The sequence below is a fragment of the Peromyscus californicus genome, unplaced genomic scaffold (genome assembly GCF_007827085.1).
Source record: "Peromyscus californicus insignis strain IS unplaced genomic scaffold, ASM782708v3 Scaffold_8__1_contigs__length_139910024, whole genome shotgun sequence".
NCBI lineage: Eukaryota > Metazoa > Chordata > Mammalia > Rodentia > Cricetidae > Peromyscus > Peromyscus californicus.
The window spans coordinates 108,858,064-109,080,133 of NW_026294606.1; the positions used below are offsets into that span (position 1 = coordinate 108,858,064).

At 39.0% G+C, this 222,070-nt stretch overlaps 1 protein-coding gene and 1 long non-coding RNA gene across 3 annotated transcripts; one reads left to right on the forward strand and one right to left on the reverse strand.

Annotated features, from left to right (window-relative positions):
* Positions 1-56,438: 56,438 nt before the first annotated feature.
* On the forward strand, positions 56,439-219,092 carry Cdh11 (cadherin 11). Of its 2 annotated transcripts, none has more exons than XM_052729378.1 (13): positions 56,439-56,693; positions 123,967-124,094; positions 168,930-169,329; positions 173,534-173,828; positions 176,672-176,791; positions 178,888-179,055; positions 181,901-182,088; positions 188,048-188,301; positions 196,751-196,887; positions 199,525-199,658; positions 199,889-200,006; positions 214,155-214,406; positions 216,275-219,092. In XM_052729378.1, exons 3-13 carry the CDS (start codon positions 169,102-169,104, stop codon positions 216,769-216,771), a joined length of 2,391 nt encoding a protein of 796 aa, XP_052585338.1. In that variant the 5' UTR covers positions 56,439-56,693; positions 123,967-124,094; positions 168,930-169,101; the 3' UTR covers positions 216,772-219,092. The 2 variants fall into 2 exon arrangements, with proteins under 2 accessions (XP_052585338.1, XP_052585339.1); XM_052729379.1 differs by lacking the exon at positions 56,439-56,693 and adding an exon at positions 105,279-105,407.
* Positions 141,804-154,310, reverse strand: LOC128104454 (uncharacterized). Its single transcript, XR_008216008.1, has 3 exons — positions 154,111-154,310; positions 148,709-148,843; positions 141,804-144,498 (listed from the first exon to the last, which is right to left on the reverse strand). It is a non-coding gene; the product is annotated as an uncharacterized LOC128104454 (long non-coding RNA).
* Positions 219,093-222,070: the final 2,978 nt, after the last annotated feature.

The window sequence follows — 222,070 nt, forward strand, 5'->3', positions numbered from 1 at the left end:
TTTCACAATGACCATTTATGTATAATGGCCTCATACATAATTAAACATAATAAACCATGAATGTTTACTTACATAAAATATTACGTGCATTTTTAGTAATATAGAGAGACATAGGAGAAGGCAGAGAAAGATGGAAAGAGAAGTCAGATTGAGGGGCAGAGAGAGAGAGAGAGACAGAGAGAAACAGAGAGAGCCAGAGACAGAAAAAGAGAAAAAGAAAGAGAAGAGAAGACAAGGGAAGAGATGAAAAGAGAAGACTAGTGTTTGGAATGGGGCATTAGATACCAAATAAATGAATCACCATTTCATAGTACCAAATCAGTACAGATTATATATAATGAAAAATAAGGAGTGCATTATGTAGACATAGGAAGACAAGTCTTTTAAACACCCTGTGAATAGCATCAAGGGATTTAAGAGAAGGTTACGGGCAGAATATGCCAGGTTGGAAAGTGTGCATCAATTTCTGTTGTCCTTACTGTAGAATTATGTGATATTTGGCAAACTATATGTTTTTCTTCATAAAACACTACTCAATATAAGCATACATTATAGCTTTCCAGTTCAGAGACTGTTGCTCAGAAAGTGGAAGTCCTGTAGATAGGATTAACTCTTCGGATGGGTCCTTTGGTCTTGGTCTTCCTCTTTCAGGAAAAATGGCAGACACGGGGAATTTCTTTATACTCATTGATTTGATTCTCTCACCTGTAAAATGATGATAATTTCATAACAAGAAAGAGCCCATTCCATAGATTTGATTGCTTAGAGTGTTTTTCTGGCAAATTAGAAATGATGTGGATACTATCATTGTTATTTAGGATTATTTTAAATCATGTGCATATATATTTATATATACATATAAAGGGTTATTTACTGTATGCCAATTAGCAAAGTTTAGTTACTCTACCATATATACATACTTTAAAACAATAATTTGTACCTAATAAATACATATGTTTTGTCACTTTTAGAAAATTTAAAAAAATTACCAACCAGATTCTGTTTATTTGTTTGCTTGTTTGTTTGTTTGTTTTTCATCTGGACCACAGTTTCCCTTCCCTCCTCTCCTCTCAGTCCCAACCCTGACCTCCCTTCTGCCTCCCCCAGATCCACTCCTTCTCCATTTCTATTCAGAAAAGGGCAGGCCTCCAATGGATATCCACAAAACATGGCATAAGAAGTTGTAATAAGACTAAGCAACTCCCGATGTATTAAGGCTAGGGAAGACAACACAGTATGAGGAACAAGGTCCCAAAAGCAAGTAAAGGAGTCAGAGACAGCCCTTGCTCCCACTATTAGGGGTCCCATAAGAAGACCAAGCTACACAGCTGTCAACTGTCCCTTATATGGTTAGTCCCACACAGGATACCTGGTTGTCAGCTCAGTCTCTGTGAGCCCCATTGAACCCAGGTTAATTGATTCTGTGGGTTTTCTTGTGCTTTCCTTGACCTGTCTGGCTCCTACAGTCTTTCTTCCCTCTCTTCAGCAGGATTCCATGAGCTCAGCCTAATGTTTGTCTGTGGGTTTCTGCATCTGTTGCCATCAGTTACTGGATGAAGCCTCTCTGATGACAACTGGGCTAGGCACTAATCTGTGAGTATAGCAGAATATTGTTAGGCATTATTACATTTACATTTTTCCCTCTGTCTTGTTTGTTTCTATCCTAGGTCTCTGGGCCATCCAGGCTCTGGGTTCTGGGACTACAGGCAATGTCAAGGGTGGGTATGGGTCTCAGTATGGACGAGTCATTGGTTGGCCATTCCCACAATCTCTGTGCCACCCTTTCCCCAGCCCATTCCGTAGACAGGGCAGACTGTAGGTCAAAGGTTATATGGCTGGGTTGGTATCCCAATTCCTCCACTGGAATTCTTGCCTGGTCACAGGAGATGACCAGTTCAGGTTACATATCCACAATTGCTAGAAGTCCTAGCTGAGGTCATCCTTGTAGATTCCTGGGAGTCTTCCTTGTACTAGCTTTCTAGCTGACCCTAAAATGCCCTCCTTTTTCATTCAGCTCTTTTAGTACTCTACCCCCACACACCTGATTCCTCATGCACTTCCCATCCCCAACCACAACCAGTCCATCCATGAAATCTCTTCTATTTCCCCCTTCCCAAGGAAATCCAAGTATCTCCCTTGGGCCCTTTTTGTTACCTAGCCTCTCTGGGTCTGTGGGTAGTAGCATGGTTATCCTTTTCTTTACAGCTAATATCCACTTATAGGTGAGTACATAACATGTTTGTCTTTCTGGGTCTGGGTCATCTCACTCGGAATGATTTTTGTTTTTTTGAGACAGGGTTTCTCTGTGTAGCTTTGTGCCTTTCCTGGAACTCACTTGGTAGTCCAGGTTGGCCTCGAACTCACAGAGATCCACCTGGCTCTGCCTCCCGAGTGCTGGGATTAAAGGCGTGCGCCACCACCGCCCGGCTAATGTCATTATTTTTAACAGCTGAGTAATACTCCATTTTGTAAATGTACCACATTATCTTTATCCATTCTTCCTAACAAGATACTTAAAAGACAAAATTGGAAACTAAAAGAATAGTACTTACAGTATATTAATACAGTGCATTAGCAAGTCTGTTATACTTTTAAGCAAAAACAAAACTGCTCAGACATAGCAAGAGGGAAATGATTCTTTTCTTAGCTCTGAATTTTCTATAATTTCTTATTTTCAATAATGGACATATTTTACTTTTATAATTGAAAAAAACTTGAATTTTTTAAATGCAAATGAGCTTTGGAAGATAAATCTAGCTGTCATAGAGAGAAATGATGTGAAGATTAAATGAGAAATAGAAACATCTGGCGTTGTCAGACACAATACTGACTTTTTCCAAAGGTAGCTCTGGAAAGCAGTGACCTAACTAGCTTTGTCTAATCTAGACTCCTGTTGTGAGCTAGAATCCCAGCACCACTTGTACCCATCTACAATACTGGGAGAGATTGCCTTTTGAAGACACACCCAACAACAGGAAAATTTGTACCAAAAACACTAGTCATAAATATCACTATGTGCCAATGTTGAACATGTAATATTTTTTAAATTTGATACTAAAATGAATGAAGACTATTGGAATACTAACTCCATGCAGCTTACTGTCTTTTTATTTAAGGTGTAATATGTAAGACAACCCATAGGAGATTCTGAGTTTATTCCAGCGACAAACTTTTAACTCCCTACTTACCAGGGATCTATTGAAACCCACCACCAACCACCACAAAAGGACAATATCATCCACAGGTGTTTTCTCTGTGCCTCCACAGTCTTCTAATTTGCTTCTTTTGTTAATTCTATTCCTGCCCACCCTGACCTTCATTCAGTAGGTCACTCTTTCTTATTAGAGCCTTTTGTTTTGTTATACATTTTTTAAAAATATTTTTATTTTATAATTAATTTAATTTTACATATCACCCATGGATTCCCCTGTCCTCCCTTCTCCCAGCCCCCAGCCTTCTCCCCCAATCCACCCCCCATTCCCACCTCCTCCAAGGCAAGGTCTCCTCTGGGGTGTCAGCCCAGTCTGGTACATTCAGTGGAAGTAGGTCCAGTCCTCTCCTCCCTACACCAAGGCTGAGCAAAGTGTCTCAGCATAGGCCCTAGGTCCCAAAAGCCAGCTCATGACCCAAGGACAGGTCCTGGTTCCACTGCCTGGGGGCCTCCTAAACAGGAATAGGAAGAAGCAGAGTGCTAGAGAGGTTCCCAGAAATTCACAAAGATACCTCCACTATAGACTACTGGCAATGGTCGAGAGAGTGCCTGAGCTGACCTACTCTGGTGACTGGATGGCTGAACACCCTAACTGTCTTGATAGAACTCTCATCCAGTGACTGATGGAAGTAGATGCAGAGATCCATGGCCAAGCCCCAGGTGGAGCTCCAGCAGTTCAACTGGCGAGAGAGAGGAGGGATTATATGAGCAAGAGATATTGAGACCATGATTAGAAAAAGCATAGGGACAAATAGCCAAACTAGTAGAAACACATGAACTGTGAACCAATAGCTGAGGAGCCCCCATGAAACTGGACCAGGCCCTCTGGATAAGTGAGACAGTTGATTAGAGCCTTTTTTTTTTTTTTTAACTCCACACATAGACTTTTCCCATTAGGATACCAATCTCATTTGTTTTACTTTGTGGAATTTAGTGTTGCAAGGGAAACTCCCTCTTCTCAAAAACAAATGCTAATGTTTTCTTCAGTTCTTCATCCCGTCACTCAATGAGTGCTGAAAATATCACTAAAATATAGTTTGTGACTTCAGTGAGTGGCAATCTAGGAAATCCTACCAGCGACTGATCCCATTAATAGCTGTAGCTGAGCACACAGATAACTCAGCAGGGGCAGACACAGGGCACTAATGGTACTGTAAAAAGAAGCACCTGATCCTGATTGGGTGAGCCACTCAGTCTTACCCCTGATGTTCTCTACTCTTCTGTTCTTCTAGGGGAGGTCACTTCTTGACATCAGTCTGAATTATAAAGGCATATCCCACTGGCCCAGTGTCGCGGCCCTTAGATATAATCGTGACTTTAATGAAGAAGTATTGAGTTTAAGACAGATCAGGGCATTTCAATATAACTTTATGCCCTCCAATCACTCTAAGAAAAAAAAATGAGTTCCATGAACATGTACAAGCTGATCTATCTTATTTAGTGTTTTAACAATTATGCATCACTGTGTCTCATAGAATGGGTGTTTCATGAATATCAGTTAGATGACTAAGTCAGAGAATGGACTGTAGAAGGCCCTCAATGGATGTTTCTATTCATTCATTATTCAAATCAGAGTTAGATGAGATGGTTGCTAAGTATTGCTTCAGTTCACAAATGCTTTAGTTATATGCCAAATGTGTCTTCTAATATGAATGTTTTCTTTTCTGGGCTTTTCTTCAACTTACTTTCAAAGAAAAGTCACCAAACAAAATGTTGAGTAAGAGCCATAGGCCCAAAAGCATATTGTGAACAAAAACTTCTGAAAACAAGCTGCAGAGACTGATAGAATGATTAGAATTTCAGTACAGTGAAGACATTGAAATATGTCAGCCTCAAAGGCTAAATGCCTTATCTTAGGCTAGTTTCAGCATTCCAGAACAGCAATTTCTTGCCTACCTCAGTTTCAGAAGTAATATCTTGTGACTAATAGATACAACCTTTTAGAATTTATTAACTTACCAGGCTGCAAGCTTCCACTAATCCAAAAGCTAAGAATACCATCGGATAGCATCTTGGATCTATAGTAAAGTTCCCCCTGTCTTCTTGTACCTGTCTTTCTGGAGGACCCACCAATGTACTTTAAACTCCCCATAATTTAGGACTTTCTTTGATTTGTAAAACTGTGAAATCTTCATGAAACTGCTGTTTCACATTAGAAGATGGAATTTGGAGTCATCTAAACCTTTGGTCCTGGACCATGGTCACTCAAAACGGTTCCAGAATAAACTATTTCTCTTTAAGACAAAAGCTATGATTTTTAATGTTACAATACAGATAAAAATTATCAGAGAACAGAGTTGGCTTCTGATTCAGGTGCTGCCGGTTGCTAAATGAGAAGCCCAAGAGTGAATTTCTGTACCACAGCTTGTATCATATTTAAAATAACAGCAAAGTGTGCATGACACACTGAAGGTATTCACTCAGTACATATTTATTCAGGGAATGAACTCAACAGAAGACTAAATGAAATATCCTATCTATTTTACATGGCAGGATTGTTCAGAGGTTCACTTCCCACTGCTACACATTTTACAATTTAATACAATGATGATTCCACTGACCTTGCAAGAAGGTGCACATCTTGTCAAATTTTTACAGGAATAAAACCATACGACTTTTCTACTTTCCAACAGAATTCAAATGGAAAGGAACAAGTGAAATGAGACGAGCAATTTATTAATCCATTTCACAATGGTTCCAAATTGCATTATCTTTGAGGTCCTTTAACAAACAAAAATTAATTTCTAAGCCCACAAGTTGTTGGCACATTGATAGACTCCTTAATTACAGGGTCTTTGGTTCAGAAAATAATGATTGATTATTTTAGTCTGTATTTCACTTAGTTATGGATGAGACCCTGAATATTTGCTCAGAGAAATTATTTCAAAGTTATTATGATTAATAAGTGTAAGAGACAGGAAGTCTGAGTTATTGCAAAATCTGAGACATTGAAAATAATTTTCCAGAGTGTCTGAAAGGGTTGTTCTGAGACAGATGACAGGAAATTGGGAAAATGAAATACACTTTTATTCATTTATTCTGCAAATATTTGTATTTGATGCTTACTAATCACCAAACCTAGAATTGGACATTAGAGATACAAAGTTGGATAAGTTTCCAAGATGATCAGTGCCATGGAGAAAACCAATTCTTCTCTTTTTAAAATGTATTTTATGTATATGAGTGCTTTATTTACATGTATGCCTGCATGAGAGAAAAGGACATTAGATTCCATTATAAATGGTTGTGAACCACCATGTGCTGAGAATTGAACTCAGGACATCTGGGAGGGCAGCCAGTGCTCTTAACCACTAAGCTATCCCTCTAGACCTTGATGAAAACCAATTCTTAAATAAACAAATTCAATATGGTGATAGAGGATGAAGGTGCCTGGATAGGGCTCAGAAGGGGGTCACATATGGAAATTTTATCTGATAGGCTCCAAAGCAAACAAACACAGACTGCCTTTCAGAGAAAAGACATGACAGGAGGCTACAGGAAGGTGCTGGTGGGGAAGGCAGAGAAGACACAACAGACTAGGAAATACAGCAAGCAAAACCAGGAAGATAGAGAGCCTGCAGCATTGTGCTGAATGACAATACCCCGGGTCTTAGTCCTGGAGTGAAAATACCAGTGGGTGAATAGCAAGAATAAGGCTGGGTGATGGAGTTCCCTCTTGAAGTTTGTAAAGAGGCAAGAAAAATAGTCATGGCTACATTTTTATTTTTTTTAATTCTTTGACAATTTTATATAAAGATATAAAGAATTTTGATCATTTTCAATTACATTACCCTCTCCATCTGAAATCTCCATCTGAAACTCTTCTTTCCTACAAGGCCTCGTGTACTTTGATGTCTTTTTATTTTCACATTCTGTTTTCATGACCCACTGAGTTTAATTATGTGTTTTATGAGCATAGGTGTGAGGTTATTCACTGGAGATGGGCAATGCTCCAATGAAGAAAATGACATCTTCTCCCCAACAAACCATTAAAGCCCATAGGCCTTAGGAAACATTGAGTCTTCATGAGCACCTCCCCCATGCATGATGTAATGTTGATGGGCCCAATCTCATACATTTCTTATACAGGTAATCAGAGCTGTAGTGAGTTCATGAGGACAAATGCATGTCATGTCTGGAAGACACTGCTCCGTAGCACCTCATCCTCTGACTCTTACATTCTTTCTACTCTCTATGTCTTATGTTCTCTGACCTTCTTGGCCATTCTGGTAACAGCATGATAGACAGCGTAAGCTGTATCCATAATACTGTTGTGCAAATGTAGGGTAAATAGTATGCTGAGGTAGATTCTGAAACCTAAAGATGTAATGGAAAGAAGCAAAACAAAGATGATGCTGAGGATATCTGAGGAGACAGGACATTGGTGAAACTTGAGGATATCCACAAGCTATGGAATTTGGTAGGAGAAATAATACTGATGAGCTGGTTAGATTTTCCATTAAATAGGACCAGGGCTTGCCTGTAGTACAAATATTTTTCTACCATGAATTTTGAATTCTTTACTAGGTAGGACATAACAAATTATTTGACAAAGAAACTTCATTTTCAAAAGTAGAGACTGAGATTTTTCTCAAAACTGTTCCTATTATAACTCTAAAAAAAGTATGATGGCAATGGAAAAATTGCTTAGTGGTTAAGAGCATTCAACAATCTTGCAGAACTCCCGAGATTGGCTCCCAGCACTCATATGCAGTAGGACACAACTGCCTAAAACTCTGGTTCTGGGGGACCTAACTCCCTCTTCTGAACTTAGTAGGTACCTGCACATATATGATGCACACTCATACACACATACACATACATTTAAAAAATACATATTTTTAAGAAGGCATGATAATTTAAACTTTGCCTTAACAATAGGGGAAACATGGTTCACAATAATTTCTATAGTGGCTGTTCCTGATTTAGATTACTCACTCATTAAGAAGGAATGAGGACTGCTACTTCACTCACAACATGAATACATCAGGAGAAAGTTTGGTCAGAGATCAAGAAAGCTATAGAAACAGAGCTTCTCCTAAACTGGCTTGCACGCTCACATTTGTATTATAAATACAAATGTTATTTTATTTTTCATAAAACTATATTTTATTTTATGTAAATATGAGCCAATAAGAATTATAGGAAAATGAGGTGGTAGCTCCAGGATAACCTGGTTTGACTTCCCTATTCTTTCTATGGCCAACACTTGACATGTGGCTCTGCTTCACTTATATCAATTCTTTGGTGTGAAAGTTCAAGGAAGCAGCAGTGGCAGCAGATAGATCACTGGATGTGTAGTGAAGGTAGCTCAGGACAAATAATAGGGGGGAAAGCAGCTGGAAGAAAGTTTACTACAATGTATTGTAGGTACTGTCTATTAAGAAGTATTCCATAGATTGAAAACTAGCAAAACTCAGAGAAGCAAACTCCATGCTCTGCAAAGGCAGAGGTCTTTTTCTTACAGCCTCAGCCTCCTGCTGTAATACTTAGTCCCAGTTTCTGGAGAGAGAACTTTTTTTTTTTAATTTAACTTTTTATTGATTCTTTGTGGATTTCACATTCATGCATCTCAATCCCACTCATCTCACTGTCCCTTCGAATCTGCCTTCTACCCTTGCAAGAACCCCCTCCTCAAGATAAAACAAACTAAAATTTAAAAGAAAAGAAAGAAAAAAAATAGTACTCCATTGTGTATATGTACCACCGAACACCCTAACTGTCAGGATAGAACTCTCATCCAGTGACTGATGGAAGCAGATGCAGAGATCCACGGCAAAACCCCAGGTGTAGCTCCAGGAGTCCAATCGATGAGAGAGAGGAGATATTATATGAGCAAGAGATATGGAGACCATGATTAGAAAAAGCACAGGGACAAATAGTCAAACTAGCGGAAACACATGAATTGTGAACCAATAGCTGAGGAGCCCCCATGGAACTGGACTAGGCCCTCTGGATAAGTGAGACAGTTGATTAGCTTTAACTATTTAGGAGGCCCCAAGGCAGTGAGACCAGGACCTGTCCTTGGTGCATGAGCTGGCTTTTTAGAACCTAGGGCCTATGCTGAGACACTTTGCTCAGCCTTAGTTCAGGGAGGAGGGCATTGGACCTGCCTCCACTGAATGTACCAGGCTGGGCTGACTCCCCAGGGGAGACCTTGCCTTGGAGGAGGTGGGAAATGGGGGGGTAGATTGGGGGAGAATGTTGGGGGGGAGGGAGGACAGGGGAATCCGTGGCTGATATGTAAAATGACTAGAAAATCTCTTATATGAAATAAAAAAAGAAAGAAAAAAAAAAAGAAAGAAAAATCTCAGCAGGGAAGCTGTAGTGTGACATGGTGAGTCCAAACAACATTACTTGTTAGTGTTCCTTGCAATGAGTCGTTGGTCTGCTTTGAAGCTTCTGGTTTCTGCTACACCCTTGATACTGGACCCTCACTGGGGCTCCTCTTCAATAGCCTGTTTTCCTGGAGATCCTGCAGCTTTGGATCTGCAGGTTTCCCCTTAACATACTCCAACAGATCATAGATGGGGTGAATGTTGGGGTGGATCAATTCATAGCCCTGGTTCTGGGCCTGGGTGGCAGCTCAGGTGGAGAGACAGTTTTATGCACTGTGACCCTCAAAGAAGGATGGAATTTGGTTCCGCTGCTTGCTGTCTCTGACCAAAGAACATGTCGCCTCTGATCTTAATTTGCTTATAAATTCATTCATTTACAAGGGTGACATAACACAATTGGATGTTCCAATGAAGCAATGAATTTACATTTTACAAGTGAGAAAATTAAGGTACCACAAGGGGACCGAGACTATGAATTTGATTTGGGTTCCACAGAATTAAATCTGCGTTTTGTCTTTATCCTGAGACTTTTGTCCTGAAAGTTGTTGGCCTTTGGGAATAATGTAGACAATGTATCTGAGTTTATCAATTCTCCACTTTGTTTAAGGGTCCTGGCTCTGGCTTGAGTGGGTGTGAAAGCAGGAACCTCACTCATCACTGAAGCCCCTCAATCATCTAATCCAGCCTTGTCCTCCATCCACAGGGAAGAGCTAGAGTAGCTACAGAGAAGCATGCTATCATTCAGGGAAGAGTCAGCATGTAAATATGGCTGTCCAAGACGCATGCCTTTAAAAAAATTGCTTTGCAATAAAGAGAAGTAATGATTATCAGGGCAAGAACCATAAAATAGTAGATTGAAAATAAAATATGCTTTTATTAAGTCTCCATTTCTTTGTGGCAGAAAAAGAAAATAAATAACGAACTGCAGTGCTAGGGGCTGAGAAAATATTGCCAGGGTTGGAGTCTAACAACTTGACTATGAACAAAAACCCAGCTTTGTAGAGGGTTTAATAGATTGGTGAAATCAGAATAAATTTTCAAGTTTTCCATTGACCTGACATGTAATGCTTCTTTATTCCCTGACTTTTAAGCTCCAGATGGACCTTTATATTTTTCTCTTTTGTCCTAATCTCTCTTGATTTCATTTTAAGAAGTACTTAGCTATTGTTAGGCTCAAATAAATCCTGGGATTCATTAGGATTCATTGAGATTCTATAATATGATGTTTTAAATAATACCACAATTAACATTCTTTGTGCCTATGCTTTTATTCTCTGATAATCTCCCTTTTGTTTCACCTCCACGTACTACCTGGAAGCTATCATAGTCAATTACAAAGGTTATATATGCAAACATATGTATTTATTTATATGGTATATTATCTGGGCAAGATTCCGATGGTTTTTTGTTTTGTAGGTCACTGCAAAGTCATATTCGTGTGGAAGTCTTTCAGAAACCATGCTTTGTGCTAGAAAAGATGCAGAATGTTAATTTTCCTTCTATCCTTTAAAAAACTAATTTCTAGCATCTTGATGAATTTATAAATCAGGCTTTAAGGTTTTTATTAAGTTTCAGGTAATAGCAAATTAAAATCTCATTCACCAATGCTCCATTAATTTCATTTTCTATCAATAGATGCAGCTACATGTCTCAATACATTTGAATGTGTCCTATAAATACACATTAATAATGAATTTCCAGCAAGAACTATAACACATTGTTGTGTAAAGCATATTATAATGAGGAATATTTTTAAAGCATGTGTTTAATACATAATTTAAATTATCAAATGTGGGTGTATAAATCATAGCAGAATTTAGAAATGAACTTTCAAATTTGTATATGTAAATTTTTCATGATAATCCTTCTATTTTTCTTGTGAATGTGTGGGTTTGAATAATTGCTTGATAGGCATCCACACATATTAATGGTTTCTAATCATGTCATAATTAGTCTGTCCTGAATGTAGTGCAAATGTATTCTTTATTTTTTTTTCCTTAAATAACTAAAATCTCTACAGTAAGTATGATAAATCACATCTACCTGATAATAATTTCTTCTGGACTGAATGAGTATTCCCAATACTCTCCAGGGTAGACTTTTTTTTTTTTTGCTTTTGTGTGGTTCAGATTCAAAACTGAAGAATATGAAAATTTCCATGTAAAATAAAAAGCCAGGAACATCCAAGTGTTTTAATCTAAGGTGGGCAAAATGAAGATTAATAACTCGGGAAAGTGACTGACTCTATCTCTGAGTAGATGATGTCAGCTCAGACTGTCATACATGTTGAAATTTCAGCCTCTGGTTGAAAACAACTCAGAATGTGTGAACAGACCAAGCAATTCTCTAACAGGAAGAATGTAGCTTGAGAAGGAAGGCATTTGTGTGAAGACAAAAAGGCTACCTGTCAAGGAAGGCTGTTTCCTTTACCTGGTCCTGCAATACGGTCATTTTATTTGTTCTTTCCCTAGGTCACAGCCTTAATTCTTGGGAATTCTTAATACAGCAGACCACATCTTTTTATCCCCCTAGAAAGCTTTGTAATCCTATATGAAATTAACCTAGGGACTAGTGATTCAAGGTCTTAGAATTCTGGACTGGAGTACCTCTGGCAGATTTATTTATTTGGCAGCTAGATGCTAAGCCAAGGAAATTAGCCTTGAAATAGAGAGAATAAAAATTAACTAAAAATTAGATAATAAAGAAAATTAGACCTTGTTATAGGTTGAGCTATATCTCCAGAATTTTCTGCATTGGTTGTAATCTCTGCTGCCTCAGAATGTGATCTTGCTTAAAAAAAGGATCATTTCAGCAATAATTAGTTGCCATGAAGTCACCAGGGTAGATCCTCGTCCTCTATGACTGGTGTCATTTATAAAAGGATAGAAATTTAAATAGAGACACAGAAAGGCATGCAGGGAAAACATCATGTGAAGAAAGAACATACAGTAAAATTACCTAAAGAAATTCCAGAATATAGGAGAAAGCTCTGGAATAGATTCTCCCCACTGCCTTCATGGGGAGTATGGCTTAGTGTATACAGCAAATATGATATAACATCCCAAAACAATGACTTAATTTTTTAATCATTTGTTTGCTTGAAACTCACAATGTAGTTCAGTTCATGGAATTCTTCTTGCCTCAATCTCTGAACAGCTGAGATTATAGGTGTGAAACTGTGAGACACCACAACTGGCAAACTTCTGGGTTTTGCTTCTTTGAATCTTGATTTCTGAGTTTTGAGACAAGGTCTCATATAGGCCAGTCTGCAATCCTTGGACTCCTGATTCTCATCCCTCTGTTATCCAAATGCTGGGGTTACAGGCATGGACCATCACATCTAGCTCAAACTTTCATTTTTTCTAAGTTATATAGTTTAGGCACCTTATGGCTACATTATCTTTGCTGATTAATACAGGCCTGAAATGCAAGGATCCTGATTATTGGCCATTTGTTATATTCCATCTTATCTAAGAAAGAGACCTAGAAAAACTCTTATATTCAGAAAGAGCTGTTCATTTTAATTAAATGTGGGTACATTAAACTTTGGGGGCAGACAATACCTAAGGATACATTATTAGCATCATTTAAAAAATTGTTTGTGCTACATGTGGCAGAGCAATGGTCCTAATGGTAATTTTCACTTTATAATACTTCCAGCTAAGACTAACTTTGAAGAGCCAGCTGGACATAAGCCTCTTTCTTGCATATATGTTTGCACATATTTGCACATATCTTGAAAGCAATAGTGTAAATGAGAACATTTCAGGATGTAAACGAGAAAGCAACCCTTTGCTTGTTTTCTTGTCCATAGGAAGATCTTCAGAGATCATGAACTGGCTGATCTTCTTTTCCAGAACAATCATGGTTTCTACAGGAAATTAACCAGGACCCCTGATTTCTGGACCCAATTGAAATTTTGTTTGAGCAGGTTTAGTTTGATTTAGAAAACACTTTGTCCTTTTCATTACCTGATACTTTCTTCTCAGTTGAAGCTTGTCAGCAAGGACACTTGTTGTAACTCTACCTTAAATACAAATGGCCCTGCTACATTTGAAATTATTTGTATCTATCCATTTAATTTCTGTGTGTCCATAGGCATGTATGTGCATGCTATAGTGTACATGTGGCAGTCAGGGGACACCTTATGGGAGTCTATTCTTTCCTTCCACCATGTGGCTTTCAGGGATCAGACTCAGGTTGTCAGTCTTGACAGTACCTGACCTTACCCACTGAGCTAAGCTGTTGAGCTTAGCTCTCTGGCCTCAGTCCTTCATTTTGGATGAAGTAATGCAAGGGACTGCTTAATAGGGACCAGTTTCTTCTGCTTTCAATAAATGCTTTCTATCATGCTGACCTCTAAGTTGTCAAATTTTCTGCTTCTTTTAATATTAGAGACTTTCAAAATTGTGCCTACTTGGAAAGTTTAAGTATTTTGGCCCCATCATCTTTTTAGTTGGTCATCTGATATGCATAGGAAGGGAGTGACATGTACATTTAAGCAGCTATTTATTGATTTTTATTTTTTTCTGGTGCTGGGAATTGAACTGAGAGCCTTAGATATGCCTAGCAAGTATACTAACACTGAGCCTTATCTCCCATCCCTTGAATATATCTTTTGTCATTATGTAATCTTAAAGTACATAGCCCCCATTGATACGAAAATGGAAATAACCTTCTCATTTTGAATTCTGGCATAGAAATAAGAAGATCGAAGTAAGATCTAGCAAGAAATGGTAAAGCAGACAGAATGAGAGTAATCCTCAATTGTCAAAAATCATTGAGGTTTGAAGACATTTTCTAGCAAAACATAATGCAACGGACCTCACTGGTGCATATATCCTCAAAGAGGATTCCTATGCTATCCTGTCTCTTGAGATAATAAATGTTTTATTATTTTTTAAGTCAATATAGTAAACATGGATATTTATTATGCTGGACTTCGTGCAGACATTTAATTCATGAAATGTATTAAATTCCTGTATGTAAGAAAAACTAAAATTTATTGAATATCTATTGTATTTTTAAGCATTCTGTATCTCATTATCTCTAATTCGCACATCAGCCCTGGAATTCAATGGGATGCATTATAAAAATTTTAACAAATTCTTCCTAATCCTGCACTATGTCTTTGTAATATAACACAGCAGATTATCAATATAACAGAAGAGCTGGGGATTTAAAAAAACATTTTTCTTCTTTTAAAAGGATAACAATTACAACTTGATAAAGGGTACTTATTTTAGATGACTTATTTGAGGTTTGTGAGAAAGCCTATACCAAGATCCTGGTACTCTCTGTACCAGAGCTGATCCCAGCACTTGGGAGAGATGGCCCCAACCTGCACCATGGGTGTGGGAGAGTTGACCCAGATGGCATGGGCCTAGGAGTGCTGTTTCTGCCCCTCATATGAGGGTATGGTTCCAATGACCCAGATCGACCAGCTCGACTACCACCCAGCCCCACATCCTGGGACTCAGGTTTGTCCACCTTAACAGCTGCCCGACTTTGACCTGCTGGAGTGGGCAATTTCCAAAGAATCAAAAAAGAATGAAGTAACAAAAAAATTGAGCCAACACACTGATTCTGAACGTTAATTTCCCTCTGCTTCTTTATTGGTGTTGCAATATGACCAGCTGCCTCATGATCCTGCCACCATGGCTTCCCCATAAGGATGGAGTGTATCTTTCAACCGGGAGTCAGAATAAGCCCTTCCTTCTTTAGAGTCTTTCTCTTAGGCATTTTGTCACTGAAAGTGAAGTGGAGGTGGGAATCTACCAAGCTGGTGAGTAAAACTGCCTAAGAAGGTGAGATGGCATGGTAAGGCCCAAGCTCCCTCAATTAGTACACTTGCCTCTGCACTCTTTCTTGATAAAATCACATCTCTGAAAACAACTACAAGTAAAATTATGGACTGAATGGGTTATATTTAGGAGAGTATATGTATATGCAAAAACACATATGCAATAATAATTGGTTTAGAAAGTCACAACGAATTTGAAAGAAAATGGGAGGGGTATATAGGAGGGTTTTGATGGAAGAAAAGGAAGAGAGAAATACTGCAACTAAAATACAGTCTCAAAAATAAGGAAAAAAGTTAAAAATATCATAAAAGCCAACTGGAATATATGAAAAAGATCTAATTAGGATTCTTTGATATGTCAAATTATAAGGAAAGTATTGTCACTTAAGCAATCATAAATCTTTGGGTTGTATTTCTATAAATATATCATTGCTGTGTTCCAAAAATTACAGGAAATTCACTGAACATAAAAATCACAGCTCTTCTAGATAATCCACTAGGGGAGATGTGTATAGTGTGAAACTTGAAGAAAGGCATTTGTGGGAATCTTTTCTGTCCCCTGTGTTTTGCATTCTAATGAAGCTCACCCACATTCCCTAAGTGGAATCCTAATGAAGGAGGCTTTTGACTTTCTCTTTGAACATGTTCAAGCTTTACTGAAGTGTTTGAAAATTCATTATATTTTATTTAACACCCCCACCTTTTTGTAAGAAATAAATCCCTGGTGGAAGACTAGAATCACTGTTTCGGGAATTGTACTCAGCAACATGAAGGAGAAGTTGTAAAATAATATATTTTTTAAACATTAATGGAAACAAAACAAAAAATAGTGCTGTGTGGAACAGGCAAGCATTCCATGTACACACATGTGCAAGCATTCAGCCTCCATATATTGATGTGTGTGACACTCATGTCAGGGCTGCCTACTTCCAGGGAACCATATACCTTGAAATGAGGTATATTTGCTTTTATTAATAAAGAATGCATGTGACAAATTACACAAGGAAATTTTTGGAAGCAGGAAAAGTAAAAATTGTAAGCAATTCAGAAGGGCAACAGAACAGAAAGTTGTGGTTAATTATGATTTATCAACTTATTAACTTGCTAAGCATTGTAACAAAGTAAAGAACAAATTTAATTTTAAAAAACATTAGAGTAGCAAAGTTGTCTAGATGAAAACATGAACTTAGGAAATGTATTAAAGCCAAGAAAACCACATAATTTTTAAGAAAATAGCTTAAATGTCACCTTTTAATTCAGCAGTCATTCATTTAACATGGATGCAAGTAGAGACAATACAAAATAATAATGGTTCATTTCCAAGATAATAGTTATTAAGCAGTGTATTTTTTCTCTCTTTGACAAACTTCCCATACCATTTACAAAAAAGAAAGACAAAAAGAAGGAAGGAAGGAAGGAAGGAAGGAAGGAAGGAAGGAAGGAAGGAAGAAAGAAAGAAAGAAAGAAAGAAAGAAAGAAAGAAAGAAAGAAAGAAAGAAAGAAAGAAAGAAAGAAAGAAAGGAAAACCTTTCATGGCCATAATTTTAAGCTTGATTCTTTTTGCCTACCTACTCTATGCAAATTATGGTCTTCTTGTGTATTGTGCAAGTACAATTAAGGTGCAAAATGCATCATAGTCTCTACTTTGAAATTTACAAAAACAAAATCATATAGAAAGGTTGTTTTGTGATCATCTATAGATGTGTCAGCAAAGCTCAGTTAGTTAAGTTTGATTGTATAATGCACTCTATTGAATTACAACTTCCAACTTCCCTGGCATTACTCACTATCATGTGATTCAAGAGTGAAATTACAGTAGGGCATAAATCAAAACGTACTTCATCAGTCACATCCTGCCTGCTAAGGTGTTAGCTCTCAGGCATCAGTTCTCTTCCTGTACCAGCCATTCCAGTTTCAGAATGGACTGATGATCAGACAAAGGAGAACAATGATGTGTCACCAGTTTCTGAGAGTTTTAAGGGCATAAAAACTTTTACACACTCTTCACTCATTTCTTGATGAGGAATAAATTTCCACAAGCCCTCTGAGTTTTAAACCTAGTTGTTGTCCTGTGCTCCCATGGCAGAAGCATCTGGGTCCCCACCAACCTTCATCCTTTCTTTTATAATATAATAAAACCACATATGTATTCTTACATACACTTGCCATTGTGTCAATGGTTTTTCAGAAATTAGCACAACAATCCTTTGAGAGAGCATTAAGTCCTCCTTACTGGGAGAAGGCCTGAAGATTAGAGGCTTTAAGAAGTCTTCCTAAACTCATCAGGTTGAATTGATGATACCTGGACTGGGTCTCAAAAAGTCCAATTGTGTAGGATGTATTTAATCTTATGGGTGTGATGCAGTGGACCTTACTTAGTTGAAGGGTGGATGGCCATTGAGTTGGTTAATGGAAACTTTGTTGATTGGTTTGTTTGCATGACTCTCTCATTAGATTAGGAGTTTTTTGAATGTGAGGACTATATTTTTCCCATTTATGTTACAAATTTTGATTGCATAGTAGGTTGTAAATACTACTCAGGGTAATTGAGGTATAACAAGGAACAAAATAGGAAATAAAGCCTACTGCCTTGGAGTTTATTTTCTTGTGAAAAGAAAAGACAAATGTAAGTAAGTATAAAGTATGCATGGTTCTGCAAAGTAATATACAGAAAACTAACACAGAAAGTAGAATGGGAAGGCCTAGTAGTCAAAAAACAGAGAAGTTGTTTCATAGGGTACAAGAGACTTCAGGGCTGGAGAAATGGCTCAGTGGTTAAGAGCACTGGCTGTTCTTCCACAGGTCCAGAGTTCAATTCCCAGCAACCACATGGTGGCTCACAACCATCTGTAATGAGATCTGGTGCCCTCTTCTGGCCTGCAGGTATACATGCAGACAGAAGACTATATTTTATATATATATATTCTTTAAAAAGAGAGAGAGAGAGAAGACTTCAAAGGTTGTGCTAATTCCATTCAAATCGACATTGACTCCAAAAGTCAGGAAGCACAAACATATGCATTTCGTGAAAGGAAACATCAACAAAAGGAAAGTGGCCTAAGCTGAGTGACACTCTGTCCAGTGGTTCAGGAATGTTCAGAGAACAGATTGAAGAGGTGCCCATCAGCCTGGGGCCATTTTGATGCCTTTGCTTTATTTGTGAAGTACCTGGAATGATTCTCATCTAGGAGGTTTTTATTTTACTTTAAAAAGACACTTGACTTTGACCATGAATAGGATACTTATCATCTCCTTGATACAGAATCCATAATCAGGGCTATTGATGGATTTCTTATCGTCTTCATATCTTATTTTAAATTTTGGAAGCAAATCAAAAATACTATAAAATACATTCCTTAATGGCTTGATGCAATAATTAATTGTCAGCCAAGATCAATTAAAGCTCTGAAAAAGAGATGAGCCCAGACTTATCCTATTTAACTGTGACTAAGAATCTGGTCCTTTATAGGCTAAGGAGGTTTTCTATGAAGAATTAAGTTCCATCTAGTGGGCCTTGGCTCATATGTACTGAAAGAGAAGCAGGGGCAGAAAGAGAGGAAGCAAAGAAGGGAAAAGGATAAGAACAAACAAACAAACAAACAAAAAACACTTTGCAATAAAAGAACCTGTACTTCATGATTAGTCACATGTAAGTCACAGTCACAGCTTCTCCACTTGGACATAGAGGAAATTGGTTTCTTGACTTCAGGCATCTTCTTTCCCTTTCTTCCTGGATTCCCTGACAATTATTCTCTGAATTACTGTCTACCAAAGGAGATGGAACCCATCCTGGCTTCATGTTCTGGACCTCCCTGAATCTAAGAAAAGTCTCCTTCATTTCACCAGCTGCTAGAGGCAGGGGTGAATGAGTTAGCACACAATTTACCTGAATCTATAGCCAGAACCTGGGGATTTTATGTGAAGATTTTTCTCACTTTAAGGGGCACAAACAGGAAAATTCACTCAATCTGCCTTTGAAGAGAGCTGCCTACTCATGCTAGACTACCATATTTAGAAAAGCTATGTGTTAAAGGTGGAGAGATATAAATCTGTAAGATATAGTCCATTGGCACAATGTTGCACCATTGAATAATCTTGCCCCAAATTTGAAATAGAAATATAATAGATGAAATCATGTTTGATGGATTTTTCTATCTGTTGCAACTGAAAGTCAGCTAAGTAATAAAATTCATAAGTGAGGTGATATCTTTCCATTCACCAAATACTTAGTGAGCCCTATGAACCATGCTGGAAGTGGAATATACAATAGAGATGAAGTGTCTTAATCCTACTGATCTCCAATTTACTTATTTACAAAGTAGTGCTCCTAGTAGTGACCCCAAATTCTTGCCATAGAGATTAAGTTACTTTTGTTAGTCTTGAGCTTAGCAAAATTGGTTAAGAGATTGCTATTATAAGTGGAAAAGTTGAATGGATGCCTCTGGACCATAAAAACGATTCTATCAAGATGGTTAATAAATGGAAACTAATCACTCTTCTGAATATTAGCTTCAAGCAAACATGTCTAATGTGTAGATGGGGGTTGGATATTTTACTATGAAGGTCAGGCAGAGACATTGCAGGGTTATAGAAAGAAGACATTTTGAAACCCAGAAATCAGAGTGCTCTATGATTTATTCCCACCTGGCTTGGGGAAGAGGCTGTAATTTCTCTTAATTCACCCAGAAAATAGAAGCTATAAGAGAAGAGAAGTTCCACCTGCGCCCATCACCAAATATAACCAAGTTCTTGTATGTGTGTACACCTGCTGTGTCTTTGTTTACTCCTGTGATAAATGAAGTCACTTTCTTCAAAGCCAACTTCTTTGTTGTGCTGGAAACCCCCCTCTCTCTGCTTTTCAAAGACGTCTTTTCCACTGTTATCTACCATCTTTCCCTAAATGCTCAAGTGTCCCTTTGTTCCTGTACCATTCCTTTCTTACACAAAAGGACTGTAGTATTTCCCATCTTATTGAAGCTCTCTCTTTACTCCAGACTTCCAGTCCTGTCATCACCTCGGGAGTGTCCTCCTAGGTCCATGTTGATGCCCTTACTTCTCTCCTCCCCGTTCTCCCTTGGACTTATTATCACTGGGCTTTCAATGGGACTTTATCACTAAACTACTCTGTCAGCAGCCTATCACAAAACACTGTGGTCATTTATCAGTCCTCATCACACAGATTGCATCAGAAGTCATGGATATTAGTTCCCTCCATCTTTGTAGTCCCTGATTTTCCTGGGAACAGCACACACACAGGTTTGATCCTATTTCACTGATCATCACCTTTCAGTTTCCTTTCTTTCTCTCCAGCTCTAAATAAGGATGTGACCTCAGCTGAATCCTAGAACTATTTTCTGCTTAACTCTACTTGATCCCTAGGTTATCTCATTCTGTCACACCCCAAACTTAACTCCCAGGTTTTTCTCCTGTAAACACCAGATCTGCTCTTTGTACTATCTTTTCTTGATAAATGATGACATCATATTTTGTTATTTCACAGTCACAAAGCTTATACTGGTAATACAAATCCAAAATTAAAACCTATCAGATTCAGCTCTCAGATGTTTAAAATCTAAACATCTCCTGTTTTTTCCTGTGTCTATTTTCCAGTCCAAGCTACTTCTGTTTCTCAGCGGTTCCTGCCTTGCTTGCTCTGCTCCCAGTCCCTTTTCTTCACACCAAGTAGGACTCTTGGGAGTGGACTATGATTCACCTTACTTAGCTCAGCATCTTCTTTCTGTCTCTTTTAGTTAAAACAAAAACAAAACAAAACAAAAAACAAGCAAGCAAGCAAACAAACAAACAAAAACAAAAATAACCCCCCCCAAAAAAAAAATCCCTGTGGGATCACATGATTATCCCAGCCACTAATCATGTTGGCTCTGACAACTGATAACGCTATTCTACCCTTCTTGAGTTCTCTTTATCGGGTTTGCTTTCTTGGTTCCCTAAAGCTTCCAAGTGCTCTGTGGCCTTTGCATATGTCCTCTCTCCCTGAGTGTGTGTCCACAGTTGTCTGCCTGGACAGCTCCATTGCTTTCTTTAGGTCTTTGCTCAAGTATGTTTTCAGAGAAGCTTCCCTGTTCAACCTATCACAACCATCAATCTTACGTAGCATTCTCTCCCCATCTCCTATCAACCTTTCTGCAAAGCAGTTGGTTTTAATGTTTCAAAATATTTGTGATTGTAATATAATTAAGACATTTCTTCTCAAGGAGAACATGGAGATCATTTACAGCTCTGCCCCAGGACACTAGTGGGTAGAGATCAACTACAAGCCTGTGGCATTGGGCAGTTAGGCACTATTATGGTGAGTGAGTATATGGTGGTGAAATGGGAGGGAGAGAGAAGCAGAAAGGTTCATGTGCTGGGGAGAACGAAGATCTTCAGAGTCCATGGCAGTGAGGAACTGGCTGATGATGAACATGGCCTGCTTGCAACACAGGGCCATGGTGATATTGGGGCCCAGGTTGGTGCTAAGGGCCATGTCTGGATCTGTAGCCCTGATGCAGCAATGGTTGTCTGTGTTGATGTCCAAGGCTCTTGTTCCCACTGAGAGCCCTGCAGATGCCCTGAGGCTGGGCCACCACCTGTGACCATGTCGATGTCCAAGGAATCCATCCCCACAGGGGCCATGCCATTCTAAGAGGATTGTGCTGCCATCCAGGTAACATCTGGCCCCGACTGCTGCCGAGGTGAGGACTATGTCCATGTCTGTGCTGCAGCTGAGCTCTTTGTTAATGCCAGTGGCTCCTGTTGTCACTGAGGACTGTGCAGAGGTCTATATCTGGACCAACAACTGAGGCCATGTCGGTGTTTGAGAGTCATACTGCCATTAAAACCATGAGTGGCCTGCACTACCAGCCAGGGCCATGGTGTCCTCTGGGCCTAGGCTACTGCCAAGGGCCATGTATGGTTCTGTGGCCCTGTCACAACCTTGGTCTGTGTTGATGTTTATGACTCCTATTATCACTGAACATAGAGAGGATAAGGCTGCACAAAGATGTCCCCACCCTTCACTGGTTCCAGCACTGGGTAGAACTGGCCCTGCCTTTCACCAACTGCGGCACATGGGAGACCAGACCCTACACCTTGCCTGGGCAGTACAGTAACGCTGACCCTGCTGGCAAGGGAGCAGTTGAACTGGCCCTGAGGGAGTGAGAGCAAGACAGCTGCTGACCCTATGACCCTTACCCCCTCCACCTCTTCTGCCATGTGATGACATGGGTGAGGGAAAGATGCTCTCCCTTCTCCTCATCCCTTGCCCCCTGCTGCAGGCGGGAGAGCTGGCCTCAGGAGAACATGAGCCAGAGGAGATCTGGCCCTGTGCCTTATCAACTGCAGCATTCAGGACAGTGGCCCCTGTGCCTCACCCGGGGAAAACAGTGGAGCTGGCCCTGAGGACATGGAAGCAGGAGACAGCCCTGATCCTTGCTGCCTGCTGTAGTGGGTGAGCTAGCCAGGGCAGTGCTGGAGAGCTTGCCCTGGTGGTGTCAATGAAGGAAAGCTGGCAAATTGACCACCCAGGAGCATAACCAGGCCTATAAGTTGGCCCACCGCAACGTCTGCCTCATATACGAACTGCTGGAGCATGTGAAGGGGAGTGACCTGCAGATCCAAAACTGAAGGATCTCCCCAACACAGGACACTAGGATATCCAAGAGGGGTCTCAGTAAGGGCCCAGTATCAAGTGTGTAGCAGAAGCCAGAGGCCTTAAACCAGACCAATGACTCACTGCAATGGACATTAACAAGTAAAGTTGTTGGACCGAAGGCTATACTGTGTGATTCACTGTGTCACACTACAGCTTCCATAATTAGAATTTTTTCCTCTCTCTCTCTCTCTCTCTCTCTCTCTCTCTCTCTCTCTCTCTCTCTCTCTCTCTCTATGTTTGTTTTTGTTTTGCTTTTATATTTTATTTTATGGAGTGGGGAAGGTTGCAAGGGCAGAGGGTGGATATGAAGGGGGAATTGAATGGGACTGGATTATGATGTGAAATCCACAAAGAATCACCAAAGGTATAAAATAAAAAAGAATTCTTATATATAAGAACATTTAATCAATGTAAATATAACAATAAAAATGGTATAATAGTAATTAAGAAAAAATGACATTTCTTTCTTACCTATAGACCCTCCCATATACCTCTCTCTTCTCTCTTGCAAATTCATGGCCTCTTTTATTGTTGTTATTGCATGCATATGTATATATATATATATGTGTGTGTGTGTGTGTGTGTGTGTATTATATGTGTATATACTATATTATACATATATACTATATTATGCATATATAATATGAATCTATTACATATAAAACACAGAATTGTGGAGGCCAGTACCAGTAGATACAAAACACATCTGCACCCAAGGTTCAGGGAACCTTGATGAAGAGGGGCAGATAGATTGCAAGAACCAGAAGATCAAGGGAAGAGTTTGCTGTAAGCTTGTGTGTGCTGGTAATTTCAGATGCTATATCAATAAAGTCTCACCAACATAATGGGCCAAACATGAGTTGAACAAGGATGATACCAGTAGACATGATAAGAAAGCTTAACTTGGTAACATGCATTTGCTTGCCTCTTCTGTGCCTTTGTTATGTGGGTAGTTGTTTGATCCATTTATTCTCCTATCTCCCCTTCCATCTCTCCTTAGGAATGCTGGGGTTGCAGGTGCTTGCCAGTGCATCAGTAGCTTCTGTGCCTTCTCTCCAACGTTCTGTCATTTTTTTTTGTATTTCAATATTTCACTTAACAGGAAATCAAAATTGCCTTTACACATTAGCTTGTACTTTTCACAGATAGTCTTTTAACAGTAACATAAAAGGTTGAGATGTAGCTCAGTTGTATGATACTGCATGGCATGATCAAGTCCCTAGGTCCAGTCTCTTACACGCAATGCTGAATAATAAACAAACAAACAAACAAGTAAATAAATAAATCTCAATTACTATACAGCATCAGGATAGCCTTTCCTTGATTATCTATTTAACCATGATTGGGCACTTAGTTTTTGTTCCAATTTTAATCCATTAGCAGCATGAGAAGCAATGCACCACTTCTTTTTAACCATTTCTAGTAATATTCTTAGCAAATTAAAAACAAGAATGGGGACAAATGAAGGGTATGTTCAGTTCTCTGATTTTGATTTTATGGAATTCCAGAAGGTGGTTTCCCTTGATCTGCTTTTGACTTTGATATGAGTACGTTGCATTGGTAACATCTTCTTATATTATCGGTGAGATTACTAGTGTTAATTTTTCAATTGCAGTCACTTACAGAAATAGACATTTTATTCCTACATGTGACAGTCCAAAAATACTTTCCTATTCCTTCTATTGATTTTTGAATGTTTATTCTTGGTGTGGGGTTCAGAACTCAATAGGGTTACATCTGTGAGCATGTGTGTGTGGAGGCAAGAACTCAATGTCAGATGTCTGCCTCAGTCACTCTCTACCTGATTTCTAGATATAGACTCTCCCACTGAATTCACTAATTTGGTTAGATTGGATAGCCAGCAAGGCTCATGGCTCTGCCTGCCTTTAATATCTCAGCACTGGGATGCCAGGCATATGCTACCACCCTAGGCTCTTTTTGTGTGTTTGCTAATGACCAAACTCAGGTCCTCACTCTTGCACTACAAGTATTTTACTGACTGAGACATCTAACTAGCTGTCTTCTACTTATTAAAAATTTTCCTTACTTATAGCTTAGCCTTGCCTCAAAATTAGTATCTTGCTCAGGCTGGCCTCAAACTCCAGATTTGGTTACAGTCATGTACTAACAGGCTTGTATTGAAAAATGCTTTTCTTGACTTGAAGGAGCTGAATCATTTGTATCGATGGTTAATGCGGTTTACAAGCTTTCTGTGTGGAAAATTCCTGATATCAACTTACTGATCTTTTCCAGTATCACTCCATTCCAAAACATAACCAATCTAGTCACCTTCCCATGATGGTCTTATTCAGTATCTCCTTGGTTCACATAATGGGCTTCAGTATTTGAACTAGTTTGCCTAATAGATGTCCACACATGAGTCTGGGAACTGCTGTGTTATCCTGGGGAAGGCAATGAATTAATAGCACATGGCTTCAAATACCAGTTCTGCCACATACTCTGTGATTTTAGTCAGCTTCTTCAGTCAGCCTAGACTCAATTCCTTCATCCATAAGACAAACAGAAAGAGCAATGTAGATATGCTAAGGCTGGGGGTCCAGATCAAATGCTGGATATGAATGGTCTATAAAATCATTGAAAACTTACAGAGATCATAGCTCACTTTTCTTTTCTTCAAACATATGTAAATCACAGTCTTTCTTGCTAACTCTTTCAGGTAATTGTTGCAGGAGTACTCCCTGAAAAACAACTTATCCTGTTGAACTTGAGGGACCATATGAATTGTTTTGACCAAGGAAATGTGGACAAAGTAATATGAAGTTAATAAATGTAAGAAAACTGGTTTATCTTATCATTCTGAACCAAGGAGTCATGACAACCAGAGGAAAGTGCCTATTATCATTGATCCCAGAGCAAAGATAGCAGAGAGCAGAATATAACTGACTTGCAAAGGGCATGTACTATGAGCACAATGTGCTTCCAGTTTTTTAGGTCACAGGGACTTGTGGGATGTTTATTATCACAGCTTGATCTCACCTACCCTTACTGATATTCACCATCTACCCTCTTCCACTTACCAACAGAAAGAAACCATCTAGCCCATTCCAGTGAAAGAAAAGATTAAAACATCGTGCTTACTTAGAACCTATTATGGAAAAGGCTCTTTGTGAGTTATTAAAATTATTTATAGATGCTATCTGCCCTAGAAGAGATCACAGTCCATTATCTCAGCATATGTTGTTATAAATTATCTTTGTCCTACTCACACAAGGGAAGCTGTTCTCTGACCCGGAAACATGAAGATGTCACAAAATGTCCTTCTGCCTAAAGGATGTGGAGTGAAGAGAAAATTCCTCATTGTTTCACCACCATATTCTGCATATGTCCCAGAGTGACTAACTCACAGCAGTGTCTGTTATTGTGGAAGGAAAAAAAGCAATCCCACAGCTATTTTAGTTTTCCTAATGGAAAAAACTATATGTGCAGATGAAAGAGTCATTAGAGAAATAAGTCTTAGCTTTTCTATAAAAGCATCCAAAATGGGCTGCATGTCTTGGCCAGCCCATCAGCCTGGGAAGGTGTACATTCACTGACAGCATCTCTAATCAAAATATACCTCACACTCAAAGACTTTTTCCCTGTAAAGTAGCCAAAGCAAAAGATGGTGAGCCAGAAAAGACTCCTGAACTTGAGTGGATGTTTTGGCCCCATTTCTAGTGTAGTTGGTTCCAATGATAGGAAAAGGTCCTGAGGCTAAAGTTCCCTGGGTACTTCATACAACCTCTGCTTTCTTTCCTCCCCATTTCAGTGATCTAGTTCCATTCCAGTTTCTGGTCTGTCTGCCTCTCTCTCTCTCTCTCTCTCTCTCTCTCTCTCTCTCTCTCTCTCTCTCTCTCTCTCTCTCATTTTCTCATTTTTGATATTATAACGTAATTACATCATTTCTCCCTCCCTTTCTTATTCAAAACTCTCCTATGTACACTTCTTCGTTCTCTTGCAAATTCATGGCCTCTGTCATTAATTGTTGCATGATATATTTATGTGTATATACATACATATCCATGGTTCTGTTTTTCATGTACTTTTCTGTCTCTGATCTTTCCTAGTTAACACCTTTTCCATATTAAGTTTTAAATCATGGTGATACATATACATACATATATGTGTATACACACACACATATATATACATATATACAAAATATAACTTACCATGTTAACCATTTTTAAATATATATCTTAGTTACTGTATTTGTATTGTTGTGAAGTCAGTTTCCCAAACCTTTTTCATCTTGAGAAACAAGGCTCTGAATCCCTTATCAAGAGTATTCCATCTATTCCTCCCACAGTTCCTGAAAACTACTATTGTTACTGTTTGTTTCTATAAGTTAGGCTGTACCTGATGTACCTGATGATAGATGTGAACTTATGCAATATTTGTCCTTTTGTGACAAGATTATTTCACTGAATCTCATGTCTTCAAGGATTGTGTCATTTTGTGGTGTTCAGCTGAATTTCCTTTTTGGCTGAATACTATTCTAGTGTCTGAACATACAGTGCCTTGATGGTCCAGTGATATATTTGGATGTTTTCTACCTTCTAGCTACTGAGCATAATGCCACTATAGAAATGAATATGCCATTTCTTCTTAATCTTCACTATGTTTAAAACCTCAACTCAAAATAAAATGGTTTCATTTTCCAAACAAGCTGCAGTTGGGCTGGAATCCAGCTGCAGAGAAGAGTAGAATGTTGAAACACTTGCTCAGTCATAGAATTTAAGTGGCTTTACCAAATGCAGACCTCAAATCACATAGCATTTTTATAACTGCTAATAATGCCATAAAAGTACAAAACTTCCATTGTATTACAATATTAAGATTTTAAAGATACAGTGTGTAGCAACATTGTGAGGAAGTATAATTTGAAATGGATGGAAAATAAATAAAATCAGAGATACTAATCCAGCCTTTATATAAAATTTGCCATTTTTGCTTTATAAAAAGATTTTTAAAATAATAAACTGAAAAGTTACAATTTTCCTGAGACTGTGTTTGTTGCTAAGGATTGAACTCAAGACCTACAAATACTAGGCAAGTGTCCTACCACTGCACTAAGCTCAAAATCACCTGGTTACTGAGCTTTTGGATAACTCTCTAAATGATGCAACACTTGAGTATAGTTCTTTATCTACTCTCTCCAGTGCCTCCTCTGTCAAAAGGATCCCTGCTTTGTGTTTACCCACTGGATTTATAAAATCATATCAGATCAAGCTTCACTTCCATTATTATTATCTTTCTAAATAAGAAGCAAGAAAATGTCTAGCCCAAGTTCTGATCAACGCATCCCACAACTCAGCCAAATACATCATTCTTTGGAATACCCCCTTTTGTATAAATAAACTTTTTTTTTTGGCCAAATTAGTTTTGTAGGTGATCAGCAGAACACAGCTAAAAAGATATTACTTGAGAATGCTTGGGGAAATATGCAGCACGAACTGATGTATACAGATATGTATGACAATGTATAGTGTGGCTGTCTGAAGTAGGAGAGCCTGCGGTATTTTCATATTTAAGAAAGAAATTATCTTTTCACATGAGTATGCCAGGGCAGCATTTCATGCAGTGAATCCAGGGACATGCCTAGACAGTGTTGGACAAGAGGTCTCAATAAAGGCTGTTACAGAAGATGCACACAGCTTGTGAAGAGGTAAATTGATAATAGGCATGCTGACACAACCTAAAAACTGGTGGCACAACAGAAAGTTGACAATAGCTCACTTTGCCTCTCTAAGGGAGGAAAGTTTATGTTGCATGATTTAGCATCCCTCTGTTGTCTCATGCTAATGCGAAGTTTCACGCAGGAAAAATGGGAGCTCGTGTTCACTACCTTATTAGAGTTGCTAGACTGGCATTGACAGAAAAATAGCATTTTGCTAATTTCATTTTAACTTTCATGAAATTGTCATTTAGAACTGAAGTTTAGGGTCAAAGCTGGCTTAACAAGAAGGTGGGGAAATGAATTGAAATTGATTAACTCAAAGACAAGGGAAAAGGCTTCTCTCTTAGACTGTAATGGTGAAATCCATTTCTCTGGCTGAGGCAAAGCAGGAGTTTCTTTTTATTAGATATTGACAGCTCAGCAGTCTTAAAGACATCCCATTACTAAAAGTAGACCACGTTTATTGGTTGCTTTCTGTATGCCAGATTCTGTGCTAAGCACTTATGTGGATTATTGTTTTTAATACTTATGCCAGGCTTGTGAGACAGAAACTATAATTACTCCTATTTTCTACAAAAGGAAATTAGGTTCAGAGAGGTTAAGTCACTTACTAACTAACAGCCCTAGTAAAAGATAAAGTTGAGGTCTAAAGTCGGGCAACCTGGCTTCAGGGTCAGCTCCTAAGTACTAGTAGTTAAGCTTGAAGAGAAATAAGGAATATAGGAAGGAAGAGTGATCCAGTTGTTAAATATTATTTTATTTTATAAGATAAGCCTTTTCTGGATAGCCCAGGTTGAGCTTAAGATTTTCTAGGTTCAGTTTCCAGAAAGTGCTAGACTTAGACACCTGCAGCCAGGCTCAGTAAAATCTTTGTTTTATAAACCCCTAGAAAGCACTGTTGGCCTCCAGCTGGCATCAGGTTCAGGTAGGAATTCTAGGCATTCTTGCTGTGACTAGCTTACATCATTCCAACTCCAAGGAATGAAATATCAGCCCAGAAACATCCACACAGTAGCTTTGTGCTTCCCATGCCAACTTTGTATCTTATTAGTCAAAAGGAAGACCAGGAAAGGCACTAAAGCAAAATGGAAAATATTTCAATGTCTAAGCCAAAGACAGAGTGCCTTATTGTTCCTGTAAAGGAGATATCTTTGAGGTTCATCCATCAGAGCTTTGAGTCAGAATACAGTTTGATATGTTAGGTTTCTAATGTTTCACAGCTAGTTTGTGATTGTGCTTTGTGTAACCTATCTTGATAATACATAACAACTATCAGAGTGACTAAGAAACTAAGCAAAAAATTAAGATGGTGGGGTTTCACACCAATCTACAATATTAAAATGAGGTATGAACCCTAACTCTTACAAAGCTAGAATATTCTCATGGTGGGAAGTTTTGAAAACATGTTGATTGTCAGCTTTATTCCATCAGCCCTCTAATCTGCTATGCTGCATTGTGTGTGTGTGTGTGTGTGTGTGTGTGTGTGTGTGTGTGTGTTCATTCATGTGTCTCTGTATGTATCTCTGTACGTGTATATCTCTTTCTCCCCCGTCTCCTCTCCCTCCTCTCTTCGTCTCTCTGCCTCTCTCTCTCTCTCTCTCTCTCTCTCTCTCTCTCTCTCTCTCTCTCTCTCTCTCTCTCTCTCTCTGTCCCCCCCGTGTGTGTGTGTGTGTGTGTGTGTGTGTGTGTGTGTGTGTGTGTGTGTGTATCTGGGCATGTATGTATATATCCATACACCAGACCTGTGTATGTATATGTGTCAGTGCGTGTAGCTCACAGATTTTTCTAAGACTTTGTAGTCCTGTTACAGTGTAGCTGTGAAAATGAGTTTTGAGTTCTATCTCTATTATGCATTACTGGTGTACCATTAATAATATTATATAACTCTTCTGGGATCTACTTGAAATTAGTGCAAAGGTAGCTTCTGAGTGAGGAAATGTTCTCAAGGCCACCAAAATTTATGAAGTGTTGCAGTTGAGATATGTGCATCTCACTTTATTTCTTTTAAGACAGATTCTTGTTATGTAGCCTTGGATGGTCTTGAGCTCTCAATCTCATGCCTCAGCCTACTAAGTGCTGAGATTACAGGCATGCACTGCCATGCCCAATTTGAATGTTTTACCTTAATAATGATGATGATGGTGAAGATGCTGACCTGAACAGTACCTACTTTACAAAGACATTGGGAGGATTAAACAAGTAACCATGGAGACCACTTAGTATAATGTCGAGTTAAAGATAGTCTTGAAATGTAGTAGCTTTTCCTATATTGTTTGATAACCATCATTTCTTATGTATAATTACAAGAATACTATCTAAAGTTACAAATATAAGAATTCAGATTGGAAAAGCTTGGAGAACTCAGAGTACTTTAAATTTTAAGTAACATTTTATGATGCATTTCTTTTTATCTTAAGTGCATAGATTCTCATTGTCAAAGGTATTTCAAAAATAAATTCATACTTATTCCAAGAGATTCTTTTAAAATATTTGGGTTGATACTTCAGCTTACTCATGAATCATATTTTTACATTTTACAAATAGTGCATGCTCCAATACACACTTTTATGCCAATGCTGTAATTAATCAAGCAAAAAATGAGTATTCTATTTCCTAATGATGAATTTGTGCCTGAAAAAAAAACATTGCCTAGATTCTAATGTATCTATATGGTTGATTGTGTCAAAAATGTACAAACCTCCACCCTAAATTTAAGCTTTATTTGCTATAGGACCGAATTGTAAAATGTGTAAGTTTTTTTTTAATTCGCTTTCAGTTGGTTTTATTTTTGAGTATGCATCATGCAATAATGACATGTGACACAAAAACAAAAGGACAAAGAACGCCAAGCATTGCAAATGTATTTGGGAAAGACGGGTTAAGCTGCTACGAATTTTAATTTAGTATAACCTGAGAAAATGCATTAAACTTTAGACTTTAGAAGAAGAAAAAAAGCTTTTGTTATATGAAATGTGTGAAATAAAATACAGACTTCCATCAGAAAGACCTCATGCAATAATCAAATGCTTCTTGAGCCTCTCCTGTGTGTACCTTGTTCTGTGCTAGGAATTAAAAGATGTAGACATTAAGAAAAGCAAACTTTCTTTCTTGATTTTGTGTTTGCTGTGTTGAGGATTTAATAAGTTGTTATTGTTTTGTCTTCAGAATTCAGAACAAGAACAGCAATCTGTGAAATTAAAAACCATAAAATTAGGGGCTGGAGAGATGGCTCAGAGGTTAAGAGCACTGACTGCTCTTCCAGAGGTCCTGAGTTCAATTCCCAGCAACCACGTGGTGGCTCACAACCATCTGTAACGAGATCTGGTGCCCTCTTCTGGCATGCAGGCACACATGCTGTATACATAATAAATAAATCTTTAAAAAAAAAAAAAAAAAAAAAAAAAAAAAACCATAAAATTAGTGACAGATACCAAACGTCGGCTGAAAGGAGGGTCAGCTCTTCTGCAAAGAACAGATTTGGCTATAGAACAATTGCACATCTTCAGATATTTAAAGAACAATGTGGCTATCAAAAGAGAGGGGAAGACACTGAGAGATCCAACTGTGTGATATAGACTATGTGGATCATTCCCCTATGAAAGTACTGAATCTTTTGAGATGTTCCTAAGTCTGCTTAGCTGAAGCCTCCTGTAAACTTCACAGCATGCAGCCTCTACATAACAGCTGATCTTTTCTCCATTTGTGAGGCTTCTCACACCTGTCATTAAAAGAAGTATTCTCATGGAATTACCAACACATGAACATATACATACATACACACACATACGTGCATACACATGCACACACAGCACGCATATACACAGACAGACAGATACACACACACACACACACACACACACACACACACACACACACATCTCACTGTCATTAAATCCACACAGTAAGCTTATTATGAGTAGTCAATATGTTTGATTTAATACAAGCAGATAGTAAATACATGTTGAATACCTTGTGTTTCTACAGTTTCATTTTGTTTAGATGCTTTAACAATTCTAACAGTTTGACCTTATCATCATTATCACATACATATATGTAGCCCAAATGCCTTTTCTTCCATTCATTTTCGGGCTTTATGAGAAAAAACTCCACCCATGGCAATTTAGGTTCATAATTCAGCCCATCTGTAAATATCTCATCCCCTGAAATCCAAGAAACATTATCAAACCTGACAAAATTTAATTACAGTCATCAGAAGGAAAATAGAGAGGCACTTTGACACAGGGTCTTTATGGAAGTGTTCCACATTAGATGGTATTCCTTTTCTAATCACTTTCCAGACAGCTTATTAATAGAATCTCTCTGAAGTTGTTCTGCAGAACATTCCAGCTTGGTTTTACTGTGACTCTACCTACTTATTTCCCATCCTCTCAGTGCTCAATTAAAGCAAAGTTCTTTTAGAGCTATGTTTTGCCTGACACAGTAGTTTGGAATCCATCTTTCTCTCCATGAGCATTTTCATACTGTTAATAATTTCTTAATAGCTATTGTGTATATTATTTATTTCTTCACAAAATGCAGTAGGATTTTCTTAGACTATCTGGTGAGGTAATGTCTTTATTGCCTTTCAATTAATTAGACAATAAGTATCTGTTTTGTGCAGATCATTTTTTTCATCATTATGATAACTCAAGTAGTAGAAAAATACAGTCACTGAGCAAGGTAATCACCACTTTGAGGACTTAAACAAGACTGAATTATTGGATCTGCAAAATTGAAGGGTAGATACTGAAATTCACTGTATTCTCCAAGTAGAGTTAAGCTACACTGGAAAGGCCACTGAAGGCCTCTAGTTGGCACTTCCATAGGAACTGTAACCCATTGCATCCACTTGCATGGGGAAGGAACACATGCAAATCAGGGTGGAAATCCAACATCACTTGATTCAATTTCTAACTGAAGTTCCATGGATGACTTCCACAGGAGCTTGAGCAGGAAGCAGGGGAGCCAGAGAAATAAGAAAGAGCTTCACAATGATGTTAGATCTTGAGGGAAAATGGGCAGAGAATGTGCCATGTAAAGAGGACATCTTTTATGGAAAGATAGGCACAGGCCCTTTTGACATGCTTTCTAAACATTTTCTCAGTTGTCTAAATCAGCTTAACTAACTTGGATTTTTAAATTTTTGTCTTCAGACACTTTCTTCCTTCCTCTGTTCCTCCTCCTTCCCCTTCCTCTTCCCTTCCCTTCTTTCTTCCTTTCTTTCTTTGACTTTTTATTTATTTTTCAGTTTTGAGGCTGGCTAATTTCATTAATTTGTTTTTGTGTACTGATGCTATCTCCAATAGCATGTACACATGTTTGCACAACCAATTATTTCACAAGTTCTCCAACTTACCCAACTTAAGCCCCTCCTGATTTCTCATTAGAGAATTATATTGCCATATACAAAAGTTGATATGCTACTGTATATTTGTAAAATTTTCGAGGATGAAATGACTTTATCAGAGAAAGACCCAAACAAATAAATCTCTCATCAGTAATTGCATCTATCCAATCACTTATCTATTAGTGAGACATGCAAAAAACTGGGATATTTTATAAGTCAAATGCTATCTTTCCTCAGATTCTAACTCAAGGCTGTGACTATTATTTCTTGCCCCTCCCATTTCTTTCCTCCCCTCCCTCTCTTCTTTTCCTTTCCTTTTATTTCCCATTACCCCCTCTAAAACAAAAACAGAATTTATGTTTTCATTAAACACGTATGCATTTTGATGCTGCTACCTGGCTATCAATGGAAAAGCAGATAGCTTCACCTCCAACAGCCTCAGTACCCTACAGTAGCAAAATGAGATTTGTACCATGAACTATACAAGTTGTTGTATAGATTATAGTACATGGTCTTTATAAAATGAAAATTATCAAAACTACGGTTGTTTGGTTCAAACTGTTTGGGGTGCACCCAGGCAGGGGGATTGGGATCTGTCCCTGGTCTATGGGCAGGCTTCTGGAACTCGGAGTCTATTGTGTGACACCGTGCTCAGCCTTGGTTCCAGTGGGAAGGGGCTTGGACCTGCCTAGGCTCAGTGAGCTGGGCTCTGCTGATACCTCATGGGAGACCTCAATTTGGGGGATGTGGGGATGCAGGGTGGCTTGGGAAAGAGGGCTGGGGGTGGGAGGAGAGAGGAGGGGGGTTCTGTGGATAGTATGTGGAGCGAGTAGAAAATTTCTTAATAAAGAAAAATGGAAAAAAATAGTGATGGCTGTATTGAAACATTAAGTAGGAAAAGAAAAGATCTTTTGTGCAAACCTATACTCTCTAGGTATACTTGCTACAATTTCCAATAAAATATATACAAAGAAGTCACAGCCATCCTTTAGTGCCTTCTCTGCTTTAAAGCAGATGTCCGCTGTGAAATATGACAGATATATCAAGTGGACATGTAGTCTGAGTCCAAAAATGAAAATTAACCCGAACTGTGCATTCCCAGGAGCACATAATCTTACAGGAGAGATACAATTTCCTAGCACTCCCACCTTAGTTTGTGCAGAGTTCTCCCTCCCTGAAGATTTCACCCATTAGTCCTGGTTTTGTACCCCCCGGGGCTGAGAAAAATGAATAAAAGCGCTCTTCTTCAGCCTTTGGGTATTTGAACAAAGTGATCGTATCTCCCTAGTGCAATCACTTCTGCAAACTCTACCACATCAAATCATTTTCCATGTGATTCACATTCTGGAAACTTCTGTATTGTGAATTTTAACATGATTCCAGGACTGAAAACTTTAGCACAAAACTTGGCAAATATTAAGAACATTGGGTTGAGATCTGCATAATGTATTTATCAATGAACTAAATTATCCAATAGCTTGTCTTGAAACTGACCAGGTTAGCAGGTACATGAATCAGTAAAATATTCAGAGCTATAACACGTGTGTCCAAATTGTACATGCACCTTTCTCTCTCTCTCTCTCTCTCTCTCTCTTTCTTCCCTGTGTGTGTGTGTGTGTGTCTGTCAGTCTGTCTGTTTCTTCCTATTCCTCTCTCTGTAACAAATGGCTTTTGCCCATAGTTCCTATTCCACATGTTTGTTAGGGAAATCAAATGAATCTACATATGACCTGATTTGCATCATGCCTGTCTGTGTAAGAATTAAAAATGTCAGCTATTATTATTTTATTATATATATATATATATATATATATATATAGTTTCATGGCTGTGATGGATACTGTGGATGAATTCACACGCATACACACACACACACACACACACACACACACACACACACACACACACAGAAAATGATGGCTCATGGTCTCTATCTCTGTAGTATAGAGTGCTTAAAACACAAAGGGCAGATTTTAAATCCACACTGGTGCTCTAAGAAGGGGAACAGAAAGGAATAACAGTTCAATACTTCTTGAGGCTAAGACACATAAACCCATTTTTAAAGAATAGTTGGGAGTGAGCCAGAACACTATGGAGAAGCTTGTTCTAAGCTGGAAGAACAGGGTGTGCAAAGGTAACAATGATACAGCTGGTGAGTCTTTGTAGAAAGATACAAGTAGATTTTCTTGCATCTGGATTTAGAATTATGACATCAGAAGATGAGACATTTTCACTTGACAAGACATTGCCAGCCCATCAAATTGAATGATGTTCAGTTTTCTTTTAAGGAAGATCAAAGAATGCAGGGATAAGACAGTCTAGCATGGATACCCAAGTTCCACAATGCCTGATTTCTAAGCATACAGCTTCTCACCTGGAGCTGTAGCTCCTCCATCAGCATCATGAATGTGATAATGCTCTGTATTTCCCTTACAGGACCTGCTTAGGATGCTGCTGCACCTTTTGCCAAGGATACTTTCTACTTATGACATGATATTTAAGACAGACATTGACCCAGTGAAACTTAAATGTTCCTGAAGCCACCTTGTTAACAAAGCAAAGTCAAAGATGTTTATCATGAGAAAGCAGTTACTGGGTGCTGGGCCTGAGGATGCGGAATGGTATTGCCTGAGAACTGGCTGCTATTTTTGGCTCCATTCGTGCTTTGAAATCATAACTCTTTTTACACAATAGTCTAGTTGAATTTTTTTATTACCAGGCCATTGGCAAATATACGAACTTTTAGCTTAAAAGAAGTCTCACTTCATTTTATACATTGGCCACTTCCAAACAATTTTATCTGATGATTGATTATCTTGTAGCATATCTTCCAACTTTTGCTTCCATGAGTCATCTGACTTAAAGAAATTAGACATCTTGGTGTTGTTCCCTCTTCCTTGGTTAATACAAGCAAACTAAAGGAGCATAGTGTTTCCGACTACAAATACACATGGCAACTGCTGCTTCTTTTGATAAACATTTCTTAGTCAGTCAGGACTGTTGTCACTAAAGTGCACCTGACGATTGCATGCTGCAGAGTAAAGAACTGGGACTACAATTTTAAACAGCCAGTGAATTCTGCTTTTACTATGTGTCCTGGTTATTCTACACCTAATTTATTTTGAAGAGCTGACGTGACACATGACACCCTCCCCTTTCTCTCTTTTCATTCATCTTCTAGAATTCCTTCTTTCAATAACTTTTTTGGCAATAATCGTAAAATGATATTCATTCAATACCTCCTTATGGTGATATTTTATTTGTATTAAAATGTTATTTGTATGTTAATAAATAAAGTTGCCCGGGGGTCAGAGCTATTAGCAAGCCATAGGAAAGCAGGGCAGTGGTAGCGTACGCTTGTAATTCCAGCACTTAGTAGGCAGAGCTGGGTAAGTCTCTGTGTGTTCAGGGATACAGCCATTATTGGATACACATGCCTTTAATCTTAATACCAATCATGGAAAACCTGGAGGCCTATACAGACAGGCTGTGAGGAGGCGGTCATGTGGTTGGGTTTACAACCAATGAGAAGGCAGGACAGGAACTCTATATAAAGACTTTAACAGAGGGGTAGCTCTGGTTCGGAGAGGTAGGACCACTGCAGGAGGAAGGGTAAGGTTTTGGCTCTTGGCTCTGACCTCTTGGCTTTCTTCTTTGCATTGGTTCTGTGTTTATTGTTTGATGGGAAGGTTGGATACATCTACATTTGGCGCCCAACGTGACAAGAATTCATTAAAAACCGATTGGCTTGGCTTGGCGGCAGGTCCGGTTTCCAGCCTGGGCGGCCCGGCTGCCTAGCTTGGGCCCAGGCCTGACTGACCCGCAGCTGGAACTGCTACAAACAACTCAGACCTGCCCCGCTGAACAGGGCCCCTGCCTGTAAAGCCAAGGCTTGACTCGGCTCAAGCGGCTACACTTTCTCTTTCTTTCTCTCTCTTTCTCTCTCTCTCTCTCTCTCTCTCTCTCTCTCTCTCTCTCTCTCTCGCTCTCGCTGGATTCACACCTCGAACACCAGGTGGCTGTGAAATTCCCTGGGATTCTACTGTTCTACCCAGACTTGGTAAGTCAATTAACATATCTATTTAAAAGAGAATTTTTTTCTACATTAAAAAAAAAAAATGGGCTTTATGTGTACATTGGAAGAAAATTGGGCTTTGTTTGAAATTTTAGGCACTCTGACAATGGAACAACTATATGAAAAGATTAATATTGATCGAATTATTCAGTTTATTACTTTTCTTATCCTCATTTTACTATTTAAAAAGATCGTCAACTTAAGTGCCAGGATAACAGTCTTAGAAAAACTTGTTAAACCGGTAAAAATGAATTATAGAGAAATTCAAATTCAGACAGAAGAAATAAATAGTGAAGTTGTTTCAAAATTGGATCGTAAGGTTACAGAAAGAAAGCCAGTTTTCACACAATCACCCTTAATTTATCCAGTAGCCGTACAGCAGCTACCTGATGAAGAGAATGAACAAAATACTTGGGTTCCAGTTGAAATGTTAGACTTACGAAGATTTAAGGAGGCAATAGCATCTTATGGCATGCACTCCCCATATGTAAAGCAAATGTTAAACACCTGGTCAACTTGTAATAGGATTATACCAAAGGACTGGCGGGAATTGGCACAGGCTGTTCTTGAACCCGGACAAAATCTCCAGTGGAAAATGTGGTTCAGTAATGAGGCTAAAAATATAGAAAGACAATGGAGGGATAGCGGAATACAAGTCTGCCAGGATCAGCTTATTGGCAAAGGCCAATATGCTTCAGTACAAACACAATGTTCATATGATGTCCAAACCCTACTTCTATGTAAAACGGCAGCTTTGAATGCATGGGACAGAGTTGAAGAACCAGGAAAAAAAACTGAGTCATTTACAAAGGTTATACAGGGCCCCAAAGAATCTTTCACAGACTTCTTACAAAGATTGACTTCAGCAGTACAAAAAATGGTCCCGAATTCACAGGCTAGTCAGATAATAATTGAATCTTTAGCCTTTGAGAATGCAAATGCAGCGTGCAAAAGAATAATTAGGCCGTTAAAGGCAAGATCTGCACCTTTGGAAGATTGGATTAGAGATACAGTTAATGTAGAGGCTTATGACCATGATGATATGTGGGTAGGAAAAGCAATTTCAAAAGGTTTGAGCAATGTTAGATGTTTTGGATGTGGAAAGCAAGGACATTTGAAAAGGGATTGTAAACAGGTCATTCCTAGAAATAATGTTTCTTCAAGGAACACTGGCAACAGAATGCCCCTTCCTTCTGGAGTATGCAGAAGGTGTGGTAAGGGAAAACACTGGACCAACGAATGTAGATCAACAAGGGACAGACAGGGTAACCCTCTGCCTCGAGCTTCGGGAAACTCCCAGAGGGGCCTCAGGCAGGCCCCCACAGTAAATCCAGTTCAAACCTTTCCTGCAGTTGTAGAGGAAACCCCTACTCAAAGCAACTAAATAACCAAATGTCTATTGGAATAAATCATGCTAGTCGAGATGATGAAACAGAGAAAATAGGAAATACAGGAAAAAACATAAAGAAAATTTTTTGGCAAACTTCTATTAATGAACAAAGACCAAAACTAACAATAAAAATAAATGGTGTTTTGTTGTCTGGTCTGGTAGACACAGGTGCTGACATTACCATAATTGCACCAGAATTTTGGCATCCAACTTGGCCTCTTCAGGAGGTAAACATTCAACTCTTAGGAATTGGGACATTATCTAGAGTGAAACAAAGTGTAAGATGGCTTGAATGTATAGGTCCAGAAGGACAGAAAGGAAAATTAAAACCATATATGGCTAACATAGCTATGAACCTGTGGGGTCGAGACTTGTTACAACAGTGGAATACTCAGATTAATATCCCTCCAATCTCAGAAACAAATCATAAATTAGTACATGTTTCTGAGAGAAATATTAAAAGATATTATTCTAATGAGTGCTCACCAGCCATCCATGTCATACAAGAACAGGGCACAACAACTGATAATCTTCCAAAAACATTAACAGCTCTACCTTTAAAATGGTCAACAGACAAGCCTGTATGGGTTCAGCAATGGCCTTTAACAACAGAGAAACTCCAGGCTTTACAAGAGCTGGTGGAAGAACAGTTAAATGCTCATCATATTGAAGAATCAACCAGCCCTTGGAATTCTCCTGTATTTGTTATAAAAAAAAAATCTGGTAAATGGAGAATGGTAACAGACCTTAGAGCAATTAACAAAGTAATTCAGCCAATGGGCTCTTTACAATCTGGAATTCCTTTACCTACTCTGTTACCAAAAGGCTGGCCTCTCATAGTTATTGATTTAAAAGACTGTTTCTTTTCAATACCCTTACAAGAAAAAGACAGAGAAAGATTTGCTTTCACAGTGCCTACTTATAATAATTCTCAACCGGTTAAAAGATTTCAATGGAGGGTTCTCCCACAGGGAATGTTGAATAGCCCAACTTTGTGCCAATATTTTGTAAAACAGCCATTAGAAGTGGTATGTAAAAAATTTCCTAAATCTATAATTTATCATTATATGGATGACATTTTATTAGCTGATTCAAATGCAGATACTTTAGAAAGAATGTTTGAAAAAGTAAAGAAAATTTTGCCTTGCTGGGGATTACAAATTGCTTTAGAAAAGGTACAAAGAGGAGATTCTATTAATTATTTAGGATATAAAATAGAACTTCAAAAAATTAGACCTCAAAAAGTGCAAATTAGGAGAGATCGACTACAGACTCTTAATGACTTTCAAAGATTATTTGGAGACATTTCTCATCTAAGAACTATTGTTGGGGTAAAAAATGATGAACTGAATAATTTGTTTAAAACCTTAGAAGGTGATAAGGACTTAAATAGTCCAAGAGAATTATCACCTGAAGCTGAGAAAGAATTGGCCTTGGTAGAAAAGAAAGTACATGAAGGGCACGTAGATCGTATTGATCCAAAGCTGGATTGCATTTTGGTTATTTTACCTTCTAGGCATTCCCCAACAGGAATATTAATGCAAAGGGAAGATATTATATTGGAATGGATATTTTTACCAAATAAACCAAATAAAAAATTAAAAACTTATGTGGAAAAAATCTCTGACTTGATTTGGAAAGGAAAATTGAGACTTCGTCAATTAGCAGGAATAGACCCAGCAGAAATTGTCGTACCTTTAACTAAGGAGGACATTGAAAAATTATGGATAGAAAATGAAGCTTGGCAAAAAGCTTGTAGTAATTTTTTGGGAGAAATTAACAGCAAATATCCCAAAAGCAATAGAATTGATCTTATAAAGAGAGCTGATTGGATCTTGCCTCAAATTGTGAGGAAAAAACCCATATCTGGAGTTCGTACATTTTATACAGATGCCAACAAACAAGGAAAGGCAGGTTACAAATCAGAAAATTTAAGTAAAGTGGTTCAAAGTCCTTATAATTCAGTTCAAAAATCAGAATTGTATGCTATTCTGTTGGTATTAATGGATTTTTCAGAACCTCTCAATATAGTAACTGACTCTCAGTATGCTGAAAGAGTAGTATTACATATTGAGACTGCAGAATTTATCCACGATGCTTCAGAATTAACTTCATTATTTATTCAATTACAAGATACAATCAGAAAACGGAGTCATCCTTTATATATAACTCACATCCGATCCCATACTGGTCTGCCAGGCCCTCTAGCACAAGGCAATGATGAGATTGATAAATTATTGATAGGAAATGTGCTGGAGGCCTCAGAATTTCATAAAAAACATCATGTAAATAGTAAAGGTTTAAAAAAGGATTTTTCCATAACCTGGCAACAAGCCAAAGAAATAGTAAAGAAATGTCCTACTTGTTCCTTCTACAATCAAACACCATTACCAGCAGGATGTAACCCAAAGGGTACTCAGAGGAATGAAATCTGGCAGATGGACGTGTTTCACTTTGCAGAATTTGGAAAACTGAAATATGTACACCACACTATCGATACTTATTCAGGATTTCAATGGGCAACTGCTTTGAGTTCTGAAAAAGCTGATTCTGTAATCACTCATTTGCTAGAAGTTATGGCCATTATGGGTATACCTGCACAAATCAAAACTGATAATGCTCCATCATATGTCTCTGTTAAAATGAAACAGTTTTTTGCTTATTATAATATAAACCATGTTACAGGTATACCACATAATCCTACAGGTCAAGCAGTTATAGAAAGATCAAACAGAACTCTAAAGGATATGCTAAATAAACAAAAAGGAGTAACAAAAACCCCCAGAAATAGACTACATAATGCTCTATTAACTTTGAATTTTCTCAATGCCAATGAGAAAGGAACAACAGCTGCAGAGAGACATTGGATAATAGAAAAAACTACAGAATTAAATCAACCTATATACTTTAAGGATGTGCTGACCTCAGAATGGAAACCAGGGTATGTGTTACATTGGGGACGAGGTTTTGCTTTTATTTCTACAGGAGAAGATAAGCTGTGGGTACCATCAAAATTGATAAAGGTTCGATTTGAACAAGAGAGACCTCTTAATTAGAGGAGGTGATAGTTCATCAACTATCGTAAACATCCAATTTAAACTAACTTACACCAGTAACACATGCCTTTTCATTTAATCAGATAACTTGTCAAAAAGGAACATCCCCAAAAAACCTTGGGGAAAGGTTTTTGTTTTGTCTTTTAGGAGAATGAAGGTTAACGAATTTGAAGAACACTGGACAAATGAGACAACTGAAGAAAAGGAACAAATCATCTATCCTAAGAAACAGAGTGAAATGGCATATGGGTATGTTATCTAAAAAAATTTTATGTCTTCCTAAATGTTTGTTTCTGCTTTTCTTTAAAGATTTAACACTATTTAACTTCTAATAGTCCCAGTTCAATTAAAATTTAAAGCTGACTTTGGAGTTGGAGAATGGCTCTCTCCTTCTTTAAACTCAAGCATGTTGTTAAAAGGAAAATGCAAACTCCCTGTATCATGCCAGAGGAAAAGAGCCATCTTCTGCTATGGGACAGGAGAAAAGCCAAATTAATTAAGGGACTATTCTATTACGAATCTCAACTCTTTGATTCTATTCTGATTCTTTAAACTTTTCTTAAAGTATGAATTTTATATCAAAATTTACAAGATCAATATATATAGATATATATACATTTTAAACTTTGTTAAGATATAAATGGTCATATAGAGTACTAACTAATTCTAAAAAGTCGCATATAAAGTCTTTGTGTTCGAGTCTCTTATCAGTTTTTTGCAGGAAATCACGGTTAGGCCTAACATCAACTGAAGTCTCCAGGAAGAAGATGGGGCCCCACAACAACAACAATTCCACGTGGACAATAATAACATCACTAAGCTGACAAACATCATCTACAGATCAGCTTTGAACTACAAAGTGCTCAGAGCAATTTTGAGAAGAGCTAGCTGAGATGATCCAGTCTCAAAGACTACTTGAATAAGGATTTGAGATAAACCCTGAATTTTGGCATTATACACAGACTGGATAACGAAGGATATATTTTCCTTTCCTAGAATTTGACAATTAACCTAAAATTTTTCTTTCAGGATAAAGATACCTTCGCCCATACCCAGCAGGAAGCAATTTCAAGAATACGACGCCCACATTCCCAAAGAGGTGGTGTGGGGCGGTTGGTTTTTTTGGTCTTTTAATGGGTTTTGGGTCTGGGATAATTTTCATTGATTAGGGGGGTTGGTTACAAGTTGTTGTCAAGGGTTAGGAAAAAGGCTAAGCAAAGGAGATTAGATTTAAGGTTCTTATTAAAAAAAAAAAAGAAAGAAAGAAAAGAAAAATGTAAATACTTTACATTGGATTGGATTGTTTTATATTGTATACAAATTATATATATTGAAATTGATATTGTTAGAAAATGTTATATATATTTTTCTAATTGTACCATTCATCTAACAATATAATGCAATTTTCTGATCCTTGAATGTTATTACCAACTATTAGGATATAAAGAAATGAAAGTTAGTAGTTAGATATTATAATAGGTATAGTAGTTAGATATTATAATAGGTATGTTTTCAAGATTGAGTAGATATATTTTAGATAGACAGGTTATCTTCAAACCCTTCAGAGATCTACAGAATATGGCATTTAAAATGTTTTAATAACTTAGAAAATTTTTCTTTTTTGTTATGACTATGAGACATGTCGGCTCCTGGCAGTACCAATCTACTTCAGAGAAAATATGGGCATTGAAGAAACTGCATATGGAGTTAACTTTCATTGTGGCAAAAGTTAGCCACTGGACAACAAAGTATCCTCGAATCAACAGGACAAAATGGACAAACAGGACATAAAACAAAGGATTACTGATTCTTGCCAAAACAAGTGTGGTTATGGCTTTATCAAAAGGCATCTTCAGAGGCCAGGACAATATGGCACCATCCCTGAAGTGGCCTTCACAATTCGAAAAAGGTACAGTGCCCTTTTCTTCGAAGGCAGCTGAACAGGCAGTGGGCCGATGGCCTCTGATGTGCAATGGAACAGCAGCTGAAACAGTTATTCTTGAAGAGTAACTAAGCTCACGCCTCTCAATAGTAGACTGGCATTTGATGGAGGGATATGGAGAAGAATGGGATGCTGAGATGAAGCCATATATATATATACACAGCCAGGAAGAATGGACAGCTGAGTTGGAAAACCATCATCAATTTCCAGAATTTGAAATCCTGAATCATGACATGACACTGGTGGAATTCAGGTGTTTCTGGTACATGGACTACTCTCATTCAATGTGAGGTTGAACTGTTGACCTTGTGTACATCCTGCTTCACAAATGAGTCTGTCGGATATGCTGGGCCTATAGGCTGAAGATGATGCCCCAGCACTTCGGAGAAACCTCAGGTGATTGTCCAGACAGCTGTCTGTTTCTGTCAACTCACAAATTTTTTGGAGGTTGCTTATGTGCACTTCCTGTTTTTATTTTTGTTAGCTAATATTATTTCCTTCTTGGGTCTCTGAGGGAGTTGAAGATTAGTTAGTTATAGTTGAAGGTTAGTTAGTTATAGTTGAAGATTAATTAGGATACATTTTGGACTTACAAAAATAGGATAGATAATGAAATTATTTTCTCTGAATTTGTCAAATACAAATGGACTAGACATTGTTTAGGTATTTATTACTTGTATATATTGTATATAGTTATTGTCCTTTTGTATATAGTTTTTCTTATATTAGTTATAAGCTTTTTCTTTTTTTTCCTTTTTATTAAAATAGAAAAGGGGAAATATGGTGATATTTTATTTGTATTAAAATGTTATTTGTATGTTAATAAATAAAGTTGCCCGGGGGTCAGAGCTATTAGCAAGCCATAGGAAAGCAGGGCAGTGGTAGCGTACGCTTGTAATTCCAGCACTTAGTAGGCAGAGCTGGGTAAGTCTCTGTGTGTTCAGGGATACAGCCATTATTGGATACACATGCCTTTAATCTTAATACCAATCATGGAAAACCTGGAGGCCTATACAGACAGGCTGTGAGGAGGCGGTCATGTGGTTGGGTTTACAACCAATGAGAAGGCAGGACAGGAACTCTATATAAAGACTTTAACAGAGGGGTAGCTCTGGTTCGGAGAGGTAGGACCACTGCAGGAGGAAGGGTAAGGTTTTGGCTCTTGGCTCTGACCTCTTGGCTTTCTTCTTTGCATTGGTTCTGTGTTTATTGTTTGATGGGAAGGTTGGATACATCTACACCTCCTTATGCCTGTATGTTTGAGATAAACCAATAAAGTACTAATATTAACAGTTACTGGCTTTTAGATATCTGTGCATAGACATACACAAGAAATTCAGCATAAGGGATGATACACATATAGCACATATAGAAGACAGAATGATCAGTGAGAGTCTTTGTGGAGAAGGAGATATTTTTCAAAAATGTCTCACCTCATGTCTGCATTTTGTATTACAGTAGGGACAGAAAGGAGGCAAGAAGGAACAGAGAGAGGAGAGAGGTGTCAAAAAGCACTCATTGACAATTTAGAATATTCAAGCCACAGACAATTTTCTTTTCTAAGGAAAAACAATTCTCAGAAGCAAGTACGGAAGACGTTATCATCTTAGAGCTGCAGAAGTCAGTCTTCTAGGTCAGATAAGCAAGGAGCACAAACTGAACTCAAGCCTTACTTAGCCTGTTCAATTTACAAGACCATGTTCTATGTCAGTAGAGTCTGCCCTTCCCCTGATGGAAATGGAGAAAACACAATGTGACTGAGCATTGCACAGACATATTAAGCAAAAAAAGATCACAGATGATGATCCTTGGAGGCTGAAACTATCAACAAGCTGCTGACAAAAGGCTGGTACAATGACATTAGAGGACCCAGGTGACTTCCGCATAGAGCGCTGGGCTACCTGAATACCTCTCGTGTTTTGCCATCCTAATCACTGCCTTGTAGCCTTCTTTGCCTGTGTTCCAGAACAGCTCCAACAGATATGAAATGAATATGTATATCCTTTGGAGATAGCTTTCAGAAATCATCCTTGTGTTGGTCATAATCAGTAATCATGGACTTTTAGAAAGAAGTTGACACATCAGAATCTTTGGAGCAAATCTTTACATTGTAGGGGAATACCCTCAGAGAGAAAAAGGTGGTCATACAAAGTCCAAAATCTATATCTCTTGCCTCAGATATAAAGACTTCAGATTTTTAACCAATTAAAGGTGAGGTGACTCTCTGTCACCCAGGAGGCGGTCTCTGAGCACCCTCATGTCCAAAATACTCTCACACAACCTCGAGCTTTGGAAACTTATGCCCAATTCCCATTCCCATATTTACACAACTGGCCATCACCCATATTTCTACTAGTCAGCAAAGTGTAACTTTAACTACCGATTACTTTAGTTAGTCCCAGGAAAATGATTCTCAGTATATGTTTTGCTCTTGCTGCTACAGCTAGTACAATGTGAAGATTTGATTCCATTTCCAAAACACATCCAAAATCATCTCCTCTGTTGTGAGTCTTTAGTCTAAATCGAAGGTCCTCATCTGCTTAAGTGACCAGTCCTTAGCTGCGCATCAACAGAAGACCAATGAAAACAACAAAATTTATCCAATAAGTGCCACTACATGTGGATACGGTTTGGGAGTCTTTTCATAGTATACAGAGCTCTGGGTTCTGTGTGTCTGCATTCTATACTGAAGCTTATTAAGCTTAAGTTTTATTGATCTCTTTTTATGTTATTAAGTACTTATCAAATCCCATTTTATGTAAAAGTCCTTACACAATCTATTACTATCATATGAAACATTCTGTTCCACATGTATCCCAGGTCTTCTGTACACCATAACGCTTTTCTTCACCACCTTCCCTGTGTAAGTTAGGTTCACAGTTATACTACCTCTAGGACTTGAGCAACTGAACATTATTTAATAATTCACTGACCAACTGTTGGCTGACATTGAGTAAAAATGTCCAGTGCTCTGAAATTTCCCATCATTACCTATAAAGTGTCCACAATACTCTGTAAGATAATAGGAAGAGTTTGAATGAAAATATTTATGCATTAAATAATGAGTACTGAAATATTTTCCTTGGCTGGGACATAATTGTCGGTAAAGTGCTTGCTGAGCATGCCTAGGGCCTTAAAGTTCGTTGGGTGCTCTTTAATTTTACAAGGAGCCCAGAAATTTATGCAGTGAGGACTGAATCATGTTTTGCATCACACAACTAAGGTGACTATCAATCAGAAAAGACAGACTGTTCCAGAATATTGCTTCCTGGAAGAAAGCCCTCAAGCTACCTTTGGTCTAAAACTACTCCAGTTTTTGGTACATCTTGTGTTACAAGGAAACACCACTATGTTAGCCCTTGAGCCAGGGATACACTGGGAGAAGGAAATATGTTCAGCAACTAGATCAAATATGGAAATATTCACCTGTTATCCTAAGCATATTCAATTGCCTTAAGTCTAGAACATTAGGAAGATTAAGGATGATTCCTGCCTTTCCTTTTCCAGTACTGAGTGAAAGGTCATGAAAATTGGAACACAGATCTCTATGGAACCCTGTTGTCCAAATTGTAGGCTATTTGCAAAGCAAGCCAGCCTCAAACTTGAATACATTTCCAATGGTTCTCCTGGAGAGCAAACACATTTAAATGCTTCTATTCAGGATTTTTAAAAAGGATGTAAATGTATGCACATACGAACATGGAAATAGTCTTCTGTGAGGTGTTTCAACAAAGCACTTTCCCAGTCCATACAGCAAACACAGTGAAGTCAAAAAGCAGCAACAGAATTGCCATTATGCATACCTGTATACTTAATTTTAGGAAATTCGTACACTCTAGGAAAGTTGTCTGCATCCCATCATTTTGTAAATTGGATTATCTTTTTAAAAGCGCTAAAGGAGGTAGCTATTTTAACTACCTTCTGAATGAAACCTTTGGTAAATTGAAGGCTCAGGGTTTTTGTAATGTGAATAATCGGCATCATTAAATTCACTTTGTAAACAAGGGACACTCGCATCATGTTTAGATTCAAGCAGATGATCCATCTGCTTTAGGTTTGGGGACTCATTCATTCAGCTAGCATTATTCATGCATTTACTATTCATGAATTCATTCTACAAATATTTACTGAGTGCCTACCATATGCCCAGTACTGTGTTAGAGGCTCAAGTTATAGGAGTGAACAAGGGAGAATATGTATTTTGCCCTCCTGAAGCTTGTATCTTAGTAGGGTGAGACAACCAACAAAAATAAGTCAATAAAATACAGAGTGCTATTTATACTAGATATATTCATTATGGACAGGGATAAATTTGTCACAATGGGTAGGAAATGATGGTCACTGGTGATTGGAGTGATGAGTGGGTGCTGATGCTGATGAGAGTCATAGGAATGAATGCCCAGGAAGTGGGCAAAGTGACCAAGTAAGCACAGAAAAACCAATCGAGAAAAGAAATCCTACATAGATACCATACAAGCAACAGATACAAGTGTCTTGAAGTTGGATTACTTTTCCACTAACAATAGCAAAGAGATAAATTAGATCCTCAATGATCAAAGGGGCCTCTACAAGGTAAACGAGAGCTGCTCATTTGCACCTAACAGAAAAAGGAGGTCTTGGTAAGATGGTTATTCTTAGCATCCTGTGGAAGTCAGGTAATTCAGTGCTTTTATTTTAAACCCACAGATTTATGCATAATATGGAAAGAGGCCATTTGCACATACACCTCCAGGCTCTTCCTTACAACTTCCTTCTTGTTCTTATACCTTCTCTGTTTCTTTTTTTAAAGTTGAAAAAAAGTGTGTGTGTGTGTGTGTGTGTGTGTGTGTGTGTGTGTGTGTGTGTGTGTGTGTAGGTCAGAGAACAGCCTGAAGAAATCCTGATCTGATTCCATATGAATCTGGGGAGACTAAACTTGGGTCCACAGGCTTGGTGGCAAACTCCCTTACCTATGGAGCCACCTCACTGTCTTTCTTCTGTTTCTTCTGCTCTTTCTCCTCTATCTGCTTTCTTCCTACCTGTTTATCATCTACTCTTCAATTAATTATTTACCTATGTATGAAGCAATGTGCCTCAGGATCTGATAGATGTCCTCCACCATGAGAATATGGAACAAAATTCATTCTCTTTCTTCCTCCTGTTTATCATACCAAGACTGAAGTCCATCAGAAGTTTCTCCACTGAAAGCCAGGCTAACGTGGCAGACACTTTGTAAGTAAACACCCACAGACTGGAGTCCTAGCTCTCCTGTTTACCAACTGTAGTCAACTGGCCAATGCATGTAACTTCATCTCACAGTTCTCTTATCTGTAAAATAGACACAATAATACAGCCTTTGAAAGAGTATTTAAGCCGGGCGGTGGTGGCGCACGCCTTTAATCCCAGCACTCGGGAGGCAGAGCCAGGCGGATCTCTGTGAGTTCGAGGCCAGCCTGGACTACCAAGTGAGTTCCAGGAAAGGCGCAAAGCTACACAGAGAAACCCTGTCTCGAAAAACCAAAAAAAAAAAAAAAAAAAAAAAAAAAAAAAAAAAAAAAAAAGAAAGAGTATTTAGAGGATTGTTAGTTTTGTACCTAAATGTTTTGGGGATATAAAACAGGCTGAATAAAGCCGAATGGTTACTTTATTAAGTAACCACTTATTTACTTTATTAAGTAAAATTACATTATTAAAGAGCTTACCTTCTTCCTTTCTGTCACGAACCTTGATAAAAAAAAAAAAGTGAGCGCAATAGTTACACTGATTTGAAGTGAGGCTGAATGGTCCCAGTGACCAATTGTCTCTGATGTTTTACAGAATTCTAATGTTTTATAGTATTCATGTCTATCAGAATCTATGTGATCTGGTAACTCAAGATGGTTATGAGAAAGAGATGATGGGAACCTGTTTTTGCCTGTTGAAGAATGTATCAGCTGCTCTAACACTTCACATACCCCTGTAGGGACACTTTCTCTTACTCAGCTCTGAAGTCTCTCTCATGGAAGAATCAGGTTCTGGTCTTTCATTGCCTTAACTACCCATCTTGTCTTGTGATACGCATAGTCCAACAGAGTAAGTCAGAAGAGAGAGTCTCCAGTACTGGACCTTAGAACTCCAAAGGTGTGTATATTCCAACATGATGATGTCTTGTGTGGGTTCTTTCACTATGAGAATGTTATCATGTTAATATAGAAAGAATGATGAGAAATCCAGAAAGACAAACTGAGTTTTCCTAAGCCAACTCACTCTAGACCAAACAACCCCAACCAAATCACAGATAAGTGACTAAGTAAGTGTTGTTTTTAAGCCACTGAGTATGGAGACCATTTATGCTATAATATTAGCATGATAGTATTGAGCCAATACCCTGGTTTTAATTCCCTCAGAAATATTAGTTCATTCAAAACTATTCTCTGGTTTGTTTTCTTTTGTATGTGTCAGACACTGAGAGAGCTGCTAGAAATGGTTGTAGATATTAGTCATAAGGGTTTCATCATTTCCCTTAGGGAAATTTACAGCCTAGGTGAGAAGGGAGGGATTAAAATGTTACTTACAGACTTGTGAGGAATTTCCTGGGAGGAGCTGTCTGCAGTCAGAGTTTAGCAGGAGGTGGTGAGCTGCTTGCTCCTAGTGGCATAAAAGGGAATTGCACATCTGAGGTGCTTTGCTTTATCTGTCTGTCTGTCTATCTATCTATCTATCTAGCTATCTAGCTAGCTAGCTATCTAGCTATCTAGCTATCTAGCTATCTATGTGCAAGTGTGTTTTGCCTACATGTCTATCTGTGTAAGGGTGCTAGATCTTGGAGATAAAGACAGTTGTGAACTGCCATGTGGGTGCTTGGAATTGAACCTGGGTCCTTTGGAAGAACAGTCAATGATCTTAACCACTGAGCCATCTCTTCAGCCTGATGCTTTGCTTTTATAGGAAAGGCAGACAATTTTAATTCCAAAACTTCAGCTCTTTAAGAATTCCCCACCCCCTTCCCAGAGCTCAACTTGGACAAACTTTCATTTACAACTATGGGGAATAATGCCCAGAAAACAGGGATGGCTCATCCAGCTGTCACTCGAGGAGGAATTTGTGTTAGACATGGGAACGAACCCAGAGCCTTTTTGCTCTTGATATTGCCACTGCAAATGATGGTGTTAGTAGAGCTTTCAACAGCCATAATATTCTAGGCTGAGATTCATATTTCTAATTCCCATAATTATAATCTATATCTACAACATGGCTTCTTCTTCAGATCAATGAAGGTGTGGTAATCAAATATAATAATAATTAATAGTAATAACCAAGAGCTCCTATTAGTTGAGTTTCTGCTCCAGGTACAACGCTTACTGTTTCAGAATATGGAGATACTGAATTTCCACAACAATAGTGGTACAGGCAATAACCTTATTTTACAGATCTAGAAACTGCATTTGGTAATAGATAAAGGCTTGCTCAAAACCGTGCACCCAGTGAATGATTGCTGTGTATTGGTTTCCTATGAGATAAGACAATATTTTGGGGAAAAGTTCTTAAAGACTTAGAGTAAAGCATTTCATCCTCCAGGGAATTCTATTAAGCTCAGAAAGGAAACAATTCAATAGCTTCAGGAAGCCCCTGAAACTGACCAGATTCTCTGGGTTCCCCCTTTGCCAAGTTTATATAATCAGCCTTAAAGACTGCTGAGTAACACTCCCAGACAAGCTGGGCTGCCTGGAAGTGGCACTTGGATTTAACCATAAGTCATGCAGTGTACTTTGGAGATCTTTGATGAGCCATGCTGGGCTGGGCTTTTGGCAGTAGAGATATTTTTGAGACATTTCTGCACCTGTAAGTAAATCCAATATGCTCACTAGCTCACCAAGTTGGACTTGGGCTTACTCTTACTTTGGTCTAGAATGACTTGACATTTTTTCAAGTATTTCCATAAAAAATAGGACACAACAAGACAGAGACAGGATTCAGGTAAAGATCAAAGACACGGTGTTTTCTTTCTTTCTTTCTTTCTTTCTTTCTTTCTTTCTTTCTTTCTTTCTTTCCTTCTTTCTTGAGAGTTGACTCAATGGTTTTCACACGTGATCTTTGTCTTTGTGCCCTCTCTGCTTGTGGAAGGCATGTCTGGAAGCTAAATCAGTTTTGAAGAAATATATTCCCTGCTTGAATTTTGGCCCACTTTTAAGGCCATTTACCAAGGGTCTCTCTAGAGCAAGAACTTTCTAGAAGGTCTGGGGAGCCTGGAGCTTCTGACTGGAAACAAAGAATAGCAATGTAGACGCTGGCTATCTTCGGAGTCTGAGGAGAGACACATCAAAGAGACATGGTCCCTTTGATGAGGGAAGACAGGAAATTATCAGCCCTGCTCCAAGGATAGAGACAGAGACCAGAAGAGGATCATTTGGGCTTCCTCTGGATCTGGATTAGAAAGCACAGGCAACTTGAACCCTAGTTTCCTCCCTTGAAAAACAAGAAAAAAGCCAGAAATAAAAGCAGAAGAACTTGGTAGCTGCTTGTGAAACTGGTGTCTTCCTTTTCTTTTTTCTTCTTATTCTTTTCCTTTTACAATCTGAACTGAAATCACACTTTACTCCACCCAAGTGCTTAATGTGGATTTCTATGACAGATCCTAACATAGTCATAAAAAAAGAAAAATTCCCCTCTGAAATGCACACTCTGAGCTGTGTAGGTGTGCCTAACAAGTCAGGGAGCTAGAATGCCTGAGTCTAGTTCCTAGGAATTAATCACTTATGAGATTTAAAGGGGGAGGGGATTAACTTCCTTTAGCATTTGTAAGGCTCTCAAACAGCTTCCAAAACAGAACTTGCCAAATAGAACTAAGGCGGTGATCTTCCATAAGAACAAGACTTGAAAAAACAGTTTTTCACTTACTTTCTCTCTCCAAATGCCTTGCAAGAAGTCTCCCCTAAGGGCTGAGTTGCAGGTCACAGAATGCCCTGAGAATCTTCCTGAAAGAAATGCCTTTTGGCTTTTTTATTATCATCTGAGGTGTTTTAGCAAATTTGTACAGCCATCACTGCTATTTCGTTTACAGCACTTCTGAACAGAAACTGCTTTCATCCTCAAACCACAGTAGCTGATTCCTGTTTGTAACCTCAACCTTGGGCAACCACAGATCTGTTGTCTGTATCTGTAAACTTGTCTTTTGGAGACACTACATATTAGTGGAATCATGAAATTTGTGATATTGTTTTTCACATTTACCGTATTTTTAAAGTTTCTTCATGATGCAACAAGCATCAGTTTCCCTTTCCTTTCCGCTGCTGAATAATGCTCCATTATTAATGGACACATCACTTTTTTTATATCCAACTCATGTCTCCATGGCCATTTGCTTTGTTTCCCATATGTAGGACCCTGTAGCTAATGCTGCTATGAACATTCATTCGTATGACAATCTTGGTATGGCGTGCTTTCTCTGATTTTGAGGACAAAGAATTCTTGGCATAGAATTGTGTAAAGACCGTTCACTTCTGCTATCCACTACACAACTCTGATTGAAGTGTGCAATGCCAATTGAAATCTACCAAGCAAAACTTAACTTCATTTTTAAGATTCCATTATGTTATCATTCATGAAGCAGATAGTCTAAAGAACAATTGTTGTTACTTAATGAATCCTGAACAGAAAGCGGAGGACAATTTTCAGCTAAAGTCAGATCGGAAGTGAACAGGCTCAGCCTGAGATATACCTCCCAAAGGAGTTCATGAGACTTTGCTCATGGATGCCCTTCTCATCACTGGCTCTGAGCCTCTCTCTAGTAAAGGGTTACATTGAGGTTAGCTGTAAGTTTCGTTTGTTCTTTTTATGTCCACGTGGAAAGGATGCAAACATCCAGGCAAAGGTTTGTAGCCCTTTCAGAGCCATAAATAAATACTAGGGCAAGTCCGACCCTTTTCCCTCCTCCTGTCCAGTAACATCACTTGTACATGGGAATGATTAAGTAGCAGCCTCTGTGTTCTTTTACAGTGGGGACTTCCGGTGGCGGTTTGGAACCTACCCAAAGTTTTAGGGTTCAGATGCACGACAGAGCCAAAGAGATCAAGAAGAAAGCAAAACCTAGCCTAATGGTGGAAAGGGCTTAGGTCCCTGAGCCAACATGAGCGAGCGGGCAGAAGCTTGCACTCTCCAGAGATTCACTTGATGCTCCCCTGTGCCGCAGCTGCTACAAGGCGGGTGTTGTGGCGGTGGCGGTGGGAGGCCTGGCACTTTGGGCACGATCGGGAGTGAGGGAAGCGGAAGAATAAGTAAAGTGGGTAACTGGAAGCTTAGCGCCCTCTTTTCCTAGAAGAAGAGTGGGCAGTTTAAAGGCCACGTCCACACGGAGTGACAGAGGCTTTCTTTCCCGGCAGAATGGTGACGGGGGTGGGGGTGGGGGACAGCACCCAGTGTCACAGGGACCCCGAGGTGCTGTGGAAAACGCAAGCACAGGGCAGATATTGCAGTCTTGCCTACCTCTTGTCCCTGGTCACATTTCCCGGAGCCCAAGGGAAACCAAGAAATCTGTGAGAGTTCCGGGTCCCCTAGGCTGGTGGCTAAGAGCTCTGACGCTGGGATTCAGCAATCATCTGCTCTCCCTGGGTCCTCAAGTGTCCTCCCCTTGCGCTTTGGATCCTAGGCGTTCTCTTCCTTCCTTGGTCTCTTTCCCTCTAACTTCTGGTCCCTGTTCCTCGCCTCTTGGTTTTCTTGCTTCTGCTGCATTGCCCAGCTTTTCCCTTGTGTCTTATGTATTTATTTTTATTGTTCTTTTCTTGGGGTCACCATTGCCATGCCACCACGACCCTCAAGATTCCTTTTCAACCTTCACCCAGTGGAAATTTCACCTCTGCTCTTCCTACCACCTTTCAGGTTTGAAAGTTGTCCTAATCCAAGGTCCCCATGGAGGCACGGATCATTCATTACTCCACATTCACAGAGCAGGTCCCCACACTGCTCTAGGTACCAAGAGCGCCCCGCCTAGTCCCTGGCGTTTTTTCGGAAAACCCAGCCCTTCTGCCCAGACACCTCCAGAATGGGCAGGAAGTGGGTTGGGGTCTCCCTTGCTGTAATGTGTCCTTGAGGGAAAGGGATAAACAGGAGGCTGAGTCTGGGTGCTGGCTATTCTTCACGTAGGCCCATCCTCTAGAGGAATGGCATTCTCTCTGGGGCCTTGAGGGGCTCTGCGGTGACCAGTGGGGGAGGCAACAAGTGAAACTATGGGGTGGGGGTGGGGGGTGTTGCTTGTACCTGGCTGGGCAGAAACCAAGGAACACTCCTGGCTGGTTGACCCCAAGGAAGCTCTCCTCGCGTACCCGCCGAGACTTTGCATATACGGTAGAATAAAATTGAGAAAAAACAGAGGTTGAGTTTTTTTTCCAAGTCCGAATGCCTCTTTTCAGTGTCTTCACCGCTCTCCCGGAAAACCGACTTCGCAAAGGATAGGTGATGGGGTGCTGAAGGCGCGCGAGGGGGTGGCTGAGCAGGAGCGGTTAACGTGGAGAGATTTTTAGAGGGTGGGGTGCTAACTGATAAAGAATAGAAGGCGCTCCCAAATTCCCGATTGCCTCCCCCACTTGGGCAATGCCTTCCATCCAATCCACCCTCCGGCCGGCCAGTCGAGGCCCTAGCTTGTCCATCTGGAGCGGATTTCAGGAAAAGAGGAAAATGGGGGCTCCCAAGCCCTCTCCAGCTTCCCTCCGTCGCCCTTCCTGATTGGCTGTGTATCCCTGGAGCCCAACTTCAGTCGCTTCAGACTCAGTCTGAGCCCCCACAGGAGACTGAGCGCCGCGACCCGGAGCAGGAGGGGCGGCCACCTATCCCTGGGTTTAGCATCTCGCGGGTTCCCGGAGGGAGGGGCCCGGACAGGGTCGGCCCCGTTGCCTCCTCCAGGCCCAATTCTCCGCGTCTAGCAGCCCCGGTTCCTCTCCGCCCCCCTCCCTCTTCTTCCCTCCCAGCGGCGGCCTCCCTCCTCCTCCCCCCTACCCGCCCGCCTGCCCGCCACCTCCCCCCGGTTTCTCATTCCTGCCACTAGCGCGCTCCGCGGCTCATTCCGCGGCCGCCGCCAGCTGAGGGGAGCGTCGCGGGCCGAGGAGCAGATGCCGCGGGGGCCGCTCGCAGCAGCCGCCGCCGACTTGTGAATGGGACTCGGACTGGGGCCCGGGCTGACACCGCTGCGCTCACCCAGTGCCAGGGACCGCCGGCCGGGAGGTCGCGTTCGCCCGCAGGGGCCCCAGGTGAGGTGCTCTGCCAGTCTCTAGCCCCCCGTCTAGATGGGGCTTCTCGGAGTAGGCAGAAAGAGAAAAGAATTGCTTCTGGAAGAGATTGTCTACGAAAGGGGAAGGCTGCTGGTTGATGGAGATCACTAATGCAAAAAGGGAGGGGTTTTTTTGGGGGGGTGCTAAAAAGAATATTTGTTTTTAAAATTAGAGAAAAAGAGAAGGCAGCCAGCTGTGGGCGCGGGCAGAGCAGGGGTTTGAGGCGCCAGATGTGTACTCCCCCGCTCTTTGATGTGTTGCCTGGGGTGGGGGGAGCAGTGCTGCACCGAGGCTTCAGCATAGGGACTTGCTATGGATTAGGGCAAAGGACTGCAGAGCTGAGCTCTGGACACGCAGACTTCTCCGGTCATGTCTCTAGGGAAAGTCGCCCCCTGTGCGGTGCCGCCCGCCTGCGCCGCTCCCGTTCCCTAGACAGGATAGCTCTCTGCAGGGTTCCTAGGGGTCTTCCAGCACCTCCGCAGAGAGAGCTACCCAGAACGCAGTCCCGGTGTAGAGAGTGCGGGGGAAGCCCAGAAGAAAGCAAGCGGTCCGAGGCGAGCGGCGATTGGCAGCACTTTGGTAGCGTGGGTCCGGGTCTGCCGACTGCGGCTCCGAGGCCAGAGGCTTCGGAGCGCTTCAACCCTCCCAGTCAGCGCCTCCTCCGGGGGCTCTGATCGCCCTTCCTAAGCTCCTCTTGGTGCAGAGGGTGGTCTGCGAGCGGATCACAGTCAGGCTGGGCTCAGGCTTAGGCTAGAGGAAGCTTTCCAGGGTCAATGTTAACTTTGAGAGTCAAACCTTCCCCGAAAGCCTGCGCCTCCTCTCGGAGCGCGCTCCAAGCCTCCCTAGCTTCAGCACGCTCGGCCTCCCTCCTTGCGCTTGGCCTCCCAGCCGCCGCGTAGGGAGGGCCAGGAGCGGCGGGAAGGGGGCGGCGGCAGGGGCATCCTTCCCCCTCGTTCCAACCCAGCCTCGCCTTGGCGGGGTCTTCTCGCTCTGGGATGTAAAGAGTCCCTGGAGAAAGTGGGACCCAGGAGGCCATGGGTCCCGCTTTCTGCTCTCTTTCTTGCCAAGGCCAGGGTTTCGCCAGAGCTCCGCGCTCCTGCCTTCCGTGGGTGAAAGGTTCTCTAGATGTTCGAAGAAGCCCTGTTGCTTTTGCTAATAAATGCAGCAGGAATTTCACAGGCTATCGCACTGCTATGAAGAAACTGCATCTTCTAATTATTTAACAGTGCCATTTCTGCACTAAGAAGAGTCGTCCCTAAGGGCTGGGAGTGGGTTTGTTAAAGAAAGCCTGTTACTGCAGGAGGGTAGAGATTTGTCTAAAGTCTCCCGTTCCTTCTTCAAGAAGTCTTTTACGATGGCTCCCAAATCTTTTCCTATTTTTTTCCTGATCGTTCTTATCTGTGTACTAGGAAGCAGTTAGTTTTCGGTTTAATCACAGAGAGCAGTGATAATTAATCTGGCCAGAGGATAAATCAATTTCCTTATCGCTAGGGCTTGCAGCGAGGATTTTGCGGGGTGTCTAGATTTTTCCGGGGGACCGGCATGCAGATGTGTTCTCAGGACCGAGGCTCCCTCGGCGGCACATCAACACATTAGCCATGTTGAGCTGAGTGTGAGAGCCTTTAAGGCTGGCAGAGGAAAAAGAGAAGGAACTGACCTTGATTTTATTAATGTTGGAGTTGTTTTTTCCTATGAACAAGGAGACAGAAGCCCCCGAACCTAGAGAGTGATGCTCAACCTTGGCTGCAGGCAGTCTGCTTCTCTTCTAGTAGACAAAGGACTAAAAGTTACAAAACAAAGAGACATAGATGCGGCCAGTACTAGAGGGACCTTGAAGCCACAGGCATGTTAAGTTCTTTACACAATCTCTGGCTCTTAAGTTTTAGGCTTGACCAGTTAGGCCCTGGAATTCGAACCCTCTGTGCAAAACATCTGTCTTGCCTAGTACAAAGGAATGTGAGCAGTTCTCAATAGAGACCAGGCAGAGGCATCCAAAGGCCAGGAAACTTTGCTGGGTGAAAATGGGCTTTGCATCTTGCTTCCAGAGACGTTAAATCTTAGCATGTTGAAGTACTTGGAGCCTATACTTTTATTTTTAGTAATAACCAATGGTTAGTGTCATTATTTTAATTGTTAGTTCAAAGTCTGCCTGTACTGGTCAGTATGTTATATGGAGGAAATATATATATATATATATGGAAAGAAGGAGGCAGGAAAGAAGGGAGAGAGGGAGAGAGGGAGAGAGGAGAGAGAGAGAGAGAGAGAGAGAGAGAGAGAGAGAGAGAGAGAGAGAGAGAGAGAGAGAGAGAGAGAGAGAACTACATCCACCTCTGAGGTTAGGGGATGAACAAGTAATGTATGCTTAGGAAGGATGGAAATGGGATAATCTGGTGAGGCCAGACTTAAGAGATTTGTTCAAAGTGGGTTTGTTGCACACTAGAAAAGAAGAAGAACAAGAAGAAAGAAAGCTTTTTAGAAATAGTTCTTGTGGAAGCACTGGACCATCTTGATAACACCCCAGAACTTCCATTATGTTCAGAACGCTTATCAGTGCACCAGAGCAAATTACTTGAAACTTAAATTCTATTTTCAATTAAGATGCAATCTTTTGTTAATTTGAAAAAAATTAAAAGTTACAGCTCTATATTTTTATGGCACAGAACTCATATTTCCCATTTACTGTGGTGGCATCAGAATATTTTTTGTGGGAGGAGGGTGCAGAGTTGGAGAGCTGTGTCATCATTTGGGGGAATATGGATCAATTTCATGCCCCTTTAATGCACATCCCTTCGTAATTCATGGTTTTTCTTTCACTTTGAATTAGAATTACATGGCTGCTTTGTCAAGATTCAGATTTGGGGACCCTCATGTGGGAATCACCATGACATTGACTTTATGGCTTGATTTACAAAAACCACACTCCCATGAGCTTTGTGTGTCTTAAAGCCTTTCCTATGAATGCCAATAACTTAGGAAGCAGACGGTTCACATAAACTTTAATCTGTTGTATGTAAATCTGTTTTTTTTTTTTTTTCTGAACCAGCTAAACAAGGTCTACAAATCTGATTTTAATCCGCTTCCCTAATGCTTTTATGTCGGAAGTTCGAAAAGCAAGCTAAGTTTATTAGAGCTTATTTTCAACACTGACTTTTATTTTTTACTTTGATTATAGGCCTCCCTATTTATTGGCTAGTAATAACAAAATACACTTCATGGAGCTGAGAGAAGGCAATGAACATTTTTGTTTCAGGATCAAGTCTGCAGAAATGCTATAAATTTCCAAGTATTTCCTTAGAAATGGACATTCACTTTATATATTCACTAGCCAGTGATTTTAATTCATTAAAATAAATTTGCAATGAGCTTCTCCTTTACAAAACCGGTCGTTATTCCACCAGAAGTTGGTTAATTTGTTAAGAACTTTCATTCTTTACTTAGAATTTGAAGTAGTCAATATTTCTATTTCAGAGTAAATATATAAATATATCTAGCCTATCTAAGACTGGAATTTAATTTTTTTAATGGAAAAATGAGCAAAATCCACAGGTTTGTTGAGAAAAAAAAGAAGAGGAAGAAAAGCAGGAGAAAATTGGAAACATTGTGATTTCCCCGCATGAATTCACTGGTTCATCAGGGTTACTGTGATGGTCATCTACAGTTTCCTTTCTGAACAGGAAAGACTAACGAAAACAGTGGAGGTGGATAATTAAACCTCTTTCTGCTTTAATTTTACACTGACATTGAGATCCTCATGCATCTCTGAAAATGGACTCCTTTGAGGAAGATTGCACTTTTGGCCACTAGAGGGCAATGGTGACCTTCTTCAACTTCCTAGTTTGGGCCCCTCTGCATTTGAGAGCACATGAAAAGCAGTTTTGTTACTAGCCTTGTCTGTACCTCCGCGGAGAGGTCAGATTCCCATCTCTGCGGCTCTGGCTCCTGATCAGGTGGAGTGTGTACATGAGCATCTTCCGAGGTGGAGGATCTGTCACCGGCGGTCTTTCCTTCTAACTTTGCAACTTGTTAAAAAGTTGGGAAATTTTGTGATTTGAGATTGTCTAAGTCAAACCTGAGTGGGGGTTGGGCAGAGGATAAATGAGGTTAGCTCTCACTGAGGCAGCTATCTGTGAGATAGGTAGGTGGATGGATAGGTGACAGATGGTGGTTTGGGGTTTTTGCTTTTGTTTGTTTTTTTTAAATTTTGTGATAGGAAGAGAGTTTTGATTCAGGGAGGGGAATAAATCAGAGGTGGGAGGAAAGAGGGAAGTATGCCTGAGACTTCTGTAATAACATTACCTCTTCTTTCAAGAGGTTTAAAAGACATTAGAAAAGCATTTTCAGTTTGAAAAAAAAAAGAGCTATACTTTAATTTTTAGTAAACACTTTGGAGTGCTGAGTTTTAATATAGCAGTAATGTTTTACTCTTACCTTTAAATCATTTCTGATATTGCTGTATAAAACTTAACTTTAGCATGAAGCAAAATTTAATTCAAGTTCGATCCTCAATCACTGGAATTTAATCATTGAGGGTTCTTTTTTCTTTCCTCAGTGATATGGAAATTATGGTTTATGATTAAGTTGCATATTTCAGGCTGCACAAATTTATATTTGTTACTGTTTGATGGTGTCATTATGAAAGTTCAGAAGAATTGAAAGAACAAATGCTATGTTATAATTAAGAGAAAAGCTCTATTAAAAGTAAGTACTGTCTTAAGTGGATACTTCTGTATTTTTTTAAAAACTGAATAGAGTTGTCTCCCTGGTGGTTCAGTAGTAGAATTCTTCGCAGCTCTGAGCTGTGCTGGAATTTGTGGACATTTGATGAAGCAGGAATCAATGTAAATGGATTATGGGAGGGACTATTAAGTCACTCAGTGGAAAGTAAGATAAAGTGTTTTGTAAACTGATGCTCACTCACTACCAGACAGTTGACTTAACTTAAAAAAAGAAGTCACTTTATCTTCTAAGGGCTTGTGAAGAATGCACGTTAGAACTGTAGACAAGATTTTCATTGTCATTTTGTTTGGTTAAGGGACATTTGTAGAGATCTGGGATACTTTCAGGGAGAAAGCATTGGTCCCATAGTCTGTCATTTCAAGGTTTCAGCTCAGGCAGAGAATCTGGTATCTTAAGGTGTTAAATGAGAAAGAATCTGCAGGAGAGAAGAAGGAGAGGGGAAAGAAAACAGAGGGAGTATGAGAGAGACAAGGGGGGCTATTGGTCATGGCAGGCTAACTACAGGTCTCTGTGGTGCGCTCTCTTATTTTCTCAGTCTCCCAAGGTCCTCAGATAGAACATTTTGGGGGTTGAGCCTGGAAGCTGCTGTAAATGGCTGTACTGGCAGCAGTGAGCAGTGAATAGAGACTTACTCTGTGTCTTCTGTAACTGTGGACTCCTTAAACAATACTTGTGAATGAGCACTGCTTTCTTATCAGATGCTCCAGGCTGCTACAGATGAAGGAAAGCCTCTACTTCCTTATCTGGTCCATTCTACTAGGGTGATTTTTACATATTAAACTCAGCTCTCAGTGTTTGGTTCTTTTGTGTGGAACGGCTTTAGGCACAGTGACAACTTCAGTGTAATGGTGACCTAATTGTCAGAGCGAGCTGAGTGGTAGGAGGCTCCTCCCTAGTCTTAATATTAGACACATAGAGATCTGTTTCCAGCTCTCATTAGGTCCATGCAGTGAAGCAAGACTTTGAATAGAGGCCTGGCTACCCACTCTGGATTATCCTTCTCTATATGAATAAGTTGGGTATGACCAGCACTGATGATCAAACTCTGGGAACTCACTGTGGTCTTTGGGAACATTTTGCCCATGGGCATGTCGTCAAATGGTTAAGCCAGTTTTTATCCTCACTGAGGATTGGACCAGTTATTTAGACATGGTGGTAGCTTTGCTCAGCAGCATGGCTAAGATGAGGACTAAGAATATGAGCTTAGGCGTGTATGTGCAGGGTTAAACCTGATCTTGTTGAAGACTTTGTCTTTTATTCATCATGGATTTTTTCAACCATTTCTTAAAACAGATTTATTGGAATATTTTATGCATATTAATATTTCCCCTGCATGTATGGACATATATCATATGTGTGCCTGGCACCCATGGAGGACAGAAGAAGGCATGAGATTATGTAGAATTGTAGTTGCAGATAACTGTGAGCTGCCATGTGGGTTCTAGAAACTGAACCCAGGTTCTCTACAAGATCAGCAAGTGCTGTGAACCACCGCAGCATCTCTCCAGGTTCTTTCCAATAATTTCGACTTTAAAATGTAGTATTAAATATTATTTCTTTTGACCACTCAAGAATTTTTTTTTTAATCTCCACATACATCCTTCATTGAGAGCTCGTTATCTGATCCTGGTCTCACCCACCCCTGGTCAGCACTTAAAGTATTCTGTATTTAAAGCTCCTTTGTATATGGATATCTGGTGAAGACTAACCAAATCTATGCTAAGGCTCAGATGCCTCTTCTGTAAAAACAGACCCCACAGTAATATCTGTGTCCTGGGATTGTTATGAAGGTAAAAATCAAGTTTAGGCCAATGCCTAGTGACCCCCCAATAACCACTAAAGCTACCAACTGCTAAAAATAGACCTGGGGACTCAGGAGACACTGCAGCTAGTCAAAGTGCTTGCTAAGTAAAGACAAGGACCTGAGTTCAATCCCTGGAACACATTTAAAAAGCCAGTAGCATACACTTTCCGTCTCCGTCTCAGTGCCCAGGAGGTAGAAACAGGCAAATTCTTGGGGCTCACTGGTCAGCGAGGCTAGCTTATTAGTGAGCTCCAGGTTCAATGAGAGACCCTATCTTAAAATCCAATGTAGGCGACAGCAGAGGAAACATATCTCAAATTGTCTGTGACCTCCACAGGCATCCACACATGCACACTCACGCACAGCCCTTCCCTCACACACAGAACTGGGACTGAGTATTGTAGACTAACTATGACAGCCAGTAGCTCTTTCTTTCCATGACTAAATGTAAATCTTTGCTCTGGATTGGGGCATCTCTCAGTAAGTGATGGAATGTTCATTAGTGCCTTCCTTTCTTTCTTTTTTTTTTTTTTTTTTTTGAATTATTTCATGTGTTTAAGTGATCCATCCTTCTTCCATTTAGAATATTCGGGAGGCAGTGGAGATTTTCGAGATGGTTACTGCTTCCAGGAAGCTCCTGCCTCCTTTGTACATTTGCGAGTTTTGTTCCCACTGTTCATTTCACATATGGGTTGCTGTGGGAAGTTACCCTGAAGTATCGTCTTCCCGGGAAAGCTGCCTGAGCATGGGATGTGGAGATATCCATCAGGGGTCTGCTTTCGTGTAAAAACGGCTCATTACTATTCCAGACGAGCTTAAAAGATAATTAGTCTCTTGATAAATTGTCTCAATTTCAAGATTGTTCCTGTTTGTTTTTCAGGTAAATGTAGTTTGGGATTTCAAGGGGTTTGAACAGTGACAATTTTAACTCCTGAAGAGACAACAGCTGAAGAAGTTTGTGCCCCACCTGGTGATTTCTGTCTGTGATGGGCCCAGACAAAAACAGACTTCTAGCTAAAAAAAAAAAAAAAAAAAAAAAAATCCCAGGGGCCTCACTCTATTGTTTTCCCAACTGTTTTTGCACCCTATCACCATCTGCTGTACTCACCTGGTAACAGGGATAACAGAGAAAGCCAACTCTTTGAGATCCTACTACATGTCATATGCTGACCCCATCCCTCTATCATTCTATATAGCCTGTATAGGAGCAGGGACTATAAACTCTTTACCAAATAGGGAGATAGATACCTTTGGGGGAAACTCAAGACACATGAGGCTGAGTTTGCAAACCTACTCTGAGTCCCAGTGCTCAGCATTTTCCTACTATGTGGGGTGTGTGTCATACGCCTGGGCCTCCCTAGCAATCAGGGACAGAGTGTTATGGCAGAAAATATGAGGTCATCCTGTGACCCTAGTACCCTGCACAGTCCATAAAAGGAGCTCCTGAGAGCTACTTGTTTAACTCTTCTCTGTAGGGTTTCTTTTTGTCAATGATCCCACAAGCATCTGAAATGCCTCAATGGATGGCAGCCTGTTAACCACCTCTCAGGGAACCTGGGAAGCAGCAAGTGATTCATTAACTTTGTTCATTAAAATGTTCTGTCTAATGCAGGAGGAACTTAAATGCTTCCTTGTGTAACTTCCTCCAAGGATTTACACTTTTGTGTCCCGGCATGTTTCTCATCTTTCTTGACAACACTACAGATTTTAGAAACTGATTTTTCATAACTTTTGAGGTCCAGAGTTTATTGAGCACTGAGCCAGTGTGGCACTATGCTAAAAGGATTCCACATAGCCCCCATGGGACTGGACTAGGCCCTCTGGATACTGAAGACAGTTGTTTGGCTTGAACTTTTTTGGGGGCACCCAGGCAGGGGGATCGGGATCTGTCCCTGGTCTATGGGCAGGCTTCTAGAACCCGATGCCTGTTGTGTGACACCTTGCACAGCTTTGGTGCAGTGGGAAGGGGCTTGGACCTGCCTAGGCTCAGTGTGCTGGGCTGTGCTGACTCCTCATGGGAGACCTCGATTTGGGGGATGGGGGATGCGGGGTGGCTTGGGAAAGAGGGCTGGGGGGTGGGAGGAAGGAGGAGGGGTGATCTGTGGATAGTATGTAGAGTGAGTAGAAAATTTCTTAATAAAGAAAAATGAAAGAAAAAAAAAGGATTCCACATACTCTCAGACTTTCTACTCATAGGCACACTGGAAATTACTGTCAGTATCTCACAAAGAGTGAAAACATTCATTTCCATTTTTCTACTGCAAGTCACAAACAAATCTGAGATCCAGATCCAGACACCAGACACCAAAGCTTGGCTACCATGTTGGGATGGTCCTGGCATCCAGTGTCTAACCAAACTGATGACATATGGCTCTCAGATTTTCTACCATGCTCATTTCTCATCTTCTTCTACCACCTCAGTCCTAAAATTTGACAAAAGGGATGATAAGTGGTGCTCCAAGCTACACTCTGACTGCTGTGGCTGAGTGAGTGGATTATTTATTATAATGAGGGCTGAGGACTTGGTTTTATCAAATATAACTCTCAGAAATCAGATGTATGAAATCATTAGAGAAATCATGCACTATTCCAGCAAGCCTTCATGTAGAGATGAGGTTCTAGCATCTGTAGGAGAATCCAAAATGACATAGTTACCCCTGAGTGAGTAGTAGTACTCCTACTGACAAATAAGTGGGCTGTCTTTGCTCTTAACACAATCTCTTTTCATTATCTACAAGCAAAAGTCAGGTTCATTTGGACAAACCCATGTGTGTGTGTGTGTGTGCTCGTGCTCCCATGTACACACACACACACACACACACACACACACACACACACACACAGCATGTGTGTGTATTTAATTTAATAATAATTTTAGTAGATCTACTTGTGGTCTGTGACTTTAAAAACATAATTTAATTCAAGATTGTATAAAGATACAGCATGTCACAGCCTCAGCCAGTTAAACTATGAGACTTTATATGACTCTTACGTGTGAGTCTATAGTCAATTTGGTATGCTCTTTGATAATACTTTGTAATTGGTCTTGGCCTTTAGCTCTTTCCTGCCGTGTAGTGATTTTTCCAGGATGTATCCTTCCCACGTTTCTCCTGAGGATAAATGAGAATGTTGCTTAGGACACTCAGCTTTCTAGCACTGACACCTTGTACCAAGGGTGATTTGTTGATAAAGCGAAAATGGGTTCACAGTGATAATCCACGATGGATTGGTTCTTTTGGCTTGTCGTTTGGCTAGACAGCCCATGATGATGGGAGTGAATCATGATGGTGTGTGTGTGTGTGATCACTTCCTTTATTATCAGGAGGCAAAAAGAAGGAAACAAAAGAGATCTGGGTCAGACAGTCCCCTTCAAGGGTACAGCCCTAGTGATATTAAAACCTCCCATCAGGCTCTACCTCTTGAAGTTCCCTTTATCTCCTAATAGCACCCATACTAGGGAAAGTCTTTAACACATGTGCATTGAGGGTACACTCAAGATCAAAACTTTGGCAGTGGTTTTAATTTACCTACCACAAACCTCACAAGATCCTCTGTAAGGAGTTGGCTTAAGATTAATTATTCTGTCATTAGGGGCTGTGAGTTGAACATACAGTTGTGGTAAAGTCACAAAGGAATTTTCTGAGTGAGCTGATATTATCTATACTGCAGAAAGTACTCAGTTTCCTATAAAACTTGAGTGTGCAGCAGGCAGTGATGCAGAAGAAGGAGATATTAGCACATTGGGCTGAAGAAAGAAGAAGGCACTTCCACCTCACTGAGCAATGATGGCTTTTAGAAGGGATGATGGAATCCAACTCCTGCATGTCAGATAGGGACCTTAGAGGCCACTAGACTAAAGGATTATGCCAGTAGGTGGTCCTGTCTTGGCTATCACACACCAATGATAATGTGGTACCCTTGCTGTTGTGCAAGTCATTCTCCGTTTAAGAATACCATTGGCGCTGGGCGGTGGTGGCGCACGCCTTTAATCCCAGCACTCGGGAGGCAGAGCCAGGCGGATCTCTGTGAGTTCGAGGCCAGCCTGGTCTCCAAAGCGAGTTCCAGGAAAGGCGCAAAGCTACACAGAGAAACCCTGTCTCGAAAAACCAAAAAAAAAAAAAAAAAAAAAAAAAAAAAAAAAAAAGAATACCATTGGCACATTGACATATGCATCTGTGAAAAATACTTCCTTAGGTTGAGTCAAACTCAGACTCCTTGAAGATTATGTTCTTTGATTTTTGGTGCCATATAAAATAAAAGTAATTCTCCCTCCACAGTATGACTATTTGTTATTTATCTACCAGGATGGCTTCTTCCACTCTCCACGTGTCCAGATTACACAGCCCATTCATTTTTCTCTTCAAACCTCTTCATAGAAAAGGACTGTAGACTAAAATCTAGGCAGCTAGACTGTAGATTATCAACTCACTTCTATACACTTCTTTTATTGCAGCCTGAGGCTACATTACATTAGCTTTTATTGCCAGCCACATCACCCAGAGGACTTATGCTCCACAGTTTATTTGTTTATTTGTTTTTCCTTACGTGCTGCTGTTAAGTCACATTTACCCACCTGTCCCTGTGCACATAAGACATGACAAGGCACCGTCTGCATAGTAGAGGCTCTAAAACCAAGCTACCCTGCTTCAAATCCTGGCAATGAGACCTACCAGTTGTGCAAGTATCTTTTTTTCTTCTTTCTTTCCTTCCTTCTTTCCTTTCTTTTTTCTTCTTAGTTTCTCTAATACATAGTGATCTACATTATAAGGTGGCTCTGACATGAAATTATTTTAGTATAAAGTTATTTATGCACTGAATAGAATGGGAGTATGTCATTGCAATCACTTTTTTGTTCCATATTGTTACATGTGTTTCACTGAAGTGTTGCACTAAATATTTTTAAATTTAAATCATAATTCTGCTATAAAAATATCTGTCATCTTTGTTAATCTCATTCTTTGGGTTGGTTTACCAACATCTGTTAAAAAAAAAAAAAAAAAAAACAACAACAGACTAAAGGGACAAAAATAGAGATACCCAGATGCAAGCAGGGATAGAGTCATGTTCAGTCATTCAAGACCTCAATTTGAATGATCTGGCATCCCAGAAGAACACTTCCTGTCTATAACTCATTTTTCAAAGTGCACATTTATCACTTTGTTTGCTTGATATTCTGTTTGGTCACAGAATCACTCCTCTGTGTTTGGAGAATAGACACCTATAAAAAAGTTCCTATAAAAAGAAACTTCTTTCTACTTAGAGTCTTAAAGGACCAGAAAGTGCTTTTACTAGTTTCTGTGGAAGTCAGAGCAACAACTCAGCCCCAAGTTCTCAGTGTTTTAAATTTGTGTTCAATACATTGTGTGTGTACAAATACAGAGAAAGAGAGCTTGAGAGAGGACTAGGAGATGGAGGAGGGCGAAGATGAGGGAGGGAGGGTAAGAGGAGAGGGCAGCCATTGACATTGATGGTGAGGGATCATCTCGCTCATAACAATAATGATATAGCAGAGGTGGTGCGTCTGTAGTAATGGCATTCTCTTTATGGAGAAGATAGCGATGGTGCCTCTACCCATCTGATTCTATGGCAGGATCTGGTCCAGTGTTCTAATTCTCCACTATCCTGAGGTTCCTGGTGTTTTCCTGAACCTGTCTGTCTAAAATTCCTGCAGAAACTGTACTACCTAGGGGTTATGAGTTTCTTTTTATTCCTTTCAACTGAGTAATCCCAAATACTTCATTTCCCCATATTTCTTGCAAGACTCTTGAGAGGAATGAGTCCACTGCAATACTTAGGTGAGGCATTTGAAGTTTGTATTCTGCTGGATGGCTATATAGAATGTTAGGGTATAGAGTGGAACACAAAGAAGCTTTGTCAAACATTAACTTGATTTAAGTTGAGTGTCAGTATGGTGGGCAGCATCAAATATTAGGACTTTAGCAGAGCTGCTTGATACAGCTCAGTGGAAAAGGTTTTATTTCCAGGGATCCCCACAGGAGGCAGTATAACAGACTGCCATTTGCATGTCAAATGCTTTCTTGCATAGGATGAGGAAATTATGTGGAGAAAATGGCCCACAGATTTGAGTACTGTTAGCCATTGCAAAAGTCCTCGAAGTTAGAACACAAAAGGATTCTGGGGCACTGTATGAGCATATGAAAGTGGGTCATCATCAGAATGGACTAGTAACTCAAATCAGACCTCAGCTCCTGGGCAGAGAAGTCTGCACACCTCTTGTGCAGCTTCTATGTTGGCCCTGAATAGCTGATAGTTTTTAGTGCATGAAACTGGATGAGTGTGAGAGACAGGACACACAGTGAAAATATCTTCTGGAATTTGCTGCACATTATCCCAGGATGTCTTTCCTGACTCACATTTGAACTCAGTCTTCTTTTTAGGAACTAAAGCCTCTGTCATGTATCTAATGAGTTAAATGATTGAATCATGAGTGTTTTTGTTTGTTTGTTTGTTTTGTTTTTTAAAGAAAAGTAATAGCATTCTTTGTTTAGAACTAACCCATTTGCAAGTAAACTGCCCATGCTAGGGCTCCTGTAGCCATGCATTTCATTTCCTATGTACTGCTTCTGTCTGATCACCATAAACACAAATCCAGACCATGAACCAAGGGGGCCTAGGCAAATCTAAGTGAGGCTACCCGGGAAGCGAGACAATATCAGCAGTTACTAGTTTTTTATGATCTATGTATATTTAAAAACAAACATAGTTTGGGACTGGCTAGATGGCTAAGCCCTCAACAGTATGTGCTGATTTTGCAGAGGATCCAGGTTCAGTTCCCAGAACCCAGGCAGTAGCTCACAAGTTTCTGTTATTCCAGTTCCAGGGGATTCAATGTCCTCTTTTGACCTCTGTATATGAATACCTATATGAAGGCAAAACACTCATTCATATAAGATGAAGAACAAATAATAAAAACTCAGTTGAAGGTTTTCCAATGAGACATCTTTGACTGTAGTGGCAGAACTAGTTTTGAGCCTCAAAGCCAAAAACCAAATTAAGGTCTGTTTATAGCAAGGATTCTAATTCACAATGTTTCCCCCTAAAATACATGAATAGTAAACAGATTTGTCTGTTATTATTTCATTTTACTGTACATACAGTGTATATAGACACAGCTGTAGTATAAGACACAGTTTTCATTTTCACTATTATTTTTTAGAGACTGCAACAGAACTCTATAAATGAAGCATCACTCTTAGAATTATCTTAGAGAAAAATCACAGTTTAGCTCTTAGCACCAGGCACACTTCCCTTCAGCGTAATGCACTGTTGATTCTTGTGTTTTATTCATCATCGTTTTGACCACAAACATCTCAGATAATCTCCAACTTCAGCAAATCTCATTAGCATATTTGGGAGTGTCAGTCAGGACCAAATACCGTCAGAGAGACCATGTGCTTGAAATAAATGATGGATCATATCACAAGGAATCATTTTAGAAGCACTCTCCCAATCACCCACCCGCTTCCATAATTCCCTGCATTGCAAGCCTGAGACGTAACTTACACTCACAGCAAAACAAGCCTTATGTCCTTTTCTTATTAGATGCACACCTTCTGCCCCATATTTCATAAATGGACAAACATTACCTATCAGCAAGTTTGTGGTCAATTGCTGACAAATATTTTTCCTAATAGGCTGCCCGCAGGCTCTGTCCCTCCAGGCAAGCCAGCAAGGGATTTGCTGATAAATAGCTGTGCAACCACTGAAAGCCAGTTGACCTCAGTTTTATCATCCATAAAGTGGCATTTTGGGGACTTTTCAGCTGTTAAATAGGCTGGATCTCAAATCTTTATCCAGCAATCACTTGACATAGTGCTTGCTGATTCTCACTTCTCAGAATTCTAAAGCAGGAGGCATGCAGAGGAGAATATCAGAATGTGAACGCATAGGTGTATTTTGTCTGAGTTGAGTAGATGTCCCCAGGAAGTAATGGAGCCCAAGCTTAGTACCCTTTGCAGAAGCTGTACTTGAATATCAACTTCTTTGAGGCTTTGGTAATTATTGCCCAAGTCCTGGGAAAGGTTTACAGGATATGAAGCAGAAGAGTGTCCAGTGTTTTTTGTTCAATGATTTCTGGACCATAATAGAAAAAAACTAATAGGAAGAAGTAGAACTCTAAGGAGGGAAATCTGCATGAGGAGGATCATGGTACAGATGCTGCAACTAGACTGAAGCATTATTGTAACAACTGAAATGAGCATACTGTGCTCAGCACTTTCCATGAATTATCTCCATCCATCTTTAGTACAACATCAATGAGGTGGAAACTGTAATTATCTCCATTTATAAAAGGTGGGAAGTCAGATTAGGGATGGCCAAATACCTTTTCTCAGTGTTAGGTAGTTGAAAAGTGGAGAGACACAAACTTGAGCAAAGAGTTCCTGTGTTTTGTATTGTTCTGTTATAGCCAACAGATTTAAGACACTTCTACTGGTTGATTCATGAGACTTACTCCTAATTGTTCATGGACTATAACAAAGTTCTTGACTGAGTACCTGAAACTGGACTTCCTGTAATTCATCTCATTTTGTCTGGTTAGACCTATAAGAGCCTGAGATGGCATACAGTTTCAGAGGATTTGAATTCAGGACAGAAATTATCTGGAAAACTTTTCCTGTGGTGTTCCTTCTATGTCTAGGATTGATGGATTCTTGGCTCAATCCCCACCCAGGGTGATTTAAAGATGACACAGAGTGTTATATTTTCTGTGATGTGTTCACACAACTTAAATATTTTAAAAAGAAGTGTTAGACAGTAAGAAGTTGTGTTTCCAAAATGCATACTCTCTCCTGAAGTTTGGGCTTCTGTCCAGCCTTTTCGTAATGAAAGGAGGATGCCACCAAGAGTGTCACATCACAGTATGCATTTCATACTCAGAGTTTACAGTGTGCTTTTACGAGCTGTTGAAGGAAGACACATGCACTTAGTTTTGATCCATCAGTAGCTGCTATCTAGATGCATGTGAAAGATAGAAAGTCACATTCTAGGGATTATGGTACATTTTCATATAGACAAAACTCATTAGTGGGTTCAAATTAATAATGTATACTGGACTTCAGGAGTACATTAAGAGACATCAAAACTGATATTCCAAGAAATCATTTCAAAACAAATGTAATTGTCAACACATGACAGAGATTTGTACCAATAAATAAAGGTCATCAGATGTTTATGCTTTGTGCTTTGATCTGACATAGTATAACGTTTTTGGGTCTTTTCTATTTGTATACCACTGGATGCATCTTTTAACCAAGCCCTCAATTTTCAAGTAACTCACTGTGTACAAGAAGTAACTTACCTTACCTGGATTTGCTTTTCTTTATAGAAGACTAGATTGGAAACTATATGGAAAAGAACAGTTAAACTCTGATTAAAATGTATAGACAGAGGGAAGTTATTGTGCCTTGCTTAATTAGAGGCTCTGTTGCTAATCTGGCTTGTAGGCATCACATTTTTATTCGGACAATAAAAACTAAATGGCAAGCCATTGGACACTCAAGAATTTAATTCTCAGCCCTGCATGAAGCCTCCAAAAGGTGTTGCCAAACTCACTTAAGTGACTAGTGTTTGAAACTAGGGAAGTACAAGCTTTATGGGTAATACTGTGAACTGATCAAATACATGGAAATCGTATTAATCTTGGAGAAATGCTTGTGTTTGCTTGTTGCAGAGACTCTCCATACTACCCAGGAATTGATCTTCCTGATTTTACACTTGCACAGAAAAAAAACCATTTAAACCTATTATTATTCAGAAGATGTGTTCCTTCTGAGAACGTGACACTGATTGCTCCCCATGGCTCATATTTCCTTGTGTAGGGCTGATTTGGATTTAGAACCAAGCAGTTTTGGGAACAGTAGAACCACTTCCTTTCAAGGCTTAGCTGGGTTTACTACCAAGGAGCACTGAGGATGGCATTCATATGACCTCAAATGTGAAAAAAAATATGCTAATCTGTCTTTAATTTCTGCATCAAATTGAGTAAAAATTAATTTGTCAAAATAATTATGTCTACAGAGGTGCCAGGTTGGGTTGCTATGGATATTTGACTGTTGCCCTGTGAGGGGTCCTTGTGTTATAAGGTGTACAGATGGAGGTCTTCTAGTCTGCTGGTCCCGATACACCCTCTACGACACTCTTAGGGACTATTTCTAGTGGCAGGCTTATTTCAGCTAAGAGGTTTCCTTAAATCTTCCCTGTATCTAGTTCTATCTCTGCTTCATCCCCAGTGACTGCTATAGTCCAGAGAAGAGAAAACAAAACAAAACCCACCAACTTTTACAAAATCTCAGAATTCTTAGGGCATTCTTTCTTTACTTCATACAGAAATCTTGTGACTGAAATCTGGTGGTATACAGGTAAATCTAGAAATCTAAAGTGATTTGGAAGGGAGGTCTGGGAAGACCCAAGACATTTGTTATAGTTAACATGTAGGAACCTGGGCCAGTAGCCAAAGGTAAGGATTCTTTATAGATTAATTGTTGAATATTTCTTCTCTAACATTTGTTGATCCCTATCTGGGCCAGTATTAACCTATCAGAATTTACAAAGTTGGCTTTTGTTCCTTCTTATGTTTTTGGAGCTTTTCTTTCGGGCTTACGGATCAGAATTGTTTAAAGTCTGTATCCCGTTGTGACAGCAACAACAATAGAAAAACACATTCTCCTTTGATATTGGCTGTACGGTCCATCATCTCATTCAGTTTTGTTACAGCATGAGAGTCTCATCTACATTTATAGTAATGATCAAAGGTTCGAGTGACAAAGGGGTTTGGATGAACTGTGTTGAGTTCCATAACTCCAATCTCTTTCTGTGGGGCTCTGAGCACAATGCAGGCTGCAGCTGTTTAGCAGTTCCCTCATCTATACAACTAGACTAATGGCAGCACTGTGGTGGCCCACAGAGGCTTCCTAGTGAGACCTTACTCAAGGTCAGAATATCTGAGCTTGCTTTACTCAGTAGGGCTACATAAAGGAATGATTTGGCCACAGGCATGTTTACCAGGAGTTTGGAAGGGTCTACACTTGGCTGTACAGTGTGCTTTGATCTTTCAAGGGGAGGTCTTTTACCTCTTCCCTCAGCATATTATAAAAAGCCCTTTTGAATAAAGCTCTGAATGGATGGATATTGACCCAGGGCCCTCCTGTGTAACTGAAAGTTTTCCTGTGCCCATCCAGCTCCCGCGTACTCGAGGTCCCACAGCCGTTCAGACCCAAATGAACACAAAGACTTATATTAATTATGAACTGTATGGCCTATTGGTTCAGGCTTCTCACTAGCTAGATCTTACATCTTGAAATAACCCATTTCTATAAATCTATACTTTGCCACATGGCTCATGGCTTACTGGTATCTTCACATCTTGCTTCTCATGGTGGCGGCTTGCAGCATCTCCTCTGTTCTGCCTTTGTTCTTCCTCCTCTCTAGTTAGAATGTCCCATCTAACCCTATTCTGCCTCACCATTGGCCAACAGCTTTATTTTTCAACCAATCAGAGCAACATATTTTCACAGCATACAAAAAGACATTCCCCCATCACTCCTGAAGCTATCCTGTGTCTCTCTTTCTTATTGTCTCCTTCTATCTTTCTATCTAATATGTCTTCATTCCTTTCTCCTTCACCCAAGAACCCTTCCATAGGTGGGAGCAGGTCAGAGCTGGACTCTGGCAGACTCCCACACAGCACCTACCAAAAGCAAAGTTGTGTCGTGAATACTTGTGTTGACTTTCTGTGATTATGACAAAATATTTGAGGGATGCACATAAAAGAGGGAGGTTTATTAGGGCTCATGGTTTTGAAGATTTCACTTTGTAGTCACATAGTTACTAGGCTGGTGGTGGGACAGAAGAAGGAGAGAAGAATGTGGTGAACAGAATTGCTCATTTCATTGTGGCTGGGAAGCCTAGAGAGTGCAGAGAAGGGTTGAGGGATAAGGTATAGACTGACGAGGATCACTTCCTTCAGCTAGGTCCCACCTGTAAGTTTCTATCACTTGCCTATAGCCCATCTAATTATGAAACAATCAACAGATTAAGCCATTGATGAAATCAGAGCCCTCATATTCCATTTACTTACCCAAAGTTCCTTCTTAAAACAGTGATGCACTGGGGATCAAGGCTTCAACACACAAGTATTTGGAAGCCTTTCAGATTCAAACAGTACTTAACAAATGGTAGCTGTAATACTGTATAAGTATGTAATATTTCTTTTCTATGGAGATTTCTGTCTCTGTGCTGAGTTATGTGGGTTGAGTGGCAGTATGGAATTGGTACTAAGTTCAAGTACTGCAGCACAGTTGCTCCTCTCCATGAGCCTCACTGAAGTTCACTAAGCAACTGTTCCTTCCACACCACACTGTCACTTAGATTTAAGAGAAACTACTTGTTACCTGTGACCGTTTAATGCTTTACCTCAGAAAGACACTGACGTCTATAATGCTTCCTTCTCAGCATGAATCACATTTGCATAATGCTGAGGATGTTAAGAATTCGATTTTCTTTACCAATTCCTTTGTTTTTGAGCTTTTATGTGATTGCAACTGAAATTTCATGAGAAATCTTCAACCCAGTGCTGCCGACAGAGCTATAATGCAAGGCATTAATGGAAATCACATAATTTAAAGTTCTCTAGCAACCAGATTTTTGAAAAATGATAGGTAAATAGTGGGGTTAATTTGTACATATATACATAATAACATAATTAATATACAGGTATGTATATATGTTAATTTGTACATATGTTAATATGTACATAAAGAGTGGTGTTAATTTGTACATCTATGGCATAGATAAAATGTTATAACACAGCACATAAAATATAAATCATGGACTTAATATTAACCACATGATTATTTTCCTACTGCATCTCAGACATATGACATGTGCTTGGAATTTATAACTCATCTCAGTTTGGACTATATACATTTTAAATGTTCTATACCTACATGCAGTTGGCAGAAACTGTGTAAATGTGTGCAGAACTCAGCTCTTCAAGGAACAATTTATACAACATTTAAAAAATACTGTTGGTGAAGGAGATGCTCTGTTGAACACCTTGTCATGTTATCTTATTTCACAGTCAAAGCATCTCTACACTCCCACCCATATCATTCAGATAAGGTAAGAAAGCCTCAGAAATCTTAAATAAGCTTCTCTAGTGTGCTCATCATTATCAGTAAGATTCAGAACTTGAATTTATGCTTAAATATTTTGTTGCTCTGTCCAGAATAATTTCTACACCACTATAGCCATTCAAGAACCAAGAGGAAGAACATGACAACAGTAGTGTCAACAGTGATAGCATTAACACAACAACTCAGTTAACATAGGACATTAGTAAATTGATAATATGTTCTTCTACATTTCTCATATACTGTAGTTGATTAATATTTCCTATGTGTTTATAACTGAAATGAATCTCAATTCATTTTGCAAATTTCACAGCTGATCAGGAAGGAAGAAGACGAAATAACCCAATAAACTAAGCCACTTCCAATGATGTCAAGTTTGTCTAGGAAATCGGATTCTTGTGAAGAGAACATTGCCATGGAAGATCTGAACTTTGAAGAGTAGCAGAGGGTGCTGTGGCACTTTGACCATGTAGATAACTACCACTTATTTGTTTTGGGTTCTGTAACTGAGACATGGATTCGTGGAGACACATCATATCTATTCTGTTTGGTCCTGGAGATGAGGCAGCTAGATCTGGAATTTTAACTCTATTCCAAAATATCTCAGGAATGGGGAGCAAGTTAGCCTTTACTGGCTGATGATAGCCTGCATGGCACTTAACTAGAGCCTTGAATTTTCAAGCAAATGGCTTCTTTGTGATTTAAATTATGGTAGTTGACTTTGAAGAGGAAATAACTCAAAGACATGCTTCAAAGGACAGTCTTGATGTGCCTGCCTTCATGGCTTCATTATCTCATGTTTGTTTATGTCACCTTGACCAAGGGGCAGTAATGTGACTCAGTCTAGTATCAGTGTATAAAGATCTTTGCCAAAAAGCATGAATAAAATTAAGTTCTCATGTTTAGTTTGAGGGAGCAGACAACCACAAAAGACACAGACAAGTGAAGAAAACAGTATCTAGTAGTGATAAGCATGGTGAGTGAAGCATAGTTGAAGTGTGTGTCAGAAGCTGTTTGACATTTGCAAATGAGAGCCACTGTCTCTGTGAGCCCTAGAACAAAGGGGAAGGCAGCAGTGACGTTCCTTACTGTTACTGGAACATACTAGAAGATAAGTAGAGAAGGGAGAAAGTAGAGAAGAAAAAGGAAAAATTAAAAACTAGAAAAAAAGAAGTGGAAAGGACCATGAGCAGCATCACAGTCAGTGTCAGGCTTGTCTTCCCCTCAGTTGGTCAAATCCATTCTAGCAGGGAAGGTCTAACTTAGCACTCATGTGTCAGGGGAGAGACAGGCTAGAAAGGTCAAGGAGGATGGGAAACAGGCTTGTGCAAATAAATGTTTGGAAGGAGAAAAATATTAGACTATATCTCCTTTGAATAATGGATATCAGTTTTGAGGCAATGCCTGAGAGAAAATACCTCATACATATTTGAAGGATTGCTTTGAGGAGAGACATTACCAGATTTCAACCTTTGACTCACTCTCTCTCTCTCTCTCTCTCTCTCTCTCTCTCTCTCTCTCTCTCTCTCTCTCCCTCTCTCCCTCTCCCTCTCTCTCTCTGTCCCCATGAGATGTACTAAATGTGAGTTTCAGGATGAGAAATTTAGATTAAATCTGAACTGCTTTCTTGAAAAGAGATGTGAGCTCTAAGTGGAAGGGCATGGATTCATTTTCTCAGAGGGCATTAAACATAGCAATTGTCCATTCATCTTGAATATCACAAATAAATGCCATTTTGGTTTGGGGGTGTACCTCTGGCTGTCCTTTGACTCCATCTTGCTTAATTAATAACCTTCTCTCTTTTTTTTCCTTTCTCAGGATGATAAACTCTTCCTTAGTGTGTTAGTCAGCCTCACATTATTGCTACGAAATGTCTGCCACTGGATGCTTATAAAATAGAAGCTGCTCTTGGCTCAGAGTATAGATGACCAAATACAAATCAAATGCAACCCTACTTTGGATCTCCACTAAACATAGTACATCATGTGAGATGCTGACATGTCTTGTCAGGAAGGAGAGGGAGAAGGGGAAGGAGAGAGAAAGGGAGAAAGAGAAAGAATGGGCCATGTCCCAATCTCTTTTTAGAGCAGGTTCACAATGACCTAAGGTTCTATAGTGGGTGCCTCCTCTTCAGGATCCACAATTTCAAATATACATATATATATATGCCAAGTATCCAACTTTTAGATATAGACCTTTGGGCAACATTTATTTAAACCTTAACATTTATACTTCCTGAACCATCTCTTCTATGATTGTATTATTTGCAGTTACTCTATTATTAAATTGGAGTTTCTTAGTGCCTGTTTTTTCGTGTTTTCTCCAGGCATCCTTTCATGCTGTGTTTCCCTGTTTCCAATGATGACTCTTAAATTTATGACATTGTCACTCATGCTACTAGCTAATGCTCTGGCTACCAACCTTAAATATGATCATTTCTTATATTCTTTATTCTAATAACATCAATATCATCTACCCAGTTATCCATTCAGAGAAACTTAACAAGCTAAAATTTCATCTTTTAAACCTCATTTTGAGTCCATTACCAACTACTATTATTTATTTTGTTTCTGAAACTTTTTTTCAGAGTTTACGCACTTTGCTAATTCTAGTGCCTTTCTACAGTTCCCATCTAGCATTTTCCTTTTGAGATCCCCACTTACTCTAACTGCTTTCCTTGTCTTTGACCCTCAATTCTACTCCACCCTCCTCCATATGAATGCAGTGCCATGCCAGGTCACATCACCTGTTTTTCCAAGTTTAGTGTGAGTCAGATTGTAGAGGTCGTGAGTCACAAAATCATAGATCAAAAGCGCTAAAGGACATAAAGAAAAGGCATATTTGAACTTATTAAATAGTTCAAACTTGGTCCAGCCTCAGGCGGGAATTGGTACAGGATTTAACCTCAAGTTATTTTGAACTCTGTCTTCCCAAGTCTGCCTTTGTATATCTCCATCATTTGCACACATAGACATCTTCTTACTTTTGCTTCCTGTCAAATGTTCACCCCAAACATTATTGCTCAGAGGAGGTCTTCCCTATGTGACAAAACAATGACACCAACACCATGGCCACTGGACATCTTACAACAACCCTTTTGTGCTTACAGATTATCACAGAAAGCAAAAACTATCTTTGTGTCTCTATCAATAAAATCCAAAGAACTGAGACTGCCTTATTTGAGTTCCATCTTTGAGAATATTTTCTGTGTGTTGTGAAGGTCTCAATTTGAGCAATGTGTTCAGCCTTACAGTGAACAGTGGAGTTTGGACAGAAAACAAATCTCACTAACCACACAGATGCTCTAAATTGTTGGGTGGGTAGATAGATGAGTGGATGTATTAATTAATTTTTGGCTTCTCCAAATGTTCTCTGTGTTTTAACTACTCTGTAGAATTCATTATGATCCAGCTTTTCTGAGTGTCAAACCACTATATTTTGGATGCTATGAAGTCTGAATTAGCATACATACTCATAATCCATAGTATCAACTTTTAGGAAATGGATTGAATGAGTTCTTGGTTGATTATGCACATGGATAAGAGAAAGAAATGAAAAAATAGATGGGCATAAGACACTTTTGCAATTTATGTCCAATATATTGAATACCTATATATCAGAGATCTAAAAGTGACTTTGAGTGCCATTCAATATTATATACTGATTTTAAATGATTGTTTATAGAAACATATACTGTTAACCTTTAGTCTCATAGCATAATCTGGCAGAGCCAAGCCTAAGACTTTAGCAGTTTGGACTTTCTTTTATAGACTGGAGTCTCTCAATATCTTTTAGACATGAGTGCTAGAATTACAGTTTGCTCCAATATGCATAGCTGCACTAATAGTTTTAAGTCCTAGTGAGCTACAACCTGTGATACACATCTTATTGTCTCAATACATGTTCATTGGACAAATAACTAATATATATATATATGGAAATGCTATAAGAGATGCAGCAATGTTAGAGTTCTGACTCTTCAGAAACACAGACAAATGAGAAGATATTGACAAAGGCCATACTACAAAGCATAAGATATAAGAGGTGAATCTTCCTTGCCAGATGACTCAACACTTATTTCTTTTCTTTGGTTTTGTTTTCTGTTCTCTTGTTACTATGTTTTTGTAAGTCTCTATCTACTAGACTTAAGTTATAGAGGCATCTGAAGACTTCTTTGTTTTGGTCTTTTATGTCCCAGTACTCAGGGGACTTAGGGACAAAAGGGAGAGGGTTTGGTGGCAGTAGTTACAGGCTATTTATTACTAAACACTCCACTAGCTGTAGTCTCTGAGATACCATATTGGCAGTGTTAGTCCTTCCTGTCATCACTCTACCCATCCTCATGGCTCACCTTTCCTAGATCGTGTCTGGGGGTAATATCTATACTCCTTCAAGTTGAACAAGTAAGCTGTTGTTCAACAAGATGGACAAAACAACTGCTATCATTTTTTAAAAAGCCCATGCACTAGCTATCTTTAACTGACAACTTGACACAGCCTTAGTGTCACCTGTTAATGGAGTTTCAATGGATGGATTCTTATATCAGATTGGCCTGTGGGCATATATGGGGGTATCTTAGTAGTTACAGGAGGGCCCATCCTAATGGGGATGTCATCATTTCCTGACCAGGTGTCTTGGGCTCTATAAGAAATTTAGCTAAGCATGCAAATGTGGGTAAGCCAACAAACAACATTCCCAATGGGCTCTGCTTCAAGTTTCTGCTTGAGTTTCTATGTCTCTAACATCTTCCAAGGGACAACTGCAGTCTCAAATTTGAAATAAATCGTTTATGCCCCTAAATTGGTGCTTGTTAGAATGTTTTATCACAGAAGAAAGGAAACTAGAACACATTCATAGTGCAGACAGACTGCACAATCTCTACCAGCAGGTTCCATTACTATAACAAAATACATGAGTCAGACTACATTATAAAAGTTATGGATAACTTCGGTTTATATTTCTGTCTATATAGGTCAAAAGAGCAATATATAGGCTGCACATAGGGCTTTCTTTGGTTTATCTCATCATGGTGAGGACACTTTAGTTTCTCTATGGCAGTGTGATAGCTCTCCTTTTTACAAAGCTGTCAGAGTCCAGTCGTGGGGATTTAACCTAAACACTAGTCTTTTGTAACCACTTTCTAGAGTCCCTTATCTGGAGTACATAGTTGGGTTTATCATCTGCTCAATACTGGGATGAGTTTGCATGGTTCTCCTCTCTCTCTCTCTCTCTCTCTCTCTCTCTCTCTCTCTCTCTCTCTCTCTCTCTGTCTGTCTGTCTCTCATGCTCTCTTGCTCTCTCCTTCATTTGCTCACTTGTTTGCTCACTTGCTCTTCCTCTCACTGTCTCATTTCAGTTAGATTATTATTCTTGCAGAGTTCTGTTACCTGGATTAAGTCACATGGGAAACTAGTTTCTAAATTCATATTCTGAATTTCTTGTAATTTAAAAATGTATGTATGAGGTTTTTTTTTCCCCTGAAAGTCCTCAGTTGTTACTAAGAGAAGGAACAGTCAAAGGTTTCCACATCAGGAGGGGTGATGATACTGCTCTGTTTTTTTGTTACAGGGCTGATTGACATGGTGTGTGTTCTTAATAAAAGAAATAGACCAGTTCTGGAGCTTTGGTTTTCTGTATGTACATTATATTTTAAGATTTCAGAACAATGAAAAGCAAATACCACTCAAAATAATTCCATGTGTAAAACAATGGCAATTTTTACACTAAAAGATGCTAAGAAAAATCTAGAAACATTTTTTTAAATGAAAATTTGGGAGAGGATGCTGTTGGCATCTAGTGAGTAGAAGCCAGGGGTTCTGTTAAATGAACACTGCACAGGGTATCCCTCCCTCAGAAGTAGTCTAGTTGAAAGCATCTACAGTGTTGAGGTTGAGAAGCACTGCCTAGAGTACGAGAATTAGTCTTGAAGATTCATTGCTAAGAGACCATGACAACTTCCATTCACAGAGCCATATAGATCTGCATTACCTATTGGAGGATTCTGAGGCTAATATATCACACAGATCAGAGTGCAGGTTTTTATGAAGCCCAAACCGTTAATGTTTACAATAAATATCCTTCTTTGCTTATTATTGCTTCTGAAGTACAATCATACTTTGAAAGCTTATGATTATGTTTTTCTCATAGCTGAAAGAGAAAGTGTGTATGTATGTGTATGTGAGGGAAAGACAGAGAGAGAGACAGATACAGAGAAAGACAGAGACAAAGAGAGACAGAGACAGAGAATAAAACAACAGAAAACAGTTGTAACCAGAAGCTTTATAAAGATATTTTTCACATGGTCTCTTTCAATAATGCCTTTATTGAAACATAATAATAGACCACCATGGATTACTTTTTGCCCTGAGCTTGTCAAAAAAATATTGCAAGCTGGAAGCATTGCATTCTAGTTATTGAGCTAGCTGAAATTTGACCTTTGGATACAGGTAAGGAAACAGCTGTCACTCAGGGAAGTTAAAATATGTTCCTGGATACTGTCAAGAGATTGGAAAGCCTCTTTTTATTTTATTCAATTGGAAATCTGATGATGTTTCTGGTTGAAACCCCCCCCCAACACACACACAATGCATTAGTAATTATTCCAATAAGGAACAAACCAATAGTGATGTGTATATATATATATATATATATATATATATATATATATATATATATATATATATAATAAAAGCAAGCAACTGTATGTCTAAGCCCCTGTGAAGCTGCTGTAAAAACATGCTGAGACTGGATTATTTATAACACAAATTGAATGATCACAATCCTTGTGACAGTAAAGTCTAGTAGCAAGGTGGTAAGGATTTGATGTCTGCTGATGCTTCACATATTGGAAGAGGGACACAAATTCCCTCAGGTCTCCTGTAAGTACACTAATCAGAGGACCTCATCCTTGTCCTGAACGTCCTGTGCTGAATATCTCTGCATTGTAAGGCATGTTTCAACTTATGAATCGGTACATGAGGTTTGCTAGACTGGTCTGAAATCTGAAGGGGAGGCAGACAAGCATAATAGAGGAGACAATGCATGATATGAAGCTGTAGCCCACAGGAGGATGTTCACTGTCTCAGTAGAGGGCTCAGTTCTGCTCATACCGCTTTTCAACTCCCAGGATCAGAACCATCCAGATTATCTAAGGTAATTTTCCTTAAAGTACAATGAGAATGGATGCTATTTATAACACGTCATTTGGTGTTCAATTATAATATTGGGATTGGTAACCTAGGCAAGTTAATAAATAAGCTGGACCATGCCTCCAAGTGGAGACATAGATCAGCAGTAGTGTGCTTGTCTAGCATACACAATATCCTGAGTCCAATTCTCAGCACAGAGCAGTTAACCATTTCACACATTTAACTATTTTTTTCAGACACCAATTTGTTTCAGATGGTGAAATCAGGATAACAAAGTCTATAGATACAATGGAATGCAAATCACATTTTCTCTATTCTTCCCATTTTTCCTGTTTGGAAGAGGCATCTATGTATATTACCAGCTAATTGAAATTCTGTCTTGAACCTTACTTTGATGTCACTTGGAGCCCCAATGAGGCAAAATGGAAAGAGGGAGGTATGAGGGAGGTCTGGACACAGTATAGGGCAAGAGCTATTGGAAACTAATCAGGAGATATTATTTCACTGTTTTGTAGATTTTGGTAACTTTTATCAAACCTGGGAGTTGTCAAGGCAGTGTATTGGCAAGTTAGACATAGACATATGCACATAGAGTTATGAGAACACACATAGTTACTTTATTGAGCATCTATTAATTCATCAAAGTATTTAATATGGAATAACCACAGTGCTGGGTCCTGGGTGCACAGACAGAAACCATCATAGCCTCCAATTTTCAAGTGTTAATAGTTGGAAGTGCAATAACCTTCACTTGGAGATTTTGTTCTGTTTTGTGCAATAATATAGAAATTTGAAACTATATAAAAACCTTATTGAAGGTTGAATAATTGAAATCACAATTATTTATCTCTAAATTTATCTTCCAGATGTGTATTTATTGGATGGACTTTCAACTGAGTCTGCCTGAGCAAAGAATTGTTGTTGAGCTTTAACTAAATCTGGGCAGACCTCCCGGGAGAAAGGAAATTGGATTTCCAGCAGCTGGCCCTGTGAAAAGCCCAGCCAGGGAGGTCTATGTACTTGTCTATTTATTTACAGTCTTCTCTGCTCTAAAAAGGAATTGAAGTAGCTTTCATAAGTAGCAGCAATGAGCTGAATTGTCAACAAATAGACATTTTACAGAAGTCAGTGTGAGGGGAAAGGAAGTAAAAGTGAAGCTGAAAGATGGACTGAAGACCTCCACTGGAAAATGCACCTCTATATATGATATAGAACATTATTTCCTAGTATCCAGAGCAACCAAAGAAACAGCAATAGCAAAAATGCTACCAGCAAATAAAAATGCATTACTTTTCAGGTGAACACTTGATTGCTTAATGACTGATGTCAGGGAACTTCTCCAAAGAGCCTTAGAAAGAGGTCAACACCACAGTGAGAACCAAAGGATAATCAGAAATCTCCATATGTGTTTATTTAATTCACACTGAGACCAGCATAGCAGTCCACTTCCATCTCAGAAACCATGTTAGTGTCTCTTCTTGTGACTTCAAAGACCTTATGCAGCCCCAGCCTCTCCCATCTTCCTCTCTGTGGTCCTTTAACCCACTGCCTAGTAGCCATGTCTCAGGAGAGATGACACTGACCACTGGGAGAGGAGTAGAAGTGGGAAGCAGAGGTAGACATGCCCAAGGGAACAACCACACTGTTCAGTCTGATTATCTCATAATCTGCCTTGACGTTCTGCACCCTGTTGCCCATCTCTTCTTTTTTTTTTTTTTTTTTTTTTTTTTTTTTTTTTTTTTTTGGTTTTTCGAGACAGGGTTTCTCTGTATAGCTTTGTGCCTTTCCTGGAACTCACTTGGTAGCCCAGGCTGGCCTCGAACTCACAGAGATCCGCCTGGCTCTGCCTCCCAAGTGCTGGGATTAAAGGCGTGAGCCACCACCGCCCGTACATCTCTTCTTGTAGTTATAGTCAAGGCATTTCCATTTGTGCCCACACAGGAGCAGACCTCCATGAAGCTAAGAATCTCTCGTGGGTCTCAGACACAAATCATGAGTAGATGCAGTGTCAGTGTCCAGGTGGGTTTTTGACTTGTGGAGTCTTCTCTTGAACTCTTCAAACAAAGGAACTTTTCAAAAATAATATGGAATGCTTCTTGACATTTTGACAAAGAGCATCTAACATTGCTGTATAAATACCTTAAACATAATGTTCCTTTTATTTTTATTTATTTTTTGTGGAAAGCATAAAAGCTATTCTGGTAAATATTTCTCAAGTGAAAGAGAAACCCCAGCCTTCCAGTGTAGAATCATGTCTAATGAACCTGGGTGTGAGTATAGGAAAGAACCTATAGTTTGTGCTGAGTTACAAGAGGACACAGGACATATACTCCTAAACTGAGTAAGTGGACACCTGGTTTTGGTCTGCCCTGTCACTTGTCTGTGGCACATTCTTAGGCTCCTTCATGCTCTGAGGTGTTCCCAACAATAATAAGAGGGAACCAGTGAGTTCCCCATCTTGTTCACCTTACCATGAAAATAGTGTGTCAACACGATTATCTTGCTTGGTTGGGGTTGGATAGTGCCCCGGACAGCCTAGAAGAGAGGTTCCTCTCATTTGGCCCAGGCCACTTTACTACTGGGCTGAGTGGCTCAGAAGTGGTCAATAGTTGGCCACTATGTGGAGAGCTCTGGCCTAGAAGTCTAGAGGTTTTATATTATTTTTCAGATTCTGTCATTTTCACTCCAACATTAGCAAGTCATTTTCCATCTTGGGACATCTGCTTATACATATTTTTAGGTAAAGACCTCTCTTTAAAGTGTGACCTTCAAGTCTTTCCATGTCTGAGGGGCTTCCACAGACCATGAGGGTGGAGGTAAGTCAGTGGACAGCACAGATACCATCTGTGACCATTGCATTCTGTGGAAAGTGGCATGGAATTAGCCAGGGCAGGACTAGCTTAGACTGTCACATTTGTCATGAAGGAAAAAAAAAAAAAAGACTCAGCAAACAGAATGCCAGAGTGATGGCTCTGCCTCCCTGACAGAGCCTAGGAAGTTTTCTGCTACAGGATGTTATAGTTTGAGCTACTTCTGCACCATTGCAAAACCAGTTAAACATGCATCTAAAGAGTACTTTTTCCTATGTAAATAAGTCCTAGCAATAGCAGGCAGAACTGACTTAGCAAGCAATTGCTCTGCCCTAAATTCTTTATGGAATGTGTCAAGGCATAAATAAAGGAAAATGAATAGAAGAACCATAGCAACTTCAATACAAAATTAATTCCTATAGTTAAAACAAAGATGGAATTTGATACACAATTTTCAAGATTTGTTAATCAATGTAGTGAATGTTTGTTAATTATCGGCACCAGATTTGAATTCAGTGTCCTTAATTGACTAAAATTTTCCTCTAACAAGGGCTAGTTTAGAGGTGAAAAAAAATATATATGTAAATAATTCTCTCCATATTGTTGTAACAAAGGTGATCTGAAGGGATGTGGAAACTCAGAGACATTGTCAGGCTATGAAACCTTCAAAAATAACACACAGAAATGATAAGGATGAAGGCCTAGGAAATAAAAAATAATTAATACATTAATGTGAAATAATGATATTTCTATAGGCATTTTATTACAACCATGTCACAATATTCTGAGATTAAAACTAAATAAACAGCTTCAAAACTATTTTAAAGAGTAGGTAATGTGCTGGTGAGATGGTTCAGTGGGTACACATGCTTTCATCCAGACTGTGCATTTCACCCACCTAAGTTTCATCTCCAGAATTCAGATAAAGTTGGGAGAGAACTGACTCCACAGTGTTATACTCTAATTTTCACATGTGAGCCAGGGAATGTGTCTGTATGTGTCCATGTGTGCACATGTGTTTTGTGCACACACACAGACACACACACACACACACACACATAACAATAATGACGTGACAATGATAATAAACTTTTTTAAAAAGTGAAGTGCCTGTCTTAGTTTGATTTCTATTGCTGTGGTAAAGATCATGACCAAAGCAACTTGGGGAAGACAGGATTTATTTGGCTTATTCTTTTATGTCACATTCCATCACTGAGGGAAGCTGGGACAGCATCTCAGGGCAGGAACCTGGAGGCAGGAACTGAAACTGAGTCCTACTTACTGGTTTTCTTTCTTTGCCATGCTCATTTGGCTTTCTTATACAACCCAAGATCACCTGCCCAGCGACGGCACCTTCCCACAGTAGACTAGACTCTTTCATATCAATCATTAAACAAGAAAATGCCCCACAGACTTACCTAAAGGCCATCTGAGGGAGGTGTTCCCTCAACTAAGTCTCTCTCTTCAAGATTATTCTAGTTTGTGTCAATTTGACAAAAAGCTAATCAGTAGTGTCCAAAATATGCCTGCACCCTGAAAAGGGAAAGAAAAGAAATAAAAAGAAAACTTAGATATCGGGGGGCAGGCCTGTTAGACAAACTATATGTATTATTATAGTTAATGATTAATTTACTGGGTTTAATAAATATTTAAATGGACACATACCTAAATAAAATCTTTTTTTTTATATATTTTGCAATACAATTCAGTTCTACATATCAGCCACAGATTCCCTTGTTCTCCCCCCTCCCGCCCCCCTCACCTTCCCCCCAGCCCACCCCCCATTCCCACCTCCTCCAAGGCAAAGCCTCCCCCGAGGACTGAGATCAACCTGGTAGACTCAGTCCAGGCAGGTCCAGTCCCCTCCTCCCAGGCTGAGCCAAGCGACCCTGCATAGGCCCCAGGTTTCAAACAGCCAACTCATGCAATGAGCACAGGACCCAGTCCCACTGCCTGGATGCCTCCCAAACAGATCAAGCCAATCAACTGTCTCACCCATTCAGAGGGCCTGATCCAGTTGGGGACCCCTCAGTCATTGGTTCATAGTTCATGTGTTTCAAAATTTTAAGTGGTATAGGGCAGGTCATTGAATTATCTATTCAATCTGACTCTTCACACGTGACCAAATACCAGCAGAACTGTGCAGTGCTGATGTGCCTGGTTTTTGTTTTTATTTTCCATTTTAATTTAAAATTTTAAGCTTTTCTCTGTGTTCATTACTGTGTATTAGTGTTCGTATTAGTGTTAGAACAGAATTGAAATCACCCCAATCCTAGGATATCTGGAAGGGAATGGAAAAACGTCCTCTTCAAGTTTCCAGTTACTTCTGTGGTTTAGATGATTTAGTCACCAGATCACTAAAAAGAAGCTGGGTCTTGGATTATACAAAGATTTTAACTTGAGGCATTTGTGATACTGCCTTCGTTTTTCTCCTCAAATTGAAATGAAACAAGAATCAAATGCATACATGAATTTAGAAAACATGGTTTTATTGTGTTTCTGTAGGCATCCCTGAGAGGGCTGGGGAAAAGATGACAGCATAATCATAAACAAAAAGGACCTTAGCATAGTCACTTCATGACCATGAGGCCAAGCATCCCAAAGCTCTTCAAAGTACATAGTCACACAGCTGGCTGATAGGCACATGAGGTGCCATCAAGTTACATATGTGGAAAATAAGGCTAAAAAAAGAGTTTGGCCAAACCAAATCTTACCTTATGATTATTAGTGATGATCAAGACAGAATAAGGAATCAGGCTTCTGCTCAGTTGGAAGGTACAATATGCTCTGTGATTTCAAGTGTAGAACCTTTGAACAGATTTTTTCACAAACAGAAACACGATGTCATAAAGGGAATAACGAACCCACAGTCAATCATTGGAAACTCACAATCTAGGCTTAAGCTTTGCTTTTTCATGAAATCTCAGAACATGTCAGGTTTCAGAATAGAAATGTTTATCTCCATATCTGAATTTTAAAATTCGTTGTGCATATGTTCTGTGATTTAAAAGTAACAGTCTTTTCCATTTTTCTCATTCGATTGCAAATTGCAATCGCACCATGTCATCAAAAAGTTATTTAGTGACAACTTATGGGGAGCCAAAAAGTTTCCTGTAATTTGCATATATTTTCCACATTCAGAATGTTAGCGATTAAGTTTTTTTCCCTGTGTTCACTTAAAATAATATATTATTATTGAAAATAAATATAATAATAAATGTGAAATGTTGGCTGTAACGGCATATGCTAAACATTTTCACAGTGCAACACAGCATATGCTTAGTTCTTCATTAAGAGATTTTTTAAATAACTCATATTTAGCAAGAATACATTATCTTTTATTCAGAATTAATTATATGCTGTTTTGTGTACCATAATTTAAAGTGCTACCCACTTCTAATGTGTAATATCCAGAAGAAACTATGGTTACAATTCATTAGAATTGGCTTCTTTCCTTAGCAATTTAGTAGCATAATGAACGCATAGTGCTGAAATGCTATTTGTTACTTGAATCAAAAGTTACATGAAGTGCTGATAGCTAAGAGTTACAAATCCTTTATTATTTTTTTAAGCACAGCATGCCTTGGAAGAATGGGAGAAATCATGAGAGTAATTCTTGCATAATTAGTGACTTTCCCATTCTTTGATGGTTTTAGAGTGTGTTTTCACAGGGGCTATTGGAATTTGAGGGGAGAACATTGAAAAGACATTTCATATTATTCAAACACAGAATGGCTTCAAATTATTTACCATATCAAGTCATACACTTTGCTTTTTTTTTGTTGTTGTTGTTGTTGTTGTTTTTGGGGGGGCTTGTTTTTGCAAGCAAACTCTTATTTTTGATATGACTTTGAGTTTAAATGTTTAGTAAATGTGGCCTACCTACTTTAGAATGAAGTCACCTGTCTCAAACAACAACCCAGACTATCTCTATTGCCTGCTTGGTATTTTATCATCTTCTACTTGAATTATTATTATTTTTACCATGAGGAAAACAATGTCCATTGAAGTCATAGCAATGTACCTCTTGACTAAGATCACGTGGTTTGGAGTCCAGGATTTTGGCTGCTCTTTGAGCTCTATGCAATGACCTCCATTCTCCATTTTAATCATTATCAACACTTTGGTTAAGAGAGGACTAAAATGTGACTCCAACAATGCAGTGTGAACACGATGAAGGAGATAGAGGCAAATGATGAGTCAAAACAAAATTTATAAATGCAGTTTCCATGTTTTGAATTCTATGCTGACATCTTGAATATTTTTTGAGTGAAAAAAAAATGACAGAATTTACTAATAATACTTATCTTATATGGCTGGTAAAAAGGGGAAGTGCTAAGTCTCTCCTGAGAGGAATAGGGTTAGTATTAGGGGACTTTTGACTGTCTTCACTCTAAACACACACAGACCATTTATCTTATTTGGTACCCAGCCTTTGTATATTCTAGGGAGCACATAAAGATGGAGATGTGACTGTAAAGTTCATCCCAGGCAGTTTGTATGCCTTATAAATTTTCCTTTGATAAAGCTGAAAAAATTATTCACTATATTTTTTCATTAAATATAAATATGAAGATGTTTCTTTTTTAAAAGAAATCTTTAAATAGTAACAGTTCATTCATAAAACTTCACCCTGAGAAGCCACTGTTTATGCTCATTAAAATATTTTTAATAATCTAGCTTGTTTTGACCCCCCTACATGTTCAACATATTGTTTAATGATGATTATTACTTTAAACTAAGGAAAGTTCAGTGGGGAGTTGTTATGTACAGACATCTTTTCTATGTCTGAAATGACTACATGTAGGTCCCCCTTTCACAGGATTCAACTGCAGTTACATGATACCTTTTCTTTCTAACCAGGAGAAGCCAGTTAAGTGTATTGACTTATTAATATTGAATATTCTCAATTATAATATTGGGGATCAGCTCTGTAAAATGATTTACAAGAAATTCATTTAACTTAATTCAATAATTTGCATAACTCTCCATCTTTACATCAAGTCAATCATGGTTTTATAACTTAAATTATTTTGAGCAACACTCATTAATGTGACAAGAGCAGGATTTGCTTACTACAGCAGCACAAGGTGGGCAACTTGAATCAGAGTCTAGCATTTCCTGCTTCATACCTTCTTAGGGTTTGAGCCTAGGTTCAGGCACAGGAGGTTAATATATTCCCTATAACCCATTAACTCAATTGCATATTCCTGTGAACTGCACCAAACAGCTCTCATAAAAAGCCACTTGCATGTCCTCCCCAGATGCTGACACTTCATTATTTTTAAGGGAAAGCAAAAGAACATAACTAAATTCCCTGGATTCGGAAGGAAAGGGAAAATGATTAAGATGTTGAAATTGCTTGGGCTCTGTTACTGCCATTGCTGGAAGAAGAAATACATCTGTCAAGTGTAAAATTTAATAGTTCTGATTACCCAGTACCCATCTTCTGGGACATTTACCATTCACACCTAACTCTGAAACCTTTCCTAAATCAAAAGATTCCAAAGTGTGTGGGCCTAGCTTCTCTTTCATCTCAAATGCTATCACTTTTTTTCTCATCTAAAATTCACTCTGAAGGTCCTAAAGTAGAATATTTGATTTAGATTTTACCTGAAAAAACTTAAGTGCATTTCTTGGTTTTACCCTCTGCTGTGGACTTAGGGTATATAATGTTGTTGGGTGTTCAATCTCTAGACTGCACTGAAGCTTTCAGAGTGAGAGCTGTAGGCCTTTTGTCTTCTATATATTAGAGCTTGTATTTGTTTTATAAGAGGTGTCTGTGGACCATCTGATTCAACCTTATTTGGGACATTGTTTCAAAGGAAGTTTCTAGAACAGTGACCTACATCTTCTGTAACTGCGGCTAGTCTTTGAGAACATGACTTCAGGTGATTATAGTAGTCCCTAACTTAAGAAGTGGTTGATTTGATACTTTTCATTTACAGAAGAAAGCTTTCCCCTGGTATTTCATTCTTTATTTCATAGGAAATAGCTTTCTTTAGACACTGGCATATTCATAGAGTGTGTTCATCAGAACATCTCAGCTCAGTAATAATTATCTGAGAAAACAATGATTTGTAGAAGGAAGCGTTTCTGATGACAAGACATTTCAGCTTCTGGTGGGTAAGCCAGGAATGTCATAGTGGAAGGGTATGGCAGAGGAATGCTATTCATCTCCTGACAACCAGGAAGCAGAAATCCAATGAGGAAGAAGGTCACCAACGTGAGATATTTCCCTAAGAAAATGTCTCCCATTTTGCATCCCAACATCTACTATCTCACTGTAGTCCATTCAATTTTCATTCCATCAGTGAATTAATCTGTTGTCTAAGGCAGAGAGATACCTTATGATTCCATTACTTTTCTCTGACTGGATCTACTAGCATGGACCACACCTTCCACACATGAGTCTTTGATGGGTACTTCATATCCAAGCCACAGCACAAAGGTAAATATGCATTCCAATTTCACAGCACCAGTAGATATGGACTTAGATGAGGTTGTTTGACAATGTACTTCCCAGATCAACAGCATCTACATCCTCTTGGAGTAGGGTAGTGGGACACATTTTGAGTTCATTATCTGATTTGGGGAGTCATAAACACTTGGTTTCATTATTAAGTGTCAGGGAGTAGAATTATACCTCAGTGGTAGAAAATTTGCCTAGCATATGAGGAGTTTTGGGTGGAATCTCTAGCATCATGAAAAGAAAATACACCCAGATACTTGGAGATTTTTGATGTTTGGGAACCCCTGGTCTAAAGTATAATTTTAAGGCCTTCAGAGCCAGCTGCAAGCCTCCATTTATTAAGTTGTCTTCCTCATCAACGTGTGCCATAGATGAGGCATCACCTTTTTCCATACCACAATTTCTGTTAGAGAATCTCCCTGAATTTATACCCTTGTAAGAAATTTTAGAATCAATGTCACAAGCAAATACTGCCTTTAAAACAGGTAATGGCCCTACTCAGAGAAGGTAATGGCTTGTTCTACTAAAAGCAGCATCAAAATAGCATGACAAGACCTGTTGGGCCTTAAATTAGATGACAGGTTTCGAAGTTAAAGCTAATTGAGTTGAATCTTGGTTTTGACATTTACCAGCTGCGTAGCTTTTAGGAAAGTTAAAGAATATCCAGGCGCCTTATTTTTTTGTACCTGAAAAGGAATAATGATGGTACCTTTCTCTCCCATGGCAATTTTGAACATTAAACAAGACAACAAATGGAAATGCTTTTAAGGGCCCAGTAAGCAGCAAAGCCTAAAAGAATGTTTTAAGACATGTGACCGTAGATAGGCACTGCCACACTTTCACCTTGGCTTTCCTCATTCTAAGTGGGGAGTGCCTGTGGAATCTAAAAGATGATGAATTTCAACAACTAAATGGAGCAGAGTGTATCTCAGTAAGAACAGAGCCTAAGACTTTTCTAAGAAAGAGGGTTTACTGCCAACATCCCCATGGGGAAAATACACTCAGCTTACTTACAGAGGAGGTAAAGTGAATTGGTATAGATGGAATGGATGGTGCTTCGGCTCACTGACTTCAGGGATACTGCATTTATTACTCTGCTATGCAGAATAAAGAATATTCTTCTGCTATGCAGCTCAACCTCATGTGACTTTGTCTCCTGATCTCTAAACATAAGCAACAGAGGTATACAAGGTTAAAACTAACTTCTTCAGCATCTAGAGAAAAATAGGGGGAAAAAATGATGCATTTATATGAGTCGTTAATGATTTCGTAATTCTATACCTACACGTCAATTAAATTTTAGCCAAAATGAGAAAAGAAAGCTTTTTATTTTGTAGAATTTTAACTATGTTTTTTAATGTAATAATATTTTTAAACTCTTGTTCCATTTTACTTTTCTGTTGCTTTGATAAACGCTATGGCCAAAAGCCATGTGAGAAGGAAACAGTTTGAAGTCCATGGAAAGAAGACAAGACAAGCTCCAGGCAGGAACCCAGAGGCAGGAGATGAAGCAGAGATCCCAGCTCATGTTTGGCTACCTCTCTATGTATTCCAGACCTACATGCCTAAGGATGGAACCACCCATAATAGGCTGGTTCCTTCCATATTACTTAGCAATCTGGAGAATTCCCCCAGACATGCACAAAGGCCAGTCTGGTGGAGGTGATTCTTTAATCGAGAGCCCCTCTTTCTAGGTATGCACAGTTGACAGCAAAGAGTTGCTATGGTAACTATCTTTTGATTAGATACAGAACATGGAAAGCACTTAGAAAAGTCTTTAGCTAAATGACTTACTACCAGGCAGACACCCTCAAGCCATTATCGTCAGACCATCAGGGCCACCTCTTCTGATGCCTTCTTTCTGTACAATGGTTCCTGTTCTCCTTACATATGCAGTGATCATCCCTTCATTGTCCACAAATTTTTTTCCAGATGCTACAGTTCAGAATGTCCATTTTTTTCTCCAAGTTGATCTTTTCAATTTAGCTTAATCCACAAGTGCCCTCATTCCCCTCTTTATTATTGAAGAAATACTATTGCTTATCATATAATCCAAGGTTCCTTACATTCAGCATTATAGACATTTTGTTTTTGTTTTTTGAGACAGGGTTTCTTTGTGTAGTTTTGGAGCCTGTCCTGGAACTCACTCTGTAGTCCAGGCTGGCCTCGAACTCACAGAGATCCCCCTGCCTCTGCCTCCCAAGTGCTGGGATTAAAGACATACACCACCACTGCCTGGCCATTATAGACATTTTGATCAGGGGAACTCTATACCCTAAGGGACTATCCTGTATGTTGTGAGATAATTACTTGTTTCTCTGGTCTCTACCCATTTGACTCCAGTATGGCTTCCTCCATAGTTGTGACAATCAAAAGAAGCTATAGACACTGCAAAATATCTCCTAAGGAGCAAAGCTGGTTCCACTTAAGAAGAGTTGTATATTGTCCTTCTTGTTCTCTTAATTTTCTGAAAATTGCATCACAGAACTGAGTCTTAATTTGTATCCATTTATTTCTTTAATCTTTATTCGTTGATAAGACTGTTTCCTAGGTGGCTCTGGGGACTTTATTCTAGAAGCACAAAATGTTGGTACTTTCTCCTGTTGTCCTATATGCCTGCCACTTAGAGCCTTTGTAAGGAGATCTTTTGGAAGATGTTATCTTTCCAATTTTATCATTTCTTTGTCCCTCATTTGTCAGAATATTTTTGTTAGCAGAAGTGGTCTGTCAGCTAGTAATCAGTGTGGTTGGAATAGAAAAGATAAGAGTTTTTAAGCTTCAGAGCAACTCCTAAGGCACTCATGAGGAAAAATGCAGAATGCTGGGGTATCTCACTTGGATTACCCAGCACTCACTTTTCGTAGTTTACCTTTGAGTCCAAGTTTGGTTCACTATAAAGTCTACGTTTGTTCTAATACATTACACCGATAATTCCAGTTTAGGTAGAATAGATGCAAGGCACAGTGAGAGACAACTTTGCTACCTTTCATTATTCAGTGTCAGGGAAGGGGATGGGTGCAGACTATGTTGCTGACTATGGTGAATGTCATGCTGAGCCTGGTGAGTATAGAAGGAGTGTTGACTCAATGGAGAGATGGAACATGACAGGTAGACTTGACCCCATTCTTCTGATAAGGTAGTTCTTCCTTCAGAGCTGAGAAAAGTATGTTCGTATGGCAAAGATGAGGATAGTTGACTATTAGGTTTAAGATAGCCAAAGGAAATGGCCTCTGCTGTTAGCTTGTGGTATGATCTCCTTACTCCGCAGTCGTGTTCAGATATGCAGGCACTTGTTCTAATCAGCTGTTCCCACTCCTGTAATATGGAACTTACTGGTTTACCCAGGCCTTCCAGATCCCTGTTAGCACCTAGGGAGGAATGGCTTGACCTGAGCTTCACATTTGGTCAGATTTCACGTTACCACAGGCAAGAATTTAACATATTGCAAACCTGAAACCAAATCCCCAGAAAAGATATGGTTGGGCAAGGGGCTCTGTGGTTCATTCTTGGGTTAGAGAGCTCCTGACTGTAACCTATGAGTGGGACTTCAGCCAGGTGGGAAGGGGAGAGTGTGTGTAAGGTGAACCTTGACTGACATAGGGAGGGGAGACCCTGGGGCCACTTTGAAAAGAACAGGACCAGTCATCTTCAGGGACTCCTTTCAACTCAGGCATGTGATGTAGACTCTGCATGGTGTTTTCTTGAAGGCATTCTCTGCTGACATCACACATTTACAGCACGGGTTGATTTCAGGACACATCAATATGTGGTACTCTATGGTTACTTGAAGGCTTTGTTTTAGAATATAACCAGAGGAAAAGCTTTTGAGTGACATGATGTCGTTATTGTTTGTCCAAGACAGAAAAATGATCCTCATGTTTACTTTGGGTTGTTTGAAGCTTTGTTATGGACAGCTAGCAGTACTGTTTCAGAGACAGCTAAAGTAAGTGACTGTTTTAATGTACACAATTACATAGACTCGAGTGCCACATGCCACCTACTTACTCTATTTTAGTCAGCATTTGATTGCTACTGCACTGATTGACTTGTCTAGGGACTACCTTTAACTTTTTATCCCAATCTCTAAAACATATGGCTTAACTATTAAAAAAAATATTTAAATACTAAAGATATTCTACATACATAATAAACATATATGCAATGTTCTGTCATGATACTAATCAAAGAATGAATATTTGAGCAGTACTTCTTATCCTCTTTTATTTCATATGCTCGTAAAAAGGCCAGCTGGGAGACAAGCTCCCACATTTTTACCCCAGGGTACTCTTGAGGAGTGAGGGATTCGAAATTTAGATAGAAAGATAGAAGGGAGAGAAACAGATAGAAACACAGGAGAGTGTGAGGAGGGACTGGATCCTTATCCACCGGCCCCTTCTGTCTCTTCTAAAGGGCTATTTATAGGAATGCCAAGGGGTGGAGCAAAAGACCTCCTCCTAGCTCAGCCAAGTGTAGACCCTTCCAATCACCTCATAACTATGCACATGGTCAAGCAATCCTCTAATGCAGCTCTGCTGGGTAAAGCAAGCTCAGATCTCACTAGGAAACCTGTGTGGGCCTCCACACTCGCTGAATTATATTAATTCAAAACTAGAGTATAGTTACATTACTTCCCACTTTCCCTTTTCTACCTCAACACTCCCCATCCCCCTCCTTCCAACCCCTCACATGTCTGTCTTCCCCCACCGCCTTCAAATTTTCAAATTGATCAAATTGATGACTTCTTTCTTTCTTTCTTCCTTTCTTTCTTCCTTCCTTCCTTTCTTTCTTTCTTTTCTTTCTTTCTCTCTCTCTCCCTTCATTTCTTCTTTTGCCTTCCTCCCCTCCTCCTCCTTTTCTTATTCTTATTTTTCTGTGCCTATTACCATTATGAGAAAGAGATTGTAAAGTGCATTTTATTATACTTCTAGAAGTACAATAATTAAAACATCATTTCTGGGAAATATTCTTCAATGTGCACACAGATTTTAAAACCCTACCTCTTTTGACCTAGCAATTTCTCCTCTTAGCATTCGTTCTAAAAGAATGAGCAGGAGTGAGGACAGAGATTAATGTACAAAACATTTGCTACATTGTTACTTATAACAGCAAAATTTAAAAACTACATGTAGCCCAATAGTAGGGAGTAGAATGGTTCTATAGTTTGTTGTTCATCCTGAAAGGCAATTAAACAATCATTAGAAGCAGGGTTCCAAAAGATTGTTGAGTACTGGTGCATGAAAATGCCCAGGGTGCATATTCAGTCAGGTACAATAGAAGCAGAAAAATCTCAATTGTGTTAAAAAAAAAAAGTAGCAAATAAGAAACAGTGGAAAGAAATGTGTGTTTTCTCATTTATGCATTTTATTCTCTAAAATTTTGACACTGAGTATGCATTAATGGGTAATAAGAATGATATGGATAAATAAAACCTAAGAATCCTGTTGATACAAATAACACTGTGTGAGATGAGAGATGTAAACTGAGGAAAGAAAGGTTCCTAGACATTCGATCTATTAATTCTTTACAAAGACACAGAAACGAGGAGAAGAGATGGGTGAGTGTTAAGAATCCACACGTGATTTTCCAATAGACAAGGAAGATGTCTATTTCAAGACCTTCAGGAGAATAGGCTGTACGAGTGACATGAGCATAAACACACCTGGATGGCTCATGGAATGAAGTTTATTGGCTGTGGCTGGGGCATGGACTTTGCCGAGTCTAGGACTCATTCGAATCAAGGAAGGCAGAAAAGCACCAGGCTGTGAAACGTTTTATTTTCCAGCCATGCTAACGGGTTTAAGGGGAAAAATGTAATAAAAAAGACTAGAAGATTCATTATAGAATGGTGATAAGGGAACACATACTAAGACATATACTTATGCAGGCACACATTGCTTAAGTGTATGGGCAAAATACATGATAAATTTCATTGTTAAAATCAAAGGAACATCATATATAAAATATATATGCTAATACCATCCCTAAAAACATTTTGATAAGGTGCTTAGATGTAGCTGTTAGGTGGTATCATGCTTGCCCAGTGTGCTCAAGGCCACACACACACACACACACACACACACACACACACACACACACATACACACACACACACACACACACACACACACACACACACACACACACACACACACGGGAGGGAGAAGAGAAAACATCAAAGATTTTTCTGCCCAGGAAAATCCGAAGAAAATTATGTTCTAAAAGATAAGGTACTTAAAATACTATTCCCTCACGTACATGTGTTTTTTTTTTTTTCTACCTTTGAAGACTTTCTTTGGCTAAATGTTTGTGCTGGAGAGACTTCCTGACCAACTATGCATTGGTAAGTCTTCTCTTCCACCGGCAATTTGTCAGGAATCACATTTCAATCCCAAATATCATGCAGATAGAGATCTATTACTGCATCCTTTGTATCACAGCACCTGGTATGCAGTTAATTACTAATTGTTTCCTGAATGGATTATGCAACATCTCATCCTGTAAAAGGTTTTGTCAAAATTCATGAGTTGACTTTTTAATTTTTGCTATGACTCAGGCGACTGACTCCTAGTGTAAGAATCAGCACATGCGTATTAGGCAGGGATCGTGCCACTTCTCATATCCAAATTGAAGTGGATTTTGACACTGTTGTTAAGCTTGAAGACAAAAGCAGCTGGGTCATACCTTGTTTAACATCAGGCATCCAGCAGTCCTGGGCTGTGATTTATTTAGCCTCTGCTTCAAGTTCTCTACACAGCATTAGTTCTGCTTCTCACTCGTTTCATTTTCTCCTTTCTGAAATGAGGATCTGGAATCATTCTGGGCTGCTGGTTCCAGAAGCCTGTACCAGGAATCTTTATTTTCACCCTGCCTCTTGAATTTTACTATGAAGTTGATTGGCAAGCATTGCTTGATCAATATTTGATGACTTACACACCAAAATCCCTCCTAGAATATGATCCTTCACAGTGTGTGAGCTGGAGTATATGTTGGAAATTTCTGAGGAAAATTCATTATAGGAGAGAAAAGAGTTGCACTATATGTTAAAGCAAAAGGTTGTCTAGTCTATAGTGGGAGTGGCATGCCACTTAGTCTTCTTTGATGCTGTCATCTGTGGTATAGGAATTATGCCACAAGGAACACACGTATCACACATTAAGTGAAATGGAATGTGAGAGGTTTTGAGTGCAGTCAGTTCATACACATTTGTTCACTATATCTGAATTGTTTTTCTCTACATGGAAATAGCACCATGAGAATAAGAAAGTCTTGTGAATAGTCACATGTGTAGTTGTCTCTGTTTTATCGTCAGTATCAGAGAGAATTCTTTGAAGTTTCTGCATTGACAGAACATACCAATCTCCAGCAGAATGAAGAAATAATGCCATCATTGGCTTTTTAAGTTAATGAATCTCCTGGGGTAGGGTGAGAGGGTTTCTGTTTCTGACAGGCAAACAATGCATCCATATTTCTGCATCCACGTGATGTTAGCCACACAGATAGCAGGCAGATATGTCCATGGCTCACAGAGAGAAGAGTGTGGTTCATCATTAAGATGAATAGGCAAGGAAGACACTGCAGTTCCTTTTAGATGAACAGAAGAGTGTACTCTGAAATGTTTGAAAGAGCCTCTCAAATAATTGTGAAATTTGTTGTTGCTGAGTTCTGTGGATGTGAAATAACCTAGTATTTGATATAAAAGGATTTCTTCCTTTAAACATACTGTGCCGGATGCAAATCCCATTTGAGGTTCTCTTTTTACAAAATCATATAAATTTTCTTTACCTTGACTATGAGCAACGTGTTAGGATATTGTGTAGATGAAATGAAACAGTTGTTACTGTGATTTTTCCTTTTCCTTCCCAGTTGCTATTGTGTGACTGTTGCCTTTGTAGTTAGATGAGGCAATATTATTTCCATTGGTTTAGTTATTCTCCTCATGTTAAAATTTCATTTTTCTGCCACATGTACCTTACAACAAAATATTTTTCTTTTCTGGAGTTTAGGAAGGAAGCTACACACATTATAGGTTTCTGCAAGTTGTGCTCTCTGCTCGATTATCTCATTTTATCCATGTGTAATCATCTATAAAGATGCCCATATCATTTTTTCCTTGGATAAGAAAACTGACATTTAGGGAGATCAAGTGATTTTCAGGTGTTCATACGTTGGAGCGGTGGAGCCAGAACTTAGACATGCTGGTGTCTTTACGATTTTGTGACCTTTGCTTGAAGTATTTGCCAAAGGATGAAAGCCAAAAGCACCCACCCTCCTTTCTTAAAATAACTCCATGCAATGGAAAGTGTATAGAGGATTCGTGCCCAGGCAAATCTCAACTTTATTTATTGTCTGATAATGTCCTACATGGCTTTTGGGGAGTCAGACTCTCTTCGGTCTCCATTGCCCCTCAGACTAGAACTCTCTTTACAAGTGTTTATTGGATTAGAAATTTTATGTCCCCAGAATGAGCTGGATTGTGGGGGTGGTTATTCCCTCTTCTGTCTCTTTCTCTAGTCTCCATTTTCCCATACTGGGCTGTGAGGTTATGCTAACTGGAGTTGTCTCTTAGTGAGCTTATGAGGGAAGATTTTCTTCCTGGTTTGCCTGCATCCTTGGGAAACAGAAAAGAAAAAGGAAGACAGTCGTGCTTTTTAAGTGAGGGTGCAGGAACTGGAAGATCAGTTTATAAGAGACAAATCAAAGAAAATTGTCATGAATTGGTATAAATGAAACCTGGGTTTAACAAGTAGGATTTGTGCTTCTCATACTGAAATGTAATTACCATACGTTGAAAGTGTCTATCACTCATTGGCAAACTCTTGAGAGGTACAGGTGTAGTGATCTCTTTCAGTCTGGGGCCAAGTACTCACAGCTTCTGCTCCCTGATAAAGGCAGAGTACTAGAGTGTTAATGCTGCTGTTTTCAGGCCATACATCCTTTGTCAAAAACAACTGGTTCCCTGCATCAGGCCATACACACAAATCAAGATTTATTGTATTCCAGTTAGCATGCATGACAGACCACATAGAAAACTAACTTTTCTGTCTTAAAGCTGAGATGGTTTTTCAGAAAAGGTGGTCAGTTCCTTAGGGTCAATCTTTGGGAGAAGGCTGGTGGCCCTGAACTGTCTTGTGTGTTTCCTGCCTATACCGAGTGCTGCAGCCTCCTGGAAGCATCAGGCAATGCCTGTTTTATCCGAGGAGATAAATCTTCAGGGTTGGATTGCCTGTCAGAGGTAGATGCTCCTGAAACACTCTTTTGGCTGTCCTGTGAAAGCCAGTGATTCACGGATCCTTGCCAAGGGATCATCATAAATCCTGCTTAGACAGAGAAATCCCTAATGAAAGAAGGGGTCTTTGCAGTGGCCCACAGTCTTGAACAACCGCATCAAGAAGAGGACTGTTTGCAACAATGCTTGAGTGGAGGCCGAGGACTTTGATTGCATGGCCAGGGACACAGATGGTCTTATAAGTAGGGTTTGATGATGAGAGTCCCCTCACACAACAAGGCGGGTGGAAAGAGCTTTAGTGCAGGATCATGCAAGAAGCTGCTGTCACATGTGGCTTCTTATAATCCTCCCTCAGAATTTCTATGCCCCCTTTTTTTAATGAAAAAATATTGACTAATGCTCTGCCCTTCTGAGTTGTGGAAACTAAAGGTGTGCTGCCAGTCTTTTTTTTTTTTTTTTTTTTTCAGTCCTTCTGGCCAGCAGTCCATGCTGGCAATGATCACTACACAATGGGATGTGGAGACACATTAGCAGCCACAGGAGTTTTTCCTTTTAGGAAGTCAGCCAGTTCAGATCTTCCCAGATGTAATTCATCATGTGCAAGATTCAGCTATGTGCTGGAGGGAGAAGGATTTCAGGAGGAAGACAATATATGCGTGAGTGTGTGTGCTGAGGAATAATCCCTTTCCTTTGTAGTATATTTTCAGGTACATGGATTTTCATAAAAACATTAACCATTTCTTCTACTTTAGGATGGGAAATCGCTTAATGTTACCTTCCTCTGACGATTGCAGCACTTTGTACAATAATTAGAAAGTGTCAGTAAAGCTTCGCACTTCTGTGAAAGCCATTCCATTTGCCTGTCTTGACTCTCCTTTCTTTTTCTCTTACAACTGTCTTTTCTCCTTTTTCTGCTTCTGTGCTTCTTTCCCATGCAAATGCCACAATCTGAGAAAAGGCTGGGACTTGGAAGAGGCTTCCCTGGGTGTTACAGAATGCAACTCATGGGTTCCTTTTGAGGAGCTTTGGGGGAACTAATGCCGGGCTCTTACGTATGAGCTATTTCACACTAATAATTTTATAGAGTAGACATTATTGGAATCACATTCCAGGCTGGAAAAACGAAAGCAAACACTAAGTTTCAGAGAGGCTTAGTCATTTGTCAGATATTGTGCAGCAAACAAGTGATGGAACCTCGTGGTGCGCACTTCAACTCTCATTCCCCCTGAAGTTTTCCAGAAGGGCAGAGAAAGGCATTTAATCTAGGTGTGTGGATGAGGGCATGTTTCATTTCTCTCTGCAGCATCTCATTCCCTTTAGAGACTCCCTGATCTGATAATGTAAACTGATGCACAGTGCCTCCTCTGTGGCATTCCTACCTCTGATTCTGCAGCCAGGCAAAGAAAAAAAGGGAAAAAGAAAGTTACATGAACTCCCCAAAGGGCAGTCGCCAGGCATCAGTGGGTATTTGCTTTATTCGATTTGTTTGATTTAGAACAAAACAAAACAGTAAATGTTCCCACCTCTGGGTCCAAGTATTTAAGCACAGATTTAACAACAGTGGTTGTATGAATAATGAAAGAGTTTGCACCTTGTCAGGAAACAGCCCTGACATCAAAGAAGTACCAAAAGGAAGCTCCAGCGCAAACTTCCTCCCAGCACCCCAGCTTCCTGCAAGGCATGATTCTCTTAGAGTGCTCTCCCTGGACTAGGAGCTTGCTTGTTGTCTCCTGGTGAGTTACCAGCTATGTAGGACCTCTGATAGCAACCTAGACCTCCTAGGGTAGACTTGGCTTAATAAGGCCCGCAGGTGAACTGCATAAGAAAGTAACAGAAGCACTTCTCAGCAGAGGAGGGCTTACCTCACACTCAGGGCCAGGCTACTATGGGAGGAGTGAGTCATCAGGGAATACAGGCTGGGTGGTGGTGGTGCACGCCTTTAATCCCAGCACTCAGAAGGGAGGCAGAGACAGGTGGATCTCTGTGGGTTCTAGGCCAGCCTGGTCTACAGGGCTAGTTCCAGGACAGCTAGGGCTGTTACACAGAGAAATTCTGTCTCAAAAAAACAAAAGAAAGGAAGAAAGAAAGAGAAAGGAAGAAAGGGGACTATAAAGCACAGTCATCAACATAAACAATATCTGAAAACTTTACATATGTATTTAGTAGACAAGCATATACATGCTCTTAGGACATCTGTCTTTTCCCTTCTAAATCCTTATTGGAGAAGGCAAGAGAAGTTGGCAGGGCTGTAGGAAATTTCTTTTCTTGTTTTCTTTAAATCATCTTAATTTTCAGAGATTTAAACTGTACCTAGTCATACTCATTTTAAGCTGCATATCTATCCATGGCTGGGATTTCAATAACTGGTTAGTCCTAAAGGACTTAGTGTGATAATCTCAATTTTAAGGTCCAAGATTAGCTCAGCTCACTGAAGTCACACTAAAGATGGGACTGTGACCAAAGAAGGTGGGAAGCATCATGGAGCTCTACATGAGTACACCTCATCAGTCAACTCAGTCAGTTTCACAGACAGACTAAGCGGCAGAGAACAAGTTAATCTCTGTTTCCTAAATAAGGAGGTGGAGACATTTCTAAGGTTATCCAGTGAGTAATCTGTGGAGGGATTCAATCACCTGCAGCTTGCTCCAAAGCTCATTCTTACTCTTCAGTTCTTAATGATCTACAATCTACAATGGAATTATGTCAAATAAACTTAATCATATTCAAAATTCTAAAGCAAACATACTATTTTATTTCATTCCGTGTTTGAGTACTACATTGCTAAGTACCTTGTTATTCTGAATATTGCCTTCTGATATTTATAAGTTAAGATATTCTTCAAGATAATGAAAGGAGAGCAATGCTTAAAGGGAGTTCTGCTTGTAATTTTGACAGCCACGTTCCTGATAATTGAATTTGGGGGGGGGGGCAGTGTTTTCTTTAGTATGAGCAATATAGCTATTTCCAATCCTGGGTGCTGGGGCCCTACAGCTCCCATGGGCTGGAGTCCTGTGCGCCAGGTGGGCCCCACACGCTACTGCATGAGTGTTTGCTTCTCATCTGCCTCTTGTGCAACGGGCTACTGCACTGGCCTCTCTGGCTTGTGTCTGTGTGGGACTCATTAGCAGTGGGTATGTGTCTCACACAGTGGTTCATTCACAGGCCTGCCAGCAGTGCCAGGGGCTGGGACTGCCTCTTAAGCCATTCTGGGAGGCTGCTATGCAGAACAAAGCCAGGCTGAGCCCTCTCACAGCCCTATGGCCCCTCCGTTTCCACAAGTGAGATCACGGGGAAGGAAGCTTTCTTTCGGAACCATAGCTGGATCCTGACCCCCCTAGGATGACTGTAAGTGGCCAACTGCTGCTTGTGACCTTGTGATGGTAGAGGGAGTAGGCACTGGATTTCTCAGGTCTTGCCTTCCCATCTGCTAGGCAATGTGCAGGTGCCAGTCGCCCTGCCCAGCACAGGCAGTTCAGATATGGAACAGTGGCGTGTCGATCCTGGCAGAAGGGACCAGCTTTTGCAAGCTTCAGTTTGGCATTACCGTTTTATTTATGTCCTGTTTGTGTCACTGCAGCTGCCAGCTCTGCATCGTCTCACTATTTCTGTCCTTTCTCCTTGGGTCATGATTGTCATTTGATTCCGTTTGTTTTCGTTCCACCCTGGTCACTGCAGTCAGAGCTATGGCTGGGTTGGCCAGGATCATGGACCTGTGTCTTCGGAGCTTCGGAAAGTTTGTTCTGGTCTCTCCGTGAGAGAGATGGTGTGGACTGGGTGCTATTGCCAGATTGCGGAGTCTGGGACACGTGCTTGGGGCACTGTTTCCACCTTCTGTCTTTGGTTGCCTCCTCATTAAATCTTTCTGGGCCTGTGGAGTTGACTAGCAATTGGTTTCTGACCTAGTTACAGGGAGCCACTGTGTAACCCCTTGCTCATCACATCAAATGGATCTTACTGTTTTGTTCTTTGTGATTCAAAGTGGACTTTGCCATTTTAGTGTAATATTACCCCCACCCCGAGTGTGTGTGAGTGGATGTGTGTATATGTATGATGTGAATATGGAAGGATATGCCTGTCCTTACACAAGGGGAAGAGGATTGGGATTCAGCTTCTGAAAAGAAGCTGGCATTTTACATTGCTGTGTCTCTGAGCAGGACCGTTAACAGGCTCTCTGGTTTCTGAGCCCACCCTCCCTGCATTTTCCACAGAGAGTACTTTCCCTTGAGCAAGCGTTCTCACAGTTCCCCCCACCCACCCATCCCTTGATTTCAACTCTGTCAGTCTTCTGCCAAAGGGCACCAGGGAATTCCTCAAAGGATCTTTTGGATTGTGTGTTTAATGAATGAAGATTTCAGTTGGGACAGTTACAGAGGACAGCACGTGCCTCTAGTTGGTCCCTTTCTCAGCACTGCTGAGCTATGAGTGACTCACCTATCTGGCCTTTGTTCATGCTGAGCTCACCAAGCAAATGTGAGGTTGGTTTGTTCAGCATCTGGGACCCTTCGTCATCATTTTTGTCATGTATTGTGAAAACTACTCTTTCTAAACAAACTGAATAAAGCAACAACCAAATTACTCTTTCCATATTAAGTTAATCATATGTATCTAATTGCCAATCAACGTTCTCATCAGTATGAGTTCATCAGAATAGCATTTTCCCATAAGCCTGACCTAAAGCAAGAACAGGGAAAAGAAAAGTGAAGGATATTCAGCAGCAACAGGTGTTTCTAATTGTAATAACCTGCTTTTCATCTCTGTGTGACTTGAGCAGTTATCAAGAGTTCATTGTGTGTTTAGGGAGGAACCCTGTGCTTTTAGTTTTATGTTAATATAGATTATGCATCTTGAATAATATGCCAAGCAACTCTGTATGTTAGGCCATACAGAAGAAGATTCACATGCAGAAGAAGCTGAGGGGTATTTAGCTGAGTTGAGATACTGCCCTCCCTCACAAACTCTCCCAGAGCAGCACATTTTCTGAGAAAGCAGAGGCAGTGGTTTCAGTCTTGGATTGGACTCCCCAACTTCCTCCATGGATATAAGTCACCGACTAATACTCCCTATATTACTTCCTTCTCTATGGTGCTATATAGCTGTTTGCTTTTAAGTGTAGTGAGCATGGCTCAAGTTCTTCTCATGTTCTATGACTTCTGATTTAGTCTTAATATCTTGGGCAAAAATGAGTCTGTTGCCCCATAGAATAACAGAGCTTCAAGTTTTCAAGGACATTCATCTCACTCACCTACTATTTTGAAATATGAGAAAACTGAGGACCCAAGTGGTAAACTGTTTGCCTGCGGTCATAGGACATGAACTTGAATTCAGTCACCCCTGTCCAATGGTTGATTGGGTGGGTTACAATGTATTACCTAGTTTATTCTGAGACTAGATAGATCTCACGTGTTTCCTTTGGCAATGCTATCCAGGCTGCAGAAAGCACAGCTAAAATTAGGTACAATACAATCTCACTAGGGACAGGGGTCCAGTATTATCCATCAATGTGTCCCTCAACCTCAGTACAGCCTTACAATGCACCGAAGGTGGTCAGATAGATGGATGGATGTCTTGGATGAAATGATGGGCCCTACAGGAACATTCTCATGCTCTCATCATCAGTCTGGTACTTGCTGACCTCCCTTCCTGGATTCTCCAAACACCAGAGAGTATTTTAGACTCAAATTGATGCTATCAATATTTAATTTGACACTTCGATGATTCAGGCATTTAGTGTTGTAAACTGTTTTCCTGTTTCTATTTTGGAATAAATTGGCTTGTTCTTTGGCAGCTGTAGGTGGAACACTTCTCCCTGGCTGTTGGAGAAAGAGGTAGAAAGGGTTTAAGTCCTCAGCACCCTAGTCCATTTTGGCTGTGGCCAATTGAAGGTCCACCCTTCAAAAAATATGCCATGCTGCACATTGAGGTTGAGATCATGTAGCTTACAACATTATACACCAATTCCTTTGACAATAACTTTAACACTCAGGAAGAAGAAAGAAAATCTCACCACATTTTATTCATGGAAACTCATAAAATATCTTTTCCTTTTGGTATAATACTTAAGGATAACTTTAAATTAGTGTTATTTGAGTAGCGACTTTTATTTCATAGTGCACAATACCAAAGTAGCACAGTGTATTTTCCATTTTGCTTTCCAATTCATGGAATTGCCAAGGTAGGAAAGGCTTGCTATTCTATTCAGTGTGTGGTCAGCACTTTACTTATATGTTCTCTTATTAAAGCAAGGCACTTCTAATATTATGTGGATATAACAATATAGTTCTTTTTAGCCATTTGGGTGGAATAAAATGGGACTATTAAAGAGTCACTTTATTTATGAAGTACTTAACATCACATCAGTTACTTCATTCTGAGTTAGACTGCCAAAGCTTCAATGTTTTATTTTTGTAATGAAAAAAAGGTCGTTGAAACATGCATAGGAAAAAAATCTAGAAATTGTCAATATCAGGATGTTATTATTCTTTTCCCCATATTTTATAATTCAAATAATTAAGAAAGCTTTGCACACAGGAAGCTTCCGTGGTTGCTAGAAGCATTTTCCTGTTCCTAAAGGTGAATGGCATTTCAACTGGGAGTCAGAACAACACATTTGATGCAGAATTAAACTATTCAAAAATAACCTTGTCTTCAAAGTCTCTTTCCTATAAATGAGTCAGAAGATCACTAATTACATTAAATACATTTGCTTACTTCCAGGTCAAATCTGTAAAGATTAGTCTTTTAATGAGGTGGCAAGGTTTTAGGTTAAGAGTCTGAGAGAGGATATGGAAATGAGCTGGCTTCTATGGGAGGGTGGAGAAACTTTTATTAACTAAGTGTACATCATAATTTGGCATGATGGGGAGTCTTCTTAGACCACTAAAAATAGTCTCTTAGATCCAATCTTATCATTATTTTACCTTGCCTTTTCTTTAGTCATTTTGCTTTAGTAGCCTTCCTATTTTTATGTTGAAGATCTTATCTGAGACCATCTTCAGAAGGACCAAAGTCTAAGCGATCACCCAGATATGTGTGCTTTTCACACGCTCCTTATGAGAGTTCAACATGCAGAGTGGCGAGTGAGATGGCTTAACAAGTAAAGATGCTCACTTCCGAACGTGATTGTCTGTGTTCAATCCCCAGGACCCACATGAGGGGAGGAAATAACTGACTTGCAAAAGTTGTTTTCTGATTTCCACATTCACCACACATGCTGTGGCATGTGTATGCTCACTCCCCGCCGCCCACCCACATACACTAGTATAGAAAATTTTGTCATGCACAACAATTATGAATGGCTGTCCACCCAAAGACAATACAAAAACACAGCAAACAAAGGCAAGCAACATGGAGCCTGGGAACAATGTGCTGCAGATTGACATGATTGCCAATGCAAAGCGACCATGACAAAGCATGCTGAGTTAAACAAAACGAAAAGTCTAGCTGAAAGTGAAAAACAAACAAGTTTATAATAATAAAGAAAAAGATCTTAACCCAAAATGCTAGCATCTCAAAGCCATAATGGAGAGAGCTTGTATGGATTAAACAGGAAGAGAAACGGATGGGACCCCCAGCTCTCTCTGCCCCACCATTGCCTTGGGAGTAACCTCTGTGATATCTCTGGATTACCCAGACCATTCCAGGATTCATTTTGAAATCACTTGATTATATCACTGAGTTGCCATTTGACTCATAGTTCCTGAGATTTATGATGTCTCTCAAGCCTGAAGTCTGGGTCTCTGTATGTTTGATTTACAGCAAACACAGAGAGTTATACAACTTGTGTTGCAGGAGCAATAAGTAACATAGAGGACAGAGCCCTACTTTTCATAACTCCATAGGGATAAAGTGGTTTGCAAGTGGTTGGGTTTAAAAGCACATATTCAAGGACAGAAGGTCTTATTGGCTGAGAGCAGTTGCTGTGGGTAGAGGCTGTTGCCTCTCATTGGACCATAGTCACTGCCTATTAGCTGCTTGCTGAGCATGTGTGTCCTAGTGTAAATGGTTGGTTCCTAGAAAAGAAATCACAATCCACTCTGTTTCAAAAAGCTTTCAAATGCTTTCTGTGTCCTTGATCACCGTCTAATTCTTGTCTGTTGAATGCTTGAGGAAGGCTCTGTAGAAAAAGAAATCTTCTTTGATTCCCTGGTGAACTGATTGTGTCTGGCACAAAGCAGATGCTCAAGATATGCTCGTGGACAGAGTGAATGGTCCACATGGATGATGCCTTTGTGAGGGGTCTGTGCTCGTGTGTTTGTGTCCAAATAAATCCTGAGGGTGTGCTGTAAGGAAGTTGTATTGAGTCTTAAAGAACTAGGATTTCATAAAGAAGGGAAGCTTTCTATACATAGTACAAGGAATGGGAAGCACTGTGAAACAACACAGCCAACCCAGGAAATTAGTGGGTTTCTTGCGGAGTCTGGCCCAGGTCATATGGAAGGTCAGCTGAGGCTCACTTGGGAAGAGTTGCCCTGAGTCAGTGTGCACTGGGTGTCAGGAACAGGAGGCCTAGAAGAAGACTCCCTGGGTGTGAATTCCTGCTAGCTATATGCCTGGACTAAATCACCTTAGATATATCTACTTTCAAGGAGGGACAATCATTCTGACAATCTATTAAAGCATGGCACTCCACACAAAGCAGGGTGTACAAAATAGGAGACTCAAAAGAGGACGTAGGACATAAGAGACTTTGGTGTTTGGAAATTAGGAATAGTATATGTAGGCCTAGAGCTCATGTGAGCATACAGCAGCTATGTGACGATGGGCTTTGCTCTTTTGAATAATGTTCTGTATCCTTCTCATCTCCCCTCACTTGAGATCAACTTCATGTTGTGAGATGCTATAATTCTGCCTTTGAGGATGATGCTTGTTTTCAATACTACCTGAAAAAAAAAAAACAGAGTAAATAAAACAGTGACATCAGCACCTGGGATGACTGTAATCAGACAGGACATGGTTGTGTATATCTATGACCCTTTGAGCAACATAGCTCTCGAAATGACGTGACTTTTGCTGAGAACAATCTTTGCATTTAAAACCTTAGTCCAAATTATTTAATGTTGTCATTTCCTCCTTTATAACATCCTATTATATAAAACACTACCATTTTTGGTACCAGATGTGCCTTGTAAGTAGTCTTCAATTCCCTTTAGAATAAAGCAGGGCGTGTATAAATGTGCAAAATGAATTTTAAAAAAAAGGAAAGCACAGGGTGAATTCTGGGCTCCGTAATTTCCAACCTAGTTTCTTTGCTATGAAGACATAGTTTTTGGGAGTTCTTAGACTATGCTCTCTCTCCATCAGAAGGTCAGGATTGATATTGTCTCTTATATTCTTTTTCTTCCTGTCCTTGGAAGAGAACTGCCATTTTTTCTCAGTGGTCCCTTTAGACATCTCATCTGGCTTTCGATGCTAATGAGGCTAAGGTACAGAGATTCAGGATGCAAGAAGCAGAACCCATGGCCACTGAGGTAGCTGCAGACTCTGCTCCTTCTACACCTCAGTTTCTATCCCTTAAAAATAGACCAATGTTCACCAACTCTACAATCGTTCTGTTTCCTTTATTATTTACTCAATACTGTGTTTTCACTCATTCTCCTTTTCTTAAACCTTTTTGAAGATAATTATATTGCTCTCATTTATGGGAAAGTAGTAACTCTTGTAAAAATGAGGTAACCAAAAAGCTGGATATAATTAAAGAAGAGCAATATAGCTGAGTGCATTTGGAGCCCCAGGCTGCCTTCTCTCTTTGTCACCAAAGAGAAGTCTCTAGGAATCACTGCAAATAGATTCTTTCTGCAGAGATCAGAATTCAAAAAATAGTTAAGATAACTCGGTAAGTCTTGGTTAGCTGTCATTTAATGCCAGCAGTAATTGATATTCATTGAGTCTTTATTGAATAAGTCATTTCACTAGTTTATTTTTATAGAGACTTTGCAGTGAACAATTATTTGTGATAATATCAATTAATATTTAGTAAGCAATATTTTCCTAGAAACAAGAATATAATTTACAGACCTCATTTCCTTTGCCTCAGCATAGCTCTGTGAAGCTTATGCAGGAAAGTACCTCTTTGGCTGGTAAAGAAACTGCCTCAAGTCTCAGGGCTGGTGAGCCATAGAGTCCCAAATGAGAACCTTTCTGCATTTCTTCTTGGGATCTTTCTGTCACTATCACCAAAGCTTGGTCCCTTCATTGTTTCCTGCTTATTGAAAACATAACTCCCTACCACCTTGCCTCATGGTCCTTTGCATATGCCATATCCCTTATAGATCATCTTCTTTGTGATATTGGGATTGACTCGTGAACCCACATGACTCATGTTGAACATTAGAGATTCACAATTTGTAAGAACACTGATACTGCCAGTGAAAGTGGGTTACTTTTAGCCAGGAGAACTGATGGTAACTGAGTAGGAGGGATACTTACTTTTTATCACATTTACTGTGGTATCTAGTGTCAAATTAACTTGATAATTTACTGGATAAGGGAATTGGTTTAAGTGTTTTCCAAATATTAGAAATCAAATTATGAGTAGCATTTCTACTTTGTACAAATTTACATATAAATTATACATCAATCTAACATCTATATATCAAGCATCCATTTCAGACAGATACAAGCATCAAAGATTAGAGTACATTAGAAAGAAAACTGACTTAAATGCAGCCTAACTCTCTTGGCTGAAGATGTAAAATAAAGCTCCGAGTGAGCATTATAGCAGAAGGATTTTAAGAGGCTTCCAGCCTCTGACTTGAGCAGAGCTCCTTCATATATGAGCAGGATTTATTCTCTGTCATTCTTACCGAGGGGGGAATCACAGCCCTGTCTGATGCTATAACACAGCTCTACACAACTGCTGAGCATGTGTTGTTTTTCCTTCTTCCTTCTCATAAAAGTGGGTTCCTATAAAGGGATTCATAAAAGTGGGTATCACTTTTAACCAAACAAGAGGTATAAAAGAAGAAAATGTCAGGTAGATTTTTGAGGACGTCTTTGCATATATGCAAGTACCTCAGAGGTAAATCCTGGGGGAACTGGCCTAGATAACACTTCCCATGAGAATAGTAGATTCTAGACATTGTCAAGTGACTCTTCCAGGTGAATTCAAGAACAGTAAATGTATTCATACCAGTGAAGGACATTATTTCACTAACGAAGTACAGCAGAACATAACTAAAACACTTTAGCAGAGTAAATCTAGTGTACTTAATGAGCTAAAAGGAAGACCCAGCGCCCCCACTAGACTCCTTCCCTGACTCATGTTACCCTTCAGTGGCCAACTTCAGTGTCTGAAGAAAATGACAGGCTTTCATTCACTGAAGCCCTTTGGAAAGTATGGGTGCCTTTGTGAGAACATGGTGTCAGGAATTCACTGCTCCTTTACCAGTTAACCTATTCAGAGGCTGTTCACTGTCATTTAGCTTAGGTCTGTGTCAACCTGATAGACAATACCCAGGATATTAAGCAAACTTATTTTTTTCACCCTTGTGAATTGAAAGACAATGGAGCTCTCAAAGCATTTATCTTCACAAAATCTTAGTAGAGTTGACTGACAAGATAGCTTTTTGCTTTTTACATTTTACTCATTTTTATTTGAAAAGTGAAGGTTGGAGGGCAACTTTTGAGAGCCAGTTCTTTCTTGTTACCATGTGGATTTGGGGGATTGGCCTCAGATCATGAGGCTTAGCAGCAAGAAGTTTCACTTACTCAACAATTTCTCATCAACTGGTGTTCAGTTTGTCAGTGTGAAAGGATAGTCCTGCTTTATTTTCAGAATCTTGATTGTATTTCTATCTGAGTTTCATTTCTCCACAGGGAATTCCCTCCTTACTCATTTTAAGTCAGTCACATCACTATGGATGTTATAATCTCCCTCTCTGCTGATGAGAAAGTAGTAACAGGCTGTGACAGGGCTAAAACACTGCAGTGGGTGTGTGTCACAATGCCTTTCTGACCATGAATACTGGCATCTGCTCCATTGAAAAGTTTGCAGATAATTTTATGTCTTAATTGTGTGGAGGTTGCCTATATCTGATCAAATGTTAGAGATATTGTCTCTGGTCTTGCGTGAGGTGGAAAGTTAGTTCTTCACTGTCCTTATGGGTTCCCCCATCAGGCTACTTTCTCTGTGTATTACAGCAGCCTGGCAAGCTAATAGAGTTCTTATTCATTTTTTTAAATGACATCAGTGGACTACTTCCCCAAGTATTTGCCCTATTTTATATATAAAGAATACAGTTGGTTTGAGCGTTTAAATGGACTGCTGTAGAATGGAGTAGCCTGTGTCTCAATCCTAGACTCACTGTGCTTTGACACTGTGATTGATGGGAACTTCATACATCCTTGTTGTACCTCAATTTCCTAGATATGAAATAGAGGAAGTATAGTCCCTGACTACAAGAATCTTATAAGAATACATATACAGGAAAGTACTTAGTCCAGCACTCAATGAATAGCAAACACTTAGTAAATTGTATCAATTTTCAGTGCTTGTTTGGATTAAGCTGAGTCTAGGTAACTCATGTGTAACGTTTCTGAGAGAGTTTATGCCACCTCTTCATGACGGTGATCATACATTAAATCCCCACAGGTGCTGAGATGCCTCACTTGGCAAGTGAAGCAGTGGAGATATGTGACTCATACTTTTCCAAACTCAATATTGGCACAAACAGAGGCATCCAATGCCATTCAGAAATTACCTGTTATTTTGCCACTTTTTTGATAATAGTCATATTTTTTCAACAAATGATAACCACTGTCTCTGATTTTCATTATTTTAGGAAACAAAACAAAGAGTGTCATGTTCCATTATCAAGACTGAGTAATTTGAGCTAAAAGAGTACCTCATTATAGTCCTTGAAAATCAATCAGAGTTATCCCTGTCATCAAATACATGAATGGGTAATATTTTTAGTCACACACACATATGTATACATTCAGATAAATGCATTTTTGCTCTCTTATTCTCTTACATATAAGCACATTTGTGCTCTCTCACTCTCTTTTTTTCCTACTGTCATTCATTGGTGAGTGCAGTAAGTGAGCCCTGAAGAGGGTAGAAGTCTACTGACTCAAGAAGATAAAAATGAGTATAAGGTGAATTGCAGTCTTCAGGTAGCTCATAGCTTCTCTGGATACAAAATTGTAAAGGGCAGATAGCCACAATAACAAAGAGTTCTTGCCCTTGAGAAAACCCAAAAGCCATAGAGTATAGTAAGGGACTCCAATGTGGTGTGCTAAGAGGATCTTGGAGATCTCTCTAAGTTCACACAGGAAGTAAGATGAAGGTCTAGTGATGTTCTACCAACAATGAACAAAGAGTTTATTTAGATAAAGGAATGACATGTTCAGAAAGGCACAGAGGTTATCAGCTGCCAAGTCAATGAACACCAGGATTTCTCATGCTGGATGTACTGTGGGCAAGTGAGACTGAGACAGGCTCAGTCATGAGTAGGCTGTGTTATTGAATGTGGACACCCCTTGGCCGGATGAGAAACCACTGAATGGGGGCTTGAGAGAGGGCACGGTGGTTAAGAATACTCAATGCTTTTCTAGTTTGGTTTCCAGTATGTCAGGCAGCTCACAACCACCTGTTATTCAAACTCCAAGTGAATTGACACCCCCTCTGACCTCCTCAGCATCTGCACACATGTGGTGCACATACAGACAAGCAGGTATACACACATGCACAGAAAATAAATAATTGTAAAAAAAAAAAAAGAAATCACTGAGTATTTTAACATTTTCAGACACACATATATGTACATTTTTAGATATAATTGTGTGTGTGTGTGTGTGTGTGTGTGTGTGTGTGTGTGCATTGCATTTCTGGTTGGTGGCTTCTGTTAAATAAGAAGTGTCTGTTTTGTTATGTGCATATTTTCAAGTTATTTCATTTAAGACAGAGAGGCAAATTGGCAAAATAAAAGAAATCAAACTATAGAAAAAGGTAAATGGTGTTACAGAAGACATATGATCATGTACACGTGTTTGCCTTGTTCACATAGGTTATTCTCTATTAAATCTTATTAATAAACTGTAAGGATGTCTTAAACACTTTCCTTAAGTTTGATTCTATTACTTGTTGCCTCTTTGCTTCTGAAAAAAATTACTGGCATTTTAGGGTAAGAATAAAATATATTATCTTAGACAAAGGATTTTAATTTCATTATATTGCAGTGTTCTCAGGTTGTATAATTACAGGAATATGTTCAGTGTTTGTGTACAGCTTTATTGTGATTATTCTTAGACTGAGAACACTTACTTATTGTGACAGGACCCTTCTTCTTCTTCTTCTTCTTCTTCTTCTTCTTCTTCTTCTTCTTCTTCTTCTTCTTCTTCTTCTTCTTCTTCTTCCCAATTTCAAAGTTATCAGGATGGAGTAAATAGGGCAGGGACTTTGATGTCAGGGAAACCTAGATTGGAATTCTCATTGCCTGGTTATCTTGGGCAAGTTATTAGCCTCTCTGAACTCTGCATCCTTTCTCTTTTGTGAAGTTGGCATGAGATAAGCTAAAGCCCCTCTGAGCCTTCGTGGAAGCATTAATTAAAAATAAATGCATGCAACAAAACACACCTTGTCCATGGCAATAATATCAGGGATCTACAGTGGTTGGAGAATGATGCCAGGTCATTCTGGAATTGTTAATATGCTAAAGAGAGAAAGTGAAACTGCAATTTGGGCAAGAAATTGTAATAACATGTAGAGGAGCAGGAGGCTACCTCATATGCTAGAATAGTTTGTTTATTCATTTCTCAAAGATATTACAAAGGCTGTGAATATTTATTTAGTTCTGCTCCCAATAGCCCTTCTAATAGGGAATTATTTGGGTACAACGAAAGACATTTGTAAATGCGGCTGATAAGACTGCCATTGGACAAGGAGTGTTTTGTTGGACACAAGAATTCTATTATCCCTGGCTTCAGTTGTCAAGTGCCCGGGGAACCCAGAATTTATGGTAGCAGCACAATGAGCCTTTCAGGACCCAACGAAAGAGCTGTGAGATCCTGCTCCACGGCTTTTCAGGGCTTCTAATCTTTTTATCGGGCCAGGACAATGCCGGATTCAGCTGCTGCCTGAGCCTCCTGACTGTCCATTGGCCATCAGGTATTGTGCAGTAATTACCATGGTGACAATGGACTCTCTTCTACGCCTGTCCATCGGCCCTTTAGAAAAAAGCAAAGGTTGTCATTTTGTATTAGGTGTTTCTGAAGGCATGGCTTACTTAGGAAAATGACTAAAGGGACATAAAAATAATCATGTTAAAAGATTAATTTAAAAGGCTGCTGTGTCAAATCCATTTGGAGCCCAGGAACTTTTTGTGGATGGTTTCTTGTAATTACAGTTAGTTTTGGGATATCATCCCATGGTTCTATCAGTGAGGAACCAGCCTGGGAGACTTAACAGGGGACATAAAACATGGGCTGCTGGAAACCTGTAATCGCACATGGAAGCAGAGGTCTAAGCTCAGCCAACGAACATCACAGCATCTGTAAAACGCTTTGAGACTTGGTTTCCTCATATGAAAAAAAATGACAATGCTGGTGATCACAGATGGATATTAGTTACACATTATATGATTGCAAATGTCCTATATAAATGCTGACATATCTACTGATGAGGTTTATGAAAAGTAAATGTACAAAGGAATATCAAACAACCATAACCACTGTAAAATGTAAAATGTGTATCTGTCTTCTTACAATCACAGCTCATGATTATTAATTGAGGTTTTCAATTTATTCTTACTTACTGCTCTTCATAATAATCCTCCAAAGTTGTTATAATCCACATTTTATATAGAGAAGGAGGACTCAGACAGTTACTCCTTATCCATACTCAATCTAGTGCCTCACAGGCAAAATCTGAGCTTTAAGTCATGTTTTCTCACAGTGTTTCTCCCTTTCTTCTGAAAATTCATAATCGACAGGCTTATCTTATGAAATATGCTTCACCATATGGTTTAGGGACTTTGGCAATAACAAGAAAAAAAAAACACCCAGTGGTGATTATTAATGGCGCTTAATCATCACTTTGACAATGTTGAGAACATGTAACACTCTAAAAAGCCGTAAGCTCCCATCTGTAGATGTCCAGAGTGTACTGCACTCATTGAGCCCCTTCTGCTGCTTGCTGAGCAAGAAAATCACAGAGAAGGATCAGCCACATGCTTCTAGTCATTGCTTCTAGAGGAGAGTAAAGTATTGTCCTAGCAGTCATTTCACAAACCTGCGTTGTGACTCACTTTTACAGTAATGACATGCAAAAGCTTAGTCATTATTTATTTTGATTGACTCTGCTCCCAGCTCTCTTCAGTTCTTTGTTGCATGCTTACAGTAAATGTAGAAGGTATCTTTGGACACACAACAGGAGCAGGCACTGCTTGCTCTGAGAAGTGGCCCAGATGTTGGGGCTGTTAGAGATTGTGAGAGGAGTGGACTTGTGGTAACTTAGTGCATTCCTGGTATTTCCCTGCTGCATGCACTTGGGCATTCATGACAAAGCCCCAGTTTCTGTACCTGTAAAATGAGGTTGCACTACCATCTCCCTTGTCTACCTTGCTCCTCCTCTGTCATTTTTTTTTTTTGTCAGCACAGAGGCTATGCTTTAATCTAATGCTGTTTCAGCCAGCAATTTCGGCTCTGCAGTTACTGGCCTGCTTCTCTGGCAGCAGCCTTGGCCACTCAGGCCTTAGCCTGGCAGGAATTCTGTTCCTGCAGGCACCGGCTATGTCGCTGGTGCCAAATATAGCTTTTAATTAAATCTCTATTGTTCTATTTATCAATAAAACTCAGGAGTCAAAGGCTGGGGTGAAAACCTGCTAGCTCAGAGAGAGTGAGTAACTACTAGCTGACCTTGTCTCTTTTCTGGCATCTCCAAAAGAGAGCGTTCTTCCATTCTACTTAAACAACAACAACAAAAAAAAACCCATGCCAAACAAAGTCCCTCCTTACTACTTTCTTTGCATCTCTCCATTGTCTTACAGACACCCTCTGACTCTCTATGATCACTTCCTGTCAACTGGTTTCTAACTCAGCCTCCTGGCCCAAGGTTGATTTTATTTAATTAACTCAAATGCAAATGCAAACTTGGGGTTCACAGTGTGGCCAAATATCCCACAACACCCCTCTATGGCAATGATTTCTTTAAGCCCTCATTCTTGCTATGGCTTTTGTGCCTACAGTACCTACAGATATAGGTCTGAAGATACTGATGGATGCATTGATGGAGTAAGTGGAAAGAGGGTACTTTAATATATTCTACACATACTATCATCCACCCCTCTACCACTGCAACATGGCTGGTTTTTTATCGCTGTGCTGTTGAATATGCTTTTAGAATATACTCAGCCTTGCTGAACTTATATTCTAGAACAGGGCCTCCACTAGAAATGGCTCAGTTCTTAGGGGTCCTTACTGCCCATGCAGAAGTCAGGTGTTCTGTTCCCATCAGCCGTGCCAGAAGTCTTCGAAGAGCATCCACACATGGTAATCTATATGCCAAAGCATTAGTTTTAGAGATCTGGAAAAGAAAAAGAAATGACTGTGTTTAAATCAAACCTTCAAATTAGGGTCCTTACTTTACCCATCCATCCATCCAGCCATTATTTTTTGAGACTGACTCTCATGTGGAAGCCAAGGTTTGTATCAAACTCACTATCTTCTATCCTAGATACCTGAATGTATGAATCACAGGCCTGCACACCTGTATTTGTTTGAGTGGTCTTAATTTTGATATGTATGCATAGTGATTTTCCCTTCACATTTCTTCACACCTGTAGCCTTCAGGTGTTCTTGTTCCTGATTTCTTTGTCTCTCAAATAACATATGCTATTTAATGCCTGTCTTCCTAAGAACTTTAATCCTACAGATGGGTGGCCATGCATGGCAATGAAAGGGGCTGCTAGAGCACTGGGTGGCTGCACTGGAAGGTGACACTAATGACTCCCAGGCTTGGTACATGAAAGAGGAACATCTTAGAGCAGGTAGGGTATGGATGGGGCAAGGCTGGATTCAGAAGAACAGAAGGCAGCACATGATTCCAGGTTAGAGGGCCATGGAGTATGTGCAAAATGACAGAAAATGGACATTTTAACATGAAGGACTTTGCAGAAGGCAAAGGTGTAGAGTAAATCCTCACAGCCCTCTCAGACCCTGAAACATTGCTAAAAACTCAAATAAGTTTAGAGTGTTTACATTTAATATGTCATAGTTAGAAGGCAACCCTTTCCCCAGAGCTCACAGCTCCTCATTCACAAAGTTTTGGAGTTAACAGAACTCTAAATACTTAAACAATGGCCATCTTTTGGTTTGTTTGTTTGTTTCTTCCAAAATGTCTCTGTGACCTTTGGATGAAAGGCATTTCATATGTAATAGCCTGAAAGGTGAAGAAGCAAGGCAAAGTGAAGACTCCAGGTGGTTTCAGTAGACGAAATGAAGTTTTATAGATAGTGCTAGCCACGGAGTGCACCATAGCATTATTATCCTAGAGAAGAAAGACAGAAGGAACAAGAGCTTGGACATTTGTCTTTTAGATACTCGCCCTGTGTCTCTTGTTTTTGTCTGTGACCCTCAGCAATAGTTTTACTCCACTGAGTTGGATGGGGAATACCAACAGTGCTATCTCAGATACAAGAGAATATATTATATATAACTTGGTAAAATGCCTTTTTCATGCTGTTTATAACATTTTAATAATCCATTGCTCATTAACATCCCATTCAGACATGTGTTGACTGATAACAGTTCTTAATTACCCTACACAGTGCTGAGAGTTGTGTGAACCCACATAGACACTACTTTATTTGGAGTCTCTTCAGTCATGCAATTGGATAAGTAAAATTATATAAAGGTTTGAAAAGGTTGACAATTAAAATTGGCACCTTTGTTCATATGTGTCTGGGACAAATAGAGATAGGAAGGTGCTCTCTCTCTCTCTCTCTCTCTCTGTGTGTGTGTGTGTGTGTGTGTGTGTGTGTGTCTATGCTGACTGCTCCAGGAAGAGTAGCTTAAATAATATATACTTACCTCAGAGTCTGGAGACTAAGTAGTTCAAGATGAAGGCACTAGTACGTTTGGTTCCTGGGATGACCGCTTCCTGGTCTTGCAGACAGTCATCTTTCACTTTTCACTGTTTTCTCACATAAGAGAAATATAGACACAGAAGACAAAAAGGAGAGAGAGAGAGAGAGAGAGAGAGAGAGAGAGAGAGAGAGAGAGAGAGAGAGAGAGAACATGCTACTATGCATTCTCACTTTGCATGGATGCTAATCTCACCAAAGCAGCCCTACTTCCACCTAAGTATCTCTCAAAGAAGGCCCCAGCCTTCAAATACTATTATATAGATATTGAGAGGGGGTTACAAACTTTCAACCTACAAGACTTTACCCTGTCCTCAAATTCATACTCTTTCACATACAAAATACAACCTTTCCATTTGAACAGCTCCTAAGTCTGACTTGTTTTCATACTACTTTTATACTTATTTATTTTTATTGAAAATAGTTTTTTATATAATATATTCTGATTACCTTTTTCTCCTCCTGCAACTCCTCCGAGATCCTCCCTATTTTCCCACCCACCCAAATCCATACCCTTTTCTTCTTTCTCATCAGAATACAAACAGGCATCACAAAAAAAGGGTAAAATAAAAACAGATGAACCAGAATAGGAAAAACAAACAAACAAACAGAAGAAAAGGTGCCCAAAGAAAAGCTCAAGGAATGCACATAGACACAGAAACAGACAAATGTGTTCTCATACCTACACCCAGAAATCTCATAAAAACAAAAAACCAGAAACCATAATGTATATTCAAAGGGCATACACGTGAGGTAAAACGAGAACAATAACAACCAAAGCCCTAACATAGCATTATGAGAAAGAACTCCCAAACAATGCTATTGAGTTCCTTTCTTCTTGGCCATCTACTGCTAGGTATGGGGCCTAGCATCAAGAATGGTTTCCAATACCCAATGAGACTCTGTGGAGAAAACTAATATTTCTTTTGTGAGTGGTTATCATTTGGACATAGCTTCTGGGTTGAAGATGGGGCCTCATGCCCATTTCCCTTTTCAGGGCTGGGACTCCATCTATCCTAGACCTGTGCAGTTCCTATTCATGCTGCCACAGTCTATGTGTGTGGGTCCTATTGTATTTAGAAGGCCTTGTTTCCTTGGCATCCTCATGCCCTCTGGCTCTTCCAATCTTTTACCTTATATTCCTCAGGGTTCCCTGAACCATAAGTGGTGGCAGGAAGTGGGGCAACAATAGTTTTAATCTTCCACCTCTCATCTAAATTTTATCTATATCAAACATGGAATAATCAAATCACAGTTCATTCTGAGGCCAAATACCCTGTAGATATGAATTTGTAGATCCAAATGAATTATGTGCTTCCGTGATATGATGTTGAGAGGCATAGGGTAGATAGACGTTCTCATTCCAAGAGAAGGAAACTGTAAGAAAGAGTGATGGGTCCCAAGCAAGTCTAAACCTAAGAGGGCAAACCAATAGCTATGAAGGCTAAAGAAAAATTGTTTTCAGTTTGAAAACTCTTTTCCTTTCTCTCTATAATAGTTTTTAAATCCATTGCAGTAAAGGCCCCTCACCTGAGATTCACTTAATGTTAGTTAATTGGTTATACCGATCTGGTTGAGATCCAGGTCCTGAGATCTAAACATGTGATTTATTGGTGGCAGCATATTTGCTGCCTGGCTACAACATGTCTCCTGCTTGCCTCATCAGTTCCATGTTGTGTGAATGCCTCCATGTGTGTCCAGCATAAGTCCAGGGCTGCCCTGTCCTTGGCATCCTGAGTATCTCACACAATAAGGTAATTTTATTGTTCTTGTTGATAAGATCATTTTCGATTTCAAATGCATCTGTATTCTTTCAGTGAGGGTTTTTCTTTGTCTTTTATTTTGTGTTTTGTCTGTTTTATTTTGTTTGAATGTGTTGTATGAAGGAGCTGTTATATAGAGAAAGGAAAAGTAGATTTTGAGATAAACAGAGTACAATAAATAGTTAATGAAAATTTTGATTAAGACCAAGCCATGCTGGTCATAGAAGGCAGACATTCTAGAGCTGAATGACATTCAAGAACATCTGTAGGCTGCAGTCTTAGGGATGCTTTGCTTCTTGAGTTCAGTGCCTCAGTTTTCAAAGATGACAGCTGTTTAGACACTCCATGTATTTTTCTCCATTCCTTCAACTAATATATGAACAGATGCTCTGGGATAAAGAATATGTTAAACACTTCAGTAGATTCAAAGTTCAATAAGACCAAAATCCAGACAGAACACATCTCCTCCCACACAGAAAATCTAGATTTTGTTGTAGGGAAGGGGAAATGCAAGTCAGATGAAGACTGGCAAGAATGCTTAACCCTGTGCTCTGATCTTCTTGGATGTGAACAACTATCCCATCACAGTTCCCTGTCATGCTTGAGTAGATTATCACATGAGGACTGGTCAGCTCCAAATTACTGTTTCTCACCTTTGGAGGGAATGCATGACTTTGAATCAGAGTATATGTTGACTGAAAAATTGTCTTTCAGTCTTTCTATCTACCCTGAAGAGGTTATTGTTATTTCTAGAGCAAGTGGATGTGATATTCACAGCAGAAGCACTTGGACAGTTCTCCAGCTTTACCTTTGTTATCAAAGTACTAAAGATATATGTGGTTAATCACACTACACTAGTAATTCTAAATCCACAAGTTTCCCCAGTTTTTCATACAATTGTAATAGCTTATTTATAATTTCTTTGTATGCCTAGGGTATTGTCTTTGAAGGGAAAAGTCTGTCTTATGCAACTGTCTATCCCCAATATAAAGCAATTACTTTAGTAATTGCTACTGGGTCTATATTACTAATGATGCTTCTTTTCTTTATTTTTTCTTTCAGAAATCACTGTGCTTTTGGCTTTGTGGCCCTGTGAAGACATTCATTTCTGTTGTTATTTGTTGAGTGACCAATCAGATGGGTGGAATATGTTATAGGAATTGGCAGCAAGTGTCCAATGGGTGAAGAAGGTAAGATGGGCCAGCAGTACTGAGGGCATCACATGTTACTATGTCTGTGAAGATGGGAGTTAAGCCTTCCAGTTACAGTCCTCATGTCTGACTTGAGCTAGAATTTCACTAAACCTGAAGTGGAATTTTAGAGGGAGGGAAATCTGTCTCTTTGGCTTTAAAAAGGCAACTATTCAATGTTGCTTTGGTTGAGTTCTCTTTAATTTGTACCTGTTAGGCGTCAATCTGGGGAGGACACTCTTTTTAACTGAATCTGGTATGGAAGAAAGGAGAAAGATTAAAGATGATAATTCTCTGATGAGGACATGTCTGGACAGACTAATTAAGATGATTACTACCCTGAATTTTTATTTTTTTTGAAAGGAAGTTTTTTTAAAATAAAAACAAGGTAGCTTGCATTCTTTAAAAAAAAAGAAAGAAAAAAAGAAATTGCTAAGCGTCTGGAATACTCATACCTCAAAAGCCAGAGAGGCTCAATCATGAGCCAGAAAGTCTGATTTTAATGCTAGGCCCAGCTCTGCTGTTCACTGACTGAATGTCTTTAAGTTAATGAGCTCTTTCCTGAAATAATACAGTGATTGGATCCTTAATCTCTGACAGTTCTTAAGTTTTAGAATTTTCCAAGTTCATTTACGTTCATCTTATCTGTTCAATGGTGACTGACACCATTTCCACAGGCCATTGATATTGTATCCTCAGTTAGAAATTTATGTTTCAGATGTGGTCTCTCTTGTGGAGCTCTGAATGGTCTGATACTCACTATGTAGACCAGGTTGGCCTCAAACTCACGAAAATCCACCTGCCTCTGTCTTCTGAGTATTGAGATTGAAGGCATACACCACCATACCCGACTTCCAGATAGAAATTTTAACATTAATTCTTTTGTGATGACTTGTTACTTTCTGAGATTCTAGACCTGTCTATCCAAATGCCTGTGTCCATTGTGCATACCTACATCTTCCAGGTGGTACATGTGTACAGGCTAAATGCATGTTACATATTTTCCTCTAAATCTTCACTGTGTCCTATATCTCACATTTCAGTGGGAGAACAACAATTTAGACGCAGGAAAGATTCCATGTGTCTCTCAGTTCTTATCTCTTACAGTAACTGATTCTAGTAGATTCCTATATGTACTAGTTTCAATTATTCCTTAATTTTTTTTGTTCATCTATTACAACTGACACTATCCAAGGTAAGACAGATTCTTCTCTAATATTACTGATATTTTGGCCTCTCTAGCTATCTGTCTTCATCAGCTCCAAAGGGTTCTATCTTCCATACATATGGTGAGAAGTGTTTCCCTAAGTCTGTGTATTATGTTATTCTTCTGGTTCATCCCCTTTAAAGACAGACCTATGGATTAATTATGAGTTTCTTTTTTAAAAAAATAATTTATTTAACTTTGTTTTATGTGCATTGGTGTTAAGGTATTGGGTCCCCTGAAACTGGAGTTACAGACAGTTGTGAGCTGCCAGGTAGGGGCTGGGAATTGAACCTGGGGCTTCTGGAAGAACAACCAGTGCTCTTAACCACTAAGACATCTCTCCAGCCCCTAATTATGAGTTTCTTAAGAGACTTCCAGAATCCTTTAATAAGAAAGCCCCCCTTTTACTAACCAGATTCACATCTAAGCCACTCTTCCTGCACACTCACTCTTTGTTATATGTCCCTCCAGGAGTTATCCATTAGGACACAGGCTCATTTCCCCCAAACAATAACATTTCTCTTCTTTTATGTTTCTTAGCTTGGACATCATTATCCCTAAAAAGATTTGTTTGCTTGTTTGCTTTCATTTTTTATTCCCTAAGATCAAGTCATGGTTGTCTCCTAGACAATACTTCAGTGGCTAGGGATTACACCATCCACAGTAATTCCACATCAGGTCATAACTGTCAGTATAGGAATCACTTTTGTAGTCACTGTGATCAAACAGAAGCAGCTCACAGGAGGAAAGATTTATTTTGGCTCATTGTTTGGGGGAAACTGAGTTCACTGTGGTTGGGATGGTAGGCTGTAGATCAGGTCCATCACAGCATAGATGAATGACAGAGCCCTTCACTTCACAGCATGGGGCCATAGGGGAGTTACTAAGATCAGCTACCTGGCATTGCCTGCTTTCACTGTGTCAGAAGTATGCTGTCTTTAGAGGTATCACTCCCTTAATGCTTGCTTTTTGCTGCAGCTACTATTATTATTCAAAAAATTTAAATGAGAAAACTCAAACTTGCAGAGGATAAGTTGCCCATGGCAATATACTGCAACTTTTTATCTTTTTAGTTTGTATCAATGGAACATCTGACTTTTCTATAGCTGTACCTTTTGCCAATCTCCTTCTGCCTTTCCTCTAAATGAATCTGCTAAATTATGAGCAAAAACATTTCCTCCACATGAGACTGCTTCTTTAGTCCTCTGAAACTATTGCTAAAAAAAAAAACAACAACAAAAAAAAAAAAAAACAGGCATCTAGCCACTGTGTGTGCAATGTATAAGTCTTTGGAGATTTCCCGGATTGTTTTGTCTCATATATTAATGAGAGTCTCTTTGGGGAGAGAATTTCCATTTGAGAAGTCTTCGAACTTCCCCCCCATGCTCTGGTTAACAGTCGATAGGAAAACAAAAACACAAACAAAACCACAGTGCGTGAAACAATCTGAAACAATCGGCAGTGGAAGCGTGGCTGGCTGCGCCTCCTTGCTAAGCACCAGCCTGATTGGGAAATCGCAAGGCTGGGATGGGCTGCCCTGGTGTTGGCATCTCCTGTGCTCCCTCTCTCTGACGCCTGCTTCGGCAGGTGGCATGCATTTCTTTTGTGGTTATGCCTGTGAATGCTGATCATCTTGTTTGTTTGCCAAGGCTGATAGGCCTCTTCATTTTATCAGCCCTATGAATTCTTCACTCGGGTGTGCTAATGACATTTCCTATTTTTTTCTAGATAGTGGGGACAGGTAGCATAAGGTACTGATGAAACAGTCAAAAATTAAACAGAAAGCACTTGTAGGATATCTGTTAGATTTTCTTTTTCCGCCTAGAGATTAAACACAGCCTTTTCTTTGGGACTTTGCATTGCTTTTTTATTCAAGGCGAGGAACCAAAATAGTCTTATGCTTCCAGAAAAATCATTGAGACCAAGGAGCCTGCTGCCCACAAGCCCCTATATAAATTAAAAACCACCACCACAACAGCAAAAAGCCATAACACAGATGAAACAGATTCTTGGACTTTTCAGGACAGGGTTCTGATCTCAAGGAAAGGGCTTTTATGTCTCAGGGGAGAAAACAGCTTGTTAATGCTTAGCTTCTAGAAAGAGCAAAGCAAGTCAAACAACGAGTTTGACTCACAAATTAGTTTCTTAACTTTGGTGGTTCAGCTGAATCTAGAAGTGTGTCCATTTCTTTTCTACTGATTGCCAATATATGAGGATTTTAGAGTTTCTTGATCAGATCCCTGTGATTTGCTATAAACACAGGTAGAGATGGAAAGGATATTTTCTTTCTTTTAATGATGCTTGCATCCAAGTAGATCTGTATGAGGAAACAGAAGAGGGACTTTCAGCACATGGTAGAGACAGGGCTGGGTACACAGGAACAGCTCTTAGGTCAACCTCTCAGGAAATTAGCTGGAGCTTTCCCTCCTATCCCTAGCCTATCTGTAACTTAGGTACTCTTCTCAGTTCACCAGAGGAATTCCCCAGGCAGCTGCAGGATAGATGTCAGCCCTGCAACCCTGCTGGGTATTTAATAGAGCCCTGGGGCCTGCAAATGAATGTCTTAGAAAAGTGAAAGGGAAGTGTCCTTTGCAGAAGAGGAGCCAAGTGCACTGATAGCCTGCTGAGTAACCATCAGCAGGGGCTGCAGGTCACAGGTCACCCAATTACTTCTCATTTGCATAGAAGTCAATTCCAGAAAGCTGCTTGGAGGGCAGCTCACCTGGGCTGCCAAAGCCACCAGGCTCTGAATTGTCACTGACAGCTCTAAAGGCTGGCAGCCTGCTGCTGTGTCCTCTGTGCCTGCTGGGTCTGTCTGCGAATGCACATTTCCTGTTTCGGGATGTAGGCCACCATGGAGAAGGAGGCCAAGTATCTGTCTGAAGCCAGTGTCACTGGGATCATAAACAGACACTTCGTTCACTTGTTGACTATATACTGCAGATCTTCGCTATGTGTAATGAGATAGCTACTCCCTGATTCAAGGACCAAATGCACGATGCTATTATTGGCTAGGCCAAGTGAATATCTTATCCTTCAATGAACTCCAGTCTAAAGGATAATCTTACACTAAAGTGCAGGTGCTTTGTCTTGCTTTATTAACTCACAACACAAAAAAGGACCATTTTTTTTTATAATAATTGTGTGGTGCTTATTGACCATCTTTATAAGGCATGCTCGGTCTTCCACAGTCTGCAGTTATTATCTTGTCTGATGTAACTGAAGCTTTGCCTGACATGTTAGGTGTTCTGATAGATGAGGATACTAGGGTTCACAGTAGCTAGAGAACTTGTAGAGGGCGTCATGATTGAACATGCCTCTGTGCACATTAGTGTGATATTTCACAGCTATCAGTTTGCCCCTTGTAAGTCTTTTGCACCTTGATTATTAGTCTCAATCAACTTGTGGGAGGGAATTAGAGGATGGTATTTATTGCAATTATTTTGGTATAGTCGTGTTTCAAAACTCCATCACAGATTTAAAAGTTACATAGTAGTTTCCAGTACCAATGGCATTCTGGGGAGTTGTTTTTCATCAACCATCTTTCACAGGTGTGACTTTTCTTATATTTTGAACTAGGTAATAAGCCTGCTGTGAAAATCAGTGTTGACATATGAATATGACAATGAAGCTGAAATTGTACCTGTAAACAACCCTGCCCTGCATTCTGTTGATGAAATGGGGCTAGCAGATTATTAATGCTACACACAGAAGGGCTAACTCTGCTAGACAAAATGAGAAGAGGCTTCAGTGAGGGAGGTAATCATTGGGTTTAGAGTTGAGCATGGGTAGGATTGACTAGGAGGAGATGAGGAATGGTTTGCTAGGTAAAGGGACTGCTACAGAAGTTCCACCTACAGCTATGACTAAAATATGCCATATATTGTTTATGTGTGGACAAATAAGACCATTGAACAGAGGTGATTTCAAAATCAAATGGAAAATTTGGTGCTCAGAGAAACCTTGTCCAACATGCATGCTTTAATTTCCATCCCTGTATGCCACCACTATGTTTGGTACATAACTGTCCAGAGACTTTCAAAGCAGTTACAGGGACATACACTCAAATAGTCATTTATGTCCATGGAGGCACCCAACTGCTATCTCTTGCATACTGTTCTACATCACAGTTTAAAAAAAAAAAAGTTCCTTTCTTCTTTCAATTGTGCTTGTTTTGTTTAAAACATTTCTGTTTGCTTTTTAAAACATTTCAAACCCAAGCAAGAATTTAAAACAAAAACAATACAAGAAATCATCACGAACTTTTCACCTAGTGTCACTGACTCATGAAAGTCATTTGGTTGTATTCTATATAATGGTTTTATAAACTATCACTCCAAATCAGGATACAGCTTGTATGCCACTTAAACAGAGACCCCAGTAAGTTTCCTGTTTCCATGCTTTTATGGAAAGAAATAGCCCTGATGCATCGGCAACTAAGAGCATATTTCTTGACCTGCCAGAAGTACCTGATAAGCCTTGAGAACACAGGTGGACAGAGGAGACCATGTTTCAGTACCTTGACCTTTGGGGAAGAATTTGACACTGACTTAATTGATCATTAAGGGCAGCCATTTGAGGAAGGAGAGTATGTTTGCTGTGCTTGTCTTGTGTGCTCAGTGGTACAGGGAAGCAACAGACAGTTCAATTGAAATGCAATCTCTTCATTTCCGACAAGCAGCCATTTAGACGGCATTATCTTTTCTGTTCTGCTTGTCAAAGTCAACACGGCATCTCAAAGACTGGTGTAGGATTCCCTCCTTTAAAAGATCAAGCATCTCAGCATTGCTCAAGTTATCTGTGTACTTCCTCTGTGTATTACACAGCAAAGGATAATGTGCATGCAAAGTGAGAGGACTTATGAATACTGAGACAGGAAGGAAGTAAGCCAAAAAGCAATGTGACAGAGTTTTGTAGCCCTGTAGTCTAGATACAAAATGATTGTTCTCTGGTGCTCATTCATTCTTTCTCTCAGCAAACAAGTCCTGAAAGCCTTCAGGGCACACTCTTTTTTTTTCTTTTTCATTTTTAAAATTTATTCTTCTCTCATACAATACTTCCTGACCTCAGTTTCCCCTCTCTCCACTTGTCTCAGTCCCCGCTACCTGCCCTCTCCCACATTTCCCTTCATAAAAGAGCAGGCCTCCCAGGGTTATCAACTAAACACAACATAACAAGTTACAATAAGGCTAGGCACAAACTCCCAGTAGGAGGGAAAGGGTCCAAGAGTAGGCAAAAGTCAGGGATACCCTACTGTTAGCAGTCTCACAAAAACCTACACAACCATAACATATATGCAGAGGACCTAGCTCAGACCCATGCAGGCTCCTTGATCGTTGCTTCAGATTCAGTGAGCGCCTGTGAGCTCTGCTTAGTTGATTCTGTGGGCCATGTTCTTCTGGTGTCCTCTACCCTTCAGACTCCTACAATTCTTCCTCTTCCTCTGCAGGGTTCCCTGTTTGCCTGTGGGTCTCTTCATCTGGTCCCATCAGTTGTTGGATGAACCCTCTCTGATGACAATTGATCTACGCACTGATCTATTATTATAGCAGAATATCATTAGGAATCATTTTATTGATTTTTTTTTGGCCAGTTGTATTTGGTTCTATCCTAGGTCTCTGGGATACCCAGCTTCCAGTTCTTGGACATCAAGGCAATGCCAGACATGACATCTGTCTGGAGGTAGAGGCCACAAGTTAGAACAGTTATTGGTTAGCTACTACCACAAATTCTATGCTACCATTCTCCCTGCACATCTGTCAGGCAGGACAAATTATAAGTTGAAGGTTTTGTGGCTGCGTTGGTGTCCCATTCCCACTACTGGAAGCCTTGCAGGACATACTCTTTCATGATCTTTGCGGAGACATAATTTTGTTTTTTGTTTTTTCCAAGTGTGGAGGGTTCCTCTCAGGAGATGAAAGTGAGACAAAGAAATATATCAGTTGAAAAAGCAATTGAATCTGAGCACAGTGGAGTGGTATTTCAAGGAATAAATTCCTATATGTTCATTAACTAACTTATTTACTCATTAGACACACATCTATTGGCTGCTTACTCAAACCAAATTTACATAAGCACCTGCCAAAAACTCATGATACTTCCTATTATAAGGGAACTCATAAACCTAAGCAGGGATCCTTTGTCCCTTTCTAAGTCTAGCTGTTCCCTTAGAGTGGAACCTATATGACATTTCAGCTGTCCCTAGATAGTTTCAGAAGGAAATCAAGACTTTGCTCATCTGTCCTCCCCCGGTATCACATGGTTCTTAAGCCACAAGATTATCTTTCCCTCTAGAGGCACCCAGATTACCCTGTGCCCTTTGGAAAACTCAGAGCTCAAGGCAATGAGAGAAGAAAGCAGAGGGAAAGAAAGGTAACAAGCCATATTAAGTCTGCCACCAATTCTTTGTGTTTGTGGAGAATCCAGAAGGTTACAGTCAGACACCTGGCAGATGCCTCCATTTAGAAGCTTTAGAGAAATTTTGAAGGGGCCAGTGAGTTCATCCTTTTGAGAAGCTCTGAATTTTAGTATCCAAGCACCATGCCAAATGCTGTTAGGTTGCCATAGTAACAGTTCCTATACTTTTTTATTTCACAGAAAAAAAGCATTTTAAAAATATTGGTTACATACATGCAAAGGCTACTGAGTAAGTACCTCTCTAAATCAATGTCTGGCAGATTTCTCCAGCATCATATTTCTACCCATTATAGATATCATGCTGGATCTCTTGACACCTCTAACTACATTTCCTAATTACAGTTAATAAACAGACCTAGGCATGTACGTAGGTAGGAGATTGCTTTTCTAACATGCACAAGGTTCTGGGTTTAATATCCTGCATTGCCATTCCCCAAAAAGAAGTTTGGAGAAGTTTCAAAAAGACTCATATTCATTGGCCTAAATGGTGTGCATTATTCTTGAGCAATGAAAGACAATGCTTGTGGGTTGAATGGTTTCACTCTCTGCAAGGCATGAGGCTGGACTACCTTCCCCACACAAGCCTTCACATCCTGCAGTGAAGAGCTGGCAAGGATGGCTGATGCTCGGGGTCTAATAACAATAAGTTCATGTTTTTCTCCTTGGTGCATCTCCACTGAGCTGCATCATTTGGTTTTTGTAGTGCATATTGAGTCTAGTAGCTTTTGTTTGAGCCATAAGCTTTAGAAGCTTGCACTCTTTCACCAGATACATTGCCAAGATCATTGACTGCTATACGAGACTAATATGAATCCTACACCTACTCTTCCTTATCTCCAGAAGCCCCCATCCATCCTACCATATAATCTCCCACCCACAACATGTTGCAGGTTGTCCCTATGGTGGTTTTGACCCTATCTTCCCTCACTCAGGCCCTTCTCTGCACCCATTTGTCTAGATGTGAAGATAAAATCCTGGCTTCTATGTAGGGATTGCTGATCCTGTGAGATAGCTGGCCACTTCTTAACCCTGTTCGCAGACATCTCAGTCCCTCAGAGTCTCACTGTAAGGTCCATAGACTCTTTCATTCATTAAAATACTGAAATTATGTTTTACATCAATTTTGGCTTAAAAATGTGTATAATTTTCTACTTTAAAAGTTAATTTGTCTGGTTATTGCTTTTGCCCTTAGCTACCCACCATAACTACTGCTAATACCCAATTGCAAAAGGTATCACCTACTTATGTCCATATATTAAGGACATAGAGGAATCAATATCAAACTAGCTTGGAAATTTCCTATCTGCTTGTTAGTTTGTACTCCTCCAGAAAGTGCTATGCAGGATGCTGGCAATAAGACATAACTGCTCTAATCAGTGTTGGACCCTAGCACAGATTGGGTATATAATCTTCAAGTTGCTCCACACACTGAAGAGCAATTGGCAGTGGGTAGTTGCCAAACAAAGAGAATTATTCTTTACTAAGGATAGGTTCCCCATGTACCAGTGGATGGCCCTGTCCCCACACCTATCCATATAGGAAATCACTAACTAAACATAGTGAGTTATTAAACAAACAACAGACAATGAACAAACTGTGTGTGCGTTGAGTTTTAGAATAATAAATAACTTTAAATTTCATTTTTCCTTCTGACTTGAAAAGAAATTATAGCACTTTGGTAGATCTCTAAGAGACTATGAGTACTGGCACTACGCTTCCTGTGCCTATTGGAGAAGTCAGAGCTGTTGCTCCTCTGTTAATCCATTGCCATTTATTTTTCTTCAAGTCTGCAAGGTTTGGGAGGATAACCTTTGGGTGTTTAATATCATCTCATCTCTTGGGGTATATGTACATGCTTGCTGGGTGAACAGGTTACGAAGGCATAAGACATAGTCCCTAACCACCTCACTTTCCACTGTTGTTGGTTCTGGCAGACTAATCTTTAGGATGATGGTTTCAAACCTACTTTTTAAAGGGACAGGATTATTCCTCACATTAACTGTATAGCCCTGAAAAGTCTGCAATGGACTTCCTGTAACTTTTCCATCCTAGTTACTTGGATTGGCACTGTCCATCTCCTTTGTCTCATTACATGGAAGAGCAAATTGAAGCTGAGAGGGGTTAAGCAGAATCTAAAAAATAGAGTCCTGTCTGCACAGAGTCCAATACAATATATAATATTCAATGAAGCCGGAATCTAATATTTATCTCTCACTCACAAAACTACTTTCGTGTTTCTCCCAAACTAGGCAATAACTAAGCCAAATTAAGGCAAAATGTGTTTCATTTTTCTTTAACTATTTGGTGAATACCAAGATCTCTGAGAAACTGAAGATACCAAATGGAGTAGGATGTCTTTTAAACTAAGCAGCTAGTGTGCTACTTTTCATTACTGGTACAAACACCTTGAGATAAATCAGTTAAATTGAAGGTAGCTTTTTATTCCTCAGATCTATAGGTTTCAGTGCCTGGCTGGCTCCATACCAGTGGCAAAGAACACAATGACAGAGGTGCATTCTGTAACAAAGGTGATCACTTAATGGTGACTGGGAAAAAAAAGAGGGAAAGGTGGTGCTATCCTCAAACCCTGTCCAGGGAATGCCTCAGTTATCTTCCTTCCTTACTCTAGTCCACACCATGAAAAGGTTCCAGCGCTTTCCATAGTGCTCCATTGGTAGTTTGGGTGATTCCTAAGAGTCAACTCTGTTACTATATTAGCCAGTGTCGTCTTCACTACAGGATTTATGGTCTCCGTTCTTGGCAGAGAACCTTATTCAGCTTAGTCACTTCAAGGCTTGTTTTGCTTGTAGGTTCCATCTCACTTAGGGAAATGGAGCTTCCATGTCCTGGGTTAACACACATGGAGGACTGACAAGTAAATGATTGGCCAACTCATCTCTAGTAGAGATAAATTCGATGCATCATCTACCTCTAGCCCAGAGGACCGTGCAGGGTGATGAGAGCTACTGTGAGACTGCATCACCCCCACCCCCATCTCTTTAAGAATGCCTCTGCTTCTGTTGACTTTCCTTTCCATGTGTTGTTACCAAGAGTGCTCCCTAGGAAGAATACCAATGTTAAATTTCATCTCAATCCAATCTGTGACAAACTCTGTTGAATACTGCAAGCCTTCAAGGTCACTGAATGAACCCATAAGGTTCACTTGCTCCATCACTGTTTTCATTGATGACTTAATTATCAGATGATACTTAGCACTGTGCTAAGAACAAAACTACAGCTGTGATCAGACTTTATGGTCACATAGAATTTAACTGACATCTACTCTAGACACAGAGGCTAATCCTGTTTCTGTACTCTATGCCTCTTCCCAAGCATTTTGGCTGTCTTGTCCTCTGAAGGACGGTTAAGAGAAATCTACTATGCCCTGGATTCTTCTCAGGAAATTCCTATATCATAAGATAAATACTGCTTCCACGAGATCAGTAGTGGTGTTGGAATGACATTTCCTTACTCTATTTAGTCCTATATGAGGGTGCAAGATGGAGTCTGAGTTTAAGGGGGTCATGGACTGGAGCAGAAGAACAGAGTATGAGAGGGTTACTCAGAATGGTTTGGAGATGTGAAACTGGGAAGAAACAGTGGCCTGCCAGTGGAAATCACTGCCAGGGTCAGAAATTGAAAAGATATGATGGAGGAGAAACAGATTTTAATTTAATTTCCAACAATGTGGAATAAGGGTAGGGAGTAGGTTTCTTTGCAATTCTTACAGTTGCAATAAAAAACCACTTAATGGAATTACAGCTGAATCAGACTCAAGCCAGATGCTAACTGTGCTGCCCATTTTCCCCTTTCTATGATTACTCTTTGCCCCATCCATTAACTTCAGGTCCCATTGCTGTTAAATGGCACATCCACTTCTTCTTGACTCAGGGACTCTGCTGTTACCATGTTGTCAGCCTTGAAAGCCTCCCTGTATAACTGGCACTTCCTAATTATTTCAGTATTGGCTTAAATGCACCTACTTGACAGGAATTCTCCGACTCCACAGAAAAGCCTCAACTTATACTCATTATGCTACTCTTCCATATTTCACCATTCCATCTAATCATTCAAAGACTATCATTCATTGATGAATATGTTTGTTTCCTGTCACTGTTAATTTTTGTGTTGTCCAAGTCACTTATGCTATTGGCAGCCCTCAAAGTTCTAGATGCCTGTCCTTGCCTGTATTATGAGGGTCAAGAGCAATGTGATCCATACTAGTTAGCTTTCTAAATACTTCTAGAGTGAATGACAGAACAAATGTAAAATTTTTTAATGTTTTCTGTATACGTCCATAGGATTGGATGTCTGTGTTGATTCACTAAACAAAGGACATAGAGTTTGGGCTCATCTGTATTTCTGGGTTGAGCAGAATCATTGGACATCTCTAAGTTTCTCCTGGATCATCAGGCAGATGGGAACGGTAGCCAGTCCTGGAATAGTCCATTCCTGGAATGCCAACGGCTGCATAATGGTTTCCCTATGTGTGCATTTGTGCATTAACACTGGCCTTTTGGGCTTTCCTGACCTATCTCTATGCAGGAAAGATTACATTTGTAATACTGTGGGAAATTGGGGCTAACATGTAGCATGGTATCCAAAGTGGTTTCACTTGAACAAACAGAGGACAGTAGCCAGGCACTTAAATGCTTGAGTAGGTATCAATCAGAAGAACGTACCTATAATCCATGTTTATGAAGCCTGTTAGCATAAATTTTTGAAATAGCACTTACACCACTTTATTCTTGACAAATGGTGTTTGTAGCCACTGAGATATTTTATTTCAATTATGCGCTTATGTTACAGGGAGAATTCTAACAATAGCCAGGCATAAGCCATTTTTACTGTATTCCTATCACTATTCTGGTTGTTAAACTCAACTGGACAGTTCATTAAGATGAAAAATTAACAACACATGTTAGGGGAAAATGATCATGGAAAATGACAGTTTGTGGAGGCTTGCCTATTCAGGGATGCAGACAGAAGACAAACATGCTGGTCTTTGAGAGAAATGTCATGGGCCTATTACTCCTTGCTCATGTGTTTACCAAGCTTGTATTCAAGGCTGTGGGAAAAAATAGACATGACCATTGCCAATCAAGAACATACCTTGTAGTTTGGAAGGCTAGAGAGACTTCTGCTATCAATTGCTGGGCATTCCAGAAAGATATATGAGTGCTTCAAAGATTTTTATTATTATTTACGCTCTTCATGTGCAGGGGCCTACAGGGGTGGCAGCATCAGATTCTCTGTATCTAGCATTGCAGGCAATTTGTGATTCATCTGACATGAGTGTTGGGATCGGAACTTGGGTCTTCTGGAGTAGGGATTTATCTTAAGCACTGAGTACTGAGCACGTGTATACACATGCTGTTATTTAGGAATAATTCACTCTGAACTTTAGAGAAGATTCATAGGCCTTGGAGAAAGAGAGATGCTGATAAGCAACATATGTTCTAGAAACCTTGACTGTTAATGGCTAAGATGCATTGCTTTTGAGGGACAGAAACACATTTTAGAATTAGAAAGTAAGGGATTCATGCATTATTTTGTGAATACTAGCAAAGCCTACTTTCAAAAGGTAAATTTTGTGACATTTGAATATTATTTTAATCTGTAATTTTAAAGTATGTTATGTACCATACACATAAATTGCAGCAAATTTTGTTACATATTCAGAGTTGGAGTAATTTGATATAGCATGAAAGGATACAGCAGGTTGATTGAGGATTTCAAATCCTTCATGGAGTGAAATGGGGAAACATATATCCATTCTGCAGATAAGAAGCCAAGTACAAAATCAGTGTAATGAGCCCAAGAAGCTTCAGATCTGGGGCTTCATGTCTGGCCTTCATTGAGACAATATCCAAATTCTTCTACTTTATCCCACTGGTTCCAAGAAAATATATTCCCTGGAATGTAGGAATAAGATGAATGGGAGCAACCATCACTTGGATTTGTTTCTGCAGAAAGTTTTAAGTTTTGGAAAGCCCCATCTCTTCATTTCACTCATTTTTTCTTAGAGCATCCCAGTGAGACAGTTAGTTGTATATGTATCTGAGGGGTGGGGCATCACCTAGCTGCAAAGGGATAAAGGGAAAGAGACTTTACCTGCTTTTTTTTTTTTTTTAGATTGTGTAGGGGATGCTGTGTTGTCTTTCCCAGGTATTCAAGTATCTCCTTTGCACTTCCATTTCCATTTTCAGCATCATCTCTCTCTAAACTCTTCTATGCATCTCATGTCCCCAAGCAAGGGAAATTTTGAAGTGAAACCCTAGAGATGTGGGACCCAGGGACTTTTAAAAACAAGGATTGGAATGATCTGGCCTGTCTATTAACTATTGAAGTGAGTGCTGCCTGTTTTCTCCTTTGTAGAAAGAGAAGGTCTGTGTTTCCATTGTACCATGCTTGTCTAGATTAAAGCCACTTAAGTCATTATCTCCCCTGCATTCATGAGGGAGCTTTGATGTCCTTCTCACCGTCCTAACTTCAATAAGGGTCCAATTCTCATCCTGTTTGGCAGGGTGAGAATCTGACTCAGGATTTGTAAACAGTGCTATGCTTCCCTTTCTTTCCGGGGGTCATTTTCTTCCCCTGCAGACAGAGGAACAGCAGCAGCACTAGGTTTCAGCTGAGAAGTCAGGATGCATTAACCTAAGCTGTAAGATCAGAACAAAAGCTCTGTTTGTGATCTGCCAGAGCCCAGTTGAGGCAGTCCCTGCTGGTTCGCTGCATTCAAGAGGCATAAATATAATTAGATCTTCCAGAATGAAAAGGAACTGGGACTTAGCAAATGGAAATTTTAAGGAGTAACTGGCCTTTTTCCTTATTTCTCTGCAGTTTGGTTAGCTTTGAGGGAACTGCAGGAAACAGCTATCTACCTACTGATCAGTTATTTCCTTATCACTATTTAAAGGATTGGGACTTCCTGAAATAGGTCCTGATAATCTTGGAACATTTTCCCACCACTGATGGGCTCAGTCCTGGAGTAATGACACTTGGATTTGATCTTTATCTTACCAGGCTACTAATTGGGTAATAATAATAATACCTAAGTCATTGAAATTTTGTAACTATTAAAAGAAGCATATCTCTGATATACCTAGATCAGTGCTTGCCAATGGGAACCCTCCCTGAACTGGAGCAGAGTGATAATCATGACAAGATTTAGGTGTCAAAACCATTTGACACCAGGTATTTCCAACTTTGGGATTATGTAGACAAATGTTGGAGTAACTTTTGGAATCTAGGTCATATCTGGGTTTTGGAGCATGTGTACGAGTTATCTTAGTTGATGCAGGTGGTTTAAACCAGGTTCCTCCATGGATCTCTGTGGTTGTAATTGTTGGATGCGATGGGCAAAAGCTTTACTTTGCAGAAGGAAAGTGTCTATGAAAATGTCCTTCAGACTTCAGAAGCAGCAGGATGTGTGGGGCTAGCAGCAAGTCACTGTAAGAGCTGGTGGACCTTCACTGGAATTTTACACTTGATTCTTACTTTGTGAATTTGAATAGCTCTCTGGGAACCACACTTTCTTTTTGCATAAAGAAAAATGAATGGAAAGCAGTAATGGCCTTTACTAACTTGCAGGGCTGAGGACAGACTTGCAATTTTTGCACCATGAAAGAAATTGCATTTGTTTTCTCCTTCCCCAAAGTAATATAGTACCATGCAGAAGAGTAGGAACTGTGGAAATATGTTGTATTAATTATGTCAATTAATTTGCAACTTCAGTCAAGTAATTTTGCCCCATGGAGTTTCCATTGTTTTAGCTTTCAAAAAGGCTGTCTTAGCTTGCATCTGTAGCAAAATACCACATGTTAGGGCTCAATACACTAAGAATTTTACCCTAATGTCTGAAAAAATCACAATTCACAGAGTCCTCAGGGCTCAAATCAAGTTGCAGGCAGGGCTGGAGGGCTTTGTTCCATCTGAAGACCAAAGAGAATAATCCATCCTCTTGATCTTGTCCTTTTGACATCCCAGATGCCTCCTTCCTCCTTTGGATCATGGTCTCTTCCTCTACCTTCAGAGAGAATCACTACAACCTCCCTTCTCCCACCCTTCCTTGTGCCTCCAACCTTCCTATTGCCCTTTCTGTGTGATTTCATTGAATACACCAGATCAATCCAGGTTAACTCCCCAATCTCAAGATCTTTTTATTTATTTGTTTATTTTTCAGAGGTAAGATTTTACAGTGTAGCTCAGGATGACCTCAAGTTCACTATCTTCCAGTCTCAGCTATCAGGTGCTGAGATTACAGGAATGAACTACCATCAAAATCCCTAAGTCAACTCTATTGGTAAAATCTCCTTTGCCATATAAGATCACATATTCAAAAATCCTTAGAATTTATTTTGAGGTGTCTTTGAGGAACTACTATTATTTCTATAATAGGAACACAAATTGCACCAATTTATAAGACAGTTGCAAGGATCAGATGAAATATTGCAAGCAAAGCATCCATCCAGATTTGTAATGATACGGCATGAGGGGGCCCTGGCTGGCCCAGCCAAGGTGGGGGAAAAATGCCATGCAGATGCAGTGGTGCGCTGTGGTGCACAGAAAGTCACCCCAGGCACTGCGTCTATGTGGAGAGAGAGTTTCTTATAATAGGAAGATAGAGAGAAAGACAGGGAAAGAGGGAAGGAGAGAGGAAGAAAGAAAGGAGGGAAAGCAGAGGTGTGCACACTTCATGGCAGGGAAAGGAGGAAGGGGAAGAGAGAGATCAAAGGGGGAGGAGATTTTTCTTAAAGGGACCTTAGGATGACATCAGGAAGATGCTGGGTGGGTCTCCAAGGGGCTGGTCATAATACTAACAAGATTCCCCAACACACACTAATAACTCACAAAACAATTTGGGATTATTGATAATGACACCTGCTTACACACAGCTTGTAGTCAGACAGATCTCTATAGCTTTGTGCTCTGACAGCCCTTCTGTCTGTTCAGTAATGGCTGGAGGTTGTTTTAATCCTGAAGGGAAGCTAGTTTGCAGAAAGGGTATTGTCTGGATGAAACTCCTGTAGCAGATTATCTTGGCCAAGTGTTGCCTCTTTTTTGAGCCTTGGCTTTTGTTTGTAAACTCAGAGAAGTTGGTGGGGACTGGAGGGGGGTTGCCTCTGGGGTTTTGTGTTCCACTGAAAAATCTATGAACTATGATAAGTGGTACCAAGAGGATCAATGATGTGTGCTTGGTATTATAGTAGGTTAACTGGCTTCCTAGTGCAAAATAATGACAGTAGCACAGCAGAAAAAAACTGTCATTCTTTGCAGCCACTGGTAGAGTTACTATTAAGGCTTCCCAATCATGAGTATTCCTTTTTCAAGGGCAAGCAATGCCATGTAAGAAAGGCTAGATTTGGATCCTTTAAAAAAAAAAATGTCTTTAGGTGGAATGGGTCAGTAGTACAGCTGAGGACATGAATTCAGGTTTGCAAGGCTAGGGATAAAGCTGATTTTTTCTGTTAGAAATAATCACATTCTCTCTTGATAAATGACTGAATAGGCAAAATGTAAAAAGAGAAAGAAAGACAGTGAGATTTCAATGGCATGCTGCATACATCCCTGGTACTTAATTCCTAACGCGTTGGCCATTGTGGGGAAGGAGATCAGAAAGAAATACTGAATCATTTGCCTAGTACTCTGAAGCTGGTGACAAAAGGCAGGGCTTGAGCTGATCCTTTACATCCAAATAGAGATTTTTGATCTTCAGTAGAGGACCTTCCTTCTCCAAGATGTCATGCTTGTCTCTCATGGGATTACACACATGGCAGGCCCTAGAATGGGACTCAGTTGGTCCCTTAAGATCTCTACTTTCTCCCTAACTGACAGATGCCCAAGGTCACAATATATCTTGTTTCAGTGTTTTCTTTTTAAAACATCTTCATCTGCCCTGTAACCTTAGTTCTGCTGTGTGTCTTACTATCTTATATTTCGTTCTTTCTAGTTTTAGACAGAGTCAAATGACTGCTTGATTGAATTTAAGATTGTGATTTAAGCATCTCAGCGACCCTTATGTTCAAAGTTCATCGCCCATTAAGGGTTGGAAATAATTCTTGTCACTTGTCTTTGAATTTAACCCTTTTGGGTTCTGTCTTGGGAGAATATGTGAAGCTTCTGAAGTTATCAGAAGACATTTCATTGCAGAAGCCTAGAATATGCCTCTTTACATGATTTGTGGTGTGCAGTGATGTGTTACCACAAAGAGAAGAACTGGCATTTATTTTGTGACTTGATGTTATCTCCATCAGTAGATTTGAATACAATGATTTCTAATGTTTACACAAAATTCATTTCTTTCACCAAAAACAGCAAACTATGTGGGGGAAAATAGTCAATATTCCTACAAGCAGCTGTGGTTTGAATCTAGAATCTCCTAGTTTTCTTGCATTCCAAAGCCAACCCTATGCAGCAAACAACACATCATACCTCTGATCTGGTAAAAGCCACAGGATAAATCAAGCAATTCTTTTTTTTTTCTTCATTAACTTTAATTTTTTTAAATTCATTTTTACATACCAACCACAGATCCCTCTCTTATCTCCCCTCCTCATCTCTCCCACCCCTCATCCCCTTCTCCACCAGGGTAAGTTCTCCCATGGGGAGGCAGATAAGCTTGGTACATTCAGTTGAGGCAGGACTAAGCTTCTCTCCACTTTATCAAGGATGAGCAAGGTGTCTGACCATAGGTAATGGGATCCAGAAAGTCAGCTCATGCACCAGGGATAGATCCTGATCACACTGCCAGGGCCCCCTCAAACAGACCCAGCTATACAACTGTCTCCCTTATGCAGAGGGTCTGGTCCCTGCAGGTTCCACAACTATAGGTCTAAAGTACGTGAGTTCCTTTGGGCTTTGTTCAGTTGTCTCTGTTGATTTCCTCATCATGATCTTGACCTCCTTTTGATTTACAAAGTAAATGATAAAACAAACTAAAAGTAACATGGCTATTAAAAGAAACTGAACAGATTAGGCCGTTTGCAAAAGTCCAATCATTAAAACTAAAATCTTAAGATCATTTGATGAGGGCTATAGTGATATGACTTTGGGTGAGTAATAAAACCTTTGAAAGCTTCGAACTGGGCAGTGGTGGCTCATGCCTTTAATCCCAGCACCCGGGAGGCAGAGGCAGGTGGATCTCTGTGAGCTCGAGGCCAGCCTGGTCTACAGAATGAGTTCCAGGACAGGCTCCAAAGCTACACAGAAAAACCCTGTCTTGAAAAAAAGAAAACAAAAAAAATCCTTTTAAAGCTTCAATTCCTTCATCTATAAGATGTGAATAACATGAGTAAAATCCCATGAAACTGGGAGCACATTGATGAAAGGAGTGTTTTGATCACTCCGCATAACACTGGGCTTCAGATAAGAACTTCACAACTTTACGTCACTGTCATCACTGGTTTTCTGCTCATTCTGCACATCATTCTGCACATCAGGGACACTGAAAACTAGTCTCTGTGAGAGGTACCTTTTCATTTCTTGAGAAAAGATTTCCAGCATCTGTTGCTTGAGTTTTCCTGCCTGGCCCACAGTCAGTACAAATCTCTCTCACCTGCCAGTCCCACAGCCGTCAGACCCAACCAAGTAAACACAGAGACAGAGACTTATATTGGTTACAAACTGTATGGCTGTGGCAGGCTTCTTGCTAACTGTTCTTACAGCTTAAATTAATCCATTTCCATTAATCTATACCTTGCCACATGGCTCGTGGCTTACCGGCATCTTCACATGCGGCTTGTCATCATGGCGCCTGGCAGTGTCTCTCCGACTCAGCCTTCCACTTCCCAGTTTTTTCTCCTCCTTGTCCCGCCTATACTTCCTGCCTGGCCACTGACCAATCAGTGATTTATTTATTGACCAATCAGCAACACATTTGACATACAGACCATCCCACAGCAAGCATCAGCTCTATTATCAATTAACAACTGTTTACTCTCTAGAATCTGAGCACTAAAGACTATAACTGGCTTATTCTTTGCTCCATTGATTAAATGAGGAGAAACATAACCCTCACCTTTGTCATTTAGTTCATGTATAAAATGATCAAATGTTCATAAAAGTTCTTTGTCAATTACCAAGTACACCAGAACATGATATATTATCTTAATTTCTCTACTAAAGATATGCCATAAATAGTATAGATACTACTGGCATTCATAAAGCATTTGTGTCTTGTTAAGCAAGTATGTATAAACCATTAGCAGATGGGCTGGTAATGCAACCTTCTAATTTCAGCTTCAGTACCTGTTCATTAAGACCCACTTTCTAGCAGTGGCCTTCCAGTAGATGCTGTGGATGCTAGCAGGCCATAGGTCACAATAGTTAGTTGTGACATCCTGTGGTTCCACTGGGTTTGGATTCCAACAACTGATGTACTTTGTGACTTAGTCTGATTGCCAACCATCTTCTGGATTCCACTTCCTCATTTGCAAAATAAAGGTAGAAATACCAACCTCATTGAGAACCTAAGGAGAGTAAAGAAGATAGTGACCACAAAGCTACAGGATATTCCTTAGTGTAAGGGACCAGAAAACCTCCTAACTACAGCTGAATGCTTTTCTGTGATTGACAGATAATCTCTTTTCTCTTGTCAGGCCATTCAATAAAACACTAATGAGTTTGTGTCCTCCCCTTTAGTTGGGTTCCCAGGAGCTCAAGGTCACAGCCATCTGAGTTCTGCCTCTCCACTTCTTGTCTTTCACTGGCTCAGTTGAACGTCAGGTTCTCCAAGTCAGTTCCAACATAGTGCGATTTCTGCAGGTTCCAATGCCTCTTCTTGGTAAATTGAGAAATGGGAAGAGAATGAGAATGGAAGAAATGGAGCAGAACAGATCAACCATTAAGTCAGTATGCACAGTCATTCCCTATAAATGACAAAGGACCTGTATAAACTCTATCCACATGACCAGTCAGCTCCCTGTAGCCCAGCTAAACCCGAATTGATGCTACTAGAAAAAGAATTAAGGGAAATGTAACATCATTAAATTTGGAGGTCAAGGCCTTGATGCTGATAATCATAGAAGACAGTTATTTATTGAGCATTTATTATATACAATAACTACTATAATGTTATAAAATTACCTCATTTGACTCTCATATTAATGCACAATAATTTCAGTTTCCAAATAAAGAATAACAAAGTGGGTTCTTGGTCAGACTGCAGGGAGCTAGTGGTGAGTGGGCAGGATGCCTGGGAGATGAGGGACATCAGAGCACTAGGCTCTTCTCCAGTCTAACTCAGTCTGCAATTTGTCCTTCTCTGTTTGTATTAGTGTCTCGTGGTTGCCATAGTGACAAAATACCACTCAGTTATGACTTAAATAACTGAAATTTATTGTCTCTCAGTTCTGCAGAAAGTATCAAGTCAAACTCTAAGCAGAATTGGTTTCTTCCGTGCGCTTTGAGGAAGAGTGGGTTCATGCCTTTGCCTTCATTTCCAGAAGCTTCTCACTTGCCTTTATTTGTAACCAATCATTTCCTGATGTCAGTTCCCCCCTTTTCTATTGCTATCAGTCATATTAGATTCTCTTACTGAATAATTCGATAGTTTATCTTAACTTGACCATTTACAAAGATCCTATGTTCAAATAAGTCCATATTCAAGGTATTATGAGTTAGGACATCAACTTTTGGGATGATAAATTTGACATTGTAATATCATTCAATCTTATTTCTAGATATTCCTTTCAGGCACAAATATATGGGATTTTTTTTTTCTTTGCACCATCATTTATCAAACACCTACCGAAGTGTGCTTACATACACAATACTATGCCCCGGTAGACATAAGGTGACAAACTCAGTACCCTGCTCTTTATCTTTATGAAGAATCTCATGCTGATCATAGTACCAGAGCTAGACTTTCCATCATTAACACTGAATGGCTTATCTAGGGAGAAAAAAAAGTGAGCTCAACTTAAATTTTCTCAATAAACCTTGAGAGAATAACCAGAAGCCCAACATTAATATTTGATGGCTCTTATGTGCATGTTCATAGTTGTGATTTCTGTGTGGCTTTGAAGAGTTCTTGTCACTCTATGTGTGGTGAGATGTCATTCCAGGCCTCTCAGACCATGCCTCACAAGCAGGATGGGCTCAACCAGGGCATATCACTTATTAGATGGTAGAGTGATTAGCCTGTGCTCTGCTTAATTAAGCCTTAGTTAATGGGCAAGCGTTTCTTTTAACAGGCTTGCTGTCACTTCATCAGTTATTTAAGGCAGTTCATTTCACAGCAGGGGGAAAAGAAAGAGAGGAGGAAAAAAATCCTCATTTGCTCAAACTCAATTGGTTTGAGGAAAAGCGTGGCTGTCTCGAAGGTGCCTAATTGCTGCTGTGATCATCTGCTTATTCTCTATTTAGTCCCAGCATTCTTATTGAAACGCTAATCAGGCTTAGGTCTCACCTCTTGATGAATGATTTTGTAAAAACTTGATATTCGTCATCTTAGCTAGGAATGTCTGCATGCAAGTCTAATGCGGCTGAGGCTGAATGGGAGGATAACTAATGCCCTTAATTTTGCAAAGAGGCCCATGATTTGATACATACAGGGCAGATCAGGGGAAATCAGAATGAAATTAATTTCCTTCTTTGCATAGGCATCACCTCTGTTATATCAAGAGCTACTTTTCTTCGGATGTTTTTGCTGGAGCTTCAGAGAATGAATGCTTGGCGTATATGTGTGGGATTATTTCTGTCACTGGGGTCAAATTCAGGTTATGCCCTTTTATCTGGTGTCAGAAGTTGGGGAACTTAAAGTTATCTAATTCTGTGTGTCAAGGGAGGGATAACAATCACCCTCTCACAAGACTGCAAGGATCAAATATAATTCATGCTTCTAGCTCAAGGTCTAACATGGTTGATGTACAATATAACACTCACTCTTCCAATGTGTTCTCTGTTTGCTCCTGCACTAGCTCTCAAAAGGTAAAACACAGATATTTTGTTAACTTCAAATAGTCAAGACACATCCTTAGTCTGAGACACTGATGCTGTGCTCATTCTGGGTTCTAGTTTAATGCATCCAAATGAACATTGGACAACTGAAACAGTTTAATGCATCCAATTACTTTGACTCATAGACACAAGCATGATGGACATTTGGCTTTTCTTCTGCATGCTTATCGGACTTTTTATCCATCTTTGCCAGCTTCAGCATAACTATTTTCTTTACTCATATTCATCAAAAAGATATAGTTGCTGATGTTATTATTTTATTTATCACTTAGTAATCTCGTGTGTTTTTCACTGCCTGTCCACATATGTTGCCTTACCCCTTTCCTGTACCTTGCATAGTCAGTACTTGTAATTCATAGGCTTGAATTCTGGTGATCACCTATACACAGGATCTATTTTCAGTGTTTTATGTATTTGATTATGTTGTTCCTTCTGCCTGGAGTACTATTCCTTGCAACATTTGGTTCCTTTGCATACATCAAAATTTAATCCAAACATCCCTGTTTGCCCACTAACCCATCCCTGATTAACTGCCTGTTAGCAGTCTGCTTTGTATGACTCCCCTCTGAACCCTGCATTGGCCCTCATCAAAGTACTTTTTACATTGTAGTTGCACTTATCTAAGATCTGGTCTGCCTCCCAGCCTACCCCATCAAGTTATCTTCTAATTTTCTAGCTACTTTCACAAGATCTCACCCTCTTCTCTCTGTGTCTCTTACCTTGCAATACCAGGTTCCCACCCAGCAGCCCAAAACTTGGGAATGAATACATTTCTGCCACTTTGCAATACCTGGTAATAGATATCTATCTATGAGTGCTGCTTCCTGAAAAGACCTCAGAAGTTGTTCACTAATCATGTATGGCAGTGCTCCTAATGAGATATAAATGATCTTGACTCCAGGATTACAGTATCAGTTGTTTCTGAAAACTGTGTCAACCCAGAGGATGAAAGAGAACCCCTAATTCCTCAACCAATTAGCATCAAAGATAATCCTTTCATCCTTAGGTCTTTTACATTTCAGGTCATCTGTCAATAGGAAGGGCTTTTCTCCTTTCTCTAGGGAAATCAGATTTCAACTGAAGTTCTTTGACCTCAGAATGGTGGATGCAAAAAGTTCCCAAACTGTCAGCTTTTCTCCAGATGAGATCTCCTCTGTGCTGTGAGGCAGCCTCTTTGGGGATGAGACAGAGCATCTTCAGTTCACAGAGATGAGAGTTGGAAAGAAACTGACTCTGAGATTTAGAATTATAGTAATTTGGAGCTTGAAGGTTGGTTTACCTGGCTCAGTTCATTGTTTTAGTTTCCAATTGGGCTAATAGACAAAATATAGAATACCAGTTAAAATTGGATTTCATGTAGAATCAGTGATTTTTTTTTAGTATAAATCTCCCAAACTATATGAATATCAAGGAACAAAACCATTAAGAAAACACTAGTGCTACTTACCTAGTACAGAAATTTAATTAGAAGACTGGTATTTAAATTTCTAAACCTGATTCTATTTCCCATGCATGTTGATAGCTTGGGCCTTATTATAGGAGAGTCTTGTTATAGCAGATATGATAAAGTTTTTGAACCATTAGCTAGCTAGACTTTCTGAGGCCCAAGCCACTATTTGTTGTTAAAGTCTTGTGATCTGGAGGGGGAGTCTTTCAAATCCATTAAAAAATGCTTTTTGCAAATTGGTGATGATTATTGTTAGGATACCTAGAAGTCTTTTTTATTTCATCAAAGTCAGTGTTAGTTTATTATGGTCCCCAACTCTAGAAAGATGAGTCATCTTAAGATAGTTGGATCAAGACTATTTGTGATAACTTTCTCAGTTATTCTTGCTACAAACGTCAGGGGAATTTTTTTTTCAAACACATCACATTATTATATGTAATAATGGAAACTTTGTTGTGTAGAACACTGAAAAAGAGGCAAAAAGAAATCTGCCATGCAGAACCGAAATCACACTATAGAACAAGGAGAAAGCATTAATGGGGAAGCTTTTCATTTGGCCCAATATGTGGTGGACAGTCTCACCATATAAACTTTGAGTTTCGCAGGCCCACCAAGTAGTTGATTCAAAGTTCTTCAGTAATTGGTGAGGGAAAGAATTGCCATCACTCTTCTGCAACCGCAGTGTCTCCTCTTTGAGCTCTCCTTGTTCCAGGATGGCTTAAGGGGAGAAAGAAAACCACATCATTACAGCAAAGCCTTTATTACTCTTTGTAGAACTTCATTTTCATCTTTTCTCATTTGTATTCTCAAAGTTCAATGCCAGTGCCAAGTATTTTTTGTATTTGTATTTGTTTGAAGAAGAATTTTCTTCTTTAAAATATTTTTAACAACATGTCTACTGTGTTTTCTCTGATCCCAGGAACACTTATTTCCTTTGGCTCTTGGTTAGATGCTGCCATACTTCACTCAAAGTGACACCTCCATCCCTCCATTTCAAGAAGCCAATACTCTGCTCACTATATGTTAATTAGGGTAACACTTAAATCTTTCTTATTCAGGAGAAAGGTTTTACTTAAATATAGTTTACTTGCACAAAAAATGTTTTATTGTGATAAAAACTCCATAAGGTTTACCTTGCATTTTAAAAAAAGTATTTGTAGTACTGCTTACTATAGATACAATATTGTATAGCAGGTCTCTAGAAATATGCTCATTTTGTTCCACTGGCATTTGCATCTGTTGATTAATTAATTAATAAGTCCCTCATCCCCCTCCTAACTCCAAACAGCAATTATTGTTTAATATTATTAATTTCAGTCTTTAAGATACTTGATACAAATGTGACCATGTGGAATTTGTCTCCTTTTGATTATATTATTTCATTCTATATCATATCCTGAAGATGTTTTCCATGTTGTTGCATATTGTGCAAGAAGATCTCAAAACTCGCCCAAGCACTAAGAGCTGGGCATTTGTTTTGGTGGTTATATGATCTAGAAAATATTAACAGAAGAAAAGCACTTGTACTGAACAGCAGTGGAGAGCTCAGTTCATCCTGTACCGTGGCATTCAATAGCATCTTACAAAGATGCAGCCATAGAGTCAGCTGCAGAAAGCAGGGAATGGAAAGACAGTGATGCATATGGACATATGCATCTTGGAGAGGGTGGTGGTGGTGCTGTTTGTAGATATAATAACTTTAAAACTACAAACACTCTTAAGATCCTTAGACTCTTTGACCTGGTTCATCCACAGAATGCTCACTTGGGGATGGTGCATTGACACAGCAGAGATACATAGACACAAGCAGGACACAGCTTGTCTCTTCCATCTTCTCAATCTAGATACAGGTGGGACCCCAAGCCAGAGGCAGGCTCCAGTTGTTACTCAAGCAGACCTCAAGCTCCCTAAGCATTTCAACTGGGTTCTCAGAAGGGCAGTGGTCACAGCAATAACCAGACAGTTGGTTTCGGAGAAAACATGGCCTGAACTTGTGATATAGAAAGCACAATCATAGGAAAGAGATGGGGTAGAGAACAGCAGTATGTCTTCCTTCCATTTCTACCTTGAAAACTTCTACCTATGTTTTCTGAATCTAGATACTTTGTGATGTTTCCTGTAATCCTGAATGTATCTTCACTTGTCTTGGTGCCAATCTGTGATATTAATTTGATCAACTGGCTTGCCCTGAACCCGTTAGTCATTTTCTCTGGGTGAATATTTATTGACTCAACTAACTTTCAGTACTGACTCCCTCTTCCCTCTGAGAGTACAATCTAGATCAGAGTAGGGTAGAGGGGTTTAAACCTTGGAGACATCTTACAGTTATCTAGAAATAAAAGAGATGAAGGATACTTTGATGTTTCACAAAGTCAGCACAATTTCAATGTTTAGATTGAGAAGCAGTAGGAGCCTGTGAACCATGAGACCAAGCCATGTTCCAGTGGTTTCCAGGTTAGACAGCCTTTACTTGCAAGGGTGTGCCTTTCTAGCATACTTTACCACAAAGGCAGCCAGTCTTGATAGGCACTTCGTGATTTATTGATCTTTCACAATCTGCTTCTTGCTTGATTGAAATCATTGTGACTCAGCAGAGTTTTTCCTTAGGAAGTATTGCCAAAGGGCATTTTCCAACCAGTGATGCCATAGATTGCAAATTTATCCTTTCAGAAATCTCTTTAGAAGATGTAATTGGTCAGTAGACTGCAAGACCTCTAAACCAAAGGCCAAATCCATGTCTGGCCACATATGTTCCTCCTGGGGAGACATTATACTGCTAACATCACTTAACTCTTTTTTTGTGAACAACATACCTGATATCTTGGACAGTGATTTGTTCATGACATCACATGGAACTGTTTCCTGTTAGGTGGGCTCCATTTGCTAGAAGGTACTTACTATCTGGCTGACTTCCTACAGTTTCTCGCACTGCTTAGATCTGTTACTTATTAGCACATTCTTAGGAGACTCAGACAGTGAGGGATGCACAGCAAAATTCTGTTCTAATGTGAAAATGGTCCAAGAAAGCATTTTGAAAAAAAAAAAAAAAAAGAAGTCATGATTTATTCATTTGGAAACTGTTACAAGGAGTGAGTTAAGATGGAAAACATCTGTGGTATGATGGAGGATTCTTCTAAGCCAGTGTGGTCATTGCTTAAGGTAGAAACTATAAAGGCCTGTAGGAGAACATCTATTGGCTAAGAATTCCAGGAACCCATAAACTGCTTGACCACAAAGAATATATTTCACTACAATTTTGTATTTTACTATTTCAGAAATTCCATTCTCCACCAATATTTCTTAAATGGCTATCATGTAGAAAAAGAGCTAGCTGGATTCTGTGTACCTCCTAAAGGCAAACATTAGGAGTATTATAATAGAATATATCTTTGCAAAATGCTAAAGAATAGATAAGCAAGAATTTCTGGGTGGGCCATGTATAGCTTCAAAGTCCATTTTGGGACCTAGGTAAACAACTGAAAAAAAAAATAATGTCCCGTGCCCTTTTTTTTTCCTTATCTGGACAGTAGAAGCAATGACACTACTATGATAAAGATGCTGTAGAGAAACTGATCATTCAGAATGGAAGTTAAGCACATGTCCCAGTGCCTGTTACATAGGAGATATGCAGTGAAAAGAAGCTGCTTGGTAGATGATGCACTAGCAGGCTGTTCTGCAAGGTCAAAAAAATGATCCACTTACCCTTGCCCTTCATTACCCCCAAAGAGAGCTTAGGGGAGTGCGAGGTCCCAGCTGGATCAGGAACAGAGTGGGAGAACAAGGAAAGAGATACCATGATAAATGAAGACCTCATTGGAATAGGAAGAAGCAGAGTGCTAGAGAGGTCCCCAGAAATCCACAAAGATATCTCCACTATAGACTACTGGCAATGGTCGAGAGAGTGCCTGAACTGACCTACTCTGGTGATCAGATGGCTGAACACCCTAACTGTCATGATAGAACTTTCATCCAGTGTCTGATGGAAGCAGATGCAAAGATCCATGGCCAAGCCCCAGGTGGAGCTCCAGGAGTCCAATCGACGAGAGAGAGGAGGGATTATATGAGCAAGAGATATTGAGACCATGATTGGAAAAAGCACAGGGACAAATAGCCAAACTAGTGGAAACACATGAACTATGAACCAATAGCTGAGGAGCCCCCATGGAACTGGATCAGGCCCTCTGGATAAGTGAGACAGTTGATTAGCTTGAACTGTTTAGGAGGCCCCCAGGCAGTGGAGCTGGGACCTGTCCTTGGTGCATGAGCTGGCTGTTTGGAGCCTGGGACCTATGTTTGGAGTCTGGGACCTATGCTGAGGCACTTTGCTCAGCCTTGTTGTAGGGAGGAGGGGACTGGACCTGCATCAATTGAATCTACCAGGCTGGGCTGACTCCCCAGGGAGGACCTTGCCTTGGAGGATATGGGAATGGAGGGTGGATTGGGGGGAAGACTGGGGGGTGGGAGGAGGGAGGACAGGGGAATCCGTGGCTGATATGTAAAACTAAATTAATTATAAAATAAAAAAAGAAAGAAAATGATCCACAATGGCTATACTTTGGATTTTGAATATATAGGTGAATTGAGTATACAGAAACCAAAAATGAAAGAATAAATATCAAGTAGCAAGGAGATAGATAGAATAGATTGCTAGTAAAATGCCAATGTAGCTGACAGAGAGTCCAGCAGAGACTAGGGTAGTTTGAGTGGAAGAGCAAGTAATTAACACTGTCAAATTGGGGACATACAGATAGATCAGTCAGGAAGGCCAAGGCAGCCAGACTTAGTTACCCACAGAGCTTCCTCTCAGGGTTGGGCTTCTGAACAGAGCAGTCTCTGAAAGTAGAAGGGGAAGCTAGAGAATAAAAATGATTAAAATTCCTATATAAATATATGAAACCATTGAACAATAAAAATAAATTAAATGAAAGTGCAATTCTGGGAGCTAAAATAATCTTAAAAGGTCACAAAAAAGCATTCGAATCCACAAGATCCCAAAAGATCTTTTGGTAGAAGACCTACTTACATATTAATGAAACCCAGAGAAATAAATGAATATAAAGAAAACTACACAAGATACATCATAGCTGAATTACTGAAAGCTAAAATGAAATGTCACATCTAGAGAAAAAGAAATTAAATGATGTCCAATGCCTCATGAGAAAAATTTGCGGCCAGAGACAGCAGAATAATATCCTTAGAGACCTGAAAGAGTAAAAGAGCTGCCAATTCTGAATTTTATATTCAGGGAAAATATTCTTCTAAAATAAAGATATTTTCGGTTAATGGAAATTAAGAAGACGCATCGCCAGCCAACTTTATAATATGAGAAGTGTGAGGAGAATTCAGGCAGAATTCAGGACATAAAGCCAACTGGGAATCTGGACGCTTCAGAAGAAAGGGGAAGCATGAGAAGGGAGAGTGAGTGGACAACTGAGAAGACCACCTTTGTGTCTTAATTTCTCTAAGATACAAAGACTATTTAAAATAAAAGCCATAAGAGTAGCTAGTTGACAATACATGTAAATATAGCACAAATGATAGTTACTGTAAAAAACAAACAAACAAACAAAAAAAAACAACAAAGCGTTTCAACAAACCAATGCATTTATAAAAGTGGTAAACTTTTCAAATAAAATTGAGGAAGATTGTATAGCTTCTAAGAGACCTCTGGGTGTAGGTCAAAGAAAAAGAAAACAGATTCATTGTTACACAATGGTCTTTTCTTAAAAAAATAATTGCATCTGGCCAGTGAATATTTTGTGGGGATTTGCATGAAACAGACTTGGGGTTGGGGGAGGGGGCAGATAGAATGCAATGCTGAATAATGTTTATATTTTATTTATTAAAAAAGATTTTGTGTTAGATAAAATAGAATAACAATGAAAATGTATGGATTATAAAAAGCAATAAACACACACACACACACACACACACACACACACACAAACACACACACACACACAACTCTGGAAAAGATAGCTTACATCAATTTCCCATCAGCTTTGCCTCTTCTCATGATTGCTTCATTCTCATCCCATATCATGGAAAACTTGAATGGTCCAGAATTTCTGCAGAGGATCTTGTGATTTGGGTCTCCTTAGAGCCCATGACTCATATGTAATAGCTTTCCTATTGGAGTCATACCTCCACCCTGTGGCCACCACACAGCATCTCACATGGAAGAACTGAGGTCATCATCTTAGTCCTCTCATAGGAGCACAATAGGATTCATGGGTTCTGGGATGAACAGAAAGGAAGTGTGTAGGTATAAAAGGAACCTGCTTTCAGTATCTAGGAAATATTTTTTTTAATCTGAGAAAAATGAAAAAAAAATACACTTATACACCTATCTGTCCTGCAATAATAAAGGATAATTTACATTTATCTACAATCCACAATGCTGAACATTGAAAGTCAAAGCCTTTAAAATTAGCTGAAGAAGTCCAAAGTGTCATGGCTGTCAGCATTTTTCACCCTTATTCTCACCTACATAACCCACATTATGCTTTTATTAATGCTTCTTCATCCATTATCTTACTTGAACCTGATATTACCTAGAGAGCAAGGGAGGTCAGACAACATTCATCTTGTTCTTCATACAAGAAAACAGCCTGGTTGGAGGAAAGGGAGTTGTCAGTTGTCAGGGTTGCCAACACTTCCTCAGTGGAGGCCTCCTCCTCATGCTAGGAGATTATGGGCATTGAAGCAAGAATTTCTTAACCTGCTGAGACGGAGAGCCCACTAGGTATCAAGATATCACAAATGCTTTCGCTTTTCTTTATTTTTTTATAATAAAGAAGAGCTGGTTTCCAACAAGAAATTTTATTGAATCTAGCTTTCTGCAGTCCGAGGAATGTGCAGGGTTTCAGCTCAGGCATCCGCACACATTGTAGCCCTTCCTACCTAGATTTTTCTGCTGATTTCCTTTGGCAAGTCACCCGAGCAACCAAGCCCTTCATTTTACAGACGTAAAGACTGGGGTCTGGGAACATAACACAGTGAGTTAATATCAGATCTTAAAAGTCCAATACAGCTTCGTTTGTGTATCTCCATCAATCAAATAAACATTATCTGTTTCAGAGGGTATTTTCACATCTAAGACAAAGATTGACTAACAAGACAGTTTGCAGGGACTTAAATACCTACTTGAAATGGCTGAACACTTATTTAAATGGTACTAGTATATTGAGACACTAGGTACTATGGCTTAGCTTAAAATTTAAGAGCTATAGACAATGGAATTCCCTTGGATCTTCAAAAATACTATATTCTTGGCTTAATTTATTTTTGTTTGACTTAGTGCATGGTAAGGAATTTTGTTGGCTCCCTAGGTGATTCTACTGTTCAGTCAGAGTTGAGAGTAGAATGTCTAGATATTCAGTTCCATGAAGGCAAAATCAGTTTCTACTGTGGTCCTTTGTATACAGTATAAATGAATTGAGGAGTTTGTCACCATCTAAGTTTATGGAGAATTTAAGGTATACTACATGTCTTTGTAGGGCCAGAAAACCATTGAAATATCCTATTTGAAAATATTAATGGACAGTGTGGTCCAAAGAAAAGGAAATTGTCACTTCAACCCAAGGGAAAAAAAGGGAAGAACATTTCTTTGCAATAATTACTGCAGTAATAAATTAAAAATAAAGTATATGGGTATATGTATTTTTTTTGCTTTTTTTTTTTTTTGCCAGAAATGTATTTAGAACAACAGATTATTCTTCTAGGAAAGTCAAAATCCACATCAGTAATTCTCAATGGGATTAACACAGGATTATAGAAAATGTAATTAAATGAACCATACTATCTGAGACCCACAAAAGACACTTGACATTGCCTTTGAAAGCCCTGTGTGTCCTGTGCTGGGTTCAGCTTCAGCAAATACTCTACAAACATAGGAGGCGCTGGTGAGTTCGCTGTGTCCCATTGCTTTTCTTTCGTCAGGACTTTAAAAAAAAAATACCATTCTTTTTGATAAATAGCATTAATTTACTGGAAAAATGGGTTTTAAAGTTTGGATTTATTGAAACAACAATGAGATAATTATGAAGCTTTCTAAAAATAAGTGGGTAAGACATCTTTGTATTATACATGGGCATATAAAAGAGCCATTTAAATATGTCCCAGGGTTTATTTAGACTGCTCTGAGCACGATGGGGTGGTCCAGACAGGAACATTAAGAAAGAGACCTCTGAAACAGCCCACCCACATGCTGGTTAAAATCAGGCCTCTGGTAATTGAAAGCAGCTTGACTGCATTCCTCTCTCCTCTTAAGGCCATCCATGCATTAGTTTAGCTGCAGTGATGCCTATGGATCTCAGCGGATAAGGTCATGGAATATATGCTTCTGACAGAAGTTGTGGTTCTGGACACTGGTGACTTCAGGCACTCTCTTCCCTGGTGGTAGTGATCAGTCAACAAGTCCTTGTCAACAATGAAGCCCAACTTCAGACAATCCTTCGTCTCACTGTTTATCTATCAGAAAACAGACTGTTTCACAGTAGCTCTGTGCAGGACCTCAGGTACCAGGGAGAATATGTAGATTAATATCTCTTGTTTCTTTCGCCCCTGGCTCTTAGGAATACTCTTAGGTTATCTAGGGATGTATTTCCCTTTATAAATCCAAGTTTCTTGTTTCCATAGAAATGGCTGAACAAAATACTACATTTAGGGCAGGAGACATCTATACTATGAAAATTGTCTTTAACCTCCTGGTATTTTTTTCTCTCTCTCTGTGGAGTAGGGAGTCCAGGTTTTGTTCATGCCATCTAGTTTTAAGTGTTATCTATCACCTCTGTATTTCAGTTTCCTCTCTTGTCTAATGAAAAGGAAAAAAAAAAAAAACCTTAATAGTTGAAAGTCTCTACCTTATCATCCAAATCTTAAATTCTGGAAATTAACAATGTAACAAAATCTCCCAACCTGAAACAGAGAAGTCAACATTGGTGACAGTTATTCAAGGAAGAACTTTGGGAGGAAGTCCAGTGGTTTCACAAGAAAGAGTTTAAAATCCAATGTTCTTGTGCCCAATCCATTCCTTCTACTGAGGCTAAGAACTTCAGTATCCTCTCCTCTGTCTACTTCCTTACTGCCCTATCTTGGATATGTGAATTCCAAAGGCCATCTGCATGTTTTCTAGAATAGTTCCCTACCCACTACCACCACAGCTTTATTTTCCTAGGTCTCACATAGAGTTTTGTCATCATCAAGAAGTCTTTGATGATATGCCTTCTTCTATCAAGAGCTTTGTAGAGTTCTGATACTTCACTGTCTACGCCTGGCTACTCAGCTCTTAAAATGTAGCTCCTCTGACCTGTGACTTAAGAATGAAATATCCACTAAACTCAAAAACAAAATAGCAAAACAAAACAAAAACAAAGTAAGATAGCTTATTACTTTATATTTTGAATACATACTACAATGATCTGATGGAGGCATTCAGTATATGATAAAATATGTTGTTAAAATTAATTTCTTTAATATTTAAAATATTTACTATTTTTACATTAAATATGTGTTTTTTTTTCTGAAAATGCAATTTACCTATGTGACTTCTGTTACAGTTTCTGTATATACTGCTGGTCTACTTTATGTTAAACCTATCACAGATATTAGTCACTATGTTTAGCGATGCCTGGTAGAAATACTGGTTCCTTGTTTCTGCTTATGTGCAGTAATGAGTTCTTGGAATCTTTTGGAGCAAGTACATTACTTATCAGGGCTTTAGAATGTATTTTGTTGTTAATATTCTTTGTTATTTCTTGGGTACTGGCTATGTTCTGTGTAACAGCAATGGGGAGCAAGGGAACACTTTCTCTTCACAGACTGCATTTTTGTGCTTACCAGATAATGAGTGACAAGCACAGCACCCTTGTTACATCACTTCTTTTTTTAATCTTGCTTTCCCCCATTGAGACTGGTCTGACAATGTTTACCATTTTCAGCATGGTGGCCTGAAGACTCAGTGGCGCTGATGCACACAGCCAGTGAGTAGTAAATTAGCTGTATTCGTCCAAGGCCTCTGACACTGGACCTTACACTCAGTTTTGCCACTGCTGAGGAATCTTAGCTCTGGTTCTCCAAAATTCCTCTGAGAAGTTGGATACCATTAATATCCTGGCCAGTAATCATCAATGCATTCTTAACCAAGGAAGTCCAACTCCTCATGCCTAGATTCAGGACTGGCTCTGTTAGGAGGCTTCTCCTTTGCCCATTGCCGGGGGCGCTATTCTCTAGATTTCAATGAAATCAATGCTTGTGAGCCTTCATGTAGTTCATAAGGATAGGCCTACTGGCTGGCCTTATACCTTACCAAGGGTTGAAAAACGCCCATCCAGGGAAAGTTGTCCAAACACTGACCTACAGACTCTTTCAGACAGAAACATTCAATGAACTATTTCTGTTCTTCTATTTTAGAGGAGATACTTGGTCCCAAGGAAGAAGTACTTTGTCTAAGTTGTACAATTTTGTACTAGCAGAACCGAGATATGCTACAGTTATATGCATCTTCACTTTTGGTCTCGAGATCTTTGGTCCAATCTTCTTTGGAAATTCAGAGACAAAAAAAGGCATTTTATACAATTGCATTAATTCTCTTTACAGTGGCAACAGTTTCACTTTTGGTCAGAAAAAAAGAACTGCCAATTCTTTTCACTCAGATTACTATGCATTTCTACATTTGCTGTTGGGGTGATAAAACCAAACTCTCAGGCTAGTTCATACACAGGAGGTAGAGTCATCTTATAGATAGGGCATTGACCAGTGGGTTTGGCCCCATGGTAATGGTAAAAGGACAGTCACTTAGTTCTTCAGAGAATCAAGTTTACATTTTTGGTCATTTGCATGGTTCAAGGAGAGATGCTATAGTTTCTCTTTTGCTTCTAATTGCTTTGGTTATGGCCTTGAAACCTGGACAATTGCCTATCACTTTGTGGCTGCTCTATCCTTCAGGTACCTCCTAACCCTAATGTGCCAGGCCCTTCACTAATTACAAATGTTTTCTGCTGTCTTTCATTCAAATTCCTGGGAATTCTGATTTCCCTAGTCTGTCATTTGGATACAGATGATACTGAATTGAATGATCAACAGTTAGTTTATGGTTTACTTGTCAGTGTAGCAGGACTGGTTTAATCAACCATAGCTCAGAGTGGTAGCAGACAAGACATTGGATGCGATGGCTATGGCTGTTTGCTTTGAAGGGGTTAGGGTTGGCAGCTGCTACAGGAGTGATCGATGCGTTACAGGATCATGTGCTAAGCTGACAGCAGTTGCAGGTTCCTCTGTGCTTTGTATGTAGTGTTGTTTGTGCTGATGTTTCATTTACTACTTAGACCATGGACTATCATTCTTTGAGGAAGTGTAAGGGTCAGAAGTACACTGATGCCTATGTACAAGGTCCCATCCAGGTCTGATCCTGAATGAAAGAAGGGGCAAATAAAGATCACTTTCTACATATTTACTGTTTGGAGACAAAGAGAAGTTTATGCCTAAGCCTTTCATGTCACAGATGGTGTTACATTAGACTGAGTATTTGCTCATCATTAACACTTTGTGTTGGTCTTCCCTCAGGTAGTTTAGTTCATGCCACAGAAAAGTTGAAAGTGAAATCTATTTCTTTCCACACATTCCTATTCCACATGACTATTCACAGTCAGAGAAGACACTGCTCACAATATTGCTTCCTGTAGATGTATTTATTTATATTAATGATTAACATTTAGAAAATCTTACAATGAAAAAGACTGTCTTAAGAATTGAGTGGAGCATGAATAATGTTATTCTTTGGACACATTGGACATAACTATTTTATTGCTTAAACATGATTGAATTATTATGAGACATGAGGTCTTAGCTTAGCTTCCCATTGAAAGCTTATGACCAAGAAACTCCAAAAGTAACATATATTAAGCTATACTGAAAAATGCAATGACATGCTGTACAGCAAGCCCTCCCATGCTGAACAGTATTACAAAAATCAGAAAGCTTGGAAAGGATGAAAGTACTATCACTACTTCTACTTAATTTTCTGAAATCCGTAAGGGATTTAACCAGATTTTGGACCAAGGTTTGCACAACTCATAGGTTATCAGATGCCATTCCTAATTCTAAAATGGTGCTTCCATAGTTCTTTTTGTATCTGGAAGGAAAGAGTGAGACTTATCTTTGAGTCTTTGTAAAAATTCCATTCAAGTTTAGAAAATCTCTTCATTGATGTTTATTTGCTATAACACACTACAGGATTTGATTTTGCCATTTGACAATGGGTCAATGTATATCATGATTTTTTTATGGTGCCCATTGTATATTTTGTACCTGAGAAGACGTGATTATTCTAAACTTAGGCCTTGCTCTGCATGTAGAAATCTGAGATAGAGAATTGTTTCAACAGTTCTTGTAATACTTTCTCTCTCCCTTCTCTATGATTTTCACAGACAAGGCATAATTCCTGTGATTTGATTTGAAAGGAGAGACCAGCTCTGCACTGAGTGATGAGATCTGAGCGGGGAATAAAATATTCTTGAATTAATTTGCATAATAGAATTCGATTGGTTACAAAGCTGTGTTTGTTGAAGGAGAGACCAGAGTCCCTGAGCTCACCCACAAGGGAGCATTGCAGATACAAAAATAGGATTTTGAGCTCTGGTGGGAACCATGATAATATTCTTAGCGTAATGATAACCTGTCTTTAGCTGTAAATTAGCTAGCTAGAAATAAAAAGAATGGGTCAGTGTGTCTGATCCTTCCAGCTCTGTGGGGAGGGAAAGGCTGAAAACCAACTCTGCTTGCTTTTTTGCTAAGCGTTTTTGTCTTTCATTCTCTACCCGATAACAATTTTCAGCAGGAGTCCAAATATACTTAAACACCCATATATGTCATATTCTTTTACGGAGACAAAAGCAGGCACAGCAGGAGTGTTTTATGCTCAAGGCGCAGCCACTTATGACGGACTATCTGCTCTCCAGATAGAGGGGTGAGCCTTCCACTTAGAACTGGTGATTTTGCAAATCCATTTTCCTGTCATGTTATTACTCCTGTGACTTTCAACAACATTTATTTTTTCCCTTCAAGCAATGTGCTCCCATCATAAAGTAAAGTCTTCTTATACGTGTTAGTGGAACCCCAATGCTTAGGCATCCTAGCCAGCTGTTGGAAAGTATGTTAATGGAAAGATTACTCAAGAACTGCCTTGGGGGTCTTTATTAATACTAATTAGAGCATTGATATATTTCCCTAATTATTACCCATGTCAAGGTCTCCCTAGGAGGGCAGCTTCCTATTAATTTCTGTTTGAGATTCCTGATAAATTTCTACCGTTATTCATCATTCTGTTCTTGAGATGCTCCAGATCTTTCTTACAAAAATCCCAGAATTAGATAAACAAAGCTCCCTGAATATATCATTTAAAGTCTATCTTTAGAAATTTTGGGATACAAATTTAAGGATAGAGAAATAAAGGTTAGCTACACATTGTAAGACTTGATTGTGATAATTTATCATCTCATGTGCATTTTTACTTCGGTGACTTTTATGAAATGCTTTCTCTCTAACTTTCCAGTTTGACTAACATTTTTTTAAATCATAATCTATGTACTCTCCTCAGGCTCCTTTATCTTAAATTGTTATCATGGTAAGGCGATTTTGTAGACATAGAGGCGTCTTTCTATGTTTGGTCTTTGGCGTTCTCTTAGAGATGCTGGATCAGGTAAGGAATGGAATCTGTGGCTGGCAGGTATGAGAAGCATCATCCCACGAGGTCAATCCCTTCTTTCCCCCTGGCTGTCTCTGAAACCTTAGAAAAATGACTTCATCTCTGTGTGTTTTATTATCCCACTTGCATATGTAATGAAGATGACAGTACTATTGTCCTTTGTATGGTTCTTGTGGTTAGTTAACTCATGGAAAGTCCTTCTAAGCTTAGGCAGATAACACTAACAAGTGCTAGCTGATTTTTTAAAATCATAGTCTTATTATTGCTATAATCCAGTTCCAGCCAATGAGAACTTATATCCTGCATTCTGATAGCTTCTCGATTATTCTTTTCATTTCTTTATGCACTTTAAAAATAAACAGAGGAAGAGAAGGTAATGTTCACTTGTTCAAAATAGACATTGAAGGGCTGGGTTCAAATCTCAGTCTAATTATCACCAGAACCTTACAGTAGTACAAATTGTGCTTAATTTTTCTGGACCTCAGTGCTCATATCCTTTCAAACAGAATAATCATGGTTCCCATTAATAGGATTGACATGTTAATCAATAAAGTGACTTAATAATTGTGACATTTTTTAAAATCATGGCTAATAAAAATAACTTGCTCAATAGATTTTCATTCTAAAGTGAATAAATGACTTAAAATTCAACTTACATAATTCAAGGATTAATTACCAAGATAGCTAATATATTATATTTGGTCATATAAGCATTCAAAAATCATGAGACCAATTAGTTATTTTTAAAAGGTTAGTTTTGCCATTGTTTCCAACAGAAAATTTATGTTATCTCTTTATAAAAAGAGTAAGGTCTATTGTTTATTGGTCACATTGAAACTCTTATTCATTATCATGAAACTAGACTTTTTTTTTTTATAAAGTGGAAAAGTTGTCATGTAGTTTCAGCACTTTGGTGTCAGAAATAATTGTGCTTTACAGCAAAATGGCAGCCAGAAAAAAGGAGGTGCAGAAATATCAACTTTAATTAAACCCTTTCTTTCAAATACACTTCACAGTTTATATACCGGAATAATTTATCACCTCCTGAATGAACACTTAATACTTGGCATGGTACAAAATGGGCAGGGACCTTGCACCATATGTTCTTTCCTTTCTCTTTCTAGAACTTCCATATGGGCAGCATTAAGTCTGAAATTCAAGTATTCATGCATTGAGCTGTTATGGATGGCTTCTTTGAGCTCAGGTCCTAGACATGTGTAGTAAATATAACCTTGACTGTTAAGAGACTACCAGCCTGTCAAAGACACAGAATCTGAATCAGAAGAAATACTCTCCACAATCTTTCATTAAAACCGTAACCCCTTACAAGAAGAAGGAAGCCACTGATAGACAATTTCGTTCAAGACTTCCATTTTACCAACTGGAAGGCAGAGCCTTACAGAAGGGAACTGAAGTGGTTCAAGGACTGTTTCCTCAATTGAGTCCAGTGTTCTCACTGTTGCTTCTTATGGCCTCACCTTAAAATCTCCTTCCTGCTGATGGTATTTTCTGTGCTTTTCCACATAGTGCCGTGGACTTGCTGTCAGCAGCATTTGTGGATTATTAAAATGATGAGTGTTGGTGCTGGGGAGATGGTTTAGTGATTAAGAGCATTTGCTCACTTGCTGTTCTTGCACAGAGGACATTAGCTGAGTTCCCAGCATGCGTTTCCAGCAGCTCACAGCCACTGAGAGCTCAGTTTCAGGGGATCTGAAGGCTCTAGCCTTTGTGAGCATCTGAACTCATGTACACCATTCTGACACATACACACACACACACACACACACACACACACACACACACACACACACAGAGCGAGAGCGAGAGCGAGAGCGAGAGCGAGAGCGAGAGAGAGAGAGAGAGAGAGAGAGAGAGAGAGAGAGAGAGAGAGAGAGAGTTAAAATACAGTAACATATTTCAGTGATGAAGGTTAATGAGGAACGAAGTTGATGTGTGTAGTAGAATACTAAGGTGTGTTACTTTTGCTTATGTTGCATTTGTTTAACTCTGTGAAGCTGTGTTACTGTGCCTGTGTAAAACACCTGATGGTCTGATAAAGAACTGGCCAATAGCAAGGCAGGAGAAAGGATATGTGGGGCTGGCAGGCAGAGAGTATATATAAAAGGAGAAATATGTGAGGAGAGAAGAAAAAGAGATGGAGGAGGAGAGCTAGTAGCCAGAAAAGGAGGAGGACTCCAGGGGCCAGCCACCCAGCTACACAGCAAGCCATGGAGTAAGAGTAAGATTTACAGAAGTAAGACAATGGGAAAAGCCCAGAGGCAAAAGGTAGATGGGATAAGTTAAGTAAGGAAAGCTGGCAGGAAAACAAGCCAAGCTAAGGCTGGGCATTCATAATTTAGGATAAACCTCTGTGTGTGATTTATTTGGGAGCTGGGTGGCAGGCCCCCCAAAAAGACCAAAAATGACAACAACAGATGTGTGACAGCACTGCCTTTATAGCCTCCTCTCTTCTTACTGAATTTTATGCCTTCCAGTGCATACAATGAATATAACAAATGCTAAAGGCGTTGACTCCTATTCCTTGAGAAGAAACTGGAACAATACTATTGTGATTTTTTTTTTTTAATGAGAGCAGATACCTTTAACTTTGTACCTGCAGCCTCTTCGGTTATTATCTTGGCATAGGACAAAGAAACTAAAAGCTTGGAAAGCCAAATCAAAAGCTACCAAGGGAAACAGAATTTGCTCTGTGAAGAAGTATTCTACCAGCCCACTTGTGTCCTAGACTACAAAGGCCAAATGGCTACAGGGTCCCCTGGGACACTTCTTTCTTCGTTCCTCTCTGAGCACCTCGCCGCTCTCCTTTTCCCCCTCCACTTTCAAGGCACAAGTACACAGCTGATGAGCAACAAATAGGGACAGGCCTGCATTTTGTTACCGTGGGAAAAGAGGAAGACTCCCGGGTCCTGCTCGGTGTTTGTCCCTGGGTAGTGCTGTAATAGAGCATGCAAATGTTTTTGAGTGCTAGCTTACACCTAGACTCTGGATGCCGTGAAGAAAGAGCAGATACTTTTATACAAAGAAACATGAGTTTTAAGAAAGGGAAGTAAGCAAAGTATGTTACATAAGGAGGAAGTTATTTCGAGTACCAGAGTACTAAAACTCCAAAAGACGAATAGGAACTTGAGAGAGGTATATACAAAGAATTTGGAAAGGTAAACTATGTCTATGGCTCATTCTTACTGCTGATGAATCGTGGCATGATGCTTTGGTTTGGGGAAGCAATATTGGGCCTGTTACAGGTTTCCTGTTCAATTTTTCTTCCTGTGATTGGAGTGAATTTGGAAAGCATCCTATGTAAAACTGTCCAGTGAGATAGGATGCTGAGTTGATGAGGGAGACTTCAGACCATAAAAAAGAAACAAATAGATGCTGTAGCTTAATTGATTTCTATAGCTTTAATAGATCCAACAGTGAGTCAATGAGAATTTGACCTATTAGTTAACACTGTAGTGTTAATTGATCACTATAACTTTAATTAATTGATCCACAAAGCTCAATAAAGACTTGACCTTTTAATTTTTTTTTCTTTTTAAATACAGCATCTTGCTACGTAGGGCTGGCCTAGAATTCACTATGGAACTCAGATTAAACTAGCCTCAAATGTCTTTTCCTTTTTAACTTATTCTTCCCTCATATATTACATCCCAACCATAATTTCCTCTCACTATTCTTCTTTCAGCCCCTCTTCCCCAGCCTCTCCTCTCCCCTAGATTCACTCCTCCTCTGTTTCCCTTCAGAAAAGGGCAGACCTCCCCTCCCTGAGATATCAACCAAACATGTCATATCAAGTTGCAATAAGACTAGGCACATCTCCTCATACTAAGTTTGGACAAGGAAACCCAGTATGAGGAATAGAGTCCCAAAATCAGATTAAAGAGTCAGAGATAGTCCCTGCTCCCACTGTTAGGTGTCCCAGAAGAATACCAAGCTATATAAACATAACATATATACAGAAGACCTGTCTCAGACCCATGCAGGCTCCTTTATAGTCAGTTCAGTCTCTATGAGACCCCATGAGCTGTATGTAATTAGTTGATTCTGTTAGTTTTCTTGTGGTGTCTTTGACCCTTCTTGCTCCTACAGTCCTTCCTCCCATTCTTCCATAGGATTCCCTGAACTCCTCCTAAGGTTTGGCTTTGGATGTCAGCATCTGCTCCCATCAGTTGATGGATGAAGCCTCTCTGATGACAATCATGCTAGGTTCTGGTCCACAAGTATAAGAATCATTTCATTGACTATTTTTTTTTTGCCATTCATATTTGTTTCTATCTTAGGTCTTTAGGCTATCTGATGACCTGGTTCCTGGCCCTCCAGATAGTGTCAGGCATGGACTACCTCTGGTGGCATGGCTCTCAAGTGGGACTTGTCATTGGTTGATCATTCCCACAAATCCTGCACCACCTTTATCCCAGCACATCTTGCAAGCAGAACAAATTTTAGGTCAAATATTGGTGGCTGGGTTGGTGTCCCAATCCCTGCAGTGGAAGCCTTGACTGGTTACAGAAGGTGGTCAATTCAGGCTCCTTATCCCCCATTACTGGGTGTCTTATCTAGGATCACCCTCATAGATTCCAGGGAGTTTCCACTGAACTAGGATTCTACCTCACCCCTGACATGTCCCCCAATTCCAGTTGTCTCTCCCAGTATTCTGTCACCTCACTCCACCCACCCCATCCTTCCTGTTTTGTACCTGCTCCCCCACCTCCAGTCCACCAGAGATTTATATTCTATTTTGCATTCCCAGGGAGATTCATGCCTTGCTCCTTGAGCACTACTTGTTACTTAGCCTTTCTGGGTCTGTGAATTGTAGCATGATTATCCTTTACTTTACAGCAAATATCTACTCATAAGTGAGTACAGAGCATGTTTGTCTTTCTAGGTCTTGGTTACCTCACTCAGAATGATTTATTTCCTAGTTCCATCCACTTGCATGCAAATTTCATGTTATTTTTTTTTAAACACCTGAGTAATACTCCATTGTATAAATGTATATTTTCTTTATCCATTCTTTGGTTGAGGGGCATATAGGCTATTTCTAGTTTCTGGCTATTATGACTAAAGCTGCTATGAACATAACTGAGCATGTGTCTTTGTGATAAGATGGAGCATCCTTTGGGTATATGACCAGGAGTGGTATAGTTGGGCCTTGAGGTAGTTTGATTCCCAATTTTCTGAGAAACCACATGCTGATTTCCAAAGTAGCTGTACATGTTTGCACTCCCACCAGCAATGGAAGAGTGTTCCCCTTGCTCCACATCCATGCCAGTATGAGCTCATGTGTTTTTCATCTTAGTCATTCTGACAGGTATACAATGGAATTCCAAATTAATTTTAATTTGCATTTCCTCAATGGCTAAGGATTTTAAACTTTCTTTAAGTGTGTCTTATCCATTTGAGATTCCTCTGTTGAGAATTCTTTGTTTCTTTTTTCTTTTTTTTTTTTTTTTTTGGTTTTTCGAGACAGGGTTTCTCTGTGTAGCTTTGCGCCTTTCCTGGAACTCGCTTTGTAGACCAGGCTGGCCTCGAACTCACAGAGATCCACCTGCCTCTGCCTCCCGAGTGCTGGGATTAAAGGCGTGCGCCACCACCACATCTGTATATCATTTTAAAATTGGATTATTTGGTTTCTTGGTAACTACTTTCTTGAATTCTTTATATAGTTTAGATGCTAGTCCTCTGTCAGATGTGGAGTTGGTGAAACTGTTTTCCCATTATATGGGCTGCTATTTTGTCCTATTGACAGTATTCTTTCCTTTACAAAAGCTTTTCAGTTTCATGAGGTTACATTTATTAATTGTGGATCTTAATGCCTTCACTATTGGTGTTCTGTTCAGAAGCTGTCTCCTGTACAAATGTGTTCAAGGCTATTTCCCACTTTCTGTTCTATCAGGCTTAGTGTATCTGGTTTTATGCTGAGGTCTATGATCTACTTGGACTTGAGTTTTATGCAGGATGATAGATATGAATCTATTTGCATTCTTCTGCATGCTGACATCGAATTAGATCAGCACCATTTGTTGAAGATGCTTTCCTTTTCCTTGTATATTTCTGGATTTTTAAAAAATAAAATTAAAAAAAAGTGTCCACAGGTGTGTAGTATCTGGGTCTTTGATTCATTTTTTTTCCTTTCACAATAGATCTGTATTAATAGAGCTTGAAATCAGGGATGTGGTACCTCAAGTTCTTTTGTTATAAAGGATTATTTTGGGTATCTTGGCTTTTGTGTTTTTCTACATGAAGTTATGGGTGGGATATGGCAATCAAGGGATGGGGTCTCTTGGGGAAAGCTGGGTAGGTTCTGAGGAGTGTTGGAGGTCTGCAAGTGGGGTCTCACCTGAGTTTCTGGGTACCAGCATGGCCTCTGGTAGAGCCTCAAACTTCTAAAACTTGGTGTGATCTTTCTGAGTCTGTCTATCGAGTGCTGGATTGCAGACCTGTACCCCCGCCTCCACACACCTTGACCATTTATTTCTTCATTGATTATTCTCATTACCATTGTCCTCCCTTCCATCGAAAAGTCTTTGACATAATTTCCTTATATTTTCTATTTGGGCTAAAGCCTTGGTATATGGTGTGACTGGCCACCTGTAATGGTTGGGGAATTCTGGTGTTTTTTCTCATGGTAGCCTATCCACCTCATTCTTAATATAGTAGCTTCACTTTAGTATTCAACCTAGCCTCCACATCCTCTAAGAAGTCTCCTTTGACTGGGCCATCCTCTGGCTTCCTTACTGTGGATACTGTGTTACTCTGCTGGGCTTCCTGAATATCCTTAGGAATATTCTCTAACACATGAACATAGTCAATAATAGTATGATCAATTAATTATAGAGAACTTCTTGTGTGCCAGACGCTGCTAGGGACCTTATATTCACTTTTCACTTGATCTTGGCAGCAATCTTTCCATGACTACTATTCTTATTCTACATGAGCAAGTTGGGTTCAGAGAAAGCAGTCAGCTTTCCCAGAGCTGACAAGTGGTAAACTGACATTCATGTCAACATTTTTGCTAAGTGGAAATGAAATGATGTGAGGATGAAGGCTGCAGCTAACCCAACATCTCTCTGATTGCAGAAGCTGACTGGGGAAGTGGGCAGCCCTGACGTGATGTCCTCAGTGAGTGAAGATAACCCATTCCAGAGGAGGTCTACTTGACACATCTGGGAAGCCACCATCCGAAAGACTGACACTCTGTTGGTGTAGGGAGTGACAGCTGCATTCTCCTGTGCCTACCGCATAACCAAAAATGAAGGAGAACTACTGTTTACAAGCTGCCCTGGTGTGCCTGAGCATGCTATACCACAGCCAGGCATTTGCCCTGGAGCGACGAAACCACCTGCGACCCTCATTCCATGGACACCATGAAAAGGGCAAGGAGGGGCAGGTGCTGCAGCGCTCCAAGAGAGGCTGGGTCTGGAACCAGTTCTTTGTGATAGAAGAGTACACTGGGCCTGACCCTGTGCTTGTGGGCAGGGTAAGGCTTTTACGTTCAATATTGATGTTTCTGTATGTCCTTATCATTGGAGCAGTAGGGCATGGCCAAGATAAAGATCAAGCAAAAAGCAGGCAAATTAACAAACAGACAGAAGCTAGACACAATAAAACAAAACCAAGTTAGAAAGCACTAATGACCTGCTATCATCAAAAAAACAACCACATTGAACATATGCCCTTTCATCCTTTCAGTTTTTCCCCCTCATTCACAGACTTAACCACACTGAGAATGCTTCTAAAAATTGCTTTGTAGTCTATAGAAAGAAATACTGCCTGAATTTACTGAACCATTCTTCAACTGGAGGAATTTCTCTGATTATATCCTAGCCCCAAGTCACCTGTCCCCATATTAAAGTTCTCATGTCTCCCTGTACCCTTTCACCATGGTTCTCTTTTCTGTTTTACTCATGCCTGTCTCTTTAACCAGATTTCATTCTATTTTGTATGAAGGATTAGATTACCTTTGAATCTTCAGGTCTTGGTACTAACCTCCAATACAAGGATATTAATGAATGTGTGCCATTAAAATAGGAGTGATTTTATCCTTATCGCCTTCAGGCATGGTTGCAACCAGAGCTAGATTTCTACTTCTCCTTAGGTTGTACATTTGCTATGCAACCCAATCAAAAATATAAATGTAGAGAGTCCAAAATACATTTGACAAACTGACCTCTTTTTGCTTATTAAAATAAAATATGTGGCTCTTTTAGATATACTGACATTAATTATTAGGAGCTAGGTGTTTTCACATACACAAATTGAAGCTGTACTATGTGGAGAAGTGGTGATTGGCAGAGGATAAATCAGGCTAAAGCAATGCCTGACCTCAGATAATATAGGGAAAAGGAGGAAGCAATGCATTCACTTAAGAAAGAAAAAAACTTCAGGTAGAATGAGAAGGGTGATAAAATTCAATTTAATAATTATGAATTTATGTCCTTAACACTTATGAAACATAGAGGCAAGTATCTAATAACTTCTGACCTAAAAGTTAAACAAAAATGGTTCAACATAGAGGAAGAAATGTAAGCACAGATGATAGAGGCACACACCTTTGAACCCCAAGCATGCCACTAAAGTTGCCTTACTTGTCCTTTTATATAAAAACTGCAGTCTATTTTTGTATCATTGATTTATTTTTATACTCTGTGAATGTTCATGATAATCTCAACATAATTTAGAATTGGGAATGTTTTCTAGAAATGACATACTAAATAATTTCACTCATGCATACATAAAATGAAAAATATGTAGAAATAATCTTGATAAAATGGAAATACAGGGAAATAGTTGACAAGCAAACTCCCTAGGCTGAAGCGCTGTGGTAGTCCACAGAAAGAGAAAGGAAAAAGGCAATCCAGCAAGGCAGGGCCACATAGTTCTAGCAGTGTGCAGAGCTGGGCAGGAATTGCTCTGAGAAAATGGCCTTCTGCTTTGTCACTGTCTTAGTGGGGGACAGTGCATGTGTTGAGACTTGGAAGCTGCAGAGAAGTCAGGACTTAGTGAGTCAGATGAGTTTTTGTCTCTCTGGACCTAGCAAATGTTATATTGCTGGAGAGAAGCACAGGAATAAAGAGGAGAAGAAAACCTGACATCATCCACTGTCTGCTCTTGATAATTTAGGCTCCTGAAGGAAGTCTTGCTTAGATGGAGCATGTGTGTGTGCGTGCGTGCGTGCGTGCGTGCGTGCGTGCGTGTGTGTGTGTGTGTGTTTGTGTGTGTGCAGTTGGATCCAGCAAACCCTTCTTTTTCCTTTTGAAACACTGTTAAGATGGATATCCCTTAAGTAGGAGGAATAGCTGCCTTTTTCTCTAACAACCTTTGAATGGTGACATTCAAAGCTGAATGCTTTAAAATTCCCTGAAAAGGTAGAATTTGGCAAAGCAGAAAGACTTACAGTTTTCATGTCCGAAATTTAGCCTGTATCACGCTGTTCTGTGCAAAGAGAGAAGCCATCAGTTTTTGGCGTCAGGAACTGGCTGTGCATGCCTCAGCAACTGGACCCTTGATAGCGCTTGCTGTGTTCCCAAACCGCTTTTGTGTGGAACCTAATAAATAGTCTTGTCAGTATAATAGATTGTCTTTGTGAGAGAGTAAAACTAGGAAATACCTATTCAACTTTTAAATCTTGAAGGGAGCAGAAACAAAGGAGAAACATGATGAACAGAATGCTTGGTAAAAATTTCAGGTTCTTGGCTGATTATGAAATCCATCTCTCTAGTTCCTTATGTAATGCATGAAGACCCTTAGAAATCTTCAGTAGCTTTACATTCCTATTAACTTCTTCAGTCCTCATTCATGGGACAGAACCTGTAACTTTTGACACTTGTGAAGCAGAGAAAAAGGAACACAACAGTCCTAGGCGGGATAGCAGAGGGGAACACAAGCCATGAAGAAAACAGCAGGAAGATTGGAGCAAATCTTGACACCCGTCAAGTAACTTCATATGGCCAAATTCTTAAGAAATACATCAGCAATATTCATTAAAATGATACATTGTTTTGACTAACAAGTTCTGAAGTAAACTTTGTTTGCTTTCCCTGCTCCAGAAGCCCTGGAATCCACAACGATGGTGGTCTTTGTTTTCACTGCTGAGCTGAAATGCTTGATGTTTCACTCAAACACTACAAATAAATTAGATACCTTTTGATAAATTTAAATGGTACAAACATTTAAAAAAGTGGTATTGCCAAAAGTAAAAAAAGTGATATTTGACTGGGTGATGGTGGCACACTCCTTTTTTTCTCAGCACTCGGGAGGCAGAGCCAGGCAGATCTCTATGAGTTCAAGGCCAGCCTCATCTACAGAGCGAGATCCAGGACAGGAACCAAAAACTACACAGAGAAACTCTGTCTCGAAAAGAAAAAAACAGAAAAGTGATATTTGTAATAACATTAAATCAAATAATGTTTTATGAAAATGAGTAATATTGTTTAATTTTGTGAACATTAAATAATTTTTTAATGAATTTCCATATGTAACAGGTTTACTCAATGGATATTTTTAAATCTCTTAGCTAATTTTCAATACTATAAGACAATGAAAATAGCATTTATATTGTCCCACAAGAGGAGATAATGGAAGCCAAGGAACTCAGAAATCATGAGGATGGAAGGGGAGTGTAGGGAGTTTATTGCTGCAGGAAAATTATTGAGGTCTGCTCTGAACTACAGAGCAGAACTGGAGCAAAGCTGGTAGGAAAGGTAGCTAAGGGAACAGAGTGGATTCTTGATCATAGCCAGTATAGATTTAGAAAAAAAAAATGTTTCTAGGATCTCTGGAAAATGTGAAAAAGCCAAGGATATTGGAGGTTATTTCAAGAGGCTGAGGACTACATATCTATCACCCTGTTACACCATCCTTTGTGGTCATAGGAGACCCTTTTCCAAGAAGACAGCCACACCAGTCTGATATTAGACCCTGAGTACTAGGTAGAGGATCTGTAAAAGTTTGATTAGTTGAATTACTTGTAGTCACAAAAGCCTTGACTATAGAAATGTCTTTTGAGGAGGATCTCTGGAAGAAATGACAATTACATCAAGTGGAATATCATGAGGAAGCCCTTTGAATCTTGATGTTGAAGGGACTGAAAAGTTGCAATTAGAGAAAGCTACAATAATTATATATGATCCATGGCCTGATACTTTGTGAAATTAAACCAGGAACACTTATGAATCTATGGAGATAAGCTTGTATGTGTATAGGCTTGAATAAATAACTCATAGTGGGGGTCATAAGAAACTGGCAAAAATGGTGATTTCTAGTTAGAGAAAGTGGAGGGATGGGAGTAAAAATTGAGAGAAAGATAGTACATAAATTCATGCTTACACCTGTTCAAAATTCTGCATGCATTTCTTTCAAAATAAGTATTGAGTCAGATGTATATTTATATATTTTGTATGTATGCATATATAAGAAAGAAGAGAGAGGAAGAACATTGAGTCTCAGAATTAAAAATTTGCTTATACATTAGCCTCATCATTACCCAGCTTAATTACCTTGGTCATGGTAATTATCTAAGACTGGATTTTGACATTCAGAAAATGATGGTGGAAATGACTTGCTCTCATGATATACGTATGAGTGTATGTATGTGCATATACGTGCACACAGTGTAGCAATCAGTCAGTGGAATTTTATTATATTCCTTATGAAATTACAAATCCTGTTTTCTCTTTTTCTAGCTTCATTCTGATATTGACTCTGGTGATGGGAACATTAAATACATTCTCTCAGGTGAAGGAGCCGGAACCATTTTTGTGATTGATGACAAATCAGGGAACATTCATGCCACGAAGACACTGGACCGAGAAGAGAGAGCCCAGTACACACTGATGGCTCAGGCAGTGGACAGGGACACCAACAGGCCACTAGAACCACCTTCAGAATTCATTGTCAAGGTCCAGGACATTAATGACAACCCTCCGGAGTTTCTGCATGAAACCTATCACGCCAATGTGCCTGAGAGGTCCAATGTGGGTGCGTAAGAGGGGGGGTCACCTGCTCCACTTCTAGCTGGTGTCTCTGCAGGTGGGCAGGCTGGGGCCTGTCCTCCAAACTCAGGAACCAGAGCCTATGTTGCATCTTTATTGCACATTAACAAAGAAAAATTGCCTAGCTGGATTTGTCTTTTGTTAAAAATAGCATTCTTTCTTACATAATATACCCTGATTATGATTTCCTCTTCCTCTACTCCTCCCAGCTCATTCCCACGTGCCATCTCATCTGGATCCTCCCTCTTTCTGTCTTTCAGTAGAAAACAAAATATCCTTTTGTCTTCTAAGTGATAATTTTAAAAGAAAATATGATAAGATAAAACAAAAGCTAATACCTCGGAATAGGACAAAAGAAACAAACAAGGGAAAGAACCTGAGAAAAAGTGCATGAAACAGATACAAACACAGAAACATGGATTTTCTAATATTCATAACAGACTTGAGGTTGTAAAGAGATATTGACAATGAAGAGTCAAAGGGGGAAGAGTATGATTCAGTTTAGCAAATCCTGACTTGGAGCATCAGCTGAGTGATGTGGCACCAGTTAATATCTTTTCTTCCTTTGTAGAATGGGAGTAACAATTTCCCATCTTCAAAGAGTATTGATAACATTCATCCAATCACTAGGGCATATTGATGTCCAATAAGTAACAGCAATGATAATGTTTGTTGCATGTTGGATTTATGTTAATTGATTGTGTACATACCCTATTGTGTATAAGTTGGCCGTGATTAAATTTGCAAAGCAGTTGATCCAGTTGGCCATGTATAAATGAGAAGCAAAAGCAGAAACAGATTAGCTAATTGAACCAGACTCACTTGTGCTACTTAATCCATCCAGCATGTGTACAACACAGTCATCATCTGATGATTTCAATATGCTTAAAGACACATTGCTTTTCCCAAAGATAGAATTCTAAATGTTTCTTCAAGTAGTTGCTTCCTAGGTATCACTTCCACTTGAATTTCTAGAATGTTCATAGTTGTGGTCTTTTGAGAAGGTCTGCTTTGTTGAGCTCGAGTGAATCTAAAGACAATCAGGGATGGATTTTTCATTTTACAAATGAGTAAAACAAGCACTGAATATGAAGATTAGCTTATTCCAGAGATTCAGCTGTGACCTTAGAAATATAAGGTCCTTCCAGTCTGTGTGTGGAGCCTCTTGTGAAAGGAATGTCATTGTCCTCCATGTAAACTAAGGTCTTCTTTTACTGAGAAAAGGCCAGGCTGATTCATCTCCTCCCTCCCTACCATCACCTTTTCCTGTCTATCCTCACATGGGAAAAGCAGTGTTGAGGAAGTGAGGCTAGCTCGGCATCCAAACTGATAACCCAGGGGACTTCTTATAGTTATCTTCAGGGGGCACTTTGGTGTCTAGGGCAGTGCCAGACTTTCTACTATACCACATGAAACTATTGTCTTTGTGTCAGACAGCGATGTGAACACTGGCTTCCTTGTATAGATTCCTAAATTATCATTTGTCAACTTTGAAATGAGGTTAGCCAATGAGAGTTAACTAAATATTTAAAATAGAAGGATTTGACAACTGCTTAACAAAATTGTAGAATTAAATATGATCATAATGGTTAGTAACTTCCTTGGGCATTCCATGAACTTTATTTCTGTTATAATCTCCATTTTTTAGAAGAGTGTCTGGCTTGTGAGGAGGAGCTCAAAAAGACAGCAGTATTAAAAAAAAAAATGATTTTGAAGAGTGTATTTGGTAGAGTGAGATTTTCTTTGTGTTTCTCATGGAAGTCACAGAAACCCCTGTGAAGTAGGGGATAGATACCTGTAAGCTGTGTAGATGGCTTCTGCCCCTGACAGGAGGATCCCTGCTTCTGATGATGATGTCAGAGAAGGAATTTAGGTTTCATTATTGCTGGACTTGAATTAGACTCCTGAGTCTGACAATAAGTAACTTTGAAAGAGGTTTCAAAATGCCATATTTCTCACACCAAATCTTCCCCAGGTAAAATAGGTACAAAAATGTTTAGCAGAGGAATGTTGGCACTTTACATGGAATTTACCCCAAACACCACTTGGCAAAGATAAACTGGATAATTGCTTCTTCCATCTTTCCATCTCTGCTCTCTCTACTCTGAAGCTTGACATGCCATTTTTCCAGATTCTTACTGTGACAATGGAGCTTTTAAAGATAAAATATGATATCCCATCCTCCTATTCCTGATTCCCCTTTCTTCTGACCTAGGAATATGTCACTTAGATCCCATTGGGTACTCACTGATGATTTCTATTGCATAGTTACCAGAACCAACAAAAATGGGAAATTGCAATTTTCATGCCAGTAGGGAACAGCATTCCATATAATATTTATAGCCATAAATTAATTAAAATTTAGTATTAGCAGTAATTTTATTACAGGCAAAGCAACAGTAAAATGATGTATTTGTTATTACAGATGAGAGAGTGCACTCTGTCCTTTCATGAAAAGCAATTCATCGTTAATTATCATTTATTACACTCTCTGGGAAGATTTTTATTTAATTATCTGATATCCTGAATATTTCCATCACTAAGTTCGAAGAATGTCTGACAAGGATGTTCATACTATTATTTTTACTACCCAGTCAGACAGGAGGCACTGTGAATATAGAAAGTTTAGTTTTAAACCATGAGAGTTAAAAAGAAAAGGAAAAGGAGAATGAGCAAAGGAAGAAGGAATGAGGGGAGTATTTTGTTCTTGAACCATATTGACTGATTGTGGGTCTCTCCTCAGGATTGATATTAAACGAAACTCTGTAAACACTAATGGAATTTGAAAAGTTTAGTGGGTGTTGTTAATTGCTTTGTTTCCCTTTTTAGGAACATCAGTAATTCAAGTGACAGCCTCTGATGCAGATGACCCTACTTATGGAAATAGTGCCAAGTTGGTGTATAGTATTCTTGAAGGACAACCCTACTTCTCAGTGGAAGCACAGACAGGTAGAGTGGATTGCACTGTCATTGTGAGTCATGGAACATTGTAAATAAGGATTCCATGCCTGTTTATTTAATTGCTTTAGCTCTAAAATTCCTTAAACTTGAAAGAAATAAAAGGGACACTTTGAAGGGATAGTATGAGGGCCAGACAGCCTATGCATGTGCTGGGTATAAGGCCGAATAAAGTAAAACTCAATTATTAGTGCCCCAGATCATAGTAATAAGTATTTTAAAACCCAACTTACAAATTGGAAGTGTCTTAAATTGTGGATCCATATTAAAAGGACTCCAAAACTGTTATAAAGCAGTTAGCTTTCAAAGCATCCTTGGAAGACCACACCAGGAGTAATGGTTAATGTTCATGTTACACAAAGATTTAGCACATTCCCAATCTCTCTTGCTGTGTACATAGGTTCCCAATGGATGTTATAAAATAAAGAGCAAACCAATAAAGTGAATCAATATACAACACAAACTAAAACCATGTTGTGCTTCATTTATACCAAATGTGATTCTCAACAAGAATAAACACTACCATGCTATGAAATTGCTCTTCCACAGTATTATAACAGGGAAATCTTGTTTCTCTATAGTATGTTCTGAATTTTGGAAAAAGTTTTCATGCAATTTGCAGATTTTACATGTTGTTTCCTAATTTGATATTTTTTTCATTTGCTTGAGTAATTTTACCTACCTGTGTGTTAATTCATTTTCACCACCTTGCTCCAAACAACAACTTGTGGCGTTATTGTCTATGATTTCATAAAGCCATTTGCCATTAGCCTTTCAATTAAACCAAGGACAAATACAGGATTCTATAACTTGAATTCTAAAAGATCTTGTTAATAAAAAATATGGAGCCAGATATTGAGGTGAATACTGAGAGATCAGAGAGACAAAGGAACAAGCCACTACTTACCCCTAGGACTCCTCAGTCTGAAAAGCTTTCCTCAGCCTTTAGTTCCTGTCTCTTCATGTTTATATACCTTTCTCCATCCAGCCTTCACTTTCTGGGATTAAAGGCTTGTGTGCTTCCCAAGCAAAGGCATGAGATATCAAGTGCTAGGATTAAAGGTGTATGCCACCACTGTCAGGCCTCTATATTTAATCTAGTGGCTTGTTCTATCCTCTGATCTTCAGGTGAAGTTTATTAGGATACACAATATATCACCACAGGATTCATCTAGAGTTTCAGAGATTTTTAAAACTCTAATCTTTGTCTTGGGGAACCAAGGCTACTAACTACCAGCTGAAACCTACAAAACTATCTACCAGATAAGGAAAATGAGGTCTCAGGAGTTCCAGGCTATTGCAAAAAAAAAAAAAAAAAAAAAAAAAAAAAAAAAAAAAAAACATGTCAACACTGGGGCTTAGGAAAGCATAACAAAGATCAACACTTCCTCTTTGCTCTTTGTATTTATGCTACAAATATTACATTATTCACTGACTGTAGACACATCCACATGAACCCTAGAGATATAAATAAGCATATTTCTCATGCAAATCATGTTTCAATGTACAGGGGTCATGAATAATTCAATCATTAATTTATCATGTTTATCAATGAGAGGTGGCTATAGACTGAATCTTTGTTCAAGCTTTGCTCATCTTTCTAACTCATCAGTTCACTTATTAAAAAATTAATATTAGGATTTTAATATATTGCATAAAATTTTGGGCTCCTCTCTAAACTTTGTATGAGCTGTGGAAATGTTCCTAATAATAGCCTGCAGGACTAGATTCCTGAAGGCTTTTGCTAGAAGTCCAGAAGTATAGATTCAGTTATGGAGAGACATACAATAGGTACTTGTCATTTCAGTGTTCGGGATCCTTGTGTCTGAGAAATAAAAGGCGTACTTGCATGCATAGTGAAAAACAAAACTAATTAATACTATGTAAATATTTTTATTATTTGCTTGAAAATACATAGATGATTTGGGCATGACTGTTTTCTGTTAAAATAGTCATGTTAAAAATGACTTTTCTTTGAGTAAACAGACTCTATTATGGATCCTTAGCTCCCCAGGTTCTAAAATACTTCTCTTGTTGAAATTTGGTCATGAATGAATAGCTGTGATTTTTTATTGCTCATCTGCCAGGTATCATCAGAACAGCACTTCCCAATATGGACAGAGAAGCCAAGGAGGAGTACCACGTGGTGATCCAGGCCAAGGACATGGGTGGACACATGGGCGGACTCTCAGGGACAACCAAAGTGACGATCACACTGACTGATGTCAATGACAACCCACCAAAGTTTCCGCAGAGTAAGTAGTTGAGTAAGTAGGTTGGCCAACTTCGCAGTTTACCACTGTATAGCCAGATCCTCATCTTTTCACTTACTCTGAATTTACTCAGCTTTCAAAAAAAAAAGTCTAGAAAACCAAGAACCATTTTCATCATTCCTGCAGAAGACTAAACCAAGATAACAACTTACTCACAAACACACAAAAGAAAGTTAAATGGTTTAGAGATAATAAGAAAGGAAGACATTAAAAGATCTATAACTTTAGAAACAAACAAACAAAAAAATCCCACCTGTGTTTTAGGCATTTTACTTACTAGGTTATTAGTCATGCAAGGTGGGAATCAATTAACCTGTCTCTGTCTCAGGGTCTTCATTACTATCCTGCATGTTAACTGCACCTTGATCTGTTATTTATTGTTCCATAACAAACTGCTCCAAATCTTGGTTTAAAATAATAATTTATTTGTGTCTTGACTTTTCAACTTGTGCAGAGCTTAGGAGAGATTGCTGTTCTATTTTCTCTCCAGCATCAGCTGGTGACAACTCTCCCACGTCTGAAAGCCTCACTTCTAAGATTACTTACAAGGCTAGCAAGTTGAGATTGACTTTTGCTTTCTCTCCGCATGAGCCTTTCTGTGGCTGAGTTATGATGATAAGAACTCCAAGACCACAGGAACCAACTGCTTTGCCTTTTCTAAACTGACTGCAGAAGTCATGTAGCTTCTTTCACTGTACCCATAAAGCTACCAAAATTTAAGAGGAGTTCATCCAGACCTCACCTTTCTATGGAAGGACCAGAAAATAATGTTGAAGAAGAGACCTGCAGGATGAGATATTCTTGTCTGTTTTTAGAAGATGACATCTTAGTATCTAATTTAAATATAATTTTTTTTGGTTTGGATTAACCCAGCTAGTGCTGATTTTTATGTCTGGAAAATTGACAGTAATTGTTTAGCCGTTGTTATTTTGATTATTGCACAAAATTTATGAAATTATTGAGGTGAGCAAGGGGCTAGAGAGATGGTTTGGTAGTTAAGAATATATATATTACTTTTTCAGAAAAACAATATTGGTGTCTCCCATCTGCCTATAACTCAGCTCCAGGAGAATCTGTTGCCCTCTTCTGGTCTCTGCTGCACCTGCACTCTTGTGCACAAAGCCACATAGCCACAGACACATTTGAAAATAGATCTTTAAAATTCTATTTTTATTATTTTCAATTATGTGTTTATGAGTGTGTTTATGTGGGAGTATGTGTATCTATGTGAAGGTGTCCACAGAAGCCAGAGCTGTCAGATTTTCCCCAGAGCTGTAGTTATAAGTGTCTGTAAGCTGCCCAGTTTGGGTGCCAGAAACCAAACTCCAGTACACAGGAAGAGAAGCATAAGCTCTCAACCATGAGCCATCACTCCAGCACCTAAAAAAATAATTCTGTAGATAAAATGGTATTAAACTATTGAAATTAATAATAGCTGCTAACTGTACCATCATTTAATTACTGGTCACTAATATTATAAATAGCTAAGAAGAGCCTACATTTTATAGATTAAAAAGTGACTTCTATGGAAAGAATAATGAGTGACCTAAAGAATATCCAAAACTATATTTTAACACAAATATGTGCATGTGCAAAGGTGAATACAGAGTTACAGCATAATCATAATGACTCTACTAATTCTCGTAATGGAAAACAGTCACAACAAGAATCTTTTTCTTTAGAGCCTCTTCCTGCAGAGAACTTGGGTCAGTTGCCAGCACCCATATCAGGAAGCTTACAATTTACCTGTAGCTCCAAATATAGAGGATATGATACTCTTTCTGGTCTCTGCAGGCACCTCCCCCCCCACATGATATACACTGAAAGAGACACATGCACATCCACATAAATCAACCAAAAGGAAGGCAATTAATTTTGACAGTTAAGGAGATGACTTGGTTATTCAAATGAATCAAAAGATAATAATATACAAAATAGAGATATCAAAGGTGAGGATTATGAGACACATTAGCTTTTGAGTATTCCAAAAGAGATGGGGGAACCTTGCTTTTCCTGGTCATCTTTTTTCAGGTGATCTTTGTTACCTAGAAATTTATACATCTTTCATAATATTGAGGCTCATACAACATTGTCAAAGTTGCATATTCCATTCTGTACAGTGTTCAATATGTCGGAAGAGAGGGGGTAGACAGCATTATTCATGGGTAGCCATTAACGTTCTTTCTTATATAATATGAGTATGTGGCACCATTTACATTTTTGATTAACATACATATAAATATGGAGGGAGTAGATTATCTGAAAGCTCCCAGAGAATTCTATGCTTGACTTAGTGGAAAGGAAGTAGAGTAAGATAAGAGACAAATATAGCTGTAAAAAGATATTCTTGAAAGATAAAAATTTTTATTTATCTCTAAAATAATTACAAAGTGGTGGAAGGCTTTTAAATATGGGGGTGATTTTGCTGTTTTGCTTTTGGTCCTTCTTGAGCAATCAGCACTGATACATGTAAACCTTGGAATTAATTTGTGGGATATCATGAAAAAGCAAAAGGAAGACTCAGCTGTCTGAATATGTGGCGTCTTGCACAGTTCTCCATCACTTTTTTCCTTCCTTTCATGTAACAGGTGACCCCATCATCTCACCCAGGACCCCAATATTGTTTTATCATCCTGTAAAGAACACATTCTTCTAGCAAGCAGGCCATCTGGGAACCTCTTCCCATCCATCCGCTTCTCTTCTGTGTTCTACCAATAGAAAGTTCAATTTTAAACCCTTTGAGAAATTTACTGGGATTCAATGAAATCTGAAGTCTTACAGCTGCCAAATAAAAAGGAAAATAAAAGTAGATGTCTTCTTCTTTCAGGCGTGTACCAGATGTCTGTTTCAGAAGCAGCTGTCCCGGGGGAGGAAGTAGGAAGAGTGAAGGCTAAAGACCCAGACATTGGAGAAAATGGCTTAGTCACATACAACATCGTTGATGGAGATGGCATAGAACTATTTGAAATCACAACGGACTATGAGACACAGGAAGGTGTGGTGAAACTGAAAAAGGTGGGTCCAAGGAATCAAACAAGTCACTCAGGTGATCTTTGTTACCTAGGCAACCTGAGGGAAGACAGGGTACTGATGGGTAAGAAATGTGCTTATGCAAGACTGAGGGAGGACCTCATCCATTTGCAGTGTAGGTCTGAATTCTGGGGAGATAAGAGAAGTCTTTTCCATACTGATACTGTGGAAGATGCTGGCAAAAGTGTGGATTATACCTGTGTGAAGTAGCTGGCTTGTTCTCCTGTGTTTTGACAAAATTATCTGGTGGGAGAAAAGATGACTTGATAAGCCTGGGTTTTGGAAAAGAAACTCTAATTTCCTTGAGTTCTGCGAGTCTAAGTCAACTAATACAGACTGCAAAGCTATTTTAAATATCCTTTGTTCCCTGCGCTGTGGGATGTTCCATGAAATTTTAACCAATCTCCCCCTTTTTTTCCTCTCAAATCAGAACTTAAAGTAACCATAATGATTCTTCCTCCTTATTCAGTTAAACTATCATCAGAAACAAAACATATCCCTCCTCTAGATGTATTACACACAAGAGCTTTATTACTTCATTTTGCTTGGTTTTATATAAATCAATCTCATATTTACTCAGTACTGACTATTAAGCAGAAAGAACCCACCTCTCCATTTTGAACAAGAGAAAGTCATATGAAATAGATTGTTCCAATGATCAATAATCCCTCAAATTAATTTTGAAATAGAGATTCAGACGGACTCAGTCACAGTCACATAGACACATGTGGAATTCACATAGAGATGGTATTGAAGCAATGTCCCTTGATCTTAAGACATTTGGAAGCAACTGAGCCAGAAAGACAGATAAGATTCACTTTAAAGTGAAGAAACGATTATAGTGCATTCTAAAGCAGTTCCCTCCTGATTTACCACTTGAGAAATCAACACCTCTCCATCATCACAGTGTATGGAGCATTAAATGTGAATTGGTTGAGGGGATTACCTTGGTTTTAATCAAGCATTCATTTTCTACTTGGTTTTATAGTATGGATATTAAGCTTCTTGGTGTGATAGAAAAGATTGAATTGTAACTGAGAAAAAATTAAACTGAAGAGTCAATAAAGAAGCTAGTAGCTAGAGAGGAGGACAAGGTGGCCCTGGAGGACATTTTTAGCAGAGGGAACATGGGTGGCTGACCGCTCACTGTAATACAATGCATACTGTGTGGGTGAATATCTTTAAGGGACATAGAACTAAGGAAAGGTAGGTGACTGTACTGAGAGAGCAATAAAATCTCAAGTGGAATTTGAGGTAAAGCCAGATATTTGCATGAAACTATAAGTTTCATGACCAAAGATGTCTAATTATCAGCCATAAGCGGATGGAGAGCTGTTCTTTCTGGTGTCCTTTTTTGAAAAGTAGCTGTGTGAACTGTGTGCAGCTGTCAACTTTTTTTTGTTAATTAATATTACTATCCCTCCTGTATGACACTCATGCACGAACATTGACATCAGCGATTCCTGCCTCCCATCCTTTGCTGTGCAAGTAATTGGATAGTTGGTTATGCGAAGGTTGTCACCTGTTTTGAGTGTATTCAGGGCATAAACACACACTGTTCTCTAAAATCCTGAGACATTTAAATCACCCCCATGAAACTCATACATGGCAAATGAGCTCTCTGCATATGATTAATTTGTGCACTTTCCCCCAATTCACTGTTTATTATAGGCAGCGGGATAAGCTTTTACAAAGCACTGACATTTAGATTTAAAACAATGTAGGCTGCTATTTAATTTGGAAGAGAAGATTTGCCTTAACTTGCACCACAAAGTTCCAAATGTCCACCAGGAAAATGCAATCAAATGTGAAATTAGTAGACTAAAAATATGGGTCTCTTTGGAAGACATTATACACAATTTAACAATATAAAGGCATGTGGAAAGATCATAGAATAGTTTTGGTATTTTAAAGATTTTCTTTAATATGACATTTTCATTGACTTCTTGATTCACTTGTTTATTTTCTACTGGGTTAATCAGTTTTAATTATCTGTCAGGCAGACTGTGGCAAAAGCTGAGAATCTAAAATATAAGAGATTGACTGCTAGCCACAGGGAATCAGAGATTAACAGGAGAGTTCAGTAAAAAGTTGTTTGTGATGAAAGGCGTTTCCTCAGCCTTGACAGTACTGGTGTTTCAGGCTTGATAAATCTTGGTTGTAGGGGAATGTTCTATACAATGCAGGATACTTTACAGAATCTGGACCTTCTTCATATAAAAGTAAATAGACATACACTTTCCCTCACCCCACTGTTAATGATAATGGTTAAAAACATTGCTGTAGTTCTTACCAAATACATTTGGAGTGACTAGAAGCAAAATCAGTCCCCATTTGAAAACTCAATTATGATAAAATGTGTAAGACCATCCTGATGGGTCTGGAATGGTTTCCAAGAGGAATGTATCCTAAGTTGATTCCTGACAGCTGAACAGCGCTTTCCCAGATTCACAAGGAGAAAAGAAGGCAGAAACAGGGTTCAGGAAAGACTGGTTCAGAGAGAACAGGGCATGATGAAGAGACTGTAAGTCATTCCGTTCTTAGAGTGGAAAGACACAGTAGGACCATTTGAAAATCTGTTGTTGGGATAAAAATGAGAGATTTCAAAATGCTGGAGAGGGTATAAGACTAATGAAGGAGAAGATGCCAGGGACCTTGAGGATTTGAGGAGCTACCTCCAGTCATGTTTGGAAGGAAAGGAATATATTTGAAGACTGCTGCTTATACAGCAAAATGGCCAATGTACAAAGCCACATGGTATGGTCATTCTTAGGCATCTGGCAGACTTGATAGATTCATTTTTAAAATTCCTTTCCAAAATCATGTTTGAAGATCTCTGACCCAGGTTCAGAGTTTCATAGCAAATAAGAAAGAATTATTCTGAGTATTTAACCACTCTCTATGCAGTTATGTGGAGAACAATGTAAAATACATGTTAGCCTCCAGGTGGCTTGGTGGTGTCAGGAAGAAAATCCACTCACCTGTCCATGGCAGTATGCTCTGCCAGGTGGAAATCCCATCCACTGTAAACAAAGGCATACACAGCTTCTAAACTGTTCATTTTAAACCAAATAAACTTGGGAGGTAGTGTGCAAACACCAATAGAAAACATTTGAAGCATTCCTTGTTCTAATCAATGTTATGTCTATTTTTTAAAATTTTCTTTGGTCTATGTATTTGTACACATAGATGTGGATGTATAACATTTACTTGCTTCCAGTCATAGGGTGATCTGATTTGTTAACTTAATGCCACATCATAAACACTTTACATGCTGTTATATAACACACATAATCATTTTTAATGACTACATTACATCCTATCCTATCTATGGACTGTGATTTCCTTAATAAAATCTCACAGTTGGATTTGCTGTTCTATGTGTACATTTCCCCAGATTAGATATAACCTTCTATTACATCTAAAAATATTATGCGTTTTTCAATATTGTTTGTTTGCACTTTCTGTTGAATAAATCCCTCAGGGAAAATTTTCAGAGGTGAGGATTAGTAAGCTGGGGTGGGCAGTAAGAATTTTATGGCTTATGCAGTGTGTTGCCTCATTTAGTTTTATTTCAACTATTCATAACATGAGTATAAATGTCCACATGGGGAACTACCTCAAATCCTCTTTGGAAGGAGAAAGGGAATTATTGTGAGTAAATGCTTAAATGTTATCCAGTCACCATCCCTGCTGCTCATTCAGAAAAATGAATGATGCATGTGACTACATGATGCAGTCTTCCTAGGTATAGGGAGACAAAAATCAACAAGGCTCAGTAGATTCTTTGGAGCTATTTTCCCTTTTATAATAAAGGGGAGCGATGAGAGCACACACAGCTGTTTGGGGCTGTTGAGCAGGACTTCTCAAGGCAATAAAGCTGGGCTAACTTCCAGAGTACTTAGTAGCGTCTCAGAAGAGTGGAGAAAGATGTTCTAGACAAATCATTGTGACTACCTGGAGATCATAGGATGGAATGGTCTTGATGAAGTCAGTTGGTTAGACTGCAATCATGGCCACATGTTACTCAAGACAAACAGGGATTTCTAGTGGTAACACATATCTGGGTCCTTAGGTATATACTTCCATCAAGTTCAAAAAGGTTTTGCTCTAGAAATATTAGCAGATGGAAATTTCATCTTTTCTGATTACAAATCACCTCATCTCAGAACGATTTTGTTCCAATGCGTGATTCAGTTTAGTCATTACAGAGATTTCTGAGAAATTGCCGCAGTCTTATATTGCCAATCTATAAATATCATTTATATCTCTTCTCAACAACACATCCAACAATCTAGGAGCTACTGGGTCCCTTCCAAGAAGACAGAATGATGGAGAATTAGAGGAAATGTTTAGCAGCAGGGAAAAGGAGTGGTTGGTCCTTGATTGCAGAGAGATGAAGGTGGGAGATAACAAAGTCAAGGATGCTGATTATGCATAAGATTTCTGAAATGATGCTGGTCTTGGGTCTGGAGCAGTGCAAAACTAGGTCTATCTAAGCCCTGTGATTAGATATCCATTCAGGATAAGTGTTTACCAGGCAAACGACAACTGCACGGGAGGCAGATGCCAGCCTTAAAAGATCAAGCTTGTTCCAAATATATGTTAGCCCTGCCTCATTGGATTACTGCTTAGAAAGTTGTTTCTCAGGTGGTATGGCGTATATTTGTGCTACAGTTTTGCTTTTCATCCTTTGCTAACTCTCTGTATTTCTTATTCGGAAGTAAAGGGCACTCACCTTAAATCTCCTTGTGACTGTGTCCATTCAAATGCTAACTCTGAGTTCTTTTGCTTCCTTGTCCAAAAATATGTACTACTTATACTTGTTATTCTATTAATGGATCAATTTGTCATTTATGTGTTCTGATCAAAAGAAAGGACTATCTTCAGTGTCACTTATTGCAAAGAGAAGGTAACTTAGTACCGAAGGGACTCAGAACAAAGCTTTGACATTACCTTTTAACTAGAAAGCAGTGAACATCTTTCAAAAGGAGGCCTGGGAAGCACAACAGATACATTAAAAAATAGCACTGAGATGTCCAGGAAGACAAAATTATGTCAATAAGTATGTAGGACTGGAAGGATTTTTCAGTGGTAAGAGCACTTGCTGCACAAATAGTAGGCATGGAGACAGGCATTCACATACCCTGAACCTGTAAGAAAATAGATTAGTGGAACAGTCTGCTTGCAATTCCACTGCTATGAATGAAGAGGCAGGATCCTGGGGCAGGCTGGCCGGCTGGACTAGTGGTACAGTGTAAGTGAGCTGTGAGTTCAATTGAGAGGCCTTGTGTGCATGTCCATGTACGAAGTGGAAGAAGGTTGAGGAAGATTTTCCGTGTCAGCCTGAAAGACAGGCACACACACATACAAATGAAAACCTGGGGAAAACGTAAATTAATGTTATTTAACAGCTCCACCTACCAAAATCTGTCCATAAACTATGATAAATAACTATATGTATGTGCTGGTAAGGTCATAGCCTTTGGGAAACACAATCTAGTCAAAACTAAGCAAAAGAAACAAAGCTATCAGTATGATGATGCTGGGATATTATGTGTTTATGTAGCTGGCAATATGAGGCAGCTGTTAAATAAAACAGACCTTTGCATTCTAGCTAAAAAATAATGTGTCATTTTATTACAAGATTTGTAGCACTTCACAGAGTGGGCACCCAATGGACATTAACTCCCTTCTTGGTGGCTGTAGAGAATGAGGTTGATTTGTGTGGGATGGCCCTTCTGTATTTGCCATGTTCTTTGCACCATGTACACCTTGCATCACGTTTTAACAACTGATTGTTCTGAACCACATGGATATTGAATCAACATAGATTTTTCTCTCTTTGAGAAACTGTTTGCTTCACTCAGTGAACCAATCAGGTCTTTATCTTCCATTATTCTTTCAAGGAACTGGTTGTCAATCTTCTCTTCATTCTTACCAGCCTGTAGATTTTGAAACCAAAAGAGCATATAGCTTGAAGGTAGAGGCTGCCAATGTACACATTGATCCGAAGTTCATCAGCAATGGACCTTTCAAGGACACTGTGACCGTCAAGATTGCAGTAGAAGATGCTGATGAGCCTCCCATGTTCTTGGCCCCAAGTTATATCCATGAAGTCCAAGAAAATGCAGCTGCTGGCACTGTGGTTGGGAGAGTACATGCCAAAGACCCGGATGCTGCCAACAGCCCGATAAGGTACACATGGTTTTATCTTAAGAACATAAATGGGAGCTGGGCAGTGGTGGTGCATGCCTTTAATCCTAGCACTTGAGAGGCAGAGGCAGGCAGATCTTTGTGAGTTCCAGGCCAGTCTGGGGTACAGAGTGAGTTCTAGGACAGCTTCCTAGAACATACATTGGAAACTTTAGAGGCAGGAAGTTTGAGAAGAGTCTTATAGGCACCATAGCATTCCATTTCAAAACATATCAAGGTTCAATAGATTTCAAGCAAAGTTAAGATTTACCAGATATGAGTCCATTTCATTTCTGCTACTAACATTTTGGCTAGGCTTCAAGCTGTATTAGTTAGTTCTCTCTGAAACAGAGTCCTAATGTATACTAGCTGATATAACCATTAGCCAGATCTACATGCCTTCTGGAACTGGGATACAGTATAATTAATTACTATGAAATAATTATAGTAATTATCTTGTGTTGAATATCTCCTTAAGTACCACTGACTTTAGTAGGTGTGTTAGATGTATGATCCAATTTATCTTCTCAACATAGTTGTTATATGAACTGTAGACTCCTAAATTGATCAAAAATTGAGGTTCTGCAAGATGAAATGAACAAAATGGAATAATTTGTGAGCTGTTAAAAGTCAGAGGGAAGCTCTAATCCCTGATGAGCACTTTGCAAAGGTAACAGAATGATTATATGATTTTGTTTCTGTTATTCAGAAAAAATATGCAGAATCATGCCTCTCCTTCCCCCATTGACTAGACCTACTGAAACATGAGGCTGATGACCAGGACGGCATTGCAATGAGAATGAGGTTGAGAAGAGATTCAAACCATATTTCTAAGACATTTATAGGGTGTAAATGTGAAGTTATGTGAAGTCCAGTTCCATAGACTGGGTTATCTTTTGTCCTCTCCACAGCTGCTCCTCTATTTTCTTTCTTCCATCTGCCTCCTCAGTATCTCTCTGCCTCTGGGCTCCCAGGCTTCATAATGCTATTAATGTTGTAGCCAAAATGACTGCTATAAAATGTACATCCAAATATATATCATATGATTGAAAAGCAGTAAAACTCTGTGACTAAGTTATTGCTCATTAATTTTCCATCGAAAATAATATAATGTCATATTTAGAGATCTTCCTCAATCCACAACCCAGTTTAGTCATTCTCTAGAGCAAATGTGCTAACTCTTAATTCCTACCCTATACATGTTCTGTCTTCAAATTGAAGTCTCTGCTTTCCAAGTTGTGGTATCATGCTTATTATGCTCATCTCAAATGGGCTTGTGCCTGTCTCATCCAAGCTTCATCATTTTAGCCAAATCCAGACACCACATTCTCTTATCCTTCCCATTCCCTCTCCTTCCTCATATCCATCCTTTCCTCCTTTCCTTCATTGCTTATTTCCCTATAAAAAATTTTGATACCATGAAGTGGAGTATACGTCCTGTCAAAGCATACAAGTATTTAGTTTCACTCAAGTAAGCTAAATACCACATGTGGTATTAGAGCACTGGGTGTTTCCAGTTAGAATCTTTTGGGTAATCAAAACCATTGTAGATTATACCTAAAATTCATTTTTATTTCCAAATAATATTCTACCATATGAATACACAGTATCTTGTTTATCTGTATGTGATTTACATGGACATTCATGTTCTTTTAGCTGTTGGATTTCACAGATACAGCTTCTGTTTATACTGCTCCCCAAATCTTTTCGTTCATATACGGTCTTTCTCTTGGCTATGTAACTAGAATTAGAATTGCTTAATCATGTAGCAAGCCTGTGTTTAAATTTCTGAGCAGCTGTCCTTTTTTCCCCCCACAATACCTGCAGCATTTTCCAATGGTGTCAGCAGCGTGGCTTATATCTTTTGATTCTAGTTACCTTAGTAAATTCCAAACCCCATGTCATGTTTGTTTCACTGATACCTACTAATAGGAAGTATCCATATAGATATCTACTTAGTAGCATTCTGTATTTTCTAGAGAAAAAAAAAGCTGTATAAATACCTTTTCCATTATATAATTGTATTAACCATCTTTTTATTATTGAGTAATAAGAGTTCTTTATGTATCCTGGCTGCAATTGATTTGCAAATATTTTCTTTCATTCTGTGAGCTGCCTCTAAATTTTTCTGATTATTTCTTTAGAGGTGAAACTGCTTTTAATTTTGATTAAGTCCACTCTTTTCCTCCTTGGTTGTTTCCACTTTACTTGTCAGATATAAGAAATTGTGTTTTACTTTAGACAAACTCAAAAATATTTTACTTGTATTTCCTTTCAGGAAATTTTATAATTGTAGATTTTTATTTAGATCCTAGACTTATTTCAAATTGATGTCTCTGTGTTTTATGGGGGGAAAGCTCATCACATTATATTCCATGTGGATATCCACATTCTGGACTCTCAATTTGAGTCACTTTATATGTGTGCCTATTCGTATGCCAGTGTCACACAGTTTTGATTACTGTAACTTTAGAAGAAGTTTTAAAGTTAGCAACTTGGATTCCTTCACGGTTTTTGTATATTATGCTTTATAGGAAAGTAATAGTAGCCTTATTTTGCATTATCCATGGATGTTCCCATGCTGCAAAGGCAGAGTTGGATGGTTTTGTCAGAAACCCTGTATCTTATACAGTGTAAAACGTTGGATTGTTGCCTCTTGCTGACCCATGTTTTGGGTAATCACTGAATTCTTCCACTAACTGTGGTGCATGTCCATAGTGGACAACAACTGTTTTCTAAATGAACAAATTAATGTCCCTGATTTGCCTTAGAAATTCAGATTCTTAGATCTGGAAGTGATGACATTACCTTCTGGCATTTATTCAACAAACCTATATTTAATACACACTGATAATCCCCTAATAAATCCAAATAATGCACAGAAAGACCCGATAAAAGATTTCTACAGTAAAAATATGCAAACAGTCAACAACTATGCAAAAAGTGCTGGGTAACAAGGTGGAGAGTGATAAAGCAAGACATCTAATGTTCTTTTCTGGCCTCTACACTCTACATACTACACATTCATATACACTACATACACTCAAGGACATACAGAAACAAACAAATAGTAACAACAACAACAAAAACAAGCAAAAGAGCACACACACTCGCACTCAAATAAACATACAAATATACACACACATACACACACATAATGATGGGTGTGATAGAGTACATTTATAATCCCAACACTAGGGAGGCAGAGATGGGAAAAAATATCCCTGGAGCTCACTGTCAAGCCTACCTAGCCTATTTGGTGAACTTTCTGCAAGGGAGAAATCTTGTCTCTAAAAACAAGATGGTCAACCTTTAAGAAATGACACCCAAAATTTATCCTCTGGCCTCTACATGCAGGTGCACACATGTAGACATCCACACACATGAACCCATGTACAAGTACATGTACATTCTTAAGATGATCAATATTGAAATTAGCCAAGAAAATATAAATGAAAACTACAATTTAAATTTCCCCTTGCCACAGTTAGAATGACCATTCTCAACCAGAAAACAAAAGTGAGAGAGGAAAATGCTAGTAAAGAAATAAAGAATGGGAAAGACTTAACACTGCCGATAAGAATGTAGATTCTTCTTTCTTGGAGCTCCGGGAGTCCAATCGGTGAGAAAGAGGAGGGATTGTATGAGCAAGAATTGTTGAGACCATGATTGGAAAAAGCACAAGGACAAATAGCCAAACTAGTGGAAATACATGAACTATGACCCAATAGCTGAGGAGCCCCCAAGTGGATCAGGCCTTCTGGATAAGTGAGACAGTTGAGATTAGCTTGAACTATTTGGGAGGCACCCAGGCATTTTGACTGGGACCTGTCCTTAGTGCATGAACTGGCTGTTTGGAGCCTAGGGCCTATGCAGGGACACTTTGCATAGCCTGGGTGAAGGGAGGAGAGGACTGGACCTGCCTTGACTGAATCTACCAGGCTGAGCTGAATTCCCAGGGGAGTCTTTGCCCTGGAGGAGATGGGAATGGGAGTAGGTTGGGGAGAGGGCAGGGGCGGGGGGCGGGAGGAGGGAGGACAGGGGAATCAGTGGCTGATATGTAAAGTTAAATTAAATTATAAAATTTAAAAAAAATCTCAAAAAAAATGTAGATCCGTGTACCCACTACATAAAATAGTACCTGGGATCCAAAAATCAAGAGGACTACCATCTGGCCCAGCACTATTACTAATATGTATCTACACAAAAGAAATAAAATCTGTAAGTTGGATGCATATCTGCACTTCCATGTTTATTGCAGCACTGTTCACAGTAGCCACGATACAGAACCAACCTAAATGCCCATCCACAGATAAATGGGTAAAGAAACTATGGGGCATACTCATAGTAAATAACTGTTCAGTAATAAAGGAAATCATGAAATTCTATCATTTTCATTTTTAGGAGTAAAGATGAACCTGAATAAAGGGACATTCCCTTCAGTGAAATAAGCCAGGGGATAAAACAACCAACCAATCAACAACCAAGCAGCTTGTATCTTGGTGCACAGTAATAAGACCATAACTAACATTAATAATTACATACTTTGTTATGTGTCTTGAAAAGAGTTTAAATATTTGTAATGAAAGAAATGATAAGTTTAAGATGATGACTAAGTTTAAGGCTAATGACTTTGATTTGAAAATTGCACAATATAAACATTTACTGAAGCACCATCAGAACCATATATATCTACAATTCTTACATAAAAATAAAAACAATTCTCTAAAATGCTGCAGCAACAGAAAAAAAACTAAACACATGAGTATATAAATCTGAATAAATTTGCAACAGGCCATGGAAGGAATATATACAATTCATAAAAGAAAATGGGGACTCAGGCGGTAGCTCAGTTGGTAGAATTTATGCCTAGCATACCAGAGACCATGGCTTTGATCAGCAGCCCAGCAAAATGGGGTATAGAGGTGTGGATCTGTAATCCCAGTACTCCAGAGGCAGCAGCTGAAGGATCAGATGTTCAAGGTCATCCTTGGCTACATATTAAATTTGAGCTCATTCTGGGCTACATGAGATTCTTTTACCGCCAAAACAAACAAAACGAACAAACAAACAAAAAACAAAAACAAAAAACAGCAGAATAGAAGATTATGCATTGCATTTTAGAATATTATCCTTATTGATGAGAAATATAATTTTCGAATGTTTTCTTAGAATCAGAACAATATGTTTAAAGCAGTTTTTCTGAATCCTCATAGCACACTTTGAGACTGTCTGTTTCAGGAGTCAGTTCATGGGAATATTATGCACAGGGGATAATGTGACTTGCTTAAGTTCACATGACCAGTTTCGAGACTGGATTTTAATCCAGATCTCTTTTAGCTTCAATCTGCTCTCTTAGATATAGGCAATTGGTAACAGAAGTGTTACTTCAGCTACATATGACTATTGTGTTCTTTTGGTAAAGAAGCTCTTTATGTAATGGCAGGAGACTCTTCCTGTGCCTCTAACTGCTTCAAGATGTTCATAATTATAAGTTAATACAGCTTACTTTTGACCTAGAATATCAAGGTGCGTTGGGAACTTTTTTAGGAGAACAATGATATAAAGACACATAGAGTAACTACTATGTCCACTCACCTGTAGGATTTCACTCATGCTATGATTGAATTGAGTTAGTCTTTCACATTCTTTGCCTCTGGGCTGATTTTTCTCCTGATTCTAATTCTGGATTTATGAGAGCATATGCTGTTAATTTTTATCCTGTGTTGTCCTTTTTTCACTGCTTACTTATTCTTCCTAAAGGTATTTGTAGGCAGAGATGGGCATATAGATCAGTGCTAGAGAGCCTAGGAAGCATCAACAATGCCATGAGTTCAGGTTTCAGTGCTGTAGAAGCACAATAGAGGTATCTGTGAGCTCATGTTTACTATGCCTTATTTAAAAATAGAAAGAAGGGCAAGATGTATCTTAGTAAAGTACTTAGTTGGAAAGCATGATGATCTGAATTTGATTCCAAGAACCCACATGAAAATGCTGGTTATGGTTGATCACACTTATAAATCTGGTGCCGAAGAAGAAGAGACAAGTGGATTCCTGGGACTTTTTGGCCATGAGACTAGCTTACTTGGAGAGCTCCAGTCTGTTGACAGACTCTGTCCCCAAAAATGTGGTATACAGTTCTTGAATACCAATAACTAAGGTTTTCCTGCAGCCTCTAAATGCACATGTACATACAGGTATCTTCTCCTACAACATGTATCTGTATATACACAAATGTATCACCACCACCACTAGCACCACCACCACATGTCACACTCAAACAACTAATTAATATATCTCTGTCTATCATAGAATTGAATCTTTGCTCTCTTAACATTGCAACCTATTCCTAGTTGAAGTTCAATCTCTATTTTATGCTAAATTAACTTAATTTTGTGTCTTCCAAAAGCTCTCTCTCAGACAGTGAGGCCATAAAGTTTGAAAACTCTCGTGGCCATCTCAGATATCTAAATCTCGACTGACTCCTACTGCTACTCTATTATTCACATAGTTTTCAATCCCTCTGGCATTTCAGTAGCTATTTCTCTTATTTTGAAAACTATATCTAATTCTTAAATTTTCTCTGCTCTCTTTTTCTTTCGGATCATCTTTACTACACTACCAGAGTGATCACTCAGTTGTTCTGATTTCATTTATTTGCTTATTTGCTTAAAGTTCTACCATGGTTTCTCATTGGCTTCACAATGGAGGCTACCCTCTGACATTCAAGAGATTTCATATTTTCTCCCTCAATACAACAGCAGCAGGAGCAAAAACTAAAATAACAACTTCTTTGGGTTGCATTGCTTAATGTGGGTGAGTTATGAGGATGCTTCACTTAATTCTCACATATTATATAAAGTTAGTTACAATTACTGTTCTAGTGTAAAGATAAATATGTTGAAGTTAAGCAATTTTAAGTGACTTTTTCAAAATTACATTATTCAGATTATGTGCAGTGGGGCATGACTGGATTTAAGATTTTGCAAAATCCAGACCCATGGATGAGTTTTATATCTTTAGAATTATGTCTTGCCTTTCCACCTTCCTTATTGTATATGTGCTGTCATGTTTCTTAAATAGGAAGCTGCCTTATGCCAAAAAACAAGTCTTCTGTTATTGTACATAGAATTATATGCTGAGGGGTAAGATACAGACCTTTACTGGCTTTGATGAAATGTAAGACCAAACTGAAGTTGATCCTCATGAAAAAAGAAAACTATTCGTTTCTCATAAGGCGCTGTATTCAAAGTTCATTATGAATGACTTCATGTTTTGAATACTATAACATTCTTGTCCATGAGTAACTGTCTTTCCTGGAAAGGATGTGACTGATCTGAGATAGGAAGATCTGGCCATTAACAATTGGTTCCTCAAAAATTAGATATATACCATTTGTAAATTCTATCCTGTATAAATTAGGAGAGTAGGCTCTTTGATATCCAGAATCCTTGATTCCTCTGATATTCTTATATTTTTAACCATCACTGATGTATTCTATACATTTTATGTAAATGTTTCAAAAACATCTAAGATTTGGAAACTCCCCTCTTTTGAGGTTGGTGTGGTGAAATGAATTAGTGGGACCCTTCAAGCCTAGCAGACCTATTAAAACTAAGTTGATGGTATGTGCCAAGTCTGGCTAAGTTATTTCACCTCACCTCAATCAAAGCCAAGTTTCTTTCCCTATCTCCAGCCTGACCTTATGATAAAGACATCTCCATAATATTCTGAGAATCCTTTTGCCTTTGAAAGAGACAAATTCCAAGTGAGTAGGACGTGGTAAACTTTTTCACTTTGCTGCACAGTGCATCACATTCAGTAAGGAATGAAGAGAATGACCTACAAGTCACTGGCTGAGCATGATTTGTGTTTGCACCTTGGAATTCAGAACCAAATTACTTACAGGTCTCTATAGCTAACAAAACAAAACAAAACAAAAAAGATGTAAAATATAGCAAGCACTTTTCTTTAAATGCGGAAAATACTGATGTTTATATTTATAAATGATCTTTAATGGTGAATTTAGTTAACCTTGAAACTATTTAATATTTCATATGCCAAAATTTGGCAAAGGTTTGATACATTTGTGACTTTCTGAGTACTTTGGGAGTGAGACAAACTCACTCCCCAAATGCAGTTTCATAAATATTCAGATGGTGGGTGATTATAGTAAATATGGAGAAATATGCAACACATTATTATACTTCTCAATCAAATATGTTAAACAGCATTTTCATTCATTGTACTGAATAAAGAAGTCCAATATACCAAAATGATTTCTATAAAAGATTCATGTGTAAAGTTTGAAAAATAAATTTGATTAAAAAGAAAACCTAAGTCATGAGATCAGTTGAAAAAAAGTTGCTTTAAATATAACATAGAAACAATATTCAAATATTAAGCTGCTCTGAATGTCTTGGTCTAATTGCCTCATTTACATTCTGCTTAGGTATTCAATTGATCGTCATACTGACCTCGACAGGTTTTTCACAATTAATCCAGAGGATGGTTTCATTAAAACCACGAAACCTCTAGATAGAGAGGAAACCGCCTGGCTCAACATCTCTGTCTTTGCAGCAGAAATTCGTAAGTATTCTCCTAAGGGCTTTGATTTGACTTTACTAAATATTAATTCTTCTGACTCTAGTCTATACAATAAAATTGCTGAGATGGATTTTTTTTTATTTTTTTGTTTTGTTTTGTTTTATATTTTTTTACTCCTTTTATTGGAAATAGATTTTTTCTAACTAATATATCTTGATTATATTACCCCTCCCTCTCCTGTTTTCAGTTCCTCTCTACCTCCCATCCCACTGGGATCTACTCCCTAGCTGTCTCTCATTAGAAAAACAAATGGACTTCTAAGGGATAATAATAAAATAAAATATAGTAGTAAGATAAAAAAAAAGCTAGCATCTGAATTTGACAAAACAAACCAAGGGAAAAAAAAGAGTCCCAGGGAAGGCACAGGAATCAGATACCTACTTGTTCTTATACTCAGGAGTCCCAAAAAAATCACCAAACTGGAGGCCATTATAACTTCAGACCCCTGTGATGCAGAGCTAATGCAGACCCTAGTAGGCTTTATGCAAGCTGTGCCAATCTTTGGAAGGTCATATGAACTTTCAGGTTGATTTAGAGAACCTTGTGTTCTTGGTGTCTTCCAACCCATCTGGTTCTTACACTCCTTCTGCCTCTTCTTCTTCAGGGTTCCTTGAGGGGATGGATTTGATACAGATATTCCTTTTAGGGATGAGTATTCCAAAGTCTCTCACTCTCTGCACAATGCCTGATTGTGGGCCTCAGTATTTGTTCCTATCAGGTGCAGGAAGAATTTTCTCTGATGATGGTTGAGCAAGGCACTGATCTAGGAGTATAGCAGAATGTCATTAAGAGTCATTTTGTTGCTACATTCTATTATCTATTTATCTATCTATCTATCTATCTATCTATCTATCTATCTATCTATTTATATATAGAACAGTAGTATTTAATTTTATTTTAGGTCCCTGAGGTTGTTATCATTATAATTATTTTTTGGTTTTTAAATTTTATTTTTAGTTGTATACATAGAACAATATTTAGCCAAGTAGAAATGCTTTCATTTTCTTTGGACAATTTGTGTGCACACTGAGAAAGATGGTTTGTTACTCAGGGTTCTCTAGAGCAACAGAACTTACAGAATTACTCTTTCTATATATATCAAAAGGAATTTATTAGAATGACATACAGGCTGTGGTCCAGCTAATCTAACATGGCTGCCTGTGAATGGAAGGCTCAAGAATCTAGTAGTTATGTGGTATATGAGACTAGATGTCTCAGTTGGTCTCCAGTACATGCTAAAATCCTGAAGAAGTAGGCTCTAATGCCAGCAACAGATTGGACTTGGTAGTGAGGATGATAGCAAGTAGGCAATATGAGAGAGAGAGAGAGAGAGAGAGAGAGAGAGAGAGAGAGAGAGAGAGAGAGAGAGAGAGAGAGCTTTCCTACTTCATGTACTTTATTTAGGTCACCATCAAAAGGTGTGGTTCAGATTAAAGATGGATATTTCCACTCAAAATATCTGGATTAAAGGTTTATATTTCCACCTCAAAGATCCAGTTTAGAAGTATGTCCTCCCACTTCAAATGATTTAATTTTTTTAAAAAAGAGAAAGAAAGAAATCCATCATGAGTGTGCTTGGTCATTTGGATTTTAGTTAATTTCAGCTGTAGTCGACTTGAGAACCAAGAATAGCCATCACAGATGGCTTACCTTCTCCAGCAGTTTAAAACATATGATCATCATGTTAAACCTCAAACAATAGCCTTATAGTCAAGACTTAAGGCATTTTGCATAGGTGTTAACTATTAATTCTTGAACCTGATCATATATCAAACTCTCTCAACACATCTCATAGCTGGCATATTATAACAAAATTTCTTGAACCAATCTTGAGATCCCTGATTCAGTAGATCTGTACTAGAGTCCAGTCATTTATATGAGCAACAAATGACCAGGTGGATCTAATGCTACATTTGGGAACCTACTTTGAGAATCATGGTAATAAACTACTTTCTAGCAGGACTAGGTTCTATTAGTAACCTTTAGAATTATTCTCAGTCAAAGTAGGAAAATGGTATAGTATTTCCTGGTTTAGGCATGACATTTATTCCAGGAAACCTTCCACAGAATTTCACACACTTTTGATCTGAGATAGGTTTTGTGCCAACAAAGCATGTTTTAGTTTTTTTTTTTTTTTCTAGCTCTGTAAGAAGTACTCAGGAGAACAACTTAAAGGGAAGAGCAATTTAGTTGTGCCAAGAGATTCCTAGTTTCATCCTAGGGTCTCCTTGTTCCAGCCTTAAGTGCCTGTAAGGAGATAGAGCATTGTGGTGAGCAACACGCTACCAAGCAAAGATGCTCATGTCTTGGTAGACATGAAGTATGCTCCAGTGACATCATTTCTCTAACTTGACCCTACTTTCTACATTTCGTTATTTTCCCAATAATACCACAATATTACAAAATCATCAATAGATTCTTAATTACATCAGAGCCTCTAATCACTCCCCAAAGTCCATGAACTCCTAAAGATATGAGTACATGTGAACATTTCCTAGTCAAATCATAATTATGCAATTCTTAGAACTGCATATATAGGTGGAAGAAGCTTGATCACTCTGAGAATTAGCATGGATCATTATATAGTATTTGTTTACTGTCTGAATTCTCTTTTCTCAGACAACAGACATCAGGAAGCCAAAGTTCCAGTGGCCATCAGGATCCTTGATGTCAACGACAATGCTCCTAAATTTGCTGCCCCTTATGAAGGCTTCATCTGTGAGAGTGATCAGACCAAGCCACTCTCCAACCAGGTAAATCTGGCTTCCCTTGTCCTGCCCATAAGCAATGCATTTGAAATAGAGTTTGATTTAGTAATCATCAACTCGAGTTACCTGCCTCTGTCCAAAAAAAAAAAAAAATCATATCTTAGTACTGCTTTTAAGAGGTTTAAAAATCAGAGGTTTTAGCTTGCTAGGAAAATCTGGATAAATGATAGGCTGATATCATCATGATTTATTTATGAGCCACCTTTCTCTTTCAGCCAATAGTTACAGTTAGTGCAGATGACCAGGACGACACAGCCAATGGACCAAGATTTATCTTCAGCCTACCCCCTGAAATCATTCACAACCCAAATTTCACAGTCAGAGACAACAGAGGTTTGTACTAAAATTCCTACGTATTCAGAGACATAGAAATGGCAAACAAATGCCTTTCATATTGCACAGCACAAATATTTTCACTAATCTAATAATGCCTTCCTGTTGAAGAATAAACAAAGAATAATAATGCCACTTCTGTTTTGACACACAGATTCATTTGATACATATGAATAAGTAAGTCTAATTTTATTTTCCGTGTGTGTGTGTGTGTGTGTGTGTGTGTGTGTGTGTGTGTGTGTGTGTGTGTGTTGGCTTTGATATTCATGAAGCAGCAGGAAAACCAAGTGGGAAAGCTTACAGGGTCAATATGCAAACAACTCCATTTATCTAATTTTTAAAAAGAGATTGATAAACCCTGCGGGGAAAGCATGGCTTTATGAATATTGATATCAAGTAAAGCATGAAGAGAGATTAGTTCAACTTTGTAAGGCAGCATAATCTTTCACACACAGGCTTTCCCCTCCAAACATAGTTGCAATGCAGTGTGGCTGGGAGCAGAACTCTGTATCTGAAAGTGCTGACAGTGGTATTGCCAGAAGGGGTTAAATGAAGCACTGTTTGTCCATTTCAAAAAAACATGACAGTATTCAATGTACTTCCTGCTTCTCATTCTGTGGGTCAAGGAGGTCACAGACCTGCAGGTTGTTAGGAGGAGATGCTTTGACTGTAGAGACCTGAAGTGACACAGCCCCTGGACAAAGTTAGTGGCAGCGGCAGGGCTGAAGATCCGGTAATCACGTTGATTCAGAGACCATACTGTTATGCTCTGAGTATTTCTTCTCAGTAGGAATTGCGTATGTAAATCTGTGACCGTGTCAGCCTATGAAATGCAGAGACCAGTGCAACCATCCGGGATGGGAAACAGAGGCCCTTCTTGATACAGCTGTTTTAACAGCCTCATGCTATCCATGTAAAGAATATAAGTGTGTTTCTTTCCTCATGACTAAAAGAAGACTAAGAAGACAGGTCTCAAACTAATGTAAGAACGCTGCTACTTCTCTGTTATGACTGCCATCAGTACCATAATGCCAGTAGCTACAATCCAAGGACTATGTTGAGATTCCTCACCTATTCTGTTCACTTAATTTTCACTGTACCACAGGCAGTAGTCATTATTATTCCCATTTGACAAATGAGGAAAATGAAGCACAAAACCATTAAATAATCTGCCGAAAGGCAACCATGCAAATAAAAAAGTAGAACTGAGTTTTAAACCAAGTGGTCAAGCTTGTTGTTATTGCTTTAACTTCTTCCTGTGGTGATATTAAAGCAGAGCAATATTCCTTATGCTACTGGATCTAGAGGGAATGTGGTTTGACATATTTTAATATTTTGTGAACTGACTAGAACATTTAATTATGGGACTTATAAATTAAGCATATATCAAAATGAGACTACGAGGGAAAATGCCTGAGGTATTATGACAGGGGCTTTTCTTTCCCAATTCATTGCTCTCTCAGAAGAAGTGAGAAAAGTCTTCTGCAGAGATATGTGTTTTAAAGGAACCTTACAATAAAGCTAGGGTTCACTTTTAAAATGGCACTTATCATTTCAAAAATAGCATCTTTACTTTGCATCCTTTTATTTTGTCCTTAGCCTTAACCTTCTTGGCTTTATGTGTAGGAGTAAGCTCCTTTAGGAAATAATTGAACCAGACCTGGGACACAGGCCTGTAATCTCCCCTGCTCTGAAGTTTGAGGCAGGAGAATTGCAAATTCAAGGACTTCCTAAACCACAGAATGGGTTCAAGGAAAGCTTACACAACTTAGCAAGATCCTGTCTCAAAAACGAAGTTAACTAAAAGGGATCAAGTTACAGCAGCTGAAAGCTAGAGTGTTTTCATGGTTTGCAAGAGGCACTAAGTTCAATCCACAGTATAGGTGATGTGTTGGAGAGAGGGAGAGAGGCAGAGAGGGAGGTAGAGAGAATGGAGAGAGAGAGAGAGAGAGAGAGAGAGAGAGAGAGAGAGAGAGAGAGAGAGAGAGAGACAGAGAGAGAGAGAGAGATTGTTTGTGGGGCCTGCCTCCCAGCTCCCAAATAAATCACACATGGATACTTTTTCTTACTTATAGATGTCTAACCTTAGCTTGACTTGTTGCTAGCCAGTTTTTCTTAACTTTAAATTATCCCATTTACCTTTTCCCTCTGGGCGTTTATCTTTCTCTATTCCTGTATAACCTACATTATTTCTTACTTCGTGGCTTGCTGGGTAGCTGGGTGGCTGGCCCTTGGAGTCCTCTGGCTACTTCTTTCTCCTTTCAGATTTCTCCTTCTATATATTCTTTCTGCCTACCAGCCCTGCCTATCCTTTCTCCCTCCTCGCCATTGGTCATTCAGCTCTTTATTAGACCATCAAGTGTTTTAGACAGGCCAAGTATCACAGCTTCACAGAGTTAAACAAATGCAACAAAAACAAAACTAACACACCTTAAAATAATGTTCTATTTCAGAGAGAGAAAATAATTGTACAAAACAATAGGGTGGACAGGAGTTTCCAGCCAAGGACACATGCCTTTAGTTGGTACAGAGAGTAATATAGGAGTTTACTTTTGTCGTGATGTTCTTCCAGGAGAGGAGTGCAGGTGAGAACTGAATCAATGTGTACTTAGCTAAATTGAGAAAGGTCTGCATAAAGATTTCATAAGGCTCTCTGAGGTATCTGTATTTTAGCACAAGAGAATCCTTGCCTTAACTGTTAGAAATTTCCATCTTCCCAAATTAGTTTCCAGTACTAGTCTGGATCATACACCTTGTTTTGTTTTCACATTTTGCAGTGTTAATATTAGTTTAGTTTTCACTTACCTTTGTCAGTAGTGAGGAGACTTGATCAGCTATCCAGAAAACTCTGATTGTGCTCATATTTTTACTTGTATGTTGATAAAATTCCCAAATTACATTTGAAGTCTAATGCTTTGCTCTATTCCCTGCATGTTCTGCATTTACAGTATGCAAGATCTGCCTTTACAATATGCCTCCTACAAACAGGAGGCTGCAGGCTGTTCTAGGCTTTACTGAGTGGGTCAGCTTCATCTTCATCACCTGCTCAGTCTTTATTTTCAATGTAAAATCATATTTTGTCTCCATTAAGCTCTGTAAACACTTTACTGTGGCATATTGTTCTCCGGAGGTTTATAAGTTTTTTATTTTACCACAGTACTTTGTGGATGCCATCTATAATTTCATGGAGATTATATTACCACTGATGAGCCAGCCAACTACACAATTCATCTCCCCTACCTTCTCTTTTAGGAGACTAATCCTACTGTTCAGCTATACTTTTGCAGAGAATTGCTACTTCTTAAGAAAAATTACTTTATTAACTATGGCAAACAGTTAATGAAAACTCCCATGTTTAGTGCTATTACAGAACCTCAAAGCAAATACAGTCCTATAATTATCATTTAATAGAGTTACTTTCTGCTGACTCCTAAAAGTAATTACATATTGAAGTAATCCAAAAGGAATAATCACATTCCACATCCTATTAATAGCCTACTGAGTTACCAAATTTTTCAGCAGAGACTATTTTCCATAGAAAACAGGAGATAATGGTTTAGATCATGCTGAGTAAAAGGATCAAGTCACTTTCTCCTTGAGTGTTTACTTCCATTATGCCATGTAGATAATCACTATTGTGTTTGCCGAAAGTCATCCTAAGCACCTTTAGAATTATAAGAGGAAAACCCTCTTAGTACAAATCAGCCTTTTATTTCATTTTATCCCTCTCCATCCTGGACTACCGGCTTCAAAGGTGGATCAGCAGGTATAAAGAAAGTAGAACATTCGGTGGCTCTTCAACATGTAAGTCCATCTTGAGCTATTAATACCAGATTGGAGTTGTTTGAGCAGATAAAGAGCCAGTCCACTGAATCCATTGAGATGCACTTACTTTGAAAATACTAGACTTATGACATTTCTGAAAACACGAGGAATGCATAATGTCTAAGGAAAGTAGAAGAGAGGAAAAAGAGAGGGAATAATCCTTCACATTTAGCCAGTTCTTCACTGGAGTATAAAATCTTAACAGAACCATTTTTACCCAATTCGTCAAAGAGCCCATTAGGATGTGTTTTATGTCTTTAGTCACAATTTCAAATGAGCTAAGAACAATAATTGTCCAAAAGCAGTGATCTGTCCAAGGTCATACTCCCAGTCAGTCATGAAATGTAATCTAAGTATTCGGAAGTCATTGCTTCGTACATGTGACATGCTGGAAAGTGCATAAAAAACCCTATGCAGTATTTGTAGTTAATTCTGTTCTGTCTTTGTTTACTGCATAGTTAAATAAGAATAATCCACAGAGAGGAAAAATTTATAGTTCCGTTCATCAGTCTAGAATTCAGGGAATATTGAAGAGAAAATGAAAAATGATTTTGATTTCCATTTCAATCATAGCCATAATGTGATAAAATACATTTGCAAAGAATTTTATGATCCTTTTCTATTTTATAATTAACACAAATCCCTTGTAGGAAGATTAGAAAACATGAGCAGTAGGAATAAGATTAAAAATAATAAAAATAACATGGTGTACTCTTAAAAAAAAAGAATCACCGTTGTTGTTGTTTTGTATTCTTCTCTAGTTGTTTTCTTTTCTTATTTTATTGAAAAGCAACTTAAACAATACATCTGTTTTCCATTCAGCATGTGATATACATTGGTCTGCATCAGAACACTGATGTCAGTACCTTCTAGCTATGGTCCTGTTCACTATAGGACAACATTTGGCTGTTATTTTTAAATTCATTGCTTTTGCACACCTTTACCAGTTGTGTGATTAAAGCTTTTAGGATGAATTCTTAGAATGGATTCAACAGACCAAAAGCTTTTTTGCTGTTGTTGGTTTTCAATTTTCCTTTTATTACAAATGGAATTTTTCATATAATATATGTTGATTTCTCTGTAGGCAAAGTGTTCATTGGAAATGTCTCACCAATTTCTGAAAGCGTCAGGAAAGTCACTCCACTCTCACTTTCTCATGTGCAAACTAAACTCACATAACATCATTTTAGTCTTGCCTAATTGACAAATAAAATAGTGATATTATTTCACAATTCTAAGTTTTCCATCATTTGCAAAATTTAAATATCCATCATTTCTTGTCTTATTTTTATGTATGTGGTGGGGCCAGGCATGTTCAGGTAAAAGTATATTTGGCCTGCAGACACCAGAGAAATGGTATCCTGCTAGTGCTAGAGTTACAGGTAGTTGGGAGCTATCTGATGTGGTGCTAAGACTCAAACTTAGCTCCTCTGCAAGAGCAGTACTTACTCTTTGCTCCTGAGCTGTCTCTCCAACCCCCTTGCTGCATTCTTAGAACTTGACCATTCACTTTCCTTTTCCATGTCCTAAATAGTGGACTCATAATTTTACATTTGAGTTTAAATCTCAACTGTTGGCAATGTTAACCTTTGACCTGTCCTTTCCATCATGCAGACATCCTGATGTCTCAACATCTTTTCAATCCTGATTATGCCACTCTCATTATAAACAGTGTACTTTTCCTCTTATATTATCCTTAATAATGCTTTTCTAACTGAAATTAATAACATTATTCACCTATTCATCTTCTTCTTCGTGTGTCAGCTTTAAATTTCAGCCTTTTATCTGCGGATATTATGTGACTGGTCAGTCATTTTGTAACCACTTCTGATTGACCATGTCCAAGAACATTTACCACCACTGACATTAACTCCTACATCATGTATGGTAGAAATCTAGGGTTTGTTATTCTTCCCATTCTATTGATTAACCCCACTGTCAGTGTATTGTTTTCTTTAGTGGTTGCATGTACACAAATGCCAATGGGTATCTTACACATATTCTTTTGAAGTTCACTCTGACCACTGTCTTAACTAATGGGCTTAAATTCTTTAAGTGGCTTAAATGTCTCTGAATGTTTGTGTTTCACTGAGTTCATGGGCACTATTTCTATGTTTGTTTATGAAGCGTTTTTGTAGAAATATTATTTTCTACATTTTGCACCCCTCCAGCATGGAGAAAATTGAACAAACATTACAGAAGATTTTAGCATAACAAATGTAATAATCTGTAACTATTCATATTCTGTCAATGTCAACTCACAATACACACAGGTGTGTGCTTGAATTATATAGCTACATACAGGCAATTATTGCTATCATGTTTCCTTTATGATATATATATATATATTAGATTCTACAACATAATTCCCCCAGAAGTGTACAACTTCTTGTTTCTTCTGGGAGTCATTGCAGCCACCACAGTCTTGAATCATCATTTACATTAGCAATTTAAAGGCCATCTTGTTTATAATTTGCCGCATTGTAATATTCCCTTTATTGAGCCAGGTGGTGGTGGCACACACCTTTAATCTCAGCACTCGGGAGGCAGAGACAGGTGGATCTAAGTTCAAGGCCAGCCTTGTCTACAGAGCGAGATCCAGGACAGGCTCCAAAACTACACAGAGAAACCTGGTCTCAAAAAAATAAATTCCCTTTGTTGCAAAATACTGGTAAAATAAAATATTTTGTTGGCTTTTGTAAATTTTTAGAAGGCTAAATGTGCATGTGGACTTCTGACAAAGCTGTGGGAAGAGAAACATTCTGTGTGTGCTTTTGATTCTTTTTTTGTCTCTCTGCAACACAGACCTTAGATTTTCAAGAGCTTTTTTTTGTTGTTGTCATTTTTTTGTTTTTGTTTTTGTTTCTTGTTTGTCTTTCTCTAGAGTATGAGGCCCTCTGGTTCTTCAACTATGATGGAATTCACTTTTTTACCATCTGTGTTAGAAAAACCTGATAAAAGGAAATTGACTTAATTAACATACAACCATATAGTATGCAAAGATTAGCTGTGGACAAATGAAATGCAATGGAAACTAGAAAATTTGAATTCTGTTTTCATTTGTATTTCCATGTTATTGTGAGAATTGTTTCTTTCTTCGTTTCTCATTGAAAAATTGTTTAGAAAATCATATGTAGAAGCAATAAGGTATGGAATTTACCCATATTAAAAGCTCAATAATGTTGCCTTTGTTGACTCTACTACAGTCTAACCAATATTAAAGGAATAATATTATTAAAAGACAAAACAGTTCCTAAGAGAAATATCAGTAGCCATATGTAGTGTTGCATGTTTTTAATTCTAGTCCTTAGGAGGCTGGGGCTTTTGAAGACATCCTAGGCTGCATAGTGAGTTCTAGGCCATCTTGGGGCACAGAATAAGACCTTGTCCCAAAAGAAAAATAGGAAAAAGATAAATCAGTAATATATACAGTATAGATAAAGGTGACAAAGGTCAGATTAGGTTTGAAAGTAAGTAATGTGAAGTGATAGGTTGGAAATTAGTGAATCTTTAAAATGTGACCATAAAAATGCTAAATCAGCATTTGGTGTATTGAAAACAGTAGCCTGGCAGGAGCTGGTGAGATAGGATGTGCTTGTGTGCCTATAACTTCAATATTTCAGGACTGAGCAGGTCAGATCATGGGAGCTTGCTAGTCAGCCAGTCTAGTTAAAAGCAAAGTGCTTTAGGTTCAATGAGAAACTCTGTTTCAAGGGAATAATGTACCAAATGCTAGGGCAGGACAACTTTTGTCTTCTAATGGCCTCTGTAGGCATGCACACAACTCACAGGGACACACATACACTCCCTTCAAAACATCCTACTATAGTTATGCACAGAGGCCCATACTCTTATAGCCATGCTCATATCTACAGTTATGGGCACACAGATTTACACACCTTCATCTATGCATACACAGGCACATACACACATACCCCATACACAAATAAGAACAGTGTAGTATTGCTGTTTTCTCTTTGCTCTTTTTTCTTTTGGAGCCCGCCACCCAGCTCCCAAATAAATACATGGAGACTTATTCTTACTTAACAATGCCTGGCCTTAGCTTGGCTTGTTTCTACCCAGCTTTTCTTAAACTGTCCCATTGACCTTTTGTCTCTGAGCTTTTAACTTTCTCTGTTCTACTTTTCTTTACTTCTTACTCTGTGTCCAGCTATGTGGCTGGTGGCTGGCCCCTGGCATCCTTATCCCCTTCTTCCTTTTTCATTCCTCTTTTCTTCCGCTTCTATTTATTCTTCTTGCAAGCCAGCTCTCGCTATCCCTCTCTTGCCTTGCTATTGGCCATTCAGCTCTTTATTAGACCCATCAGGTGTTTTAGGCAGGCAGAATAACACAGCTTCACAGAGTTAAACAAATGCAAGGTAAAAGAATGCAACACATCTTTGCATAGTTAAACAAATATTCCACAGCATAAATGAATGTAACACATCTTAAATAGTATTCCACAACAGTATAAAAACACAGGAAATCATTTATTCTACCAACATATAGAATACTACAGACATACAGATATCAACAAAACAGTGAATGAAACAAAGTACCTGAACTCTGTGTTTTGTGGAGACTACAGGCATTCAAAGTTTACTGTGGGCTGTGAAATACAAATTACCCACAACTAGAGAAAGAGACCCCAATGTACTTAAAAAGGCAAGAAAATGAGAATATATGTGGCCAATAAGTTCATCTTTGAACACACATATATACACTACCGACTTTGCATATACTATTTTTAATTTCTAATATTTATGCCACTCAGGTTGGTAATGACAAGCTGCTTGGTACACCAAATTAAAACAAATTATTAAAAATTCACAAAGTTAAATGAGCATAAAATAATTATGTAAAGTTAATCTTTGTAATGATATTTATATAATTGTGCATCATACTGCTTTCTGAAATTGTTAAACCTTAATATTTCTTGAAGACTTTTGGGTCATATGCATCTTCTTTCCTTACAGACACACACACACACACACACACACACATTATACACATACATAATATATATAATAGAGCTATTGTCTGTCCTTGTCTGTCCTAGGTAAGCTGGAGCCCAATAGAAAGTAAATAAATATTTATTCTGCTAGTGACTTGATAATGAACTTCCTTAATATATGGAAGAGGTTCTACCAAAGTTGATAGATCTACTTCTTCCCTAAGGATGTGATGAATTGGTAAAAGAGGCAAATTTTAGTGAGAAGGAAAGAAAGTATCTCCCTAAGAGTAATGTCTACTTTAAACTTCCCCAAATATTTAATGATCGCAAGAGCAGATTCTCAGACTAAAGCATCTGAAGGGTCTTATAAATAGCCAGAGTGCTTCAGCAGGTCAGGAAATGAGGGTTCTTAACCTTCAGAGACTAGAAGGACAGAGAACCAAGAGTGGCAAGGAAGAACTTCCCTCTGATATCAATAGGAAAACAGCAGAATATTCTAGTCCCTTGCTGCCATGCTTTTTTTGATCACATTTTAACATGCAGGAGCTGGGCTCATTTCTGGCAATATGTTTTAGATTAATACAAGATCTGCTGGCCAGTGCAGCCACATATCAAGGGATATTTCTCCACCAGAATTTTCCCTTTTAGTGTCATATTTTATGTTTCTCCCCAGTGGGCTTTATCATCATCATAATGCTTATATAAGCATCCCAACCAGGTGCCATGGAGACCATGATCATTAGGAAACTTTGAATTTTGTTAGTATAATGAAAAACTGTGCAGGTAAAAGCAGCAAGCAATTAGGAGTCCATGTTTTAGACATAAAATTTTGAAACCTGAATTTATTTTCTCCATTTATAGAAACACTACAATCTGTGCATGTCATATACCAGTAATTAATGGCAACATTTGCAAAGTTTTGCCTAAGTGGGGAAAAAGGAGAACTGGTTACCTACCTGCACCCGGTGTTGAAAATGTTGAGAATCAGGATGTAAAACCAAGGTGCTTGAAAAATATTTTGTTATCCTGGGGAAATATATAACCTAGAACTGAAGCACTAAACAATTTCCTACTTAGGGAGTATAAGCACTTCTGTATAGGCAGTTGTATTAGAAGTCTTAGTAACATTTCCATGTTTTCACACTCCCATCCTTGCCAATGAGTTTCTCTTCCTCATTAGTCTCCTACTGAAAGAGGAGAGTTTCCAGAAAAGAATTAATATTCTCCTAGCATTATCAACAGGCCAACACCACACTAAGTATTTTTGTGAATGGAAGCAAAGTTAATTCTAAATATATTAATTTAATGTTTAAAATCAAATAACAAATATGGAGAAGTTTCAAGATGTAAACTACTTCCATTTGATCCTTAATACTGATTGTGTTTTTTCTTTTTAAAGATTTTTCATGGGTTGGAAAAGGGACTTTGAAGTCTCAAAATAGAACATTTAAAATTAATACAATATTTATCTTTTTATGGTTCCTCTTAGTTACCATGTTGAAATCTATTCTTCTCTGTAAATATGCCCATACTTAACCTCTTCTTTTACTTTCATAAATTCAAACTAAGGGCACTTTCAAAGACAGAGTATGAGTGGCCAGCCACTTAGAATAATTTAGATGAAAAGTGTACATGTTCATTCTTAAAATGTAGCACTTGTTCCCAGAAAGGAGTTTTGCTATTGTTAGTTTATTTCTCTTCCCATTAGTGCTTTTAAAACTGCTTTTCACTTGTTTGTGACCATATTGTCTATTTTTGACCATGTTCTGGATGGACCACAAGAAATGTTATCATAGGCTCTGATGCTAGCGCTCAGAACTGCTCATCTAGAAAAAATTCATACTCCTATGGGAGGTGGGGCAAGGTGGACTTAGAGAGAATACACTTTATGGATTTAAGCAGCTTAGATTAGCTCAGTGTTAAGTCAGATTGGTATATAAGACTTTTAAATGGTTTTTTTCTGTCCTGGGAGTCACTTCCAAATTAACACACAGAGACATATATTAACTGTAAATGCTTGGTCAAGAGCTGAGGCTTATTACTAACTAGCTCTTATTTGTGCTCTGCCATGTGGCTGTACCTTTATTAGCATGTCACATTCATCTCCTGCTCCCCCTGCATCTGACTGGTGACTCCTCACCCTGCCCTTCCTTGTCCCATCATTCTCAGTTTGGCTCTCCCACTTAACTTTATCCTGCTCAGTTATTGACCAGTTAGCTTCTTTATTAAACCAATCATGGGGAAATATATTCACACAGTGCACAGAAGGATTATTCAACAGCAAAGACTTCTATCTATGACCTTAACTCTTCATTAAGGCTCATGGATGGACTTGGCTGTAGCTAGAGTTTTCCTGCCTGGCCCACAGTCAGGACAAAGCTCTCTCACCTGCCAGTCCCACAGCCGCTCAGACCCGACCAAGTAAACATAGAGACTTATATTGGTTACAAACTGTATGGCTGTGGCAGGCTTCTTGCTAACTGTTCTTATGGCTTAAATTAATCCATTTCTATAAATCTATACCTTGCCACATGGCTTGTGGCTTACCTGCATCTTCACCTGCTGTTTCTCATCGTGGCGGCTGGCAGTGTCTCTCTGACTCAGCTTTCCAGCTTTATTCTCCTCCCTGTCCCACCTACACTTCCTGCCTAGCCAATGGTCAATCAGTGTTTTATTTATTGACTAATCAGCAACACATTTGCCATACAGAACATCCCACAGCACTTGGCTTTGGGTGTTAAGTTTTTGGTTGGCAGATACTGTGGGTCCTCTGGAAGACCAACCAGTCCAGAGGACAATCAATGGAGTATATTACATCATTTAGTTCCAGTAGCCATTCCATGTTTCTTGTGGTATATGGATATATTTCCTTGTTTTAAATATGATCAAGCAAGGCTCCAGACAGGAAAAAAACAAGATTCATCATGAAACTTTCAATTAGTATTTTTGGAAGACTCATAGTCCATTTCATTTCTATCCTTAGAATTGGTCCTAATCTCTATGTACACAAACATCCTTTACTAGAAGAGATTTTAAAAGAAGTTTTAGAGATCCTGTTCTACCATTCTGAGATTGGACCCAATTCAGCAGACCTGGAACTTTGAAGATCTTTTCTATAGTAGTTTCAGTGTTTCTGAGAACATCTGGTTTTACAGAAGATGACTCATCTCTGATTCACATATTGCTGGTGTTTACAGAACTGTGTCATACACTAGTGTTTGAGTTTAAACCACTCTTGTGTAGAAGCCTAACTGCTGTGATCTGAAGAAACAAGCTTGCATGAATGACTAGTTGAAAAACATATTTCAAATTCTGTTTTCAAAAGTTCATAAAAACAGAAAGAAAAAATGCTCAATTCTCATTATCTTCAGCTATAATATCATGTTGCCAGAGTAGAAGGTGCATAGTTAAGCTGAGTCAAGGTCCACTGGGGACCCATATTATGGTTAGTTTGATCAAGACATCTAATTAATTTGCTTATGTTTACGAATTTTTAATATTTATTTTATCCATAATGTCTATATTTCAAATTGTTAAAATGGAGCAAAGATTGTAATTTTTTAGTTGTGAAAGTCTTATTTGAACACAGAAAAACAAAAAGGAGACAATGTCTTTAAATAATTTATTATAGGCACATGCATTTAACTATGAAGTGAGGGACGGAGTTGTCACCCTGAACAAAAGAGCATCATCCGGAGACTAACTTTTGTTTGGCTAGTTTACTTTTCATGCTATTTTATGTAGTATGTATAACTTTTCTCTAATAATAAAAGCACAGTATACCAATCAAACAAAATCCAGAAAATGTAGAAATGAGAGACATAGCTGTTCTTCCTTGGCTTGGTTGAGGTTTTGGCAATGCAAGGCTGAGAAACTATCATCATAAAGATTGCCAAAATCAGTGAATAAGGATGGCTTACCTTCAGCACTACTCAGCCTTGTGTGCTCAACCTTAAATGAGAGCAGATCTATCGAACAGGCCAAGTAAAATACATTGAATTTTTTCTTTTACCTAAAATGCATCAATTTTATTTCAAGATTCTTTGATTTTTTCCTACTAAAGGAACAAATTTATAGTCTTATCAACCTAGTTTAAGCTTTCCAGGTAGGTGGCCTTGCTGTTGGCTATATCATTCACTTTGCTATAAATTATTGCTTCTTAACCTACAAATGGACAGGCCTAGCCAGTAGCTCAGGGTGTCATATGCAATTTGATGGAGCATGTTAAATTTCTACTTCTTCCTTTAAAAAACAGCAACAACAACAACAATGTTTTCCATCTAGGAAATATATCCTCTACTGGATTTTTGTATGTAGAGAGAACATGAGGAGGAAGCATTGGGGAATAGAAGTTATAAAACATGGAAGAAATCTGAAAGTCAACATCTGGATTTTGGTTAAACTTTTCCAGGACCTAGTTACACTATTTGCTCAACAAATATTTATTAAATGTCTGCTGTGCATCTGAAAGGAAAGAGCCTGAGATGAATCAGATAAAATCCCCTGCTCTCTAGAAATCCCCAGTCCTGTTGAGGTCAAAGTGGTTATGTCAATAGATTCTGAGCGATGTGGAGAACATGTACTTCTGTAGAAACAGGAAAATACAGTGTGGATATTCACAATGGACAGGGATAATGAAAAGGTTCAGGGGGCATCCTTAAGGGATGACTTTCAGATGTATTTTTGAGCCAGAAGTCCAACTGTCATGATAGAACATAGCTATTTGATGCAAGAAAACATGGAAGAAAAGACAAGACAGGTGCAAAAGAAATGAATGCTTGGAACAGAAATGAGTTCCCTATGTTGGACTCAACTAGTTCATTTGGGACAGCAGAATATGTTAACCCAGAAAACACGATTAAGTCTAGGTACATAAAACACGATGTTCTGCTTTGTAGTCTTGGGCTGTGCAATGTGAATGACAGAGAAAACTGTTGATTCAGGATCGGGTGAAATGCTTAATGACTTGGTTGCTGAGGCTTGTTAGAATTTGAAGAAAACAGGAATGAGCTGCAAGGTTAATCAAGCATTTCCACTTTCTCGAAGAAATTTTCCTGTGGTTCATGAATGGGTTCATGATGTGGGTGCAGAGGATGTGGAATTTCTGTAGAAAATATAAATACAAACTGCCAAAGGATGAACCTTAAAAAGCCAATTTCTCCATTTTATTCCAAAATGTGAACTGATTTTACCATCTTATCAGGCTATGTCCAAAGCCTCTATAACATCTAGATGAATTATCAAGTAAGAAAGCTTCTAACTTTGGCTTTGGTAACACAAAATATGTCTTCAGAGCTGGAAAGCTGCAGGCATCTGTGATCGATATGGCCCTATCATGAAAACATACCCTGTCTCTTTTCTTCAAACAGATAACACTGCAGGGGTATATGCCCGTCGAGGAGGGTTCAGTCGGCAGAAGCAGGACTTTTACCTCCTGCCCATCGTGATCAGCGATGGTGGCATTCCACCTATGAGTAGCACCAATACCCTCACTATCAAAGTCTGTGGATGTGACGTGAACGGGGCACTGCTGTCCTGTAATGCTGAGGCCTACATTCTGAATGCCGGCCTGAGCACTGGGGCCCTCATCGCCATTCTTGCCTGCATTGTCATTCTCCTGGGTAAGGATTTCCCTGTTACGTGGTACAACCAATGGACATCCTTCCAATGATTTATCCAGTACAGGGTGGTTACAAGGACTGGACTGTGCATATTCACATAGTTAAAAACAAACCACAAGGTGTGACAGCTTTCACGAATTCTATTGCACAATGGGTAGAGCATGTGAATGGACAGATTTTGAAGGCAGAGTCTAAGAAAGGTCATGATGAGTATCTTACTTTGTATCACAGGACCATAGAGTAGATTCCATCTCTAAGCTGGAGGGTCATGGGAGACAGTTCTGTACCTGAAGAATTTAGGCAGAAACCTGTTATCTGTGGAAGGTTTCTCTAAATAAATAAATAAATAAATAAATAAATAAATAAATAAATAAATAATAAAAATGGATGCAGAAAGATTAGGGACAATGGAGTAGAGGGAGTAATTATTACTATGATGGATCAATGAAGGAATAAGAGAAAACTTAGTCAGCAGAAGCTGAGCTGTGACCTTCTAATTATCTGCAACATCCATCTGCATGCTTCAGCCTTATGGTGTTGCCTGTAAGCTTTTCCTATAGTTGCTGGTGAGGTAGCTCTCATCATCTGCTCATTTCCTAACATTTCAGAACCAAAAAGTACTATGATAAAACTTCAAATCCAAGGAGTCTGACATCAAACATATATGTTTTCCATTGAATGAATCAATAAGACCACTTTCTTAGGAAATTGGGAAGGAAGTTGGTCCAATAGTTAGTGAGTGTTATCTGGTAATCAGACCCTATGGGAAAGTCTGAGAGATAGTATCTGTGTTGGGTGAATTCACAGCTTCTCAAGGAAGTAATTCACAATCAAAGAGACACACAGAATAGATCCTATGATTGGGACAAGAAGTAGTATAGACATAGGTTATAGAATGCTCAACATTGCCCAAGAATGCCAGACACATATTCCCAGAAGATACATATAAATTCTGGAAACTAATGAAAGAGGTTTTCCATGAATGAATGAATAAATAAAGTGAAAACGGGGGTTTTAGGATGATTGCAGACAAGTCACAGGGCTCTGGGGACCTTGTGAAATCTGAGTGAAGTGCAGTTTCTCATCCCTGAATCCCAGAACTACGTGAACTCGTAGAAGCTCTCACTCCATTTACCAAATACAACTTCAAACATTGTTTCCAATCTTGCTGAGTGTGTGGGAGAGTCTTCAAACAAAAGATTGTTGGAGCCTCTTGATAAGGGTGGGGAAGACACAGAATCGATAAAGAATTAAGAAGTGTCTAGATTTCCTTGTAAATGATTGCTTGCTCTGGCAAGAAAGTGCCAAGCCTAATGGAATACCTCTCCCAGAAAAGACAGGATGACTTCACCTTTGCTTTTAAATGACACTCTGTTTTTATGTTCAAATAGGTAGTATATTTTTCTCCTGAGAGTTTTTATAGTTGTCCTCTCTCCCACCCATTATGATAAGGTTTGCTTTTGTATTATAGAGTAGGGTCTTTGGACAGGAGCCTATTTTTACCTCAGAAAGTTAAGTCCTGAGTTCTCTGAACAGTCTAATTCTAAACTTGGAGAAGCCAGTTACATTCATTTGCAAGAAGAAAAATGCACACATTCCTTTCAGTAAACAGTAATTCTCACTGATTCTTAAGAAGACAACCAAATAGCATTGGGAATCATTTGCAAAACATTCAAGATAATTCCAACCTGTCAGGTTACAGGGCGAGATACTCTCAGGGCAGATTGTCCTGGTGGAGACAGGTCAGTGTGGAGCTTTGGTGAGTTCTGGAAAAGCGATCATTTTCTCACCATTCCAAGTTCTGAAGTAGAGCCTCTCCAGGGAGGCTGGACTTAATCTTTGCTGACTTTCTTTTTCTTTTCCTACAGTCATTGTTGTATTGTTTGTGACTCTGAGGAGGCAAAAGAAAGAGCCACTCATTGTGTTTGAGGAAGAAGATGTTCGAGAGAACATCATAACCTATGATGATGAAGGAGGTGGCGAGGAAGACACAGAAGCCTTCGACATTGCCACCCTGCAGAATCCTGATGGTATCAATGGATTTATCCCTCGCAAAGACATCAAACCTGAGTATCAGTACATGCCTAGACCTGGGCTGCGACCAGCACCCAACAGTGTGGATGTAGATGACTTCATCAACACAAGAATACAGGAGGCAGATAATGACCCCACGGCCCCTCCCTATGACTCCATCCAAATCTATGGTTATGAGGGCAGGGGTTCTGTGGCAGGGTCCTTGAGCTCCTTAGAGTCTGCCACCACAGATTCAGACCTGGACTACGACTATCTACAGAACTGGGGACCTCGCTTTAAGAAACTAGCAGACTTGTATGGCTCCAAAGACACTTTTGATGATGACTCTTAACAATAATGATACAAATTTGGCCTTAAGAACTGTGTCTGGCATTCTCAAGAATCTAGAAGATGTGTAAACAGGTATTTTTTTAAAACAAGGAAAGGCTCATTTAAAGCAAGCAGAGTTTTACAGAGAGGAAACATTTAATAAAACTGCAAGGACATCGAAGTGGTAAATACTGTGAAGTACCTTTTCCCACTAAAAAAAGCAAATATTGAAGTTGTTTATCAACTTCATTAGAGAAAAACCACTTGGCACACAAAATATATAAATGAAGGAAAAGTCTACGGTGAACTTACAATGAAGGGAAATCGTCTATGTGTTATGAACATCTAAGTCTCTCTTATTTTATTTTTTAATTTGTCAAAGAAGCTTCCACAAAATTAGAAAGGACAACAGTTCTGAGCTGTAATTTCGCCTTAAACTATGGACACTCTATCTGTAGTGCATTTTTAAACTTGAAATATATAATATTCAGCCAGCTTAAACCCATACAATGTATGTACAATACAATGTACAATTATGTCTCTTGAGCATCAATCTTGTTACTGCTGATTCTTGTAAATCTTTTTGCTTCTACTTTCATCCTAAACTAATACGTGCCAGATATAACTGTCTTGTTTCAGTGAGGAGCACCCTATTTCTATGTCATTTTTAATGTATCTATTTGTACAATTTTAAAGTTCTTATTTTAGTATACATGCAAATATCAGTATTCTGACATGTACGGAAATGTTACAGCATCACACTTATATTTTATGAACATTGTACTGTTGCTTTAATATGAGCTTCAATATAAGAAGCAACCTTTGAAATAAAAAAAAAAGATTCTTTTTTAATTCTGGGTTTGATTCTTAACATTGAAAAAAATAAGGGTTTCTAATGATCCGTTTATATTTCTAATTTAATTGTGATCTTTTAATAACCCTATTTATGATCTGTCATAGTCTGCTGCTCTATTTGTTTATTTAAATCAAATATGTTTGAGTTTTTAAGATAAGAATCTGTAACTTCATGTAAATTATTTTTTTGTACGTTATGGTTTTACATCCTGGCTTTTCCTCAAGTATAACTTCTGAAGAAGGACATTAGGGATCTAGACTAGCCTATGATTAGCCTATGGTTTTACAATGTGTTATATAATATGCATTTAACCTGTGAACTCATAGTTAAGAGAGACAAATTCATGAAGATTGTCAGACCTCTCGATGTTCTAGATATAGACTTGATACCCCACCTTGAGCATTGTAGAGTTGGAGGAGTGAATAGTCAAAACTGACACTACTCTGGTTTTCTTTATGTAGATTTTATTAGGATAAAGTAAGATGACTGGCAGTTGAAAGTGCTCATTTTTCCTCCTGTAATTTTATTTTGTCTTAAAATAATAGGAAATTTCAAGTCTTCATGACAGAAAGGGCAATTCTTAGAGACCTTTATTTTAGAAGATTCGTTGGGCCATGTGCTCACAATGAGATCAGGGACCGTGTTGAATACTGAAGGTTGATGCCATTTGATCTGTGCTTACGTCGCAGTCATCCGCAGTCGCCTAGTTTCCTGGGGATTGGAACTTCTGTGAAGGACATTTCACTTGTACAGTGGACCAAAGGTCCAGATAAAGCAATACTTGGGGAGACAACACACAGAACCACACTGCAAATATTTCTCCTTTTCTTGAAACACAGGGCACATGCTTTTTTTCTTGGATTGTGGACAATTTTGATTATCTTTTTTTACTTTATTGTCATTATTTCATGACACCCTATTATATACTATTTTTTATGTCTCAGTCAAAGTGCATAGAAAAAGAGTGGTTTTGATGATGTGCTCAGTCCTAGTTTACTTCGCATTAAAATCAAATCAGTTGAATAACTCAATGGGATAAACTCAGTGGACACTGCCACCTTGAAGTCTTTTATCCCAGGAAGGAATGTACATTCTCGGTACTTGTGTAATTGCTGGTTGTGGTCATTTTCTTTTAAATAGTTTTTGTAATCCAAAGAATATTTTGCTAGGTTTGTGAAGATCTCCAATTGAATTTGAAATGACTGAATAACTCAAAAGGAAAACGAAAATCACTTACTCAGCTGCAAGTCACCCAACCCCTACAATAATCCTTTTTACTTATATAGGAATGTAGTCAGAATAGAATTGACAACTACATTTTCACATTTTTATGTCAAGGATTTTTTTCAGGATTGTCTACTTTTCAATAGGTAAAAAGAACTTGATTTTCCTTTTCTTATCCCCCTTTATTTTCTTTTTCACTTGAAGGCTCCTAATGTTGTAGAACCCTCTTAGAAGCTTGGAAATAAAATGTCTTTCCCAACTCATGGAATCCTTTTTCTTTTGGAACATGTTGCCTTAAAAGCAGTCTTATCTGAAGTGGTCTTTCCATATTTGGATACAAAGCAATCACAGCTTTATGAGACTGACACACACATACATGAGAAGGAATGCTGCTCTGTTCTACCTGTCCTTGCAGAATGTGTATGGTATGGTTTATGTCCATCATTCATTCTTTCATCAATTTACTGATGCATTAATTCACCAAAATCTAATTTTACATGCCTTGCAGTATCCAGTTGAAGCTGTAAAGTAATCATTGCTCTCTTCTTTGACATTGTTTATTCTTCCAAATTACAGTCCAAAGTACCCATTTTATTGTCTTCTAATCACCTTTTTAATGTTTTGGTAACCTACCTCTAAAGACAATGCAATGCTGAGGGATGCAATGTATGGTGGAATACATTTAAGAGATGATAAGTTGGAGTATAGGTTCACTATAGCTGTTGGGGGCAGAGATGCTAAGGATGACATGGAAACGTGAGAGCAAATATCTACTTCTATTGGAGAACATATTGATTCATAATGGCGCATGCATGCAGCTCTCTAAGTCGGGTGGGATCTGGTAAGGAGTGTTTGAAACTGCTCTTAGGTCTTTGTTATGCACTTCTCTAATTTATGAGTATCTTTACAGTTCAGTCAAAAGAGACATAGAGAAATTGGACTGCTGAAGGAAGAGTGCCACACTTTATGGGACAAGCAGTTCAGGACAAATGAGAAGCATATATACCCACAAACAGGATAATGTTGTCTTTAGAGAGATCAAAATCAGGTACGTTGAGATCGTGGAATTCAGTTCATCACAGATGGAGAAGAAGAAAGAGCCCCTTTTCCTCAAGCACTTCTAGGCTGGCCTATGCTACTATCATCTGAGGCCTGAAAGACTTACTTTCACTCTTGTTTTTTTTCTCCACAGAGAAGCTACAATGTTATTTTTAGAAAATAAGTCTGATCAAAGGGTTCCATAGCTTAAATAACCTTTTTGCTTTCCCAAAGACTTAAGATGAATTTTGATTCTTTTGTTTCATTATTTTATGAGACTATGGCTCTGTAAATCTCTTCAATTTTGTCTTAGTCCATCGTCCAGTGCTTGGTGCTGCAACCACACTTGCTGCCTTTTAGTTCTAATACAGATAAAATGTGTCCCCCTTTATATGGTCAATTAATGGTCAATTTCCTGAGCATCAGTAGTCACTCAGTAAAGTTACTTTCCTTATAGCCTTTTTTTCTTGGACTTTTCTGACCACCTATGAGAATGTAAGAAAGCAGGGCTTTTGCTTTCTTGTTATGAAAGAACAATAAAAATTTGCTATGGATGTGAGCACACTAATATGACAAGGTTTTCAGGATTTGATAACAGATTAAAGAATACCAATATGACTTTAAATTTCCTCTTCTGAAAATCTGGTCTACTCTGACCTTGATACTTGAGATTATGTTATAAAAAGAAAAAAAATGAGATTGGAGGAAAGAAGTTGAGTTAAATTTAGGGAGTCATTTGAATTAGAAATGTTGTGACAGCTAGGTTATCACCCATGTGTAAGTACTAGCTGGAGAAGCAGGGTATGAGTATAGGTTGGGGAATTATGGAGTGGGCACTCAAACTCAGCAGTTTCTTCTAATTGGCTTTTACTACTCTCTCCCAACTTTAAAAGAATATTTCAATAAGGATAGTGGCTTCTGGTTTTTCAGAGTAATACAGATTTTACCTTTATTAGGATAGTTAATACATATAAAATTTACCTTTGCATATAAAAGACTTTGAAAACTAGAAAGGGAGCATTACTTAGTGTATTGATTTTCCCTTAAATTAGAGAAACTTTTGAAGTCTCATTATATGGGAGCTAACATGTGCTAACATGTAAACACATAACTTATTTCTGTGGGAATTACAGTGAAGGACGTGGCAGTTTTGAAAGGTTAAATATCTCCCCAAAGAATTGCAGAACCAATGTAAAGTTTGCATAGGAAATAGTCTTAGCTCTTCCACACTGACCAGGAGCCCCATCCTCTAAACTTAGGCTGAAGGTGTCACTGGAAATAGCTGTTCCTCAGGGTTGGTAGCTTAGCTGGTACACTGGGCATGAGAACTTGAAAAGAGATGGAGGCTTCCTCACATTCATTTGCTTAGTTTATTATTTGTGGTTTTAGAACACATTTGTATCAAACCTCAGAGGACTCAGCTGCCTGCTAGGTCCAAAGGGGCTTAGGAGTCAGAATTGTGATTTGTACTGCTAGAAATTCCATCTGTGAATTTTTAAAGTCTAATGAAAGGGCAGCAGTTAGATAATCCCTAGGTGTTCACGTGTTTCATAGAGAAATCTGGTATTTCATCTTCTTACTGAATTCAAATGTATGAAAGTAAAGAAGTTTCCTCACTGGTGGTCCTGAAAGTTCTTGGTCGGGGAGAGAACATTTGCAGTCTATCTCCTTAAGTGGCAAGTCCTCATTTCCTGTGGCTGAAGAAATACTCCACTGTTCTTTATGACTTTTAGAAAGTGTTGGTCAACACTTGGATTTCTCTCATTGGTTCACAAAGCCAAAACACATTAAGGCTCAGGATTCACAGAGCTAAATTCTTTAGCAAAAGTTTAAAAACAATCTATCCCATATCGGATGTGGCTGGCCTTCAATCCTTCCCGTAAAAAACACTCCAGCATATAATAGCTTTGTGACTTCGGGTGCATATCTTGACCCCTCTGAATTTCATTTTTCCAAATGTATGATGTAAATATCAGTGTCTAATTTGCCAGCAGTGGTTAAAAAAATGAATGAACTCCTGTTTCTGGATCCACTAAGTGGTCCCAGGATTCACCTGAAGGTAGCAGTTATCTTATAAATATCTTTATTGTTTTCCCAACTTCAGGCTCTAGAACAATGCAAGGGAAAATTCACCCATTAGGCTTCTGGTTTCCTCCTGTCAGTTCATTCCCTCCTTTATCTCTCTTCCAAATCCAAACAGATA

Coding starts and splice junctions, on each gene's coding strand:
- Cdh11 (XM_052729378.1), top strand. CDS start 169,102: ATGAAGGAGAACTACTGTTTACAAGCTGCCCTGGTGTGCCTGAGCATG. Junction 188,302..196,750: donor GCTGCCAACAGCCCGATAAG/GTACACATGGTT, acceptor CATTCTGCTTAG/GTATTCAATTGATCGTCATA. Junction 214,407..216,274: donor CTGCATTGTCATTCTCCTGG/GTAAGGATTTCC, acceptor CTTTTCCTACAG/TCATTGTTGTATTGTTTGTG.